General features: G+C 40.4%; 1 protein-coding gene across 7 annotated transcripts; it reads left to right on the top strand.

The window, feature by feature from the left end:
• The first annotated feature begins 72,824 nt into the window (after positions 1-72,824).
• On the top strand, positions 72,825-239,953 carry IQCM (IQ motif containing M). 7 transcript variants are annotated; one of them, XR_005598733.1, is made up of 15 exons: positions 72,825-72,899; positions 73,027-73,083; positions 76,429-76,539; positions 87,149-87,177; positions 90,106-90,385; positions 104,033-104,123; positions 107,878-107,951; positions 124,740-124,843; positions 134,787-134,863; positions 143,327-143,513; positions 145,470-145,614; positions 148,941-149,075; positions 203,157-203,315; positions 237,230-237,456; positions 239,464-239,597. XR_005598733.1 is itself a non-coding variant. In XM_039539279.1 (14 exons), the coding sequence occupies exons 3-14, from the start codon at positions 76,518-76,520 to the stop codon at positions 239,604-239,606; spliced, it is 1,446 nt and encodes a 481-aa protein (XP_039395213.1). In that variant the 5' UTR covers positions 72,825-72,899; positions 73,027-73,083; positions 76,429-76,517; the 3' UTR covers positions 239,607-239,941. The 7 variants fall into 7 exon arrangements, 6 of the variants coding, with proteins under 6 accessions (XP_039395213.1, XP_039395216.1, XP_039395218.1 ...); XM_039539279.1 differs by lacking the exon at positions 237,230-237,456 and having other exon boundaries at positions 239,464-239,941; XM_039539282.1 differs by lacking the exons at positions 237,230-237,456; positions 239,464-239,597 and adding an exon at positions 232,163-232,191.
• The last annotated feature ends 11,039 nt before the right edge of the window (positions 239,954-250,992 follow it).

Below are 250,992 nucleotides of genomic sequence, written 5' to 3'. Positions count from 1 at the left end.
TGACAGGAACTGTCTGTTTACATGGTTAACATCTAAAAGATATAAATAAACACATACAATTAGTATCCCCTCTAATTCTTTAACAATGCAGGTTTGCACTTCAAAGTTCTAGCCTATCTACCATGGAATGGCCTTAATTACCATTTACATACTGTTCTAACATCTCTCTAATGGTTGATTCTGGGTCAGTTATCCTGCAGGATGCTTAACCCTTTCTGGCCATACAATACACTTTGTATAAGATTTGTTGCAGTTGTATAACAGTGATAGCAACAATGAGCTGTGTGGTCATAGTTTAATCAGATAATGTCACAACAATGTAGAAGGAAGTATTTTTAAAATGAACAGATTCTGGATATTTACTATCCCCATTAACCTACACCAGAAAGAGTCCTGAGATAATGGAAAATTTTAAACCTTGTAGGTTAAATTAATTCCTGATGTGATCTTCTATAAAGATAACTTCATGCCTGTGTAACTCCATTATGTTGTGTGGTGCGCAAATTGCAGAGTTAGATGGCAGAGGTCTTCTCTCCCTCCCTCCGCCACACAACCTCTATTAAATATAATTTGTTGTTTTGACACAAAGCGACATTGCTATAGCTATGAGACATCCAAAGGAATATGGGGGATTCATTCTAGTGATGTGAAAACTCAACATTGAGTAATTTTTGAATCTGGATTATTACAACAGTTTTTTGGATGTGGACGGGCACCTTCTGAACAACTTCAATCTGCAAAACTGTGAAACTAGAACTTCTGATGAGACTTCTTGCTTCTAGTCCAGCTAAATCTATCATGAGGAGGAGTTCCTGTGGTAGCTTGCTAAAAGTAAAAGTTAAAAAACCAAAAGCAAACAAAACTTCCTCTTATATTAAGCCTCAAAATGAATTCTGTGTGAGCTTTAGTGAATTCTGAGGGAAGTGAAAGTTGTTTGATCTGATCCAACTGTCTCTACTAAAATATGTGTTGCCACACCTTGGATAATTTCTCACGTAACAATGTAAATTATACTTCCCTAAAATTGCTTGGCCAGGTGAACCACAAAGGAAGGCTGCTGGCAGTACTACCATCTGCTAGGGCGCAGCAGTTTTAACTATAGTTGGGGATCCAAAGGAGCCCTGCTGAGAGAAGTTGCTAAGGCGGGGTGGGTAAACTTTTTGGCCTGAGGCCTGCATCGGGTTTTGGAAATTGTATGGAGGGCCGGTTAGGGGAGGGGGTCGTGGCCTGGGTCCCTTCCCCATCTGCCCCCCTCTCCACTTCTTGCCCCCTGATGGCCTACCCCCAGGACTCCTGTCCCAACCAACCCCCCATATTCCCTGATGGTGCCCCGGGACCCCTGCCCCATCCACCTGCCCCACTCCCTGTCCCCTGACTGCCCCCTGGACCTCTGCCCCCATTCAACCCCCCTGTTTCCCACCCTCTGACAGCGTTATCCAGCCCCCCCACCCCCTGACCACGACCCCGAACTCCCCTTCCCTCTATCCAACCTCCCTGCTCCCTGCCCCCTTACCATGCTTCCTGGAGCACTGGTGACTGGTGGTGCTACAGCCACGCCACTGCACAGCACAGATCACTGGGTCAGGCCAGGGTCTGCAGCGCCGCTGCCCCAGGAGCTCGCAGCCCCGCCACCCAAGAGCATTGTTCCGGCGGCAGGGCGAGCTGAGGGTGAACAGCAGAGGAGGGGCCTGGGGCTAGCCTCCTGGGCCAGGAGCTCAGAGACCAGGCAGGAGGGTTCTGTGGGCCGGATATGGCCTGCAGGCCGTAGTTTGCCCACCTCTGTGCTAAGGTGATGTGATGAATCAGTGCACCTACCTGGTTGCCCTTGCTATGTTTCCTTGGCAACAAGGACTACCCACTTTGGGTAGCACTGGCTCCCTACAGAACATTCAATGTTGAGAGGCTGTGGCCAGTTTCTCACAATCCCCACATTGCACATTCTGCCATCGTGGTGTCCCCCAGGTTTGTGCCAGTAGCAAGCCTAATTATTCTGGAAGAGAGCACTGAAATATGTCAACACTTGCTCAGAAGTGAGGAAAGTGAGAGTAAAAATACCATCTGAAGCAAGTTTACAGTATGGGCTATAAAAGCATAACTTTAAACATGCTAACAAAAGAAAGATAAACACAATAAATGAATTGGAATATTCTAGGGGCCCCACTTTTTTTTTTTAACAGTGTGATCATAGAACACAGAATTCCAGTCAGGGTACAGTTTCTATCTTTAATCCAAGTGACCTAGAGTTGTGGGGAAATAAGTAGACCAGACAGGCTAGTGGATTACCCAAGGAAAACTGGTATTTTTAGTCAAGCAAATAGGTAGTCATCTGTTGTGAAATAAAGAGGATTACTTTTGCCTGAAAGCTCTGTGTTGTGTTTTTCACTGTGGCCGGAATCTGAACCCTGCACACTCCAATTTAAGAAAAAAAAATTCCCTTAGTTTGTGCCAGAGCTTTAGCTACAGCAAGAAGGGTTATCTTTGGCTATAATGTTTAATTGAGTTTCTGTCTATCTGGTGTACGCTAAATCACTGACATTTTATATATACAACAAAAAGTGCAATACTGACATCTACATTTTTCTGGTAAGAGTTCTTTCTCTTCAGTAGGTAATCCCCAGCACACACCTGCTAAAGATGCTTTATTTAAAAATAACTAAGTAAAAGAGCCAACTGGGTGTCTGCCCCTCAGATGGGGTTCATACCCCAAAAGCTGGCAAGGATATGTATCCAGGGGGAAGGTGAGCTTAGCAGTGAATGGTTTAGTTTTTCTTGACTAGCTATGAAATTACCTCACTTTAGCCCTTCTAGCAAGAGGATTTTAACTGGATTCCCCTTAAAATTCTAATTTAGGGGACTTGGTGGTTTGGGGGACTGATCATCCTGCCAGTTACATAGAGGAAGGGGGGCAAATTCTACCCCATGGAACAATTTGAAGGAATTGCAGTGTCCTTCCTTCCCCCAGTATGTGGTGGATGGACAGGTAGGGACAGAATATGACGGGGCAAACATGGCGTTGCTTTTGGCCAGTATTTGTAGATAGGCGGCCAGCATCACTTTTACCTTGTAGCTGGCCCTCCTTCCATATCTGCACAAGACTTGATGTCAAGGGACAGATTGCAGCCAAGCTTTCAATGTCCTTTTATGAGGCGATAATGTGTATAGTGTATCTAACAAGAGTTCAAGGTTACATGTACTTTAGACCAAGGGAAAACAAAATTCTGTGCTATTTCCACTAGGTAATTCCCAAAGTTCAAGAGGATCAGGATGAATCTACATTTCAAGATACGGTTTCATGTTTAAACCTGATATCAGTCATGCTCTAAGAGGACTCCTAGAACAACCTAAACATTATTGTTGCGGCAGAGCATGGGGCACTGGATTAGTCACAGCTATTTGTGATTTGAAGTAAGCAGGGTCTGAATGAATGCTTCCCTGACAGCTAGCTGGGAGGGGAAGAGACTATGGGTGTGTTTATGCTCCTGTTCTGTTTAAATATTCATCAATTACAGCTGTGTCAAAGGATCAACTTTGGCTGCTGTTGGGTACAAATGACCTTAGTACTGAATGCATGGGTAATGAAATATGGTTACCAATGTTGTAATTATTGTAGGAATACAGGAAAGCAGGACTGTACTTAACCTGTCCCAAATAAGGGGAGGACCAGCACCCTCAGTTGAAAGAATGTTGTTAAGCAGGGGCTCGAATGTCAGAGCCTTGTGAAAGTAAGAGAGATGGGGATAGGAGTCCTGGTCAGAAGGCTGTACAGCCTGCCCTCCCTCGCTCCCTGGGTCTTCTCTGGACTGGCTTAACCTATTCTTCCCCACTGTTAGAAGAATAAGCTAAATAGGCTTCATTAGGGGCCTCTTGTTACTTTAATTGCTCAATCAGAGTTGAAACCAGGTTGTTGTTGTTGTTGTTCTTCTTCTTCTTGGCACTGGTCCTGGAGGCACTGCAATATCAGGTCAATGTAGGTCTGTGTTTCTGCCCTGCCTGCTAAGAGTTGAAATCTCTTGAGATGGGGCAGTGTTTCTGCCCAGCCTGCAAAAGAGCTAAAAATCACTGAGACTGATGTGTAGAGGTTACTGCAGAGAGGCAGAAGGTGACTGACAGTATCAGGGCGGCCGGCAGAGGGGCACGGCATGGGTAAGATGCCTCTTTATCCCCCAACCCAGGGTGGTAGGTGAACTCTGCAGATGCACCTCTGAACTCTGGGTCTGCACTGACCAAGGACAGCAATTGTGAATAGGGTGCAGAGAAGGGTCGGGCACGTGAAAGGGACTTTTGAGTTGCTGAAGGGAAAAGGGCACTGCCCGATCTACTTGGGGGTGAGTCTTTTACTCATGGTTTATGTTTATGAACCCTGTTTGTGGTGTTTTCCCAAATTAACTCCGAGTTATTTCCTTCCTTTTAATAAAAGTTTATTTTCTACACTCGGACTCTGTGCTTGCGGGTGGGGAAGTATTGCCTCTCAGAGGTGCCCAGGGGTGGTGTGTAATTTTCCCAGGTTACTGGGTGGGGGCTCAAGCCGTTTCCATGTTATATCAATGGAAAGGAACCCCTAGATATCGAACCTGGTCCTGGTTGCTGCTGGCTCCACCTAGCAGAAGGGTTGCATAGCTATCTAGGTCCATTACAAGGGGAGTAGGTCAGCTGTACTGAATGTGAGTGAAACATTAATTCTTTATAAGAACATACACTGAAGTATCTGCCCTTAGTGAACTGATGTGCGCTATACACAATTTCTACCTCATCTGCCCATGGGATTTTTCATCCTCTTGTTGAATGTGCATGCATATATTGAAACCTGTGCATCTGTCTTTGGGGTTTCACTTACATACACTTGAAATACATACATTTTTAAAGAGAAGCATGTGAAAGGCATATTTTGAAAATGTTTCCGTTTGTTCTGTTAAGTTCACCTAACCTTTTTTTTAGCTTGCTCCAATTTTGTTTTTCCAAGTCACTTAGCACCTACTGTTTTTTTAAGCTTTCCTGAATGTTTTTTTTAAAAAACCCACAACTCTGTGAATTGCATACAGATTGGATTTGTTCACCTGAGGTGCTATCTCAAGCATCTGAGCACTTGCTGACTCTTATAAGGACCAGGTGATCTTCAAACCATCACCTAACCCCAACCTCTCAGCTGGAAAGCAGCTGACCAGCCACAGATGAAGCTGGGCCAAATGCCCCTAAAAGGCCAGCTACTTGGGGCATAGTTGCACCATGTTCACCCACATTTGAAATAATTCTGGTAAATATCTGATTTCCCCCTCCCCTTCCCTTCTCAATGTTGGTCATTAGGAGCAGTGTGAGATTCTCTGTTAATAGGCTTTAAACTATATCTTGTCCCATATTTTTCCCACCAAGCTGACAGCAAAGAGAGTCTTAAACATCTGTTTTTGCTGTTAGATCATTATGAAATTATTTCATGTATCTAAGTCAGGTGTCAATTTCAGAAGATGATACCGTGGTTCCAAAAAAAGTGTGCTAAAATATGTCTAGCACTGAGTTCCAGTCCAGCATGACTGCCTTGCTTGTGTGCAGGACTGTATTGCCAAAAAAGACACTTAAAAAAAAAAAAGCTTGCCTCCAAAAGCAGGGTGACCAGATTACATGAACCAAATATTGGGACACATGGGGGAAAGGTCCGGCGCGCCGCCGAAGCAAATATATAAGCCAGAATATCAGGACAAATGGCTTCCCGACCATACATCCATCGGGACGTGGGACAAACGACTGAATATTGGGACGGTCCTGATTTTATCAGGACATCTGGTCACCCTATCCAAAAGTAAATCACAAAATTGCAGCAACTAAAACCATATTACTTTTAAACTGATTTTATTCCTCTTTTAAGTCTTAGGACCTCTTTCTCCCTTTTGGCTGGCCAGCTTCTACTCTGCATGTTCCATGTTCATCTACTGTGGTGCCGATACTAATCATCATGAAATCTCACTAGAGCTTGGATGTGGAAAGTGCCATTTGATTTTTTTTTAAATGCATACTTATTCAAAGTTATTGCATGAGAAACCTTAAGTTCCAATCTTGCAAACCTGTATCCACATGTAGGCTTACTCAGGGTAGTAAAGTTAAGCATGTGCATAGGTGTTTGAAAGGACTGGGGACTTGATGAGTATAAAACAGTAAAAATACTCTCCAAAACCATGCCATATATTTAAGAAATTACATTTAGTAGGCCCCTGTAGACCTGTTCCATTGGTATGATATAGTAGCTGTGATATCACTGCCATGGTGAAATCACTGATATTTCAAATTAGTGCTATAGATAAAACCATGTTGTAACAGGGTAAAGTCGTGGATGCTTTTGGGACCACTCAGTGCATGTTGTATGGTGAAACTGTCTGGAATTTGTAATTTATCTTTTCAGGTTATCTTAAATGAAGTGCTGGGATTTTAGGACTACATTTTGTCTCAGTTGCAAAAACTAAAATTCTCTCTGGGTTTGTTACTTTAAATAGAGCTCATGTCTGCCATCTGGTGTAACAATGCTAAAACACAGCACTGTGTACTAAGTCAAAAAAATAAACAAGATTTTTCTGAAATTAAATTGCTCTCACTACAAAATGTAGGGATACAATAACATCAGTGTCCTCCTGCTGCAAACAAATTCTTGTTCATGAGGTGATGTTTATAAAGTTGCAGTCTAGTTTAAATAATAAAGAAAACCCGGACAGTGGGAGGTTTCCCACCCTCCACTCAAAAAAAACAAAAACAAACCAAAGTCTGTAGGAGGTCAATGTTTTGGGGCCTTTCTTGCACCTAATGCAGCATTCCACCTGTGTGAAAGTGGGTGTAAAACAAAAGTCTGGAGAATGTTGGCTAGAATGTCTAAATGCCTCAGTCCTGCCTAAAGTTTGTTTTAATATAAGGTTTAATTTTTATGGAGAGGTAATTTTTTTTAATTCATAATTTGATTTTAAGATGTATGTTAAACATATTGCTCACAGAGCACAAGCCTGCTCCCAGCTGAAGTAAATGAGAATCTCATCACTGACTTTAATAGGAACAGGAAAAGGCCTGAAATGAGCTGGCATGTGTTTAATCCCATATACAGTGTTAATAGTTTTTCTTTACTTCTAAAGTAAGTGTGCTGCTCTGTGTGCATCACAAGTATTGGGAAAATGAGTTTGTTTTTACTTGAGATGCTCCCTACTCTGCCTTACAGTGTATGTTTTACCTTCTAATTTAAATGTATGCTAATATCACCAAAAAAACACCACCTGCTCATCTTGACTGTACCTCTGCTTCTATGCTTCCACTATTCTAAAATGAGCTCTATTTATCCTGCCTTTGCATACATTTCCTGACTCTGTTTTTAGAACCCAACGCTTAACTTAGGTAGTTTGCAAACCACTAGTACTAAACTCCTGTCTCTCCCCTCCTTCCCCCCGCAGCCAATATTCAGCTGAGCTCATCTTTACAGTTGGAGCTGGGAGGTGCTGAACACCGTTGGCTCCCACAGAAGTAAATGAGAGGGTGGTGCCCAGGACCAGGCAAGATCCATGTGCTTGCTCTCCTTGAGCTAGCATGCTAAAAGTAGCAGTGTGGCTGCTGAAGCACAAGTGGTGGTTCAGGTGGTTTGAGTAGGATCCTAGGGGGTTAGGCTGGATTGGGCTCGGGTGGCCACTTGGTGTGGCTACACCACTGTTTTTAGCCCATTAGCTCAAGATGAGCTAGTATATGTATGTCTACCTGAGCTGGGAATCACATCTCCTAGCTGCTGTGTAGATGTACCCTTAGATGGATTCTTCATTCAATAGAGGCACAGCCAAATCCTGCTTATTTACTTCCAGTCAAAGCAGTGGGATTACTTGCGTGAATAAGTTTAGCAGGATTTGGCTAGACTGATAATGCACAATTAAACAATGCCCCCCAGTTTTTGTACAAGATTTAGAATCTTCACCAAATTCTAAGCAAAACTTATACATGATTAAATGTAAAATCAGTCTATGCAAAATCTAAAAGTAATAAATTCATTGGTGGTACATTCCATGCTTCCTGCTTTTCTTGTTGGGGCGGAGAGGGAGGAGAGGAAATTCACCACTAAATCATGAATATTTTCTCTTCTCACTTAACTAATAAATCATTCAAAGAGAACTTTGAACATACTGTGCACTTATTTCTTCATTTTTTGAAGATTTTATGCTTTATAATGGCAATACTAACTTACATTTGACTGATTGAGGCATTGACTTGTCTTTCTTACTAGACAAATAATTCATATTACTGCGTGAAAACCAATAAATAATACAAAATTCTGGCAAAGGAAAAACAAATCACAAGACTTTGGAGCAAGTTGTGTGTGTGGTGGGGGGAGTGTTTTTTCTTTTTTTTTTTTTAACTGAAAATGATTCCTACCCTGGAGATGTCTTTCCAGAAAATGGACTTAGGAAGGTGCCTATCATATCGGACCTGATTCTGAGAGATCCCTTGAGGACCCGCATCTGGTCAACCAAGTCAATGGGATTTGACAGTCTTCAGTACCTTGCAGAAGCAGTCTCCACATAACATCATATCTTTTCAGATTTATCCCAGTTCTTCTTTATTGCATTTATCTTGATTGAAATCTTGTACTGGTTGTACTGCTGCCAGACATTCTGCTCCCCGACATTCTGCTCCACCAGAGTCACCCTATGCCATCATCTTACACAGAGAGTTTACACTGCTTCAGTCTGCTCTAGTTTATATCAGATGGAGATATTAAGTTATATGCAGGAAAACAGGTGGGTAGAGCAGCTGGTATGAGAAGTGAGCAGCTGACAACAGGAAAAAAATCAGCGGAGATTGCAATACAAAAATTTGCCTAGGAAATTGCAGATCTCACAATCTGTTTATGAGCGCTGACTGTACAATAATTCTTCTAGGTAACAAGTCAGGGAGACTCCTGACTTCCCTGAAAATGGACTATTTAAGACATGCAAAGATCTTGTTAGTTTTGGCTTCGACCTATTACAATATATAATGCACTCTCATTTATTCTCAGAAGTGATTCTTGGTGAATTTCAAAGCTAAATTTAAAAAAGTCACTGTAGTTTTTCAGTTGTACTTAATTAAGTGACTGACTTGATGTGTTCTGAAGTACAGATGGTAGTTACATAAAGTCCTATGGTAGTTACATAAAGTTTAGAAGGTGCTGCAGTCACTGTTTATAGTTACACGAAAGTTTGGGGGTTTGTCTCTAGTTTCATTTATCGACATGAAGTATGCATCAGTTTGACATACAAATGCCTTTTTATAGAAGGATAATTGATTAACTCTGAGCTCTCCTTAATTTGAGGCAGTGGGGGAGCTTGGAGTGGAATCAATGATCTGGAGCAGGTGTAGGAAGACGCAAGAGAGTAATATAAGCAGGGATATCCAGGATAAATATTTGCAACAATCAAGACAAGGGATTGTGAAAGCACGAACTAATGTCTTGGTAGACAGAGGTGCATTTTGGATATATCATGAAAGTCACTGTAGCATTTGGACCTGGATGTCAGGGGAGGAAACAGAGGTCTCAGAGATGGGAAGGTTGCAATCTAGTGTAGTTGGGAAACATGTTGATGATAATGGAGAAAGAAGATACATTGATTAAGAGGAAACATTAGGTTCCTATGTCATGTCCTATGGCATTTTATTCTGGGAGCCCCTGCCTCCCAAAATACACCTTACAGACCTGGCCCCTCAATATCTCCATTACATAGAAGGAAGAGCCACTATGGTGGCTTTTGCACCATCTCCAGTCCTGACTGCTGGCATAGGTGCTGGAACAAAAGGGCATTACTCAGCTATTCTTGCACCCCTAAAATTCTGGCTGTTGTACTAGCCCAGGACATGTTGGCAACCAGTGTAAAGGGCAACAGTGTTTAACTATAAAGAGATGGGAGGAATAAGAAGAGGTAGAAGGTTCAGGAGAGAAGTCACCAGCAGCAAAGAAAAAATAGAGTGAGTGGTGAACATTAGAGAATAACTGTAGGCTGAAGCTGGAGCAATGATGGAGGGCATCACAGACTGGTAAAATTTGTTGGAGTAGAGATGGGACAGTGGGATACTAGTAGGGAAGGGTAGAAGAGGGAATGTGGGAGGAAAGAGAAAATGGAAGCAGCAGGACGGATGACAACGTGTAAGAAGATCATGATGAAACTGTAGTACTGAGTGGGAGGGAAGGTAATGAGGATACACTGAGGAATACGAGTAAGGAAATTAGTAAGAGATAGCAACCTGAAGACAGGGACAGATCAACCAGTACACATACTGTTTAGGTGAGGGACAACTAAACAGTTGGTGTGGAAGTGATCAACACAGGATTCAGAACTGGAACTACTAACTATTACATTCCCCAGGCATATCTGTACAATGTGTTTGGAAGGGTGAAGCAAGTCTGGCATGTTGCCTGGTGTCTGGCAAAGAGTGACAGCTGGTGGTGCTCCTAATATCAAAACTTAATCCAAAGGAATGGCTGAGGCAATTCATCATTCATAATAAGAAGTCAAAGGATGTATGAGGAGAACTGGAAAGAAAATTTTATTTGCAAACTCTCAGATCTTTAAATGATTTTATGAGTTTTGCAGAGTTGCATGAGCATGCACAGTCAGAATATTTAAAGCTAAAACAATCTTTAGACAAGAATGATGAGCTCCAAAGTTAAATATGTGGAATCTGTATTTAAAAGAATTAGACAAAGCAAAACAAAATCTATAGGTATATGAATTTTTTCCTATCATTCTGTTTATTGTATTGCAAGGGATGTTCAGAAAGTGAATGCTGAGGAAAAGCTAATGAAAGATGCTGATTTGAATCTTATGTGGTTTAAACACTTTCATAATCTTTACTGGACAGTTGTCAGTATAAGTACCTCTGGCATTATTCAACCAAAACACATGCCAGAGACATTGATAAATGTAGGCACATATTTTGGGACCATCAGAAAAGTGTTTCACAAATTGTTGAAGATACAACTGAATAAAAACTCATTTGGATTCAGAGATGCGTATTTTAGCAGATGTCTAACATAAATGGAATTGCACAGAAACAGCTGAACTGAATCTCTTTGAGAGCTGAGAGATTTATTTTTAGATATTGAAAGGGCTGGGCAGGTTCATCTCTGAGAAATTTCTTGTAGACACAGTAAATACAAGTTAGCCTTTAAGGACCCAATTCAGGAACTCACTTATTCATATATGTGATTAGTCTGTTTCTCTGCTAAGTTAGACATAAGCATATACTCAGTCCTTTCCTGAATTATGGCTTATAGTACCTATGGAATGGCGGACAGTGATTATTTGTGCCTGCGTTTTCAGTTCCTAATACTCATATAATGCTGCCACTTTCTTTGTACTTCTATGGCACCTTCCATATGACGATCCCAACATGTGGCTAGTCAATTTTGTCTCTCTGCATGCAGTAACATTTCCATTTTACACATGCAGAAACGAACACTGAAAGGTTAAGTGACCAAGGTCACAAAACAAGGCTGTGGCAGAGCAAGAATAGAGCCCAGGTTGCCCGACTCCCTGTTTTGCATCTCTTATTTGTACTAAAATTAAATGACAGCAAGTTTGTGCTGTAAACCAACAGCTGATACAGTAGCCTTCTTGCTAGAAAGTATAATGTGCAATAAGAATTCAGCTCTTGGCCTTTAATCCCCAGCAACACCTCTATTTTTGGTCCCATTATTGAGACTCAGTATACAATCATGTACCTCTGCTAAACTTATCACTTTTTGTAGGTTTCTGATGTTTGAAACAGACATAATATGGATGAAAATTGGCAAAAGCATGTGAGAAGCTTCAGGAATTTAGGTGAGGTGGCAGAACATTCTGGAAGCTTCTCCCATACCACAGATGGTCTGTGTTAATTGTTCTGGCAGAAAATCTCTGACAAGAATCCTGTTTAGTTTATTTGTAAAATAAACGTAAAGAATATACAGTATATTAAATAATTCACATAAATTCTTTACATTTTTCACATGCCTCATGTCTGATTCCTACCTTCTTGATTATGGCTATTTAAAGTTAATATTCTTGTTGTGGTATAGTCATCCTCTCTGGGTTTAATATTGTTCTGACTAGAGATTTTTATAATTGGGCTGAGGAACCAAGAGCTACAACTGAGCCAACACTGAACTCAACACTTATTTGTAAAAAGAGCCATGATTAGCAAGCTAGTTAATAGTCTGACATTTTCATTATAGTTCTGAGTACTAAAGTCAGTGCATCTTATAAGAAAAAAGTGTGACGGTTATTGAATACTTAAAATACTGGTGCATCTAGAGATCCCAAACAGGTTATATTATACTGCAAGACAGTGGCTGAAAATTAGCTAAAACAGACTTGCTAGGAGTGGTTGGTAGGAGGACCACAGAAGATGCATGCTATAGGGTGCAGAACTACAGGGACGAGAGTGGACATGAGGGCCCATACACCTGATCCCAACCCTTGAATTTAATCATTTTTGTTTCTCTAGTTGAAGAATAAAAGTGAAGAAATACTTTAAAGAGAGAAGTGGTCTTCAGTTGAAAAATTCTCAGACACACCAGCTACTGAGAAACCTCTTTGCCCTCAGGAGCCCCAAAAGGGCAGATTTTTTTTTGTACTATGTGCTTACACTTTGCATATAAGGAATTGGGCTCAAATAAAATGTGACTCCCTGCTTCTAGATATTGACAAATCTGATTATACTTTTCAGGAATATCACCTGCAGTACTAGGTTTTATTTTGCATTGGAACTCATGGTACCTCAGGAATGCAAGCTACTGACTGGTGTTTCAAGAGGAAAACCTTCCAATAAAATTTCCATTTGGTCCTGTTTAATTTTTTCTACTTCCAACTCCATTTCTATATGGAGAAATCCTGTAGTTAGGAAATGGTATATAAGTTAAAATTTAGGTTATTAAAATAAGGGGACTCTAGGATGGCATTAATCTTTCCATATGATTCCTTGCATTTTATTGCAAAAACTTAAACCCCACTTTAGGCAATTTAGATGTTACCTCAAGCTTGATATTTGTCCTGTTTGGAAATAGCTATTTCCAAATAATCTGGTTGCCAGAATGAGAACCTTTTCAGGGCCCTTGATCCAGAAAGATCTTGCTACTATAGAAGATAAGACTGTATAGAAAAACTCTAGTGTATCCACAGCATTTTGGCTTAATGTCTTATTGACGATTTCATTAATATAGGCCTATAGTAGGGCAATTTGAGGTTAGCTAATATGACCTCTCTAAAAGTAATGAATCTCTCAATTTTTCAATTACCTTTCCCCTTTGTCTTTATTCCCCTCAATCAGATAATCCTAACAGTATTTAAAATAACTATTATTAAACTCCCCCAGTGGGACACTATTTGTTAAATAAGCATGTATGGAGCTGCATTCTGTTAAATTATAAACTGATTGGAGAGACAAGGTGAGTGATGTAATGTTGTTTATTGGACAGACTTCTGTTGGTGAAAGAGAGAAGCTTTCGAGCTCCTCAGGAAGAGCTCTATGTAGCTCAAAAGCATCTCTTGCTGACCAACAGAAGTTGGTCCAATAGATGACATTACATCACTCACCTTGGCTCTCTAATATCCTGGGGCCAACAACACGGCATCCAAACTGATTGGAGTGATTTGTGATATCTAACTAGGTGCTGCACGTGGAATTAATTGTCAAAGAAAGGCCCAGTACAGATACAGTTTCACTTTTTAATCAAGTAGAACAATTGATGTGCCAAAAGCAAGAAGCACAGTTTATAATTGTCTGTGACTGGATAGTGGAAAACTGATTTAAAAAGCAGGGAAGGACTTGAATGTTTTACAGATATGTAGCTGAAAGGAAGGATTTGCGGAGTTGAAAAGATGGTGAAACAACTTGACTGGTAATGAATAAAACACTTAACAGAAGCTGCCTCTGTTTTAAACCAGGTCAGAGTGATATGTCATGCAAAGCTATACCCGTGTTATGTTGCACAATGGAATAGCAAAAGACCACAAATTTAATTTTAGGGCTAGGCTAGCCTAAGCCCATAATGTAGCTCGTTGGAATTATCCTGTGATTTACTGTAAGGTGCTATTTGTGGTGAGCCTGTATATGAAGCCATATTTCTACAATTCAGCAATGAGACTGTTTGTTAGTTTTATGCATTTTGTTGTACCTTTCCACTTCCATAGCAACAATTTAGTTATTCTGAGCTCTCTCAAATTGTGAGAAAAATCAAATTTCCATCTGTTTCTGCCAAAGAAAGAAAACAGACTGAGGCTCTCAATAATATACTTCACTTGCAGCCATCTTTAGTTTTTTCTAAGCAAACTGGGGCCTGGGAAAGTTGTGTAAAGTAAACAAACTTCCCTTCCATTGAGCAGTATGTAGGACCATCATCAAGTTACTCTGTTGACTGATTTTGGCAAAATGAGGGCCACTTTAAACATCTATTGATCATGGCCTTTTGATGGGTTTGTCACCTTTAGGTTGGTTCAATTGGAAAAATGTGTTGATGGAGAATCAGATTAATAAGAATTTTGTTTTCAGGCTGTAAACCTTAGTGTGTACGCACTAAGCATCCAATAAATTCAGAGTGTGTGTCATCCACTTTCACAGGAAAAGGCAGTTGTGCTGTCTCATCCTGCAATAGTAAACCTAGGAATGTGTCTTCAGGAAAGCCTCAAATAAAGCACATTACAGAAAATTAGCCTAGAAATCACAAAGGCATGAGTCACCATAGTGAGGTCACTCCAGACAAATAGACAGCAACTGCCAAATGCTTCAGAGGTGAAGTATTTAATCATTGTGGGATTTCTTCCTTTAGTGTAAATAACACTCTGTGCCTTCAGCTTCACAATTCTTTATTTCTGATGTAAATAATTTTCAACAATAGAATGAGGACTAAAATGAGTAACATCCCATGAAATGTGGAATAGTCAGTGTGAGGTCAAAAATGCTTCTCAGGCTGTGAACTCTAGCAAACTGTTTGTCACATCTCATTAACAGAGAAAGCAAAAAGCAGGTAAAATCCACTAGCTTTCCCCTATTCTTCTGTAATATTTTCAATTTTGTATGGTATAAACAAAATGGCTTATAGGAGATCAACTTTTCACTTTTGGAAACAACTCTTTGTTTTCACATAACCCAGAAAAACATTATAGGAAAAGATATAATTCCAGCATCTGATAACTTTTTTTTATTGGTTCTTGTATGGGATGATGTTTTGCTGATAGCTCCCAGGGCTAAAAATTCAGAGAAATCCCAACCCTTTCCATTGTGCAACATATTATTCACCTGAGGTGCTGGCTTCTAAAACTTCTTGGTCTGGGAGTAATGACTCAGCTTACTTTGTGAAGTGACTGTCTCCCTATGAACCTTTCAGGACAGCTGATTTTTGGTATCGTTGTAACCAGAGAGGCAGCCCCAGGATGTTTGCAGGTATCTTTTCCATAGACTCCTCAGAATCTTAATGGTCCTTGAGACTATATAGAGTCTGTATTCAGTGTAATGTGTTAGGGGCCCTTCTTTTCAAGCAGTATGGTAATGGACATTTCTTGCAATTTTGAATGGTAACTTGAGTGTTGTGGGATTACAGAAAACAGTTGCTAAATGATGTCTTTGCTGTCATCAGGTGACCCATTGGGATTGAATGCATATTTAAGCATGCAAAAACATTGCTATATTTTTAGAACTGTTCTTGAAGCACCTAGCGACAATGAAAACAATTGTGTGTGTACGTGTATACACTTCCATATAACATACATTCCTTGATAATTTATCCAATAATTCCTTAAACATGGAAGTTTTGAAGTGCATTTTGCACCTAAACTATGGAGATAATGTATTTGCATTGCTTAAGCAGTCAGGAAAAAATACATGGGCAAACCTGGGGACATAGATATCTTCTTTTGGGTCCGAAGTGCCACCTTTAGAAAACGCAATCAAATTGGTTTTGTAATCACCTTTCATATCTCTTGAGCAAGACAGATTGGGGAGAATCCAGTGCACTGTTTTCTAAATGTATCTGTCTGTGTTTTTGCCTGGTTGGCCATTTTTGGGGTAGATTTCTTAGTGAAAGGTTCAGTACTTTGTCAAGTATATGGAGTTGTATTGCTTTACATAGGGACTACAGACTTCTCAGGAACATAAGCACAGTTTCCATATTGGACATGGACAATTTTTTTTTCTTTATAGTTTATATCTACATTGAAATGTATTATACACAGAAGGAAAACTCAGAGGCCCAGTTCAGGATTGGGTGTCCCATTCTGCTAGGTGCTGCTCATACACATAGTAAGAGAGTCCTTGCCAAAAGAGCCTACAATACAAAGACAACACAGATGACCTACAAGTAGTAATAAGGTTGATGATAGTTCTCGAGCGGATTGAAGGAGAGGGAGGCAGGCTTACAGGTCAGACTGGTGTTGGTCAGGTTCTGTGCATAAGTGGCAGCATGGAAGAAAGCACAGACATGTTTGTGGGACAAGTGGACATTTTAAAGCTGGCAGTGCTGGCTGAGCAGAGGGCAGGGGCGGCTGATGTGATAAGATACTAGATCAGTTGAGTAGCCAGGAAGGAGCAGAGATGTCAAGGATCTTGGACATGACAACAAGAAGCTTGAACTTGATGTGTTGGAAAAGTAGGAGAGACAGAGTCTGTGTGTGGAGGGGATATTAAGAGTAATGTGTTCAGAAGAGCAGGCAAAGATTTTAGCAGCTGCATTTTGAATGCAGTGGGTGATGTAAATGGCAGGGAAGCCACAGAGAAGGTTATTTTAAAGGTGTTTTATAAATTGCAGAGCATAGTGGTTTAGTATTCTGCACAAAAACTCAAGTCTCATCCCTTACACCAGTGGTCTCCAAACTGTGGGTTTCCCTCTTCCACTCCTCCTTTCCCGCTGCTGCTGTGTGTGTTGTTTGAGGTCAGCAAAGTCCCAGAGTCCAGGGGCACATTCAGGTAAGTTCACTTGGATGGGGTGAGTGGTTCCTCTGCTGTCTCTACTGTTACCCTGTCCTTGGTTTAACGTCCTACAGCACCATGACTACTTAGCCCAGCTATTAGTAATCACAGCTACAGGACTTGATAGGGCGAGGGTGCCTTTGAAGTTGCTGTCTCTCTCACCATGCAACCTTTTAGGCACAATGCTGTGTTCAGAGGTTCTACCACTTAGCTCAGTTCTCTGTGATTTCAGCTTTAGTGATTTACCTGGGTAACAGGGAACCTCACTGCTACCACCACTGCCTGTGTCTTGTCTTTCACCACAAACACTGTCCCCAAACAAGGTCTAAGGCTGTCCCCATCAACCAGCTTATCAGTGATTTCAGCTTTATCGATTAGCAAGAAGGATAACATTTCATTACCCCTGCAGCCAAGACATAAGTGAATTTTAACCCAAAATTAATCACCTTGGCAAAAGTGTGTTTATGCAAATAAGGTCTTTTCCTCCAGTTCATCAATAGATGGCAGCAGAGAGCTCAGGCTGTCCATTGGTTTACTTATATAAGAATTTCTGATTTGCAATAGCAGATTAGATTGTTAATTGCTTCAGTCTGATATAAAATAGCCAACAGCTAAAGCTTCAGAGGAAGGTAATAAACTTCTATGATTTGACTTATAAGAGCCTCCTGGGTTTGGATGTTATTAAAATATACTCACCAAAATTTTGCAGAGGGTTAAATGAGTGAAACAGGGCTGAATTATATGGTTTCTAGTGCAAAGCATCAGAAACTCCAGTGGGTTTCACTGAGGTTTTGTCTTAGCCTGTACACTAAAAGAGGATGAAAACCCACATGAAGTGAAATGAGGTCTACACAACCATACCCATCTCCACCCTCATGAATTGGAAGTGTGGAATTTTGCACAGTACAAGTGATCATGTGCATGGTCAATTGAACAATACTGTATTGGAGCTAAGGGGGGAATTATTCTTCCATGACCCCTGTGGTGATCAGCTTCTATGGCACAGCATGGGATTTGCTTTTACCCTATTTCAGATACACTTGTTCATTACACACAACCATATAGTTATTCCAATAACCATTTAAAAACATTTCTTCATTCACTTTAATTCTTTGACCATCCTATTTTTGTCTCCTGCTGTAAACTTTGCTCAGAAATCAGGAGGTTAGAGATCGATTTGAATACTGATTTATAAAGCACCTACCACAGTAATAGTCGTTGTATTGCTGCCCATGGTAGCTGCAACTGCTGTTCAGTGAACTCCTCCATAGAACAAGAGTAGAAGCAGCAGCAAAGCTGCACCTTGTCAGAACCCAGTATAACAAAGGCTGGCTGTTGCCTTGGTAACTGGGAGTGCTGCTTTTCCTCCTCCCAGAGATTTTGCTGGCAGTTGCCACAGCAATGCTGGGGGCAGTGCAAGGTTTGGGAGATACAAGTAGCAGTGTCTGAGGAACCAGCTCAGGGAGGTGAGAGGAAGAGTGTACTTAAATACAGCAAGTGTCAACAAAGTGAGAGGGAGAGGTTGGGAAAAGAAAGAGAGGCAGAGATCTCTGCAACCCTAATATTCCGTGATTCTATGAAAAGGGGAACAAGTGAACTAAAATCAAAGTCAGTCCCTTCAGGGGCACAGAGAACGTGGTTTGTGAAAATTCAGTCCAGAAAATAAATCTTTTATTCCATCTCCTTACTCCCTTTCCTAGCCAGGCATATTGTCTTGCTTTGGTCTCCACCTTTGCTTGCATTGTGTTTTGTATTAGGGGGTAGCTGTACAAGTCTGTATCCACAAAAACAACAAGGAGTCTGGTGGCACCTTAAAGACTAACAGATTTATTTGGGCATCAGCTTTCGTGGGTAAAAAACCCACTTCTTCAGATGCATGGAGTGAAAATTACAGATGCAGGCATTATATACTGACACATGAAGAGAAGGGAGTTACCTCACAAGTGGAGAACCAGTACTGACAGGGCCAATTCGATCAGGGTGGATGTAGTCCACTCCCAATTGTGTTTTGTGTTCTCGATTAACTCTGTAAGCTCCTTGGGGCAGAGAGCAAGTTTCTTCTGTGCTTTGCGCCAAGCTAGTGCACTACTGCTACTTAATAAAGGACAACACAACACTCCATTGAAATGAATGAGGCTATAGTTTGCTGAGCCTGTCTGGAGAATCAGGCAGACTGCACTGCATCAGTTCTATATTGGAAAGATTTTCTTAACAATCATAAGGGCTACAAGCATAGGGACAAATGTTCCCCTATTTACATGAGCAGAGGGGAGCCTGAAGTGGTACATCCTTGTCCAGGGAGCACAGAAGAGGGAGTGATATCTCTGTGTCATACTTCTTGTAGAAGCTGCTCTGTGAGGTTTGTGTTTTATAGGTGCAGTTGGGGAGCTCAGCTACGTTCTTCCATTACCCCCTTCAGTCCATATGGCAAATCAACACAAGTTCATGCTTATCAAGTCAACATTAACTAGTGCTGTTCCCCTTACATGCTGTGGAATCTTTCTGATGGAGATTCAGGATGCAGCAGTGGAAGGAGATCCCAAAAATGTTCTTCTAAGGGGGCTCTGGGGGACAGTGTAGAGGGATAGGGCATCTGTGCATGAGGCTCTGGCCGTTTGCAGATCCAAATTCGGTGGGCCTTTTGGTGAAAGAATTAGAAGGAAACAGAGTACAAACTCTTAGATTTTTCCCCGCTTCTTTGATTATGTCTGTACTGGCAAGTATGGGACAACCAGAGGAGTGCTAGAATCTCATCCGATCCCGTTCTGGCTCCTTTCTCTCACTGAATCGTGCCATGTATGGAACAGATTGTTCACTCCAACTTCTCACAAGTTGAAGTGGTCGTGATTGCCCTCTGAGTATATTATTAAAAGACACTAGTAACTTCTTTGGTAACAGGTGCAACTTACTGACAATATTTTGATCCCGTGATTGTGTATTTCATGTTCTATGGGCTCACCTGTTTAGAAAGCCAGATTATGAAAATCTTAGTTTATTTACACTAGCACTCTCATAGACTCTGATGGGTTTACTTATGGAAGTAACTGATCACCAAAGTAAGTAAGGGGTTCAGTAATCTAGCCCTGAGATTTTACTTGATTCGGGTGTAGTGTGAAACTTGTATCTTTATTTTAATCACTAGCCCCTCCATTTTCTAGTTCATTCTGTCTCCTTTCCATCTCTGCTAAGGTCATTTTCCCATTCTTCATTTTTTCCCCAATCTCCCTTTACCATGTGTGTTTTTTCACATTTAATCCTGCTTCTGCAGATTCTTCCTCTTTCCACATGTGATTAGTAGCGAAAAGATAAATTGTATGAGTAAGGCTCACAGGCTCAGACCTGAGCCTCTTTTCCTCCAGTAGCAGAATTTACCTTCCTTGCTAGCTGTCAATTTTTGTTCATCTTTCTCAAAGCTATTTGTCTGGTATAATTTTTTGTGTTTCTCAGAGGGATCTTTTGAAAAAAAAAGTTCCTTGAAGGAAAGAAAATGCAGTGTGCTCCCAAAATGTTGTTTTAAAGGACAAAACAAATTAATGTACATTTAAACAAAATACTTTAAAAAGCAAATAAAAGTTATTTTACAGTTGGTTTCACCCATTGTATTATCAAGGCTATTTCCTTTTACTACTAAAAATTTAAATATCCCTCAAACAAATAAACTTTAAATAGTTTAGAGGACACCATCAGTTTAAATTTTGTCCCTGTCACCTATCCTAAAATTACATATATTTAAAACAATCCTTTGAGGATGAGAATTGGCTCTCCAAATTGAGGGCTGCCACACTTTGTTTGCCTACCAGCATTATACATTTTAATATATTTCGGGCATGATCTGGTACTGATGGACATTGATGGATCTGGCTCTTTTTGATATATAGTGATGTACATAGTAACGCACATGCTTCCTGTGTTTCTTTTCGACTATCTGTGGTAGTGTTGGGCCAGTAAAATAATACATTTGCTTTTGTACTGCCTTTGGTCAGATTCTGTAACCGTTATTCATGTGGAACAGTACCTTATTCTTGTGAATATTTCATTTATTTTATTGGGACTATTTGATGAGACAGTCTCTTCCCAATATCAGAATCTGGTCCTTTGTAAATAAATTTAAAATACGGGTGGTAAAGGAATTTGGGGAGAGCTTAAAAACCCAGAAGCTATATTATGCCATTGGATTTTAAACAAATTTGCCAATAATTTCAGTGGGAAGTTCTGATTAAAAATCTGTGGCACAATTCTTAAAAGTAATGTTACTAATACTATTTGAAAGTACCATAGGCCCTGATCCTGCAACCCCAGTTATCAATGGTAGTTTGTAGAAACTCTGGGTCTCTAAGTTTTCAGTGTAATGAGGCAGCTGGCACAAGTGACATGCCCTACCTGTTACATCATGGCCCTTGGTTAAAGTTTCCTATAAGAACTGATCAGTCAAGTATTCAGCTGTAATCAACTATGATGATTTGTTGTGTCATAAACCAGTTGGAATATCTGTAGCAAAGACTTATCAGTGAGATTTTTGGCTTGCTAAATGCTTTATGAATTTCTGTATGACAGATGTCCTAGTGTACTCAGCATGTTTGACCTTGATGAGCAAATAACCATAATATTGCACCTTATTGCTAAACAACTGTGATTTTGCAAGGTGCTCTGAAGCTAATACAATGCACTACCCTAATGGATCATTAAAAAAATTAATCACAGTAGCAGTGCTCAACAGGTTATGATCCTATCACATAGTCGTGTGTTATAACACAAGTAATTGAAAATGTGGTTCCTAATATACTGGTGAGCCTTTTGGGAACACAGCCTTTCAATTTTGTTCCATTTTTATGGCCCAACTCTTGGATGGGCACATCTTGCCAGATCTATAGAATATATTGCGTGTTAGTAAGATACCATGCAATTGATAGGTGCACCAGAGCACCTTTCTTCCATTGCATAGAATTGTCTATGTTACAGTATTTTAATAGCCATAAAAATATCCTAAATTCTCCTAGGCCACATAACTCACACTGGCTGGGCATTACCTGCACAATTTTACAGTGGTCAATGGCCAGAGCCAGCATAATTGATGATGAATGTAAATACCTATGTAAATAGTCTGGGTAAAATCAAGAGTTGCTGTGATTTCCTCCAGTGTTCCAAAACCCTTGGTCTGCTCTGTGCTCCTGCTCTGTGGTACATAGTGCTACACCTGAACTCTGTGCCTGCTCCACATGTAGGAATGTATTATTTCCATAAAAGATGGGGGGCTGCTGTACAGATGTCTCTGTGGTGGATCACTTGTTCCATCAGAACTTATTTGTTAACTTTATGTGCTGGTAAAACCACCTCTTTTCATTCTGTTGAAAAGGTCCGTTGATGTGCAGAATAGGAGGAATCTGACTACTTGAAGTTACTACTATTATGGTTATCTGTTGGGCTCTTGCTAATGACGGTCTATAGGCAGTGTGATCAATTTCTTAATTTTTGAACTTCATATTATTTTAATTGCCCCCAAATGGGACTACACTGCACACACTAGTTTATAAAGTTCAGATCAAACCATCATGCATCCGACGAAGTGGGCATTCACCCACGAAAGCTCATGCTCCAATACGTCTGTTAGTCTATAAGGTGCCACAGGACCCTGCTGCTTTTACAGATCAAACCATGTTACTGGAACTACATTAAATTGTCAGTGTTGCTTGTTTTGTGCTGAGGACTGTGCCAGTGAATATGCAGAATTAAGCCTTTTTTGTTGACTAGCATGGGAGCAACTGAAACTGGTAGGCTCCCATTAAAGAGAGTCTAGTTCAAGGTCCCTGTCCTGATATTCTAAGCTCTTCAAGGGATTGGCTCTAACCACCTGAGAGAATTTCTCCCTCTACAACCTTGATCTCACAGGATAGATGGAACAATTAAAGAGCTGGCCAAACCAGGAAGGCTCATGCAACAGAACTTTCACAGGAGCTGTATCTAGACTAGGTAACTAACTCTCACAATAGAGAATGACCACAGGTTAAAACACTTTTCTTCAGTTTAGCCTTGCCTCAGTAAATCCTTCACACATGTATGGACACACAATATAGCCACTCTCTCACACACAGTTAGCTAGGCCATTTCCCCTATAGCAAGGAAGGAAGAAAGAGCGTTGAAAGGTTCTGTTGATGATGCGGGCCCATTTAAGAACCAAGAGAGGGAAACAGATGGCCGTCACTAGATCTAGTTGCTTTGGTCTCCTATAGATATTAACTATTTTCAATGTTAGGAGCTGATCCTGCATGTGAGCAGTCCCACTGAAGTCGATGGGCCTATAGAAGTGAGCAATGGTTTGTAGGACTGAGCCCTAAGACAGTAATAATAGTACAATTTTGAGACCATCCAGAGTGATGTAATCCTACTTGTATTAGATTGAGAAAGCTGAATTGAATCTTGTGTGGCTGCCAGAAGGTGGCAGCATTGATGAAGAAAACAAGTAGAAAATTAGAATGATAGTAAATATTGATATGAATGCTGTTTTGCTTGGATAAAGTAGTGCTGTAGCAAGTTAATGACAAACCATTAATTAAATATAAAAGAAAACCTTATTCCTACTAAATTTTTTTTCTTAGGCTGAACAAATCAGTTTGTATGACATTGCTTCATTGTGAAGTCAGGCAGACTCTAAAGTAATCATCTAAATCCCACATAAATGTAGCAGTTATGCCAAACTCAGAGCTTATTTTGAATTAAGAATGATTATTAAAGCTACTTGCCCGTGGTGAATAGGAATCCTTTCCTGGGTGAGTATCAACTTCTGTAAAACTCTAAGCTATTACTTAAGGGCTGAAATATTAATTATGTTTTTGTGGTTCTGAGGAAAACCTAAATGGGACCTACGTGTAAGAAGATGCAATACTATCTTCCACAGTCTGCAAAGACACATCTCCTGTCCATTTGCTGTTGTACCATAAAAGGAGTATCTATGAAGAGTGGATGGATGGATGGACGTGAGAAGGTGTGAATGTATGCATGTGTCTGAATAGGGGAGAGACTGATTATTAATTCTTTTATGGCACCCACAAGTGTACAAAGCACTTTTCAGAAAATGGGACAAGCAGCTTGTTTCCTGGAGCTCTCCAATATGCAGAGGTGTGCACAAGCTGCTGTGCTTCAAGGGTACAGCATATTTCACACAGATGTAGCTGGCAGGTGTGTGTGGGGGAGGGACTCCATAGCTCTGCCTATTCTATATTCCTCCCTACCTCCTTTGGGGTGCCATGAGCCCAGGGAGAGAGCAGTTTGGGGAATGGTCTGTGTGCTTGCCAGAGAGCACTGACTGCGATTGTTCTCTACTCTTACATGGGCTACATAAGATAGGAGACTCCTTACTCCATCACCATCATGATAAACCTTCTCTTCTGTTCAGGGTGATATACTCAGTCAGACACTCTGGGCTGAGACATTTTGCAAAGATTCATTAGGCAGGTGATTTTTTTTTCCCCAAAAAAAGTTTGGCAATTCACCATTTTGTGGTCTACCAACATTTGTCATTTTGATGGGAGAAATTGCTGAGATGTTTAGCCTCAAAAAGTGACTGAGAAAGTGCATACTTTTTTTCCCCAAAGTGTTTTTCTGATTTTATTTGCTATGGAATAGAAGCGTATATCACCATCTTCTAATCATAGTTTACTCCAGACACCATGTCATGTATTTCTTGTATATAGCTACTAGCAGGTCAGGCTTCTCTATCAAATATGGACTAATTACAGAAGTTCCTTCCCAAAGACGAACACCAGATGTCTTTCATAAAATCCTTTAATACTTTCCCAGGTCTGGTTTAGGTTAGCTTAAATAAGATACAGTATGTGTCACACAGTGCCACCTAGTGGCTGAATGGTATAATACAGTCCTCTCCTTCTGGATTTGGACCTCTCTTTGGAAAGTAAAAAGCGACAAATTGTCCTGTGGCACCTTATAGACTAACAGACGTATTGGAGCATAAGCTTTCATGGGTGGATGCACGTCAGATGCACGTATTCACCCACGGAAGTTTATGCTCCAATACGTCTGTTAGTCTATAAGGTGCCACAGGACTCTTTGTCGCTTTTTACAGATCCAGACTAACACGGCTACCCCTCTGATCTTTGGAAAGTGTCAGCTTCAGTCTCAAAGGTTACAGACCATATTCTTCTGCTGCTGCATTTCATTGACTTGAAGAGGGGAATGACCTATTAATACGAGGAGAATTAGATTTCATCTCTATTGTGACACCCAGTTGTACTGCCCCTTAACCAAATTACCTGATATGTCTCTTGGTGACAAGTTTCAGAATGGTAGCTGTGTTAGTCTGTATCAGCAAAAAGAACAAGGAGTACTTGTGGCAACTTAGAGACTAAAAAATTTATTTGGACATAATCTTTCGTGGGCTAAAACCTACTTCATTGGATGCAGGCAGTGGAATGCATACGATGAAGTGGGTTTTAGCCCATGAAAGCTTATGCCCAAATAATTTTGTTAGTCTGTAAGGTGCCAAAAGTACTCCTTGTTCTTTTTGCTGATATCTCTCTAATATCTTGTCTCTTCTCATTGCCAGAACACACCCAAACTTCCTATTAAATTCATATTTAAATATTTTTAAATTTATTTAATTATAAGGTCAGAGTTCAGAAGAGTGATAGCAGGATAATTGGCAAGGAGCAGAGAGGACTTTTTACTTAGAAGGACCTCAAACTTTTCAGCAAGGCCAGAAATCATGGTATCACACTTGACCTCAAACATTTTTTCCTCTCACCTCTCTTTCTTCAGCTCTTCCTATTACTACCAATGGTTGTGGAATCTGGTTAGAACCTGGCCTTACTGTTAGTCTAATTATGCTAAAATTCTTTTTCATGCTTTAATTAGTTCCATCTTAACAACTCACATTCTCTCAATAGTCTTCCTTTAAACCAGCTCTCTAAATTTAGAAATATTATGCCCAGATTTAGTTTACATCGTCAACTTTATTGGCTCTCTTTCAATCTCTGAATCCAATTCAACATGACAATTCTTGTTATCAAAATTCTCCATGGACATGCTCCACCTTTTCTCTACCCTCATCTCCTTTGCTTGCTTTTTCCATCCAGTTTTCGGATCTTGGCCTCCTCTCTTGAGATTTCCATGTCACTCTTTCATTTCTTATGGTCAGTGACTGTATAGCCTCAAGGTCTTAAAGTACGTTTCTGTATCTCCCATAGAGAATGAAGAGGGAATTGGATTTCTTCCAACCTTGTGTCCTGTTTAAATGGAATTGTAGGACTCAATCTTTTCAATGAGAATTTTATCACCAACTCTTCAGGAGGATTGACACCTTAGCATCTGAGGTTAACAAACAAATCTTTCCTGTTAATTGCAGTACTTCTTGGAGAGAAGGGATATTTTTTTCTCTTCCCCTGCCATCCTACGCTATCCTATCCTTGCTGCTGCTGGGAGTGAGAGAGGATCCCAGTGGCTGGGTTCATAATCATGACCTAGAGGTAAAAGGCCTGCCCCCATCCCCAATCTCCCTGAGCCATCTAGCTCTCATTTTTAATGTTGTATTTTGGTTCCTTCATGTAAAATGAGCATCAGTTGGTGATCACAGTAATCTGGCTAGATCTCACTGATGTAGTGAGCTTTGATTCTGTCAGCATGATGTGAGGGATTGTGGGCCTAAAACCAGGCTATAGAGCCTCACATAGTGCTCTGGCCATTGCTGCCACCCAGACACTCACCTGAACTAGTGGAGAAGGGAGCCGATGGAGCTCTAGCTCACAAAGGATCCTGCCCACAAAACTATTGCTTGGAGGAAGTGTCTAGCCCCACTGGTTAACTGATAAGATCTACTTAAACCAGAAAGAGGCACAGGAAACTGTGTCTGAGCAACTAGGTGAATTGTTAGCTGGCTGCTACTATGAACGCTGCCTATTTGCCTGTCTCCTACTCTCCTTACTTCAGACCCCCTCTGTTCCCGGTTCCTGCCTTGTTCTGCGACCCTGATCCTATGCCATACCCCTGGTGCTGACTCTGGCTTTGACCCTTGGCTTTACTTCTGGCTCTGGCTCTGACCTTGGTTCCAGGTTCCGCACTCTAACCATTAGGATTGACCTCCCATGCCCTGGTCCTTCCATGAGTGACAAATCCATTCTATTATCATGTCTTCTGCTGTAAACAATTCAGTTCTGATTGTGAGCTATATTCTTTGCTTCAACTGTTATGTACTTTTCAGGGGTAGTATCTGTAAGGCTTTTTGCAGACTCAACTCCATATAGTAGTTCATTTATGTAGCTTTCAATAAGCTCTTAAACATTCTATTTCTGCTAACTTGAGCTAGGCTTCCACTAGACATCTGTATTAAATTCAAGGCAATACTAAAAGCCTCTTGGCCTTGAAGCTCTATTACAATCAGAATGTAGTAGTAAAGTTTTAAAATTAAATTCCTGCAGGAATTAGGTCCACCACTAGTGTTATAAGTTTAAAATTAATTATGATTTTAAACCTTCAGTCTAAATACTTTAGCTTTTTATTTTGTAACCCTGTTGTGTGTTCTTGATTAGATTTGTATGGATTTCCTTCTGATATTGCGTTTATAATCTTATCAGAGCAATATATTGTGTCATTGTAAGTACTTATTATGTACTATAAGTCATGAACAAGGCTTCTTTTGTAATAGACTACTTGCCTGGAGAGTATGTGTAGAAATTGATGCACACTGTACGTAGCTCAAGGCTGCAGTTTTTTGCTTATTAAATTAGCTTTTTAAAATACCGATTGCAGAATAGTAATATCCGAGGAATAATTTTTTTTTACATGAAAAAGCCCATTTTTTTAAATTGCCCATTTCATAGTAAAACTATTCACAATCTGTGGTGCTTTGGAAACTATTATGGAAGAAGCAGGAATATGTACCCCACAATGTTACACTAAAGCATTGTTTACACTAAGTATCAAAAGGGCAGCCGTGTTAGTCTGTATCCACAAAAACAACGAGGTGTCCGGTGGCACCTAATTGATGCCTGTATCTGTAATTTTCACTCCATGCATCTGAAGAAGTGGGGTTACTACCCACAAAAACTTATGCCCAAATAAATCTGTTAGTCTTTAAGGTGCCAGTGGACTCCTCGTTGTTTTTGTTTACACTAACATGATGCTATACTGAGAAAAATGCATCTCCACTGGGGAAGCACTAGTAGTTTTAGATGAGTATGGGTGGATTTTTACCACTGTGGGCAGGACTACCTGATATAGTCTTAAAAATGCCTCTGCCCAGACTACACTAACACTGGCACCAAAGCTACTACCAGTGTTCCTGTGGTAGGTGAAAGAACCCAGCTATTAGGTAGCTCTCAAGTAGACAGCATGGGGAATAAGAAATGCAGGGAAAAGGTGGACTCCTGCAGGAGTCCCTGGGTCAAGGCAAGGAACCAGAAGGGCTAAGAGAGGGAAAGAGAAGTCTCTGGGAACTGTAGTCCATGTTGTTTTATTTTGATGATACGCTTACTTTTTCGATTTACTCAAAAAATTGTGCCTGGAGGCAATGGCCTGAAACAGACCCTGCCATGGTATTGATCCTTCCTGGGCTGGTCAGACAGACCACCAGCTTATAGACACTTAGGTCAATAAGAAATGAAACAATCAAGGAATTGCTCTGTCTCACATACAACTGTAAAATCCATGATAAGGAAGTATATTTATAAGTAGAAGTTTGCATGCTTTGTTGCTTCTGTAGGCTGAGCTCATTGCTGATAGCAGGGTCTCTTTACATTGCTCCATTTTTCCCACCTACAGCTCCCTGTGTGCCATATTGCCATCCCTCTCTATTTCAGGGACTCCCTGCAACCCCCATACTCGTCATCGTCCCCCCCATTCAAAGGGCTCTGTGTGTCCTCTCTTCCCTCCCCATTCCTTCTCCCCTTCCCCCATACCACTGTCCCCCAACTGCTGTGATTGCTCCAGAAACCCTACAACATGCCTTGAGCAGCCTCTTGGAGCTGTGCTGAGACCCTGCATCTCATCACCAGCTGGGGAGAAACATAAGTGCAGGAAACTCTTGTGACCAGCAACTGGAATAAAGACCTTTTTGTGGACGTTACTAAACAGTTGTCTGTGAGCAGCCATAAATGCTGAACAGTACCAGAGAAAGAGCAAACAGCTCAGGACCACTTACATTAAAATGAGGGACAACAGGAAAAACACCCAGCAGGGGACATGTAACCTGTCCATTGTTTGTTTATTTTTTTGGGGCACTGGACTTGATTGTAGATAATGACATGAAAACCCAACCCTTGTGGAGCCTGCTGGCTGCCTTCTCTCTCCCCCACCTCTGGCGAAGATGAGAAGCAAGAGTCTTTGGGGGATGAGAACAAGGAGGCCAGCAAAGAGATCTCCGCAGAAAGCCAGGAGCTCTTTTGGTCTTAGCACCCTGATGCCACCCAGGCAGGAGGTCAGCCTCATTGCTGCCAGGCAGCAACCTGGACTGGGAATGCGGCTGATCCTACAGAGGGAACCTTGGCATGTAAGGTGTTTTTTTGTTTTTGTTTGTTTAAATTACTGTAACTTCTTAATTTGTTATGCTATTCTGCCATACTAGCTTCTGTTCCAGCTGCAGCCATTGCAGGTGATTGTGAGCTAGAAGCCTTTCTGAGACCAAGGTCCTTGCCAGCCCCTCTCTCTCTCCCCTTTCCTCCCTCCACTGGCCTATGCTGCCCATTTGCTCCCCCGACCTGTACACCTTTCCAAAATGGTGGCTACTCTAGCTGACCTCTGTCTCATGCTAAAGTTCCAGCTGTTGACTGTTTACAAGCCCACACTGTGGAAGGCCCATGCACATGTACCTATTTTCCTTTTCCCTTCCCTCAGCTGTCCTGCCCGGCAAATGTCCCCTCCTCCCTATTCCACCTGCTGCCCCGAGCATGGTGTACACCTCAGCCTCTCTAAGGCCAGGTTCAAATGAGAACATAAGAATGGCCATACTGGGTCAGACTAAAGATCCATCTAGCCCAGTATCCTGTCTTCTGACAGTGGCCAATGCCAGGTGCTTCCGAGGGAATGAACAAAACAGGTAATCATCAAGTGATCCATTCCCTGTCATCCATTCCCAGAAGCTCAGGACATCATCCTGGCCCATCCTGGCTAATAGCCATTGATGGACCTAACCTCCATGAATTTATCTAGTTCTTTTTGAAACGCTATTAAAGTCTTGGCTTTCACAACATCCTCTGGAAAGGAGTTCCACAGGTTGACTGTGTGTTGTGTGAAGAAATACTTCCTTTTGTTTGTTTTAAACCTGCTGCCTATTAATTTTATTTGGTGACCTCTAGTTCTTTTGTTATGTGAAGGAGTAAATGATACTTCCTTATTTACTTTCTCCACACCAGTCATGCTTTTATATCATATCACCCCTTGTCATCTCTCTTTTTCCAAGCTGAAAAGTCCCCATCTTATTAATCTCTCCTCGCATGGAAGCCATTCCATACCCCTAATAATTTCTGTTGCCCTTTTCTGTACCTTTTCCAATTGCATGCAGTATTCAAGATGTGGGTGTAACATGGATTTATATAGCAGCACTATGATATTTTCTGTCTTATTATACATCCCTTTTTTAATGATTTCCAACATTGTTAGCTTTTTTGACTGAATAAGGAAAACATTCTTTCATGCAAAATGCAAAAGTCTGGGACGGTGGTTACAAGGAAAGAAGTTTCGTTTGTGCTTTCGCTACGTGAGATAGATATGGACACTGCCTGCCTGTGAAGCTACAAAGAGTACAGCCACCTGTAAATATCCTGTAACGTGCATGCTTATAGACTGGTAATTGTGAATTCTTCAGGCGATCACCCATGTTTAAAACGTGAAGGTAAATAAAAAGAACCCCCAAGTGATGTCGTGGCTTTAAAAAAAAAATCTTAAAAAATAAGTTTCATGGCTTTTGGGACCTGACTCTGGCAGCAAGTGAGAAGCATATCTGGCAACCATAGCAGGACACTGACTGGGACACCAGCTTTTGGATTGGAAGTTCAGAACCCAAGACTGTCTTTGCCAAACTGGACAGTTATCAGATGAACACATGATAAGCTGTGGAGTCTTGTGGTAAACTGCAGTTATTTGGCATCGCTGATTTCTCTCTCTTTCCCCCTTCCCGCCCTCCCGGCCCCCACCATTCTACCTTTAAATGCTGCTCAGCAAATGTGCTTCTTTTCAGGACAGTTTGTAGTAGTAAAGACAGAGCATCATAACTAATTCCCATTTAACTTCAATAAAACAGTTTTTATATTTGACATAAAAACAAAGTATTAGTGAAAATAAAACTATATTGTCAAGCTACATGAATCCAGCTGGAAATGCTTTTTGTGCATAACATTAAGAAAATCATATTCTGGTTTCAGCTACTTAATATGTGCAATTTTTGTGGGTTCAGATTGTGCCTGAAAAGAAGCTGACTGCATTTTGAAAATCTGGGCTTCCATTTCCAAAACAGAATAGCTGAGCAGTGAAATGAAAACCAAGGCCAAATGTTCAAATCTGCCTGACCATTAGGCTATTAAATCCACAGTTAGGCACCTAAATATGTGGTGTGATATTTATTATGCTTAGGTGCTTCTATGCATGATGTCCTCTAATTACTTAGGGTTTGTCTACACTGTGGGGACTATACTGACATAGCTATGTTTCAGTAGCTATGCCAGCATAACCCCATAGTGTAGGCATGGCTACACTGGCAGAAGGGGTTTTTCTGTCAGTGTAGGAATGCCACCTCCCCGAGTGATGATAGTTGCATTTACAGAAGCATTCTTCCACCGGCAAGCTGCTTCTACACTGGGGGTTAGATCAGCATAGCTACATCAGCCAGGGATGTGGATTTCTCAACCTCCTGACAGACACAGCTATTTTGACTTAAAGTTAAGTGTAAATCAGGCATTAGTGGTGTTTAAATACATACACTGAATGTATTAATCAGACATTTGTGTTCAAGAAACTACATCAGGCTTCGGCAGCAATTGACAAATTAACCCACAAAGAAAGAAATCCAGGTAGGCCATTGAGTATGTAGCTTTGTGTTATATTTCTAGAGTGGTAGAGAAGATAGTGCTTCAGATGCATGTGCTTAGGTTAACTTATGGAATGTTACTAACGATGGCTCCTAGAAGAGACTGCATATTTTGCCCTGTCAAGATGATGTAGACTCTCAATCTCCTAGTTTATTCATTTTAAAGGTGTTTCATGTTGTAATAATTGGGCCAGCAAATTTATCCTAATTGTGAACTCAATTGTGGGAAAGTGGATAGAAATTCATAAAATGTCACGATAACCTACGACTATACATGTTGATGGGAAAAGGTGCAAAAGGGAGTCAGGCTGCCTTAATCTAAACCAGGGCTATCAAGTGATTAATCAATCACGTTCTTAAACAATAATAGAATACTATTTAAATATTTTTGGATGTTTTCTACATTTTCAAATATATTGATTTCAGTTACAACACAGAATACCAAGTGTGCATTTCTTACTCTATATTTTATTACAAATATTTGCACTGTAAAATGATAAAAGAAATAGTATTTTTCCATTCACCTCACACAAGCACTGTAGTGCAATTACTTTATCATGAAAGTTAATCTTACAAATGTAGATTTAAAAAAAAAAATTATTACATAACTGCACTCTAAAACTGGTCTCACTTTCAGGTGACATTGTAAATAAGCGGGTAGCATCATCACCCGTAAATGTAAACAAACTTGTTTGTCTTTGCAATTGGCTGAACAAGAAGTAGGACTGAGTAGACTTGTAGGCTCTAAAGTTTTACATTGTTTTGTTTTTGAGTGCAGTTATGTAACAAAAATCTATGTTTGTAAGTGACACATTCATGATAAAGAGATTGCACTACAGTACTTGTACGAGGTGAAGTGAAAAATACTATTTCTTTTATCATTTTACAGTGCAAATATTTGCAGTCAAAAATAGTGAGCACTGTAAACTTGGTATTCTGTGTTGTAACTGAAATCGATATATTTGAAAATGTAGAAAAATATTCCAAAATATTTAATAAATTTCAATGTGTTCTATTTCAGTGTGATCAAAACTGCTTAATTTTTTTTAATAGCAATTAATTTTTTTGAAAAAAGAACAGGAATACTTGTGGCACCTTAGAGAGTAACAAATTTATTTGAGCATAAGCTTTCATGAGCTACAGCCCACTTCATCAGAGTTAATCACAGTTAACCCATGTGATTAATTGCCAGCCCTAATCTAAACAAAAAAGCCTACAGATATAACTCAAGGACTGTGGTACAGTCATGCCTGGTAAACAAGAGAAGTGTGGGACCAGAAATCAATGGATCAAGATTGGTATGTCAGAAATTAGGCCTAATTTGTGGACAAAATAAGTAGGGGATGGGCTATTCCACTCTCATTTCCACTTTTAGCAACAAAGAGTCCTGTGGCACCTCATAGACTAACATGTATTGGAGCATAAGCTTTCGTGGGTGAATACCCACTTCATCAGACGTATGCGTATTCACCCACAAAAGCTTATACTCCAATACATCTGTTAGTCTATAAGGTGCCACAGGACTCTTAGTCTGGATCTGTAAAAAGCAACAAAGAGTCCTGTGGCACCTTATAGACTAACAGATGTATTGGAGTATAAGCTTTTGTGGGTGAATACGCATACGTCTGATGAAGTGGGTATTCACCCACGAAAGCTTATGCTCCAATACATCTGTTAGTCTATAAGGTGCCACAGGACTCTTTGTTGCTTTTTACAGATTCAGACTAACACGGCTACCCCTCTGATACTATTTCCCCTTTTAGGCCCCTCAAAAAGAGGGGGGAAAATTGCCCAATGGAAAGATGGGAGAACAAGAAGAGTGAGCTGCTTTAGCATGGCTGCCACCCTCACCATCTCCTGGGGTCCATCCTAACATCATGATATCTTTGTTGTTGACCAGACTCGGACAAAGAGAGTGTCGGAGAAAAACACAGTTCTCACTCTCTGGTTGGGTGCAGCAAAGTCAGATACTTTATTCTCGCAAGCAATTGCATAGAGGGAGAGAGTGCACTAGGACACAGGGTTTCCCCACTCCTAGGCAGGTCTCTCTACAGGTAAACAATTACAGCCAGCAATTATATCTTTTGCTACATAGAATAATAAGCAACAGCTGCATTTTGTTTATACATAGGTCATCTTGATATCTTATTTTCCTCACTTATTTAGACTCTAGTCTAGATTCCATATTTATCTACACAAGGTCGCAACAACTTCTCACACAGTTCTTTCCCACTCGTCTCACACACTCCTCGCTTCTACAAATCTCGCGTTATTAGGGTTACAGTTAGCCTGACTCTTGCTCACAGAGGAGACTGTATTGAAATCCCTTTCAACTCCCTGTCAGTTCTTGCTCTACTTCCATAAGAGGGACCCAGAAAACATCACACATCCACCAATGAGGATGTGAGACTTTGTCACACATGTGCCCCCCTCCCCCAAGTTCCACTCCCCTTTGGTGTTTGCTTTCTTTTCCAACCCTCTTCTTTTGCATTGTGGCTTAGCTGGCTAAGACTACTGATATTGAGGGATTTCAGGTCTCAAACGCAGGTCCCTAGGCAGTCCTCAGACCACAGCCATCATCCAGCAGCTCACTGATACCTGCAGGGAGCATAGGCTGCTGGACCCCAGCTCATCATAGTCACCGCCCATGAAGCTCCCAATTGGAGGAGACGTCCAGCCTCTCTCTGTCTGACTCACTATTTAAGCCAGAAGGAGGCAAAAGAAATTGTCCAAGCAACTAAGTGAATCCCTGCCTTCTTGCTTGCCTCCAGAGCCCGATGTGCCTCCTGATTCCTGCCTTCCTGTCTTGTCCTGTACCTGGTTCCTTCCCTCCTGCCTTGTGCAGATCATAGCTTATATACCTCACCCCAGATACTGACTCCAGCTCTGACCCTGAGCTCGGTGCCTGACTCTGGCTCTGACCCTTAGGGTACGTCGGGTAGTGTTCGATTTATTGGGGATCGATTTATCGCGTCTTGTCTAGATGCAATAAATTGATCCCCGAATAGACGCCTGTACTCCACCTCGGCAGGAGAAGTAAGCAGAATCGATGGGAGAGCCGCGGCGGTCAACTCGCTGCTGTGAGGACAGCCAGGTAAGTCGAACTAAGATACTTGGACTTCAACTATGCGAATAGCATAGCTGAAGTTGCGTATCTTAATTCAGCACCCTTCCCTCCCCCCCTCAGTGTAACCCAGGCCTTAGCTTAATGCCTGATGCTGTGTCTGTTGCTGACCTCTGGTTCCTGGTGCCTGACTCCTGCTCTGACCCCTAGACATGACCACCACTGCTCTGACCACCTACATCCATGTCCATGGCACTGGTGTAAAAAGACAGCTAAAAGCAGTGCTCTAAACAGCCCAGTGCTGGTACAAATTCACTCAGTCTCCAAGTGTGCTGTGCCTGTGTTGCTCTTACAGTGAGGTTTCAAGTGAGAGTCAATGCAAGAGATGGAAGTTGCATTTTCTCTCTTTGCTGTTATTTTCCTTCCCCTTTTGTGGGTGTTTTTTTCATTTTGACTTTTAGGAAACAGGACTGGACTTTAAAAACAAAAGTTAAAACAACTCCAGCCCATCTCAGCTAACTTCTCTTTCCCTCTAAAATGACAGTTTTTACCATTTTTAGTACCATTTAAGAGACCAGCAAATAGGGAGTGGGGTTACTTTTAAAAAACTCTCTCCAGCTAAAAAGAAAGGAAATAAAGGATATTGTTAAAATTAAACCTTTATTTAATACCTTACATTTCAAATGCTTTAACTGGTTTCCCTCCTTTTCTATATCTTTAATAAAAGGGTAAAATGATGTTTAATTATGTTTGGGCCATGGTATTAAGCAGGCTGAGGTATTTGGAAAGCAAAACCTGAACCTTGCTTAAAAGTGTTTAATGATAATCAGTGACAGGGTCATGTTAACTCCTTTGACTCTTTGGTTCCATGTCTTCCATCAAAATTAAAACAACAAGCCTGTATATGCCTTTGGTAGCCATTTTAAATTAGAATAATTGTATTCTTTAGTAGTAACGTTAGTAATCAGCCTCTAAGAAGACTTCCTGTTTCAGGTGTTAAACACGCTCACTTGTGTCAAGTTAATATCAATGGGATAGAAAGATGTTAATCCTGCAGTACTGATCAGGCAAGCAGAGAACAAAAGACACAAAAATGTCCATATTGGGTCAGGCCAATGGTCCATCTAGCACAGTATCCTGTCTTCTGACTGTGGTAGGAGCCAGATGCTTTGGAGAGAGAGAACAGAATAGGGCAATTTATAGACAGATCCATCCCCTGTCATCCAGTCCTAATTTCTAGAAGTCAGAGGTTTAGGGACACCCAGAGCATGGGATTGCATCCCTGATCACCTTGGCTAATAGCCACTGATGGACCTATCCTCCATGAAGTTCTTATTCCTTTTTTAGCACAATTATTCTTTTGACCTTCATTACATCCCCTGGTAATGAGTTCCACAGGTTGACTGTGCATTGTGTGAAGACATACTTCCTTTTGTTTTAAACCTGCTGCCTATTAATTTAATAGGGTGACCTCTGGTTCTTGTGTTGTGTGAAGGGGTAAATAACACTTTCACTTTCTCCACACCAGTTATGATTTATAATTCTTTATCATATCCTCCCTTAGTCATCTTTTCCAAGCTCAAACAGTCCTAGTCTTATTAAACTCTCCTCATATGGAAGCTGTTCCATAAGAACATAAGAACATAAGAAAGGCCGTACCGGGTCAGACCAAAGGTCCATCTAGCCCAGTATCTGTCTACCGACAGTGGCCAATGCCAGGTGCCCCTGAGGGAGTGAACCTAACAGGCAATGATCAAGTGATCTCTCTCCTGCCATCCATCTCCATCCTCTGACGAACAGAGGCTAGGGACACCATTCTTACCCATCCTGGTTAATAGCCATTTATGGACTTAACCACCATGAATTTATCCAGTTCTCTTTTAAACATTGTTATAGTCCTAGCCTTCACAACCTCCTCAGGTAAGGAGTTCCACAAGTTGACTGTGCGCTGCGTGAAGAACTTCTTCCTTTTATTTGTTTTAAACCTGCTGCCTATTAATTTCATTTGGTGACCCCTAGTTCTTGTATTATGGGAATAAGTAAATAACTTTTCCTTATCCACTTTCTCAACATCACTCATGATTTTATATACCTCTATCATGTCCCCCCTTAGTCTCCTCTTTTCCAAACTGAAGAGTCCTAGCCTCTTTAATCTTTCCTCATATGGGACCCTCTCTAAACCCCTAATCATTTTAGTTGCTCTTTTCTGAACCTTTTCTAGTGCTAGAATATCTTACTCCTAATCATGTTTGTTTGCCCCTCTCTGTCCTTTCTTTCTCTAATTCTAATATCTTTTTTTGAGGTGGGGAAACCAGAACTGCATGCAGTATTCCAGGTGTGGGCATACCATAGATTTATATAGCAGCAGCATCATATTTTCTGTTTTATCATCTATCCCTTTTCTAATGGTTCCTAATATTCTGTTACCGTTTTTGACTGATGCTGTACATTTTCAGAGAACTATTCACGACTCCAACATCTTTCTTTGGTGGTAACAGCTAATTTAGACCCCATCATTCTGTATATATAATTGGGATTTTGTTTTCCAATGTGCATTACTTTGCATTTATCAACTCTGAATTTCATCTGCTATTTTGTTGCCCAGTCACCCAGTTTTCAGAGATCTCTTTGTAAATCTTCACATTCTGCTTTGGACTTAACAATTGATGGTTGTGGGTGGTTTTTTTTTTTTTTAAGAAGAGTGCTGTGGCTTATTTCTTGGAAGACAGGCTCTAAAGAGGCCATTTATCACCTATGGAGAATAAGAGCCATAAAAGCAAAAACATCAGAAATTCTATAATGTCTGCTTGCTATTCAGGTTTGGTCCTTGTGCTTTACCCGCTTTCAAGACTGGGAATAAGTTTATCAACACCCCCTGTCACACTCCCATTCTGTATGGAAATTACCAAGGGACACTAACTTACCTTCCTGTTCCCATCAGGCATTCACAGAGGACACTGCTAAGATTGGCTTTTGAGGAAAATATTTTCACTACAAAGCCTTCCCCCTTAACACTCATTGCCTCTGAGAGTTCCCCAAACATTCAGATCTCCTAGGTTTTCCATAATACTGTTGGTTGACATATGTATTGATGCCACCACCTCATGTAGTCCTCTGCTGCAGTAGGGACTGTTTACCTTTTCCACCCTCAGCCAGAGCTACAGAGTTCTCTGCAAGGCTGCCAGCTATACCCATGCTAACAACAGCTGCAGCAGGGAGAGCTCTATGCTGCACAGGTCCTGGCAGGGGGAAGAAAGGCCAGGTGGTAGCAGCAGCCACCCTGCAATAGGCAGTCTGAAGAAACAAGGTGGCACAGGAGTGAATATTTGGAATGAAAGAGGAGCCTAAATCTGAGCCTGAATGTAAAAGTAGGGGAAACTGGGGTCTGAACCTGAGGCTGGGAAAGAAGAAAGATGAGTGAAAGGAAAGATTGCAAGAATGGAGAAAAGACGGGATGACCAGAAGAATGTGAGAAAATGATTAGAGAACAACAGACATAAATAGGAACTTCTTAAAAATACTTAGAAGAAATATTGAACAAAAATGTATATAAGGAAAGAGAAAGGAGTAAAAGAGAACAAAACAGGAGAGATGGGAAGCTGGGTGGCCAAAATTATTATTGTTTTTTATCTAGTTATCTCAGTTTATAAAATATGAAATCATTACAGATTAGAAGTTGTATATGAGTGTCTGGATGGTTTTTAGGCATATAGTGTCATACATGTTGGCTAGTTAGGGAACTGAGAAGTATGTGACTAAAGTCTTAATTGCAGCTCAGAGAGAGAGAGAGAGGCTTGTGCTCTGACCTTCCAAGAGAACTTTTCATAAGACCAGCAAGTCAAGACGAGTCTCCTTTGGTTGCTCAGTAGTTTCTGCAAGGCATTTTATTGTATGCCATTCAAAGATCCTACTCATTTCTTCCCTGAGCTGATAAAATCCTGGTTTTCACTCTTGATTTCCCTAAAAATAGATCCTCCATTAGTTCTTTTCTGACAGGATCAGACTTGCTGAGTTGGAACCTAATATTTTACCCGCAGCCAAGAAACTCCATCTAGCAGTTTGGGAGTTGAGAGAGAAATATTAAACAAGAAGTGATACTCCAGTAAGTTATTGAAATATCTTCATATTTTTCATTTATGTCTCTGTCCCTGTCATGGAAGCTGCTGTTGAAATCTTTCGACATTAACACTCTGCCATTTAAAACTTACCCTGCCAGCATGCCATCTGTTATGATCAGGGAACCACTTTCTACGTGAGTTGACTCCTACGCACATTGCACAATCCATTTGCTGAACAGTTTATAAGTCACCTCTCAGATAAAAAGCACTACTTCTCAACTCAGACAAAACCAAGTCTAGGCTGCTGATCCTCAGTCCCTCCCTCTTCTCCCCAGACCCAGCCCATCCAATGCTTCTCAGATTCACAAGGACAATTACAGTACTTAAAGCTCAGTGGAACTGATCAATGCTGTGTTCTACGATCAGTGTTGGTCAACGGTTAGTTTTCCATCTTCACGTGTATTGCAGCAGCGGGGAGAGAATGTGGACCCAGGATTTCATGCTTGTGTCAGCTGGGAGGGAGGATTAGGTACAATTCAATTCATGTACCTAAACTGTTACCACTGAACTCTCTTACCATAGACAGTGTAATTCACATAAGTTGTACAAATAAAGACTCTAGCCTATGAAGATTTATGTATAAAATATTTTAAGATTTCTGGAGTTCAGTAATGTCCAGTCCTTCCACCTGCCACTGACTTCCCAGCACTTACTGCAAGTTCTGCACTTCATACCAGGGACTGGTGCTGATGACCTTCCATACTCCAACCTTGTGTAGCTGCCAAACCGCAGCTGGACTGGTACTTCTGAGAGGCACTGCAGAAAAGAGATCCATGATTTATTTTGTTGGGGGGTAGGAGTGGGAGCTTGGAGTGAGACATCTCAGTTTATAAAGTTTTATATGCTACACTCCAAAGTTTTCAGGAGTCCATTCAAACCTTGTAAGTTCTGAGGGAACCTAACATATGCTGTTAATGTATCTTATTTATACTTTTTTAAATTAAAATATTTCCCTAAACAAAATCCTTCATTAAAATTAAGGCTTGTACAGTAAATATCTTGCATTTGTGAGGAAATTTAGAATCACAGAGATGTAGGGCTGGAAGGGACCTCAAAGTTGTCAAGTCCAGACCACCGTTCTGTGGCAGGATCAAGTAAACCTACACCATTGCTGGCAGGTGTTTATCCAGTGATGTGGATTTCACAGCCTCCCTTGGAAACCTATTCCAGAATTTAACTACCCTGATCATTAGAATTTTTTCCTAATATCCTAAAATAAATCTCACTGCAGATTAACCCATTACTTCTTATCCTATCTTCAGTAGACATGGAGAACAATTGATCACAGTCCTCCTTATAATGGCCCTTAATGTATTTGAAGGCTGCTATCTGGTTCCCCCACCCTTCAGTCTTTTTTTCCCCCTGCAGATTAAACAAGCCCAGTTTTTTAAACCTTTTCTCATAGGTCAAATTTACTAAACCTTTTATCGTTGTGTGTTTCTTGTAGCTTTCCTCTGGACTCTCTCCAATTTGTCCATATCGTAACAAAAGTGTAGCATCCAGGCTGGACATGGTACTCCAGCTGAGACCTCACTAGTGCTGAGTAGAGTGGGACAGTTACTTCCCCAGCTTTAATATGGCATTCCTGTTGATGCACCCCAGATTATTAGCCTTTTTCACAGCTGCATCCCATTGATTCATTCAATTTTGGATCCACTATAAACCCACCAGATCCTTTTCTGTAGTACTACCACCTCCCCAGTTATTCCCCATTTGTAGTTGTGGGTTTGGTTTTTCCTTCCTAAGTGAAGTACTTTGCACTTATCTTTATTGAATTTCATCTTCTTGAATTCAGAGCAATTTTCCAATTGTCAAGGTTGTTTTGAATTCTAATCCATTCCTCCAAAGTGCTTGCAACCACACCCAGTTTGATGTCATCTTCAAATTTTGTAAGCATACTCACCAGTCCACAATCCAAGTCATTAATGAAAATGTGCAGTTTAATAAAACAAACATATGATCAAAATTTTAAACTGGAAATAAATTAAGGTAATGTAGATATGCAAGGATTCTTACAACCTTAATTGTGACCATTTTTCTCTTTCTGTGGGTAATACAGTTGTTAATTTTGATAATAGCTATGGTATGGCATAGAAAGTTGGTTGAAAAAGATAAATAATGCAAGTGCACTATGCTATTCTAAGCATTGCGTATGTATCAGGAAGCATACTGTAGGAAGATGTCTTAGTTACATATTAATATTACATAAAAAAATAGTAAATGCGTACATAATTCAATAAAGAAAATGTCAGTATTGAGCAGTTGTGTGAAATAGCCCTTGAAGGACATTGTCCATGTAGTTTGGTGCAAGAAAACTTGGAGCAATGTTTACTGTAGGTATTAAGTATCAGAGGGATAGCCATGTTAAGCTGTATCCACAAAAACAATGAGGAGTCTGGCGGCACCTTAAAGACTAACAGATTTATTTGAGCATAAGCTTTCATGGGAAAAAACCACTTCTTCAGATGCATGGAGTGAATGCATCTGAAATAAATCTGTTAGTCTTTAAGGTACCACCAGACTCGTTGTTGTTTTTACTGTAGGTATTTAACGCTTTGAATTGAAACAAGGGTTTTTAAATCTTTTTTTTCTGTAATTCAAAAACTCAAGTACTATGTTGTTCGAGGTTCAGTATGAAGGTCAGTGTTACATTATCTAACATGTACATTGTGGTAATGAGTGCTTGACCTATAAGGCTATTTGAATCTTTATCTATAGTACCTTACTTATAATACATATATATTTACAAAGATTTGTTTGTTTTTTAAAGTAATGTTCTTGTTTCTTTTAAAGATTTTCTTTCTTATTGTGGCTGCTCAACTTTAAGTTAAAAGTCCTAGCAATGTGAACATGACCACCCGGTAGGAAAACTCACCAACTGATCATAAACGAGCTTTAAGTTTTGATATAACAGTGACTGAAAGAAAAACATTAGCATCAAATCCTTCACCAGATTCCGGGAACCCTAATAACAGAGGATTGATGTTTGCTTTCAGATGTGGAACTTCTGATCTTTGCATGCTTTCCTTTCCCACCTCACCCCTGACCTTTGATTCTTAGGCAACATTAAATCAAAGTAAAGTGGGTCAAGCTTTCCTTTATAGCTCCATTTTAGTACCCACCCCCTCCTCCAAGTAAGTTCTGCAATTTCATTTACTTCCAGATATGTCAGAAAGAGCTGCCTTTTTGGAAAGATCATTCTCTCTATGAAGCCGGAGAAATGCTGTTTCTCTCAGCATGGCCGCTGAAGGGTGTGGGTTCACCTCTGTACAGATGCTCTAGTTTTGAAGAAGCAACTGTAACAGAAATAGCTCACTACTATATATAGTATCAGAGGGGTAGCCGTGTTAGTCTGGTTCTGTAAAAGCAGCAAAGAATCCTGTGGCACCTTATAGACTAACAGACGTTTTGCAGCATGAGCTTTCGTGGGTGAATACCCACTTCTTCGGATGCAAGTCCACTTCTTGCATCCGAAGAAGTGGGTATTCACCCACGAAAGCTCATGCTGCAAAACGTCTGTTAGTCTATAAGGTGCCACAGGATTCTTTGCTGCTTTTACTATATATAGGTTATTTTTGATGGTTAGTGCAGTACTCAACAGATTAAATTGGAAAAGGTATCAGTACCAAAAGTGCGTACTTAGTTTTATCCCACAAAGGGATTCTATGGGTACGTCTACACTACGGGACTATTCCGAATTTGCATAAACCGGTTTTGTAAAACAGATTTTATAAAATCACACTAAACACATTAAATCGGTGGTGTCGTCCACGGTCCGAGGCTAGCGTCGATTTCTGGAGCATTGCACTGTCCTTGGCATTTCCGGGTTGAGATCCCAGTGCCTGATGGGGCAAAAATCAGGTGGTTCTGGGTACAGCCTCACCCTCCTCCCTCCCTGACAGCGGCAGACAAAGCACAGCAAGCATGGACCCTGCTCAGCTCCATACCGCAATCGTGGATGTTTTAAACACCTCGCGCACTCGTGCAGTATATGCTGAACCAGGACCTTGAACCGAGGCAGTAAGAGGCGGATGCGATGACAGTGATGAGGACGTGGACACAGAATTATCTCAAACCGCGGGCCGCGCTTTGGAGATCCTGATGGTAATGGGGCAGATTCTATCCATTGAACGCCGATTTTGGGCCGGAAACAAGCACTGACTGGTGGGACCGCATTGTGTTGCAGGTGTGGGGCGATTCCCAGTGGCTGGCACTTTCATGGAACTTTGTGACTTGCTTGCCCCTGCCCTGAAACGCCATAATACCAAGATGAGAGCAGCCCTCACAGTAGAGAAGCGAGTGGCGATAGCCCTGTGGAAGCTTGCAACACCAGACAGCTACCGGTCAGTCGGGAATCAATTTGGAGTTGGAAAATCTACTGTGGGGGCTGCTGTGATGCAAGTAGCCAAAGCAATCACTAAGCTGCTGCTACGAAAGGTTGTGACTCTGGGAAACGTGCAGGCCATAGTGGATGGCTTTGCTGCAATGGGATTCCCTAACTGTGGGGGGGCGATAGATGGAACCCATATCCCTATCTTGGCACCGCAGCACCAGGGCATTTTCAATGGTGCTGCAAGCACTGGTGGATCACAAGGGACGTTTCACAAACATCCACGTGGGATGGCCAGGGAGGGTTCATGATGCTCGCGTATTCAGAAGCACTACTCTGTTTAAACGGCTGCAGCAAGGGACTTACTTCCCAGACCAGAAACTAACAGTTGGGGATGTTGAAATGCCTGTCGTTATCCTGGGGGACCCAGCCTACCCCTTGATGCCATGGCTCATGAAGCCATACACAGGCAGCCTGGACAGTGGTCAGGATCTGTTCAATTACAGGCTGAGCAAGTGCAGAATGGTGGTGGAATGTGCATTTGGCCGTTTAAAGGCTCGCTGGCGCACATTACTGACTCGCTCAGACCTCAGCCAAACCAATGTCCCCTATGTTATTGCTGCTTGCTGTATTCTCCACAATCTCTGTGAGAGTAAGGGGGAGACCTTTATGGCGGGGTGGGAGGCTGAGGCAAATCACCTGGCCGCTGATTACGCGCAGCCAGACACCAGGGAGATTAGAAGAGCACACCAGGAAGCTTTGAAAACGAGCTTCATCAATGGCCAGGGTACAGTGTGACTGCTGTGTTTGTTGATGAACACCCAACCCCCTTGATTGACTCAGTCCCTGTAAGCAACTCCCCCTCCCCCTTCGAGTACAGCTTACTTATGCAAATAAAGTCACTCTCATTTAAAAAGCATTAATTCTTTATTTTTTCATTATAAAAAGAGGGAGAGAAGTAAGGGTGTGCTTTGGGAGGAGGAAAGGAGGGATGGAGAAGGCCATTAAAAAAATTCACATCCTTCTGGTTGGGCTGTCCACGGGGTGGGTCTGGGTGAGGAGGCTAAGGAACATGGTGAGGGGAGGGTGGTTATACAGGGGCTGCAGCGGCACTCTGTGATCCTGCTGCCGTTCCTGAAGCTCCACAAGGCATGTCAGTTTGATCACGCAGCAGCCCCAGAGTTGCATCCCGCCACCGCTGATCTTCCTGCCGCCACCGCTGATTTTCCTGCCGGTCTTCCTGCCGCCACCTCTCATCTCGGTTGTCCCTCCTGTCCTCACGTTCATCCCTCCTGTCCTCACGTTCACTGGCCTCTTTCCTGTAATTTGAAACCACGTCCTTCCACTCATTCAGATGAGCTCTTTCATTGCGTGTAACTTCCATAATATCTGAGAACATCTCATCTCGCGTCTTCTTTTCCTCCGCCTTATCTGTGCTAGCCTTTGGGATGGAGGAGGGAAATTGCAGCTGCATGAGGGAGATAAATATTTAGAAAGATACATTTTACAGAACAATGGTTATACTCTTTCACAGTGAAAAGCACTATTCACCTTACATAGCACATGTGCGGTCCCTACCAGGTCGCATGTTTCATCTTAACCGGGACTGCTTGCATCGCTGGGGTTACAGATCTCACAGACACCGGTCCAGGCATCACGATTCAGCTTGCACGCCGCCAGGGTAAGCCACTGTCTCAGTGATTTACCCTCCCCCAACGCATGGCTAATACCACGCTAGCTCCTGCTAATCAACAACCTTCCCTCCCCACCCACTGCTTGTCCGGTAGCTTGTGACCAAACAGAAAAGATCATCGGCATTTCACCCCTCCTCCCCGCGTGCAGGAAAGTGTTTTTTTTAAGCTGCTGCATTCCACGAACCCAGTAGAAAAATGGCCACCCCCCTTACTTAAATTCCTGATTTTTAACCAGGTTATCCTGAACGATATCACTTTGCTGAGGATAACAGAACAAGATAAAGAGCGGATGCTTCTTGAATGCCAGCAGTCCCGGGACCATACGCTGCGATGCTTTGCCACGCAATGATACCTGATTACTTGCTACATGCATGGCATGGTAAAGTGTCCTACCACGGTGGGCAGAACAAGGATGCCTTGCCCAGAAACCTTCTGCAAAGGCTTCTGGAGTACCTACAGGAGCGCTTCATCGAGATGTCCCTGGAGGATTTCCTCTCAATCCCGGACATGTTAACAAACTTTTCTAAGTAACTATACTGTCTGCGAATGCATCCCAAGTCCTCAGGGCAAATCAATCATTAAAAAAGGCTTGCTTAAAAAACACTGTTTGCTATTTGCAAAGGTACACTCACCAGAGCTCCCTTCCAGGGCGTCATTCTCTGCAATAGTTGCTTGGCTGGGAGCAGGGTAATTCCGTCAGGGTGATAAAAAGCTCCTGGCTGCTGGGGGTCACGGAGTGCTGTGTGCTCTCTGCGAGTCTTCCTCTTCTTCTTCCTCTTCATCTTCCCCGTCTGCATAATCCTCAGACATGGCAGAGATTACAACCCCACCTCGGAATCCACAGTCAGGGTGGGGTACTTGTCCTAAAATTGCATGCAGCTCAGCATAGAAGCGGCATGTTTTTCGACCTGCCCGGACCTTCCGTTTGCTTCTTTGGTTTTCTGGTAGGCTTGTCTGAGCTCCTTAACTTTCACTCTGCACTGCACGGAGTCCCTGCTGTGGCCTTTAGCAGTCATAGCCTTAGAAATTCTTTCAAATACTTTTTCATTTCGTCTTTTGGAACGCAGTTCTGTTAGCACTGAATCATCTCCCCATATAGCGATCAGATCCATTACCTCCCGAGCGGTCCATGCTGGGGCTCTTTTTCGATTCTCAGGAGACTGCATTGTTAACTGTGCTGATGAGCTGTGCGTGGTCACCTGTGATGATGAGCTCTCCACGCTGTCGAAGCAGGAAATGAATTTCAAAAGTTCCCGGGGCTTTTCCTGTCTACCTGGCCAGTGCATCCGAGTTGAGAATGCTGTCCAGAGCGGTCAGTGGTGCACTGTGGGATAGCTCCCGGAGGCCAATACCGTCGATTGCGGCCACACTAACCCTATTCCGATATGTTAATACCGATATTAGCGCTACTCCTCTCGTCGGGCAGGAGTACAGAAACCGATTTAAAGAGCCATTAAAATCGATATAAGGTGCCTCCTAGTGTGGACGGTTGTGGCGTTAAATCGGTTTTACACTCGTAAAACCGATTTAAACGCCTAGTGTAGACCAGGCCTATGTTAGCCATATCTCTTAATTTTCCTCCATCTCCACCCCTCTGGCCAACCTCATCTTTCCCTGAGTTCCCTGGTCTTTAGCTCCTTCCATCTCTCTTCTGTTTTCCCACATTTGCATCTCTGCCCTGGCTCCCACTTTTCCATATTAGCCTCTAAGTCTTCACTGAGAAATTGTTTGGATTTTTTTTTTCACTGAGGTGGTTTAGAAAGTGGATTTGCTCCTAGGATTTTCTGACTTCAGGTCTTTGCCCTCTGTTTTTGGGGATTGCTACACATCTAATTTGTTCCCAACTAGTGCTGTGAGAGTACAGAAATAAAAATATTTTCTGTTTATATAAAATATAATATAAATAAAACATATCAACCTAAAACAGTAAATCAGTGATTGCTAAGAAATCAAAACCACAATCCCTACCCCATGCAGAGATTTTGTTCCCAAAAGGGAAAAGTGCCAGGATCTCCATGAAGTCCACTGGGGACTTTGCTATTGCTAGCATAATACAGTGATGGGCAAAAGTATAGAACCCCAAGACAGATAGATCTCTTTCTGCCTACCTGTATACCAATTTAGAACAAGTTATCCTGGAAATGGTTTGAAGGCACTTCTTAATGAGTAAATTTGGGAGTGGTATCTTGGGGACTCTGACTCAGAGCTAGGTTCCCTGCTATGATTTGGAGCAGTTTACAGACAGGAACTGAGGCAGAGAAAGTAAGTAAAAGGAAGGTACTACCTACCTCCTTGTGCCTAAAAGGTGTTCTGAAGATAGGATAAATTCTCTAATATTTGTAAGGTGCTGAGGTCTGACATTGAGGGGTGTTAATTAAAAAACCTTGTGAATAAGAAGATAGGTCTCTAATAGCCTCGCCCATGCATCTGAGTCTACTTTTCTGCCATCAAATAGTTAAACTTGTAATTGATGTTATTCAGGTTTGGAAAAATATTTGATTTGTGTGTAACAGATTTGCTAAATGATTATAAATATTTCTGGCCCAGGCACAAAGGATGATGATAAATATATCAATGATCTTACTCAGTTATTTAAAAAAAAAATTCACCCTAGGTGAGTGCAGTTTCACAAAGCTACTATATATGTGAGCATACGTTGTAGCAGTGTTTCTCAACTCATGGGGCATGCTCCTGAGGTGAGCTGGAAGGGGGGTTACCTACTAGGTTGCACTCCATGATTAGAGTGGGGAGCAAATCTGTAAATCTGTGTGGATGCGAGGATCCAGCAGGAGCTAGGGGAGTGCAGGGAAGGCACATCATCCTCCCTGCTTCTGCTGATGTTGCTTTTCCCCATCTCACATACCAAACTTAATCCCAATAGGGCTCTCCCACACAGTGCTCAGCTCTGGGGGAGAGGGAAGAGCAGCCAATTTCAGTCTTAGGGTATGTCCATACTACCCGCCCGGATCGGCGGGTAGCAATCGACTTCTCGGAGTTCGATATATCGCGTCTCATCTAGACGTGATATATCGAACTCCGAACGCGCTCCCGTCGACTCCGGAACTCCACCACTGCGAATGGCGGTGACGGAGTCGATGGGGGAGCCGCGGACGTCGATCCCGCGCCGTGAGGACGGGTAAGTAGTTCGAACTAAGGTAGTTCGATTTCAGCTACACTATTCGCGTAGCTGAAGTTGCGTACCTTAGTTCGACCCCCCCCACCAGTGTAGACCAGGCCTTAGGGACAGTGCTCTGGGGGGTGGGTGGGAGGCAAGTAGGAGACAAGGGAGTGAGAGGAGGAGTGAGTGCCCTAGCACAAGCATTCCAGCCAGAGCTAACATTCACATTAGTCTTACACCTAGCATCCAAATCCCCTTCCCATTGTTTCTGTCTCTGATGCTAATCCCTAAAGGATCATGGGATATATATGGTCAATGATTATTTGGTGGTTTGGTGTGGTGGGATTTTGTGTGTGTTGTTTACTGGTCGTGAATTCAGAAAGGTTGCAAACCACTGTGTCATAGGAGTCCACTCTAGAAGTATCAGTTATCAACAGGATGTCCCAAAAAGAGGGATGAATGGAGGGTGCCAGAGATTATTGGTGATGGTAATAGTTTCTGCCTGGTAGCTATGAAGAGTTGCTGCCTCCTTATCTGTTCTGTACTGATGCACCAACAAGAAAAGTAATTAAGGAAAAATGCCTTTTTTAGTGAACAAAAGAAATCTCTTTTCAACCCTGATAAACTCTGAAGAAGGCTGGAAATGCACTGCCTTACTCTTCCACCCTCCACCCCTGATGCGGAAGCTCATGTTGAGGCCACCATTCTTCCAAATGAATATAGCTCGGATTTAGTACAGAATAATACATTTGTAGGGCACTCCCCCTCTTCCAGGATCAGTGGGAATCATAACCATTGTCAGACTAGGGAGCAAGAAACCAGTACAATGCAGAACACTATCAAAAGACTATCAGATCAGTCGTCACCCTTCCTTCTCTCTCTCCTTTTTTTTTTTTAAACCACAAATCCTCTTAAGTAGCTTCACAGAATGGTACCCTGTAACTTTAGTGTCCTTGTGGCCAAGATGGAGTCTGCTCTGCAGGCAGCTAAGAGAAGGTGCATGCAGGAATGCAGCAGGAAAAATCCCTTCCACCCTAGAGGCACCTGTTCCAGTTCCACACTTCCCAGAGTGAACACACCCATGCACAGGAAAAGTACAATGGATATTAGAAAGGGAAATAATTATTTACAGAGGGATGAGAGGAGAAATACAACAAGGAGAAATATAGGGGGAGCAGTAAAACAGCATTGCATCCAAACCCAGGCCCCACAGGCCCAGTGGTTGCACAGTCTGGAAGGGCAGACACCAAGCAATGTGTCTGCACACACAGTTCAGAAGTCCTGAGCAAAGTTCCAGTCCAGTGGTGAGTCTTGGGTGCTCCTGGTCGTCTTCAGCGCCAGTGAACTTCCCCCAACAAACCCCTCCAGTGCCCTCTTCTGCCGCTCTCTGCAAAGCCACACAGAGCGACCACCTCCCCACTTAGCTAGCTAGCTGCCTCCCTCTTTGTTCCCAATGCAGAGTCACAAGCCCCAGTACTCACAGCCCCATGCAGCTCTGGGCAGCAGTGATACTGGGTCCAGCTCCGGCTTGTCCTCCCTGGCACAGTGCTCCTCCTGGCTCCTGTCCTGGGGTGTCCCCAATCGGCCACCCTGTCCTTCCCAGGCTCCAGGCATGTTCTCTGCTGCTTCCTTTGCGAGGGCCTGTGGGCTGCTGCCTCTCCCTCTCTCCGAGCTCCAGAGCCACCCCCTGGCATTTCCCTCCCTTTTTCTCCCCCTCCGTCTCCACCCAGGAAAAAGATTTAAAGGGGCCATGCTCTCTAAACTCCGAAGGGGTTATACTACCTTAATACTCACGCTGCAAAATCAAATAGAGTACTGATGACACCAATGAAAGTTCACACTACAGGAATATAAACTCTTTTTAGATCACATTTGAAGAGGGGCTCAATATTAGAAAAACAGTAAGGCAAGCTGCTAGTGAATTATAGTCAAGGTCAGAGATAGCACATTTATTTTTCTGGTGGTTATAGCATTATCAGCCCTTTGATAGATCCACTTGTACTGAAAATGCAGCTAACTTACCTTGGTGAATTTGATTTATTAACATTGCAACTGACAAGGTTGCCCACTTGTTGGTGCTTATTTTATATTTGAATAGCTTTCAGCACATATATTCGAGATATTGCTCAAAGTTACTTTAGCTCTTTCATATTTCATGAAGATAGCTGAACCAGAAGAGTGCTGCTGTTGATATTTCTATTTTGATATTGTCTATTTTTTATAAATGAATATGAAGCCATGAAGATGCCTCTATTTGTACTTCAGGCAGTACTTCATGCCCAGATCTTATACCAGGCAGTAGTATCCCAGTGTAAAAATTACTATCTTTATCTTGAATGACATGCTTTATAATACAACTTGTTACCCTCAGGGCACTGTGTACATGTATAATAACTCACTAAATTATGGATTAACAAAATAACGAATGAACTAAATTAACCAGATTAATTTGTCTGAAAGGGGAAAGGAAGCACATGATTAAGTACATGGAGCATGCTGAAAAACTTAAATGGGACAAGTGCCTACACTGGCCAAGAAGGGCTTAATGAGCTCCTCCCCAGCCCAATGCCCCTAGGAAGCCTGAAGTACTAGGGGAGGGCAGCTCCTAAAAGAGAGGAACAAAGCTCAGTTAGGGGTTGTACTCTGAGGGGAAAAAAGAGCCAGAGCTCCCTGAATCCACAGAAGGGGGAATGCTGACTATAAAGGCTGCTGAAGATGCTCTGCTGCCTTGACCCTTTGGATAAGTAGAGGAACCTCTATATAAATACATGGTATGCCACTGGGTGAAAAGCTGGTTGCCCCATCTCAAAAAAGATTCATGGTAATTGGAAAAGGTACAGAAAAGGGCAACAAAAATGATTAGGGATATGGAACAGCTTCCCTATGAAGACAGAAAAATAAAACTAGGACTTTTCAGCTTGGAAAAGAGACCACTAAGTGGGGGGATATAATAGAGGTCTATAAAATCATGACTGGTGTGGAGAAAGTAAATAAGGAAGTGTTATTTACTCCTCATAATACAAGAATTAGGGGTCACCTAATGAAATTAATAGGCAGCAGGTTTAAAACAAACAAAAGGAAGTAGTTCTTCACACAGTGCACTGTCAACCTGTGGATCTCGTTGCCAGAGGATGTTGTTAATGTCTTGGCCTTCACAGGGTTCAAAAAAGAACTAGATAAGTTCATGGAGGATAGGTCCATCAATGGCTATTAGCCAAGATGGCAGGGATGCAAAACCATGTTCTGAAGTATCCCTATATGCTGGGTGCCAGTAGCTGAAAATGGGTGACAGGGGATGGATCACTTGATGATTACTTGTTCTGTTCATTCCCTCTGAAACACTTGGCATTGGCCACTGTTGGAAGACAGGATGCTGGGCTAGATGGACCTTGGATCTGATCCAATATGGCCATTCTTATGCTCTTATGTCTTTATTAAATTCTTTTCCTGTGTTAGATCCCAGGATTGCTAGGCCCTTCAGACTGACCAGGGTTAGAGAAATCCAGCCCTAACCCAGAGACTACTGGCCTGTTTGTCTTGCAAGGCGAGCTGGGTGGGCCCAGAATGCTTTGGATTTGCAGGATTGGTCTACTTTGCTGTATTACGTGGACTACTGTTGGGGGAGGGCTAGACTATGCCCCTGATATTTGTAGCTGGAAAGACAGAGCACCTCTTCAGACCAACTCTAGAACAACCTCTGTAGCCAAAGGAAGATGTCAGGAAAAAAGTGTGCCCTACCCACTCCCCAAAGGGGGTCATCACACCAAGAATACCACTGCCATCAATTGATTTTGGATCAGGCATAACTTAACTATAGCAGGTGTTGGCTCAGCCCCTTCCCAGAGAGATCTACCTCAAAGTAAACATAGTTGTATAAAGAACGAAATAGAGGGGGATAAACCTCAAAAGTAATAACTTTTCCTGAACTTCTTGCAGATTCTCTGGCTCCCTCCAGGTCTCTTCTCTGGGAAAGAAACTCTTTATATAACCAAACCCATTTCCTGGCAGGCTATGTCTGAGCCCTGGATATATAGTCCTCGGTGCCTTGGATAGTACAACTCCCAGGCTGCCATGCTCTCCTGGTGCTGCAGAGGGAGGCTGGCCAAAACCACAATGAGCCAGCTTGGTCTCTCCACACTGCATAAAGAGGGCAGTTGCAGCTCACTGTGCTCATGGAACTCTGCGCTTGGCCCCTGAAAATGTTAGCATTATGAGTTTTCCCAAATGGTTTCCTCAAGACCACTACTTTTTCCACAGTCACTGCATCTCTAGGCTGACTGAAGATGGTTCCCCTCCTGAACCATAAAGAGCCAGTATACCTTGTTACAGGAGCTTTGGCGAAATCATAATATAAACAATTAATAATCTTCCAGCGATTCAAGAACTGATATCAGCCGCTGGATGAGGCACAACTGGCTGAAGCTAATCAGGAGCAAGACTGAGGTAATGCTGTCTTGATTCTTCAAAGGACTTGCTGGATCTATACTATCTATCTCCACTGAAGTCATTTGTCCTCAGATCACTAAGACCTAGCCTTAGTGTTCATCTAGACTCCTCGCTCCTTCTGGATAACCAGATATCCATGGCTGTTACAAATGCCACATTCTGGGATTGACAAAATGATCCCCTTTGTTGGATTTCCACCATGATCCATACAATTGAAATCTACAGGCTTGATAATGTTTGTCTATGTGTCTACTGTAGCAATCAAACTCAGACCTAAATAAATAAAAATACTACAATTCATAACACCGCAGCCCAGCTCATCTGCTTAACAGCAGAGTCCACTGAGAGCACATCATCTGAATGCTCTTGTCTCTTAACTCATGCCCTGTTGAATACTGAGTCAAATTCAAGGTTTTGGTCTTCATATTCAAAGTTCTCCATGGGATTGGCCCAAGCTGCCAGAGGAACTGCTTTATCCTTCATGATCATAATCTCCTATGATCACTATATTCCACTGGAACACATAGGCGCCGACTTATATGGGGCTCTGGGGCTTTAGCCCCATGAATAAATCCCAAGCAGGGCTCTGAATCCCAGGAATCAGAGGGCTCTGGGCTAGCCCAGACAGTTGCTGCCATGCTCCCCATGGAGCCCACAGCCCTCTCCACCCCAGCACCTGCCTTCCAGATTTGAACACCTCAAAATTCAGGAGTGCTCAAGCTCTGTTTGGGCAGCTTTTACTCATTTCTCCCAAATCAGTTTCTGCAAGGTGCCAACTGAAGGTGTTGGAGAACAGAGAGATCAGGTGGCCTCTAATGCCTGGAAAAGAGACAAAGGCCGGAGGAGGGAGTGTCAGTGCCTGTGCGACTTCTGGAAGTGCACGTGTGGAAGGGATGCTGTGATGCTTTGGAACATCTCCATACAAAGCCAGTCAGGACTCTACTGTCTCCAGGGCAAGAAGCTTACACCTTCCTGGGTCTGACCTCAGAGCATTCAGCATGCCCTTCCACGTCATGCACTTTCCAAAGTGAGTCTGCCCAGGCTGGTCCTGGGGCAACCAGAGGTCGCTGCACCCCAACTCTGCAGTCAGATGTGACTCTCAGCCAGACAGTAAAACAGAAGGTTTATTAGATGACGGAACACAGTTTAAACAGAGCTTGTTGGTACAGAAAACAGAACCCCTCTGTCAGGTCCATCTTGGGGGTGGGAGCCCAGAACCAAGTTCTGGGTCTCTCCCACCAGCCAGCTCCAAACTGACACTCCCTCCTCTGGCCTCTGTGTCTCTTCTGGACAAGGAGGCCACCTGATCTCTTTGTCCCCAACACCTTCAGTTGGCATCTTGCAGGGGAAACTGAGGCACCCACACAGTATTCAGAGAAAATATTAAGAACATTCCCACTTCATCACAACAGATGCAACAAAATATAATACTGTATATTGAAGTAGGCAAGTGCTGCTTCTGACTTTCCACTTTTAATTGACCCTTGTAATCTTGTGGCACTGGGGGCACCACCATTTTGGGCCCCACCAAAAATTATACAAACCTGCCGCCTATGCTGGAACAGTAGAATTGTCAACCTCAGAAGTGACGCTCAGATATGCAGGCAGGTTAGTATGAAAGTGATCAAAAAAGCTGAAATGAAACAGCTTATTAAAGCCCCTAGAGACAGCACCATTTCTAGTTTCATTTTAAGATTCCCCCCCCCCCACACACACACAATTTTTCTCTGTTATTTTGGACTTTGATAACCCTTCAGACCTACTAAATACTCCTGGGTTTCAGGAAAAAGGCAAATTAAGTTTTATTCTAATTATAGGCTTTCAGGTGAAGTATAAATTCAAGTTTTGACTGGGCAGCTATCAGTAAGGCATGAAGAGGTCAAAGGGGAAAGCAGAGATCCCTAAATGAAGAGTCAGACTTTTCACACAGTTGGCTGCCTGAAAGATTCTTTCTGGGAAAAGAACAACATTTAAGAAGAAAATGCTGTCCCTAAATCCAACAGTAGTGGGTAGATAATTTTTTGTTGTTGGTTTGGCCCATGTATGAAACTGTATGAAAATTACAGTGAAGCAATTTTAATTACAAAGCAGTCACTGTAATTAGCACTGCTTAATACAAAATATACCCAATACATTTTATATGTAGCTAAAATTCTGTAAAATTACACTGTAATATAAATAGACTTACAGAATAAAAGCAGGTTAAAATAAGCAAATTTCATGTTTTAAACATTAAGATAAATATTCTCTAGTGAATTAAAATATTGTATTTTAGACTGTTAGTCTTTTCATTGAATAACAAATATGAATTTCCATCTTATGTAATTAATGCAACCCATACTATTCAGTAGAGAACTGAAATGTTGAATCATACATAGAAAGTAGCTATGAGTATTTCATTACCAAACTAATTCAGTAATTTCCACAGGCTTATGGAAAATGTTATTCACCTCTTGGGGAAAACCTTTGGCAGTGAAACATAGTTTTGCTTGGCATCTCATTTGCATCACTTCAGTCTCTGGTTAGTCAGCCCCCTTTGGTGGCTATTGAACACACGTTGGTTCAGAAGACTACTTCAAAAGTACTTTTTTAACATTAGCTAACTCATCCTTGATCTCCTCCTAGGACAATATAATGGAAGTAAATAAGTTCTGAAGCATAATGTATCTGTTTCTTTTGTTCTGGTATTTTAGGTTTCATTGAATTGTAAACTTTGGAATCCAGTACGATAGTATAAAATCTTGTGTGCAACGACGACAGTTTCTAAACGATATCATGGGGATCTTGAGTTTTGCTTCTTATACTTTATAGTCTCTTCATCCAGCCATTCCTGTGGTGTAAAATAAGGACATCATCTGAAATATGACTATATGCTTCTGATGCCCAGTGAAGCTTTTAAAATTATACCTCACATCCAGTAGTACAGCTATAGATAGACATTGATTTTTGTTCTCTTTTCACAAAGAGAGTCTGTTAAAATCAGTGAGAGGGAAATGGAGAAAAACGTCTTACTAAAGATAATTATTTATTACACTTCCTTTTTAAACTAATGCCGCTTTGTTTTGGCTTGATTTGGTGTTTAAGTCTTAACAATACTTCAATACTTCAGATGAGTTAGACATGCTTCTTACCATTAAAATTACTGTTACTTTTTTAAATTAATGGGAACTGGGTGACCAATACCCTTTGGCAGGTTTGAAAATTATAGGCTTTGGGCTGAACCCTGTGTCACTTACTCAGAGGAATACGTGACTTTGATGGCAGTACTCACCAGAGTAAGGAGCACTCATGTAAATATGACAGGATCAGGCCATAACTATTTTTTAATTGGCCAGGACCCGCATTATAATACTTGAATGCCCAGTCTCAGGTAAAGTTGTTTAGTGAGACTGTCTTAACTGAACTGCTTCCTTTCCAAGTGGTCTTGGTACTCCCTGATTCTTGGCTTAGAGGGATCTCTTTGCAGAGGAACTGTCCAGGGGATTCTGTGCAGGTGAGCTAGCTTCCCTGGTTATCCATACCTCTGTGCTTGACTTGGGTGTTCTATAAAATTTTCAGGCTTCAAGGTCTGCATTAAGTTTTGCACTTCTCATCCTGAAAGATCCCAGAGTACTGTATAAACGATACATATAAACAGTAAAACTGAAATAGCCTTTACCACCACTGACAATCAGCTGGTGCTTTGTTGGGAGATTTAAAATTTGGCTAAGAACACCAGTACGGCAAAGCTTCATTCTTTCTGAGGACTGTATCCATGCCATGAAGAGAGAATACTTTTTTTAAGTGCTCTTCTGAAATGAAGGAACCTTCCAAGGTTCCGTTTTCTTAAACATTGCCTCTTTAAGGTTTAAGTACATGCAGAATGTAGTGGAGCTGAACTGAAAATAATACAAATTAAATGTCATAAATTACTGCAGTACATTCTCGGTGTGGGATGGGGAAGTTCTGTGCCGAGTTCTTGTAAATTCTTTGATTAGTTCTCACCCCTTTGACATTGAATTCCAGCCTAAAATTCAGAACAGTTGGAGAAATAACGGACTTGGAAAATCATGGTTCATTTGTGTAGGTCAGTAAAACCAAGTTGGTAGACGGAAAGGTGTACTAGTAGGCTGCTAGTGCTGTGATGCACCAATCCTCTTAAGATACTCAGCAGTGCCAGGTATACTATGACTTGAAGCCAAATGCTGAATGTGCTTCATCTGCTAGATCTTAGGTTCTAGCACTCAGACACAAGGCTGAAATATAATGACAGTAGGACATCTCCCAGCTTAAAACACCCCCGCAACCTCCCCACAAGACGAAAAAGGGAAAATACAACTACGGGGGTTTCACAAACTCTCATCTCTTGCAATCTTCTAGACTCTGGAGAAGGAGTCAGATGGTGATGTTCTGCTGGCAAAACACTTCTCGCTAGCAGATGTTCAGGTGCAGGAAGATTGGTCAAAGGCTGGTGTAGCCTGTTTGGAATATCAATCTTTCCTCAGGTGGCTTGAAAAATGAGGCTTAGTTTCACCCTTGGTTCTTATAGTTTGTGAATTTAGTTTATTTCACCTTGCAGCATCTCCCTCCAAGGTCTTTGGAGAAATCAGGTGTGAGACCTGCCTTGGATCCAGGCAACATGGTCCAGTCAGGTTTGAATCTGGTCCTCTTTTTACTTAGAATCAACTTTAAAAATAGTTGGTGTCTTGTATACCTATGAGAGTGACTGCAAGTCTGTGACGCACCTCACAGCCATGTTTTCCCTTCCTTCCTCCCCCCCACCCCAATAAAACAGAATACATGATATCACTTTTGAGGAAGCTGGCAGGGTCTTAGCTAGTGAAGGGTCTTAAGGTGACATTATTACACTAGTTTAGGGAAGGTTGAGTATGAAAATGGCTAATTGGAAAAACCCTAACAACAAAACCAGCAACTCAACATTGATTCATCAGAAAAATTAAAAATAAGTTCAAATTTATGTTCAATATCTTCATCTTCGTTTTCTAATTAGAAAGATTACTGCAAAATGTCTCATTTCTGTTTTGGAAGTGGACTATAGATCAAACCACTTATTTTCTGGAATCTTCATCTTGACAGAGAAAAGTTACTTTAACACTTAGCAAGGTGAAATCCACTTAAAACATAGAATGTTAATTCTATATAGGGTTTGTATTGCTGTATAAGTTGTTGCTATACAGCTGCACAGATCTGTATCCTGTTGCAAAGTTTGCCACTCACAGCCTACTCCTCAGGTTTTCCTTCCTTAGTTGGATTCCTGTTCTGTCTGTGATTCCTCACATGCCCTGCTTCCCTGCTCTGGTCCCAGCTTGCCACCTGGCCCACCCAGCAGCGTTCCAGCTCCTGCTTCTTCTCCTGGCCCTTTACTGTTTTTCCTTTTTCTTCTTCTTTTTTTTTTTACAGAGGTGTAATTCTAAATTTTCTTCCATGGGTGTGTGACTTTGTGTGTGACGGTGGAGAAGTCCCTTAATTGCTCTCTGCGTCAGTATCCCATCACTTCCTCGCCTATAATTTGCTGTCATATCTATTTAGAATATGAGCAATTTTGGGCAGGGACTCTCTCTTACTATGTGTATGTACAGCACCTAGTACAATGGCCACACAATAATGGGCGGGTATCTAGGCCTTACTATAAATAAATAAAAATAAGAAGGGGGAAAAAGGACTTGCCTTGTCTCCAGAGACCACTTACAGATATTTTCGCAGTCTGGATATTACACACCTAACACCCCATAAAACAACACCAAGCCAACCTCTGCACTCCTCTACTCATTTGACCCTAAAATCTATTGGTGGGTTTAATACAACTCCATATAACAGCATGTTCAAAAAGGGGAGGATATTTATTGTAAAATGTGTGAGCTGGTCTTCCTCACGAGCAACCTAACATTCTCAATGGCTTTTTGTAGGTGATAAAAACATTTCTGTATTTCAGAATGACGGTAAGTCAAAGACTGCCAGATTGATCCAAAGCAAGGCAGCAGCCTGACCCGTCACCAGGGATTACATTCAGGAGCTTTGCAAATAAGATAGATGTGATTCACTTAGTCTTCTATGACGGTGAAAATGTAAGTGACCTTTCTTGCGGAGCTTACCAGTTTGCTTAAATAGGTGTAGATTGCAGAATCAGCTTTTCATCTATGCTCCCAGAGAGAGGACTATTAGTGTGAAGAGATGATCTTTTTGTTTTGATAGAAAGACCGGAGGGAAAACGTTACTTTATAAGAACTTCCTCCTTATTTTGCTATCCTTTTCAATATAGTCCACTAGTTTTTTGACTTTGACTTTGTTCATATGCAGGTTATTTTGTGTGGTGTTAAAACACAATTAATGGCATAATTTATTTAAAATCTGAATTACCATGAGTTTCCCAGAGGAATGCATTTAAAGAAAGGTCACTAACGCCTAATCCTGAACTCCATGTGTACTTTGAGTAGCTGGGCATGGCATGAGACAATTGCATAATAGGAAGAGGAATCTCTTGGCCAGATCTCGGAATGGCTGTAGTTACTCTACAGAGGCTACTTCAGACCTTATTTGGTTCCTCGCATGGAGAGGAAAATAGGAGGATCTCTGCAGATTCTACTCTTCTGCCTTTCCTCTTGCCAAAAATGCCTTTTACTCTTCGTTTTACGCATTCCTCCATGCTGCAGTTCTGCTCCCATTCAGTGCTCTCTGGTTTGGAGGAAGGGCTTAGATTTGCAATTTTTATGTCTTCGTAGATTCAAAGGTCAGACAGGACCATTAGATCATCTGGTCTGACCTCCTGTATAACACAGGCCATCAAATTTCACCCAGTTCCCCTAGATTGAGCCCTATAACTTGTGTTTGGTGAAAGCACATTATTATCCCATTGTAGCCAAGCAGTTAGCCAATTTTCATAATCTTAGGGGCTTTTCCAGTAGGAGGAGAAATTGGTGATGGATTCAGGTATTTCTTTGATGCAAACCTTTTTATTTAGAGAAGAATGAACATATTGTTCTGTTTCCCTAAACACAGTAGGAATCCAACAGAAGGCAGTTCCTTTGCTTGCAGTTCTAAGCCTATTTCCAGCCAACATTCTGCCTCCCAAACCCCCTATCTTTGCTTTCTCTCAGGGTCACGCTAAGTGCTTCTTTTGTTGTCCCCCTAGTTTTCTGGATGCTTCTGCTCACAGACAGAGACACAGCAAAAGCCCTCAGCTCACATACCTTAGCTTCTTACTGGCCTTGCATGTGGCACATGTTTTGGGTGGTGGCTCTTATTGTATCACTATCTTATTCCAGAAAGGAGCTTAAATTTATCCTGAATGAAGAGGCATTATTACACCACCAGCTTCAGTAAGGTTTCATCTAACCACCATAATAACACTATCTTCCAAAACGGCATCCAGTCTTGTTTTGAGGAGATGGAGAATCCACCTCATCCCTTGGTAGTTTTTTCTTATGGCTAATCAACTTCCCAGTTTTTTTAAAAAACAAAACAAAAAAACAAACAAAAAACAACTCACCTCATTTCTAATGTTTGTGACTCGTGAAAGACTCAGCCCTCAAAACTATTTGATATAAAATCCGTGTTTCTGCCAACAGCAGTCTCTTCTCTGTAAACACATCTATTCAGAAAAGGGAATTAATTCTTCTCCATAGAATCAAAACAATACAACCCCCCCACCTCCGCAAAAAAAAAAAAAAGGCAAACTGGGTTTGTTAGAGACAAACAGTTTTTTTTTCCTGGAAGTTCAAAAATTGTGAGAGAGAGGAGGGAGAAGAGTGAAGTGAGGAGATTCCAGTTAGGAAATGCTCTCTCTTTCATAAACTTGTTTACTGTAGGAGAAGTAAGTTCAGTATTTGGTGATAGAATAAGATGAGGTGGTAATTGCAATTGAAATCCTTGTCTCTCCTAGCTTTCTGAACAAATTACTTGTGTGAGCGACAATTTCTCATGTTTGGTCTTATCTCCGAGGTGAATTTTTGTACAAGAATGAGTGTGTAATATTTGAAAAAATGATTGTGCATAAGTCCCATTGACTTCACTGGGACTTAAGCATGTGTTTGAAGTTAAGTGCTATCCTGAATAGGGATGCTTTCCTGAACTGGAACTTGAATGCTTGATATGTCTATTTACTTAGTGTGAACAGTGAACAATATATCTTGCACTCCCTACTGATTCCAGCATGCAACAAAGTGTGACACTCTCTTTATTAACTTATTTATCTTTCTTATAGGTGTAGGAAGAAGAGATGGGTCACATGGACTCGACTATATTTTTGAGCAGTGTTTTTTTTTTTTGGGTAGCATATAGCAGATTATATTACTGATGAGGAAAATCTCCAGTTTGGAGTTACAGTAATTTCAAAGGAATGGAGAAATAACTCTTTATTTTAAACAAACTAGTTTCTCGTCATTTGTTTATAAATTTATAAATGTAGATATTTTGTTCAGGGTAAACACTGCTCCCCTCCAGTTACTTCCAGGAAAAGCTTGACAGCCACTTATAATATGGTAAAGTTAATAAATAACAAACTCAAACAAATGGTGGCTTGTTTTTGATGTCTATTTTCAAAGCTAAATAGGATTGTGCCTGATTAGTATTTAGCTGAATGACCATTTGGGATTGAATTGATGGTTTAGGTTTGTTTGCGTGATAACAATGGCTGATGACTTTTTAAAAAGGGAAAATAAATAAATGAAACTTCATGAATAAACAGGTCTGTGCAAGACCAACAACACATTTTAAAAGGCTAATAATCTGGTAGTTTTAATCTAAAAAATTACCAGTATATTGGTTCCACATTATGGTGATACAGCTTGCCACAGTTTGAAAAAAGGTGACATCGGTTATGCATTCAAAAACATTTAAAATACACCTGGATTCTAACAATCTCCTAAAAACAGATTACTTTAAAAATATGCATGATATTTTGTATTATGAATATTTATTTTTCATAAAATGCATTTCCATTATAAATTAATGGAACCCAGTTTGCCTTTGTAATAGACAAGTGAATTAAATTCCCTCTTACTAAGAAGAAATTACAGACAATGGTCTGAGAACCATTATTTCTGACTGTCTTGTTTCTAGTAGGAATAATGAAGGCAAGCAACCTAACTAGTTTTAAAATAGATTTGATAAGTTTATGAATGGATTATGTAAGGTGGTTACCTGAAATAGTAGGGAATGGTACTTAGGGATCCCGGAGGTTCCTTCCAGTCTTATACCCTATGTTCCCAAGGTGAGAATCTGTGGGAACAGTTCCTTAAAAACTGTAATGCTCTCTGTAAGAATTGATTAGTTAGGATATCTTAAAACCAGCAAAGAAACTCTAGTGTGGTTGTCTTAATGATTACTAGAGAGTACACTAGCTATAGTACTACTCAGGAGAAGTAGTAGTGCAGTAGGCTCCAGTTTGTACTTATATGAGATATTTCCATTAGCTGAGGATTATTAATATTAATAATGTACATTCTCTACAGAAAGTGAAAAATAAAAACAAACTGTTGTCTTTTTATTTTCTCTGTTAACTTAAGGCTTGGGACCACAGATTGTGATGAACATATAACACAGGATATTATATCAGACTGTTCATACCAGAATTTGGATTTTCAGTTTTCAGAACAATTACTTACCTTAATCTGGTTTCTTTCTTCACAGCCATTTGCTGGAGTTATGATGGACTGTTTTATGATATATTTCAAGGCCAGCAGTCCATAAGAGACATTGGGACCTTAAAAAACCCAGGCCTATGTGGAGATGGTATGATGAGATTCTCTTCTGGAGGACACAACTCCTATTTCAGAAGGTTACTGAACAATTTTTTTCTCTTCATAAGCGGCTCCAATATTAATCTGTTGTCAAAAAAACTTATTACAAACGCTAGACACCTCTAGAACTGCAGCAAAAGTTCTCTCGTTTTTATTATTGTATCAACTATACAAGGTACAAAATTTCCCACATTGGTCTCATGGCTGGGCTGTTCCTGGCATTTTGACACACATGTATATTCAAATAGTTTCAAAGCTGCTTAATATGCAATACTGAATGGTGTTTGCATCAGCAATGGTGTGGTGCCGGTTGGTTGGGGCACTGTGTTAGTGGAGAAAAGGGAAGATGGTTCAGGGGAAATGTGTTTATACTGCACCTAGCACTATCGGGCCCCAATCATCACTGAGGCTTTTGGGGGCTAGTTCAAGAGAAATAATAATAACTAATAATAGATAATGTAGTAAAGAATATTTTGATTCTACTGATACATAGGAATTCTGTTTTTTAATTCTAATGCTCTTAATAATAGTGATGGCTGAAAATTTTCTGATAGAACAGTTTTGCATTGGAAAGTGCTGACTCCATGGAGTTGATGTTCCACAGGTAAGTCTTTTATGTCAGAAAGATCTGTGCCAGGCTCTTGGAATCCCTGGGCCACTCAGCTGGAGAATGGTCTGGTTGGCCAACTCCCTCAGCTATCTGCTGAGCAGGTAGGTGGGCTGGCTGGCTCCCAGGCTATCTGTCCAGCAAGCTGACTAGTCAGCTTGGGGGCCTACTTGGTACCCAGAAATTTTCCAAAAAATCCATTTCAGTCTTGAAACAGAAATTATGCCAGAAATGAAAAAAATCAGAAAAATTCTGTCTTTCTGTTGTGACTTGGAATAAATTCATTATTATTATTTTATTTTGGAATGCTAAATTTACTGAAGGATGGAAATTCCTGTTCCCACACAGCTCTACATAATAACCTATTATAATCCCACATAACTAACTATAAAGAGTGATATATGCAGACCACTTTGGTTAAGTGGACCACTGGCAAAACATCTGAGTAGGTGACCCAGTATCTTCCACAAAAGTTTTAAAGCTGTTCTTAAGTTTGAATCTAAACTATTGCAGCCTGATCAATTATAAAATTATTTATTGGGGTGCAAAATGCATACATTAGATTCCTTTTCAGGTGATTACTTAGAGTTAATTTAGAAGATGAAATTGGTGAAGCACACACAAACTTTAAGCTTTAGTTAATATAGACAAATATAATTGAAATCATAGGAAAAATCAATATACATAAGTATAAGAAAAAGACAAGTACAGTAAAGTGGTTTTCTGCATTATTCATACTTAGTCTTACATTGTGCATACTTACAATTTGAAAGAGACCATTAGAAAAAAATATGAAAGGAAAAGAAAGTGGAGGTCATCCCAAGAGGGCGGCATTGGGCCAGGCTGCCTACCCAGCTGTCCCATGTCATCTGCCAGTGTCCCAACAATAGGCTGGATAACCACATCTTTTATTCACCTTTTCCTATACCACTCACACATCTGGGGCCATATTTGATAAGGTTTGGGCCCTTGAATATGTGTGGTATTCTGGCTAACTGTAGTTAAGATTCTGATTACTGATGCAAACCATTTGTGTCAATTAATGTCCCAATAGTTTCAATGTGTCAACCTTCATGGTTACCTTATAGCAAATATACCCTAAGATGTCACGATATATTAGGATAAAGGCTAAATCAGTTGAGTGTTGACAATCCTCCAGTGCCCTTTTCACAATTTCCCTTGAAGCTGAGACAAGTTCTCCTGCAATTGACTATAAAAGAATCCTAGAGTGTCTCAGCACAAAGATCCATGGGATATGCTTCCCTTCCCTCCTCCCCGCCACCCCGGCCCACATTGGTGAGTACAAAAACAGTAATGTGGTTAGGGCTTTGCAGTGGGGACACTTGCACCTGGCTTAGGCTAATCTGAATGCTCAGCCCTGGGTGCTAATCACCCGGGTTAACTGTACAATGAAGACACAGTCTTAGAGCGACAAACACTGGTCTGTAAAGATTGCATTTCTAGCATGATGCTCAAGGCCATAGCTCCCACTAATTCTACTATCCCATTTGCTGATAGTTTTCCACTCAACTGCTTGTTGCTGTTGTCCATTAATATTTCATTCACTTCACTGGAGTGCAAGGTTACAGCCAGAACATTCAGCAATGCCACAAGTGTGTTCTCAGCGGATATACCTGGGACAATGAACAACAGTTAATGTTAATGAGAAATGTGCACATAAGGTCTGATTCAGAGTCTATTCAGACTCCAGTTGACTTCAGTACACTCAGATCAGGCCTATAATTCTGAAATTTCACCCTGAAAACTGCTTGTCATAGATTTTATTATCTATGACCATCAAATTTTAACTAGATTGAGGATTTTTAAATTTAGGTTATGGTGTTACACTATATAATGAAATGTTTAACTCTAATTTTTTATAGTTGTTTGCCATTATATGACAGCAATTTATTGTGCCTGCAGCAATCCGAGGACATGCTGGAAAATGAGATGATTCATTTCAAGTGTTTTATCCTAGTGAGCAAAATTTTAATCAGTTTTCTAATCCTAGCTCTGTTATTGGCACACTCTGTAAACTTGGCAAGGTCACTTCATCTGCTAGTACTGCAGTTATTCCAGTTAGAAAATTGTTAAGGACTCTGTTGTTGTGATATTTCATCTCAGCTAAATCATGATTGTTTATGTTTTAATCTATATGTAGTATAGAGTTATTTTAAAAAGCAAAATATAAATGAGAGGCAAATCTCCCTCATAGGACTACATTCTGCTGAACCACTTGTGGTAATTTAATCAAATGAATTATGGTGGGGACTTATTAAAAAAGAACACAAAAACCTGTAATTCACTGATCAGCTTCCTTTAGTCATCCTCAGCAGTTTGCATCTGTATTGTTTAGTAGTCCCTTTGAAGGGTAAGACCCAGTGGACAAGAACTTCATCTTCATCTGTATTCGGTGCACCTCTGAGTATGCTACTCTCTCTTAATATCCACATGGCAAAATGATTATTTGTTAATTTAAATAATTAAAACTACTTAAGCGCCAAGTGTACAATGCATTAATTAATAGTAATATGGAAAATATTCTCACTACCATAAATGTCAGACTGTAAATATACCAAGAATGATGTAGGAGCCTAAATCCCATTTTCAAAAATGATTTAGACCCCTATGTCTCTTTGAAAGTATGCTTCCTAAAGCACTTTTGAAAATGGAATTTAGGTGCCTCAGACACTTTTGTGAAGAAGACCTTGCAGTTACATTGTTAGAACAAAACTTATGCTAAAATCAACAGATTGCTGTGGTAATAGGTGATATTATAGCACATATGACTCACTACTCTTTTCCAACATTATACTGAAGAGGGGATCACCAATACCTTGTTACTTTCTTCTGATTTTTGCCTTTTCTGAAGCCAGAGTTCAGTTTCTTTACAAGGCATCCATTATCAGTTTTCATCCCAACCAATAGGATTCAGAAGGCATTTCAGGATGTTTTAAATTAAAGCAGATATTGGTGACAAATTATGGAAACACAAAGGTGAAATCATAAAACAAAAAGAGGGAGGAAATATCCTTGCCTAGGCTGTGATCCTGCAAAAACTTGTCCAAGTGCTTCACTTTATTTGCAATGCATAAAATTAAGCATGTAGGTAAATCTTTGCAGGATCTAGGTTCTACTCAACATATGGGGGGAGGGGAGATGGTCATCTCTAAACTTAAATCGTACAGTATTGTTTTAAGATACCAGAAATGTCTCTGGTCTGGCTTGACAGCAGCAAACTATATGTGTGTCTCAAATTGGGATATCATGTGTCTCAAGGAAATAACTCTCCCTATGCCACAGTGGGTCTTTGTTTTATAGCATTCCTCTTGGCTGTCATTTGTGGGAAAGATATTGACTAAAGTGAACATTACAGTATAACTGCCTTGTACACCAAGCCTATGCCTCTTAAACACTGTTACTGGGCTTTAAGAGTTGTCAAAAGAAAACATCCCTTCAGTCATCTCAGCATCTTAGTAGCTAAAAATACACTGTGATATGGAAGGCTAATGTGACTCCAACAGTATGAGAATGAATGTATTCTTTTCTAATAGAAGCTGCTTCATTCCAAGAAATAACGCAGACATTGTAAAATGAGAGAGAAATTCAGACGCATAGGGAGACATATTGGAGACATATTGGCAGTCAAGAATAGTGCTAGGGCCCTATCTTTCATCTTTCTGCTTCTTCTCACTGTATTCTTGGTCCTGTAGTTTTCAGAAAGTTAAATACCAGATTTGGGAGAGGTTGGAACCATTGAGATAACTATTGTTCTCCCTTATCACCTATTTATAATACTGTAAGATGTGGCAGAGTCTGCTTACCCAGTACAGCAAAAATCTCTACCCAGTCATGCGTGTTCACACAGAGAAAGATGAAAACATGGATTTTAAAGCAAACAAACCTATAAAAGCCTTGATGCTCTGCAGCAAGAACAATAAAATACTTTGCACTTTTAGAAATACTTTCTATCAGAGGCTATCAGAGCCCTTTGCAATATTTACTTACTTTCTACCCCTTTTTGGGGCAGCACAGTACCTTTTGCTCCCAATTCTCAAAGGGGGAAAAAGAGGAATGGTGATATTAAAGGGACATATCTTTTATTTACATATGTCTATTTTCTGCAAACAAACAAGATAATCATTTAAATATTTTTCTAGTGTATAGAAGTACAGTTCACTTAAAAACTTTTTGTGATGGGGTGTCTATTCCACACAGCTGGTGAAAAGGTTAATGTGAGTCTGAGATGCCAATTTACCCACTTGGTTGTACCTGACAGGTGGGCCAGAGTCAGACCTAATTAATGATGACACTCAGCAGGGGAGAAGTTAGGTGGTATAAACAGGGGAAGTCTGGAGCAGAAAGGGACTATAGGGTGAAACTCAGCAGTTACTCGTCTAATAGAGAACGAAGAGATCTGTAAGGAATCAGATGGCTGTTGTGGGTGAGGAGAAAACCCAGGGAAAGACTTGGTAGTAAGAAGTCCAGGGAGGTGATATCAAGAAATCTGATGGAGTGAACCTTGACTGCCTGTCTTAGGGTCTCTGGACTGGAGCCCAAGATAGGGGGTGGAACTGGGTTTCCCTACCAACCACTGGTAAAATGGTATGAAGCCCTTAAAAAGGGGTACAGATTACTGGAAGCCTGGAGAAAAGGGTATATGAACCTCTAATCCCAGTCACATCTATATGCTATGTGGATACAGGGCTTTTTATGGGTGATGGAGTGCACTTGTCAGACACTAGGGCTATAATTTGATATGAGACCTGGAGAGAATGGGTCAGGTTGGGAATAGCTATTAAGCACTAGTTGCTGGTGCCTCCAGTAGCCAGTGCAGATAAAGGCTAAAAGGTTTAACTCCCCGAAGTAAATAAGACCTGGGATTTTGCTGCTGGAACTTGTGGAGAAAGGGGAGACCTGAAGTTGTTGCATACTGAATTCCCCTTTTGCTACCCTCTATCTTCCTTGTGAGGGGAGGGTAAGAGGATTTGGGAGTGAGAAGGGAGCAAGCTGAAGAGGGTTCATCCTGAGTAATGGGTTATATATGGGTTATACAACCTCTGCACTGGACCCTGTTAAATGCCTGGTCTGTGTAAGGGGATGAGTATTTAGCACCCTTACCCAATGTTAGGTTGAGAAAAATTGCAGCCTGTCACTTAAATCCATCCCTGTGTCTGCCTACATATTTCTCTTTGAACTGCCAGTTTTAGTTCTTTCACTTTTTGAAACATTTGCTTTTAAAGATAAAATTTCCCAGGTGTGGTATCTGCCCAAAGGTGAAATCTCTCGTTAGTAAGTTGGAGCCAAAATGGTCAGGCCATTTTGAGTAGAAGAAGAGATTTGAGGACTTCAATGGCTCAGACAAAGGTTTGATACAGGAGTGGGTGGGTGAGATTCTGTGGCCTACGTTGTGTAGTAGGTCAAACTAGATGATCATAATGGTCCCTTAAAGTCTATGATTCTATGATTCTAAGAGGTTATTTTCCACTGTTTTTAAAAAAAATCTTATTCTAACAGATCAAAGATTCTATCTTGCAGGGTGCTGAGCCATTTTTCGCCAATCTAACAAAGCCCTTCAGCCCATGCTTAAATTCAGGCATGTGAACTGTCCCATTGACTTTTAATATAGTAGAGCTGAGATAATATGGGTTATGGTAAGAACGCCCAGCCATGTTTTTCAAACTAAATTTGAGCATCTAAAGCCATATTTAGGCACCTTAGTAAAATGGCCTGATTTTTTTATGGGTGCTGCTCTTCACACAAGGTCATATTGATTGCAGTCTGCATTGTGACTATCATGCTGAAATATATTCCTTGGCTACAATCACAAGGATTTTAAACATTAGGCTCCTTATGATTGGTTTTAAGCCTACATGCTTAGTGGATCTATATATGGAGGAAGAGCTATATGAACCACACCGTTGCTCTGGTATTTTGTTCATGATGATTTTCTTTTGCAGAAATTCTGCAAACAGTGTGTGATGCTACCATCCTTTAAATGCCTCTTTTATATTGGGTTGCAAAAAATTGTAAACAGTGTAAATTATTTGTATTATATAATGCTGCAGATGTTGGAGTAGGTTACAAAGTACAAGGAAAGAGACATTTCTTTCCCTAAAGAGCTCACACTTTTTTTTTTTAAGAGATTTGTTTTCCTATTGATTGTATAAAAACAGTGCAGAGAGATTAGTGGTAGAGATGAAAGGGAGAGGGGGGGAAGAGAGAGACTTCCTGGAAGAAATGGGTTTCAGGAAGGGATTTGAAGTTGGAGAGAAGAGAGTCCCTTAAATTTTGAATGACCATGCTACAGTAACTCAGTAGGACTACTCCGTTGTGTGAGTGCTCACTAGTGTGTGTAACGGGCATCACAATCTGATCCTCCGACATAAGTTTTTCTTTGCATGAAAAAATAATACTGAGCATAAAGGTTACCTCTGGCTAACTTCAGTATGTGGTCTCATTCCTAGGTTGTGCCTTTGTCTTACTCAGCCAAGCAAGGAAGTAAGGGGGAGTAAGCCCAGTCTCTTTGCTTTGTCTGCCAAGATCTTGGGTGTGGATCTGTTGTGAGCACAACTCCTGCTCTCAGGATACTTTTTTTTTCTCCTTCAAGTGTGTGGGGAACAGGCAGAGCCCCCTTCTCTCTGTTCCTCTCCACTTGCGGTCAGAGTGCCACATGTTAGGGAGGAAGTAAATTACATCCTTTTAAGGGCTTGCAGTAAAATACTTTCCCCTACCTACCATTAGTGCAAAAGGGGGAGAGTTAGCTCAGTGGTTTGAGCATTGGCCTGTTAAACCCAGGGTTATGAGTTCAATCCTTGAGGGGGCCACTTAGGGATCTGGGGTAAAAATCAGTACTTGGTCCTGCTAGTGAAGGCAGGGGGCTGGACTTGATAACCTTTCAGGGTCCCTTCCAGTTCTAGGAGATAGGTATATCTCCATATATTAGAGAGGAATTGTGGCTCAGAGGCATAGTGCCTCCTGGCCTGCTTTAAGAGTAGCATGGTACAGCTTATGCACCAGCAGTACCTCAGGGCTGTGCCTAAAGGCACAATTAGTCACAAAAATAAATAAATAAAGGATATCACTCCTCAGTGAGTGCTCTATCAATTCCTGCTCAATTATAGTCAAGCTAATCTGTAAGGAACATGGAACCAATAATACTTCAGTGAATTCCACCATGTTATTTCCTCTTCTGGAGATCCAGGGAAGCTAACATTCCACTCATCTTCCAAACATTCTTGAAAATTCTAGATCCCTTTATTTAATTTACTATTCTCAAATGCAGTTCTTTTATGCTATACTCACAGACACTAATGCATTTCATTATCTGCTATTTTCTTTCATTTTTAAAGTGTTTAGACTTTTCAGACACTCTTTCCCTCCTATTTCTCCTGTGTTGAGGAGTTCCAGTGCAATAGAGATTGAAACAGGTGGGTATTTAACCAGTTTTCTTCAGATGTCATGCATCTAAGGAGAGAATGGGGCAGCCAGTGCATTTAGAAGTTGGTGATAAGTAGATTTTGTGAAAGGTAATTTATTAATTTATTTTTTGTCCTTTTGTCATTTTTGGTAGCATAATCACTTGACTTTGTTTTTAGTGAAGATTTGAACTTTTCTAGGGAATTCATAGTTTACTTAAAGATAATGTTGAACCAGTCCTGATAACTTGTGTCTCAGCAACAGAACTTGGTCCAATAAAAGACATTACCTCGTCCACCTTGTCTAACTTGTTCCATTGTAGAGTTTTTTTAATATTTAACATGCATTTACCCTGCTACATCTCATACTCATGAATATTTGTTCCCTATCCTTCTGGACTAGTGAAAGTATTTGGTCCCTTTCCTATTTACAGCCTTGTTTTACCTTTAACTTCAAAGCTCATGAATCTGCTTTTCACCTCAGGTCTGAGAGAGCCTAGATTTATTTAGCCTCCATTATATATCTTCAAGCGCATCTGTCCTCAAGGCTTTCCTGAAGTGGGAGTTGGAGAGGCTGAATGGTGTAGTGGGAAAAGGGGTTTTGAGGTGAGAGTGTTTTATGTAGGAATTGGAGTTGAGAGAGATTTTGAGCCCACTGGTAACTTTTTTGGTATATTTTAATTTGTGCATATAACCTAGAGCTCTTGATGAACACTTACTCACTTTTTATTTCTTTAGATTATGTAGATAGTCACAATGCCTCACCTCAGTCCTACAGTCTTGTCTGAATATACTCAGTTCACCCTTTTCATCAGAGGTTTTATTTCTCCAAACTTTTAATTTTCTTGTCTTAATTTTCAGAAATTTGGCTGTCTATGTTGGAACTGAAGTACTCATTCAGTTAGGACTAACTCCAGCTACCAGAGGAGTAATTACTTCTCTTATTTTATACATCCCCTACTTCCTCCACCCCAAAAACACAATGCAATTTAAGATTTCTTTTTCTGGTGATAGTGTTATATTGTAGCTACATTCTGCTCTTTTCTAGTATATTTTACCTGACTCTTTCACCTTTGTCCGGCTATATTGAAAAGAGGGCAGGAGACACAATATGGATTTAACCAGGCCGCAACTTTATTATTAGATGTCTGGGACTATCCAGCAGATAAGAGTGTACAGTGCAGGTAACTCCATGTTCATTCAAATAACTACCCAGGGCTTCCACCCTCCCGCACTTCATTTTCCGTCCAGGTCCCCCAGCTAACCCCTGGCCTGGACCTTATCATGCCTCTTCCCCTCCTCATAGGAGGGTTAAGGTGGGCTATAAGAAAGGGGGATTGGCTCCCTGCCATACTAATCATAGGAGCCCTAAACCCCACCCTTCTCAATTTTTATTTTATTTTATTTTTTTTGCTTTGGCCCAGTCTGGCACCTTTCAAAACTTTCCACCCTTATGTTCCTGAGGATTTTTTGTAGCAGTTTCTGACCTCTTCCCCACCCCCTGTAAAGCACTGCTACCCTTCCTCTGGCAAGCCCGGACAGTGTTCCTTCCTCCCCACCCCAACTTCAGGTGCGTTGCAGTCATTCTCCTAAATCCTCTCTAGCTCCAAAGAATTCTTCAGAAGTTGATGTGTCAAGTTCTAGGAGCTGAGCTTAAATGACTCACTGATCTATTTTAATAAATGCTATATTATCATGCATTTGTTATCTAATTTATCTAGTGAGTCATCAACTTTGCATGCACTATACATAATACAGATGATTTACTAGATGATAAATCTGATTCAAAAGATGTATTAGATTTGGTAGGTGTTGACTTGAAGTCATCTTATGTTGAATTGATCTGGCTTACAATGATGTATGTCATTTTCCAAAAGCAATGTATCTGTTCTGATAAATCGCCTATTATTAAGTGGAAAAAAATAATTTATTGCAACAGGTGAAACATTCATTTAAATATTATGTGTATGAAAGATGCATAGTATATTTTAGGATTTGATAGCTAAGCAGTATACTGTGTTCATGCCTTAACTTTTCATATATTAAAAGTAATGTTGAACAATATATCTGCACTGTATGAGTTTTGAACTAAATGCCGCTTCACATTATATAATAGCAATTATACAATAAGCAATTTAGCATAAGGGGATCTTAAGCTTTATTTATACAACATTACAATTTAGAAGAAGACTGAACTTAATTGTTCTTTTATGAATGTATAGTTCATTATGAGAAATCAAACTATTGATTAAGCAGCTACAACCATGCCATCTTCCTCAGCTCAGAACTTCCAGCTTTACATAAGTGATGATTCACTGATTTCACTGAGTTCTGATGACATCATAAACCACAAGAGCAAAGCTTTGAATAGTTTACTGAAGTCATACCACCAACATGGACTAATAGATTATCATGTACAGTTAGTATGTTTCAATCTTCTTTTAGTGTAATGAATGTGAATTGGAAAGGAAACAGTGATTAAAGCTTAAGAAAATGAGTTCTAACAGTTGGGAAAGGAAGTATTTTAATCTGTTTCTCATTTCCAGAAAAGATGAAGGAATATGCTCTGCTGCATCATCTTCAGTATAATGCTCTCTGAAGAGGTAATATTTTCATTGTTGTGAAGAGGTTTGATTTTAAACCATTGGGCTGTATCCAGCTGTGGTGGGCAGCAAAATGGGGAGCTAAACATGCACACTGGGGAAAAGTATAGCACAGCATTCAGCCCCTACTTCCAGACTTTAGGGTAAACCCCTCTATGCAGTAAATGATCACTCACTTTGAGTGGTACAGGCCTGGAGGAGAAGCTGGGGAAGCAGCTGAAATCTGCTTAGGAGTTATTTGTAGTTGAAACATTAGTAATTGTCTCTGTGAGGGGAAATTTTGATTTCCATGGTGGTGTCCTGGAAGGGAGAAGTGGGGCTATGTCAGTGCAGCTCCAGAGGGAGTTTCGCTAACGTAGGAGTTAGGAGCTCAGGGACTGCCTTTGCAGGTGACCTTGATTCATGCAGATTTTGCAGCATCTGTGGGGCTCCAGATCTGCTGTAGCAGTTGTGGGTAGTGGACTCCCTCATCCCATTAACAGAATTATTTGGGGAAACTCATTTTGTTGCAGGTAGAGTTGCCTGTTGCCCAGTAATCGTAAAAATATGTTACTGCTGAGATCTCACTACAGAGAGAGCTGTACACATGTATTGCTTTTTGGAATTATCTCCATATCATTGTTCCACGGTTCTTAAATCATTTACTGAATTCATAGTTTGATGGTCAGTCAGGCTTGTCAGATAAACAGCTAATTTTAGAGGCTTAAAAGGAACTAGGCATAAAAAGGCCAGTCTTTTTCACAACTGGTGTGATGTGCCTTAGTTTTTGTATACCCAAATTGAGATCTCAGATCTCATTCTCAGGGGTGCTCAGCAGCCCAACTCCCATTCTCTTCAGATAGTCGTGGGTACTCAGCATTTTGGAAAATGGGAATAGGAAGTCTTATGTTGGGCACCTAAATATCAGTGGTAATTTTTGAAAATGTTCACCATAATATTTCTTTATTAAGGACCCATCTGCCTATCCTTGAATATACATGGATGTGCTCTCTACTTGTTGCAGAATGGAGGTAGTTGATCTGTATGTGAGAATTGTGCCATTTCAGGTTCACCATCTGGAAAGTCCCAGAAGTTCTCTCTCTGGCAGAATAGAGGTAGCGGCATAAAACTCCTGACAATGTGTTCAGTGGCTTTAATTTTTTGTTTGTATTTGTGGATGCTGGTAGCAGCTTATTGTTGCTTCATTGCTCTTTCTCATCTATCTTTATTATATTTGCTATAGTTTCCTCCCTGTTCTCTCACTTTTTGCCTTTTCTCAAATATTCAGTAATCTTTGGTTGCTGACACCTCTCTAGAAATGATGGATGTCCCAAAAAAGTCTATAGTATTGAACTCAGATTGTTGTAGATATCTGTGGCTTGGCACAGTTGAATGGGCATTTGAAAAAGCTTCTATCCACTTACAAATTAGCAAGTGGTGATTTTTGGTATACTCCTTGAAAAGGTGGTCATTCTATCAAACAACAAAGAAGTCCTTACCTCTCCAGAAACATCCAGAGAAAGCTAACATGGGATTATGACGGCATGGATCTTCCTTTGAAGCATATGGTCATCATCATCTAGTTTATCACTCCCAAACTGAAACCAACACCCGGTGTTTTCATTTACCTCAAATAGTTCCTCGGGGTTGACGGAGGGCATCAGGCAATGTTCAAGTGTTTGTGTAGTCTCTTCACATTTGGGGTCATTGCTCAATTGCCACTTGGTCATATTGTCACCAGTCTTTGCGACCCTAACTCTCACTGGAATTAAACTAAACCAGTATTTCCCATTTGAGGTCAGTGCTGGAGAGTGGAGCTCTGAAGGAGCCAGGTTCTCCAGGATCATTGGCATTTCTTTCTGTTTTGTTACTTTGTAGTCTTCTGGTCTTTTGGGGTAAGGGATTCTCAGAGGCAAAGATCTTTCTGGACTTCTGCTTCTTGTGTCTTGATCATGCATCAGTTTCTTCCCCTCCTTTCTAGGGAAGGCATCCCACCTCACTGGTGATGGTGTAATCCCCATGACACTGTAGGGGTTGGTTTCAAAGTCCATGTCATAATCCTACCGGATTGATTGAGTTCAGTATCAATTCTGTATGCCTGGCTCAAGTGTGTCCATACCGTGGCACTGCACTTAAGTAAAACAAGACAAGACTGATTGCTCAGAATGCTTTGGGAGTCAAATCCCCATTTTGTATTGGACAATTTCTGGAATACACAGTTCCTGGAGTTCACTCTTTCAACTTCTTATTTGCTCTTTGTATGTCAGTGTTAAGTTTAATGCGACCACCCCCATGGTATGCTGGATGCTCATAGTGCTAAGGACTTTACCATCCCACAGTATCTGGAGTTTTTGCTTGGCTCGACTGTGTTTCATATGGGAGGTGCACACTTGTGTCTCACTAGAATTAGCATTCAGGGACAATAGGTTTAGATAGTCCCTTGGGAAGAATTGGAACCAAGCAACTGGATTTTTTCACTTCAGTCCATTTCATGACTTCAGCTGCTACCTATGCTATTAAATGCAACTAGGCTACGGAGGAGGCGTTATTTGTTCCTGAAGAAGGGTACTTGCAGAAGGTATATCTGGGTGTGCCTTTTTGACACTCTCTCCAGCTAAAAATATATTTTTTCCTTTGCTTACTGCTAGCTATAATCAATAAATGAGGACCAGAGGATAATTTCTCTCTTTGCCAATGAACTATCTTACTTGTTAATTTATATTCTTGGAAAGGAACCATGGTCCAATCTGAGATGAACAATATTTAATATTCACTGGCAGTTTTTGGTCATGCAATATATTTCATGCTGCTTTTTCCCCTCCAGGAGACTAAATATTTGCTGTTGACCCTGTATTTTCCCGTATTATTTCTGAACCCTTAATTTTTGTGGTTATGAATTAATCTGATACCTTTAACTCTCAAGTGGCTGTTGGAGCTCATACAGGTTTGGAATTGATTGTTCTGGAGATTTCCAAGGGGTTGCCTTTCCAGATGTCATCTTCTCTCACAGCTCTGTACAGCTACTTCTTTTCTACAGCAGCCGGAGGGCATTCTCTTCTCTCATGTAAATAGCACTTGGAGAATGGATCTCTTCCAAGAACATGAATTAACAGTTAAGAAATTTGTCTTTCAAGTACAAAGCTTATATTTGTGAAGAAAATAACACATGTAAATGTAGCAGACTAACAGCACACTTCATGGAATATAGCAAACTGAAGTGTGTGTGTGCGCGCGCGTATGTTTTAGTGAAGTCGTGAGACAATGACACAGTCCAGAGAGTCATCAGACTGCTCACTTCACATTTATGGGTCAATTTTGTACATTCACTTACAAGACACAACATTCTCTTTAAATATTTTTATTTAGGGAAACAAATATTTGCCTTGGACTGGAACTGCACAGAAAAGAAAACAGAAATACATTAATAGTTATTGAGCTATCCACTACGGAATTTCATGGACACTACTGAAACAAAATGTAAGTGTGCACATACATAAACAATAGTCACACACCTGTATATTTAAATATAACAAGATAATAAAGGGGAAAATAGAGTTATAGTACTATTATCATTGTAGCATCTACAGAGTGCTTTATAGATACTAACTAATTTTGACAACAGTTCTGTATAGTGGATTATTATTCTTAACAACTTTACAGATGAGAAAACTGAGGCTGGGAGGTTTAGCAATTTGCCAAAGGCAAGGGGAAGCCATGTCAGAGCTGGAGTGAGAAATCTAGAAGTTAATGGTTCATAGTCCTGTGCTCAGACTACACCACTTAATATTATGCAACATAACTTTCACACCATTATTACATCTTATCAGCCAAAAGTGGCAGAGGAAAATACACCATTTACATCCTAGAAGTTTTTTATGTATTGTACTGTAACTACTGTATATTTTTATTAAATTTCAAAGTAAAATGAGACTTTTCCAAATGAAAGCTATCTTATGTGAACTGTTATTCAGAGGAAAGGACTCACTCCTCTGCTCAAAGATCTGCTTCTACTTCCATCATGGAATGTTGTTTATCCTCATAACAGCTGACTTCTGAACATACTCTATTAAGTAATATTCTTGATGTCAACACTGCAAGGTTATTTCTTGCTTTTTAGTAAAAGTTAATGGCACAATAGGAAGCAGTTACCCAGAGGTCATTCTTGGTAGAAACAACAGTTCAGAGAAAGTCTGTTGGATTTTTAAAGAATTACAGAAATACTTTTCATACACTGTCTCTGAAAAATGACTCTATTTTGTGTAGTATGAAAACAAAATGCTCCCCTGACTGACTGTAGCTACTTGAACATAGTCATTTTCAAGAATTGGATTAGGAGCTCCAGTGTCATTTTGATGAGGAAGAAATATTTTCAATGATTAGAATTAAGAGGCTTCTTGCTGAGTATCCTGCTGCTCAACTAGTCATTGTTTCAATCACAAGAAACAGCCCTGCAGTGATGTATCAAACTTTTCTACTTCCTATGGTGCATTCAGAGGTCAGCTGCAGTGAGAATACAGAAGCCTCTGATAGAATAAAAGGAAACCTGCAACCTTATAAATCATCATGAAAGAGGTGAAAAATTGATGTCTTAAGGAAACAGGATTACTTTTTTGTTCGGATAAAGGGATAAAGGAATAAATTATATTTCTGGACATCTTTGAAAAAGGAGAAATAAAGGCTCTGCAGAATTTACATTGAGATAATGCAGTATTGGTTTTGGCTAGCCTTACATGGTGTGGTGAGTTGAAAGTGAACTCTCTAACCCATTATAATACTCCACATTCCTTTCATGTTTTCATTTGGGCTATAATTCTGAGATGACTTTTTAAGGAAAAAAACATTTGTGCTTGAGAAGCTTAAGTTTCAGGAAAAAAAACTGATCAAATCTTGTATTTGAAAAAACAAATAGCAGTTCATACCCATAAGGAAGTGCTTGCACAGTTCATTTAAGTGTCCTGACAGTTTCTCCTCCAACTTCTTCTTCGACTCCCTGCAGTCTGGCTACCATTGAAACCATACATCACTGTACCCACTCTGATGAAAACATGAAAGACATCTCCTTTTACAAGGCTGAGGGTTTCTTCTCCATACACATTATTCTGTGCAAAAATTATTGAGAATCCGCTACTGAATTCAGCGGAGCAAGTGTCCTAAAACTTATACAAAGTAATTTCCACTAATGCACTGTTACACTATTGACAAAAAATTGCTTAGGCCTGGTGTACACTAGGGTGGGGGGTCGAACTAAGGTACGTGACTTCAGTTACGCGAATAGCATAGCTGAAGTCGAACTTCCTTAGTTCAAAGTACTCACCCGTCCAGACGCCGCGGGATCGAAGTCCGCGGCTCCCCCGTCGACTCCGCCACCGCCGTTTAAAACACATCAGTTCTACTGAATTATAATGGCCTCTATAGAGCTCCTGTTTTAAAAAAATAATTCCAATTGTTTAGTCAAAGGGAGAAAAGAGAAATGAATGGCTCTTTCATTACAATATGTTCATTCTTACCATGTAGTACCTGATTAGGTGGTGATTCCTCTTTTTATATATAATTACAAAACTATGTTACATGAATAAAGATATAAAATAAACATGCAGAGAAGTGTAATATATCATTCAGGTATTTATGGAGCATAGAGACAGGTATTTAGAGAGAATTCTTCATCAAGATAAATGACTGAAACTTAGTTAAGAGCCAGTTTCCCCATGAATAGACGGTGAAAAGGATACTCAGACCAGATCAAACGACTGTGATGATGTGGCCCCTGTAATTATCTTTACGTTACTTTATCCTCTAGCACGTTCAGATGGTTGGTTGTGGGTTATGTAGACATACTGGGGAAGTGAGCCTCCCAGCCTGGATCAACAGACTTGGTGGAGTAAAGTTTGCATGCTAGCTCTGAAGCCAAGGCTTCAGAGCCTGAGCTGCAGCCTGAGCCGCAATTTCAAAGTGCTGTCTATGCAGCTGTTTTTTAGAGCACTAGTGTGAGCCCTGCTGGTTTGGAATGTGAGCTTGCTTCTGTGAGCTGTGTAGACGTACCCACAGAGGATACGTCTACACTACAGGATTATTCCGACTTTACAGAAACCGGTTTTGTAAAACAGATTGTATAAAGTCGAGTGCACGCAGCCACACAACGCACAGTAATTCGGCGGTGTGCGTCCATGGTCCGAGGCTAGTGGCGATTTCCGGAGCGTTGCACTGTGGGTAGCTATCCTGTAGCTATCCCATAGTTCCTGCAGTCTCCCACACCCCTTGGAATTCCGGGTTGAGATCCCAGTGCCTGATGGGGCAAAAATCATTGACGCGGGTGGTTCTGGGTACAGCCTCACCCCTCCCTCCGTGAAAGCAGCAGACAACCATTTCACGCCTTTTTTCCTGGGTGAACTGTGCAGATGCCATAGCACAGCAAGCATGGACCCTGCTCAGCTCAATACCGCAATCGTGGATGTTTTAAACACCTCGCGCATTCTCGTGCAGTCTATGCTGAACCAGGACCTGCAAAGCCAGGCGAGGAGGAGGCGGCTACGGCAGCGCGGCGATGAGAGTGATGAGGACATAGACACAGAATTCTCTCAAACTGCGGGGCCCTGCGCTTTGGAGATCCTGATAGTAATGGGGCAGGTTCTAGCCATTGAACGCCGATTTTGGGCCCATGAAACAAGCACAGACTGGTGGGACCACATAGTTTTGCAGGTGTGGGACGATTCGCAGTGGCTGCGAAACTTTCGCATGCGGAAGGGCACTTTCATGGAACTTCGTGACTTACTTTCACCTGCCCTGAAACGCCATAATACCAAGATGAGAGCAGCCCTCACAGTGGAGAAGCGAGTGGCAATAGCCCTCCGGAAGCTTGCAACGCCAGACAGCTACCGGTCAGTTGGGAATCAATTTGGAGTTGGAAAATCTACTGTGGAGGCTGCTGTGATGCAAGTAGCCAAAGCAATCATTAAGCTGCTGCTACGAAAGGTTGTGACTCTGGGAAACGTGCAGGCCATAGTGGATGGCTTTGCTGCAATGGGATTCCTTAACTGTGGTGGGGCGATAGATGGAACCCATATCCCTATCTCGGCACCAGGGCACCCAGTACGTAAACCGCAAGGGTACTTTTCGATGGTGCTGCAAGCACTGGTGGATCACAAGGGACGTTTCACCAACATCCACGTGGGATGGCCAGGTAGGGTTCATGACGCTCGCGTCTTCAAAAGCACTACTCTATTGAAACGGCTGCAGCAAGGGAATTACTTCCCAGACCAGAAAATAACAGTTGGGGATGTTGAAATGCCTGTCGTTATCCTGGGGGACCCAGCCTACCCCTTGATGCCATGGCTCATGAAGCCATACACAGGCAGCCTGGACAGTGGTCAGGAGCTGTAAAACTACAGGCTGAGCAAGTGCAGAATGGTGGTAGAATGTGCATTTGGCCGTTTAAAGGCGCGCTGGCGCACATTACTGACTCGCTCAGACTTCAGCCAAACCAATGTCCCCTTTGTTATTGCTGCTTGCTGTGTTCTCCACAATCTCTGTGAGAGTAAGGGGGAGACCTTTATGGCAGGGTGGGAGGCTGAGGCAAATCACCTGGCCGCTGATTACGCGCAGCCAGACACCAGGGAGATTAGAAGAGCACACCAGGAAGCGGTGCGCATCAGAGAAGCTTTGAAAACGAGCTTCATCACTGGCCAGGGTAGGGTGTGACTGCTGTGTTTGTTTCCCCTTGATGAACCCCCACCTCCCTTGATTGACTCATTCCCTGTAAGCAACCCACCCTCCCCCTTCGATTACAGCTTGCTTAAGGAAATAAAGTCAGTATCATTTAAAAATCATGTATTCTTTATTAATTCATTATAAAAAGAGGGAGAGAACTGAGAAGGTAGCCCGGGTGTGGTTTGGGAGGAGGATAGGAGGGAAGGCCACTAAAAAAATTTCACAGTAATGACAGCCTTTTGGTTGGGCTGTCCACAGGGGTGGAGTGGGTGGGTGCACAGAGCCTCCCCCCACACGTTCTTACACGTCTGGGTGAGGAGGATGTGGAACATGGTGAGGGGTGAGGGTGGTTATACAGCGGCTGCAGCGGCACTCTGTGATCCTGCTGCCGTTCCTGAAGCTCCACCAGACGCCGGAGCATGTCAGTTTGATCACGCAGCAGCCCCAGAGTTGCATCCCGTCACCGCTGATCTTCTTGCCGCCACCTCTGATCTTCCTGCCGATCTTCCTGCCGCCACCTCTCATCTCGGGCGTCCCTCCTGTCCTCACATTCACGGCATCTTTCCTGTAATTTGATACCACGTCCTTCCACTCATTCAGATGAGCTCTTTCCTTGCGGGTTACTTCCATTATATCCGAGAACATTTCATTTTGCGTCTTCTTTTTCCTCCACCTTATCTGAGCTAGCCTTTGGGATGGAGTAGGGAGGCTTGAAAAATTTGCAGCTGCATGAGGGAGGGAAAAAAGGGAGAGAAGTATTTAAAAAAGATACATTTTACAGAACAATGGTTATACTCTTTCACAGTGAACAGTACTATTCACCTTACATAGCACATGTGATTTCACTACAAGGTCGCATTTTGCATCTTAATATTGAGTGCCTGCGGCTCTGGTGTTACAGATCACAGACACAGGTCTGGGCATCAGAATTCAGCTTGCATGCGGCCATGGTAAGCCACTGTCTTTCGGCTTCTGCGGTGCTTTACCCCTCCCCCCACCGCATGGCTGGTACCATGAAAGCTCACTGCTAATCACCCCCCTTCCCCCCCCACCGCGTGGCTGTTAGCTGGGAAGATCCCTGCTAACCAAACGTGAAAAAGCTCATCGGTATTTCACTCCTCCCCTCCCCCCGCTTGGCTACGTGCAAGAAAGGATTTTTTTTTAAGCTGCAGTCCACGAACCCAGTAGGAAAATGGCCATCTCTGTCCCCTTAATTAAATTCCTGATTTTCAACCAGGTTACCCTGAACGATATCACTCTGCTGAGGATAATACAGTGAGATAAAGAACGGATGTTTCTTGAATGCCAGCAATCACCGGGACCATACACAGCTATGTTTTGCCATGCAATGATACCTGATTACTTGCTACATGCATGGCGTGGTAAAGTGTCCTACCATGGTGGACGGAACAAGGCTGCCTTGCCCAGAAACCTTCTGCAAAGGCTTTTGGAGTACCTCCAGGAGCGCTTCATGGAGCTGTCCCTGGAGGATTTCCGCTCAATCCCCAGACATGTTAACAAACTTCTTTACTGGCTGCGAATGCATCCCAAGTCCTCAGGGCAAATCAATCATTAAAAAACGCTTGCTTAAAAAACAATGTTTGATATTTACAAAGGTACACTCACCAGAGGTCCCTTCCATGGCTTCATTGTCTGGGATAGTGGCTTGGGAGGGCTGGGAGGGTAATTCCGTCTGGGTCAGAAAAAGCTCCTGGCTGTTGGGGCTAACGGAGTGCTGTGTGCTCTCTGCAAGGTCGTCCTCCTCTTCCTCCTCCTCATCTTCCCCGTCTGCATAATCCTCAGCCATGGCAGAGATTACAACCCCCACCTCGGAATCCACGGACAGGGGTGGGGTAGTTGTGGCGCAGCCCCCTAAAATTGCATGCAGCTCAGTGTAGAAGCGGCATGTTTTTGGCCCTGCTTCCGTTTGCTTCTTTGGTTTTCTGGTAGGCTTATCTGAGCTCCTTAACTTTCACTCTGCATTGCACTGAGTCCCTGCTATGGCCTTTTTCCATCATAGCCTTGGAAATTCTTTCAAATACTTTTTCATTTCGTCTTTTGGAACGCAGTTCTGTTAGCACTGAATCCTCTCCCCATATAGTGATCAGATCCAGTACCTCCCGTGTAGTCCATGCTGGAGCTTTTTTTCAATTCTCAGGAGACTGCATTGTTACCTGTGCAGATGAGCTGTGCGTGGTCACCTGTGCTGATGAGCTCGCCACGCTGGGCAAGCAGGAAATGAATTTCAAAAGTTTGCGGGGCTTTTCCTGTGTACCTGGCCAGTGCATCCGAGTTCAGATTGCTGTCCAGAGCGGTCACAGTGGTGCGCTGTGGGATACCGCCCGGAGGCCAATACCGTCGATTTGCGGCCACACTAACTCTAATCCGATATGGTAATACCGATATTAGCGCTACTCCTCTCGTTGGGGAGGAGTATAGAAACCGGTTTAAAGAGCCCTTTATATCGATATAAAGGGCCTCGTAGTGTGGACGGGTGCGGCGATAAATCGGTTTAACGCTGCTAAAATCGGTTTAAAAGCCTAGTGTAGATCAGGCCTAAGTCCCCCTCTACTTTCTTTCAGAGTAGCAGCCGTGTTAGTCTGTATCTGCAAAAAGAACAGGAGTAGTTGTGGCACCTTAGAGACTAACAAATTTATTTCAACCTAAGCTTTCGTGGGCTACATCCAGCTGCATCCGATGAAGTGGGCTGTAGCCCACGAAAGCTCATGCTGAAATAAATTTGTTAGTCTCTAAGGTGCCACAAGTACTCCTCTACTTTCTGCTGCTCCATCTCTTTTTACCTCTAAACTCATGGAATGCAAGATTTGTAAATGTTGCCTTCAGTTCTTCTCCTACAACTCCATCCTGTATAATCTCTGGTGGGCTTCCATCCTCTGCAATCCACAGAAACTGCTCTTACCTGGCCAAATCTTAGGGCCTCTGTTTCTTAATCCCTGTCCTTCTTGATGCTATGGACATCTACAATCAGACCTCCTTTCTGACACTTTCCTGATTCTCTACCTATTTTTCTGATTATGCCTTCAGCACCTCTTTCAGTGGGCTCTCTTCCACTCCTTTTGGTTTCCCCGAACACATTGGGCCCCCTTCTTTCCCCGCCCTTCCCACTTTAAACCCTCTCCCTGAGTGATCTCATCCATTCATATTATTTCAACTATTTACTTTTTAGTGAGATCTGGTAGTGACAGAGGAGTTTACCGAGATATCTGTTGGAAAAGTAGTATGGCAAAATATGCAGTAAGTTCTTAAAATGTGTTGGGGATAAGGTCTTGTTTCAGAAGATAAGGAAGTAACCCGGGGGCAGCCAGTTTGGTCTTGATTCTGACTAACGGAGGACTTGGTTGTGACTGTGAAGGTGGAAGACAACTTGGAAGAAAGTGATGATGAAATGATAGATTTCATGATTCTAAGGGAAAAAAAGGAGTGACAGCAAGAGAAGAAGGAAAATGGACTTTAAAAAGCAAACTTTAACAAACTCAGAGAACTGTTCGGAAGAGACTCATGGGAAGAAAATCAAAGGAGAAATTTGTTTAGGAGAGCTGGCAGTTTCTCAAGAGAGAATATTAAAGGCACAAAGCAAACTATCCCAATGCAAAGGAAAGATAGAAAGAATAGTAAAAGGCCATTATGGCTGCAGCAGACACTCTTTAATGACCTGAATATTAAAAAGGAATCTTACAAAAAGTGGAAACATGGACAAATTGCTAAAGACAAATACAAAAGAATAGCATGAGCATGTAGAGACAAAATCAGAATAGCTAAAGCACAAAATTAGTTACAATTAGCAAAGGACATAAAAAGACAGTAAAAAGAAGTTATTTAAATATGTTAGGAACAAGAGAAGGATAAAGGAAAGTGACTACTTATCAAGGTAGGAGAGCTAATAACAGATGACACCCAGAACTATTTTGCTTCAATCTTCAAGGGTTTTTTTTTTTTAAAGGTCAATTCTGACCAATTAAATTAACAAGGGGAAAGGAATACAAGCCAGAATAGGGAAAAAACAGGTTAAGAATATTTGCATAAATTGGATGTGCTCAAGTTGGCAGGACCTGATGAAATTCATCTTAAGGTACAAAAGGGAACTAGTTAAAGTAATCTCAGAAGCATTAGCGATTATCTATGAGAACTCATGGAGGAAGGATGAGATCCCAGAGGATTGGAGAAGGGCAAACACAGTACCTATCTTTTTTAAAAAGGGGAACAATGAGTACCCGGAAATTATAGGCTAGTATAACTTTGATACCTGAAAAGATACTGGAACAAGTTATTAAATAATCAGTTTGTAAACATCTAGAGGATTATAGGGTTTTAAGGAATATCCAGCATGGGTTTGTCAAGAAACAATCATGCCAAACCAACCTATTTTCCTTCTTTTACAGAGTTACTAGCCTTAAGAGATGGGTGCGAAACCGTAGATGTGATCTTGATTTTAGTAAAGCTTTTGACACAGTCCCATATGAAATATGGTCTAGATGAAATTACTATAAAGTGGCTGCACAGCTGGTTGAAAAACCACATTCAAAGCATAGTTATCCATGGTTCATTGTCAAAGTGGGAGGGTGTATCTAGAAGGGTCCTGCAGGATTATAGGCACTTTGGAGGACAGGATTAGAATTCCAAAGGATCTTGACAAATTGGAAAATTGGTATGAATTCAACAAGATGAAATTCAGTAAAGAGAAGTGTGAAGTGTTCTATTTAGGAAGGAAAAATCAGCTACATAACTTCAAAATAGGGAAAAATTGGCTGGGCGATAATACTAGGGGGGTTATACTGGATCACACTTTGAATGATTCAACCATGTAAAGCAGTGGCAAAAAAGGCTAATATTCTGCAGTGTGTTAACAGGAGTGTCGTATGTAAAACATGGGAGGTAAGTGTTCTGTTCCACTCAGCACTGGTGAGGCCAGAGCTAGAGTATTGTCTAGTTCTGGGTGCCACACACCAAGAAATGTGGACAAATTCGAGAGAGTCCAGAGGAGAGGAACAAAAATGATAAAAGGTTTAGAAAATCTGACATCTGAGGAAAGGCTAAAACAACTGGGTATGTTTAATCTTGAGAAAAGAAGACTGAGGAGGGACCTGGTAAGTATTGAAATATGTTAAGGGCTTTTATAAAAAAGATGGTGATCAATTGTTCTCCATGTCCATTGATGGTAGGACAAGAAGTAATGGGCTTAATCTGCAGCAAGGGAGATATGGGTTAGATATTAGGAAAAAAAATTCTAACTATAAGGATAGTTAAATACTGGAATGGGCTTCCAAGGAAGATTATGGAATCCCTGTCATTGGAGGTTTCTCAGAACAGGTTGGACAAAGACCTGTCAGGGATTGTCTAGGTATACTTGATCCTGCCTCAATGCTGGAGGATGGACTAGAAGACCTCTCAAGGTCCCTTCCAGCCCTACATTTCTGTGATTTTATGATGACTCAGATATCTATTTCTATAGTTGTGCCCTGTCTCCCTTGGCCATGACTTGTTTGCTATCTAGGTTCTTATCTCTCATCTTCATTACTCTAACCACCTCCTCTCTATCTTCCCTGACATCCACATTGTGTCCCTCCAGTCCGTATAAAATGCAGCTGATAAGATCACCTTTGTTGTTTTTCTCGTTGATTTCTTTTACTATCTTTCACTCTTCTACATAATTAAGCTGCTTCATGTCAATGCCTTCAAGACCTTTCACAGCCCTACCTTTGCCTTATCTATTTTTGTCCTCTATTGGATCATCCTCACACCCTTTGCTCCACCAGTGACACAAGATTTGATCCAGAATATTTTTTTTGCTTTCCCACAGCTGGCTTAACCATTTCTCCATGCCATCCCCTTGTGTATCAAGTTGTATGACATACCCTCCCAGAACTAATCTGTATAGAACAACTAGGCCCTCTTTCAGATCCCTCCTGAAGATCTTTTACCGTGATGCTTACAATAAATTAATCAATTAATAAGATCTAGAAAGAAGGCAGTTGGGGATGGTTGATATTTATTACTGGGGGAAAATGTATATATTTTCATCACATATTTTTATCCCTCCCTCTGCCCGTATGCTGCTTTTCTTAGACTGCAAGCTCTTTGAGGTGGAGACTGTGTCTGTATATATGTTTGGATAGTGCCTAGCACATTGTGGGTATTACAGGATACAAATAATACACTGTAAATTTTTCTTAGTTTCTAATGAACAAAAATTCCTGCCACTGTCATGTGTATTTAAAATTTTACTTTTTCACTGTGAGATCCTAGAAACTGCATAACAACTACCATATCAAACCTTTTTTAGCTAATTGCACTGAACAATGGTTTATTGTTGTATCTAAATTACAATTTTAAAACTAATTTCCCCAATTTTTATTCCAAATAGGTAGCGACAGGCCAATAAGCTCTTGTGGGGTAAGTATTATCAGTTGTCTGTAATATAAAAATTTGGGGATAGTGTTTTCATTTGGGAATTAGTAGAGGGGATAAAGGACGGGATGTGTCACTGAAAGATCCCATAAGGATGAGCCGGCAGGAGCCCCAGGCCCAACCCCTGCTTTGCCCCACACCCTGCCCCCAGTCCATCCCTTCCCCGAAGCCCCCACCCCTGTCCAGCCTCTTCCTGCCTCTGTCCCACCTCTTCCCACTCTGTTCTGCCCCCCCTGCCTCTTACTGCCCCCCCTGCTCCTTCCCATACCCCCAGTGCCTCCTGCACACCACTCAACAGCTGATCACGGCAGGTGGGAGGCACTGGGAGGGAAGGGAAGGAGTTGATTGGTGGGGCTCACTGGGTGAGAGGTACTAGAAGGGAGGGGAAGGAACTGATCCACAGGGCTGCCGATGGGCGCTGAGCATCTACTATTTTTTTTTCCGTGGGTGCTCCAGCCCCAGAGCACCCACCATAAATACAGAGAGCTTGGATAAGCATTTTGAGAGAGACCCTCAGTTGGTGTCAGTTGTTGTAGCTCCATTGACTTTCATGCAGTTTTGTTAGTTTATACCAGATTATGATCTGTCCCCTAACTTTTGATAAATATTAATATTTATCTACCTTTCCAGGCTGGAGAATGGAGGTGGAGGGGAATCCTGTGTATATTAATCCAGAGTTTTTGTACAGTTATTTGAAGAGCTACAGCTCATCATCTGCTTCTTGCAGCTTGGAGGAGCATAAAGCACTGTGGGAGCATTACAAACACTCCTGTACATAGGTCTACTGGCCTATACAAAACCCACAGGGGGATTCACAGGACAGAGTGTAGAGAGGGCATTGGAGTCCGGCATTGTTTGGTATGAGTGTTTTTGCAGAGAGAATTTGATTTTAAAGAAAATGAGGTAGTAACACTGGAGTTAGAGAGCTTTGCGAACAGGGATGGATTATTGTCTAAAGATGAGTTTAATGTTATTAGCCATGGGTTCAACTCTAGTCAGGCTTGGCTCAAGTTTTCTTCCTCAAGATAGATATGGTGAGTACCATAATGTTTGCTGTGTAGATTATTTTCAGAACAGAATCAAACTCAGGCGCTCTGGTAGTTGTGTGAACACTAAAGAGAACATGATAGACATGTCCTAGTGTCATTTTACAAAATGTTTCTTCCCACTATTGTTGTGCACTTTCATCTGTGCTGGTTGGCTGCTGCCTTCCTCCTTAAAGGCTGCTGCAGTTCCATGATGCTGTATTTATTCCATGGGTTATATTCTGGTTACCTCGCAATCCCTTTACACTGCTCTTCTCTTGCAGGGCTAAAGGTCTGTAACAGACTCTTGGGGAATGCCCTCAGTGCTGGAGTAGTTTAGAGCTGGTGTAGCCCTACACTGTTGTTGAGGTAGTGGTGTGCCAGGATAGGAGTGCAGGAATGGGTGAGTTGTGGAAGTGGTTGGAGTGCTTTGTTCTCCAGCTGTTCTGAGTTGTAGAGCAGCCAATAGACCAGTGTTTCTCAAACTGGGGTCGCCGCTTGCGTAGGGAAAGCCCCTGGCAGGCCTGGCTGGTTTGTTTACCTGCCCCGTCTGCAGGTCCGGCCTATCGCGGCTCCCACTGGCTACGGTTCACTGCTCCAGGCCAATGGGAGCTGCGGGAAGCGGCGCGGGCTGAGGGACGTACTGGTCGCCGCTTCCAGCAGCCCCCATTGGCCTGCAGGGGTGAACTGCAGCCAGTGGGAGCTGCAATCGGCCGGACCTGCAGACGGGGCAGGTAAACAAACTGGCCCGGCCCGCCAGGGGCTTTCCCTGCATAAGCGGTGACCCCAGTTTGAGAAACAGTGCAATAGACAGCTGTGCAAAGCTGATATTGAGTAGAGCAACCTAGGAGATAAACTTGGCCCAATGTGTAAAGGTGTTTTAAGGATACAGCCAAATGATGGATGCTTAGCATAGGGTCAAGGTTCAATAAAATGTGAATTAAATATGGGGTCAAATCAATTTTTTTTAAAATATTTTATTATTTTATTACTTAGTGAGGAGTTTGTCTGTAACTTTTCTTAATTTATGGCCCCTGTACGGATCTGCATGGGCATCACAAGCTATACTAATACAGATCCAATTGCAAGAATCAGTTCTTACAGTTCTTTGGGTAATGGACCTGTCTCTCCTAGGCTAGATGTGAGCCACCTAACAGACTCATGGATGCTATAAAATAGTACATAGTAATAACATATACGTTTAAAATATTTTTATAAAATAATTTGCTAGACTGGTTCACAGCATGTTGAGAAAGCTATATTATTAGGATGTCCTGAGGGAACTGAATGAGTCTAATGATGGTAAATGGAAATGACTTTGCTTAACTGGGAAAGTATTAGCATAAAATAGGTAAGTGTAGAATAGTTTACTAGTAGTAAGTGTCTGGCTATTAAATATGAAATTCTAAGCTCTGACTGAGACCTTGGTCAAGACTGGCAAGGATCTGGTGATATCTGGCCAAATAGTTTAATTTTATGGGATTTGCACAACCTATTTGCAAGTTTTTGTAAGCCAGCAGAGTTTTGAAGCCATGAAGACCTTGCTCATCTATGGTTCTCCCACCTCTTATTTTTTAAAAACAAACAGTTTATTGCATGGAATTTGCTTATCTTAAATGGGCATTAACATTGTGTAGTCAGGTACTCAAAAGTTGGGAGATTCCAGAAGTTTCATCTTATAAAAAGAATAACATCCTCGAGAGTTTCTGGAACTTCTGAAATAACTGTGTTACATTCATAGCCATGCAATTATCTCTCAGTAACCCCAGATTCTTATTTTTTAAAATATAGTAGAAGCGTGGTCTGCAGTTAGGTTCAGCTCAGCAGAAACAACAGTTGACAGATTTTAGTTGTGGACAGTTTAATAATGTATTTATTTTGTCAACAGGAATATGATAGACCTGTACCGTCTTCCTCATGGGAACCAACAAGGACTTCTGCTAGTGCCCTTCCTATTTTAGAAGAAAACGCCACTACTTATAACTCTATTCATACAACAAATCTTAAAAAGAATTTTCTCAGAATCCCTTTTTTAGAAGAAGGATTAAAACAGCCACCTGAAAGACTAAGCTCTGTAAACAGTTTCACATCCAAGTGCTTCAAAACATATCCTGAGAAATCTAAGATATTAGTCCAACCATCTCCACAATGTATTCTGAAAGAAGAAGGTGAGAAAGATGTTTTTAATTTATTGTTATTTGTATGACCATAGTGTGTAGGGCCCCAGTCACAGACCAGGACCTAATTGTGTTAGGCACTGTAGAAACAGAAGACAAAGACAGTCCCTTCCCCCAATGAGTTTATTATTGCCACAGAGAAGTACTAGGAAACGAGAAAAATTGTCTAAATTGACAGACCAGACAGGGTGGGAGAAGAGGCATAACGCACAAGCAGATTGAACAATGTGATGTCAGCAAACATGTATGTTCCACAATATTTTTAATGTGTGTGTAATGGGGGGGGTTGGTTTAGAATGGGATCAGTTGGAAAGAAAAGGGAAGTGACAGGACAGGTGAGGGTTAGGTGTTCAGTATAACTGAAGTAAAGAGACTGCGAGGGAAGGTATGGGGAAGGGATGGAGAAAACAGCCAGTCAACACAGGGCAGAGAAAATCAGAACTTTCTATAGTTTTGACTGGATTGTTTGACAGTAAAGAGGTCCTTGCTTTGGCTGCTTCTGTTCCTTCTGCCTGGCATCTCTGGCTATCTCTAATTTTCCACCAAGTCCATGTGGTGAGGGATCCCTCCTGGATCATTGTGCCCCCAGAGTGTGTATGTGTGGTGTCTACCTTGCACAATTCTGGGTCCAGAGGGTGCTGGGAGTAGAAGGGAGTTGTATGGGCCCCATTTTACCCCCTCACTTTCTGTTCCTGCTGGCTGGAGTCTTTGGCAGGCTCCTCTGTCCAATTTTCCCTCAGAGTCACATTCATTTATATATAATTTTTTAAAAGGTGGAAAAAGTAACTCCTTACTTTGGGCTCAATTCTGCCTTCCTCTCTCATAGTGGCCTGATTCTCAGCGGGCATAAATGGGCATAACTCTATGGAGGTCTCATGGCAGATCTGGCTTATTAATTGCAAGGGGAATGCTCATGGAGTCAGTGTACGACTCAGTGTGAGCAAGGGTTTCACAACTGGGTTTATGAATAGCACGTGCAGCTCCAGGCACCAGTGCAGCAAGCGCATGCCTGGGGCGGCAAGCCGCACGGGGCAGCCTGCCATGCCTGCAGGAGGTCCGCTGGTCCCGCGGTTTTGGCAGCAATTTGATGGCGGGTACGCTGAAGGCGCGGGACTGGTGAATCTCCCACAGGCATGCCACCGAATCCGCGTTACCAGCGGATCTCCCGCAGGCATGCTGCCGAAAGCCACCTGACTGCTGTGCTTGGGGCAGCAAAATACATGGAGCCTCCCCTGACAAATAGTAAGGGTTACCAAATAGTGAGAAATATTGTTTGTTTCAAATGTGTCTTCAGTTTTAGATGACAAACTCTTTTGGTTTTCGGGTTTGTTTTTTTGATGAAAAGTTGAGATTTTCCACAGAAAGGAGACACCTTCAGGAACTTTGTCTTGTCAAAAACCCAATTTTCCATCAAAAAAAAATTTCTGTGGAATTTTTTTGACCAGCCCTAAACAGAACCTCATGTGTGCCTTCATGCTGACTTCTCTGCTCCCTCATGTAATCAAGAAGTAGAAGCTAGATGGAACTGATGTTGCCTGCATAGCCTTGGCCTGAGCTCATCATATTTCATCCCCTGATGTTCTCACTGTAATCTCAGAAACCACATTTCTTCCTTCCAAAGACCTCCGACCTTGCATCTCAGAAGAGAAATCATATCCTCTGCCTATCACTTTATCATCTAGCCTGGAGCTTGGCAGATTCTTAGATGGGGTATTTGAATGTTATAGTGTTGTGTGTGAAGTTCTGTTGCAGTCCAAAAAGCCACTACTTCAAAAAGATACATACACTATAATGATGAGCATCCACAGAAATAGTGCCAAACCTAACCACTGTGCACATCCTTGCCTGGTAAATTACAACTGCTACTAGTGCCACTTGAGGTATAACAAACCCCATTATGGGGAGGACTTTTTACCTCTCAGAGAAGGAATCTGGAAGCTTAATTTTTTTCCTTTACTGGGGAAGTGAAGTCAGTGCTATTTCGTGTTGATAGAATTTTGTTGTTTGTATATCTGGGAAAATGCCATGAGGCTTTGCTCTTGTGGTTTGGGTCAAGCATTTGTTCAGACATAAAAGGAACAAAACCACCACAGGTTATATGCTATAAACCAAATCCAACTTCCTATAATTTTTTACCCTATTGAACTTTTATTTTTTTCTCTGAACAGGTGGCCCAAGTCCCATAATGCCAGAGAAAGATCTAAGAGAGATGCAATGATGATCTCCTATGAATTTTGATAGTGTACTCTGTAGAAAAGGTCTAACTGGAAATTCTGAGGCTACAAAGGCCCATTTTTACACACACAATTATTTACTGAGAGGAAATTTACTTGTTTCTCAGCCATGAAAGAATTCACCTAGATTTGCCAGATGGAACCTTATTTCAAATACTCTGAATCAGACGGCTCCTGCATAAATATCTATATAAGCATCCAAAAACTCAAACCACAATTAATATGAATAGGTTCAGTACACTGAAACAAATATATTCACTCACTCACTACATATTACTCTTTGTAACAGGGGAGCAGAATTCTTACATTGACTCATTGCATTAGCACAAGTTGGAATCCTGAAAAGAGAAGCTGACTGATTCCTGCTGGCTTATTCGGGCATGTCTGCCTCATTAACTCCATCCTGGATATAAGGAAAATGGGACTGTCTCACTGGACAAATGGAACTAGGGTCTAGGACAGAAAGGTCTCTGCAGGGAAACTCTAGGAACAACCAAAATTAAGAAAAAAGCTTAGGCTGAAGTTTACATTTTTGCTGTTGTTCCTTATGTTACCAGTACACTCATAACCTAGGAAGGGATGGATAAAGTTTGGTCTAACTACAGTGTGCATATCAGTGGTTCCCAAGTGGTGGGCTGTGCCCCCTAAGGGGGTCATGGAGAACATTTGGGGGAGCATGCGGTGGAGCTCGGACCAGCCCCTATGGGGGGCAGGGATTGAGCACCACACTTCGAGCCCCACTCCATCCCCGTCCCTGCTCTGCCACCAGCCAAGCTCTGCCCCCATCCCCAGTTCTGCCCCCTGATCCACCTTCAGCCTAAGCTCCACTGCTGAGGAAGGCTTGGCTGTGCATTAATGGGGAGGGGATGCAGACAGATTCTGTTAATGGTCAGAGTGGGGTGCAACTGGAAAAGTTTGGGTACCACTGATGTAGATTGAGTTCAGAGGGTGGGTGAGGACCCAGAGGACTGGAGAAGAGCAAACATAATACCTATCTTTAAAAAGGGGAACAAAGAGGATGTGGGCAATTATAGACCAGTCAGACTAACTTTGATTACTGGAAAGATACTGGAACAAATTATTAATCAATCAACTTGTAAGAATCTAGAGAATAATAGGGTTATAAGGAATAGCTAACTTGGATTTGTCAAAGCAGCAAAGAATCCTGTGGCACCTTATAGACTAACTGACATTTTGCAGCATGAGCTTTCGTGGGTGAATACCCACTTCTTCGGATGCAAGTAATGGAAATTTCCAGGGGCAGGTTTATATATGCAAGCAAGAAGCAAGCTAGAGATAACGAGGTTAGTTCAATCAGGGAGGATGAGGCCCTGTTCTAGCAGTTGAGTGAAAACCAAGGGAGGAGAAACTGGTTCTGTAGTTGGCAAGCCATTCACAGTCTTTGTTTAATCCTGAGCTGATGATGTCAAATTTGCAGATGAACTGGAGCTCAGCAGTTTCTCTTTGAAGTCTGGTCCTGAAGTTTTTTTGCTGCAGGATGGCCACCTTAAGATCTGCTATTGTGTGGCCAGGGAGGTTGAAGTGTTCTCCTACAGGTTTTTGTATATTGCCATTCCTAATATCTGATTTGTGTCCATTTATCCTTTTCCTTAGAGACTGTCCAGTTTGGCCGATGTACATAGCAGAGGGGCATTGCTGGCATATGATGGCGTATATTACATTGGTGGACGTGCAGGTGAATGAACCGGTGATGGTGTGGCTGGACCTGGACCTAACCAGATCAGCCACACCATCACCGGTTAAGCAAATGAGGGAAATGTGGTCAAGATGAAATTACTGTAAGGTGAGGACACAACTGGTTGTAAGACCATACGCAGAGAATAGTTACCAATGGTTTGCTTTCAAACTTGGAGGCGTATCTAGTGGGGTGCTATAAGAGTCAGTCCTGGGTCCAGTAAAATTCAATACTTTCATTAATGACTTGGATAATGGGGTGGAGAGTACGCTTATAAAATTTGTGGATGACACCAATCTGGGAGGAGTCGCAAGCACTTTGGAGGATAGGATTAGAAATTAGACAAATTAGAGAACTGAAATGAAATGCAGTACTACAAAATGCAGAATAACTGGCTAGGCAGTAGTACTGCAGAAAAGGATTGGGGGGTGAGGAGGGTATAGTGGATCACAAATTGAATGAGTCAATGTGATGCAGTTGTGAAAAAGGCTAAAATTCTGGGATGCACAAACAGAAGTGTTGTATGTAAAACACAGGAGACAATTGTCCCATCTACTGTTGAGGTCTCAGCTGGAGTGCTGTGCCCAATTCTGGGCATCACACTTAAGGAAATATCTGCTCTCTCTCCAATTTATTCACAGCAACAAAAATGATAAAAGATTGCAGACTGGTGGGGCAGGGGAGAAAAATAAAAACGGGCAGGCTGGCTGGGGCCAGGAATACAAGGAAAGGAAGAGACTACATCCACCACCAGCAGCTGAGGGTGGGTGGGTGGGAAACCCCTAAAGAACTTCCCATTTGTGGAAATGTAAAAAGACTGGGAAAGGAAAGCTGGAACATAACCCCTAGCCAAGAGGCAACAGCCAGAAGGGGAAAGAAAGCTCAGAAGAAGGTCCCAATGGGGTCAGAGAGAATCAACCTGGATGGAGGAGCCTGAGAGAGCCTGCTGTTGGTGCAGCAGCAACAACACAACCTTCTGGTCTACAATTTTAGCAATTTTAAGGTGGCATTGGGCTATCATGCTTGCTTGATTGAAAGGGAAAAACAAATGTAGACCAGTAGAAATTTTTATGGATTGGTGTAGTCTTTTATGCAGGAACTTCAGAATAGCTGACATCTGAATCAACAATCTGGTGTGCAGGTTGTCAGTGCCTTTCCAAACTATTGCTATCAGGCAGGACTCCTGGTTTTGGTAGTCTAATCAAAGGACAATTATGTTCAATCAGTCCCAGAATGTTAGCAGGATAATCAGCTATGCCTGAATCTACTCAATCAGTGTCACTGAACATCTTTATATAGTGTGTTCAAAATTTGGTGGATGTGAACATAGTAAATAACTGTGCTATCTTTCAAAGCTCAATGTGCCAATAAAATGGTGAAGTATGAATGAAAGTGTCAGAATGAGAGAGAGACACTGCAAAGTATTTCAGGCAAAGAGGAATGGCATTACTAATAAAACATCTTCTTTGAAGAATATGCCTAACTAGGATCTGGAACAGTAGTGCCTCTCCCTGTGTAAGGTTAAAGGTAACCTGTAAAGCCTTTTTTGGTTCTTTACTATATACAAAAAAGACTTGAAAAGTTTAAGCCAAAGAGGCTTTTGCTGCTTGTTTTTTACATTAGAAATTCAAATCTTCCTACTCTGGAAAACTCTATAGTGACTGGGGAAGTGGTGAAATGATAACATAAGAACTGAGAGACTGAAAATTGAACAACTGGGAGGGGAAAGGATTTGTGGTCAGACTGTTTAAGATAGTTTGCAAAATACTTGAACCTATTGAATGCAAAATTGAAGAAACCAAAATGCACAGCTGTTCACTCCAAAGCCCTTTGCTGTCTTCCTGCCCTATGTACTGAGTGTACAGATTTTTGGAGAAGAGAAGGCTAAAGATCTTTAAGATATCAATGCAGTGAGCATAAGGTTCTCCCTGTGGAGTGTGGAAACTTGCTGATCACAGCAAAATTGAAAATACAGTTGTATCTTGTTAAATCGATTATATACCTTTTTTAAACCCGGTAAAGGTGTGGTCTCTGAAATGCCTGATACTCTTTAATTTATAAAAATGTAAAGTGAAACATGGATTAAAAATTCATGAGGCATATTAAACCTATAAAAAGGGATGGATTAAGGCATAGGCATGATGGTCCCATGCCTAGGCCCCACTTCCAGGAGTCATGATGTGATGATAATTTTAGCTTCATTTAAAAATAAATGTTTCTAGCTCTCACAGATGTAAAGAAAAGCTTGAAAATGTCACTTGAGTATAGCTGATTCCTGTCTTAGTCTGCAAACAACAAACAATAGCTCCAAGAAGTATGAACTACCTTATTCATCTTAACAGAAACATACTGTCACCCCCATGGAAGGGCAAGGATCATGGCATGGGGGCTGTGCCTGAGAGCACCATGGGGGTGGTGCCTATAGCCAGGGATTGCCTTAATTTGTCCTGGCCTATAAATTAGGTAAAGAAACAGAAATCGGAATTACATAGCCACAAAGATACCTTATAGTAAAATAGATTAAATGCAAAAGTCTGGCTTAGGCCTCCTTTATGGTACAAATAAGGACGAATCTGATCTAGCCACACTCCACAGTGTGGAGGGGAGATCTAATATTGGGAGAAAATAACACTCAGTAGTTGCTCTGAATCTCAGCAGCCAGTTCCTCAAGATCTGCTAAACCAGTGTTTCTCAAACTGTAGGAAAAGCCCCTGACGGGCCGGGCCAGTTTGTTTACCTGCCCCGTCCGGAGGTCCGGACGATTGCGGCTCCCACTGGCCACGGTTCGCCGCTGCAGGCCAATGGGGGCTGCTGGAGGCGGTGGCCAGGAAGGCCCTTGGCCCACGCCGCTTCCAGCAGCTCCCATTGGCCTGGAGCAGCGAACCGCAGCCAGTCGGAGTCGCAATTGGCCAGACCTGCGGACGGGGCAGGTAAACAAACCAGCCAGGCCTGCCAGGGGCTTTCCCTACACAAGCAGTGACACCAGTTTGAGAAACACTGCTCTAAACCACCTGAGCGACAATTTTCTTCCATAATTAATGGTCTCTCCTCTGCCCCCTACAACTATTCTCAGGGAGTTACTGCAGCTCTAGTGCTGGATATGCAGAAAGCAAGTCAGAGGAGAGGGAGCTCACGTATGAGACTCCTGACTCTTGAAGCAGTTCTAGGGATCCAGACCACAGATCTGCTGATGTGTAACCACTCTACACCTCATCCTCCACTGGCCTGACTATCCTCAGAACGAATCAGGCCAGACTAGGTTGTTATAAAGAGGCATAAGGAGCTAATATAACCCATACTTCCACAGAAGGGAAGATCAGTAGTTGGCCATCCTCTCTGAGGTGCCAGGGTCCCTCTTGTAGGGGTTCTGCTGGGCATGTGAAGGCAAGATAAACTGTACAAGGGATCTCTACAAGTTAGTTCAGAGAAGGCATTCATAGGCAGCGACAGCCCAGGATATCTGTAGCTACACGCATCCCATTGCTTTTCTTTGCCTTTGTGCTCATGTGGGTGAGGGGGAGTAGAAGGCTGGCTGTGAGCAGATACTATGGAGGCTACTCCATAGCTTGGTACAAACTATGTATTGGGCAAAAGATTTCCCCCTTATTGCACAACTATCACGAGTCTTGCTTATATTCCCAGGATTACGTTTTTCTTCTAATTTTTGTTGTTGTTGTTGCCATATTTGGATTTGGGGACTGATTTTCCCTGGGGCGAACTGCCGGAATGTTTTGGGCCTTCATCTGAAATGCTGATCAGGTTGCATCCACTGAGATCAGAAAAGCATAGCTCATAAGATTAATATGAGTTTGCTAAATCTTCCTGTATTTTTCTACTAGTGGGTTAGAACTCTTGCACTTTTAAGATTCCATTTTATATATATGGAATTATATATAATATTTAATTATAGAACCTATTTTGAACTTTGTTTCTGTTTTATTTATTTTTCAAAACGTGTGTATGTCTGTCTGTCTGTCTGTCTGTCTGTCTCTCTCTCTCTCTCTCTCTCTCTGTAGGCACTCAAATCAGGTGATTTCCAGAGGTGCTGAATTAGCATCAATGAGAGCAGAAAAGATGAAAACCAGGCTACCAAGTCTTAACAGTTTTGCCTTGGTCCATAATGTTTACATGGTGTGACAGACCCAGGCCAGTAGGGTACAGGAGTCTGGTAGAGGGCAAATATACTGGTCACTGAATGAGTAGTTTTCTGTTCCCTGAGTGACCAGAGCAGGGGCTGCACTAGAGTAATCAGGAACCTGCTAGAACCAATTAAGGCAGACAGGCTGATTAGAACACCTGCAGCCAATCAAGGCAGGCTAATCAGGGCACCTGGGTTTAAAAAGGAGCTCACTCCAGTCAGGGAGGGGGGAGCCAGAGGAGAGGAAGTGTGTGTGAGGCGCTGGGAGCAAAAGGTGCAAGGAGCTGAGAGTGAGAGGGTGTGCTGCTGGAGGACTAAGGAGTATAAGCATTATCAGACACCAGGAGGAAGGTCCTGTGGTGAAGATAAAGAAGGTGTTTGGAGGAGGCCATGGGGAAGTAGCCCAGGGAGTTGTAGCTGTCCTGCAGCTGTTCCAGGAGGCACTATAGACAGCTGCAATCCACAGGGCCCTGGGCTGGAACCCAGAGTAGAGGGCGGGCCCGGGTTCCCCCGAAACCTCCACACTCCTGATCAGACACAAGAGAAGTTGACCGAGACTGTGAGGAAGATCACTGAGGTGAGCAAATCTGCCAATAAGTGCAGGACCCACCAAGGTAGAGGAGGAACTTTGTCACAACTGGTGTCAGGAGTGGGATTTGGTGTGCACAGCGTGGCAGAAGAAGGAGGGTGATTTAAAAAAAAATAGAGGGTTTTTTTTTTCACCACGATGGATGACTTAGTGTGGGTATTGATACAAGCTACAGCGGCCCAACAGGAGGCTACCCGTGTCCAGGCAGCTGCCCAACAGGAGGCAGTGCGGCTGCAGCAAGAGACTAATCACCTGCTGATGGACCAGGCTTCTCAAGACCGAGCTATGTTGCGGGAACTGGTAAACCAGGTAAAGACCCTTACAGAGCTGAACCGTGGCCATGATGGGACGCAGGTCATACGGGCCAGCCATTGGCTGCAGAAAATGACACGGGAGGATGATGTAGAGGCATACCTTCTGGCCTTTGAGAGGACAGCCCTACGCGAGGCCTGGCCTCGAGTTCAGTGGTCTGGCATCCTTGCCCCATTCCTGTGTGGGGAGGCCCAGAAGGCCTACTATGATCTGCCTGAAGAGGCTGCAGCAGACTACCCCCAGCTGAAAGCAGAGATCCTGGCCAGATCTGGGGTAACGACCACAGTGCGGGCCCAGCGGTATCACGAGTGGAGGTACCAGGAATACAAAACCCCGCGGTCCCAATTGTATGACCTCATCCATCTTGCACAAAAGTGGTTGCGAACGGAGTCCCGGAGTCCGGAAGAGATACTAGAGGTTCTGGTCATCGACCGATACATGAGGGGACTTCCACCAGACCTTCGTGCCTGGGTAAGCCAGAATGAACCCTCCACCTATGAGGAGGTTGTTGCACTGGTTGAGAGGCAAGGACAGCGAGGGAGCTGACCCGACCAGTTAAGGAAGAGGCACCCCGGGTTAAACTAGCAGCACCAAGCCCTAGAGCTCAGGTGACTGGGCAACCAGGAGATCACAGGTGGAAAAAGAGAGGGGCTGAAGGCCCACCAGAAGCCACAAAGAGTCGGAGCACTGAGGGAGAAGAGGATCGTGATGTTAGACTGCCCAAACCAAGAGCCTGGGGAATGCCTAGGGCCCCATTTAGATGTTATGCCTGCGGGGAGTGGGGACATATAGCTGCACAGTGTCCCAATGCGGAGGAGCCTATGCAGTGTAACCTGGGGAACTGGGCAGACCCATGCTCCCTAATCCACCTTGTGGGGGTCTCACTAACCCCACATATGTACACCAGACCAGTAAAGCTAAATAGGTTAGAGACCACGGCACTGGTTGATTCGGGGAGTGCTATCACGCTGGTCTCGGGGAAGCTCGTGAAGTGTAGTCAGCTGCTACGGGCTAAGCATATGGGGATAACGTGTCCATGGGACAGTTGGTTATTACCCCACCATCCCAGTAAAAATTGAGATTCAGGGGAACACTACTGAGGTAGCAGCAGGTGTAGTCCCTAAACTCCCATACCCGGTGCTCATAGGGAGGGACTTCCCAGGGTTTGGAGACTTACTCCCAGTAGGAGGATTGGAGAAAGAGGGGAACCCTGAAGTTAGTGAGGCATCCACAGTAGACTGTCAACCCCCAGTCTTCTCTGAAATATCCCCAGATTTATTTTCCATTCCCAGACTGGGTAGAAAGTCAAAAAGGGAAAGGAGGGCAGCTAAGGCCTTGGGAACCCGAATAGTGACCCAAAGCCAGAGAGTCACTCTCGTAGGTAGGCGGACCCGAGCAGCTGAAAAGGAGGCCACCCAGGAGGGAGAAGCACCCGAGTCTGACCCCCACCCTAAAGCTTCTGAACCAGTAGAGGCAACAGAGACTGGGCCCCTAGATGTTGGGCAGATTAGCCCCAGGAGAGGAAATTTTGGACCGGACCAGGCTAAAGACCCAAGGTACGACAACGTTAGAAAGGAGGTGACTGAAATAGATGGGGTCCCTGTGGAAGGGAAAACCCAGGGACCAGGACCCTATTTCATAATGAAAAAGAATCTCTTTTACCGGGTTGCACCAGTACAGGGGCAGAAGGTACAGCAGATCCTAGTACCTCAAAAACACCAGAACACCGTATTAAGTCTTGCTCATAGTCATCTTTTTGGGGGGCACTTGGGGGTAGAGAAGACCCTGGCACGAGTCCTACGATGGTTCTCCTGACACCAGTTGTGACAAAGTTCCTCCTCTACCTTGGTGGGTCCTGCGTTTATTGGCAGATTTGCTCACCTCAGTGATCTTCCTCACAGTCTCGGTCAACTTCTCTTGTGTCTGATCAGGAGTGTGGAGGTTTCGGGGGAACCCGGGCCTGCCCTCTACTCCGGGTTCCAGCCCAGGGCCCTGTGGATTGCAGCTGTCTATAGTGCCTCCTGGAACAGCTGCAGGACAGCTACAACTCCCTGGGCTACTTCCCCATGGCCTCCTCCAAACACCTTCTTTATCTTCACCACAGGACCTTCCTTCTGGTGTCTGATAATGCTTGTACTCCTTAGTCCTCCAGCAGCACACCCTCTCACTCTCAGCTCCTTGCACCTTTTGCTCCCAGTGCCTCACACGCACTTCCTCTCCTCTGGCTCCCCCTCGCCTGACTGGAGTGAGCTCCTTTTTAAACCCAGGTGCCCTGATTAGCCTGCCTTGATTGGCTGCAGGTGTTCTAATCAGCCTGTCTGCCTTAATTGGTTCTAGCAGGTTCCTGATTACTCTAGTGCAGCCCCTGCTCTGGTCACTCAGGGAACAGAAAACTACTCATCCAGTGACCAGTATATTTGCCCTCTACCAGACTCCTGTAAGCCCCTGCTACACAACCCCCAGCTTCGTGTACAGGTGGCGGAGTCCCCCGCGGTGCGCCAGAGGCTGGTCTTGGCGGGAGTCACCAGGGTCGGGGACCTCCTGGACTACGACCGGGGAGACTGGCTGGATCCCCTGACGCTCGCTCAGCGCTTGGGGCTCTCCAGACCTCGTACTCCCCGGCGCGTACTTCAGGAGGTGAAGGCTGCTTTACTGCCCGCTGCTCGGGCCTACCTCGACCGGGTCCTGCGAGAGGGCACACCCCGCCCACCTTCCGCCCCAGGCCCCGTGGACCTTTTTATCGGGCCCGTGCCCCGTGGACCCAATCGGCCCCCTCGCTCTTTCGCTGCGAGCCGGCTGCCCGATCTGCAGCTGGTTCTGTTCCAGACCACGCCAAGAAAACATCTGTACACGCTCGTGCTCCACACTCTTCACCACCTCACCCTCACGTCCTGCCCCGATACAAAATGGCGGGACCTCGTGCCGCCTCTTGAGGGTGAGGAGCCCCGGTGGGCCAACTTGTATTCTGCCCTGGTCCCGAGGCCCGCCGGGGATGTCAGTTGGCGGCTCCTTCATGGGGCCATGAGCACGGGCGTGTACTTGGCGCGGTTTACCCGTCCCCAACACCTGCCCCTTTTGCGGCATGAAGGAGACCCTGGCGCACGTTTATTTAGAGTGCGCCAGGTTGCAGCCCCTGTTCCGGCTCCTCTTGGATCTCCTCTTGTGTTTTTGGTTGCACTTTTCCCCTCACCTGTTTATCTATGCACTCCCCATCCATGGCCCCACAAAGTCACGGGATCTCCTTATCAACCTCCTCTTGGCCCTGGCCAAACTAGCCATCTATAAAACCAGGGAGAGGAGGTTGGCCGACGGGATTTCCTGCGACTGTGGGGCCTATTTCCGCTCCTCCGTCCGTTCACGCAACCGGGCAGAGTTCCTCTGGGCGGTGTCCACTGGCTCCCTTGACGCCTTCGAGGAGCAGTGGGCGTTGTCCGGGGTTCTCTGCTCGGTGTCCCCATCAGGTTCCCTTCATTTAGCCCTATGACCTCACTCCTGATCCTGTTTTTTTCATTGGTTGTCCCACGTAATTTGTTAGTGTCCCAGACCTGTGGATCCTCCCCTTAGGCTGGGGGGAGGTCCACTTCCTGGATACTAATAGGACCAGACTCCTGTACCCTACTGGCCTGGGTCTGTCACAATGGGTATTCAAATAAATAAAAATCATGTGTTTCCAAAAGAATGTAGTGTATAACTAAAAGCATAAAGTTTATGGTGAGGATGGTATGATGAGATAGGTCACATGCCATTGTAAGCAATCTGAGACTGTTAGTAGCAACTATCCTCAATGGCTAGAGAAATGACATTAGATATGGAAGATTCTCAGTTACTACAGAGAATTCTTTCCCAGGTGTCCGGGTGGTGGGTCTTACCAACATGCTCAGGATCTAACTGATCACCATATCTGGGGTTGGGAAGGAGTTTTTCCCCAGGTCAGATTGACAGAGACTATGAGGGCTTCTTGCCTTCCTCTGCAGCATATGGGGCATGTATCACTTGCTGGCCAACACTAGAGTTAATGGTGGATTCTCTGTAACTTGAATCTTTAAATCATGATTTGAGGACTTCAGTAATTCAGCCAGAGGTTATGGGTCTATTACAGGACTGGGTGGGTGAGGTTCTGTGGCCTGCGATGTGCAGGAGGTCAGACTAGATGATCCCTTCTGGCCTTAAAGCCTGTGAGTCTATGTTAATTTTGGGGAATAGACACAAAGATAGATATTTCTCTTCCATAATTCTTTATTTTTGGGTGGGTGAGGTAAAGAAGCGGAGAGAATAGTAGTCTTTGCCATTTACCCACCTTGTTGAAATCTGCCAAATATTTTTGCTACCTGTTGTACCTTTGAAATATTGCACTGCATACCTACATTACTAGCAAGAGCCTTTTCTGAAGCAGATTTTACAGTTAAAAGTGGTCTGGTTTTCGTTGTGCTCACAAATATAAAACAGAGCTATGCATTGTGTGTGGTCCACTTGCTTAGTGTTTGAGTGAAAATTAATTGTAGAGCAACAGATGAGAAAATGTCTGTGTTGGCACTGTGTGCAAGTATTAATAGTTTCACAAACCCTTTGTTGTAGGAAAGCATCAGGTGTCCCATTTAGTTTGTTAAATGTGTATATACAGATATACAGCTGCTTACTTTTAAGTGTTTTTCTTTTTTGTTTTTAATAGAAACAATTAGCCTAAGTGATCTATTGGCCAGGATTGAATCAGTGAATAGCACTATGAAGCGTAAGAAAAGTGAAAACTGTGCATCTGTCAGGTAAAACTTCACTATAAGTGGCTGAAAGACAATGAATATCTACTACTCCATTTTGCCATTTATTCCCCATCCCCTCTCAATGTTATATATGAAAGTGACCTTGTCTTCTGATAGGGCATAACTTTTTTAAAACGTATGTTCACTGTAAATTACTTAAATTTTAGAAACTAATGGGTCTATCAGTGCTTTTGAATTAATTAAATTGTAACAAATCTAGAGGGGAAAAAAGGCTTTGTTTGCCTATAAACAGTGTTACATTTATGGAGTCATCAATACTTCACAAGGACATACCGTTAGTTTATATCTAAGACTAAGATCTCACTGCACATGTAGGATAAACTCTCTTTTCAATGTTATATTCTACAGACTTCTTTTAAGAGGGGATTGAGTTTGACTGTTTGTTTAGGCACTTTAAGGTCCTGATTCATCTCCCATTGAAATCAATGGCAAAACTTCTCCAATTCACTTCAGTGGTGCAGGATCAGAACCTATACAGCAAAATGTTATATTGACACCCAGAAACAAGAACTATAAGGAAACATTTTTATTGAGTTCACAGCATATAGCTCAGTCTCCTCTTTAAAATGTCAAAGATAGGTTTTAATGACTATGTAGGCTTTCCACAGCTTCATTTTTTCAGTCCCATTGATTGAATGCTAGGATCCTAGAGCTGACCCAGCATTCTGGTCACTAAAATACTAGCTATTCCCCACTAGTGGGGACTTAACTGGGAGATGAGTACTGAATGGTTTAATGAGCTAGTGAGAGCAATCAGTCCAACCCATCAGCTGGGAACAGTTAAAAGACATAATGAAGTGCGAGGATGTGGATGGCAGGGGCCAGGGGATACAAGATCTCAGAATGAGGAGAACTTTATCTCTCCCACCTCAGAGAGTAGGCTAAGGGAGCCTCCTCAAGGCTGTACTGATGAACTGGTGAAGGGGACCCAGTATATAACATAATGAAGCTCTGGAAAGCCTGTACAGTCATTAAATCTGCTATCAAACCTGGAAACATCTAGCTTGTTTGTGGTGGTCTAGAGGATGGAGAAGGTAGTCTTGTCACAGTCTCGCTTAAATTTAGATAGAAGAGAGGTTCAGAATAATAATTTTGAGGCAGCATGACAAACAAAAAGAGAACACCAAAATGAAGTTAAATATAAAAGATAAAATGGTTGTTACCAAGTGGGTTATTTCACTTAAAGCTTTATAGGCCCAAATTTTCAGACTTCTAGCTTCTCTTGAGGTCACACTCATTCTTGTGCCAGCATTTTGCAGATGAAAATGCATGAATACCTTCTAACTATGTGTGCCATTTATATACTACACCTGCAAGTGCTTGCATTTGACCCCTTCAATGCTTTTTATTAATAAAAATATGTGCAAATGCTAACACTTGCACATGTGCAATTATTTGGTTATTCAAAGGACATGCGTAAGAGCTTGTGAAGTAGGTGTATCCACATAGCTGTATGTGCACAAATAGAGGACATATAGAGGCCTGGCTGAAAAAGAATCCTATTAGATACACAAAGATTTTGGGATTGATTATGGTATTTATGCTCTGCAGCACACCATGGATCAGTATCCTAAATTGGAAGATCCTGCAGAAAACTTTGCCATAATTTCTCTTGCTTCCTAAATATGAATACTCTATGATTTTCAGATACTTCTGGCATTCCTTGGCAGCCCATCAACATACCCAAAATACTGGTGAATTTGTTTAAGTTCTAGTGGGGACGCTTTTGGTCAAAACTTGATCATCAAGTTTGACCTCATTTTGTGTTGCTTTCAGTAATCTCTTCACACAATGTGTCTGAACATCAGAATGATCTTGTATAACTTTTACCCACAAGATTTATTTCAAAATTCATAAACACTGTTTAATGCTGAAGATCATGCTCCCATTGAAGTCCAGTAACTTTAGGGATGTAAAAAGAATTGGGTCTTGTTCACAAACATTTTGGGTGAGCTGTAAGGAAATGAAAGCATGTACAGAATTATAATTTTACTTTTGAAAACTGTATCTTAAATCTAGGCAATAAGACATGCACAGCAATGTATTTTGGGTGATAATAGTTTTCTTAGATGGTGTTACAAGGCACGTGGCTGAACGCTGAGTACCTTTAACACCAGTGAAATGTATCAAACCTATAGAAGTGCACTTACTGGAGCATCTTGATACTAATATGAAACCAAATAGAACTATTAATGCTCTCAATATTACTGATATGGGTGTAACAGCAATAACAAAGAGCCAGGTAGAAGGCTCCATTTCTGTCCAGAGTCCTAAAGCTGTATCTAAATTTTGGTATAAGTTAGGATACTAACAAATCTAAAATGCCTAAGGCAAAAATATACACGTACTATAGTACTGGTACCTTCCCTCTGAATTTTCTATTGACTTGTTGCTAAGATTTGGATGCTCATATCCCTGTTCATGTCCCACATTAGGCATGAAAATGCTGCTCTGGGTTTAAAAGTCCCTTGTGTTATTTATTACTGGCTTTGGGAATTCCTGATGTGTGCATTTGCATCCCAACATCCATGATTGAATCAGAGCTGCTCTTGTGCTGATGCTCTTGCAGCACACAGTCATTTTATAGTAATGCTGGGAACTGAACTCTGGGACAAACATACACTGTCTCACTGTCTGGCATGTAACTTTTCCATAGTCGTCAATATGTAAAACTAAATGGTAGTGCAACAACATTGATTAAAATGGGACAAATCAAATGGGTGTGATGTTTGCTTACTGGACTGAGACTGAAACCATACATTACTGTAACCAAGCTCACACTTTAACCGATTCAGAGAACATGTGAATAGCTGAGCAGTGAATATTTCCCCAACTTTCATATTCAGACTAGAACGTGCATTTTTTTTATTCTGAAAAACATCCCACATGACCCCTCAAAAAGGCTTATTAGTAAACTACTTTGAATGCAACATTTAAAATGAATGGGATTCTTCTGAAAAACAACCCTGGAAGAGACAAGAAGGCATTTGTTTGGGAGGGGGATGTTGTAGGAGGTTGCTCTCCTCACGCTGCTACCTGAGGCCTGGGTAGCCAGCATGGCTATCCTCTCTTATAGCCTTGGACAGTCTCAAAAGCCAGGCCATAGTTTGACTCATAACGAGGAGAATGACTACAAAAATCAGTGTTGAACGATGTAGGGCGTTTTCTGTTTAAATGATTTTTCTTTTAGTGCCTATGGGGTAGTCTTGCATTAAAGCCCATCTTACAGGATAGCATGCACATAGACACCACAAGAGCCTCTTCTCTGCCAATATGCATAAACTCTGTAATCCCCAGGATTGACATGGTAATTGTGTCTCCATGCTCATTCACTCCTTGGCTTCTCTATTGACACTACCGAAAAGGATGGCAGTTGTGTTGATTTTTGTGATGTGGGAAGCCTGTCCACTAGGAGCTGGAGAGCTTGGACTGAGTCCATCTACTTATTTCACATTGACGCCAAACAGCTGTTGGATGGTAATAACTTTTCGGCATAACAGATTGGGAGCGGAACATTTAATCTAGAAATTAAAGACTCCATCCCATTAGCAAGTCCCAAAGCCATCCAGTTCCCTTGATAGTGGATTTTTTTAAAATGTGATTCCTCCTTAAATAATATTTTAAACATTGAGAAAATGAACATTTATACTGTATAGTAGTAGATCTCGTCATTTAAGTATGTAATATAGGGAATATATAAAAGCTAAATTATGTGAATTTATCTTGCATTTTCAAGGGGGGCCTTCAATTTACCTAGTGTTTCCACATGCGTGGATGATGAAATTCCTTGGCTTCAGATGAAACACAAAGGTAAATGTTGTTCTTGTTAATGGCATTAGATTTTATTTGCATTATGTTGCATTCATCATAAAAAAAGTTATTTCTTTTGTTTATATTTTTAAATGTTATGATAAAAATATTTTGAAGCAATATCTCACTTTGAGTTTAGAAATTCCAGGAAAAAGTAGAAGGAAATAAAGAAATTAATCTTGGCTAGTTAATAATTCACTGTAAAGCTAAGAGTTCATGTATTCCAAGGATACCATTGAGTAGATATCCTTTGAAATCCCAGTGGTCAGGCTTTGTGAGTTGCATTGAATCCTGTATGTCTCATTGGAACCGAAAGAAAGAAGTTACAAGATGGTTTACCTGCACCAATGCTTTGATTCCTATCATTCTGCTGCAATATACTACATATATGCTGAACACACACAAAAAATTCTGTCAACCCTTTGACAAGAAAGCTTTGGTGTCTGCACATGGGTAAGAACTCTTCTTGGCTGATTGACAATACCATTGCAGTTAACAATCCTGTGTAGTCAGTGACTATAACAGAGTAATGGGGGGCGGGGGAGCCAGGATGAATTGCATTCTTGTACCATTTTAGACTCCTGGTTCTGCATCAGAATCTGGTAGCAGGCACCCCTACACTTTTGAGGATACCCAGTGACATCAATGTGACTCTGCATGGCTATAAGGGTCTACACTAATGGATCCTGATGTGGGAGTGGAGCTTTAATCACTGACTCTTTGAATTTTTTTGTCAGTCAGTGTGCACTGAAAGCTGGGTAAAATGTCTGGACCTTTCTGCAAATGAGATGTTTGTCTGAATTGAGTTTGTTACTGTTTCTGCTAATCAAGGAAAAATATGTTTGCTATAATTGCCTCATTGGGTATATCTACACTGAAATTAGAAACCTGTGGCTGGCTTGTGCCAGCTGACTCGGGCCCACGGAGCTTGGGCTAAGGGGCTGTTTAATTGTGGGATAGACATTCTGGATGAGGGTGAATCCCAGGCTCTAGAACCCTGAGGGATGGGAAAGTCCCAGAGCTTGGACTGCAGCCCAAGCCTGAATGTTTACACTGCAATTAAGCAGCCCCGCAAGCCCATGTGAGCTTGCATGTCCTAGCCATGGGTGTCTAATTGCAGTGTAGACATACACTGAGAGCTCTAACACAGATTACCAGAGTCTGAATCATGATAGTCACAAAACATTTTGTTACTCTACTGTACTTAGCAACAGTCAGCCCATGTATATTTAACAGCAAAATGATCTGTCTGTTTTGATCTTATCTTTTTTTTCTGTGCACCAGACAGTCTTAGCATGAGAAAAGGTAAGGCTATTTAAAAAAGAAAAAAGGCAACACTGAGCTCTGAAAGCATCAGACATTCAGAATGAGTAGAAATCCATTCTTTCTGTTAATTGTAGTCAAGATAGCTACACATGCACAATCTTAATTTTTTCATACTGTAGAAAAAATAACAGGCTAAAAACGGTATTTGCACTGTAAATAAACATCAGGTATATTTTGAACATATCTCTAATGTGCTGATAGTGAAACACTGACAGCTTTATTTTATTGTTCTTTGGGACTAGATTGCAACATCACAATCTGCTCTAGATTGTGTATAATCCCTGAAGGTCAGGGAGGGAATTGTGACTCTTGATTCCAAGTCTCTCTCTGGTCCACCCCTTGTTCCAGTGAGAAAACAATTTGCTGCTGTCTGTACCAGTTTTGGACTACTTTCCTCTCCAATCTGGCTGAGCTCTGCTGGCCAGCATACTGGAGGGGAAGGCGGGAGGTCATAGTCAATGCTCTCCCTGTTCTCTGCTTCTACCAACCACCCACTTTGTCTGCACCTGTGCAGGAGGGGAATAGCAGGCCTTTGGTGCCTTCCCTCCCCCACTTAGTGTGACCTGGGATGTCTGTAGCCCATACAATAGTCGGGGGCACAGGACATGAACTAATCTTGCTCTTTATTAGTAGCATAGAAGAATTTATTAAAAATTGTCATGTGTTTGTAATACATATAGTATATTGCAGAGGTTAAAGAAAAATATCCAATCCTGTTGTGAAGAAACCTGCAATGCAGTAGTTCTTACTCTGTGGAGACTGTCTTTGTTGGGGACTATTGCTCTGAAATGTAGTGTGATCTGTATGGCGAGAGCTTATGTGGTGCTCCAGTGATATCATTGCTGAGATTCCATGTGGACTTAAGTATGGATCTGTGCTGATTGGATTGTAGGACTGGGGGCATGGAAAACAGGAAAGAAAGGGAGAGAGTAAAGTAAATAAAGGATTGTTTAAAACTAACTTATTGATCATTTTGTTAGCACTAGCTTTTCTGTACTCATAATTTTATAGAATTGACAGAAAGCTGATGTTAAGCACCTACATGTTATACATAACAAAAACTCTACCTGTCATTTCTTCTCTGCTAATGGATAGACATAAATATATGGTTATCAGTATAAACATTCTTTCAAGAGAAAATGTTTAACAATTCCTGTAAATTTTTACATTTTCATATTTCATTATTTTTTGTACAATACCGTTTTTGTTCCATTAGTAAAAAAAACAAGTTGTACAGACAGTTTTGAGCTCAAAGGGATTCCATCTTAGATTATGATAGCTTTTATCGTTGGTAAATAGGAACTGATAAGAGGTGGTGATGGAAATGGTCAGGAACATATGAGAGAAATATTTTATTTGATTTAGTCAATTAATTTTGCCACTATTAATCAAAGAGCGTTCGAGTCCCTGTTGAACTATCTGACTACATCAGACATTCATTAAATAAATTTATTTGATGAAAAACAGCTATATTCACCATCTGGCAGGTATCATTTGACTGGCTCTGTTGTAAAGTAAGGGGGGAAAAGATTTTCTAATATCCGCTGGGAGTGGAAATTGCCAAATGTTTGAAGTGTTTTTTCAGATTTCAGATATTTTTCCCTAGTCTAAGCTTTATTTTAAACAATAAATAGTAGTTCCTGTGAAGGTAATTTACTCATTGTTAATTAGAAGAGGCTAATGCATTGTTGTGAAGGACGAATAATTTATATAACTAAGAAAATTGCTTGATATGGAGCAGGAATTCCAAAACAGTATATACAAACAGCAGTGCTTGTGCACAGGGCCGGCTCTACAGTTTTTTGATGCCCCAAGCAGTGCGCCGTATTGCCGCCGTGGGCGTGTGGGGGGGGAGTCCATGTGCCCTTAGGGCGGCAGACGCATTTCCACGGCGGCAGCAATTCGGCGGCAGCTTCTATGTTTAGCTGAAGCCGCCCCGGACAGCTAAACATAGAAGCTGCCGCCGAATTGCCCTCACCGCGGAAACGCGCCTGCCGCCTTAAGGGCACACGGACTGCCCCCGCCCTCTCCGGCGGCAATTCGGCGCGCTGCTTGGGGGCAAAACAACAGGGACTGCCGCCCCTTGCAGAATGCCGCCCCAAGCACCAGCTTGGAATGCTGGTGCCTGGAGCCGGCCCTGCTTGTGCATGTGCCAAGCTGAGCATGCACAAAAAGCGTTGTCCCATTTTGCATATGGACATAACTTAAGTTGACAGTAAAGACTGGGCATGGTCCATTTTATAATTTATGGCAGAAATATCAACCTATCTTTTGCCAAAATGAATAAAAGGGTATTTGTGTCACACACACACACATACACCCCAACACTAGCTTGGTAATACAGATACTGAAAAGATTCTCAAAAAGAACTAGATAAATTCATGGAGGATAGGTCCATCGATGGCTATGGGCAGGGATGGTGTCCCTAGTCTCTGTTTGCCAGAAGCTGGGAATTGGCGACGGGATGAATCACTTGATGATTGTCTGTTCTGTTCATTTCCTCTGGGGCACCTGGCATTGGCCACTGTCGGAAGACAAGATACTGGGCTAGATGGACCTTTAGTCTGACCCAGTATGGCTGTTCTTATGAATGTGATCCTATGACCAATACATGGATTACCACCATCCTGCTTGAATAGAGCACCCATTCTTGTCAGCATTTCCACTCTAGCCTCAGAATCCAAAAGGAGTGTTCTTCAGGTGAAGGGATCTGCAAGTAGGCATAGGGGATGGAGTAGGCTGGTGGAAGGAGCCTGGGTGATATATATCCTTAATCTCTCCTTGTGAAGTAAAGATATTACAGATTTAGGTACTTCCTTCCTAGTGAGAATCCCTCTTCAAGGTGGTGGGGAGATCTGGGAGCAGATGCTGGCTAGGGAGGATCTGGTGTCAGAACTCCAATGGAGAACTGCTATCAGAGACCAGGGGTTGGGATGTGGTTGGGGGAGGGCATGGCTTTGGAGCGGAGCCTGGAGCTGGAGCGTGGAGCAGCTCCGGAGCAGTAGAGTTGCAGGTTTTTGCCTGGAGCTGGAGTGGAGCTGGAGCACAGCCCCAAAGCCCTGGGGGAGGGACTCTTTGGGACACAACTAGTGGGAGCCACAGAGCATCCCCGAAGATGGTCTTGGCCTCTTGGATGTCCCCTGGGGTCTGCAAGGATCTGTGGGATTTGTGGGCTGGTCTTTTGGCATGTTTTGCAGGAGTTCAAGCCTGTTTTCTCCATTCTTCCTATTCCAATGGCGAACTCTTGTGAGGAGAACCTTGAAAAATTCCTGACCCTTAAATCCTGCTCCAGGATATTCCGAACAGAAGGATGGTTGAACCCAAAATGTTTTACTTAGACAAACTGGAGAATTAAAGCCCTGTATCAGCCAAAAACAATCCAAACCAAAGGAAATAATGACAAATGTATGAAAAGTCAAACACATTTGATTGATCAGGAAGTAATGTCAGAAACCTCCCATTGACTTGGTTCATCCTTATTCATGAACAGTGATGAGTCACAGCTAAGCATTGACTTGAACTTGGTTCAGCTTTCCACTCTAACTGACCTCCACATAGACTTTCCACAGCTAGAGTCCCTCCGCTAGCACAGAACTTACAGTGAGTCAAGTCCAATGTGCATATGTTTGCAAAAGATTTTCTGTCCCTTTTCCATTTTTCCTCCTGCTCCTTCCATACCTAGGTGGGGTTGCTAACTTTCTAATTGCTGAAAACAGAACACCCTGGCCCCTTCCCCTACACTGCCCCTTCCTCCGAGGCCCCATGACTGCCCCGCCTCTTCCCCCGAGGCTCAGCTTAGGAACATCCAGAGCATGGGCTTGCAACCCTGACCATCTAAGCTAATAGCCATTGACGGACCTATCTTTCATGAACATATCTCTTTCTTTTTTGAACCCAGTTCTACCTTTGGCCTTCACAACATCCCATGACAAAGAGTTGGGCATTGTCTAAAGAAGTATTTCCTTTTGTTTGTTTTAATCTTTAGCTATTAATTTCATTGGGTGACCCCTGGTTCTTGGGTTATGTGAAGGGGTGAATAACACTTTTTTTCTCCACACCATTCATGATTTTATAGGCCTCTATCATATCCCCCCCTTAGTCATCTCTTTTTTAAGATGAACAGTCCCAGTCTCTTCAGACTCTCCTCGTATGGAAGCTGTTCCATAGCCTTAATAGATTTTTGTTGCCCTTCTCTGTACATTTTCCATTTCTAATATATCATTTTTGAGATGGGTGACCAGAACTGCATGAGGGATTCAAGGTGTCAGTGTACCATGGATTTCTATAGTGGCATTGTGATATTTTCTGTCTTATCATCTATCCTTTTCCTAATGATTGCTAATGTTCTTTTAGCTTTTTTTGACTGATGCTGCACATTTGAGCTGATGTTTTTCAGAGAACTATCCACGATGACTCTGAGATCTCTTTATGTAACAGCTAATTTAGAACCTATCATTTTTATGTATTATTTTTATGCATTCTGATCTGCATAGGGAGATAAATTTTAACTACTAATCACAGTAATATTTGTACTTCTCTAGTACCTAACCTCTGAAGGTCTCAAATCCTTTGATATAGAATAATGAGGTAGGTATGTATCATCAGTCCCTTTTATAGATATGAAGACTGAGGCATAGGGAGAATAAGTGACTTGCTTTTTGGAGTTGTGGCAGGTCTAGCAATAGACTTCAGACCTCTGGACTCCTGATTTTGTGTATTAAGTATATGACCACTTTTTCAAAGGGAAGGGAATAGTATTAGATGAAGATATGCTGTCATCTTTAGTTTCCTATGCAGTTTCCTTTTCAGTCACTTTGTTGTTTTATAAAATGGTGGAGTTATGGAAATTAGCACTAGTTCCACTACATTTTCCAGATATCTTATGCAATTTGTGGGTGTTATGCTTTGTGCTGCTGGTTCCTTTCCACTTTATAACAGGAAGCAGATAGAAAAGATTATTTTTCTTGCTGGATTCCCCACAGTTCATGAAAATAGATCTATCATACAAACACACTTGTTTGATAATATGAAAATACTCATCTAATGGAGTTGGTTCATGGGGAAAGGATGCAAAGTGTCACTTCATTTTGTAAAGGAGGGTACTGATTGAAATTGTGTCATGCAGCGGGAAAAAGAGAAAAAGCATAGTGGTGCAAATAAGCAGAGCGCTTACAAGAACTATTTGTAGTATAAAAAGGAAAGAGGTGGAGCAATTTCATCTCATCAGACAGGAAAAGAATCTGACCTTTAATAAAAACATTCACACTACATTGCTCATGGCATTTAAATATTCTGTTGACAATGAAATCAAGGGTAGTTTAGAGCCCTTACAGCTGGCTTAGTTTCTGAAGTACTTGAGTAAATGAGCTCATCCTGCATATATGCTGAAATAGACTTTTGCTGCCGTAGCAAAGGCAGAGACATTCTGAACCCCAGGTTTCATTCCTTCCCCTGTTCTTTCTGTCCTGTTTTTTTTCTTCTCATTTGCAACAGCCCTTACCAAAAAAAAAAGAACAACAAACCACCACTGAAGTGAACAGAGCTTGTTTTCGGGTGGCATCTTCAGATGTATTTCTACAAGGATCTAGTAGACAATCTTTATGAGCACTGTTATATTTTTAGTAGTACTCTCACTTGACTATTAAATACAGAACTGAACAATAGTAATTACTGCACAAGTACCAAGGTCCCAAAGTAGCACTGCTCACTTCAGTGAAGAGCTGCTGTGAAAACACATTTAAAAAATAACCCATGGTGACAAGAATAGGGGAAAGGAAGAGTCTGCAGTTCAAAGTGCTTTTTCTAAGGGAGCATAATGCATTTATATGTATACAGGATTCTTTCCCCACCTTTTCTTTGCATTTTCATTATTATGGAACTTGCCCATGTGAGTCTAGGGGTCAGACTGAGTACTTTAAATCATAGGCGTGTATGGTTAAGGCAAAGGACATCCATGAAGTAGGGCCTGATTGGGGAATAATGGAATGGGTTCCCTTTTGTCTGAGTTTACTTGAGGATGAAGGTTGAGATCACAGTGAGCTAGACATACCAGTGCAAGAAAGATCCATCCTGAGGATGGATGGGAAGTGAGACTTGGGGTAAGCAGGGAAAGGTTGGGAGAGGGAAAAGAAGAGAGTGCTTTGTGGGAAGAAAAACCTTGGGTTGAGATCCTAAGAGAAAAGGGAAAGAAAAGAGGGAGAGATGGAGAAAGTCCTTTGGAGAGTGTGTGGAAAGCTAAGATTTTTGTGCTGAAGATTTTTAGGGAAATCTCCCATCATTGCTCCCACACTGGTCCAACTCCACTGGTGATAGCCATAGAAGGAGCCTGGTACATAAAAGCTGCTGGTATTTTTGCCACTGTCTCTGCCTATGAAGGATTTTGTAGTTCTAATATTACTTCAGTGAGGTTCAGTCCGAGTTACTGTCATAATCTTCATTTCCATACAGTAATTGTGCAGTGATGGGCAATGGAAGGCTCTGTGCACGCTCTACCAATCTTAGTGGATATTTCTAAATCTTCAAAAATGCAGCCCAAATAAGTGGTGCTGGAACATTTTTGATAGTGGTGGTCCTGAAAGCCAGCCTCCTTACCCTGTCTGTGTGCCCCCCAGCTGGGGCCAGGAGCACGGCAGTGTCTCCGGGAAGGGGGACCTGGACAGAGGTAAGGGGGCTGAGGCTGGGGCCACAGACGGGTGGGGGCGGGACCTGGAGCAGAATCTGGGCATGGGGCTGGCAGCCAGGAGCATGTATGTCGGGCCAGGAGCAGAGACCCGTGTAAAACCTGGAGGTGCTGCAGCGCCCCCACAATCCCTAGTTCCCACACCTATGCCAAAATAGTAAAGTTAGTCAAAATTTTAAAAAAAGTTGAAAAATCGCCTTTTTCAAGAAATGTAAATTTTAATGAGAAATTATTTTTTTCCAAAAATTTTCCATTTTATTTTTTATAAAATCTGACAACGAAACTTTATTTTTCATTTTCTGTTTCCTTTCCCTACCACCTCTTTTTTGGGGTGAGGAGGCGGGTTGCAAAATTAATAAAAGATGGGGGGGGGAGAGGAGGAAACTTCCCCTCATGAAATTTTTCTAAAATGAAATTTTTCAATAATTCTTTTCATGATAAATTTCAGATAAAATATCATTCCCTTTTTAAAACTTTATAATAAAAAATTAATGTTTAATGTAACAAAAGCTGTTGGTTTTTAACCAGCTTTACAAATAGCTTTAAATATCCTATTTTATTCCTGCCTCAAGGACACTCACTCTAATATTATTTACTATCTCTTACATCTATTATTGAGCTATCTCACAGTTTCTTTCCCTTAGCTCAGTGTTTCTCAAATTGGGGTTGCTGCTTGTTTATGGAAAGCCCCTGGCGGGCCGGGCCAGTTTGTTTACCTGCCCTGTCCGCAGGTTCGGCCGATCGCCACTTCCACTGGCTGCGATTCGCTGCTCCAGGGCAATGGGAGCTGCTGGAAGCGGCAGCCAGTAAGTCCCTCGGCCTGCGCCGCTTCCAGAAGCTCCCATTGGCCTGCAGCGCGAACTGCAGCCAGTGGGAGCGGTGATCAGCCGGACCCGTGGACGGGGCAGGTAAACAAACTGGCCCTGCCCGCCAGGGGCTTTCCCTTCAAATGCGGTGACCTCAGTCTGAGAAACACTGCCTTAGCTTCTATTACTTTGTGTACTGTACTGTAGGTGCAGCCATGCCGTTTAGCCACAATTCCATAGCAGAGCGTCTGAGTGAAATCCTGGCGGCATTGAAGTCAATTGGAGTTTTGTGATTGATTACAATGGGGCCAGCATTTCACCTTCTGTCTCCCAAATCATGCAATTCCTGCCAAAAAATGGTTTACAAGGCCATTTTGTGGGAGCTCAGGGAGCTGCAGTCCAGATTGATGACTCCGCCCTCTCTCCAGTGCTGTCCATTTTAATTGTGCTAGCTGAACAATAGAGTGAGGCAAGTGACAGTGAAGTTTGTTAGGCTGGTGAAGAGGCTTCAAGATTTCTTATTTACTAAAACAAAGTTGATGAATCCAAAGGCAACCAAATTTCTAATTAATATCCTGGAACACCTAATTTTTTTAATGCATTAAAATATACTTCATATAAACAAATGTATCTTCAGCATTGGGTAGCAGGGCTCACGGATAAATCCAGATTGTTCAAAGCAGCTACCATTATTTTTTACTATCCTAACTGGATATTGAGGATTAGAGAAAGTTGTACAAAATGTGATGGCACTATATCTCACTTCTTTATTCAGAGAAAAACTAAAGTGGAGACTGAATTGTTTACTGCTTGAATTGTGTTTAGAAAAACTGCATTACATTAAGCAGGGATTAATCTATTTTAACTATAGAATGAGTCCATTCAGTTACAGTATATACTGACTGAATTGGGATATGGAAATATAATTCCCTTTTAATCACAATTCATTTCATCGGGGTTTGTGCTAAGTTGAGAACACTGTAATAGTAAGCCGGATGTATACAAAGGATGTTTATTTCATGCATGTAAATGTTTTAAACATGAGTTGGCAAAAACACTGCATAAAATGTGCTACAATGCAAATGGCTTTTTAAAAACAAAACAAGGCTGTTTTATTTGCCTGTTAAGTTAGCTTTAGCAGTTCTTAGAAACGTCATTTATTAAATGTCATGCTAATTACTTGTAATATCAATCCTGAAAAGCAAACCTTTGTAAATGCACTTTCTGAGGCTTTGTTCTTCTCTGTTTGTAGTCTGTCTGGTACATTTCTATTAAGTAAACAAAATGAGGATTTCAAAAATTAGTAGCTAAATTAGTAGCTAAAAATTTAAGTCTGGTGGTTCTGTTTGAGGATATTTTATAAATTCTTTAATTAAAAGAAATGCAGAATCTATTCTAATTTTAAACGAAGGGGCAATATTTTAGAATAGCTGTAAAGTGGATACACTCATTCATCTCTCAGTATCGCTCAACCTTGCTCTGCAGGGACCATCTCTGGGTTGAGAGGATATAGTCTACATACCCATTGAGTACATGGGCTCTCTGCTGAGGCTGACAACAAAGGTACAATTAGTGCTGATTCAGTGGCTGTATCTGTAATATGAACCATTTCACATTATGTTGGCCATTAGGCACTGGAAGCATATCACTAACAATAGCGGCAATCTTAGAAACAGTACCTGAGCTGCTGTTCCTAAAAGGGGGAGGCTAAGTAAGGGGGTCAGTTTGTGCATTTATTTCTACCAGTGCTTTATGTATGTGGGCAGCTCAAACAGGCAGGGAAGATCGAGATAGAATTATGTGTCTTACTGAAAAATTAGGCACCTAAATCAGTTAGGCATTGTAATGAGGAATGCTGCAACACCTAAACATATCTTTAAAAATCTGGGCCTCACTGATTTGCTCAAGGTCACACAGGAGGTCTGTGTCAGAGCCAGCAATTTAACCCAAATCTCCTGAGCATGGGCCCAGTGCTTGAGACATAAGAGTCTTGTTCCGCCTTGAGATGAAACACATTTTTAAAAAAAGAAGAAAGCCATATCATATTAACATTGTGTGTTAAGATAGCTTTTAAAAGCAGTACATAATAGGATTTCTTATGACACCCTAAATGCTCTTGCACCTTATTTTAACAGAGAACTCTCAATGACATCATAGCCTTGTAAATTAGAGGAATTTATCATGTATTCCTCACTACACAGCAGCTGAGTTTGGCACTCAAACAATATAACAGCCCCCTGTCCCATGAAACGTGTTTGATTGTATTGAATCCCTTGGTCACCTGACAAATACAGGAATGTTGGTGTAAAATTTATTTAAATGTTGGTGTGTTTTTTATTTTTATTTTTTTAAATTATAAACATAAAAATATGGACAGTGAGTGAAATCACATAGGCAGGTTCCCTAATAAGCCTGATTCTTATTTACACTGGAGCCTATTTACATCACTCTGACAGTGTAAAAGGCCTTAAAGTGGGCATAATTACATTCATGCTCACGCTAAGGTCCCTTTACATGGCCAGAATGGTGCAAAGAGGATTCAGTGGCAATAACAATCTGGTCCAATGTTTTACCTGCTCAGTTATATTCTGCAATTTTAAACTGATATAACAGATGAAATCTAACAGTTCAAATCAATCCTCCGACTGTTAATTATTCAAACAATTAGGATTTAAATTGACAAATAGGATCCGCCTCCTTTTTTAATTATGCTGATAATCAAAGTATGAAGCGCTAATTCTATCTTTCAGCTATTAATTGTTTGTAAGTACCTGAAGATTAAAACTGAATGTCCAATTAAAAAAGGCATTAAACAGTTGAGAGTTTATAAAAAGATAACACAAGTTTTGAATTAAATGGTCATTAGGGACGAGAGTGCTGCTGAGAACCATGATTGTAAAAATTACTTTTCCCCATCTTTTTATAGCTTCCACAGGATTTCAACATCAACCTTGCTAGTTCTTAATTTCTTCTTCATTTGGTTTATAAGTAGAAATCAATGAAACAACTCCTGACTGGCCTCACTGAAAAGTTGTTTATGGTAAAGGGCAAGATAAAGATATCTTCCTACCAAGGTGGAGCACAGAACAATGGGAAATAAAAGGGCCAGATGTTTGTTTGTAAGAAGTGGCACAAAAGGTGGGAAGGCAGGGATAGGGAGGAATTCACAAGGGGGACCTAGGCATTGCTACATTAGTGTGGCAGTGCCTGACTTTTAAGTGTCCTGCTGCCAAGTGAAATTCACAGGTGGCCAGGCTCCCCATAAATGCATGGGGAGAGTTAGGCACAGAAGAATGGGATTCACAGAAGCCAGCATGCTGAGAGGTGTATCATGATCAGTGGCACTGGAGTCAGAGGGCCCATATTCCCTGGAGTGACCTGTTATTGATGGGACCCCAGGAAAACAACGAACACTGGAGAATTAGACTGGAAGCAACTCAGCTACATGGACAGAGCAGTCATAGAATCATAAAATATCAGGGTTGGAAGGGACCTCAGGAGGTCATCTATTCAACCCCCCCTGCTCAAAGTAGGACCAATATCCAACTATTTATTTTGCCCCAGTTCTCTAAATGGCTCCCTCAAGGATTGAACTCACAACCCTGGGTGTAGCAGGCCAATGCTCAAACCAGTCCAAAGGACATAAAGTTCCACATTTTCAACTTAACTTGCATTCAGCTTCACTCATTGTGAAAGAAACATGGTGGCAGGATCTGAGCTGTGAGTTCTCTGAAGTGCAGCAGCTGGCAGCATGAACCATGGAAATCAGTGTGAAGCCTCCTGACGCCCTGAATTTTGCAGACCTAAACTTAACCCAGTGATGAACCCAGTGGAAGGAGATGTTTGAGCTGTATGCAGACCTGGCCAGGCAGGAGGGCACAACATCAGGAAAGTAAAACTATTATTTTATCTTATTGGAGAACAAGGCAGAGAGGGCTGCAGCTCGCCACTGCCTCAATCCTCACAGTAGCCATTGGAGCCCCAGAGAGGTATTGCTCCCCAAAGGATAATGCAACTGTGGAGTGACAGGTTTTTCACAAGAGACCTATCCGAAAGGGAGGGGATAACCTTTATGTTACTGCCTTACACACACTGGCTGCTACATGCAATTTTGGGGACCTCGAAGAGTTCCTGATTCAGGACAGATTGTCTCCAGCACTTGGGATCACCATTTTGGGACCGGTTGCTCTAGGAAGCTGATCTTACATTATACAGATGCTTGGTATGCCCCAGAAGCCTCAAGAGAGAGGCTGAAAGCCCTAGGAGGAACACCACCCTGAGAAGACATGCAGTGAGAAGGAGAGCAGGTGGCCAGGGTTTCATACTGATAGTGAGATGCATTTTTTGTGGGAGGCAGCATGATCGGATAAAAGAGAAGAGGCCCAACTGTGACAGCATTGCAAGAATGTGGTGAGTTGAACCATTTAGCAGTGTGTGCAAGAGCAGAGAAAGGTCCCAGAAAGAGTTGGTCAGATTTGTACAAGCAAAGGATAGCACATCGAATAATGGCAATAACATTGTGGCTTTCTCTTAGAGTCTGAGAACATATCAAGTTCAGGCTATTGGGACAGGAAAGCAACAAGGGGTAATGCCAACCTCCAAGCATAGAACAATTTTAATAGGGAAATGCGCTGTGTGATTTCATCTGGATAGTGGGGCCTTCTGCAGTGTGATTCCTCAGGTTGAATTTGACGTGAACAGGTTGAGAAAACAGATTGAGCAGGCGCACTCTAATTATGTACAATGAGAGAATAATGCAGGTCATAAGAAACTGTAACTTCATAGCAAATTTCCAACAACATATGGTAGCAACTGATCCCAAGTGAAGTTTGTGCTGGTGGATGGTAAGTGCCACAGACCCTTCTTAGGGAATACAGCAATACAAGTCCTGGATCTGACCAGGATTCGGCATTAGAATTTTATAGCTACCATGCAAAAAGCAAAAGGGGAAGTCCCCTGGACAATGGAGACAATTTTAAAGCATGTGGGGATGTTTTCAAAGATGAGGGGTACGTCAAAGGAAAACAGAGACTGGAAGTAGGCCCCACAAAAGAACCTGTGTGCTTAGTATGACGGAAATTCCAGTGGCATTATGTAATCCAGTATACCAGGATCTTGAAAGCAGGGGTATCATAGCACCTGTAGAGGCCAGCACAGGCTGAGTAAGCAGCATGATGGTGGTAAAGAAGCCATCAGGCAAATTACACATCTGCATAGAACTAAAGCCATTGAACTGTTTCCAGTATCCACTGCCCAAAATTGATGACATCTTGCCAGAACTTTCCAAAGCCAAAATTGTAATGATCTATGATATGAGGAATGGGTTTTGGAACAGAAGCCCGGATCAAGAGTCCAGCATGCTGACAAACTTCCCTGCAGTGGGCTATGGGATATTCTGGGGCGGGTCCCTCTCAATATCTTCTATTGTAGTTGTTCCACTGTGTACTAATGATTATATATGCATTCGGCCAAAGAGAGTGAGTGAGTCAAAGGCATACCAAGATCCAATTACTGGAAGTTGAAGTTAAACAAATTTAACCTTGAAATAATATGCAATCTCCTAGCATAATTAAATATTGGAACAACAGAAGAGGTGATGGACTCGCCATCTCTTGGAGTATTTAAGAACAGATTAGATATCTTTCTATAAGATATTACTATTGGGATATCCAGGTGCAAAAGAATGGCCTGTGATATATAGGAGGTCAGATGATGATGTGATGGTTTCTTTTGGCCTTAATTTCTATGAAACTATGAAAAGTGAAGAATTTAAAAATTTCGCATACAACAAAATTTTCTAATTTATTTGGTTCAGTTCAGTCAAAGCATTTCATTTTGTTTTCCACTTTAAAATAAAGTTTTGTAACTGAAAAGGCATTTTGAAATGAAAAATTGAAAGTGTTGTTTTCCATTATTTTTATAAGTAAATGTATGTCAAAATCAACATATTTCTGTAAAATGTTTTGGTTTTGATTAATTGGTCTTTTTTAGTGTAAAAATATTCCATCAGAAAGTTTTCAACTAACTTTTTTTTTAAGGTAGTTACATGACTAATAAGCAAGGAAGTTTTCACTTAGCTTACAAAGTAGAGTTAACAGACAACAGTATAATTCACAAGAAGTAAGTTTGAGTTTAGCGTTAACAGAATATAGTCCCATATTAATCTCCTGATTATAGAGCTAAATAAAAACTACATCAAAATTAAAAGGGAACATACTGAAGTCACCTAGGTAGATTCATGAAGGACTTATGATATAGAGTAAATGCATAGTAGTTTTCACTGGAATTAAGCTTTAAGTAACAGGGGCATCATTCAGAAAAATTTTGTTGTGGGCAAAGTTGTACCAGCATCCCTTCCCACTAAGGCTGTGGCTGCTCATGGAGGTTTAGCAAGCTGGTCTAATCCCAGAGAGGGGCAGAAAGGTGGTGTCCCAGTCCTGTTCTGGGAGTAGGGATTGGCATTGGGCTGGGGCAGAAGGCTGTGTCTCACCAAAGGCCAGCCTCGAGCAGGGATTGGGGCCTACCTCGTTCCATGCTCAGCTCTGACCCAGGCTTCATCTGCTGCTTCCCATCCAGCAAACGGGGGAAGGGACGATGCAGAAATGTGGTGATTAGGAGCCCCAGCCTGGCTTGGCCTGCCCTAGAACTGTCCCCACAGGCCTGGAGGAGACACCGCAGTGACAGCTACTGGGGAGCTATGAAAATTCGGGAATACAAACCAAGGTTTGCGGGGACCCCTGCCACCCCTGCCCCATAGCAAATGATGCCCCTCTTATGTAATCAAAACTCTGCTACTTTCAAAACTGTGGAGGCTGATAACAGGCAGGTAAAACTGACAGGTAAAGGTTTGCTCAAAGCCAAAATAGAGTAGTGGGAAAAATCATATCTAACTCAAAACAAGGTGATGCATAGCCTTTCTTTTGTTTTTAAGACAGAAAACTATGTTTATAAAAATAATTGCAACTTTTTAGGACATTTTAAATATAGTATATGACTATACTAGATTATGAACTAAATAGAGATCTGGCACAAGGCTCTGGGGTATGTACACGAGCTGGCAGTGTGCCTCCCAGCCTGGGTAGACAGACACTGCTCAAGCTAGCATGCTAAAAATAGCCCTGTGGACATTTGGCATGGGCAAGCCCCAGAGGTAGTCAGACAGACTTGTACTTGTGTAGCTAGCCTATGCCACCGCCCATGCAGCAATGTCTGTGCTGCTATTTTTAGCATGCTGGCTTGAGCAGAGCTCTTGAGAGTCTGTCTACCCAGGCTGGGAGGCATACTTCCTGCTGCAAGATAGATATACCCCTTTGTTGATCTAGACAGACACATACCGGTAGATGTATCACAGAACAAGCTGACATTCTATAATGGATTCCAGGCCCACCTCAGCCCTATTTCTGGTTTTTGCCTGGTATAGAAGCATTCTGGCTGGTAATTTCAGGACACATGAGAACCATAAGTCTTGCAGTAATGCATGCTTGGAAAAGGAAGCAGGAATATATGGGAGTTTCCTTTCCTTGGTCTGGTAGGATATTTGGAGAGCTTCTTGTGGGTCTTTCCATGTAGAACACCTGGAGAGAAAGAGGCTATTGGGGGTCTGAGTTGGTAGTTTGTGACAGAATGTTGAGCTAAGCCCGAGGAGAAGGCTTGCAGAAATGGAGTTTCCTTTATAATTGTCTGAAAACTATTTGAGAGACTGGATTAAAACAGATCCCATCAGGAGCAATGGTTGAGATTTTACTAGTTTTGTTGTCATTGAACCAGATTCCAGGCAGGGTGAGAATTATCTGAAGTTTGCTGTGGAAGTAGTTTCCACTTACAAGACTGATCCTGTACTAAGTGGGTGCCATTCCCATTGATATCTCTGGGAGTTGCGCCTACTAATATGAAGGCTCATTTTGGCCCAGTAGGATTAGTGGACACTTAATCTGGGTAAATAATGTATTATTCTAAACTGTGTTGATCTTTCTATAGGCAAAGTATATCAGGACTGGAGAGGGGTGGTATCACAGAAACCTTTAAATGTGCAAAAACGAGTGAAGCAAAAGACGCCAATAATAAAAGATTCTGACAAGGAGGTATGTAAAACTGCTCTCAGCTGATAAATGAAGAATCATTTCTAATACAGTATTGCATGAGAAATATGTACATTTTAATACTGAAATTTATTTTTTTTAACTGGGAGTTCATGTAATCTATGCAACAGTATTATCAAACAGTGTTTTTCTTTTGGGGCTTTTCATTAGAAAGCTATACTAGTCATGTCTCTAATTTCACCAAAATCTTTCATATGCTTCCATGTATCCAGGGAGCCTAGGCTTAAACTTGACCAGTGTAGCATGTGTTAAAGGTCTTTCTACACTAGACATTTAAAGCATGTTCATTAGCATGTGGTAGCTAATACATGCTATCATCACATCTTTAAATCCCCTTTTCTAGAAAATCCAAACTTTCTTTGAGAAAAGGAATTAGACAGCTCTATTTGTAGTTTGTTATTCACATCATTCGTTACCACAATAATTTTGTTTTGCCAAATTTATCTTACTCTGTATTCTTCATCAATACGAGGTTTCCTCTACTGGGCTTAAAAAAAAACACATGGAAATTGATCCAGCCCTCTGAAATGCAGGGTTGCAACAGGACCGTAACAATTCAAGTCACAGTGATTTAAAAAAAAAATTAGACATTAAATACTGAAAAACATGCAGCACTCCAAAGGGTGATGTTTACTCCAGTCTGTACAGTTACAACTGATGAAAGTCTGAAATGAAATGAAATCATTTAACAAAAGTTAAATATATTTTATTTCTTAGCAAAAATCGTTAGGAGGTACAGTGTGTTACAGGTTATTTATGGTATTTACGGTAGCAAGTATCTTTAACTTTTAGATCTGAATATATTCTATTTTGTAAAATCGTTTTCTTATATATTTCAGCTTATCTGGGAATTCCTGTGAAGGTTGAAAGGCTTGCAGTAAGAAAAGTGGGAGGGTTATTTTCTTTGAATGTTCCTTTTGTTCTTAAAGGGGGCCAGGCGGCTTGATCTGTGAATAAAACATAGTATGAAAGAAGGGCAGAGGTTTGATAGCTTAAGTTGATTTGGACAGGATTCTGGATAGTCACAGCTGGAACCCTAGCAACTCTGCAATTGCATGATGTTATCGCTAAATGTCTCTTTTGATGATCATGACTCAAGTAAATGAAACTTTCAGGTAGATATAGTCAATGGTTTTGTGTACCGTTTGTAAAATGCTTTGAATTGAGTCTTTGTGCCATAAGCACTCTCCCTCTTGTCTTTTTTCAGTCAGAATTGTGAATTTCCCTGAGTCAGTTAATGCTCAAAGACAATAGAGAGAACCACAACTGAGGAGTGTATTTCACCTCGAGTTAGATAATATTGAATATAGGATTATTGCTAAATTAAATTGTCACAATATTTCAAATAAGACATGGAACATAAAACAAAAGATATAAGACAAAATATCCATGCAGATATGTGTCTTAGGCTATGTCTACACCACTAACCAGGGGTGTGATTCCCTTGCTCATGTACACACATTTGTGCAAGCTGTTATTGAGCTAGAGCAAATATAAATAGTGTAGCCATGGTAGTGTGGGTAGCAGCAGCAGAGGCAAGGCTTAACCATGCAGAGTACATACCCACTGGTTTCAGGCAGGTTTGTACACAGCATGGTTAAGCCACACTATCACTGCAGGTACCACTGCTACCACAGCTGCATTATTTATACTGTTGCTAGTTTGAACTAGCATGAGTATGTGTACATGAGCCAGGAAATCGCACCCCTAGCTTGTAATGTAGATGTAGGCATAAAGTATCAATCTATACATACACATATGAAGGTATTTTGGGATCTCTTGCTCATGCCACTAGTCTTCATTTTTGTATTTTATAAATGGCCTCTCATAGGGAATATAATTGCCAGTAAATCTCCAGTATTGTCCTTTATCACATCAGAAAGGGCGATTAAAAAAGCTGTTTTGGGAGACCCATAGAAGATGTCATTCACTCTAAACCAGGGATCTCAAACTCAAATGACCATGAGGGCCACATAAGGACTAGTACATTGGCCTGAGGGCTGCATCACTGAACCCCCCACTGCTGCCCCTGGGCCCGCACCTACTCCAACCCTTCCATGAGGCCCCACCCCTTCCTGCCCCCATTCCAACCCCTTCCCCAAATCCCCGCCCCTGCCCCGCCTCTTCTCCACCTCCTCCCCTGAGCATGTGGCTCCTCCCCCCCCACCCTGGAAAGCATTTGGCGGCGGGAAGCGCCTGAAGGTGGCAGAGGAGTGGGGACGTGGCATGCTGGCGGGGGGGGAGAGGGGACATAGGCGGGCCGCAGCTAATAACTCTGCGGGCCACATGCGGCCCGTGGGCCACGTGTTTGAGACCCCTGCTCTAAACCCTCCTCTACATTATAGAATTGAACCATTGTGGACAATGATTGTGAGCAACAGGTTCTCCTGAGCCTGTGGTGAAGACAGTTTATTGACTATCTTGGATGGGACAAAACCATTTTCTGTGTTATAGAACATGATTGAGATACTTTCTGTAATGGTTCTGAAAATTGTTCTGTCCTTTCTACAGTGCAGTTAAGCAGTTTTCACAATTGGGTTGGGGAACCCATTGCTAACAACTGTTGTGAACACTGGGTTAGTGTTCTATGTAGGACTTCAACAGGCAAATGTCAGGTGAGTAAGTTAGTGTTTAAGCAAGGTGTGTTTACTTTTTGGCATTTTCACTTGCATGGAATTTAGTTACAATAGGTAATCCAGTTAAAATGAAACAGTCCAAATTAACAGAGGAAAAAACGAAACAAACAAAACACAAACTAAACCTAAACCATAACCAAAAATAAAGCCATCTGAAAAGACAAGCTTTTGGTTGTGAACATGTTTCACATAGAAATAAAACCAGCTTGTAGAATATTTTTGCAGTTCTAATTGCTTTCATTTTATGACAGAAAATGCACCAGATATAGAATATGAATTTTGAGAAAACAATGAGCAGACCCAGAAAGTGCTTGTAGCCTCACTTACATGTGCACACAAGGGGTATTGTTGTTGTTGTTGTTTAGAATGGCTTTAATGTACTCTTTGGAAAATTAAGAAACAACAAAGTTAAATGGATTCATTAAACTTTAAAATGTATTTGACAACATTTTTCACTAAAAGGCATATGGGAAAGTGGATAATGGATAATAGATTGCATAGGCAAACTGTAGAATTACTAGAGTGCCATTATTTTGGATTATTGAGTTGTTTTCATTGAGAGAATATAGGATGTAGTTGTGGTTTGCTCACAATTCTTATTTCAGTAGAGTTATTTCCATGACCTTCAACAGGAGGAAGAGCGTTCTTCAAAATGAATACGCTTTTAGTATGAGCTAGCACTTTGACTCTTGCACTGTGGTTCAATGCTGGCAAACAATAGTACTATCTAAGGCCTGGTCTACACTAGGACTTTAATTCGAATTTATCAGCGTTAATTCGAACTAACCGCTCAACCGTCCACACCAGGAAGCCATTTAATTCGAACTAGAGGGCTCTTTAGTTCGAATTTGGTACTCCACCCCGGCAGGTGGAGTAACGCTAAATTCGCACTTGCTAGCTCGAATTAGGCTTGGTGTGGATGCTAATCGAACTTAGCAGCTCCGGGAGCTATCCCACAGTTCACCACTCTGTTGACGCTCTGGACAGCATTCCGAGCTTGGATTCTCTGGCCAGCCACACAGGAAATGACCCGCGAAAATTTGAATTCATTTTCCTGTCTGGGCGGTTTGAATCTGACGTTCTGGTTGCACATCGGGGCGAGCTCCGCAGCACCTGCAACGATGCAGAGCTCTCCAGCAGAGGAGTCCGGGCAATCCCAGAATAGAAAGAGGTCCCCAGCATGGAGTGACCGGGAAGTCCAGGATCTGATCGCTGTGTGGGGCGAGGAGTCTGTGCTCTCGGAGCTGCGCTCCAACAAGCGGAACGCGAAGACCTTCAAGAAGGTCTCTAAAGCCATGAAAGACAAAGGATACAGCCGGGATGCGATGCAGTGCCGCGTGAAAGTGAAGGACCTAAGACAAGGGTATCAAAAAGTCAGAGCGGCAAACGGACGCCCGAGCCCAGCCCCAGACATGCCGCTTCTACGAGGCACTGCATGCCATTCTAGGTGGGTCTGCCACCAGTGCCCCACCAGTGACGGTGGACTCCGAGGACGGAATAGTGTACGGGACAGTTCCCCCTCCCTGTTCGCCGATGGGGAAGATGAGGAAGGGTCTTTAGAGGACGGCGCAGGCGACATCGAACCCACTCCCGCTTTCCCTGACAGCCAGGATCTCTTCATCACCCTCACAGAGATCCCCTACCAACCGTCCCCGCCCGTTAACCAGGACTCGGAATCAGGGGAAGGATCAGGCGGTAAGTGCTACAAACAGGGAAACATTTATTTTTTTAAGAAACAGGGATTTATATAAAAAATAGAAATACTATATAAACATTTTTAAATATGAAACTAAACAAACAGCAGGTCTACACAAACAGCAATGGAGCAATAGTCCTCTGGGGATATTTCAAAAAAGCTCTCAGAGAGCAGCTGGAAAAGCCTCAGCAAGAGGTTTCTTGGGAGAGGTGCTTTATTGGGTGCTCCGTTGAAGCACACTCTTCCGCGCCATGCCATCCTCAGGTAGAGGGGGACCATCGCCTCTACGAGCATGGCAGCGTAGGGTCCTGGTCTGTGCAGGGCTTCTATTAACATCCGCTCTCTCTGTGTGCGCCTGACACGCCTCAGGGTGATGTCGTTGTGGAAGTGCTGCATCTAATTAGTGGAATTAGTGTACTGTTACTATTGTGCATGGTAGACTTTTACTTTGCATAAGAATGACCTCGCTTAACAGAGTTTTACTTTGCATAAGAATGACCTCGCTTAACAGAGTTTTACTTTGCATAAGAATGACCTCGCTTAACAGCCACGTGTTGCAGGCCTCAGAGGAAAAGCATACAGGGTCTTTCGCGGTCACTGGCGGGAGATGCCGCATAACGCTCATCTTTTCTGCTTTGCACATTGCCTCCAGCAGGAGAGCACAGCTAAGCACTATCTGATAAGCAGTCTGTACTGTAAGGCTTACCAGGACTTTGTGCAAGAGGGATGCAGCTGTCTCTCCTCGCTTGTGCGCTATCCAGTGCAATCGCGCCGCCAATGAGAGCGTATTCCGAAATCTCGGACTAGTTCCGAGATCTCCTGAGACTTGGTTCCCTGTTTGGTCTTCTTAACTGAAAATGACTAGACTGTGTTTACTGTTGGCAAACATGTATTTGTTCAAGGAAATCACCTACTTTTTCGCATCACACAGCTTGGCTCCTTCACGGACTGCCCGCCATCCCCTACGCAGAGGCTGGCTCAGATTAGACGCCGAAGAAAAAGACAAGGGACGACATGTTCCAGGAACTGATGGCCAGCTCCAGAGCGGAGGCGGCAGAGCAGAGACAGTCGAGGAGAGCCTGTGTCAGCAGCATCGCACACACCTGGAACGGGAGGATAGGTGGCGGCAGGAAGACCAGCAGGCGACTCAAACGCTGCTTGGTCTAATGAGGAGCAAACGGACACGCTCCGGCGCCTTGTAGATGTTCTGCAAGACCACAGGCAGGAGGAGAGAGCCCCTGCAGTGCATCTGCAACCGCCCTCCAACGCCAAGAAGTCCTGTCCCCTCACCCAAAGTGACAAGAAGGAGGCGGTAGGGGCCGTGAGAACTGTCACTGCACCGCAGCAGAGCGCTAATGTACAAGACACCTCTCGCTGTAAATTTGTAGAAGTTCTTCCCTTACAGGATCACCCAGTCCCAAATCCAAGTTTCAACCCCACTGTGTATAACATTATTAAAAGCGGTTTGCTGTTACTCTCTGTTTCCGCCACGCTTTCGTGTCAGAAGACTTTGTGGGGGGGGGGGATTTTTAATTACAGTGCATAGCCCACATTACCAGGGTACAGACTTGGGGGCAGGGTCAACTGCAGGGCACACACAGACTGCAGTCACTAGGCACCAGGGACAGTCTGTGTGGTGTATGCTGCCCCGGTCTTTCCTTGATGTGTAGGGTCCTGGTGCCTGACATCCCGAATGTAAAGGCAGGCTTCCCTTCACATGCATTTGGACCGTAGTCACGATCCTCCCGGTGCCCCGAGCCCCAAAAAGAGACCTCATCCAGAGGCAGATACTCACCCTTCCCCCACACCCCTCACCCCTTCCAACGCCCAAACCCACAGCCGTCATGGTAACCCCTATCCAAGGACGGCACCCCTCGCCCCTTCCTGCAAACCCACCCATCAGTGCACACCTTAACCAGCACAGAATGCTTCCATGTTTCAACGAAGAAACAGAAATGCAAAGTCAACGAAAGATTTATTATTAATTACTAAAACATGTCCTTAGTTTTAAAACGTCCTTGGGAAGTGGGGAAAACTTGGTTTATGATCAGGCTCTCTTAAAATCAAGTGGACAGTCACAGGTTACCCTGCTCTGCGAGGAAACTCGCTTTCAAAGCCTCCCTGATGCATATCGCTTCCCGCTGGGATATTCTCTCAGCACGGGTGTCTGGCTGATCATAAACAGCAGCCAGGCGATTTGCCTCAACCTCCCAAGCGCCAAAAGGTCTCGCCTTGCTCTCACAGAGATTGTGGAGCACACAGCAAGCAGCAATAACTACGGGATATTCTTTCGCTGATGTCCGAGCGAGTCAGTAAGGTCCGCCATCTCCCTTGAGACGTCCGGAAGCACACTCCACCACCATTCTGCACTTGCTCAGCCGGTAGTTGAAGAGTTCCTTTTCAGTGTCCAAGGCGCCTGTATAGGGCTTCATGAGCCAGGGCATTAGCGGGTAGGCCGGGTCCCGAGGATCACTGTAGGCATCTGCACATCCCCAACCGTTATTTTGTGGTCCGGGAAGAAAGTGCCTGCCTGGAGGCGTCTAAACAGACCAGAGTTCCTGTACACACGCGTCATGAACCTTGCCCGCCCACCCGACGTTGATGTTGGTAAAACGTCCCCTATGGTCCACCACAGCTTGCAGCACCATTGAAAAGTAGCCCTTTCGGTTAATGTACTCGCTGGCCTGGTGGGCTGGTGCCAGGATAGGGATGTGAGTCCCATCTATAGCCCCACCGCAGTTTGGGAATCCCATCGCGCGAAGCCATCTATGATGACCTGGACATTTCCGACAGTCACTACCTTTGAGAGCAGTTGCTCAACGATTGCGTGGGCTACTTGAATGACAGCAATCCCCACGGTAGATTTGCCCACGCCAAAGTGGTTCGCTACTGACCGGTAGCTGTCTGGCGTGGCAAGTTTCCAGAGGGCTATGGCCACTCGCTTCTGCACAGTCAGGGCTGCTCGCATCCTTGTGTCCTGGCGCTTCAGGGCAGGGGACAGCAAGTCACACAGTTCAAGGAAAGTGTCCTTACGCATCCTGAAGTTTCGCAGCCACTCTGTGTCATCCCAGACCTGCAGCACTATGCGGTCCCACCAGTCTGTGCTTGTTTCCCGGGCCCAGAATCGCCGGTCCACACCATGAACTTGACCCATTGCCACCATGATCTCCACTGCCCGGCGTACCCTGCTTTCTGAGAGGTCTGCGCCACTCTCCTCACCGTGCTGCCGGAGCCTCCTCGCCCGGTTTCTCAGCATCTGACTGTGGAAGAGGTGGACGATAACGTGCGAGGAGTTGACAACGGCCATAAGTGCAGCGATGATCGCAGCGGGCTCCATGCTCGCAGTGCTGTGGCGTCCGCGCTGTAACCGACCAGAGAAGGGCGCGAACAGATTTCCCGCCGGCGCTTTCAAGGAAGAGAGGGAGGGCGGGATTGACGGTTCAATGACGACACATTTTTTCCCCCAGCATGCATTGGGGGGAAATCCCACAATTCCAATGGGCAGCGGGGAGTGCGGGAACTGTGGGATAGCTTCCCACAGTGCACCGCTTCCAAAGTCGAAGCTGGCCCCGTGAATGTGGACTCAGAAGTTCGAATTTGTGTATTTAGTATGGATACACAAATTCGACTTATTAAGGTCGAATCCACAAATTCGACTTAAGTAGATTCGAAATAGTCCTGTAGTGTAGACAAGCCCTAAGCAAGGTGGCTCCATAGTTTTGAATTTCCCTATACAAACTGGCTTATGTGATATTCTGAACTGAACAAAGCATGAGACATCGCGCGTGAAAAAATATAGCGGGTGAGAGCAGTGTCAGCTATACAATCGTTAGTGTTGAATTTCAGCTTTTGTTCTAGTCCACTCACCTTTTTTCAGTCTCTCATGACTTTCTCAGTCAAATTCCTGAAATGTTGTTGGTCTTAAAAAAAAAAATCCCCCAAAATCGCTGTATGTCACACAATTTGGAGCTGTTGAAAGTGACATTTTGAAACCTTTTCAGATTAATTTAAAGCTAAAGCTGTTGGTTTTTATTGAGTTATAATAGAAGACTGAAATTTTTGCTCTGGATAAAGAACCTTAAACTCTTCCCAAATAACCCCTTATGCTTAGTCTACAAGGGAAAATTGACTGGCATACGTATAGCCCCTTGTGTGGACACTCTATTTTGGAATAAAAGTGACTTTATTCTGGAATAATTACTCTGCTCACAAAGCATCACTGCCTGTGAGACAAAGCTGAGACTTATAACACTTAGTAAGCTTTTCTCTGAATTCCTGCCGTGCAGATGGCACAGTGGGCTGGGGAGCAACAGGACTGGGAAGCAGCAGAGGAGTTGATTGTGCTGGTGAGGAAGATAACAGGTGGCTTATGAAGTGGAAGGAAGGTCTTTATTGCAGAGTGCTCCTGTTTCAGACAGAAGGCTCTGAATTTAGCAGGGGTCAAGCCCAGAAGAGAGCTTGCAAGACTTCCTGAACCTCATGATTGGATCTTTAAGATAAAATGAGAAGTGGAGGAAAGGAGCTGTGAATGTTGGATCATAAGGTTGAAGGACCTTTGGAAGTCTGTAGAGAGGAACTGGCCTTGAAGAGTGGTGGCAGATGGCAATGGGAGAACAATATTATTGGAGGGCTGTGGAAGGGAAACTCAGTATAAGATATCTAGGTGAGACAATTTCTTCTCTAAGCAGCACAGTGCATATTGCTGTAACAGCCAATTAAATTCCTCTTGTAAGTGAGAGGCAGAATGAACTGAATTGGCAAGTGGATCATCATAGTGCAAAGTGGGAACAGTTCATTCTGAGTCAAACACATGCTTTGCTGCACTGTGAAGGTATTGGGAAATAAAAACAATAAAATAAAAAACAAATCTATCTTCTGCAAATCTTCTACAAATGTGATAGCTCACCTTTGCTCCCTTGACACTGACTTGTGAACTGGTCTGGTCCTGACAAAGGAGAATCTCTCTCTCTCTCTCTCTCTCTCTCTCTCTCTCTCTCTCTAACATACCAATCTCCAATCCCAAAGATTCAGAGTGTGCTCACCCATATGTGGAGAGCCCAGAGTGACAGATATTGCAGCTGCATGCAGTATCTTTGGGGGACCATATTATATTAAAATCTTTCACAAGTAACTTATCCCATTAAAGAAGATGAAAATAACCACGGTGCAACATTATCAATGGATCATAAACAAAACCATAGAGCCTGATGTCATCCTTCTGTAATATATAACTAAATGGCTTAAAAATGTGGTGGTCAATCCCTATACTTTTTTTGTCTTGTCTTAATTTATTAAGTATTTGTAGAATTTTATTCAAATGAATTTTCCCTCTGTTCCACTGTTTTGTGGGGGCAAGAAGGAAAAGACTTTTCTGAATTTGCAATCTAGAAACAAGGAAGACTGTTGCTGGGCTCATTACTACCATTCACTGCTATGGTTAGACTAGGTTTATGTATTTTAGCAGTATAGATTCTTTCAACAAAGTGTTATGTAAATTTAAAACTTTTTAATATTTATATTTGAAATATTTGGCAGTATGAATTGTCATGGATTTCTCCTGTAGAATTCACTAGCTCTATCGCTGTCTTTCTAGATGACAACAGATTTACAAGATGACAAATTAAAGCAAGCTGTAACTACTGCTACTAAATCAAAAAGGAAGATTAGCAGGTACTTCTTTTGTACTAATCTTTCTGGAAAGTCATAGCTAATTGTTATTTTTGTATTGTTTTTCTGGTTATTTTTTAAAGGTGAGATGGAAGAGAGAGCTTTTATTTGCCTTAGTCAGAGGTTAAATGATTTCCAGAAAAGAAGCAAACACCTTAGATTTTTAATATTATTATGATGTAAAACTCCACTGTTGTGCTATAACAGCATAATCCTTTCACTTGCTCAGCACCTTCAACTCCCACTGGGCACTGAGAACGTGAAACTAATTGCAGGATTAAGCCTGGGGGCTCAATCCATTGAATTACTATTACCTTTGTCTTCTAGCTTGAAGTTGGACCTGCTCTTGAGCCAACTTTAACAGCTGGTCTTAATGGTAGCATTTTCTTTTGCTAGAGTAGGGCTGTACCAAATTCATGGCCATGAAAAACGTGTCCGGGATGGTGAAATCTGGTCTCCCCCTATGAAATCTGGTCTTTTGTGTGCTTTTATGCTATACTATACAGATTTCATAGGGGGAGACCAGAATTTCTCAAAGTGGGGGTCCTGACCCAAAAGAAAGTTGAAGGGGAGGTTGTAAGATTATTTTATGGGGGGGTCACGCTATTGCTACTGTTGCTTCTGCACTGCTGCCTTCAGAGCTCTGTAGGCAGCAGCACAGAAGTAAGGGTGGCAATACAATAACATGCCATCCTTACTTCTGCACTGCTGCTGACAGTGGCTCTGCCTTCAGAGCTGGGCTCCTGGCCAGCAGCCACTACTCTCCAGCTGCCAGGGGTGGCTCTATGTTTTTATCCGCCCCAAGCACGGCAGTCAGGCGGGCTTTGGCGGCATGCCTGCGAGTGGTCCTCTGGTCATGCTGATTAAGCGGCATTTCTGCGGGTGATCTGCCAGTCCCGCGCCTTCAGTGTACCCGCTGCCAAATTGGCACCGAAGCTGTGAGACCGGCAGACCTACCACAGGCATGCTGCGGAAGGCTGCCTGACTGCCGCCCTCACAGCAACTGGCAGGCTGCCCCCCCCATGACCTGCTGCCCCAGGCATGCTCTTGCTGCGCTGGTGCCTGGAGCCACCCCTGCCAGCACCATCACCAACAGCAATGCAGAAGTAAGGGTAGCAGTACCGCAACCCATCCTACAAGAACCTGGGTTTATTGTTGACTGCACCACAATTCCTTTTTTGGGTCAGGACCCCTACAATTACAACACTGTGAAATTTCAGATTTAAATAGCTGAAATCATGAAAATTAAATTTTTTTAAATTCTGTTACCATGAAATTGACCATAGTGAACCATGAATTTGGTATGGGCCTAATTATAAGTTACAATCAATGAACATTCAAACAGTGAACAATTTGAGCAGATTTTTGTGTTTCAATATTGTTTTTTCATATCCATATTTTGTGACAGTTTGAATTATAATAACCTGGTAATCAAAATTCCTCTCCTCCATACAGAGTGTGTGTGTGTGTGTGTGTGTGTGTGTGTATGCTTTTATTTATGCAATATCTTAAAAGTCCTCAAGGGGTCCTGATTCATTACTGCATCCATATTCAACAAAGCACTTAAGCACTTTTTTAAGCACTTGCTTAATTTTAACTTCAAAGCATTTAAGCATGTTCTTAAATCCCATTGAAGTTAAAGTCAAGCATGTTCTTACGTGATTAGATGAATAGGCATGGCTACTGAATCTAGAGCCCTGATGATTGTCTTGAACAGGTGAACTCAGCTTGTCATTAACTTGAAATGCCTGACCATAAATTCATTACTGCTGCTACAATCAGGGAAAATATACTGGGAAAATAATTTCCAGTTTTGTGTTGAAATTTTAAAAGCTAAGCTGCACATTGCCAAAGATTATGGGCTCTGTATGCAGCTGGGGTCTTTCATATTTGTTAGAGAACACCCAGTACCAGTAGGAAATCAGAGCTTCATTCTCAATTCCAATAGGTTCAGAATCTTCAATAAAATTCAATTCCTTTTCGTAACATGAGACCTTTCATATAATGTATCTAAAAATTTAAAATTCTAAATTAAAATGAGAACACAACTGGCAAGAACTCAGAGAGAAAATGAGTAAACAATATCTAGGGAGTAAGACTATACAGTATGATATATTGTACTCCATGGTTACTATATAACCATTCTATTCTCTACAGTGTGGAGTGTTTTCTTTATATAAACATTCTTTCATAGAGTCCATTTGAACTTATGCTGCTTCAGCTTCTATACTCTCCTTCAGCACAATATATATGAAAAGTTCATTGCATTTTTTAAATCTCAGATACTGTCCTATTGCAGTTCATGAATAAACCACTTATTCTCTATTGAAGTCTTTCAACAGTATGCTGTTAATCCTTTGTAGATTAATATGATTTCAGTGGTAATCCTTTCATTTGTTGTACTTCTAAGACGTATAATCATTAGAGAAAGTGCTTGACAGATTTTCCAGTAAAGTTCATGTTGGTAGTGCTCTATATTATTCATTTAAAAATTAAATTTGCAGATGAAGTAAATAGATCCAAGGTTAGTCACTCATCTTTCCCCCTTGGTGTCACAGTTTAAATGTAAATCCAACTAAGAAAAAGTATTTCATGAGCCAGAGATGCAACAAGTATGGAATATTTTTAGGGTTGTCAAATGATATAAAAAAATTAATCATGAGCTTAAAAAAAGTTGCAATTAATTGCAATTTTAATTGCATTGTTAAACAACAATAGAATGCCATTTATTTAAATATTTTGGATGTTACTTACTTCTGCACTGCTGCTACAGCTCATGGTACCTGGCACTCAGCTTGCAGCTCAAGGCAGGCTTTGTGCTGTCGCACGGGGGTTGCATCTTGCCGGAGCCCACTGCCATCTCGCAGACCTCTGGCCAACTCTGGCCCCCAAGGGGCACCATTTTAGATTTTGGTTTGGTGTGAGAGAGAGTGTGTGTGTGTCTGTGGGGCGGGGGGAGAGTGTTGTCCCTTTAAGCAGAGTACTTAGTAGCATGAATGCATTTTCAGCCAGCAGCAGTTGCAGGTGGCAGCACTCATTCCTGAGTGGGCATCAGCAACCAGGTACATGGGTGGAGGGAGGAGGACAACCCAACATCAGCCCCCCACCCCACCCCCTCTCTGCTCAGGAGGCAGGCTCCTAGTCCACCACAGCTTGGCTGGGGTGGCTTCTTGCGGGCAGTGGTGGAGGAGGCAGGAGCAGCAGTGGAGCAGGGTGGCAGGAGGAGGGGCACCCTTGCCCTGAGGCATGCAGCGACACTGCTCTGAGCACAGCACTCTGGCTGGTGGCCCCCCTCACACACCCCTGAGGCCAACCATTTCTCCCTTTCCGCCTGGCCACAGCCAAAGGTGTCCGATTAACACTCATTTTAAAAAAAAGTGTTAAATTGTTTTGATTAATTGCATCTATTAACTGTGATTAATTGACAGCCCTAAATATTTTATTGAATGCTTTTTACATATCTCCAAAGAACTCTTCATCTGTGACAACTGAAAGCTTGAGTCATATCTTTCAATCAGCTTTGGCTGCAATGTATGGAATTGTGTATATGAGAAAATGCAGGATATGATGTAATAGGTGAGGTTCACCAAACAAAGAGGTCCAACAAAGGGCCTATGCATCCCTTAAATCTCAGACATAATTGATATTTAAATGGGATATAGATGTTGTTCTGATCCTCTGCACAGGGATATACCGTCTAGTTTGTTTGAGAAAAGTTTAGGCTGAAATATTCCTCCTCCAGACAGAATTGAGGACTAAGATTATCTGGTAGTAGACACTGCATGGAAATTCCTTGTGACTAGAGATTTGGATTGATGGAGTTTTTTTTATTGATTCCCCCCCACACACACCATTCCCCCTTCTCCATACACCTCACTACATTCCCACATTCTTCCTCTGAGGTTTCTCATGGCTTAGTCTTTTTCATAATCTTTCCTCTGCTCCTCTTCCCATGACTTGAAGCTTTTACCTGCATTCTCCTCTCTTCGATGTTCTAGACAAATCACTTAAATTCTCTGTGCTTCAGTTTCCACACCTGTAAAATGGAGATCATAAAGATTTCCCAGATCAACAAGGACACTGCGAAGAGTGTCGGAAATAGTTGAGGATCATCCAGTGGACAATTCTATAGACTTGCAAAATGCAAACTCTTTAGGACATCTCTTGGCACTTACATCAGGGCTATATTTAAATCTTGCTGATTCTTTTTTCATAACATCTTTATTATATGGCCTTTCCTATGCAAACACACAGCTGAAATTTGCATCTAGCTCTAATCATCTTGCATCTTGATTTCTGCAATATTCTCTTCTCTGGGTTTGACAAATGCAATCTTGTCCCTCTCATATCCATTTACAATACTGCTGCAAAGTCCATTATCCTAGCCTGTTACTTTGTCACCCCTCTTTTGCATCCCTCCACTAGCTCCCCCTTCTTTATTTTATCAAACATAAACCACTTGTCTTCACTTCCAAGGACTTTCATAGCCTTTTCCCCTTTTATCTCTCATCTCTCATTCACTATTGAAATATCTAATCCCATTTGTTTGGCTCTTTATACCAGCCTCCATCATGCACTTATTACATTTTCAAACTTTGTACTTTCTGCTATGCTACCCCTTGCTCTTGGGTGGAGCTCCACATAAACATCTGCAAAGCCACCTCATCTGCTTCAAAACTCTATTTAAAATTCTCCTTTTCTGTGATGCCTATAATAAAATTTAACAGGTAACTACTGTATCAAGACCATTGCCTGTCATATTGACCAATATTGTCTCACTGTTTCCATGTACTTCCCTTTCTATCTGTTTGTATCCATCTGTCTCTTGTTTTATATTTAGACTGTAAGCAATTTGGGGAAGGGACCATCTTTTTGTTCTGTGTCTATACAGAACCCAGCACAGTGAGGTGCTGGTCCATGACTATGGCACATAGGGCTATGATAATACAAATAATAAATCATAATTTAGGACAGGAACTGTCATTTACCCTGGGCTACATTGTAAGTTTACAACTTTTCCTGAGAAGCTGTCTCATACCAAGAGAAAATCACAGAACAAGTTGTGACTCAGAACCACAATTCCTTCCTGAGTTCCTCCCTTGCTCTGTAGAAAGAATAGATTAAGCTTGATCCCCTGGCCAGAGGGAAGAAGAGCCAGTGTTCTCCCACTCTCCACCATTCTTCATGGTTGTCCACTTGCTCTCCTCATTATAGGTGGATTTGCAATTCAATCCAAGCAGGGATGTAAGAGGGAAAGGGGGTCTTAGTCCCTCTTTCTTCCCTGCATGGCCAAGTAAGGGATAGGACCATCTAATCCTAGATATTTCCATAGTGCCTATAACAGTGGGAATCTAGTGGAGGAATCTAGGTGCTATAACAATACCGATATTAAAGAATAATTAATGTTCACTTTTCTTCATCTGCACTGAGTCCTGGAATGATTCTTTTCAGATGTTACATGTAGATGTGGAACTATGCACACTGACAAGGCCAGAATGCTCTCCGCTCCAGTGGCAGCCACAATGCCTTGTTAAAACTCTATTGTAGTGGTGTTGATGCCGAATGCCAGTTCTTGAAATTACTTGGTGAATTTATACCATGAGTAAAACATCTCCTGGGGACTGAACTGAAACCACAAACTTATATATCACTAGCTACCCATATATGAGTATCAGGGAACCACAGGTCAATATATGTGAAACAGAAACCTCTTGACTTGGGTTGATAGCAGATCAACCAAATCAAAGTAAATTGCAACTTTGTTCAAATGTAATTTATAATAAAGTAAGTAGGCTGGTCCTGTCAAAGGAGGGTGGATATTTGCCTATACATACTGTAGGGTTGTAGATGATTTGATGGCCCAAAGCAGAAGCAGACATCAAAACCTTTCTGCAAAATCAGGTCCTGAACTTGGCAACCCTGTTAGTTTTTTCTCATGTATTTGCAGCTTGAAAACTATTTGGCCTTTACAACAGCCAAAATAAGTATCCCTTAATCATTTCCAACCTATTAACAGATGGACCAACAGCTTTTATACATGGGGCATGCAAAATACTTCAATATCGGCCAAAACTAATTAGTAGCAATATCTGAACCAAAATTTATAACTGGTGTAATATGTATTAATGCTGATAAGATTACAGTTTAATGTAAGTTTCCTTTCAAACATCATACCTACTTTTTTTGATCTGGTGCATTATAAACTTGAAATATTAAAAATCACTCTTGATTTATCCTCCTTCTCTATTAAGAACAGAGAACACATTTTCTCATAAAAAAAGAAAAGTATTAGAGGTAGTATAACTAATAGAAATCACATAATACAGGAATTAACAAAAATATCAAACTTTCATATTAAGCGATGACACATATAAGAAAGAACAGTGTAACATGAAAATAGCATTTTGTTATTTTATTGTCATTTAGGCCAATACAAAATACTGTTATAATCATAATAGGTTGCTTGTATTCCAGTGCCAATTCACAATATCGTACTTTCGTACAGCGCTATAAATAGGCACATGTAAATGGCATAATATTAAAATAAAAGATTTAAACCTTCCAATTCAATTTTCTAATCTCCATTACGAGCCCATATAAACATCAAAACACTTTAGATGGTGAAAGTTATACAATATACTGCCCTTGGATCTGCATTGCAGTCTACTCACATTTGGCTTTTCATAGATGTTTAAGGAGCTGACAACTGCCCCTGCACCTAACTGAGGATTTGCTTGTTTATTCCCATCTTTCAAATAAGGCTTATCTCCAGGTCCTCATACCTTCCATATTTGTGTTGTAATAGCCCCCAACAGGATATGAGTTGACGCAGAGTGAATGTTGACCAAATGTGAGTGGAATCAACACAATAAGTGATTTCTCCAGACAACAGTATTAAGCTGGAGTTCAGCTTATGAGGAAAAGAACCCTTAAAAATCTTACTTTAGGGGGAAGAAACCCAGAAAGTTAGAAAATCTAAAATGTAACCCTAATGTTTGTGAGTCTGAAAGTAGAGGTGAGATAACCCAAGCAACCTTAACTCCATCTCAAGTGACGCCACAGTATCAATCATCCTCATGATGTAGATAAGAGTCTATGATAAATGTTTCTGACATTTTTCAAAGTTTTGAATTGATTAACAAGAAAAAACCACTCCATTCTGTTTCTCAATTCCCTTTTGCCTGTAGCATAGGTGAGGCTGTTTCTGACTAGCCTGTTTGAGAGAATGATGCACTCTGATCCACTGGCCACAAAGCCCAAACATCTTACAGCTATTGCACCTGGTGGTGAAAAATATGACAAGAGGCCACCCTTAGCCTCTCCTCCATCTGATGTCCCAGAGTAGACCAGAACTGCCTGCACAATGGGCCCCACTGTCTAGGAAAGGGTTGGAGCCAGGATGTCATGGAAATTAACTGATTTGATATATTTCTTAAGAAGCCTTTTCTGTTACAATTGCTGTAGAACCCCAATGACAAATTAAAGTTGCCATCCCCTAGAAAAACCTGTGGGGAAGAGAGCAATGTAAACACTACTTGCCCTTTATTTGAGTAAGCTGCCAGTGCTGGTGCATGAGTGAATCAGGGCCAGTATTGATCAGTATCTACTTATGAAAAATGTTGTATAAGAACTAGGTATTATTATTATTATTATTATTTTATTTGTAGAATGGAAGCGGTCAGAATGCATATCTAATTGTATGTGAGTGGTGGAGTCACAGATCCACTTTGGAAAGGTGACTAAAATAATCAAAAGTGTTTCTAACCTAGAGAGAGAGAACGGCTGACTGGGTTTTGCGGTATATAGTGGAATGGTGGATAAGGGTGTTTGTGGATTATATGTAAAGGGTATAATGTGAAAATGCTGCAATGACTTGATTATAGGGAGGAGGCCCAATTTTATAGGGCCAAACCCCTCTCCAAAACAAACATACCCCAAAAGGGAGGCTGAGGGGCCAAAAACAAAGAAAACAAAACTGCACACACATATGGGAAACTTTCAAATGGGAGAAGTTCAGTTTTTCAAACTTTCATATCTTACTAGCACCTTGTTCAATTAATACCAAATTTTAAAAACCCAACCATTCTCCTGTGACAGAGATACTCAGTGGCATTTTCCATGGAGTAGGAAACAGAATCACAGTTGGCTTTATAATACAAAGCTAGTTATGACTTTAACTATGAAATGATTATTTCCACTCATGATTATACCTTTAATACTTGCAGCCTAGTAGGGAATGTGCTGATCTACATGTCTGTAAAACACAGCAAATTTTGGATGCTGATTTAGTAATAGGAGATGGTAAATGACTAAATGCTTCTTTTAAAACCTGGAATTCATTGTAAAATTATTTTAGATTCAAATTGTATCAATTCCTTTGCTAGAATTTTGATTTGATAGTTTGTGTTGAATGCTCTACACTTTCCAAAAATAAATTTAAAAAACCTTTTTTGTTTTAATGTCTAGTGGAAAACATATTGTATTTAAAACTCAGGAAAAGGTCAAAAGAATTGGACCACACTTAGAAATCTTTGAGGCTTTCCATGCCAAAAAGGACCCTAGCTCCAGAAAAGTAATTAGAGCATCCATATATATTCAGAAATATGTCAGAGGATGGCTTGAACGTACCAGATTCAACAGAGTAAAGGCCAAGGTAATGTGTCAGATGTTACTTTAACATACTGTAATTCATTCTGCCTGGGTAGTGTTAAAATTCTAGGAAAGTAGCCTAAGCACTACTGCTTTTTATGATTTTAATATGAAATATTTGTTTTATGTCCACGCACAGTTAGCTCTCTATTGTAACCGCTATGTTGAACACCGTGGGCTGTTTGGAAATTCAGTGACAATGAAGATAATATCTGAACCTTCCTGCTCTAAATGGACAGATCTTCATCACTTGCGCTTAATGAGAACCTCCATTAGCTTGTAGGAGTAAAGGGCCTGTGATTCACATTTGAACCCTTTTAATTCTGTCCTGAAGAGAACTATGGCACACATACATTCTAATCAGTTAATTCCAGGATTTCTTTTTCACATATAAAAACAGCATAGGTTTAACAACCTGTTCATTATCTCTCTTCTTTACTCGCCCCCATTTTAAATATCAAACACTTGAGCTAAGCATGCATAGAGTATGTCATAAAATTGTCCTTTTTGAAATTTACTTCTTTTTCAGCCCGTGAGTCAAATATGAGCTCCTGCACATAGGGTCAGAAAGCACTGGAATATTTGCTTTTGCCTTCCATTTCAATATGCACAGTAGTTAAAAGAGGTCTTGCTTACTGCTGGCTATAGAAATAACACAGCTCCACCTCAGCAGGATTTCAATCTCTAGGTAATATGCAGCCCTCTAATATAATAAGTATTCCATAGCCTAACCTGCACCTGACTCAAATAGATGGTCTATTGTAAACTGGGGTCTTCATTAACCTGTTTATTATATGAATTTATAAATCAAACTGAAAACCATATTTAAAGGATTTCCAAGAATCCTTAAATAGAGCTAATACAAACCAGATAAAAATATTCCATAATCGTCAAACTGTCCTAAAATTCCACTGCGAGTATGCTGCTTTATATACTACAAAAAGTGGCTGTATTGTTTATATGATTAAAGATGAACTGAACTTGCATAGTTTTGAAATCGGTTGTTGGACCAAAGAGAATGGGGCATATTTTCCCTTACATGGCTATACTTTGGACTGAACACTGATTGTTAGGTTCAGTGGTTGGCATTTAAAAGTCAGCTATTACTGTACCATGGAATCTGAGATACCACATTATTTTTCTATAATTGTATCTGATGATAACTATGGTATCTGATGCAATTCAGTGGCTGCTGTTACCCTGATCACCATTAATGAGTTCACAGGTAAGTTATGCTGATTCACTCAATGATTAAGGTTTTGTTTGCATTTATTAATCCTTCATGTTTCTGGAAATATATGTAATGATATAAATTATACCATCCATTTTAAATCTTTTTGCAGCACTGATATTTATTAACTCCTGCCCCAATCCAGTGCCCACTGAAGTCACTGGAAAGGCTTGTATTGATTTCAATGGGCTTTGGCTCATGCCCCATATCTATTGTTTCTTGAAATCTCAGCATTACTTCATTGGGCAGTTGTGATTATCACATTGCTGGTCTATTATGATGTCAGTCACATGATCCTGCCATACTGATGCGTCTGACAAGTTTCCCCTGTTCCTTGCTCCATCCCACTGTTCCTTTATCAGATCCCTAATTCTGACAAATAAAAATGTCTGCTTCTCTTCATTATTCCAGCTCTGTTCTTGTAGTCTTCATGTACCCCACACATCCCAAAATATTTCCACTTCAACATATTTTGAAAAGATCAGCCCTTATTAGCACTGCAGACTGAAATCAGTTCTTGTACACTCATCTTTTATATATTACATAATGCATAACAATTTTTCAGATCTACAGTTACTTATTTGTGGCAATAGAATTACCTCTCTTCACCCTCTTTTAAGATCTTATTTTACTCTGCATATCTATCAGTTTCACCTCCTCATCTGCTTTCTTTAGTCATCCTTCACTATTTCTAAAAGTAATGAAAATGAAATATATCTGTAATTGCAGGCTGCAAGTCATGGACCATCCCTTTTAGCAGTTGTAAAGGAGTACCGTAAAATGATGAATCGCATTCAACGTCGAGCTGGTGTTTTGAATCCATCCACACCACTAAAGTATTCAGAACTAGAAGAGTGGTTGGACAAGAAAAAATGTAAGTGCTGTTAACATTTTTGTACAGAGTAATCTTTTATTCTAATTTCAGTGGTTGAATCTGTTCTTAAGTAATACTGTTCATTTATCACTTCATTTTAAATTGCTCCTTTGTGCAAAGGACATTGCATGTTTCTGTATGCACAACTGCTTTTGTAAGACGTCATTCTGGCCTTCAGAACTGTGGGATTTATGTCAGCATGGGTACAACAATTTGTGACATAGTCATTGCACTATTGACATTTGATTTTTGTTTTGTAACTTTCAGATGATGGACAGTGTTATGCACTGTCAGGGAGAAGGAATTCTTAATGAACTGGCAGGTGGCAGAGGACAAATTTGCAAATCATCTTAGTACTTACTATATTCTCTTCACTAACAGTGATTGCATTTAAAAATTCCTACTGGTTTGAGAATTATTACCAGTATGCCCCATTTCAAGTATAGTGAATCTCTCTCAAACTAGGAGCATCTTCCAAAATAGAAGAAATTACTTGTGAATATAAACAGCTTTTTGTGGAAAGATATCTGCATTTTTTAATGTTTCATTTTTCAGACATTTTATTCACAGAACTATTTTTATACTGCATATTGCCTTTCCTACAAGCTCATTTTAGTTCCAGTCTGGTGGCTACTCCATAGAAGAGCATAGGTTGTGGAATGGCTGTATGTGTGTACTTAAGAGGCACTCCTATATAGCACAATGTGATGCCATCATAGACCCTATGCACGTACTGGGGTACGCATTGGAGAAACTGGGCATGATGATAATAGGTTGAGACTAAAGCCAAACAAGTGGTCTTTTTTTTAAGGGGTGGGAGGATTTTACTTCTCTTGATCCACGCCATCACTAAGTGCCGGGGAACACCAACAGGGTGGGATATATTTGATGGGTAGCAGCAGTGCATCCTTGCTGCTGTTCTGTTCACTCTCTTCTGCACTGTTTTGCATATCACTACTGGATCAATCTTTGGGACATAACAAAAGAGTAATAGGATGAGTTTAAGAAAAAGAAAATTTTAGACTGGAGAAAAAGTCAGCAAAACTTCCTCACAGTGAGATCTATTATACTGCAGAATATTCCCCAAAGGAAGTGATAACAGTCCTATCACAATGAGTATGTAAAATTAGACTGGCAAAAGCACTGAAGGGCTGACATACTGTAGCAACTGCTGCAGTGGGTGGGAGCAATACTGACCTAACAGAACTTTTCAGTATCTGTCCTGTGATATCCAGCCATGTTGGAGGAATATATTGACAGGATGTTTCTTCAAGATGGGTAGCATTGTTAATGTTGATAATTGAATTGCCCTCATCAGGTTTTAGAGTTAACTCACCATTGGGATGAATGGGTGCAGTTTGTGCCTCTGAGTTACTGGTTCATTCTGCCTTTCTGAAGTCTCAAGAAAGCAACAGTATACACTGATTCCATAGGACGAAAACTACCTTCACATCCTAGGGTTGGAAACATGTTCTCAAAGGAACATGTAAATTCTGAGGAAGATAATGGGTCACCAGATAAAGATAGGAACTAGATTCCAGCCTGCTTGGCTTCCTTTGAGCTTCATATGTATTAATCAGGTAGAGCTTAATTCTCATTTACGCTACGTCCCTTTTACTCTGCTTTGGAATGTATACCTATTTTAAGGCCCCTTTAGACTAAGATTTTTCTTTTCAGTATCACGTAACGTGTAGTATTGCATGGATTTTTGAGTCACTGAGGCATTAATATGAAGACATAAAAATGTACCCCTTCAAAGCTTCTTTGTAGACAAAAGATGTTACATCCTGACATTTTGTTTTTTGTCATCCTCTTATCTTCATAGTCCTTAAACGTTTAGAAGGAAAAGTCCAGTTTAGCAGCCAGATGTTGTTAGTTTTCTTATACGTTAAAGTGATAAGTGTATGCTGTGTTTGAAGCATATGCTGTGTCAATTTCTATTAACTTTATCTAAAAGTTCAAATTAATGATTACATTAATAACTAGTAAACCATTCATTCTGACAGCTAGACTGAAATTGCTTACTGAGGAGGAAGATTGTCTGGCACAGACACTGCAAAAGTATTTGAGCTATGGTAGATTACCTAAAATGATCTTTAGATTTGCAAATGTAGACGATTATGCAGACATTTTTATACTTTGCATAATGATTTGCCTTTTTAGCTTGTAGCCTGCTGTGGAGATTTGCAGCTCTAGGAATTTTGCCGCCCCAAGCACGGCAGGCAGGCTGCCTTCCGCGGTGTGCCTGCGGAGGGTCCGCTGATCCCGCGGCTTCGGGAGGTCCTCCGAAGCCGCGGGACCAGTGGACCCTCCGCAGGCAAGCCGCCGAAGGCAGCCTGCCTGCTGCCCTCGTGGCGCCGGCAGAGCGCCCCCCACGGCTTGCCACCCCAAGCACACGCTTGGCGTGCTGGGGCCTGGAGCCACCCCTGGAGATTTGACCAACACAATCTGGACATGTTAAAAACATGTGAAGCTGAACTCACTGGATGGGAATAAGGGTCTTTTAAAAAAGTGACAAATATCGAATTCAGCTGTCCTGTCTTCCGTAATTTTACTTCCACAAGTGTCCACCATTTTAGGCAATGAAATCTGACACCCACCCACCCAACCACACGAAAAAGAAAGAATTGAAGATTATGTTCCAGCAACCATGTTTCATCATTCTGGGTTCCGTCCATTACTTTTGTTTTAGGGATCATTTTTGACTAAGAAATGGAAAGGCTGAGAACAATCTACAAATTAAAAACTGGTCACATTTGTAGACAGCTCACAGACAGACGAAGAAATTAAATTTTCCAAACTACTCACTGCCAGATATTCTCCCTCTTCTACTAAAATCTAAATATTACATTTACCACTTTCCCTTTATACCCTAATTTTTGTAATTCTTTCAAAGTAATCCAGTTTGTCTAGAAATATTTGTTTGTTTTTTATAAATCCAACTTATTTACTGCTCTTAGTTCACTTATAATCTAGAGTGATTTTTTTCCTCATAACAATTGTTTCATTATTTTATGATATACTATAATTAAACTTTTCAGGATTACTGTTCTTTCCTGTTTGGAAAAAATGTTGTACCAATTTTCAAATCTTCTAGTTCCTTTTTTGGCAGTTATTTTGTTTTGCAAGTCCAAAGGCCTCATTAAGGCCTTTAATAATTTCACTGGTCGTTGTACTGTATGTGTGTATGGCATTTGTACTGTACATGAACCTGGTTCTAAATAAGACACTTCTTAGACAATACAGAACATTCCAACATATATAATAGATCTAGTAAGATTTTTTTTTTAATTTCTGTAAATGAAACTATGAAACTTTTCTTTTAGTTTATGAAACAATGTTTGCCAAGAGGGAGTTCTGGAAAGAGATGAATAAAAATGATCTGCAGGTATTTTTCAAAGACTGTGGACAATTACTACCCCCGCAGCAAATAGATAAGGTTTTGCATCTGGTCTGTCCAGGTAAGTGTCTTATTTATTTTTTTAAAATGTTTTCTGAATGGTCAGGAAATATCCATTGCAGTTTTGTAATGTCTTTGTGTAGAGGCAGCAGAGGAGCTGCTGTTGTTATTAAAAATAGATTAGACAAAGCCTGCTGAAATTTTTCCTCATGTAGTGTTTTACAATTTCAAATGAAAATACACTTTGTAGAATTTCTTTGTTTTAATAATGCAAGACACTGATCCTTCACAACCTTGAATGGCATTCACAAGAGTACAAAGAAGCTTAGTATGCCCTAGTTTGCTGCTCAACCATTTCAGATATCTGCATGCCAGGCACTTGCTTCCTTCCCTACTCTGCATCACAGGGGTGCCAGCCTTCCACCATCCCCTTTAAACATCCTTCTGCACACAACTCTTTACAGCTCAGTGCAACAATCTACTACACCAAACATCCACAACTACTAGTGCGTGCATGTGTGTGTGTGTCAATATAATCTGGCAAAGGGGTATAGAAGACAAAAGGGGGCAGAGTTAAGTTTGAAGTGCCTGATCTGTGGTGTATGGTAGTTGTGAAAATGGTAACGTGTGTGCTTGTGGATGGAGGATCAGAGCAGATGTATTGTTAAATGGTTTAACTTTTCATTGTCTTGCTTTTTGGGGTTTATGTCAAATGCTGTGTATATAGCAACCCTACTGCTTCACAATTAAGTTTTTTGTGCATGTATATTATTAAAGAGAGCAAGTCAATGGAATAAAATGTTATAAGAGGAGAATAATGTTATGCTGCAGTATAAATAGGTGATCAAAAATGAAGTAAAACAAACTCCCCTCTCTCTTTTATCAGAGGGGTAGCCATGTTAGTCTGTATCCACAAAAACCACGAAGAATCCGGTGTCACCTTAAAGATTAACAGATTTATTTGGGCATAAGCTTTCGTGGGTAAAAAACCCACTTCCTCGGATGCCTCTCTCTTTTGCATCTCCCTCTATTGGGGAAGAGAATGAAGCAGTCTTGGAACAGCTTAATCTCTTCCCTGATCTTCTGGGCAGTCGTAGAGAATTCTATGAATGGAACTCTGGACCCAGCCTCAGACACTGAGAGACAGGGAAAGGACAGGTGGCATTTCCAGATTCCATTGTGCAGCAATACACTTTTGTTTTAAATTCATGGTGTTTGTGGCCATCCTTACCCAGGTTTGCCAGTACATCCAGTAAGTGTGGGAAGGTGTGATACCTGGATATTTCTGATAAAATGGCAGTGAAAGAACTGTCGGTGTTTGCAATTAAATTGTTATTAGGCTACAGCAACACAGTATTGAGATGAATGAGATGTTGGCCACAAGTTTTGGGTGCAGCTAAACTGTACTCAGCATTGCACCCAAAAGGAGCCCCAAGGAGATTTTATATCACCTTTGTGGCTCCCTAATTTTGGGGTCAGCCAGGGTAGTCAAACATTTGGGAAAAGTGACCCTGTTTTGGAAAACGATAGATTTGAGGTCCATGAAATACAGGTGGAAACTTCTTTAAGTTTGCCATAGTGTGATAAACACATGTTCAGTTGTATCACCTTTGGTTTGTTAATGACTTACTATTATCAGTGTGATACTTCGTTGAGATTTTTAGCCTACTGAAGTTGAATCCCTGGGTAGTAGGTTTTCCTCTGAGTATCTGACCCCACATGTCACTTTACACAATAGTATATCTCAATAATGTTTACTTCTAGTAAATTTAATTAATTTCTCATGGAAAATCATGCATTATATGCCATTTAGGTCACATTCCTAAGACAGTCTGAATAAGACCAGGTATTTTTAATCATTTGCTCAGTCCTCGTCACTATGGTAACGAGATTTTATAACGGTGAGACATATTTTTAGTCTAATATCCTAGCTTTTTTAAAGTATTGCTACTATTCACTATGCTCACAGACAGGCCAGCAAAGGTTAATGTTCCCCCACTCGTTATTTCATTTATTTAGCAAGTCTCAGTCATAGCATAGTTTCAACCTTGGCTTCACCAGTTTGCTGCCAGGGAATGGATTGGTCAGAGAATGAACTTGTAATGGCAAAGAAGTCTAAAGTTTCACCAAAGCATAAAAATGTCGATCATGAAATATTTTCTGAGACATGGAGATGTATGTCTGACAACAGGACACCCACAAAATTATTTCCAACATGCATGTGTTTTAAACAAATGGCACTTATCTGTAAAGTACCCACTTGTGATGGGTTCGGTCACAGAGACCCACTTGGGACTATCACCTGATGTGCTGGAATTACCTCTGAGCCCATTTTCCCTGCCAGCTTGGGACTTCAGAACCCTGCCTTGTTGAGCCAGACACGCTAGCCTGCTGCAACACAGAGTTATACTTCATATTTCTAGCTTCAGATACAAGAATGATACATACATACAAATAGGATGTATACACTCAGTCAATTATAAGCTTTGTAATGATACCTTACAAGAGACCTTTTGCATAAAGCATATTCCAGTTACATTATATTCACACTTACAAGCATATTTCCATAAAACATATGGAGTGCAACGTCACACCGCTCTCTCTGATTTATAATACAAATAACATTTATTTCTAAAGATTAGTTATAAACAGAATATATCCTCACCAGATTGCCAGGGAGACACATTGTGAATGACTGAATGTTGTGAATTGCAAAGTAATCTGGCTATCCTCTATGTCAGTGGAAAGACAACCATCCCTCCTGATTGCATGTTCAAAGAGGAGAGATATGGCAGTGGTGGGATGGCATGATAGACTCTTGTCTTGTGTCATTCTGCTTTTAATATTGCTGTAAATCTATGGGATGGACATTGCATCCTGTATAACTGTGTGATCAAGTGGTCGAATGGTTGGATCATCAAGCCTGCCACCCTCAATGAATACAATAAAGAAGAAAGATCTCTCTTCTCTGCCTCCTTTTCTGCTGCTGACACCTGTCTTCTAGCTATTCCTGTTTGCTGGTGTTGCAACGGGTGTTGTTCTCCAGCTGCCTTCCCACCAATACACTGCTCAGGTGCCCATTTTGATTCCCATTTCCTGATATTGCAGGAGCTGTACAGTGCTGTCTCCCTGCCAGCCAATATGCTGCTATCCAGCCTCCCAGTCATTGCCATTTGCTGTTGCTGTGCCCACCAATTACTACTTGTCTCTGACTGCTGCCAGAAATGCATGGAATATATGGGGAAAAAACAATAACTTTTTTTAAAAATCTCACTCCTCTCTGCCTGGTCCTGTGACACTGCTTCTTTCACTTCCCTGCTCACACTTCATTTATTATTATTTCACTTTATTTATACAGCAGCCAAAAGTGGTGCCAGGTGCTTCTGAGAACAAATGTGAAGAAGACATAATGCCTGTCCTGAGCAGCTTGCCATCTAATTTTACCTCTAGTATCTAATTTTGTATTTGTTGTCTGAATCCAAATATCATCAAAGCAATGGGGCCTCTGAAAATAAGTGTCACCGGACTTCAATGGGCCTGGTTCACTAATCTCCAGTAGCAACTTTTTGTCAGTCCAATCTTTGGTGCCATTAAACTAATAATAACCTGGGAGTGAAAGCTTCCATGTCCCATTATTATCCCTGCAGCTGTCTGGTATTCTCATTTCATTACAGCCATTTTACGTAATTTCAAATCTCGCTTGTACTACTTGAAATGGATCTATTTCTTCTTTAAAATACCTTTATTACACAGAAATAACTTATGTAAGTGAAATACAAGCCTAGAAATGGGATATATGCAACAAAATGTTAACTAGCTAAAAGTATGCAGTAGTGAGCTTTCTAGCAAACTGGAAGGAAAATTGTCGATTGCAGGATATGAACAACATATGAATAGGAAATATAATATAGAACACTGCATAGCTAGCTCTGCTAATACAAGGATACAGGGCTACTAGAGATGCCACTTTAAAATCACTACTCCTTAAATGATAAATATATTACAGAGAGCAAGACTCCAGCCACTGAATGAGTGTTGGCATTGTCAAAAAACAGATACTGGCACATACAGCAGTACCTACCAAACCATTGGTTTGAACTCAGACACAAAATGAAATGTGTTAACGTGCGAAATTTTCTTCTGAAATCTGGTTTTTAGCTTCTGGGGGATCAAGTTTGCTTGGCCACTGAAGTCAAATGAGAGCTTGACCTTAAATGGTGCTCAGAAATACCTTGTTTCCTACATCCTAAAGAAAAATAGATGACAATGGTTTGATAGTAGCTAAATACATTATTCTAAGTTATTGAAAACTTAAGGGTTGGCTAAAACCCCCGAATGGCATATCTATGGCAAGGTTACCCTGGTGGTGTCAAGAAAAAAAGCAGATTAAATTTAAGGATCTCTGGGACCCATTTCTTGATTTTGTAAACCAATAAATACATTATATCATGACTTTATAGACCAGTACCAGCTGTCACTTCATTCTGCAATATACTGTAGAGTTCATTATGCAGTCAGAAAAAGAGTAAATGCAACAATGTCATATATTTTCTTTGCTAATCCAGTATATTTTTTATTTAAGTCAATTTATTTTTATTTATTGGCTGTACATTGGATGCAGCCGTAGGAATTATAGTTAGCAATTGGTAGCAAAATTACATCTTAAAAACTGTTCAAAGGAGGGGATACATATATATATAGAGAGAGAGAGAGAGCAGAAAATCTTCTTTTTCACTTTTGTTTTTTCTATAATATCATAGAATCATAGAATCATAGAATTCAAGATCAGAAGGGACCATTATGATCATCTAGTCTGACCTCCTGCAAGATGCAGGCCACATAAGCCGATCCACCCACTCCTTAGCAGCAAGAACCCTGCCCCATGCTGGAGAGGAAAAAAAAACAGGCCATAGCCAATCTTCCTGGGAAAAAAAAAATTCCCTTCCCCACCAACATGGCTGAACTCTGAACCCCGAGCATGCGGGCAAGACTCTCCAGCCAAACCCAAAAAAAAAGGTTACATACACAGGCACATAATTGATAATTGACCTATTGATCTATCCCCTCCATCCTCATCCACCATAAACTTATCTAGCTTAATCTTAAAGTTAAGGTCCTTGTTTCCCCCCTCCGTTCTCTCGGTAGACTGCTGTTCCAGTATTGCACTGATGGTTAGGAACCTCCGTCTCATTGCCTGAATTTCTGAATTGACAGTTGACATCCTATATCCACGTTCGTCATTTAGCACTGAGCTGATCTGATTGAAATCTTTCTAATTCTTCCCCCTCCCTTATAATATGATATATATCCTCTCATCCTCCATCTCATCTCTCTCATCCTTCTTTTCTAAAAAACAAACCTCTCCTCTCACTCTCTTCCCTTTCCTCCTTCCCTTCCATTCTTCATTCCTCTCTTCTTGGCCTTCTTTGTTTTCTTTCTCTCTTCTAACATGGGAACATGAACACAAAAAAACTCACAAAAACACTCCAAAGGTCTCTCTCATATATAATAGTAGGACCTCTCCCTCCTATCCCTACCTAATACTACCTCCTCCTCAAAAACCAAGACATTAACTATTTATTTTTTATCCACATCACATTCATCCACCATCATCGATCAACCTCACTCCTAGGTCCCTCTCCTCCCTCCCCCTCCCCCCCACTTCCAACTGGTTCCCCCTAAAGTCTAAAGTTCTTGTTAAACATCCCTAAATGCATAACCTTCACTTTCAATATTAACTTTCATCTTAATACTAATCCTACAAATCCCCTCCAACCTCCCCATCCAAATCTCCCTCCCTGGAGACCTTCCCTCCCCCCTTTGAACAACAAATCAACCTTTTTCCACTCTTCCCTACTCTTGGTCTCCAGGTCAGCAATAAATAGATTGAATAAAATAATACCCAAAATAAAAATCCCCAAAACCGAGCCTGAAAGAAACCTCCCCCAACACCCCCCCCCCTTCCGTACCCTCCCCTTCCTCCCTCTCCCTGCTCCCTCCTCCCTTTCCCTCTTCCCCTCCTTCTCCATTTTTTTTCACCTTAATTTCCAATTTCTTCAGTAATAATTCATGTTCTACTTCAACAAACTGATCTCAATCACAATCCAGATATATCCAGAAATTTCCCATCCTCAAATCTAAAAACTCTAAAAAATCTAAGATTTTGGTTCTAAGGTCTTTGGTTGCATTATCCCGTCTATCACAGACGATATGTACTCTATCCCTTCCATCTTTTTGCTTTTTTTTTTTCTTCTTTTTTTTTTCTTTTCTTTGTATTTTTTTTTTACTCTAAATTCACTACTAACATCTTTTTCCTTCTTTTTTTTTTTTCCCCTTTTTTTCCCCAGACATCATTAGCTAATCTCAGTCTAGTCGCTAATATCCTATTATTAGGATTTATTAAAGATTATCGCTATTATTATTAAAATATTCTCGCCATATCCCTAATATTCTAGGATCCCAAGATTATCCCCCCTTCCGTCTCCTTTCCTTATACTTTCATTTCTGGCTACTACCTCAGCTACCCCCATGTTCATTCCCCCATATCTTCATTCCCATATCCCTATCATCACTATTCCTTAGCCCTTCATTTCATTCATTGTCATTAGCATTGATATTTTTTCATTCAAGAATATTTTCTTCTTTCTATTTCTATTTTATTATTTTCCTAAACTTTTCTTTTTTTTTCTCTTTCTTTTTTATTTTTCTAAAAATTTTTATTTCTTTTTTTTTTCCTCTAATCCATATCCACTTCTGCCTTTCTCTCTCCACAGCACCTTCTCCACCTCTGACCTTTCTTCTCTAGGTTTCTTTTCTGCTTTCCCCATTTTTCCTCTCCACTTTTTCCTTCCTCTTACCACCCTTCTTTCTTGCTCATCCAGCTTACTCTTAAACAAAACCTCTACCTACCTCTTCCCTCTCTGCTACCTGCCATGCTCTACTACTTCTCTGCAAACTTTCTGCCTACCACACTTCATCCTGCCTAACTACCCCCTAACTATTGCCCTTACTCCCCCCCCTAGTCTACTTAGTCCCTAAAATTATGTTAGCTTATTTGTAACCTTTTAGCCTTTTTAGCAGAAAATATTGATTATCCTCCACACTATTGATTATCCTCCCAGCCTCATGAAACGAAGGAACTATTTTCATTTCATGAACAATGTCCTCAACAAGGCCCTACCCCTAAAAACAAAAATAAAAAAACCCTCAACAAAATCCAAAGCAAATTCAAAATGAAATCCCAGCGATTGTTCAGCAATCTATCAGAGTTCAGAATCCCATATATGCATTACTAGCCTTTTCTATATCCTATTATCTTTATCTATTTATCAAGCCAATCCCCCATCAGTTCCTAAGTTCCCATATTACTAAAACCCTCCTTAAATTAAAGAAGAGCTCCCTCCAATCTCTAAGCTCCTCCTATCCGGTATAAGACTCTGTATTGTCCATGTACAAAGTACATCATTGGGATCTGATTCTGCAAGCACATAGGCAGGTTGAGTGCATTAAGTTCAGTGGACCTATACATGTATCTAAGTTACTTTCATGTGTAAGTGTTTGGAGGGCTGGGGCCTCCAGTTATTTTGGTAATGGTGTAATTCCTGAAAGAGAGTTTTATCTTTTAAAATGCAAGACATATAAAGTTGCTTGTAGTGTTTTGTGTGTGTGTGTTCATCAAGAATTGCTCGCAAGAATGTGAAATGAGATTCTAAAGACTCAGTAGCAAAAGTAGCAGAAACTACATCACCACTGAAATATATGCTGATGAAGACACTATATCACACTAGTTTTTAAGTATTAGCTATCTGTAAATTAATTATGCACAGATACATATGACTTTGTCTCTAACACATTGAGTCCAAAACACAGACAAGGCTACATTTATACTCTGAGCTAGGGGTGTGATTGTTTAGCTTTGGAAGATTTTCAGCACATCAGAATGAACACAGCACTAGGATCATAAAAGAGAAGAAACTGTTTAATCAGACTGTCTTATTAGATTCTGATTTGTCCCATCCCCAGGGAGACTAAGTTCACCAAGTCACAGCCAGTTCCATCTGACCATCTGTGTTTTCAATACCAGCACTTCAGGGACTTCAGTTTTTAATTTGTTTTATTAGTGGATCAATTCAATAACATTTAATGTAATATTTAATTTAATAAAGTACAATTCATTAACTTTATAAAATTTAGTATGCAATACAAACTTGTTTAAGATTTATAATGACATTAGTGTGCATGCTGTATTGAATTAATTAAAAATATCTGCTATTCTGCTTGGTATATTTTGTATTTGCAGACTTTATCTAGGAGATTTTCCAAATCGCCAACTGGTACACGTAGGCTGTCCCCTTTTCATTGCTATGGACAAATATGAAAGTAGTTCAGCAATGCACACTTGCTGATTTGTCTCCAGCTTGTTATCATCTGTCTTTAGTCTCATTTTCTCTCTTTGCTATGGCTAGCACCTCTTCATCTGCTGAAATCTCTCGCATGTCAGTATCCAATTTAAGTCCTTTTTATTCATAAATGAAATTTGCAAACATCAAGATCACTTTTTTCTTGCAACAATATTTATTATGGGAGGCAGAATTATTTCTTAAACACTATTCATATAGAGTATAATAATCGTATGACAGCTACAAGGCACAAATATAATAATAAATCCCTCCTCAAGACTTGCTTCTCCAGTGGCACCTACAGAAAACTGGCCAAATAAGAATGGCTAAGCTAAGAGGTGGTTGGCTATAGCTGATGTGTACTTGTACACATTTTTAATTAAATACAAAATTATTTTGGAGCATGTCCCTACACATATTTATAAACATAACTTTATACACTTGTGTGAGTAGTTTCATAAGCTTCACTGGGACTACTCACATGTGTAAAGTTACTCACCCACATGCTTGTAAGGTTGGGGTGCATGACTGTACACTCTTTGGAGTAGGCACTGTGTCCTCCTGTATATGGTCCCAATACAGCAAAGCACTTAAGCAGTGAACCCAAATCTAACTTTTGGTTTTGTACTTAAATTACACTGACATCAATTGGGCATAAAAAGCAAGTGCAAAATTAAGCACATGATTAGGTGTTTTGCTTAGTTGAGGCTTGTGTGGACACTGCCACAGCATACTGTGGGTTGCTGCTGCTATTATTGACTTGCTTCTTCCTTGTCCCCACTTCTTCTAACCTCTCCCAACACTTCTGCTCTCTTCTATTCTTCCTTTCTCCTGTGTTTTTTCTCCCAATTTTCTACAGTGTCCAGTAGCAGAAAACACATACAAATATATAGATATATGCTTAAAAATAATAGAGGTTTAATAAGAACATCAGAACAGCCATACTGGGTCAGACCAAAGGTCATCTAGCCCAGTTTCCTGTCTTCTGACACTGGCCAATGCCAGGTGCCCCAGAGGGAATGAACAGAACAGGTAATCATCAAGTGATCCATCCCTGGTCACCCATTCCCAGCTTCTGGCAAACAGAGGCTAGGGACACAACCCCTGCCCATCTTGGCTAATAGAAAGGGGGGAAAAGGAATTAAATGTTTAAAAAAATGATATAGGACTAAAAATGGGAAATAAAGAAAAAGTGTTTTAATAAGCAGATGGGGCTCCTTATTCCTGATTGAGGCCTCTAGATGCTACAGTAATATACATAATAAACAATAGAATACTGTTAAAAAGAATAGAAACAGGTCAAGGTATAAAAAGGGGAAAAATAATTGAGCAGAAGTTTAGAACACCAAATTACTAAAGAATTATTATAACACAAACAGGAAGATATGACAAAAAGTAGCCACAAGTGCTGAATATATCTGTCTGTATAATATAAAAACATGGGACCCCATCCAGCAAACTTACACATGAGAAGCTTGATTGCAAGCTCTTCAAGGCAGGGGCTGTATCTTTTATGTACTTGCACAGAGCCTAGTACAATGGGGACTTAGAGGAGTGATTGCCATAAGAATAATAATTATAATAAATAAAAAGAATAAATTTAGCCATTGAAAATCCAAACTTGGAGATTATGGCGATATTAAAAGGTTTAAGAATTCTGGAGTCAAATATCAAGGAGATATAGGGGAGATATATTAAATGTTCACAATTTATTACAGCCACAAAGATGTCTTTTGCATGATTTATCTAAGCTTCCTCTGGAGAAGTACAAGAAAAGATTTATCTGTGCAGTACTCTCCATTGCAAGACTATGTATTATGCGTCACAGAAACAAAGAATCGTTGCCATCTCCGAAGGAATGGATCACATCAATTGATATATCTGTAATCTTAGAAAAAATAACAATAATTAGAGACTTCCTTGAGACAGCTGGAAAAAAATACAGAATCTGTACTTGGTCACTTGCTATGATTCAAATGCATTTGGTTTGGTATCTGTTTTGAAAGTCACTTTTTGTTCATTATTGCCAATGTCCCAGACCAGTCTGTTTGAGACACAACAGTAAACACAATTTCTGCATGAGAAACTTCTGTAACAATTATCGTTACTGGAGCTTTGTCCTCCAGCTGTATGTTCATGAATGTATTTTGTGGGTTTTTTTTTATTACTTTACTATTTGTGCAGAGAATGACATACCTGTGGTAAACTATTTCCTTTTATTGCATGTGTGACCCTGCACTCCTTGCGCTGGATGCCTTTGTATCATAAGAACATAAGAACATAAGAAAGGCCATACCGGCTCAGACCAAAGGTCCATCTAGCCCAGTATCTGTCTACCGACAGTGGTCAATGCCAGGTGCCCCTGAGGGAGTGAACCTAACAGGCAATGATCAAGTGATCTCTCTCCTGCCATCCATCTCCATCCTCTGAGGAACAGAGGCTAGGGACACCATTCTTACCCATCCTGGCTAATAGCCATTTATGGACTTAGCCACCATGAATTTATCCAGTCCCCTTTTAAACATTGTTATAGTCCTAGGCTTCACAACCTCCTCAGGTAAGGAGTTCCACAAGTTGACTGTGCGCTGCGTGAAGAAGAACTTCCTTTTATTTGTTTTAAACCTGCTGCCTATTAATTTCATTTGGTGACCCCTAGTTCTTGTATTATGGGAATAAGTAAATAACTTTTCCTTATCCACTTTCTCAACATCACTCATGATTTTATATACCTCTATCATGTCCCCCCTTAGTCTTCTCTTTTCCAAACTGAAGAGTCCTAGCCTCTTTAATCTTTCCTCATATGGGACCCTCTCTAAACCCCTAATCATTTTAGTTGCTCTTTTCTGAACCTTTTCTAGTGCTAGAATATCTTTTTTGAGGTGAGGAGACCACATCTGTACACAGTATTTGAGATGTGGGCGTACCATGGATTTATATAAGGGCAATAATATATTCTCAGTCTTATTCTCTATCCCCTTTTTAATGATTCCTAACATCCTGTTTGCTTTTTTGACCGCCTCTGCACACTGTGTGGACATCTTCAGAGAACTATCCACGATGACTCCAAGATCTTTTTCCTGACTCGTTGTATCTAAATTAGCCCCCATCATGTTGTATGTATAGTTGGGGTTATTTTTTCCAATGTGCATTACTTTACATTTATCCACATTAAATTTCATTTGCCATTTTGTTGCCCAATCACTTAGTTTTGTGAGATCTTTTTGAAGTTCTTCACAATCTGCTTTGGTCTTAACTATCTTGAGTAGTTTAGTATCATCTGCAAACTTTGCCACCTCACTGTTTACCCCTTTCTCCAGATCATTTATGAATAAATTGAATAGGATTGGTCCTAGGACTGACCCTTGGGGAACACCACTAGTTACCCCTCTCCATTCTGAGAATTTACCATTAATTCCTACCCTTTGTTCCCTGTCCTTTAACCAGTTCTCAATCCATGAAAGGACCTTTCCTTTTATCCCTTTGTTGTGTTGCATGCGGGCCGGATAAAGCACAACAACCAATATGATTGCAAGCTGAATTATTTATTATTTACAATGCATTATATTATATAGGCTTCTTTATATTAGCAAACGTCAGACACACCAACATTACATTGCTGCTGATTGGTTTTTTGTTTGATACACACATTTTTTACATGCATGGCCCTTTGCCTACTGGTTTCCCATTTCCCATGCAACTTATTTGATTCCAATTAGGCCACCTGGCATTTGCCTCGCTCTGGCAGTTCCCTACTTTCTCATAACAACTTTATCTCATTTCTTTGTTCTTGTTGTTCTGCTGCTGTAACTTTTTACCAAGGCAGCATAGAAATAATGTAACCCTACATCCCATGACAGCTTAATTTACGTAAGAGCCTTTGGTGAGCGACCTTGTCAAAGGCTTTCTGGAAATCTAAGTACACTATGTCCACTGGATCCCCCTTGTCCACATGTTTGTTGACCCCTTCAAAGAACTCTAATAGATTAGTAAGACACGATTTCCCTTTACAGAAACCATGTTGACTATTGCTCAAGAGTTTGTTTTTCTATGTGTCTGACAATTTTATTCTTTACTATTGTTTCAACTAATTTGCCCGGTACCAACGTTAGACTTACCGGTCTGTAATTGCCGGGATCACCCCTAGAGCCCTTTTTAAATATTGGCGTTACATTAGCTAACTTCCAGTCATTGGGTACCGAAGCCGATTTAAAGGACAGGTTACAAACCTTAGTTAATAGTTCCACAACTTCACATTTGAGTTCTGTTATGATTACCACCAAACTTCTTGCAAACAAATAGTCTTTGACCATAGGTGAAGGCTAAGGTTGAAGATGCTCAAAAGAATGTCTAGCAAATCCCTGGCCTGTGTGTGTTGGTGAAGAGGTAGCCATAAGTAAATAAATCCAGATATAAATAGAAATAATTGATTAAAATAAAAAAAGTTATATAAATACAAAATTGAATTTTATTATTATTTTTCTTAGATCATTGTTTGATCCTCCCTCTTTTGTATAGATGTTTTGAGACCTGGATGTCTTCCTGAATTTATAGAACGTATTGTATTAAGTAGATTGGGTTTTGAAAAATAGATCTAATATTCAATCTTACAGATGGTGGCAAAAAACGTTCCAATTTTTGGATCTGGAATCCAGTCAACTGGAGTTTTCTGAACATTTTCCTCACATAAGTGTGGAAATATAGAGAACAGAAAAAGGACATGTTTCATATAGTGCACCTCATTTTTCTCGGGAAATATATGACTGATGAGAGAGATTATGTATCAGAAAGATATTTGAACAAAAAAGGGATTCAATTTCTTGTTTTATTTAGTGAAGCTTCAAGCTTTGAGTGACCGTGGACACTTACATCATTCATATAGTGTACTGGAGCTGAAGAATTAGAAATATTTATTAAGAGAAAACTTCAAGAAGTGGAGTGAAAGAACATGGCAGTGATTGTAACATAGGGTCAGTCCTTCTCTTATTGACGTCAGTTGAATTTGCCATTGACATCGATGAAAGTGGGATCACGCTTCTGGTCCAGAGGCTTAGGTACTGGATTGCCTATTGCACTGTTTCCCCCTTTGACTTGACTAGAGTATATGTCTTGTATAATACTTATGTGGAAGCAAAGGAGACTATGTGAGGCAAACAGAGCAAACTACATGCACATAGCCTGTTACCATATATTTTGTCCTTGATATTCTGGTACTGTCCTATCACTGAAATGTACTTTCCAGAAATATACAGTTAGTGTAATTATACAGATAATAAAGGAAGAGGAGTGAACCAGAAAATGAAGATCAAATAATTAGAGAGAACCCAACCTGACCTAATCTAACCATAACCTGAACCTCCCCTCCAAACTTATTTGATTATAAATTCTGAGATCCAACCCCCGTCCCCACAAACACCCTTATGGTTCTAGTTCTCAGTCTAATTCAAAACAAGAAAAAGCTTTCCCGCCTCCCCCCCCCCCTGGTTCCAGCATGCCTGAAATTTCACAAGAAAAGTTATCTTCATGAAAATTCAGCCCCATGTGGTGGAAAACGCTCCATAATAGCTGATTTCATGAAATTTCCACTTTTCATGAAGGCAGAAATCTTGTGAGAGCTATTGGTCTTGCAGGTTTTTTCCATTTTGGGAAAAACCTTACAGGAACCACTTGCAAGATCTTAGTGCTGTCAAATCGAAACATAGTCCTGATTCAGCTTCAAGCCAAATTCCCAGGCTTAACATGTACTATCTCCAAACATTGTCTTCTCCAGGGCCGTAGCAACAAAGAACGTGGCCCCCTCCGAACATATGTCCGGGGCCCCTTACAATGCAGAAAATGGAATGCAGTATTTATTTTATACAATATACGGGGTTCATATTATGTATACATAGGCCTACAGTGTACATGTATTCCGTATTTACGCAAAGCACTTCTTTCGAGCCTTGTTCTCCGCAAATTGGTTAATCAATGCATCATAGTCCAGAGATCTGGCAATCTTGTTTTCGATTGAGATAACTGCAAGCGCAGAAAGCCTGTTATCTGTCATGGTTGAGCGCAGGATAGTCTTCATCAGTTTCATTCTGCTGACGCTCCTTTCAGCACCGGCGACAGTAACTGGTGTGGTCAGAAGAATTCTGATGCAAATGCAAAGATTCGGATATATCTCCTGAAGGCTGTTCTTGTATATGTACGTTAAAAAATTGTTTGCCGTGACAAGTCCTCTCTCTTTCTCGATGACATAAATAAAACGATTCAATTCCATTATGAGTTCGTTGGCATCAATGTCTCCCATTTTTCTTTCAAAATTTTTGCTGTGATTCTCCAGTTCATTTTCTCTGTGACACTGCTTCAGGCTGTTAGCGTTGTACAGAAATCCAAACAACTTATACCACTCCACGAGTTGGTCAAATTGTGACGAAACAGAAGATATGGCCTGATCAGTGAGAAAGTATATCGTACCATGTGTACACAGTCAGAACAAAAGGCCACGTAGTAACATGGTCTAAAAGCGCACCGGCTTCTGTGGCTGTATTGCCATCTTTTTTTTCGAGCGCATATTCTCGCAAAGATGACAAAGCATTGCACAATTCTTCAAGGTGATAACGCAATGGCTTCACAGCATCAATTCTCGACTCCCAACGAGTGTCCGATAACCCTTTAACAGATATTGGCATATGTTCTTGAAGTATATCCCAACGTGAAGGTGACGAAGAAAAGATAACGTATATTCTGTTAATCAGACCGAAAAAGTCAACGGCATATTTCAATGACTTTGCCGCATCTGAGATCACAAGATTCCAAGTGTGAGCTCCACATGGTACATACAAGGCACGGTCATTTATTTCTAGCATGCGGGCTTGAACTCCTTTATTCTTTCCTCTCATATTTGCGCCGTTATCATAAGCTTGGCCTCTCATGTCAGCAATGTCTATTCCTAAGTTGTTTGCCTTTTCAAGAAATGCTTCCAATAAGCCCTCGCCAGTTGTATCATGAACATTAAGAAAACCAACAAATGCTTCACGAATATTGACACCATCTTCACCGTTGCATTCAACAAAGCGTAACACCACAGACATCTGTTCTTCATGTGACACGTCAGGAGTACAGTCCAAAATAACTGAATAATATTTTGCTTTTTTAAGCTGCGCTATTTTGGCCTCTTGGATGTTACTGGCAACAAGTTGAATCAGCTTGTTTTGGATCTGTGGACTGAGGTACTGAACATGTGTCTCTGCCTTCTTAATCCTCTGTAAAAGTTCGCTGAGGACAGTATCATACTTTGCAAGCAATTCAAACAGTCCCAAAAAGTTGCCATTCGAAGGATCGCCGAGCTTTTCATTACTTCCTCGAAATGCCAAGTTTCTTTCGGACAAGAAAATAACGACATCAACCATGCGTTTGACAACATTTCTCCAGAAATCTTTCTTTCAGAAAAGCCTGCAATTTGAGTTGGTCAATAGATGTACGTTTACTATGCCTGACCGAAGGTCAAACCATTTCACCATAGAGTCTTGATGACCTTTGCCTGTTTCATGCTGCTGAAGTCTTTTTGACAGTGCTTTCCAAGCAGATGTTCCACAACGTAGCGGTATGTCGCCAGTGCCAAATTAACAACAAAAACAAAAAATGGCATCTTTCTGAACTGAGTACATTAACCATGAACGTCTTATTTTCTCGCCATTTGCCATGGTTCGATAGAAATGAGTACCTCCGTCTTTCCTCGTTAAATGGAAATTCGTAACTTTCATTCTGCTGCGGTGGGCCATGTGCAACAATGTCACACACTTGCCTGTCCGATATTATAGACGGCCAGTCTCCTGGATCATCAGTCAGTGGTTCAGATTCAGATACTTCTTTCCTGGAAGCAGCTGGAATATCTGTGTCAGTTTGTTTGGTAGAACAACTGGCTTCACCTTCGACCTCACTTGAAGCACTTCTGGATACTTCTGGATACGATTCGTCGCTGCTAGCGCTGTCTGTTTCATGTGCCTGTACCTGTACGTTGGATTGCAGCGCAAAATACGTTGACAACTTTGGAATTTTCTCAAGTTCCTTCTCAGCATCTTTTGCTGCCTTTCGTTTACTAGCTCCGCTCTTATACGTTCTCTTAGACATCACAAAGCACGCTTCTGCGTTGGAAACGATAAAAAATTAAACAACTAAATTAATAACATTTATCCGCCGACCGCCATTATGAACGCAAATACACATTCTTTGAATGGGTCCAACTAAAATTCGATACTGACCGACAGACAACTGATATAGCCAATAGCATTATGATGTATCATAATGACTTCACGGTTTTGTCAGTAAAACCGACATGGATTGTGCAATAGCGTCAATAAATGTCACTTACCTAGTTATACCTTACATTTTTTTGCCACTTTTAGGGGCCCCCTTCCTTGCGGGGCCCCCTCCAGTCGGAGGGTACGGAGGGCGCTCGCTACGCCTCTGGTCTTCTCACCCCAGCTCTACTTCTAATGACTACATATTAACCTTTTCTACAATATAATTTTAAATACATTGAATTTTTATAGTGCTTCTGGTTGGCTATAACTCTTGTGCACCATTAACTTAACCTAAAAATACTGTAGATGTTTACATAAGCCTCCGCTAGTGACAGTGTGCTGTAGTGAATTGAGCAAAAGAGTTGTGATGGGATTTGCTGAGTAATATCTTTTCTCTTTGTGGTCTTTGGAAATTCACCTAACTTCTGAGTTTTTCACTTTCCTTGCCTCTAAAACAAGGCATTTGCTAAAAAGAATTAGCTAATATTTGTGAAGCACTTACAAAACAAAGTGCTATATAAATACTAAGTTGTTGAGATGATCATATATAATACTTGAAAGCTATTTAGCCTTTTAGGCTAACAATATGAATTCTGCAGAATGCCGTGGATTTTGTTTATTTTTAAAAGGAAATTGAAAGTGTATATTTAAATAAACCTGTAGTATAAACCAGCATAAGGGCTTGATCTTCCTCTCAGTAATGTCAATGTCAAGGCTCCCATTGACTTTAATGGTGAAGGATCAAGTGCTAAAACAGGAGATTTACAGTTAATGTTCACATGCCATCCACACTTCTCTTGGGTGTGCTTAGGTTATTTTTATAGATATGAGAGCTGGGGTTGTATATCAGTTGTAACTTTTGAATTTCTGGTAGCTTTTGTTTTTTGTGTCACAACCTGAATGTTATTTAAACATCTTTTGTATTATTATTTAACACTGGATAATTCTCTAGAGGCCTCTTCAAAACAGCTAATGTTCCCTTTGGCACTGAAATCCACTTACCTTAACTGACTTCTGTTATACTTCAACCTGATTCTCAGAGTCACAATGGTAATATTCATTTTAGTGTCCCAATAGGTTCTTAGTATTCATCAAATATTTGATTTACATTTTCTAATAAGGCTTATGGAATGCAGGCACATGAAACCCATACCCTGCCATGATTCTTACTACTGTCTCTTTCATTAACACTGCAGATTATTTCTCTAAAATAATTAAAATCTGTAATTGAATACACTAGAATAATTTTGGAAAATTAGTTTAATTATTCCAATGCTTGTATTTGGAAAGATCACATCATTTATAATAACTGAATGAATAAATGTGACTTTCATCCCCCACCTCATTTGGTTGATATTTATCATTTGAGAAGAAATATGTATTGATGTTTTCAAATGTATGTCTTGGTTGAGCACCACAGACAAAGTTTAGGTGTTGCTTAATGCAAGTCTCGAATGGTAAGACTTTATGATTAACTTTTCTGTTCAAAATTAGTTTAATAACCAATCGCTGTATCCTTTACTTACAAGTACTTACTGATAAACTCTTCTCCCCCCCTTACATATCTAAAACACACAAATTAATCCTTAACTGATGTACTTGTCATATATTTTTAGCCACGGTAAAAGTATTTACCCCTTTGGGTAACAAATGAAGCATGTATTCAATATGCAGGATTATCTACAGTTCAGAAATTGCAACAATACCTGGGCAGAAATGAGAGAGTACAAGAAGTAACTGACAGATGGACTGAAAGGATCCTGGCATTTCTGGAGTTGTGGAAGTCCCAAAATACATCAGTTCTGCCACAGTGTTGCTGTTCAGGAGACTCCACAGCCCAGCAAAGGTTCATTAGTTGGTGCCTCTGCAAAAACACTAAGGAGGTTTATGATTCACTGACCATAAACCACTGCACAGCACTCTGCAGCTGATACTACAGTAGATTGAGTTGCAGAACTGAGTGACAGTTTGACATTAAAAATTTTTCAACCTATATTATAAACTGTGCAGTAAAAAAAGGGTAAGACACTAAATGAGTTCTACCTAGTAAAAGACCTAAAAGGCAATAAGAAGGTGGAGGTTTTTAATGCCTATTATGCTTCGGTCTTCACTACAAAGGTTAATTGGGACTAGGGCAATCAGACAGCAAGTGTGAAAAACTGGGATGGGGGGCGGTCTATAAGAAAAAGGAGCCTATATAAGAAAAAGACCCAAAAATCAGGACTGTCCCTATAAAATCGGGACATCTGGTCACCCTAATTGGGACTAAATACTCAACACAATATTAACAATAAAGGGGAAGGAACACAAGCCAGACTAGGGAAAGAACAAGTTAAAGAATATTTAGATAAATTACAAGTATTTCAAATTGGCAGGGCCTGCTAAAATTCACCCTAGAGTACTTAAGAAATTAGTTGAAGCAATATTGGAACCATTGGAGACGATCTTTGAGATATCTTGGAGAATAGAGGAGGTCCGGAAAAGAGCATACTTAGAACTCATCTTTAAACAGGGGAAGAAAGAGGACTGGGGAAACTGTAGAGTGTTCAGCCTCATTTTGATAACTGGAAATAATGATTAAACGATTCATTTATAAGTACCTACAGGATAATAGGGTTATATGTAATAGCTAAGGCTACAATTTTGTCATGGGTATTTTTAGTAAAAGTCATGGACAGGTCACAGGCAATAAACAAAAATTCCCGGCCCATGATCTGTCTGTGACTTATAGTATAAATACCCCTGACTAAATCTTTGGGGGAGAAGGGTGCCCCAGAGGGCTGGGACTAGCAGCACCAGCAGTAGGGTGCTGCCGGAGTAGTGACTGACAGCCCCAGGGACCACCGGTGGGGCCCGCCAAGCAGCAGCTGCTCCAGCCAACCCAGGACCAGCTGCCAGGGGCTGTCTGAGCAGCAGCCAGTACAACTGGCCCCATAGTCGCTCCAGTAGCTTCTGGCTGCAGGGCTGCCCAAGCAGCTGGTGTGGCTGTCCCCAGGGCCATCTGAGCAGCTGGCCTCGGCGCCAGCAACACTGGCTGCTGCAGAAGTCACGGAGGTCACAGAAGGTCACAGGATCCATTATTTCTGTGACCTCCATAACAGACCAGGAGCCCTAGTAAAAGCCAACAATGATTGATGAAGAACAAATCATACCAAACCAACCGAATTTCCTTTACTGACAGAGTATCTGATCTGATGGATTGGGGTGGGCCCGGGGGGGAGGGGGAATGACATGATAGAGTAGACATATTTCTTGATTTTTAGTAAGGATTTTGACAGTTCCACATGACATTCTCCTAAGTAAACTAGGGCAATACTGTTTAGTATACTATAATGTGGGTGCATAACTTGTTTGAAATATCATATTTAAAGAGTAGTTATCAATGGTTTCCTGTCAAGCTAGGAGGACATATATAGTGGAGTCTTGCAGGGGTCTGTAGTGAGTCCAGTGCTAGTCATTATTTTAATTAATGACTTTGATAATGGACTAGAGAATATGCTTTTAACATTTGCAGATGACACCAAACTAGGAGGAGTTGCTGGAACTTTGGAGGACAGGATTAGACCTTGACAAATTGGAGAACTGGTCTGAAATCAACAAGATGCAATTTGATAAAGACAAGTGCAAAGTACTACACTTAGGAAGAAAGAATTCAAATGCACAACTAAAACTGGAGAACAATTGGCTAGGAAGTAGTTCTGCTGAAAAGGATGTCAGATTATAGGGGATCGTAAATTGAATGAGTCAACAATATGATGCAGCTACAAAAAACCCTAATATTCTGGGGTGTATTCACAGGGGTGTCATATGCAAGATACAGGAGGTAATTGTCCTGCTACGCTCAGCACTTAGCTGGAGTACTGTGTCCAGTTCTGAGTGCCACATTTTAGAAAAGATGTAGATAAACTGGAGAGAGTTCAGAGGAGAGAAACAAAAATGATAAAAAGGTTTAGAAATCCTGACCTATGAAGAAAAGTTGAAAAAACTGGATATATTTAGTCTTGAGAAAAAACTAAAGAGAAACCTGATAATAGTCTTCAAATAAGTTGAGGATTGTTATAGAGAGGACAGTGATCCATTGTTCTCTGTGTCCAGTGAAGGTCACATGAGAAGTAATGGGCTTAATTTGCAGCAAGGGGAATTTAGGTTAGATATTAGGAAAAGCTTTCTAACTATTAGAATAGCATAGAATAAACAGTGTAATTGGTTACCAGGGAAGACTGTGGAGTCCTCATCTTTGGAGGTTTACAAGAACAGATTAGAAAACACCACTCAGTGATGGTCTAGGTATACTTGGTCCTGCCTCAGTATAGGAGGCTGGACTAGAATATTCTCACGGTCCCTGCCAGCCCTACATTTCTATGATTTGATATTCTATGATAATTAATCTAAGAGAAAAGAGAAATTGGAAAAGGTGGAGGAAAAGACTTCTGATATACTTTTTGGTAGTGGAGGACAGAAACAATGTGGTGAAGGAATGGGAGAGAAATCAGTACAAGAACAAAAGGGAAACAAAGTAGGTTACACCAATTTACACCAGCTGAGGAGCTGACCCATAAATCTAATATACCTAAATGTTACCACAGAATACCAAGAACTGCTGTGTTATACCCACACATATTATAATTTATACAAATATTTATATTTATATTTGCACATAAATAAAATAACTAATTATACCTGTGTACAGGATTCCAAATGACTGGATTCTCGGGGTGAGTGCAAAGCTATGGTGCTTAAAAATAGAAGTTCTTGTACCCAGGCTACCTGTGCCTGCCAGTCTGGATCTAATAAGGAGTGTTTCTCATAGGAGGCACATTGCACCTGTGATCCATGATCTGCACGATATCCAGTTTGTACTGGAGTGTAGTTAAAGGTGTCGGTTTTAACCTGTAGAGCTTTAAATGGCTTGACTGCCTATCTCCTAGTGTGATCCTGTGGCAGGGAATTCATCTGAAGTCCTTGAACTAACTGTCTCCAGATTTTAACTTAAGGGGACAGGCAGAGCATTTTGAAGAGGTCTTTTTTCATTGTTTTATTTTATTTCCATAATCAGTTTGCCGAAGTCTGGGGTTTTGGGCCTTCGGACATGTAGCAGCACCCATTTGTTCTGCCAGGATGAGCAACTTTTAATTTCCTTCCTCGCTTCTGGTGTACTCTGGGCAGAGCTGTCTGGAGGATGATAACACCGTTTTGTGGCAAATTTTGAGGTTTCAAAATTTGTTGCTATTCCACATAGGAACAAAACCAAAACCCTTTGAATATTTTCATAAAAATTGAATTTTGTCACAATATCTCTTTTTGGAACAAAATGCTGTGTGTGTGTGTGTGTGTAACATAATAGTCGGGACACTGGCCTGGGTCATGTGAGGCCCAGCTTCAAGTTTCTGTCCTGCCGGACTCAGAGCAGAGTTTTTCATGCCAGGTCACTCTGAATCAAGCAGAGATGGGACTTGAATTTGGGTCTTTGATATCCCGGGCCAATGCTGTAACCACCAGGCTATAGAGCATCAGAGAAAGGTGCTGTCTCTCAACTGAAAAGCTTTGGCTTTGATGAAATGAAGAAGAGGAAAAAAGTCTTTGCAGAAAGGGTGAGGTGGATATTAAGAGATAATCTCGGGCAACTTCACTCTACCCTCCAAATGAGGAAATTAAGCAGCCATATTAGCCAATTAAATATTACTGCTTTCACAAGGCCTGATTCTGCAATCTCTTATCAACATTGAATAGCATTCACATGAGGCCTTATTGAGTTTAATGAATAAATACTCATTATACTCATGTAAGTAAATACTACCCAATGTAAGGTTTGCAGAACTGGGCCCAAAGGCAGTTGAAATAGCCATGTATCACTCTGTTTTTCTCAGAGAACCACTGGAGTTCTGTCAGGTAGAGTTCTGTGTGTAGATTCAAATGAGAATATGGCTGTTATTAGGACATGACCTTTAACAGCATCTTTTCTGATTCTGTTCCTTCAAAAAGGAGAGTACTGAGTAGCCTCCTAAGCTGCTTAGTACTTTCCCTGTTCATGTCTGAGAGAATCATTTCAGTGCTAAAGAGCAGAATGCAGCCATAATAATTTTTCTGAATACTGCTTGCAGAGCCTAATTCTGTTCCGACTGAAATAATTGGGAGGGAAAAACCCTCATATTGGCTTTAATTAGGCAAGATTGGACCCTTAATGGTATCACAGTCACGTAAGCTTTGGGTTTGTTTTTTTAGCATTATGCTTTTTAAGTGTTTTTAGTTGCTGCCTGCAGTGTATACAGCTGTGAACTTGGATAATAAATAAGGATCATTTCTATGAAGAAACCTTTGACAGCATTTTTTGCTTTGCTGAGGTAAGCTGTTAGTCATCTGCCACCAAAGTATAATCAGCTAGATTTTAAATATTGCTGTCTTTCTGGTTTTACTGTATATTTGATTAGTCAATAAATATGTGTTCAGTATGTTTCCCAAGCCAAGCAATATTGGTATCGTTGCAAGCTGCATTATTAAGAGGAAACTAATGTAAACCAACTAGAGCTACTGTGAAGGGTATTTTTAATTAAAATGTTAAGAATGTTATAGAAAACTGACAAAAGACAAAGTTGCATTATCAAAAATATTATCAAAACATTATAGTGACATGTAGGTACACAGCATTTCCAAGTCTATTTATTCTTAGGGCCATATACACTGCTGGTGAAAGTGAAAGCAATGGAGCTGAACTCATGGATGCTAAGGATGGATTTGTGCCAAATTCTGGCTTCAGAATCATATAGGCAAACATGGACAAGATTCAGAGGCCAAAATTTAGACTCCTAACTTCATATTTAAGGACCTGCCTGATTTTCAAAAGTGCTCAGTGCCCCATCAAGGCATTTATTTAAATAATAAAATAAATAGAAATATAGATGTACAAGATTATTTTTAGGCTTCTATCCTTTGTTGTGAACTATTTCAGGGCAAAAAATACTCATGCCAAGTTTCCTCCCTCAGAAACATCCTAGAACAAAACAAAAAAGACCTAGAAGGAAGTCATAACTAAATGTGATGTGTGAATGAAAGCACTAAGCAGTATGAAATAGGAGTGGTTTGGATGGATACAATTTGGCCTGGTATGGCTAGAAAACTGTGAAGGTATGTCCTGGCTCACAAACAAGGCAGATAGTAAAGGGTTAAATTAGTTGGTTCTCTTTGACTCATTGATTCAGCCAGAAATATTAAGAGGCTTATGGTGTATCTTAAGTAGGACAGTCACTGGTAAAAGGGCAATGATGCAGCTGCATCTCAAGAAATACTTTCTGATTACAGGGGGGAACACAGCAACGGGTATCACCCAGGTAATTATCCTGTAAGTTTCCTACTTTTTTTCCTGTAATGCATATAAACAGGATGAGGGCATGTGCACTTGGCAATGAGTTTTCTGTTCAGTTCTGGTTTAAAAAAAAATTATTTTGATGTGTTCTCTGATATTTTAACTCTTGGATACTTCCATTTGGTAACTGGGAAATGTCAGGTCAAACTCTGCGGCATCACTAATTTAGGCCTAAACTTGGCTAGCCTCTAAATAGGCCCATGCAGTCAGACATTACTCCTTGATTGGGTAATTCTGATCATTTTACCATACTTTCTTTCTGCTATACAAGTTAAAAAACTTCCTTCCACCAACTCCAATATGAGGAACTAGCATTAAAAATATATTTAAACAAGATGTCTGAGCCTAAAATTGCTACTGTTCAAAATAATCCGATTCCATGGTGGGACGATAACAGATGCAACATGTCTCTGAGATCACTTGAAGTTCTGTGGATAGCTGTGTGCAGAGTACATGAATTAACTTATTACATCTCAGAAGTGAAATGTTATGTGCATAATATATGTTGATACGTTGTGTGTGACTGTTATCTAATTTTTAGAGCCATATCTTCATTGATGCATAGCCTTATATACTGCTAAAGGCTTCATATAGGACAATGGTTAGTTTATACCACTTTTTTGAGGATATACTAATTTTCAGTGGAAAACTAATATTGATGACAAAAATACCCTTTTAAATTAAGGTAGTGAATACATTAACCTAAATAACTCTTATGAAAGGCTATAGTCATGGAAAATTAAAGTACTCAGAAAGTAGCAAAAGTTGTTATAGATTCTCAGTGCTTAGCAGCCAGGGCTGCCTGAAAGACATGGGTTGGGATATATTCAGTTGAGTGACTGTGTGATATCCAGTGGATAGGGATACCTGAGTTTTATTTTCAGCTCTGCCCCATTGCCCTGCAGTATAGCCTTATGAAGTCACTTAATATCTCTGTTTCTCATCCAACCCTCTGTCTTCCTGCACCACTGAAGTCAATGGGAGACCAAGATATTATAGGTAGTGACTTCTTTAGCTGTGTGTTTTTACAGTGACCAACACAATGGGCTGCAATCTCAGCTGGGGACTGTAGTAACTACTGTAATATAAATAATAGTGTTTTAATTAACTGCTTTATTTCAGTTCTGTTATCTCACAATTTTTTTGAGTAATATGGACATTTTGTTTCCTTTACACACTTAAAATAGTGCCAGGAGACTCAGTTGGTTTGAGGGTCAGCAATTATGTGGTTATTCAAATTCCTTGCACCTGCAGGTCAGATTTTGTTTGTTTATGTTTTGTGTCTCAGACTGAGTGTTCACTAAATACTATGAATTTAAAATATTCAAAAAATGAATTAAATGAAAACATTAGCACTGTTAAGTTTATAGTCAGTGTGATGCGGGGGATGAAAAGTAATGTGGAATCCAGCTGTACAGTATGTTGGCATAAGAACTCTTGACTTACAGCTGTTTCTTTATTCTTTTTTTGTTAGTTGAACAGCATATTTTTTCCAGAAAACCTTGCTTTGCATGACTTACAAATTCAAAAGATTATTTAGTTCTGTGCATCATAATTTAAACTGAGTGAATTCAAATTCCATTAAAGTCACACAGCATTCGTATGCGGTGGACAGGCTAACTAATAAGTCTCTCCCTACTGTTCCCTCCCTTATTCACTACATACTTTGCATCTTCTGCAACAGATGAATCACAGGTCTTACAAAAGGGGGCAGGGCAAGGAAAAATGATAAACCGAAACAACGAAATCTGAAAAAATAACTGTGTTTACTTTCCATTTTTATTGCTAAAATGGAAATTTTTGAAAAAGTAAAAAATGTTCACATAAATTTCCAATTTTTAAAAAAAGCATTGTTACAATGAATTATTTTGTTTGGCTTGCTTTGCTGGTTGGTGGTTTGTGGTCCTCCTCCCAAGCTCACAGGGATACCACATGAACAATTTTTTTATACTATAAATAAAAGCAATTCCAGTTGTTTGGTTGTTGGCATACATGTTCTGTTGCATAGTTTTAACAATGTTGAGTTCATAAAAGTCTATTGTGCACTTTAATCCTAGGTTGTGGTAGCTTCAAACATTGCTTGATGCCATCAATTCAAGTACCTACTTTAGTTGTTTTAACTCATAGCCCTTTGTTTTATTCTCATCCAGTGTGTGGGAAGACTATCTGAAGGCAATTTTGGTATGTAGCTCTTGTAGAAAATTTCCAATTTACTCCATTTGCCTCTGCAATCCTGATATTAAGGTCACTACTTTGGCTACAGTGGAGTGCTCCTGCTTAGGGTGATATTGCACATCTTGCAAAAGACTAGTTTTTTATAGCTGTTTTAATTTTGGATAAAAATGATAAGTTGGTTTCATGGTTAAAGAGGTGACTGTAACTGTGGAGACCTGGATGCTATATAACCCTCTGCCACAGGAGGCTAGATTCCCAAGGGGAATTTAGGCTGAGTATTGGAGTGCTTAACTTTTAGGTGCCCTGCCATGAAGTGGAATCCCTAATCCCTTTTCAGGCACCCAGACTCCCTATACATTGTACAGGGAGAGTTAGTCACCTAAAAAAGTGTTTTGCAGAACCCTGCAAGCTGAGTGGGGAGTCACTTAAGCTAGCCAGTAGGAAGTGCCAAAACAAGGGGTAGGACCTAAGCCCCACCCCTCAAAGGGAGTTAGGCACCTAAATCCAAGCTGAAGGGAGGTATCTCCCTCTACTCAGGATTCACACTCATGAAACCTCTCCTGGAGTTATGTGCCTAAGCATGGTCAGTTCTTTCTCCAGAAAAGCAGAGGAGGAGCCACCCCTTCTGACTCAATTCAGAGCAGGGATTTGAACCCAGGTGTTCCTCCTCCTGCTTGAGTGCTCTAACCACTTGGGTTTGGGCAAAAGGGTGGTGGCAATACCACCACCTCCTGCTGTGTTTTGTGCTGGGCCCAATCTAGGATATGTGCTCCAAGGCAGCATCTGAACACATCTACTGGATCATCTACTGGATGAGATATGTGGGGGTGGGGGAAATCCTACTGTATGAATCCTGCCAGGTCTCAGGTGTGAGTTAGGTGCCGAGCTTCTTGACAGTGTCAAGACTGAGGCAGCTTTGCTCATGCCCATCAGCAGAAATTTAGGCACCATGGAGACTTTACCAGTGGAAACTTAGGCCACCTACAGGGTTAGGTGGCTGCTGAGCAGGGGTTTTGTTAATGTCAGTGATATATTGGACTGAGATGCCTTAAGGGGAAGCCCCCTTGTGAATCTGGCCCAGGGTTCCTAGGGGCAAGTCATTTAAACCAAAATGTAAACAGGTGGCCTGTAATTATGTGTTCCTCATTTTCTGGGTGTCCATTTGCAGACGTGCAGAGTCTCAACTGCAATTGAAGTAAATTGGTGCTGGTCTTTGAACATAAAAAATATGGTACTATTAAATATTAATTACTCTGAAAAATTAGGTGCTAGGTGTCTCAAGTTAGGCACTCAAAATTAGTGGACATTTAATTTTGGCTTTAATCTCTCCCTGCCTCAGTAATATCACCTCTTAGTGATATTACTGAGTGTTGAGTGTTGTGTTGTGAAGTATTACTGGGTGTTGTGAAGATAAATTCATTAATTTTTGTGAAGCACTCAGATACTGTGGTGGGATCACTGTAGAAATCCCATGTGGTAATTAATAATTTTGTATTCAGTGCAGGGTTTTGGTGTTGTGTGGTAAATAAGGCCTGAGATCACACAGTGAATGATGACAATAAAAAGAAATATTAAATAGCTAACCATTCAGTGAACATAGTTCATTTTGTAAACTGAATGAGTCCTGTGAAAAAATAGTACCTTAATTCTGGTATTTCACAACTTTTGAGTGCTTGAATTTGCAAACTTAATGTTCTTTTAACTCAGTTTTTTAAAAATATAATACAGAAATATAGTAAAAGACCATACTTGCATTAGAGATATCATGGTCTTTAAGACAAGACATCTGCATGCACCATTTTTTAGGTATAGAGGCTTTGCTGTTGTTAGTAGAGAAAATTGAGCACATCAGTAATATCAGATTACTGCCTGCCTAGCCAATTGCATGCCCATATTTGCATGCACAGTTACATACAATTGCATGTGTCAAATGGCATAGTATCAAACCTCTTTGTAAGTGGAAAAATTAGCTGGAAGATATTGAATGCTGCTTCTGCTTGGTCTGCCTACAAGTTGGGAAGTGATTACTCACTTTGAAGGGGAATTAAACTATGTAAGTCAGGTATTTGGGGGCTCATTTTGTAAGCTTTGTGATCAGATGTAATCTGTGATCTGTACTGCCCTCAACATACTCTGGCTATCGAAGTGCCCTACAGAGATCACAACATGCTCTGGGATGAAAATGTAAGGGAAGATATCTTCTGATTCTAACTTCTGCTTGCCAATCACCTGTGCAGAAGGAGGGCCCATTAGTATGGATTACTGGAGCTACACTCATAAAAACCCATTTTACAGGTAGGGGGAAAATTCCCTTTTCATTCAGTACCTTAGTGGATGTAATTAACATTTTTAGTTCTAATTATAGTTTTTGTATCTCAGCCATTATGCTAATGGCATTATTCAGTAGTACGTGAGATTGCATTCATTATCACTGGTGAATTAAACCTTTATTAAAGAAAAATTCCCCCAGGTCTCATTCTGGAGTTAAGTAATTATTCATTTGGTTTTATCCTGGCAATTAGCTTATATACTGTAGCTCTCATTACTGAGTTTCTATAGTTCCCTGAATGAGATTAACCCACCATGGTAAATAAATGCCTACCAGCTTCCAGTGGGTTGCTTTTTAAGCACATTATGTAATAAAATAAGGACTCGTGAAGCCATGAAAAGGCATTCTGGTTCCCAACAAACCATGCAGTAAAAGAGAGGAGATTATGATGGACATTTGGGACTCAAACAGCAACAACAAAAAAGGGATTATGAAGCCTTCCACACAGAGCAGTTAATTTTTATTATTATTTTATTTATTCAGCTGACCTCTTTGCTGTGTAGGTTGTGGCAGATATTGCAACTGTATATGGTATCTTCCGGGGAACAATATTGTATTAAGTTTATATATCGCTGTGGCCAGAGATTACATGTATCATTGTGTTCTAGTGCAGGGGGGAAGGTTATCACAGCTCCTCCAGGGACCAAAAGCCTTGTGTGTATTGGGTGTGGTGGTGATTCAGGTGAATCACTTAGGTTGCAAACACATCCAGAGAGAGGTGCCACCCCCGGGGAGTCTTGCATACACTGGTTCAAACTGGGTTTTCAGAGACAAACAAATAAAGAAAGGGCTTTTGTCATAAAAAGACTGTGTTTAAACTGACTCAGGGCCCTCTCTCTCTGATCCAGCAAACGGACAGGACCTTCTGTCCAAGGGGGGCCCTTAACTCTTGCAGAAGACTTGGAAGGACTTTGACCTACTAGGGCTCCATACACTGGTGGGTGACCTCTGGTAAGCGTTTAGCATGCATACAGGAATTTGTATTGTTTTAATATATTATTTCTATAATGCTTTTACCTTAAGAATAAATGTGCTTTCTCAGAAACTGCTACGTGATAACTTTTAACTGCTGGTAGTACTCTGTTCATAGCCTTTAGAGAGAGAAAGCAAAGCACGTGGGCTTTAGGCAGACTGGGTTGCTGGGGATATTGCACAGCAACCTGCCTTACACTGCAGCTTTAAAACCCCTGGTTGGAAGAGAGAGAGATGCCCATCTCCAACAAGAGAGGTGACAACTGGGGATGGAAACCTTAAGTAGGTACTGTCAAGGGACCACAGAGAGGGAACACAAGTGCAGTTTTCCCTGAAACTGTGACATAGGCCAGTATGCTTTATAACTGAGCTATACAGTGTGCTAGGCCACATTTGCCCAATGAGAGCTTCTGGGCTTACAGACATTTCTTGGATGATCAGTCATACCTCACATTCATTCCATTGAAAAACTGTCTATCTAGCTACTTATATACCCATCCTCCATCATTCTAGTTTCTGAACACCTCACAAACACTATTGCATTTATCCTCACAATGTCCCTCTGAGGTAGGGAAGTGTAATTATGCCTGTTTGACAAATGGGAAATTGAAGCACACCAAGACTAGCTTGCTTACCACAAGTCACACAAGAAAACTGCAATAGAGACTGGAACTGAACTCAGTTCTTCTGAATTCCAATCCATATCTTAAACACTGAGAGGAAGAATGTTCTTACATTTGCCATCATTCTTATTTAAAAAACAGTTATATGTTCCAAAATATGAGTCAAATTATTAAGTCCTTACTCAATTTAAACTTAGTTTTCACTCTTCTCCCCTTTCCTCCCTTTCCCTGAGATTGATTTCCACATGTAGGGACAATCATCAATTTTTTCTGTAATTGTAGCAAGAGGTTTTATAACATTTCCAGGCCAAAATATTTTAAAGATCTCTTAAATCAACCGAGCACCTTGTTACCCAACCTTCACTCATGGATAAGATATAATAATAGCACAAGATCAAAACCTGAAGTACTACCTCAGACAAAGCTGTAACTGACTCCATGGGAGTTTTGTCTCAAGAAAGACTTCAGATCTTGACCGTGAACAACTACCTGTATGCAAAATACAGACATAGCCTCCTTTATGCTATGAATACAGTCAATTTGCACAGATAGGCAAAGCTGAGTATAAATTTGTGTTTGATAAGCATCATTTAATATCTCTGTTCCCTATTCTGACAATATCTACAATATACCCACAGGCTCTAAGAACCATCTCAAACAGCAGCACTTTCTAGTCCAAATGCAAGTTACATTTTGTTGCCTTTACCTTCAATAGCAAACACACAGAGCACAGCCAACATAAAATAAACAAATGGAAAATAATTTTAAAAAATACCTCCTTCCCATTGGAGAGAAAAAGACCTAGGGGACAAATGCTAGCCACATCATTTAATGAACTCCTGGAAGGCACCTAGATAGTTTTTTGATAAAGGAGGTCTAAGAAGCTGAATATTAGTATAGAATTCAATGTCATTAATAAATCTTAGAATAAATTATATGCAGAGTTATAGGCCACTAAAATAAAATGGGAAGTACTGCAGGAAATAGGCTACCTTAAAGGGTTAAAAGGATTGCTTAGTCAATATTCATAAAGTGTTTTGAAACGTACTGTGCTACAGCTCATCATTATAATGGATTTGAATTGTGTACAGTAAGACTTGCATAGCATTCATTTCAATACAAATGTGTTTTATAAATTAATACATATATCCAGGTCTCTCTTAGGGTATAAAGTAGACACACAATAGAATCAGTATGGTAGCAGTGTTGAATACTTTGATCTGGAAGACTTGGGTTCAGTTCCAATCTCTCACTCCTTAGGTAGCAAACAGAGCACTATGGAAAGAATGTGCTCAGTCCTGGCAAGAGAGTAAGGTAGTGCTTTTGTGATGACCCCTTTTGACCACTGAAGAAGCAGAGTGTGTCTGGCATGAAGGATGATGATGGTAGTTTTAAAGTGGAATTCTTCTCTGAAATGTCATTCTATAAAAGTGTATTGAGGGGGCTTCTGTGTTTAAAGAGTATCAATTACTTCTTATCAAATATTCTCAGTTTACATGTAAAAAGAATTTTTTTCTACCAGCACAGCAAATTCTGCCTGGGCTCTTCAAAATCAAGCTGAGTGTTTTCCTTCTCATGCATTATCAGTAATAATAAAGATCCTCCAGGCCAAATTCTTCCCTCAGTAATACTTGTACAACTCAGCTACTCTCTGTGGCATGATCACATTGTGGTGCCAGGCTGCCATTGGATGGAGCTTAGTGGACTATTATTATTATTATGGCAAAAGTTTAATATCATTCTCACATTTTAAACAGCACACTGGTCTGGGAGCATAACAGCAACATGAAACCTACTAGACTAGTAGCTTGCTGGCAAAAATGTGACTCAAAGCCAGCTAGCTTCTTGATTTGAGATGTGCAAATATTTCACCTTTATGTCCAAGGAAAATGGTCATTGCATTAAAGCAAATGAAGCAAAATTCTACTGGAGTTGAGAGCAGCACAGTACTATGCCTTTAGTAGCTCTGCAACCCTACCTTCTACTGTAGATGCTTACAGTCTAATAATATCTATAGTGTCTCATTTGAACAAGCAGTTTTGTTCTCTTAAGGGACGAAATCGGAGGGCCCAGATAATCTTCATCCAAAAATATTAAAGGAACAGGCACATGAAATTGCAAGCCCATTAGCAAGAATTTTTAATGAATCAGCAAATTCAGGGGTTGTACCGTACGACTGGAGAATTGCTAACATAGTTCCTATTTTTAAGAAAGGGAAAAAAAGTGATCCAATTAACTGTAGGCTTGTTAGTTTAACATCTGTAGTATGCAAAGTTTTGGAAAAATTTTTGAAGGAGAAAGTAGTTAAGGACATTGAGGTCAATGGTAATTGGGACAAAATACAACATGGTTTTACAAAAGGTAGATCATGCCAAACCAACCTGATCTCCTTCTTTGAGAAGGTAACAGATTTTTTAGACAAATGAAACACAGTGGATCTAATTTACCTCGATTTCAGTAAGGCATTTGATATGATTCCACATGGGGAATTATTAGTTAAATTGAAAAAGATGGGGATCAATATGAAAACTGAAAGGTAGATAAGGAACTGGTTAAAGGAGAGACTACAATGGGTCATACTGAAAGGTGAACTGTCAGGCTGGAAGGAGGTTACTAGTGGAGTTCCTCAGGGATTAGTTTTGGGACCAATCTTATTTAATCTTTTTATTACTGACCTCGGCACAAAAAGTGGGAATCTGCTAATAAAGTTTGTGGATGACACAAAGCTGGGAGGTATTGCTAACACAGAGAAGGACTGGGATATCATACAAGAAGATCTGGATGACCTGGTAAACTGGAGTAATAGTAGTAATAGGATGAAATTTAATAGTGAAAAGTGCAAGGTCATGCATTTAGGGATTAAATAACAAGAATTTTGGTTATAAATTGGGGACACATCAGTTAGAAGTAACAGAGGAGGAGAAGGACCTTGGAGTATTGGTTGATCACAGGATGACTATGAGCCACCAATATGATGTGGCCGTTAAAAAAGCTAATGCGGTCTTGGGATGCATCAGGCGAGGTATTTCCAGTAAAGATAAGGTGTTAGTACCATTATACAAGGCACTGGTGAGACCTCATCTGGAACACTGTGTGCAGTTCTCGTCTCCCATGTTTAAGAAGGATGAATTCAAACTGGAACAGGTACAGAGAAGAGCTACTAGGATGATCCGAGGAATGGAAAACCTGTCTTATGAAAGGAGACTGAAAGAGCTTGGCTTGTTTAGCCTAACCAAAAGAAGGCTGAGGGGAGATATGATTGCTCTTTATAAATATATCAGAGGGATAAATATCAGGAAGGGAGAGGAATTATTTAAGCTTAGTACCAATGTGAACACAAGAACAAATGGATATAAACTGAACACTAGGAAGTTTAGACTTGAAATTAGACAAAGGTTTCTAACCATTAGAGGAGTGAAGTTCTGGAACAGCCTTCCAAGGGGAGTAGTGGGGGCAAAAGACATATCTGGCTTCAAGACTAAGCTTGATAAGTTTATGAAAGGGATGGTATGATGGGATAGCCTAATTTTGGCAATTAATTGATCTTTGATTATTAGCAGGTAAATAGGCCCAATGGTCTGTGATGGGATGTTAGATGGGGTGGGATCTGAGTTACTACAGAGAATTCTTTCCTGGGTGCTGGCTGGTGAGTCTTGCCAACATACTCAGTGTTTAACTGATTGCCATATTTGGGGTCGGGAAGGAATTTTCCTCCAGGGAAGATTGGCAGAGGCCCTGGATGTTTTTTGTCTTCCTCTGCAGCATGGGGCACGGGTCACTTGCTGGAGGATTTTCTGCACCTTGAGGTCTTTAAACCATGATTTGAGGACTTCAATAACTCAGACATAGGTTAGGGGTTTGTTACAGGAGGGGGTGGGTGAGATTCTGTGGCCTGCATTGTGCAGGAGGTCAGACTAGATGACCATAATGGTCCCTTCTGACCTTAAGTCTATGAGTAACACCGCAGTTCTGTTGAGCAGTAAAGGACATAAAATCTCTGAGGGCAATACACAACAGCAATGATAAATGTGATGACAAACTGGAACAACAGGACATATCTTTACCAGAGACATTGGGATCTCTGTTTGGAGGCTCTTCCATTGTAGTGTTGTCCTAGGAGGGTCTGTTTGCCTTGAGGAAAGTTTCCACTCTGTTTCTTCCTCAAAAATGAGTACAAGAATTTATCTATAGATGCCCTTTCCAAAAATTATTCATCTCATCTGCTGTATGCCATTGTCCCATTCCCATTACTCTTGTGCTACGTTCACAAAATAAAGGAAAACATGTTAGTCATTTTGATGCCTCCCTGCATTTACTAGTCCTGATGGTGATGTTCTAAGCTGTTGCAAATAGCAATAATTTCTCCAGACAGGTTTCTGCTTAGATATGGTTACTGAACCAGGGTACCTTCTTTCATCTAGATATTCCAGAATATGCCTACACGTCAAACACCACAAAGTCCTTATGATTCCTGTGATTCCAAAGGTTTTTTAGAAATAATCTAGGAAGTTGGTCCTCATCTTGAAGTTACTGGTGGTCACTTTGAATTAGGTTCTAGATTCTGCAGAGTACCAAACCTTTCTTGTTCTATTCACAGTTCAGACATTAAATAGTCAGTATTTGCCAACCTTTAACACTGAGATCCTAGATATAAATATAGGAGAAATTGTGGTAATTTCAGATACCAGTGTCATAATAATTGACAAATATTGACTTTTAATGGTGACCATTATTGTATATTTTCTAAAACTAGCAAATCTATTTAATGTCTTTCTTGAGTTTAGAGTTTACTATAGTGCCCATCCCTGTAATCTATGATTCACTATGTTTTAAAAAGTAATATCCTGAACTTCAATAACACCAGTCTGGAAAGTATCAGATCTTGGAGGGACTTTCAAAAAAATGGTTAGCATTGTACTTTTTATAAAGCTAAAGATATGCTTGGGATTTCAGCAGTCATTTGGGATATTAAGATAAAGCTAAGGATTCTTGGTGCAAGGAGTACTCAGTAGGGGGAGAGGATCAGGGAATAGGTGTTTTTGGATGCTATCTATTTTTTTTCCAGATTACTCTAAAAGGGATTGGGATTGGCAGGATACTATCCCATTCATGAATATCTTTGAATGATATTTGGATCCAGGACAATACCACTATGGGTAGGTCTACACTGCAGCTGGGAGCATGTTTCCCAGAGAGAATAGACCGACCTGATTGAGCCAGCAATGACAGTGCTAAAAATGACAGTGGAGCTGTGACAGCATGGGCAGCACCTTGGGCTGGACACCTGAGTACATACCTGCCCAGAACCCCCGTGTACATACTCGGGCAGCTAGCCTAAGCCACCACCCCTGCTACCCCATCTGCACTGCTATTTTTACTATGTTAGCTAGTATGTCTGCCTGCACTGGGAAGCACATTCCCAGCTGCACTGTAGACATACCCCAACAAATTCTGTTTGCCTTTATATAGAGTCTAGGGATGGATTTCCTGAAGAAGAAAAGAAAAAAAAATAGCAACCTCTAGGTAAGATTAGACATACATTTGGTTGATCTGCAGATTAAATGAAACTTTGGACCACACAGAACCAGAGATGGAAGAAAGGCTATTAAAATGACTTCCTACAAACAAATGGAAATTATTATGAAATGGTTTGTGTCAAGATGTCTACTTTCTGTAGCTTCTACAACTGACCATAAACATTTTGATTGAAAAAAAGTTTTGGGATTTGGTCAAAAATCAAATTGTCAACAAATTGTTTAATCAGAAACTCAAAATATAAACTTTTTTTACCTTACACAGTAAAATTACAATAATGTTGATTTGTCATTTTAATGGCTGCTTTTCCATCTTGTGAACGTCTCCTCCTGGACCTGATTACGAATGGTCCAAGGTCTCATATTACCTCGTTGTGGAGCCAAGATGTAAAGTCAAGAGCCACAGTTGACCAAGAAGCTTCCACTCTTTTTCTCCTTTTTTTTTTTCCTGCTGCAGGGATGAGAGTTCTCTTTTCTTCAGTGGTTAGAACTTTTTACTAAAGAAGTCAGATGCTGCAGTCAAGTCTGAAATTTTAACTATAGTAGAGGTGTCACACTCAACTTTTCTGTTGCTAATGATTTACTGTTTTGATGGACATAGACTCAATTACTATTCTTTTCTCTTTAGGGTTTCTTGTGTTGAATGACTAATATAACTAAAGAAGAAAGGGGGAAAGGTACAGCACACATATCAATGAGCTTCCCAGTTTTATTTTTTGGTAAAAATTCCTAATGCCAGATACTAAGCTACTGTAAACCAGCACAGCTCTATTGAAGTTAATGGAGTGCTCTAATTTTACACCAGCTGAGGATATGGACCCTGAGTTTCTAATATAGAATATTATTTTTACATATTTTAAAAATTATTACTTTATTCTTTTAACAGAAGAGCTTGGTTTCATGTGATATCTTCCATTCTCAAAGTATCCCAAATGCTTTATGAAGCAATGATTATATGTTAGTTACCAGCAGTGTAAACAAATAGGTGGCAATGAGCAGCCATTATATACTCAGAAATACCTTTAAACAGTAGGGGTGAAAGCCTGGCTCTATTGAGGCAAATGGCAAAATTCCCATTCCCTTCAATAAGGACATGCTTTCAAATCAGAAGAATCTTTTTCTGAGACAGTTATTTTGGACACTGAAGTTATCCCCTTTTCTCTTTGACTTGTGTGTGCGTGCCATAAAATGTGTAAATCCTACTAGTGCAATCACTATGGATGATGAGAAACTGAAACGATAACTCATCTGAAGGACTAAACCTTGAAAGGTCTATCCCAGGTTTTGGGATCCTTGAACTTAATTCAAATCCCAAAGACCTGAACCAATATATTTGTAGCCCACAGAAAATAGATCCATACCCTTTTGGCACCAAAACTCTGACAGGTAAAACTCCAGTATTCTTCCTTAAAGATGGACATGCACTAAGAAATGTAACTGTAGATCACTTTTATGATTTTTTTAACTACAATGAGGTTTATTCTGTATTTTTCAAATGCTATTTTTAAATATTTGGGTTTTTTATTCTATTCAATAGGGAGATTTCCCTTCTAGGACTGGGTTACACAGCTGGAACTACTACAGAAAAATATACTTAGGCTTGGAACTGAGACATTACTTACAATAATTTTATAACTACAGTCTTTATAGTACTCATGGCCTTGTTATTCAGCCATCACAATTGTATCACCAATTGTTCCCACAACCCTTGGGGATTAAGAGTAAGGTTTCCATGGTAATCTTAGATTTTGTAAATGTTACATTTCCCCCCTAAATGGATAGTAAATAGTTTAAATAAATAAATGACCAACTGGCTGCTAATCAAAAATATACTTGATTGGTAAAAGAAATAGAAATATACCTCTGGTATAAAAATAGATTAGTCTGTTGAGCCATAATAAATTCAAAATCTGAAGAATCATGACCCTACTGATCGTCAGTGTTAACAAAAGCTTGCTCCTTAATTATCTGATTGCATTCAGCTGCTGTTTCCCTCCTAAACTTAATTATAGACCTAATAGCAGCTGTGCTGCCATTGTTTGTTGTAATTCATTTTAAAGTAGTTTGATTGGGTGTCATTGGTCTTCTTGACTAAATATGCAAGGTTCAAAGTATCCACTGCCACTAATAGCCCTCATCTCATCCCAGGATTATACTAATTATTTATATAATTATATGTTATACATTACACATAATTATTATTTCTAAATGATAGTTCTACACCAAAAAAGATGTTAAATAAAAACTATATATAGTTTTTTTGTTTCTTTCTATATAAAACTTTTCTGATAAACTCCATTTCCATATTAGCCAACAACTACAATATCCTTCCATTACACTAAAAGATTTTTGTATTGTTCCCATTTCTATTGCCTTCCATTGGTATCCCTTTGTCTGTTGATCATTCTGCACATCTATGGTTGTAACAGGTGCCCTGTGCAAGTGCCTTTAGAGGAACAAGAATGACCTTTATGTCCTTCAGGTTTTGTTGTGCTACTAGTAAACCATGTGACAGGCCATACTTTGACGATTTAATGTGGCTGGGAGGGACCCCGACCATGGGGCTGGAGAGCTGTGAGGGATCCTCTGCCGCCTTGTAGGGCTGGGAGCTGGGGTGGGATCCTCCCACTGCTGGCAGGGGCTGGGCTACTGCGGGACCCCAATGTCATGGAGGTTGTAGAAAGTCATGGAATCCGTTACTTCCATGCCCGCTGTGACATACTCGTAGCCCTATATATGATCAGATATTTAAATACTGCACTATCATGCATATGAACAAGAGGGCCAAATTAAAGTTTCATAAGGAACCTTAATCCTGGACTTTTTTACCCTTTGGGTGTTTGAATTTGCAACTTTAGTAATGTTCGTTTAACCCAGCTTTTTTTGGGTGTGCAATATTTTATAAAGTTTGATGGTCACTAGTTTAGGAAGACAATCCAGGAAGTTTTTGGAAAGAGTAGGGGATAATTTCCTGGTGCAAGTGCTGGAGGAACCAACTAGGGGCAGAGCTTTTCTTGACCTGCTGCTCACAAACAGGAAGAATTAGTAGGGGAAGCAAAAGTGGATGGGAACCTGGGAGGCAGTGACCATGAGATGGTCGAGTTCAGGATCCTGACAAAAGGAAGGAGAGCAGCAGAATATGGACCCTGGACTTCAGAAAAGCAGACTTTGACTCCCTCAGTTAATTCTCCCTGGGAGAATAACATGAGGGGGAAAGGAGTCCAGGAAAGCTGGCTGTATTTTAAAGAATCCTTATTGAGGTTGCAGGAACAAACCATTCTGATGAGTAGGAAAAAATAATAAATATGGCAGGCGACCACCTTAGTTTAACAGTGAAATCATTGCTGATCTTAAACACAAAAGAGAAGCTTACAAGAAGTGGAAGCTTGGACAAATGACCAGGGAGAAGTATAAAAATATTGCTCAGGCATGCAGGAGTGAAATCAGGAAGTCCAAAATCACAATTGGAGTTGCATCTAGGTAGAGTAACAAGAAGGGTTTCTACAGGTATGTTAGCAACAAGAAGGAGGTCAGGAAAACTGTGGGCCCCTTACTGAATGGGGGAGGCAACCTAGTGACAGAAGATGTGGAAAAAGCTAATGTACTCAATGCTTTTTTTGCCTGTCTTCACAAACAAGGTCAGCACCCAGACTACTGCACTGGGCAGTACAGTATGGGGAGGAGGTGATCAGACCTCTGTGGAGAAAGAAGTAGTTCAGGATTATTTAGAAAAGCTGGACAAACACAAGTCTATGGGCCGGATGCACTGCATCCAAGGGTGCTAAAGGAGTTGGCTGATGTGATTGCAGAGCCATTGACCACTATCTTCAAAAACTCATGGCAATCGGGGGATGTCCCGGATGACTGGAAAAAGGCTAATGTAGTGCCTATCTTTAAAAAAGGGAAGGAGGAGGATCCAGGGAACTACAGGCCAGTCAGCCTCACTACAGTCCCTGGAAAAATCATGGAGCAGGTCCTCAAGGAATCAATTTTGAAACACTTCAAGGAGAGGAAGGTGATCAGGAACAGTCAGCATGGATTCACCAAGGGCAAGTCATGCCTGACTAACCTGATTGTTTTCTACGATGAGATAACTTGCTCTATGGATGAGGGGAAAACAGTGGATGTGTTATTCCTTGACTTTAGCAAAGCTTTTGATACGGTCTTCTACAGTATTCTTGCCAGCAAGTTAAAGAAATATGAGCTGGATGAATGGACTATAAGGTGGATAGAAAGCTGGCTAGATCATCGGGCTTAATGGGTATTGATCAATGGCTCCATCTCTAGTTGGCAGCCAGCATCAAGTGGAGTGCCCCAAGGTTCGGTCCTGGGGCCAGTTTTGTTCAATATCTTCATTAATGATCTGGAGGATGGCGTTGATTGCACCCTCAGCAAGTTTGCAGATGACACTAAACTGGGAGGAGTGGTAGATACTTTGGAAGGGTAGGGATAGGATACAGAAGGACCTAGACAAATTAGAGGATTGGACCAAAAGAAATCGGATTAGGTTCAACAAGGACAAGTGCAGAGTCCTGCACTTAGGAAGGAAGAATCCCATCACTGCTACAGACTAGGGACCGAGTGGCTAGGCAGCAGTTCTGCAGAAAAGGACCTAGAGATTACAGTGGACGAGGAGCTGGATATGAGTCGACAGTGTGCCCTTGTTGCCAAGAAGGCTAATGGCATTTTGGGCTGTATAAGTAGAAGCGTTGCCAGCAGATCGAGGGACATGATCATTCCCCTCTGGAGTACTGTGTCCACACTACAAGAAGGATGTGGAAAAATTGGAAAGAGTCCAGCGAAGGGCAACAAAAATGATTAGGGGGCTGGAGCACGTGATTTATAAGGAGAGACTGAGGGAACTGGGATTATTTAGTCTGCAGAAGAGAAGAATGAGGAGGAATTTGACAGCTGCTTCCAACTTCCTGAAAGGGGGTTCCAAAGAGGATGGATCTAGACTGTTCTCAGTGGTACCAGATGACAGAACAAGGAGTAATGGTCTCAAGTTGTAGTGGGGGAGGTTTAGGTTGGATATTAGGAAAAACATTTTCACTAGGAGAGTGGTGAAGCACTGGAATGGGTTACCTAGGGAGGTGGTGGAGTCTCCTTCCTTAGAGGTTTTTAAGGCCCAGCTTGACAAAGCCCTGGCTGGGATGATTTAGTTGGGGATTGGTCTGCTTTGAGCAGGGGGTTGGACTAGATGAATCCTGAAGTCCCTTCCAACCCAGATATTATATGATTCTAAGATACATATATCTTTTTTGTGGCTATGCTACTTGTTAATATAGTTATCCCAAACTTTAAAGCACTTCCAGCCACCATATATCTATATTAGGGGCATGATTAATTTTTCTTCTTCTCCTTCACACGTACTTTTTTAAATTACTGTATACCAAACACTCACTATTGAAATCCACTGGATTCCAAGTATTAATCTGGGTAATGAGACAAGTCATCTATTTTCATAAAGATAAATGTAAAATTGTTTGTAACAGAGCTTTAGTATCATAATCCATTTAAAAACATATTATATAGCATATCTTTGCCAACTATCTCAAAGTCTACAATGTGAAGGTATATTTTAGAGTTATGTACTACATTTAAAAAGTACATTAAGTACAATTTTTAACCATGCTAGGAGATCTGAAGTGAAAATTTCATAAAATAGTTGTGAAATGAAAGTATATTTTAAGTATATTCATAGATTCATTGATTATGAGGCCAGAAAGGACTATTATGATCATCTAGCCTGACCTCCTAAATAAATAAAATCCAATCTTGATTTAAAAATTGCCAGTGATGGAGAATCCACAAATACTCCTTGGTTCCAATGGTCAATTATCCTCAGTATGAAAAATGTGAACCTTATTTCCAGTCTGAATTTGTCAAGCTTCAACTTTCAGTCATTGGATTTTGTTATACTTTTCAGAGTAGCAGCCGTGTTAGTCTGTATCCGCAAAAAGAACAGGAGTACTTGTGGCACCTTAGAGACTAACAAATTTGTTTGAGCATAAGCTTTTGTGGGCTACAGCCCATTTCTTCGGATGCATAGAATGGAACACACAGAAAGAAGATATTTATACATACAGAAACCATGAAAAGGTGCAAGTAGCCATGCCAACTGTAAGAGGCCAATCTTCTTTCTATGTGTTCCATTCTATGCATCCGAAGAAGTGGGCTGTAGCCCATGAAAGCTTATGCTCAAATAAATTTGTTAGTCTCTAAGGTGCCACAAGTACTCCTGTTCTTTTTGTTATACTTTTATGTGCTAGATTAAGAGACCATTATTAGATTTTTGTTTCCATGTAGGTAGTTTACAGACTGTGGCCCCTTAACCTTCTCTTTGTTAAACTAAACAGATTGAATCTCTCACTATAAGGCATGTTTTCTAATCCTCTAATCATTCTTGTGGCTCTTCTCTAAACCCTCTCTATTTTTGTCAGTACCTTCTTGAATTGTGAACTGAACATAGTATTCCATAGCTGTTGCATCAGTTCCAAATAGATAATATAAACTCTTTACTCATACTCAAGATTCCTGTTTATACTTGCAAGGATTGCATTAGTCCTTTTGACCAGAGCCTTGCACTGGGAGCTGCTGTTCAGCTGATTATCCACCATGATCTCTATGTCCTTTATGGAGTCAGTGCTTTCCAGGGTAGAATCCCCTATCCTGGAAGTATGGCCTATGTTCTTTCTTCCTAGATGTATAACTTTACATTTGGCTGCATTAAAGCACATATTGTTTGCTTGAACACAGCTTACCAGGAGTTCCCGATCACTCTGTGTCCAGTTGTCTCCCTTTATCATATCTATGATTGTTATTATCTTGGCTTCCCCATGCTCCTGGTGTTTGCCCTTCTTTTGGAATCTAACTTTTAAGAGATGTACAGAGTACATGCCTCTTCCATTGACTAGTATCCTGTAAAACAGTCATTGTGGTGGTCTATGTTTAATGCATAAGAGCAGCCATAGTGGGCAGACCAATGGTACATGTATCCCAGTATCTGTCTCTGACAGTGACCAGTGCCAGATGCTTCAGAGGGAATGAACAGAACAGGACAATTATCAAGTGATCCATCCCCTGTCGTCCAGTCCCAGCTTCTGGCAGTTGGAGGCTTAGAAACACACAGAGCATGGGGTTAGATCCCTGACCATCTTGAATAAGAACTGTTGATAGATAAGTTCATGGAGGACAGGTTTAGTTCTTTTTTGAACCCAGTTATACTTTTGGTCTTCACAACATCCAATGGCAATGAGTTCAATGGATTGACTGTGCATTGTGTGAAGTGATTCCTTACATTTCTTTAAAACCTGCTGCCTCTTAACTGCATTGGGTGACTCCTAGTTCTTAAGTTATATGAAAGGGTAAATAACACTTCCCTATTCACTTTCTTCATGATTTGATAGATCTCTATCATATCCCCAATTACTCATCTCTTTTCTAAGATGAATGGTCCCAGTCTTTTTAATTTCTCTGCAGATAGAAGCTGTTCCATACCACTAATAATTTTTGTTGCCCTTTTCTGTATTTTTCCCCATTCTAATATCTCTTTCTTGAGATGGGGTGACCAGAGCTGAGTGCAGCATTCCAAGTGTGGATATACCATGGATTTATATAGCGGCATTATTATATTTTCTTTTTATTATCTATCCCTTTCTCAATGGCTCCTAACATTCTGTTAGATTTTTTGATTGCTGCTATGCATTGAAAAGAAGTTTTCTGGGAAGTATTTACGATGACTCCAAGATCTCTTTCTTGAGTGATAATAGCTAATTTAGATCTCATGATTTTGTTTGTGTAGTTGGGATTATGTTTTCCAAAGTGCATTACTTTGCACTCATCAAAATTGAATTTCATCTGTCATTTTGTTACCCAATCACCCACTTTAGTGAGATCCCTTTGTAACTCTTCACAATCAGCTTTGAACTTATATATCTTGAGTAATTTTGTATCATCTGCAAATTTTGCCACATCATTGTTCACCTCTTTTTCCAGATCATTTATGAATATGTTGAACAGCAAATGGTCCCAGTACAGATCGTTGGGGGACCCTGCTATTTACCTCACTCTATTGTGAAAACTGACCATTTATTCCTCCCTTTTGTTTCTTATCTTTTTAACCAGTTATTGATCCATGAGAGGACGTTTCTCTTATGCCAGAACTGCTTACTTTGCTTAAGAGCCCTTGGTGTAGGACCTTGTCAAAGCTTTCTGAAAGATGAAGCAGCTGTATCAATTGGATCACCCCTGTGCACATGGACCCTCAAAGAATTCTAATAGATTAGTGAGGCATGACTTCTCTTTACAAAAGTCTTGACTCCCAACATATTGTGTTTATCCATATGTCTGATAATTTTGTTCTTAATTCAACCAATTTCCTGGTACTGAAGTTAGTACTTCTGGCCTGTAATTGCCAGAATCATCTGTGGAGCCTTTTTTAAAAATGGACATTACTTTAGGTGCCCTCCAATAGTTTACATATCACAGTTAGTAGCTCTTCAGTTTTATATTTGAGTTCCTTCTGAACTCTTGAGTGAATACCATATGCTCCTAATGCTTGTTACGATTTAATTTATCAATTTGTTCCAAAACCTCCTCTATTGACTCATCAAACTGGAACAGTTCCTCTGATTTGTCACCTAAAAAGAATGACCCAGGTGTGGGGATATTCCCTATATCCTTTGCAATGACGACTGATGCCAATAATTTATTTAGCTTCTCTGTAAGAGCCTTGTCTTCCTTGTGTGCTCCTTTAGCACCTCAATCATCCAGAGGCCCCACTGATTGCTTGGCAGACTTCCTGCATCTGATGTACTTAAAATATTTTTTTGCTGTTAGTTTTTGTGTCCTTAGCTAATTGCTCTTCAACTTCTTCTTGGCCAGAAGAATTATTATACTTGCCAGAGTTTATGCTTCTTTCTATTTTCTTCACTAGGATTTGGCTTCCAGGTTTTACAGGATGCCTTTTGGCTCTCTCTCATTTACTCTGGTGTTTAGACATGGTGGAATTTTTTGGTCCTCTTACTGTTTTTTTTTAAATTTATTTGGGGTATTCATTTAGTTTGAGCCTCTATTATGCTGTTTTTAAATAGTTTCCATGCAGTTTACAGTACTGTCACTCTTGTCACTGTTCCTTTTAATTTCCGTTTAACTGGCTTCCTCATTTCTGTGTAGTTCCTCTTTTTGAAGTTAAATGCAACTGTGGTGAGTTATTTTGGCATTTCCCCCTTCAAATATGTTAAATTTAATTACATTGTGGTTGCTCTTACCAATGGTTCAGCTATATTTAGCTCTTGCATCAAATCCTGTGTGCCACTTAAGACTAAATCAAGAATTGCCTCTCCACTTGTAGGTTCCAGCACAAGTTACTCCAAGAAGCAGTCATTTAATGTGTCTAGAAATGTTATCTATGCATCCATTTCTGAGGCGACATACCCAGTCAATATGAGGATAGTTGAAATCCCGCAGTATTATTCCTTTTTTATGGCCTTTGTAGTTTCTCTACAAGTAGGTGGGTAGTATTTTCCTACTACTCTTGTCCTATTGATCAAGAATGGAATTTCTATCCAGAGATATTCTATGGTACAGTTTGATTCATTTAAGACTTTTATTTTATTTGATTCTATGCTTTCTTTCACATATAGTGCCACTCCCCCACCAGTGCGACCTACTCGGACATTCCTAGTACTTCTCTCTGATTCCATATAATGTTGGCTCTGTTTACAAATTATAAATATGTGAGTAAATGAGAGCAGAATTTGTCCCAGACTATGCAGTACAGTGGAGATGATTATTGTGAAACAAAAAAATACATTGAATAAACACAACTGACAGAAAATACACAATAATATACAATATATTGCTGAAGAAGTCCAAAACACACTAATACACATAGAAAAACAAGTTTCTAAGCAGTTCTACAAAGCAAAAACATGAAATTACATAATAGTAATTTAGCTATAGGAGGAGTATGAAAAACTTTATATTTTATTCAATAGTGAGAACAATTAACATTGTTTTGTCTCCTTTGAAAAAATTCGAAATTAACAATAATTACCTACATCTGATATTATCTTAATTGTATTATTAGTAATGATAAACATCTGGAACTAAGTTGGCTTGATTTTCCCTGTCCCAGTTTGTTTCCAGTAGAAGCTAACCATGAATGCTCTGTGAACAATTTTTAGATAATTTCATTGACTACAGAACAGCAGGGATAGGTAAACTCTTTAGACTAAATTACAGCAACTAGTTTAATTTCACAGTAGCATAAATTTGAGTCTTTACTAGAAAAAAATCTGAATCTTTGGTTTACAAAAAGGTATTGAACATGAACAAACATCTTTTGATTCCAATGCTGTTTTGAAAGATAATTTACAAAAATACAGATATTAATAAAAAGCAAACCAAATGATTACCTCTGTATTCTGATGAATCCTCTTCAGATGCCTATTATGTTCATATTAGGTCTTAACAGAAAAGGATAGGTCACAAATTAAATATGGTTTTTATTTGATCAGAAACCAACAGTATAAATTAAGGAAGAGATTTAAAAAAAAACACCTATCGGGTTTAGGAGCACATTTTCAATGAGGCTTGCACTTCTAAATCCTTAGGTGCTTTGAAAATCACCTCTTAGGGTTCTTTTGAGTGTGATCTGTTCTCCTTCTAGGCCCCAATCCTGCAAAGATTTACACTGGTGCCTCATGATATACATTGTAAGTAGTTTCATTGACTTTAATGGGCCTACTTGCAAGCCCCAATTCAACAATCCATTTTAGCACATGCTATTCAGCAAAACACCTAAGTATGTTCTTAAGTCCCACCAAGGTTAATGGCCTTCAGCATATAGTTAAAGTTAAGCATGTGCTTAAGTGTTGTGCTGAATAGGAATGGTTTTGTTTAACTAAAGCCACCACATATAAAACAAAGTACATGTGCAGATCGTTTGCAGGATCAATACTTGTGTGTTTGTAATTTCCACAAAAAAAGAGAATAGCCTTCTTATCCATAATTCAGTAATAATAAAAATAATACTTATTATGCATTTAGATGTTTGTACAAATGTCCTTCCAAATCTAAGACTGTAGCCGTCATTTTCGAGCTTCTTCTCTGTAACAAGAAGCGCAGATATTGACTTATGTTGAGACCATAAAGATTTATTGTTTTTAGAGGCAAATTGTGACCAAGGCAACGTAGAGATCAGTATTTACTTCAAGGGATAATAACTTTGGATGTTCACCACTACTTGATGTCACTCGGTATACTATTACATACCTTCTCAATCACCTCATAAACATCTGGAAATCTTTTTTATAGCTATTCCTTTATTAACTGTAACATTTTCATTGGACAGAGAGTGAAAGATAGAACTCCAATCCAGCTTTTATTTAAGTCAATGGAAAGAACCTGAGTTGTCATTTCTCTGAAGTGAACATATCCAGTTCTCTTTATCGTTTTCCCCATCGTTTTAATTTTTTAGATGTTTTATAATTTGTGTGGCTATCTGAATTCTGTCCAGTTTGTCTTTTGTAATCAAAATCGATTATAGTATTTAATTTGTGGCCAAACCAACTGGAGTGGCTAATATTCCTATAAAATGGGTAATTCTTATGTCTGATTATAGTATATTTGGCACTTCCTGCATTTCAGAAAAAGTAGCTCAAATTAAATTTTTCTTACCCATCCCAGCTATTAGCACACCATTAAATTGAATTAAATATAGGTAATTACTGTCAAAATATTTTTCCTTTGATTGTACAATTCCTGAATATAATGAAAGTGTTTTTAAAGCAATTATAACCCATTTTATGGTAATTTCGTCTCTTAATTTACATGTAATATTTTTATTATATTAACAGAACCTAACTCAACATTTTGGGGTTTGGTGATAGCTTTGCATTGTTGACTCACATTCAATTTGTCTTCCATTCTATACTTGTGAATTTGAGTATCCCTTCCCATGTGAACCACATTACATTTGTCTTTAATGAATCTTATTTTACTGATTTTTTTTGTCCATGATTCAAGATTGCTTATAATGCTGTTTGGCCTTATCCTGCAAGTCCAGTGAGTGCAAGGTTGCTACATTCCAGTGCAAGTGTGAGTTGAGCGTATGAATGGTCCTGCTCCCATTGCAGTGAAAAGCAAAACTCCCATTGACTTCACTCAGCAGAAGTTAATCTCCAGCTCCTTGTACCCATGATACCCTATTCTCAGGAATGTAGGGTATAAAAGGGGCAGAGGATGGGTGTCTGTAGAGACATTGACTTAAGTCTGATCTTACGTCACACAACTGAATTGTTTAGCTATTCACTCTTTTCTCACTGGCACTAGGCAGGAGTAATTTGATGGGTATACTCTAATGCCTTCATTAATATAGGATTGTGTTCTCCTGAACTCTTTGACCCAATCATCCCTTTTACCTAATGTTTGCAAATGCAGTTCCACATCTGTGCTGTGCATTATCAAGCCCTTTGTCATTCTTCATGGCTTCATGCAATACATAGATATGAACAACGTACTCCCCACTGGATCCTCCAAGCTATTAAGAAAAGATATTTATATTGAACTCCAAATGGTCCAACTGTCCTCTCCTCTCACCTTGACATGAGCCATTAATAAAATATGTTTTTTTTTAGCAAAATGATGATCTACGTTTTGAGATTGTTGTGTGGAACAGTATCTCTTGCCTTATTACAGTAAATAAAGGGGCCGCATTTTGTTCAGTTACCCTTGCAGGTCCCACTGAGTTCAAATGAGGTTTGCAGGGTTGAACTAGAGGCTGTAACTGAAGCAGAATTAAGCCCTGTAATAACAATACCTAGCTCTTAAATAGCACTTTTCATCAGTAGATCTCAAAGCACTTCACAAAGGACGCAAGTATCATTACCCTCATTTACAGATGGGGAATTAGGCACAGAGAGGGTAAGTGACCCTCCTGAAGTCACCCAGTGTGTGTGTGTGTATGTGTGTGTATATATATATATAAAAACAGCTGTCCCAATATAATCCAAGTGCCCCACCCCATCATCCGGTGTTCCATCCACTAAGCGACGCTGCCTCCACTGTACAAAATGTCATGTCCTCCCTTTCTCCACTAAACGTGTTTTCTTGTCAACAAATTAAGTAAAAGATTGTATTGTGGATTTTACAGTCAGGGCCAGAGTAATGGAGATACAGTGGTAGTAGCTGGAGGCACTCTATCTGCAGAGTGCTGGAGCAGGCAAAGTAGGAGAGAACTCAGAAGCTGGTCTTATCCCTTTTTAGAGGTGTAGCATTTCCCTCTAAACCACCAGCCTCCAACCACCAACTGGTGGGCACAGGCAATGATCACTAACCTCCCATCCTAGTCATGTTCCCTCTGGAATGTAGGGTGCTTGTGGCTGGACTAGCCTGTGTCCGCTGCACATAAGAAGCACAAGCACCAACATTCTGACTGTTTCCTCCATAAGTATGCAGGAGATCAGGAGGGGTTCCCTCTTTTCCCCACTTATGAATATCAGCAAAGAGGCAGGCAGATTCTCATCCAAAGTGTGCTGATATTGTAATTCACATACACATGTATTTGCCTATAGGTTTTGTTTGTTCTATACTGATATGCTACATACAGCTTTTCCTTATGCCATATACAATTATTTTCCTGCCATGACAGAAAACAAAACATGGGCGACTAACAAGAAGAGTAATTTAGTTTGCTTGGCCTTTTCAAAGAAAGAAATGGAAGACTGGTACTACCTATCTGGGTTCAAATTAAAAAATGGCTTTCAAAACAAAAGACAATTTATCTGTTGGGCTTCCTGAAAGTGCATTCTTTATTTATAAAGACCTAGAAAGTGTGTTGTTTAATTGAACATCAAAATAATGGAAATTTATGACCAGTATTGTGAGATTAATTTAATTTAATTAACCCATTCTTTATCAAAGAGTTTTAGGAACAGAATGGTCAGGGAATCCAGTTATAAATTTCCTAATGAACCCATTTGTGCCAAGCATTCAGCTGTTTGATTAGAGAAAAATATGGTTTCCTGGTCTCCACATCCTGGAGAGAACAAAGGGAATGCTATTTTATATCTGCTGAGCCTGAGCACATCAGCAGTTACCAGTGTTGCTTTCAACATGGAGAACTTCCTGACAGGGGAAGGATCTTTCTAGCTGCCTGAACCAATAGAAATCAGAATGTTTGGTGTAATAAACTGGCAATTGGTGCTTAAATTATTTGTATATCTTCTACAATTATAAGCAAGAAATATTCTCATACACACACATAAATCTATTTTTGTCTTCTGCTGTATGTTGTAAACTTTCTTAGTGTGCCATGCCTTCAATTTTAAAGTCTAATATTTAACAGATGCAGAGAGATGGATCTAATGTTGTTTACTGTATGAATTGGTGTGAAGGGGCATTACAAAAATTAAGTTTGCCACCCCAAGAGCTGGGAGGCAATGAGGGAATGGAAGAGTGGATCATTCGTCTTGAAGTCTGATAACCGGTGGGTATTGTATTTTCCAATACAAATTGAGAGTGCCTGTGGGGAAGTTGCATTGTGTTAAGGTGCCTAATGGTAGTGATGGCACTGAGCAGGAGGCTCATGCAAGTTAATATATGTAATAGATATGTTTGTCTCTGCCAATCCAAATTTTTACTATTTATCACCTTTGCCAAAGGTTTGGGAGCTGCTTACAAATTGACTGTTTTGCTAGCTAGCAATTTGAATTTGAATTTTCTGTTCTGCAGTTCCCCTGGTATTAGTTTTTCTTCTCCTTTTAAAATAGGTAATATGTTTTGTCATTTTTCCAGTTCTAACTTTGTTAGTTTTCAGTAATAATGCACAGTCACTTTCATGCTACTGCTGCTAGTTTCATTAGCTCTCTGAGATGAATTTTATCTGATTTTAGTGAACTTTCTTCTGTTACAATAAATCTGGCGTATATTACAAGATCAGGTATTGTACTCCTTATTCCGTTTAGCCTGGATAATTCTGTTCTCCCATACTTTTTAGAAAGGTGTGTATGAGTTTGGGTGAAGTAGGTATTGTTAGTCTGGATAGGAACTGGATCACTTTATATACTGCAATATTTTTAAATGTTTATATCGGAACGTGATGAGGACTACCAAAATGGTCTGAAATTTTAACATTTTGTTGTCTCTATATTAAAAATGAGTAAACATCCCAGAACTCAAGTTATCTATATTTTTAATATGTTGCCATTCACTGGAGTGAAAAAAATAAGACCTGGAAGTGCTATTAATAATGACTCCTATGGGAAGATCCTCAGCTGGTATAAATTGTGGTAGCTCTATTTAAGTCACTGGGGTTGTGACAGTTTACACCAGCTGATGATCTGATGCTGGGTTTAAAATTTTGGATTGTTATGTACAAAGGAATTTGTAAATAGTAACCAGGAAGCTTTATTAAATGTTGTTTCTTAAGTTATAAAAATCATTTTAAAATACAGGGTTATTGTCTGTAACCCTTTGCATGGCCTCTCAGTATATCTACTTCATTAGTCCTGCAGGTCATGTTCTTAGTCCAGTTTTAATAAACGTTTTTGTCCTTTTTCCTTGTCATGTACTATAGGCATTTAATTATGATATCAATGATCAATGAGCCTTACATTTATTTTCCTAGATCGTATCACTCAGTGACATCCCTCTGAAATGCTTTCTTAGCAGTTTTGCCCTTCAGTTGTAACTCCTGTTCTTCTACTTCTTCATTAATGATCGTGGAGTGCTTACATTAATGCTTAAAAGAAAATATTACATGTAAGATAGTTCCATTAATTTAGGAACAGGGACAGTCTATTTAGAATCCCCTTTCCTTGTTCAAGGAGTAGAACATTTTTCATTTTGATAAATGAGCTGCCTTGTTTATAATTTTTTTTACTAATGAATAGAAAATAATTTGTTAAATAAAAATGGTATGACAAAAAAGTGTGACATTCACTTATTTCATACTGAAGAAAATGAATGCAACATAAAGTGATTTTACTGAACTGTGACAACAAATTTCAGAAGTTCAGATTTGAGAGCTTGTGATGCTGTGGAATTTAATTGTTAACCGGATACAGATCCTTTTGCCTCTGATCTTGGTTTCAATATAGCTCAGATGGCTAACAATCAAAAGTTATCAATGATGGATGGCTTTGCAGTGGAATGAGATGCTTTCTAGTGGATGCCAAAGTTGTTCACACCTAGAAGCCCGGTATTACCACAATTGATAGTACTGAAGGTGGGTTGTGTCTGGAGACTAATTGGTATGGAGAGTGAAATATCCCTTGCAGTACTTAGATGTGTTTCCTCCTGGCCAATACTGCCAATATAGTATGGAGAAACGTACACCACTTGCCTGTACTGTATGCAAAAATAGGATTTTAGTTTCCTGAACTGTCAGTCTAATGCTTTCAACAAGCATCAAGTGCACTTAAAAAAAAAAAGCTGGTAGGAAATAGTTCCCAATGTATTTTAATATTGTATAATTCTGTGAATTATTGTGTCTTAAACCATTGAGTTCTCATTTTAGGATTTATTAATTTCCTTTTTCTAGAATTTATACAATACACTTAATATTATAAAAACAAAGTGCATTCACAGTATCCGAAACATCTTCCCCATTGTTTCTCTAACTTTAAACACAAATACAGAAGAAATCTTTCTCCTCAAACTGAATACCAACCCAATGTTGCCAACTCCAGTGATTTTTATCGTGAGTGGCATGATGTTCTGTGTGTTTCATAAAGGTGGCATTAAGCGATTGCATGAGAATCTCAGCTTTTATTGAAAAAGAAAGTAAGCATCTGGCCCTCATGGTTGAAGAAAAAAGCTGGAAAACAAGAAGCAAGTGCACTCTAAAGAGTTAAAAACAACAATAACAAAAAACGAAGTCAAATAAGAAGAAACCAATATTAATAAATCCCACGGTATTTAAGCCAATATTGTGATGGGGGGGCGTTACTCATGGTGTTTGAATGTTCAGAGGCTGGCATTCCACAATGAGGATAGAAGAGAGCCCTTGCACCCTGCTCTAATGATCAGTGAACTGAAGCACTGTCAATTCAGCTATATGAGTTGTGATGCCCTCAGCCCTCTTTTGGAGATGTTTTGTCTACTGTATGGTTAGCATTTTTTGACAACATTCATTAAACACCATGGACTTGATTCTGCCAAGGTTTGGGTGCAGCGTGGGGTAGGGTATGTCAGAGAGCTGGTCACAGCTCCTTCATTCTCAGCTGCCACGCCCCAGTATAAGTTAAAGCTACAAGGTACAAATCAACGTATGCCATTGATGTAAGGTACTTGAGGAACCTTAAATCAGTGGAGAATTGGGTGTATTGGAGTTCCATTTTGTCACACCTACTCCCCTTATGACATCCCTTCTGAACCCCCAGAACACCCCTGACCTCCCTTACCCCAAAGTCAATGGGCCCAGTTGGACTGTTAAAGGATTGAGCCTAGGGAGGGCTGCAGGACATTCTGGACTTATACACCAGAATGGGTTTGTTTGTTTGCACATGGACTGAGAGTGACTCGGCCAGAGGGCTGAGTCACCAAAGACCTGCCTGACAAGCGCAGTGGCTGATGGGGCACCAGGAGCCTAGAAATTGAAGAAAAACTGCAGGCACACACACACTCAACCGGGGGCACTTGAAAGAGGTGGGTGCCACCCTATTAAAAGTGCCTATTCCTATTGACTTCAACAGAAGTAATTGCATCAGACAGTTACAGGACCAAACACTGTTGGTCTTTTTCATGTCCGTGTTATTTCATTTTGTTCTTACCATATCTTGTCAGCAACTGCTGATTTTAAATAATTACTGAAGAGACTGACTGCTTGCTTGAAGTTGTAGCTCATCTTTCATTTTCTCAAATAATTTACAGGCTGAAGCTTGAGGTTGTGCTGTTCATGACCAATTCACAGAAAGCATCTAGTCTGGGATTTTCAAAGGGGCCAAAGGGAGTTATGCACCTAACCCTCAGAGATTTTCAACCCCTTTGAAAATCTCAGTCCTGAAAATTAGTGTTGTGTGAGGAAACATATTAAATCATACTATCTGCTAGTGAGCATCATTATTGAATAAGCTTCTGTACATAATACCAGTTTAATTATTAGAATACTACTAATAAAATATCCCTATGAAGAATCCTAATATTGTGCTATATAATGCTTAATGACCGAAATCATCATAAGGTGAATCTATCCAAATTATACACCTTTACCATGATTGTGAAATGACATGCATTAAGCCCATAGCCTATGGTGCTTCAGTGGTTCAGCCTGCACAAGCTCAGGAGTCCAATTTAGGGTATGAAACAATCTCGAAGTATGTGCTGAAGCCTAATATCCATGTGCAACTACCATTAATGTTAATGTGAATTGTATGCATGTATCAAAAGAAAAGATATGCCTCAGTATTTGAAGTATAGTTGTAGGGCACTATATAAATGCTGTTTATTTGTTCCCAGGTCACACTTCTGGAGTAACAACCATCAATCAGCAGCAAGTGCTCGAAATGGCTTTCACACTACATCCTCCTGCTGGTGCAAAGCAGAATACTGTTGTTCAACTAAAGTCAACCTGGGTGCAACCTATAGTGGATGGAAAAGATGGATACATATATTTAGGTAAAATTTTAAAAGCCGTATTAGCCTATGAATATAGTCAGGTGGCTGAAGGTATTTTGCTTTAGCAATGAGTAGTATAAGTTGTGTGTAGACTATATCTCTATAGAAATGCTGAATAATAGATATAAACTTTCTAAATAAACCAAATATTTGATAGAAGTGATGTCAACATCTTGAGTTAAAAGCACTGGCTTATAGGAGATATAGTATCTCCACAGGGAATGAGTAAAGGAAGACGACTCCTTCCCAGACTGCAGATCACCAGCAAAAATTCTCTGAAACTGCTACTACACTCCATAGTCAGTAAAAAGGGTTGCTCTTTTTGCCTTTGCACTTCCTTTTCCCCTGCTAGGGGTTTCAGCCAATGCATTCACATACCTACAAATCCACCAGTTGCAGTCACATCCCCCTCAGGCTCTTCTGCTATATTTACCAAATATATTTACTCAGCATTTTGGCAAAGATTTTAATAGGTCTAACATTACAAAGGGCCAATCTATAGTGTGCCTGTGCATCTATGTGAAGCCCGTATCAGTAAAAATGCCACATTTCTACCTCTGTGTGGGCCAGACAGTAGAGAACCCATATAGAGGATCTCTGCACACCATGGAGTACAGCTGTGTAGCATCTCTCCACAATGGAATGCTGGGAAGGGAGAAGTAGTAAAATGGGCGTCTTTGGGGTCAGTGATGCAGACATAATCCTCTTATTTTCATGCTTTATATGCTTCATGTCTCAGCCATTCCTTAAGTTACAAGGTCTTTATTCAAACTGAATTCCATTTATATGACTGTTTTCATAGGAGGATATCACGACAGTAAACAGTTACAAACTTGTTGCTGAAAACAAATTGTGAGAGGATTCTTTTTAATCTGTAGGTGCATAGCTGTTTCTGCACCAAACACATAAACTAGCACTGTTTTTTAAATATGCTTGAATTATTGCTATAAAGTGGTGCATGATCTTTTGGTTCGGCCAGATTTTTAGCTGATGTAAATTGTCACAGCTCCATTGACTTTAATAGAGCTGGGTCAACTTACGGCAACTGAGGATTGGGGCCTTTTTTGTTAGGGTAATTAAACCCTAACAATACACCTGCCAGCATCTGTAGTATTTAAGTGCTTGTCCATGAGTTGATTGATTTTTTTCTAGGCAATAAACTTCACTTCTAAAATGCTTATTTAGATCTTTGATAGAACATTAGTGTATGGCATTTGGATTATTATTCTTATCTATATTATATAGAAGACAAAAGTGGATCTTCAAATGAGATTATGTTATATATGGTAAGGACTACTTCTGAAAGCCTTTATAGTTTTTTTTCTAAGTGACCAGCATATTGTATCTTTTTGAGTTACCGTGGTTATTAAACCAGTTGACAAGCAAGAGGCAGCAGTTGCCTTGAAAAGAGATTAGTCTATTAAAGGAGGACTTTCTGTAGCTCAGTGACTCCTCTTCCTATAAACATTTTAGGAAAAATAGCCCTGGAAATTTATTGTGTGTATACTCATAAAAACTGGTACAGAATCCAGACATAACTCTTTTTACTATTGATTCCACTTCTGTGGCTTCTGAGATGTGTTGAAAATTTCATCAGATAATTGAGTAGCAACGAATACACAGTTATCTGCTGGTTTGCAGGAAGTAAAGATTCATGTGATTTAAATAAACAGAAATGGACCTTTTAAAGCAGGGGTTCTCAAACTGGGGGCCATGATCCCTCAGGGGGTCGCAAGGTTATTACATGGGAGGTCGCGAACTATCAGCCTCCACCCCAAATCCTGCTTTGCCTCCAGCATTTATAATGGTGTTAAATATATTAAAAACATGTTTTTAATTTATAAGCGGGGTCGCACTCAGAGGCTTTCTGTGTGAAAGGGGTCACCAGTACAAAAGTTTGAGAACCCCTGTTTTAAAGTATTTTCAGAGTACAGTAGCTTTATTCATCTCATCTATATGGCATGTTTTTGGGAGACCATTCTATAATGCTTCTTCATTTATATTAACTTTGATGTTTCTCCCCTATTTCCTATTGGTAATGTGTAAACATCTCTTTTGTTAAGGATGTGACCTTCATTGAATTATTGAATTGGAAAATGGCAGAAAATATGCAATTCTATTTAGAATGTGCTATTTTTGTATAGTGACTTTTCAAACTCAATGTATTTGCTACCTTGCATATTCAGAGTTATATCTGATCACTTTTCTGATTAAAGAGTCTGATAAATCCCCTGTACTCTCCCCTAGTGAGTGGTAGCTATGTTTTGATTTTAGAATTTTTATCACTGGTAATGTGTGAGCCAGAAAATGAAGTGTAATGCTTATCTTCCACATTGTTTGCAGTACCGACAATCATTTATATTAATTTTAATTACTTTACTTTTTAATTGTGAACTGAGCAGATTTGATAAAGAAATCAATTGGACACCATAAACATGGAACTAAGCAATGCCATTTTTAGAATCAGTTTTCAGGGTAGAGATGCACTTAAGGTTAGAATTCTTTGAAGTCCTGGTTTTCTCTCTAGGATCTGAGGAAGGCCACTTTGGTGGGGGTGAATTATCGATTATCTTGTAGGGACAAAGCAATAGAACAGGGGTGGCCAACCTATGGCTCCGAAGCTACATGTGGCTCCTCAGAAGTTAATATGTGGCTCCTTGTATAGGCACTGACTCCGGGGCTGGATCTACAGGCGCCAACTTTCCAATGTGCCAGGGGGTCCTCACTGTTCAACCTCTGGCTCTGCCACAGGCCCTGCCCCCACTCTACCCCTGCCCTCTCCTGAGCCTGCCATGGCCTCGCTCCTCTCCCCTTCCACCCAGAGCCTCCTGCATGCCACAAAACAGCTGATTGGGAGGTGCAAGGAGGGAGAGGGAGGCACTGATCAGTGGGGCTCCAGTGGGCAGGAGGCACTGGGAGCGGGGGCGGAGCTGATGTAGGGCTGCTGACATATTACTGTGGCTCTTTGGCAATGTACATTGGTAAATTCTGGCTCCTTCTCAGGCTCAGGTTGGCCATCCCTGCAATAGAATAACTTAACTAAGAACACTATTAAACATTAGCAAAACTAATTATATTGTTTTCTCAAAAGTAATTACATTTCTCTCAAGATGAATAAACATTGCAGAAATAATTTCATATACAATCAAGATTTAAAAGTGATCTTTTCTAAGGAAATTGAGTTCACTTTTCACAGAGCCAAAATGATTCTTTTATGTAAATAAAGGCAACTTGAAAGTGAGAGAGTGGCTAACTAAATACGCAATATTACTCATATTCATTTTCTTTTCTTTTTTCTTGGTCTTGGATGAGGGGGGTAGGGGATAGTTGGTGTTCCCATTTAGGTCTGTATATTTCTGGAAATGGTGTTTCTGGGCTGATTTGGTTCCCATATTCCATAAGGTGCCTTCCTCTTATCTCCATGGAAGCTGGTAGGGTTTGTAAGGACTACCATGCTACAAAAGGAGTCCTGTAAGAGAATGAAAATTTGCTATCACTACCAACTCCTGTAGTATTAAGCATGTGCACTTGGGTCATTCTGCCCTAAACTACTCCCTACATAGGGCAAGGGGGAGCAGTGTGTGTCAATGGAGCTGGGACAGGAGATCTAGGTTTTCTTCACAGTGACTTGCTGTGTCACCTTGGCCAAAACACTTCAACTCTCTGGCCTGTTTTCTCATTTGTAAAATAAGGATAATGTTACATATCCACTTTTGTAAAGCACTTTGAGATGGGCAGATGAAGAGCTATCCATGTAAATACTAAGTAGTAGTAGTAGTAGTAGTAGTAAACTTGTTTTTGCTGTGTCAGCAATTGGCCTCGGTTTGTATTTAGATGGGATGTAATAATAAGTAATAATTATATTTATTAAGCATCCTTTTCTCCAAAAAGCCCTATGGAACAATGATATTCTGCCAATCACTTAATAAGGGGTTCCCATTAAATTTTTTCTTTCCTTGTGACAAAATCCTTGTACCAGTGGTGTATATGCTTGCAGATAAATGTGGTCTTTGACTGGGAAACCTATGTAATTATTTTTTCCATTGGAACAAAGCCATTTTCTCAATATAATAACCGAGCAAGCAGGCAACACCTCATAGCAAACAATCTTAGAGTCATTGTACTTGCTGGAAATACATTTTTTCTCTTGAAAAATATAAAATGCATTGATAGCATAGCACAGTGTTTAGCATATTTAACTTGAATGTGGAGGGAAGAGCTGAGGAAGATCTTGTGGGAGTAAAGCCTTTCCTGGAAAATTAATTTACAAAACAAACATTTGTGTTCTGATCCAAAGTCTTTCCATTGACTTCAATGAGAATTTGGATCAGGCCCTTGGTACATTCCAAAGATGAACACTTTGCACATTAGTAATTATTTCATAGGGGATGATTTAAGGATTTCAAGGATTTAGTATCCAGAATTCAGTGAAGTAGGGAGTGGGATGACTCCATCAGAAGGTGGGAAATCACCTTAATCTTCCCTTTAATATTGTAATGGTATTCTAACAATGGTTCTATGCATACCTCTGTCACTGACTTGGGGAAGTGTACTATTGTGCAGTAGTGTACTACAAACATAATGGAACTCATTAAAAACATATTCATGAAATTCCAAAGGAAAAGAATAAATGGAGGGGGTTCAGCAACACAGGGGACAAAATGGGAGGGTTAAAACACTTATAAAATAAGGGAACAGCTCTGACCATTCTGAATAAGAACTAGAGAAGAGGGGGATATTTCAGATGTTGTTTGAATGTATGTATGTAGTATAGATTACCTCTTTATTTTAGCGTTGATATTACTATCTTGATTACTGAGCTGTTTAACAGCATGATTTAATTTACATGGTGGAGCCTCAAAAATAAAAGCAGCAGATATTATACAGCTAACAAGGAAAACTCTTTACATGGTGTCAGTTTGGAATAAAAGCTTCTAATGATGTCTTTCAAGCAGCCCCCTAATCTCTGCAAAATGTGAAAAGCAGAATTAGAGCAGTATGTGGTCTCTACCATTATTGACTGTTGTGACTCAAAGACACTTTTGATCACTTAAAAGATACTTCAAGATTCAAATAAAACAAAACACATGAACTAGTAGAATTTCCACAACATTCCATTTTTTTATTTATATCACACCAGGATCAATTTTTAATGCAGTTCATATGAGAATAAATGTACTGCTCTCTTGATTTTAAGGTCTATCCAGTGTCAGATCCCAGCTGTGATTAATAATATGTGCTTTGTTGGCCAAACCAGCAATATCTACTGTATCTTTTTTCTTGTGTCAACTGATATGTAAGTAGGTCAGCAGCACTGCTAGCCATTGCCTTGTGGATTTAAGGTTTTCCCTATAAAACATATCAAAATCTAAAGATCAGAATCAGATGAAAGTTCCAAATCTATACTATCCCTTGATCCTGTAAGTTCTTGAATGGTATGCAGCAAGGTGGATGTCCTTCAGTGCAAGCGTGGAGAGAGGCTATACATGGACACTAGGACTGGCTAGAAAACAAGAATTCTATGTTGCAAAAATATCCAGGTTTCAAAATTTGTTTCCATTCTGGAAGTCCTTCTGAAATTTTTCACAAAAATACCCAAGACCCTTGTCAGGATAGATACAGGCCTAGGGCACTCACTTGGGTTGTAGGAGATCCAAGTTCAAGTGTCTGCTCTGACTGACTCAGAGCAGGGACTTGAACCTCTCTCTCTCTCTCTCTCTCTCTATCACATTCCAGGTGAGTATTTTAACCAGCAGGCTGGCTATAGAGTCAATCTGTCTCTAGCCTAAAAGGTATTTAATTATTTATATGAAATAGAACAAGTCCAACAGAAAAGGTTGAGAAACGTGGGTTCCCAACCGGGGTCTCCCAAATGCCTAATGAGTGTCCTAACAAGCAGGCTGTTCCAGGGTAGGTCTTGCATGTTCTAATTTTCATCACAGGTTCCATCCTGGACCTCAGAAACCTTCTCAGTGAAATTTTCATGGAACCGGATATGTTTCTGAGAAAAGTTTAGATCCACTAATTGGAATTTTCTAATCAATAAACATTTTGTTGAAAAATTCCCAGCCAGCTGTAATGGACATAAATTGGTGTAGAAACAGGAAGGAAGTCTCTTACATTCAAGAACACAAGGTAAAAAGCAGGCAAATGTAGGCAGATGACTGGCAAATCTGAGAAAACATTGATTTAAATTCAATCTGCAGCATGGAAAAGAGGCACTTAGTGAGAAGATATCTTCTTTGCCCTTACACTTAGTATTAGATGGAAGTCATTTGCTGGCTATATTGCAGTGCTTTCGTTAATGTTGCAGATCATAGTTCATTTATGAAGTGGTGTTTCATGCAGAAAGCACTTCATACCTTTGCTCTGTGACCTGAACTGGCTACCAACAGAGTTCTAGGCAAAGTTTGAGGTTTTGGTTTTAATCTAAAAAGTCCTAAATATTTCAGTTCCTGGCTGGTTGAGACACCACCTCTCTCCCATTGTGATTCCATGATAGTTGTGATTTTCTGGGGTGGTTGAATTAACTGTTTCTTTTACCTCCGTCCAGAAAAAAATATGAAATTGTGATCACTAAGCTGTATTATGAATACATAGAATTTAAGGAATAATTTTTTGATAGATTTCACCTCTATTTCTGTTTGCAGGATATTATTGAGAAGTTTATAATTTTCTTGAATTTTGACACACAGATTTTAAGGCCAGAAGGGACAATCTTGATCTTCTAGTCTGACCTTCACATTGCAGGCCTCAGAACCTCACCCTCCCACTCCTGTAATAGACCCACAGCCACTAGCTGAAATACTGAGTTGACAATGATTTTTGAATGCCTTAGTATCTGAAATTCAAAATTTGACATCTGAGTTGTGTTGATAGTTCTGACTAGTTGGATTAGACTTCTGTTCCCTGATTTGATTAACAGAATTCCAATGAACCATAAGTACTAGATCATGAAAGCTTTCTACTAGTTTTTCCATTAGTAAATTCTAATTATGCAAAAGACCACATAAAGAACAAAATTATCAGACACAGATTAAACACAATATGTTGGGGAAGAGTCAACACAACTTGTGCAAAGGATAATCATGCCTCACTTAAGTATTATAATTCTTTGCAGGAATCAACAAGCATGTGGACAGGGGTGATCCAGTCAACATAGCATACTTTGACTTTCAGAAAGCCTTTGATAAGTTCCCACACCAAAGGCTCTTAAGCTAATTAAGCAGTCATGGGATAAGAGGAAGGTCCTTTCATGGATCAGTAACTGGTTAAAAGATAAGAAACAAAGGGTAGGAATAAATTATCAGTTTTCGCTGTGGAGAGAGGTAAATAGAGAGTCCTCCAATGATCTGTCCAAGGACCAGGGTTTTTCAACATATTCCTAAATGATCTAAAAAAGGGAGTAAACAGTGAGGTGGCAAAGTTTGCAGATGATACTTAATTATGAAAGATAGTCTATCCAAAGCTGACTGTGAAGAGTTACAAAGGGATCTCACTAAACTGGGTGATAGAGCAACAAAATGGCAAAGGAAATTCAGTGTTAAGTGCAAAGTAATGCACATTGAAAAAAATAATCCCAATTATACATACAAAATGTTAGGTTCTAAATTAGCTGTTACCACTCAAGAAAGAGATCTTTGCAGATAGTTCTCTGAAAATGTCCACTCAATGTGCAGCCGCAGTCCAAAAAAAAGCCAAGAGCATATTAGGAAAGAGAGAGAGCGATCATAAAACAGAAAATATGAAAATGACACTCTGTAAATCCAAAGAACACTATACAAAGTTTTAGTTACTCCATGTCAAAAAAGATATATTAGACATGGAAAAGGTACAAAATGATCAGTGGTATGGAACAGCTTCCGTATGAGGAGAGTTTAAAAAGATGGGGACTGTTCATCTTAGAAAAGAGATGACTAAGGAGGGGTATAAGTCTACAAAATCATGAATGGTGTGGAGGAAAGTGAATAAGGAAGTGTTTGAAAAAACATAAACTACCTTTTCCCCCTCCCTACTTCCCAATATCATGGATTGAGAACTTGAATGCCAAATTTCAGCCCTGACGAATGTGTAAACTTGAGTTATTTAAAGTGTTTATAATGAAGCCCCCAAGAGATCTTAAAACAATGCAACTGGTGCTACTATAATGAATCTGCTTGGAATTCAGCCCTTGTTTTTAGGAATTTAGTGTTTTGTTTTAAATGTTTGATAACTTTATAGGAGAAGAAAAAAATATTTTGCCAGCTCTTTAAATGCTCTGGACATAATTTGTATTCCTGCTGTTACATGTAGAGACTTGTGCCTAAAAAAGAAAAATTGTTTGGAAAGCATCGAGAAGTCTGGAAAGGTAGTTTTTAATCTAAAAATATCTGTCTTCAATAAATTGTCTATAGAGTGAAATTCATCTGCTGAACAATCTAATACATAAAAATTAATCAAAATGTCCCATTAATTAAATATATTTACTGTGTCCCATTCATTCAAAATGACATGTTTTTGTCACAGATCTTGAACAATACATGCCATTTGAGAATTATGCTGAATAAGTAATTCATAAAAAATGTTAAAATGAATGCAGCAGAAAATATAGAATACGCACAGGATTTACATGAAAAGTCTCAGAACAATGGGCAGGTTAGCATTGTACTATATTTCCTGTGCGCAGAGGAGTAGGTTAAGGTCTGCAGGTACATTTTTCAAAAGTGCCTAAGTCCCATTTTCAAAAATTTGTCAGCCTGTAGTAGCCTAAATCTCACTGAAAATTAATGGGACATTGACTCCTAAGGGTCATCCTAGGATGTGGGAGACCTGGGTAGAGCTGAGCAAATAATTGATTTTTGATTAGCCAAAATGAAAAACCGAAAAAAAAAACAACCCATGTTTTTCTGGGTTGAACAAAAGGTTTTGATTCCCATACTAAATTTACATTTCTGATTTTTTTTTTCATTTTTTTTGGCCATAACTATTAGTCAATTTGATTGGAATTCACAAACGATTTCAGTGACCCCCAAAATGCATTACTGTAACTGGTGAAATTGCTATTCACTGAAAAATTTCACTCAGTTCTAAACCGGGTTCAAATGACACATTTATGCAGATCTAGTCCTAGGTGCCTAAGTCACATTGAACTCAATGTGCATTAAGTGAGTAGGCACTTTTGAAAATCTCATTAGGTGCCCATCTGAATCTTTAAGCACAGGGACACATTTTAAAGGTATTTATAAGTGCCTAAGTCCCTTTTGTAAATGGGACTTTATCTCCCAAGTCACTTAAACACTTTGAAAATCTTATTCTGGATCAGTTTGTCAGCCTTCTAATGTTCTCAGTATATTTTTATGTTCATGTATTGCCTTTTTTCCTGTATTAAAAACTGTAAATGTAAAAGAAAAACATAGTCTTTGGTGTTAATCAAGCTAGATTGTTTTATTTAAATATGTATTAAGTCATTTTACAAATATTATTTACTCAATCTAATTAAAGAAATCTGTAAAAAAAAATGTGCAAATTAAAAAATATATTCAGGCCTGACTGTAGTGGGTGCAATTAAAATTTTGAGTTCAGCATGCACAGCAGACCATAATTGTCTCAAAGGAATCATTACACTCTATTATGTGTATGGTCCCTATACTATACATACAATATTGAATACTTCAACTATGAGATTCCCACAACAGAGATGTATAGTTTGCGGATTCTGTTGGGAATAGAGCTGCCTCAAATTGGGAATTTCCTGTGCATAGGAAATTTAGACATTTCAAAATATGGTTTTAATGATTCAGACTGAGTCTAAATTTTGTAGACATTTCTTGTGAACTGGAGATTCTGACAAATTTAATTTAGTTTTAGAACACCAAAACGGCAGAGCCGAGAGCCTCAACTTTGAGAATCAGAGGTTGCCTGGGTCTCCCAGAGTTTCCAAGGCTGCCAGACTTCTGGCTCCTCAGCAGGGATCCTGGAAGCCCTGAAAAGATCCTGGAAGCCCCGGTGGAGCCATGAGTGGAGCCCAGGGTGTGTTTACACAGCATTTTAGAGCAAGCCTCCCAGTTTAGGCTCACAGACTTGGGTTAGGAGGCAAGGCCGGCTCCAGCATTTTGCTACCCCAAGTGGCGGGGGGTGGAGGAAAGCTGCGATTGGCGGCACCTCTACCACATCTGCTTCATTATTCTTCGGTGGAAATTTGGCAGCAGGTCCTTCCCTTAGAGAGGGACTGAGGGACCCGCCGCCGAAGAGCCGGACATGCTGCCCCTCTCCATTGGCTGCCTCAAGCACCTGCTTGCTGCGCTGGTGCCTGAAGCCGGCCTGTTAGTAGGGCTTGTACTAGTGCTCTAAAAATAGCTGTATAGATAGGACTTTGAAATTGAGGCTCAGGCTGGAGTTTGGACACTGAAGCCTAGGGATGGGGCTGGGCAGCTCACTCCAAAATACTATGTAGATACTACCTTGTGCTTCCTGTTCCCCTACAAGTAATTTAATGCTTGACAAACCAACGTTTTCTGATGAAACTCTGTTGGGAATTACATAAATCTGATCCAAGTAAGCACAAAGGTCCATCCACCCAGATGAGATTGTAGTATTGGGGCCATAGAGAAAAATATTAAAAAAGGCAGATCCAAGCAAGACAGCTAATGGTTTAAAATGAAAATATGTGTTTTTTTAATACATTACTTGGACACACTGTCTTGGTGCCCTTGTGATAATACTTATTTATAATTTTAACAGATGCAAGACTAGGATTTTTTTTTTCTGGGACAATTCTTTTTTGACTAATGAACCAGAAGAACAGCTTCATGCTTGCAGTCAAGAAACTCAATAATGTCAAATCTGTGATTCATACTTGCAGTCCTTTGAATATGAAAACAACTGATAAAATAAATTTCTGAAAACATTTTAGGAAACTGTAAATTCCTTAAGCTTTATTTTCTTGTTCTTTGAAACACACTTTCTATTTATTATTATATTACTATATAATGCTTACATTCAGCATGTCTAATTTAACTAGCTAGCATGGTAGTTTTTCCAAGTATGTTTATACTGGTATTTCTGTAACATTTGAGGAAAAACAATAACAAAAACATGAAAAATATACAAAGGTGATTACATAACTGTCACACTGGCTGGCATGGCTCGTGACTGTGTGTGCCTACCTCAGGGCAGACTGCCAAAAACAGGGCAGAGACCCCAAATTGGTATGTTCTATAATTAGATTTCACCAAGCCAGTAACAAATGGGAATGGCTGGGAGGAGAGGGAGATTTCCATGCCCGTTTTCACAAGTTCAATGCAAACATTTTCAAAGTAATAAAGCATAATGTATATACATATTTCCTAATAGCATAGCATATAGACATTACAAGTGAGATTAATGCATGCAGCAACTTACAAGCATTTCATAGAGTCTAAACAGTAAATACATTCTTATAAGACTAATACCTATTTTGAACAAAACTAACAAACAGGTGAATTGGTTTGGGTTCCAGCTGTGAGTTTGTCAGTTCTTAGCTTATGCCAACTGCCTGGCCAGAGTTGGCACTTGGTTTACCAGCATCACAATAACAATTTGTCTTTCCTTTAAAATCAATAGGAGTTAAGTATCTAAGCACTTCTGAAAATCCTGCTCCTAGGCACTTTTGAAAATTTTACCCTACGTCTCTAATTTCACTATGCTGGGACTTTGATTCTATTCCAAGACTACTACTTCCTGCATGATTTTTATTTTTATTGGAGGTCTTCTAGCCTATGTACCAACTATATCCTACCTGACTTAAATCGTGAAATCTGAAGATGAGAGGCATGAAGTGGCATTGGTGTTGGTTTTGAACTCTCTATGCTATTCCAGGGCTTCTTCAGGGGCTTTTGCCTCTTGAACTGACCTAGCCAGTCTAGGCCCTATTCCTTCTCTATGGTATCTGAATGCCTCAAAGTGTTTTAATAGCAAGGAGAGGGAAGCAGTGCAGATTTGGGATGGGATGAATCTGAAGGATTCCAGCTTGCTCCAGGTCAGTAAAGCCTGAGTCCCATATAGGGGTTTCCTTGGGGGGACCGAGTAGAAGGGTGTATCATTCTGCTTTAGTGAACACACTCTTTATGGATGAATACTCCTCTCCATACACGGATGTGACAGGGAGGATTGAGCCATTAGTATTTATACTCACGTTCATATTTACTATTCAGTCACTGAGATCTGGCACTGTGAGTATACAGCTTATGAAATGAGAAGACTTCCCTTCTACAGTAGGGTGCATATCAATCACAGCAATGAAAATTAAAAATCCAACCATGCTCTAAACTTCTGCCATAACATTAAAAGTATACTGGATCAGAACATTTCAAACGGTCTGTTTCTGGTATTTCCAATACACCCACTACTGTATTATATAGGTGATGTGAGTTCTACTTGAAGGACTGCAGGATTTTCCCTAATGATGTTCTGGGACCTTCTTCAAATAGCTGTTTGCCTTAACCAAAAATACTGCTGTAGCCTTTTACTGCTGCTACCCAACAAGGGGACATAACTTCATGCTCTAGATACATCTGTACACTCTGTATATGCCTCCCTGTAATTTTCCTATTAGATATTTCTTCTGTTGAGGTTTTTTAATAATATCTAAACGAGAGATGAAAAGCATTGAGTTTAATTTGTACATTTCACATATAGCAGGATCTGGCAATTATTATTTAACATGATTTGCTTAAATGTGTAATATTGTCACGGATGTGTCTGAACCTTTGAATCATGCTACTTTTGAAATCCATTGAAGGTTATTATGAACAGCATTTCTGAACATGATGATATAATAGGGCTCAAGTTGTCAAATGATGCTTTTCAGGAGATGATTCCACATTACAGAAAAGTTTTTCTATTTAACTATTACTAGCTGCCATTCTGTTTGAATCAAAGAAGATTGGTACAGTTATAAAGCAGTTAGATTCCAAATGCAACATATCCCTTATATATACGACACTTGACATCAGTGGGAGTTTTGAATGTAAGTGGAGTTGGATTGTTTCCTTAGGAACCATCATATCCTATCAAGTATCCATACTGAACATAGAACTACAAGTTACACTTCATGTATCCTGTAAACACAGAAGTTGGCTAGGAACCCAGGTAATCATGGGCAGATGATTCCTTCTTGCAGAAACTACTCATGTATTTTACCAATATAACTAGGAAAGAAAAATATTTAATTGATTGTGTAATACAGCATCTTGAAATAACCTGACCAGAGCTAGGGGAACTTTTATGACAGTATAGTATAATCACCAAAAAATGGAGTTTCATTCAAACCAAACCCATAGATGCTGGAACTGAAGGTGCTGGGGGTGCTACTGCACTCCTGGCTTGAAGTGGTTTCCATTAAATGCAGTGTTTACAGTTTGGTTTGATGACTCTCAGCACCCCTACTATCCAAATTGTTCCTGCACTCGGCCCTCTGGCCATGTCACCAGTTGAGTCTGCCACCCCCTTCTGAAGGATTAACAGAATCCATCAAAATATAAAAGTCCAATGTCCTGCACAAAAGAGTCTTCAGCCCACATCCAGGCCTCTGTGGGTTGCGTGCTCTTGCCTTGGGGTTTACAATGTCACTATCCCCCTTACCTCTTGGGAAGAAGGGGTATGTGCCCCATTGTGGAAGGTGGGGCTAGTAGGGGAACCCGGGCCCTCCCTCACAACCAGGCTCCAGCCCAGGACCCTATGAAAGACAGCAATGTCAAACATCTAGGAGTGCTTCAGGGCTGCACTTCCTACTACTGACCTTCCCAATCCACGGTGTGGTCAAAAGCGTTGCAGATGATCCACAAGAAAATGGTGCAAAAGGTTCCCTAGTGCTAGGTAAAGGCTAGTCCGTCCTCTAAGCCTGTGGTAGATCCCACTTTCATCCCGGACTCCAGCTGTACCCTTACTCAGGAGTTCCCAAGTTAAGTTGCGCCTCCTATCCTGCCTGACCCCTTTCTTTCTTTTTCTTTTCCTGTCATTTTATGGCACTGCAGCCATAAGCTCAGCATTTGACCACCACCTACCACAGTTTTTGCATAATCAAAATCTGTATCCTCTCACTCTGTCCTTTATCTTTAAAAAAAAGTACAATAATGTTTTGTTTTTTAATGCTACCCCACTTTCCTGGCATTTTCACCAATCCTTTCAGACTATAGTCTTTCTTTTTGAGACATCTCAATTCTACATAAATAATCTTTCTTTCTGTATAATTCTCCCTGCATTGCCATAGCAGATTCTCACCTGTTTCTTTAATTTTGCATTTCGCATAACTCATCTTTGTATGTTTGATAGATACAAATTATCATTCAAGCCATGGTGACCTCTTAATACTCTAAATACAGCTATTTAACTTCTTCTGTCTTAGCTGTGTAGTATAATGTTATCTTCAAATTTAGGACATATTTCATAGAGCCTTCATCCTTTTTACTCTTTTTGGTCCATGTTTCTTCTTAAATTCTCTCTTAACCAAACTTTTAAAGTTATGGGTATTCAGAGGAATCTTGATATCAAGTTCCTCATTTTAAGGCATTTTTTTGCTGCTTTATGTGCCATTTCATAGCCAGGTCTCCTGATGTGCCAGAAATCCACACTATTAGTATATGTATACTTAATGATACTATCTTCATATTTAATTAATTTATTCCTGCTTTCTGATGTTCCCTTTCTGAGCTTCATTACACCAGATAAAAAGTCAGATAGGATAGGAGCTGTAGCTGGGCAGACATCCCTTACCCAGGTCAGTGCCAACAGTATACCCACCAATTCAGCCATAATAATAGTCACAACATTGGATAGTTTTACTTATCTCTTAATTCCAAATTCAGGGATACCAGAAGACTGTTCCCACTCTACCCACGTTGTCCTCTTTAGATCTGTCTGTATAGATATGGTAAATGGGATCAGCATTGCCATATATAAACTCATAAATTTTATTCAACATATTTGATGACCCTGCTGTTCCCTTTGTTTTATTGTATAATTCCACAATCCACAACTGGTGTGACAACCGCCCAGCTATACTTTGATTTCCCATTACTAAAGATTTTAATATCTTCATTTTCATTCAAGTAATATACCCCCCTTTAACCTTGTTAGCATGTGGGAGTTTGTGGCATTCAGTTACATCTTGTCTACTTAATTCTCAACAATACTCGTATATTTGTGTAGTACTCTTATCTTTACTATTAACCTTACCCATTAGCCTTAGCCAAAAAGGTTAAATCTAACAATTTCATCCTTAAATTGTATAGGCTTGTCTCTGGTAGCTACCTGCATCATACATAATGGTGTTGTTATGCTTCTGCCACATGTGATTTGCAGCAGCTGGGTTTCATTTGTCTCTCTTTTTTTAAATGATGATTTAGAAGCCAAATTGAAGGCGTGATATCCATAATCTATAACTGGTCATCTTATTAAGTGTCCTATACAGCGTCATCAGTGTGTTCTTATTTGTACCTGAATTGTTCCCAGCAATACTTTTCAGCAGATTTGTCATATCTGGAGAATGGATTAGATGACCTCTCGAGGTCCCTTCCAGTCCTATGATTCTATGATCTTTACATTTAGTCTTGGTATTTTCTATATGACTCTTCCGAGTTAGGTTGTTGTTTAACATAACTCCTAAAAATATAAAATTTTGAACAACCTGAATTTTCTGTGCATAGAGACATGTTCCATTCTTCCCCAATCTTCCATTTTGTGAAGATTACTCTGTTTTGTTTTACAAAGTGAGAACTTAAATCCCCAAGCATCTTCCCATTTTCAACTCCCCCCAAGTACCTCATTGGTTCTTTCCATGGGCTATCTTAAGTCTTCGATGTTTGACCCATATAACACAGTCATCCGCAAATAGGGCAATACCTATTCCTGCCCATACACACTCCAGGAGATCATTAATCATGCTGTTAAGTAATGTAGTACCAATAATAGTCTCCTGCTGAGTGTCATTAGTAATTTTATAAATATTCAACAAAGTAGCAGTTTGTATCACTACTAACTTTTTGGAATGCTTTTGCTATAATTTCCACTTTATCCTAAGTTAGAACTTTCAACTTTATCATTTACTATAAGTCTGGGTATACATTTGTTTTTACGCTATATCCCATTCAGTCTTTTAACTTAGGATTTCTGAGTCCCTGGAATCTTTGTTCATTTTCAAAAAATCATAGAACAGGAAGGGACCATGAGAGGTCATCTAGGCCAGCCCCTGCACTCGTGGTAGGACTAAGTATTATCTAGACCATCCCTGACAGGTGTTTGTCTAACCAGCTCTTAAAAATCTCCAGATGGAGATTCCACAACCTCCCTGGGCAATTTATTCCAGTGCTTAACCACCCTGACAGTTAGGAAGTTTTTCTTAATGTCCAACCTAAACCACCTACAATCTAAGCCCATTCCTTCTTGTCCTGTCCTCAGAGGTTAAGGAGAACAATTTTTCTCCCTCCTCCTTGTGCCAATCTTATGTGCTTGAAAACTTATGTCCCCTCTCAGTCTTCTCTTTTCCCAACTAAACAAACCTAATCTTCCCTCATAGATCATGTTTTCTAGACCTTTAATACTTTTTGTTGCTCTTCTTGGACTTTCTCCAATTTGTCCACATCTTTCCTGAAATGTGGCACCCAGAACTGGACATAATACTCCAGTTGAGGCCTAATCAGTGTGGAGTAGAGCAGAAGAATTACATCTCATATCTTGCTTACAAGACTCCTGCTAATATAGCCCAGAATTATGTTTGCCTTTTTTGTATTTAGTTTGTGATCCACTATGACCCCCAGATCCCTTTCTGCAGTACTCCTTCCTAGGCAGTCATTTCCCATTTTGTATGTGTGCAACTGATATTTCCTTGCCAAGTTTCTAAGTTCTGCATTTGTCCATATTGAATTTCATTCTGTTTACTGCAGACCATTTCTCCAGTTTGTCCAGATCATTTTGAATTTTAATCCTATTATCCAAAGCACTTGCATCCTCTTCCAGCTTGGTATCACCCACAAACGTTATAAGTGTACTCTCTATGCCATTATCTAAATCATTGATGAAGATACTGAACAGAACTGGACCCAGAACTGATCTCTGTAGGATCCCACTCATTATGCCCTTCCAATTTGACTGTGAATTATTGATAACTCTCTGGGAACAGTTTTCCAATCAGTTACGCTCCCACTTTATAGTAGCTCCATGTATTTCCCTAGTTTGTTTGAGAAGGTCATGTGAGACAGTATCAAAAGCCTTACTAAGCTATACCACATCTACCATTTCCCTTCGCCCCATCCACAAGGCATATTACCCTGTCAAAGAAAGCTATTAGGTTTGTTTGACATGATTTGTTCTTGACAAATCCTTGTTGACTGTTACTTATCAATTTATTATCATCTAGGTGTTTGCAAATTGATTGCTTAATTATATGCTCCATTGTCTTTCTGAGTACTGAAGTTAAGCTGACTAGTCAATAAATTCTCTTGTCCTTATTTTCCTTTTTTTAGATGGGCACTATACTTGCTCTTTCCCAGTCCTCTAGAAACTCTCCTGTCTTCCATGATTTTTGGAAGATAGTCACTAATGGCTTGGATACCGCCTCAGTCAGCTCCTTGAGCAGTCTAGGATGTATTTCATCAGGCTCTGGTGACTTAAAGACATCTAACTTGTCAAGTAATTTTTCCACAATACTTTCTCCAAATATTTTTTGCTTTATTAATAAGCCTTGTGCCATCGCTTTACATCTTTTATAGTTCATTAAGTCCTTGCTGTTCAATTATTTTTTGCTTGTTTGTCTGCTGTATTTCTTTCTTTAATTGCTGCTTTGCATCCTTCATTTCACCAGGGAACTAGATTTCTGAGTTTGTGGAATTCAATATTCTATAGCTAGGTTGGCTGCTGCTACAGCTCCCTTTATTATATTACCATGAAATTCCTCTAAATTCTCACTTATGAAATTTGTACTTAGATACTTATCACACTTACTCTTAAAGAGACCCCAAATTGCTTTTCTGTGGTTTCAGGTAGGGATTCTTTCAGTTTTTTCAACATTACTTTGGTCTTGATATATAATTAGTAGGACTGTCAAGTGATTAAAAAAATTAATTGCAGTTAGTCACGCTGTTAAACAATAATAGAATACCATTTATATAAATATCTTTGGATGTTTTACACATTTTCAAATATATTGATTTCAATTACAACACAGAATACAAAGTGTACAGTGTTCACTTTATTTTTTTATTACAAATATTTGCATTGTAAAAAAGAAACAGTATTTCAACTCACTTAATACAAGTACTGTAGTGCAATCCCTTAATCATGAAATTTAATTAATGCATTTTTTTTTAATGAGCGTCATCAGCATGGAAGCATGTCCTCTGGAATGGTGGCTGAAGAATGTTTAGCATATCTGGCGCATAAACGGCAGCATTATCGCCTGTAAATGTAAACAAACTTGTTTGTCTTAGCGATTGGCTGCACAGAAAGTTGAACTGAGTGGACCTGTAGGCTCTAAAGTTTTACATTGTTTTATTTTTGAATGCAGTTATTTGTTGTACATAAGTCTACATTTGTAAGTTCAACTTTCATGACAAAGAGGTTGCACTACAGTACTTGTATGAGGTGAATTGAAAAATACTATTTCTTTTATCATTTTACAGTGCATATATTTGTAATATAAAGTGAGCACTGTATACTTTGTATTCTATATTGTAATTGAAATCAATATATTTTGAAAATGTAGAAAAACATCCAAGATATTTAATAAATGTTAATTGATATTCTATTGTTTAACAGTGCAATTAAAACTGTGATTAATCGTGATTAATTTTTTAAATCTCGATTAATTTTTTTGAGTTAATCATGTGAGTTTACTGCAATTAATCAACAGCCCTAATAATTAATATAGGAAAATGATCACGTCTCATTCCATCTTTTTATAGATTTCCCATCTGCATTTCCTTGCTATATTGCTTGTTGCAATTCCAGATCTAAACATGAAAAGATTCCATCCGCCAAATTAAACCAGTGTGGGCTCTTCCCCCTACGGGGTGGCGGGGAACCACACCGCCTCACTACAGATCCATTATTAGTAGAAATTTAAAAATCTGTTCATTAGCAGTTATTTTTATTGCTACACGCAGGCTCTGGGTTAATCAGAATCATAGACCAATAAAGTACTGACTACATTATGAAAAAACTACTAGACTTCTGAGAAGACAGTTTTTGATCATGGACTAATTAAATGGAGATTCACTTCTCTCAGGAAATGAAGTAAGGAAGAACCATTGTTGCCCCATCTTATTACTGTGTCTAATTTGTTTCCTTGAATCATCTCAGGCAGTTTCCATATTTGCACAAACACTTCCAGTCTTGAATAACATGCTGCAGTTACTCATAGAGTGGTAAAATTTCAGCACTTGCCAATCTTCACTAGTAATTCTCTTTGCATAAAAAAACATCATTTTCCATTGGTTACCCAATAATGTCTGATGTCCTACTGGCAGCTCCAAAACAGTGCAATTAACAGGTGGTTTTTTTCCTTCCAGAAAATTTAAGTATGATGTCTGGAAGTAGATGTGATTCTACAGCTCAATGAGGGTTTGTCTTCTAAGTTAACGGGAGCCCTAAATCGCTGTCACGAGACAATCCAACCAGTCAGCTCAAAAAAATGTTCTGACCTCACTGTCAGCTAGTAAGTGGTCAGTGGGAAAATTCATTTCTATAATGGTGGCCCAAAGTAATTTCACCAACTCATGTTAGAGCAAATCAATGGCATTTAAAGTTTCCCTTTCCCTTTCGGAAGTCATACCTATGTATAACATGTTGTGAATCCATCTGATGTATTGATTATTAACTGTTAAGAAGAAATTATTTGTCACTTCTCCATCTTCCAGATACCTCTTAAATGCATGAGAATATGTACAGAAATCTTTATAACTAGTCTGACTCTAATGCTGTCTCTATACTTGGGAACTAGCCTAAATCAATAGGTAATTCTCTTCTTCCAGAAACCCATTTGCACTTACTGGAATCTTGGGTTGATCCAGTCTGGCTCCAGGGTGCAGTTTCTCAAGGACTGAATGCTTTATATCCAGGCTCCTGTGGTCCATCTGTGACTCTTACAGCCAGGTCACTTTCCCCCCTACTCTTATTACTGGCTTTCTCTGTAGATGTTTTGCAGATCTCACTTCTTTTGCCTGCCCTTTGACCCACTATCATCCTTCAATTTCCTGTTACTGCTGCTGGCTGAGCAGTACCCCTTTGTTCCTCTTCTTGTTTTTTTACCCCCTATAGGAGAACCAGGATTTAGAAAACAGTAATTTTCATTTAAAATGTAATAATCTCAGGATCCAATTGTGTTCTTGCTTCAGCCAACTCTCCATGCTCACCATCACTGTTGGTTACCTCATCCTCCATACCCTAACCGTGGGTATTTTATAGCAGGGTAGCATGGGAAAGAGGAGAAGGAAAAGTCTATTTTAAATGCAGTTCCATTTAATGATCAATTTTGGATCAGAGTACAAAAAAGCCCATTTATTCATGGCCACTTATGCTGCACTTGTCAACAAAAGAGACGTACTACTGAAGTTAGATATTCGAGCAGCAACTCTAGCCACATTTACGTGTATGAGTGAGAGTAGGGTGATCATATTTGTGAAACAGAAAATCAGGAAACATTCTTAATATTCTCATCACAGGCAAGGTGCGTGGGGAAGATGGACAATTTGGGCAGATGAGGAGAATTTTGTTCAGGGCGTTTAACAAATTTGATGCAGAAGGTGTTTTGTAGGGGGACTGGGCTGTACTGCACATGTGCTTAAATACTGCACTGATCTTGTGTGATAAAAAGCCAGACTCTGCTGCGGCTCCCTGGATGACTGTACACAAGGGGCATTTGAGTGATGGCTAGAGGAACTGGCAAAGGCTATGAGATGCATGGCTAAGCAGATGCTTTGGTCATTCACTTTATATAAAGGATGCAGATTAGATGGAGTAGCTCTGCATCCCTCTGAGGCATTGGGGAAGGATTGCTCTCCCCTCTTACCTGTTGACATGTGTCCAGTACCTATCAACTCCTTGGACTGGGAGCACACCTGAGGATTTTGGCTTTGATGTGCAAAGTGTACCTGTGCGAAAGGTATTCTATCTTTTTTGTTAATTTGTTGTAATTTTCTATTATCCATGAACATGTTAAAAGGGCTCAATATACCATGGGGCCTACATTTTCTAAGGTGGCTAACAACTTGGGTGCCCAACTTGAGATACCCCTACAGCGTGTGCTAAAAATCTTGTAGACCAATTACATACAAAGCAACTATGCATATACGAAGCAAATATTTGAAGCTCAGTCTTGCAAACATTTTTAATTTTGTTTCTTACAGTCAGGAACTCAAAGCAATTTGATTGTATTGTGGAGTATTGTATTGCCAAATTTCAGTTTTTAGATCGATGCTGGTTTTGAGTGATATGAGCTGTGATTTTGAAGTTGGTTTGAGGGAGTAGATTATATGCTTTGTGTGCCATGTTTCAGACCTGAGAAAGGAAATATACTGCCAAGTTAAAAACTCCTGATAAACAGGATTTAAAATAGAAATGATGAGACAACCCTAACAATAGCATTCTGAATGGCGACATTGTCATTCTGAATGGATATCAGCTTGAATCAAATTGAATAACAATGCTTTTTTTCTTCATTAAGGCCATTAAAATCTGTAAGGCTATGAGACCTGGGTAGACATAAAGGTTTTAAAAAGCAATGAGGAGAGACTAATGTTCATTGCTGTGTACTTACTCTGAGAGCCCAATTAACTAAAAGTTTGTGCTAATGTATTCTCACTGAAAATCAAGCAGAATAGCATACATTTTTGTTATTGCACTAGTACAAAAAGGAAATATGAAATTCTTCTCAATCTTTTCATATAAATATTAATCTAGATTCACTTTAGAGTTACAGAATTATTTTAATAATTAAGGGGTAGATTAGTGCTATTTGTGCATAACATCAAAATTTAAGGACTGATCAGGATTCTGTCTCTGCATTGCTACACTACCTCAGCTGAGCATCTTTGGTAATATTGCAGTTTGCTATTGTTTTTTGAAAGTGCTAATTTTAGTATGAAATGTGATAAGAATTCTTTAAAAACTTAATTGCATGCTCTTTTTTGGCAATAGCATTTTGTGTCTCTGAAATTTGTCTTTTCAGAGTGCTTTATGTAGTTTCTCTTAATACCCTGTAATTTAATAATTGGGGTGGGAGGCTGAGCAGAATATGGAATTGTAAAGAATTTGCATACTCTTTTGATATGTAGGCTATGATATGCACAGACCTTTTTCTTTATATTTATCTTGAAAAACCATTTTGGTGGGGATAGTCTGGGCCCAACCAGAGCACAGAATGACCACAGGACAAGGGACCAGAAAGGGGCTGCTGTTAGCTGTCTGGCCCCAAATGGTGCTTTGTGAACTCACAACAGAGTCCTATAGCAGAGGAGAAGATTAATATATTATGGTTGAGATGTGACCCCGCTTCTGCACAGGTTTTAAGGTGCACATACATTTTAGATTTGCTCTTCCTTTGTCTTTTTCCTGGCTTCTCTCTCCTTACCTTGACCACTTTCCCCTCTTGCAACTGGCCCAACAGCAATGTGGATATTTTGCAGAAAGAATAAAAGCAGATGGTGGTAGTGAGGGAGCACTTAGCAGAACTACCTTTCTCTTTCATGAGATCCCTGTGTTTTTTCCACAGATCTTCTTCCCCTCTGCACTGTTCAGTGGAGTGGAGGGAACACAGGGGTGATACAACATTAACTGGAAGTTCTAGGTTGCAATTCCATATTAGAACACTCGTGCATTCGTTTTAGTATGTAAGGATTGCATTTTCAGTTGATGGCAAAGGTGCCTAGCCCATGGACATTCTTTTGTGATTATTTTAACTACTAGTGAATAAAAGAAGTGTAAGATAGCAAGTGTCTCACTTGCATCATTTTCAGAACAGAATTTCTTGCTTCGTACAATGTGTGTTATTTTAGTTTTAGAAAATATGGCTTAGGTGAAGAAATGCTGGATATTTACATCCTGTCTATTACAGGCATGACACCAAAATTAAAGACAGCCATGTATTTATTATCTCAGTCTTTCATGCTCTGTTGCATGTATATTTTCGTACCAATCCCAGATTGCATATCATTACTGAAAGATCCAAGTCAACGTATAGTATGGTTTCTGTAGGAAGTACAAGCACACTTAGGCTACAGTACAATTCCAATAGTTTTTGTTTAGCTTGTTATTTTTATATTGGTGTGCAAACAAGGGGGGCATCACACAGCCTGCCATGTTGTTTCTTGTAGTCTTTACAAATATATATTTTTTAATTGAAGTTTGAATTCATGATGGATAAGAGAAATGTAGAAAGTAGTAGAGAAGTCGATGATACAGTCTGTAATGGTCAATTTTTGTTGGCTGTGCCACCTTGTAAAGAGGGAACCTTCTCCTTGGAAGTATTTTCTCCATTTTCAGGAACAGAACAAAAGACAAAACTGTAATTTTTTGGACTGATTTTCAAAGATGCTGAACATCGAACTGCAGTTGAAATAAATGGGAATAAATAAAGAAAATAAATGGGAGCTATAGGTGTTCATTACTTCTGAAAATCAGACCCTAACCTTTTGACGTAAAGTCTATTTTAATAGCTTTCAAACTTGCTTTGTGCTGTAGGCTGTTCACAATGGTGGTGGATATTGTTCATTCTCAAATAGATGAAGCTAAAGTCTGTTGCTGAGATACACTTAGTTTAAAATGTTAACCATAGGAATGTTAACCATGGGAATGTGGGAAAGAATAGAACTAATTTCCACAAAAAATATTTTCATTGTGGCCTACATGAGGCATTCTGCTAAAATAGAGCCTGATCCTCCACAACCCTTATGAGTAATTTCATTCACTTAGGGTGAAATTCACCCCTATGCAAAGAACCAGCATAAAATCTATGAATCATTCAAGTCCCGTGTACCATTTAAACCCCACCTATTTTGATGTCTCCAAAAAGACTTCACTGGTTCATAGGTCTCATTCTGGTTCTCTGCATCAGGTGAAATTCACCTGTGAGCAGTGCCACTGAATTCAACTTTACACACTTGAATATTCAGCAGGACTACTCCAGTAAAATAAGTTATTCAAATACATCAGTAAATGTTGGCAGGATCAAGCTCACTTGCCATAGATGGCAAAAGAAAAAGGTGTTTTTGTTTGTTTGTGTTTTCACTTCTTTCAGTTGTAGGGAGTGTGGGAGTACAAAGAGTCTGAATTTTTGTTAATGATAGTACATTAAGGAGCAGTTTAGCAGCAGTAGCAATTTATGACATAAATATGGGCAATAGCAACTTCAGGACCTCAGATGACAAAGATTGCTCTTGTGCCAAACATGGTGTGTTCCTATCCATAGTCCAGTTAGAATTGGATGAATGTTGGGTTTTTTTTGCTGAAAAATGCAGATTTGAATAGATTGAAACATTTCACAGTCATATCAAATTTGCTGAATTGTTTCTTTGGAAAAAACCCCACAAAAATAATTCAAAAAGTTGAAATGTTTCATTTTGATATTGGCGTTCTGTTTTGAATTTTTACCTTGTTTTTATTTTTAAAAAAATTAAAAGGTAAAAATATAGAAGAAAAAGTCCCCCAAAAACAAAGCAAATCATGTTTCAAATAGAACAAAATGTTTTAATGAATTTTTCTTTACTTTTTTTGGTTCACCAATTTTTTTTTTAAATTTAATTTTGGGTCTACTCAAAATAACACTTTTTTCTGGTTCAGCCACTGAACTGAAAAACTGGTTATTTACACAGCTCTAATTCCAGTGGTGATTTGTTATTCTCTCACAGGCAAGATCATCCTTCATTGGCAAGTGCAGTTATCTTATCTTACATCTGAGAAGCTTAAAGACTAACCAGTCTCTGGCTTTTTCCTCTCTCCCTAATACACAGAGGATTACCCTTGTGAAGGACTACATAAATAGAAAATGTGATGGCTGTGCTTTAACTACAGTAAGCCTGCTTTTTTCTCCTGTCAACAATTTTAAGCAGCAGTGCTACATCCATATTAAGTGTGAATTCTCTTGTGTAAATCCCATTAGGGTTAATAGAATTTTAGTTTTACTGCTTAATACATTTTCAAGTGGATTAACTTTTGAGAAATATATAACCACTATGATGCACAGAACATGATCATATACAAGTATCAATATATTATAGCTACAATATGAGGAAATCTAATTAAACACATTCATGTAGTTTATTTAAAGAAATACTTGTACTTTGGAGAAACTTTAAAACCCTTTTGTACCTTTCTTTTTCATTATTAGTTGCCCTTGCCACCTTTACTGATTATAAAAGTGCATTCTTTGTTTAAATTTGTATTGTTTTAAACTTAGTCTTAATGCTGAATATGTGACATCAGACTTTACAATCTAATGCCATTGAAATGTGATAAATATAAAATTATGACAGATGCAGGACCAATCTGAAGGAACGGGCCTGTGAAGGAGAGAGCTGATATTCAAATGCAAATATTTCAGATAATATTTTTTAAAAACTACATTACATTGCAAATATTACACTGCATTATAAACTGGAGTTTTTTCAATTTTGTCCTGTTTTCATATTAAAAGCACATTTTTGAACATAAAATAAGCTTATGACATTAAGTAAGCACTGCATCTAAAATCATCATTTTTATCAGCAGAAAACTTAACTGAGAATTTTCTTTATGTCACTGCTACTATTTTAGATTTGCCAACCTAAAACCAAGCTGTTTTGTAACTCTGTAATGTTAAATTTATAACAGAGAAGTAAATCCATTTTATTGAGGCAGATTAGCTCCTAAACTTTCAGTTAGTGGTATCATTCTACATTTAATGCAGGAGCTGGGTAACTATAGGCCAGTTAGCTTGACATTAATCCTGAGCAAAATCATGGAAAAGCTTACAATGGATGCACTCAGTAAAGAAAGAAAGAGGTTCTGTAATGTATGCCTGTCCACATGATTAATGAAAAATATGTTTTTTCAAACAAACGATGTTATTTTTAATGAGATTACAAATTGGGTTGACAAAAGTTAACATAATATATTTAGTATTCTGTAAGACATTTGACTTAGTACTGCATAATATTCTACTTAAGCAGTATACAAGTCAATGTAACACATGTACAATGGATTAAAAACTGACAGATTTCAAAAGTAATTGTAAATGGAGAATCATCATCCAATCAGAAAATTTCTAGTGAAGTCCAACAGGGATCTGTTCTTAGCTGAGTGCTATTCTATATCTTTTTCTGGGGGAAAATATAAATTATTGCTGGTAAAGTTTTCAGATGACACAAAAATTGGTAGAATTGTAAATAATTATAAGGACAGGGCAGTTCAATAGAGCAATCTGTATCACTTGGTAAGCTGGGGGTCACTTAAACAATGTGTTTTAATAAAGTTTAAATGCAAGATCACATATCTAGGAACCAAGAAACTAAGTCACATTTATAGGATGAGGCGATATGTATTTTGGAAACTAGTGATACATGGATCATAGTGGATTACCAAATAAACATGAGCTCCCAATGCAATGAAATGGCTAAGAGAGAATCTGGATGCATAAGCAGGATCCTCTCATGGAGTTCCTCCAATATCATTCTGCTGGGGCAGGCTTTGTTCCCCCCACTCAAATAGGCTGCAGGCTCACTCTAAAAACCAGCGAGTCCTAGGAGTGGGGGATCTCTGAGAGACCAGGCCATTTATACAGAAGCTCAATGCCTCCACACTAGCTGTATTCCCTGGGGAGCCCCTGGGTACCCATTGGATTCCTCACTGCTCTTGGCCACCTTAAGGAACACTGTATGGGTAGGATCTGGAGAAAAGATAATATAGTTCAAGCCGTATTATCTTTTCTGGAGATTTTCCACACAGATGGAGGAGTGGTGGAGGACACCAACAGATGTGTCTTTCCCAGTCTTACTCCCCTTTCCTACCCACTCTTCTCCTAGTCTGCTCAGTCTCTGCCCCCTCCCCAACAACAAAAACTCCAGATGTACTAAGCACCCTTGACAGGGCTTTAAGGAAGTGAGGATGGTTCGACATAGGCAATTGACTTTCCTTTCCATGTTTGGATCTTCCATCCATACCTGGCTTGGGGAGACAGTCTGGGTATATTGTAGGTCTGTAGGGGTTATCCTCCTGAGATGGGCAAATTTGTTTGTTAAATAAGAACATCTGTCTGCTCCTCCAGATATTTGTCTGTCTCTTGAATGGAACTAAACTCAAAAATCTTTTAGGTTTGAGTATGTCCTTTGATTCCTTTCCCTTCTTTTCTCCTCATTCTCTCCCCAGTCCCAAAACTTTTGCTGGCATCCCACTCAAGGGGTTCTCTGGTGGCAACATCCCAGAGAGCAGACAAGTATTTGAACTCTCACTGCTTAATCTAGTCGAATTTCCAAACCTTTTAATGTTCACCCATCATTATGGATCGTGCCCACTATCTAGTAAGGTTCTTCTGTTTCTTCTTTTCTTCCAGATCCCTCTGCTCACCTTCTTTTTATTTGTGTTGCATGTTTATAGACCACCTAAGACTTGTTAAATTAATAGGATGTATAAACTGACACAATATAATAACACCCCTGAAAAGAGGTGCAGACTTATGCAGTGAGAAGAAGATACTGTAGTCTGGAATAGTGATCTCTTCTGAAAAGATATGTAACCTTCTTCGGAGAACTGGCTTCATGATTATTTCATTTTCCTTGTGGTTACAGTCTGAAGACTGATTCTAAAAATGGCATTGTAGCTCCAGCTGGGAGGTGTGATTCCCAGCATGGGTAGACAGACACCCACTAGATCTGCTCAACCTAGCACACTAAAAATAGCTGTGTGAATGTTGAGGCACCGATGGCAGCTTGGGCTAGCTACCTGAGTCCAAGCCTGCCCAGCCTTTGGGTCCAAACTTGGATGGCGAGCCCAATCTGCTATTTGTGCTGCAATATCCACGCTGCTATTTTTGGTGTGCTAGGCTGAGCAGAGCTACCACAAGTCTGTCTACCTATGCTGGTACCAACAACTACAAGCTGCAGTATAGACAGAGACTCCTAGAGAAAATGTAAAAAGCTGCTGTTTTTTCTAAATGCCAGCCCTGCAAACTGTCTGTGACCTTAAAGTCGAGTTGCCACATTGCAATAATGAATTGCCTGGAACTGGAACTTAAGAGTACTGCTGATGGCACATGAGTCAGAATAGGCTCCAGTCTGCTCTTCCACAGTGTATTGCCTCTATGGGACTAACTGAAAGTGGTAAAAACTTCTATTTTTGTCAGAAAATATCTCACTGCAGATATGATCCTTAGCACATTCGGGGAAATAATTAGTTGAAAAACAAGGTGAGACATTTACATAATCATTTTTCTGATTGTAACCACAGTTGGAAACTCTGAAGTACATTACAATACACATCCCCAATGCCATCTCTCGGAGAAGCCAAGATGGCTTGTTTTTATGTTCTGCCATTTTTGACTTGCCCAAATTGTTTTCCAGTGGAAAGAACCATAAATCCCTCCCTTTCCGTTACCCTTTCTTATTGAAATCTCTGTGTTCCATCCAGTTCATGCATGAGTTCGTCATCTTCAGAGGTGCACAGCCAGTGTTTCATAGTTGTTTGTTATGCCTACATCTGAACATGTTTTGTGATTTTATAAAACCTGTATGTGTGGGCGATGTAAGCCTTTCTTTCAGATCCACTAGCAGCATTTTCTCTTTTAAATGGGAGTTTACTGTCTTTCCAGTGATTTGTTGCCTACAGTTATATTGTAAAGGACAACTGCCTCATATTTATCCATTTCACAGCTGCTTGACATGTACAAGATGTCTGGAGCAAAACACCTCTGATGCTGACTGATGTATCAAGTATGTGTTCTCCTGTGACACTAATATTAAATAACAATAATAATAATTAATACCAGGCTCTTATATAGCAATTTTCATCAGTAGATTTCAAAGCACTTTACAAAGGAAGAAAATAGCATTATCCCTATTTTACAAGTGGGGAAACGGAGGCACAGAACAAGGTAGTGATTTGCTGCAGTATGTTGCTACATTTACAAGGCATTCTTCACAATCATTTCTCAGGACACTGAACTGTTCTGAGTCTCCACTCCTATAGGTATTTCTGTTTTTAATTGTCCATTCAGGCTTTCCTCTCATTATTTTGTACTGAGGAAAGTCCTAAGCCAATGTCTCATCATAATTTGACAAACATTTTGCAAAAAAAAAGACTGTCCCTGCTGCATAACATGCATGTACAGCTTCATGTATGGTTAACACACATCTGGCTCAAGAAGGGGAATATCTATCTTTGAGAGCTGGCTTAACGTAGCTTTCTAATGCTCATGCTTGATGGATAATTGATCAGTGCCTTGCAAAGTGATTGTTAGGGATGCCTTGTAAATGCAGATTGGGGGTCGTGGTAGGTTTGACCCTCTGGTTCTTCCCCCTCTCCCCACCTCCCATTGTGTGAAAAACATCTTCCAGCTTTATTTTTTTATGTTTAGAAGCTTTGGCAGAATGAGAGGGGTTAAATAAATAAATAAATATTAACCTCAGGACTAAAATTAAGGAGTCACAAGCACTTGGTCAAAACAAGAGACACTTTTGGAGGGACAACTCTCTTAAATAATCAAATTCTCAAAAGCAAATCATCAGAAAGAACCCCGGCCCACCAAATGACTAGCAAGTAAGAATTTAAAATCAGTTCCTTTCAGAAGTGCTGATTATTGTTATTGGAACTGATCTGAAAAACTCTCAAGAGCCTCATTTTGTATGTAACAAATTACATACCGTTTCAACCCTTAATTGGTAATAGACTGTTTTATGCAGTTCAGTCCTCGGGATGTATGCCTATTTTCCACAGATCCTGCCAAAGAGAGTTTCCATTTTGGGGCTTCCTGCTTATTTCTTCCAGCTGCTTCTCTTTCCTATCCCTTCTGCTGTTCTCCTCCTCCTGTGTTCTTGTTTTACTACTGACAGTTGTATCTCTTCTTTTTTATATACATAGAATTTGTAATGTAAATGGTCTTGACAATTGTTTGTTTTTATTTTTTATCTTTATCCTCTTTTTAATGTATTTTAAGTTTACTTTTCAGTTTGAGGCAATCATTAAGCTGGGGAGTGTGTTGCTCATTCAAATTTGTTAAATGTGAAAATAAGAGTTTTGAAAGATTTACAAGGAGCATGTTCAGTTCTCAAATGTAGCACGACTCTGCTTGTGTCAATAAAATCATAAGCCATATGATGGAACTACTTCTCATGGGGTATTGTTAGTATATACTTAGACTTAGAAGGAAAAGTTAGACTTAGAAGGAAAAGAAGCAGAGGCAGTTTTTTGACCTTTTGGAGACTTTTGGTTACCTTTTACTGGAATAACTTTAGCTGAATCAGCAGTGATATAGGGATCACTGCTGCAAATGCTTTACCTTGTAACTTTACTCATATGAGTGGTCCAATTGGCTTCAAGTCAGTGACATGTCATTTGCTCAGATATGTGTAGGTGTTAGCAGGATAGGGGCCTTTGTTTGCTTGTTTTTCCCTATTTTGGAAAAAATTAAAAACTTCCTGGTGTTAATTTTTTGATCTGTTGAAAATTATGGCCACTTAGAAAAGTTGCATTCAAATAAGTGTTACAGAGTGTTTATTTTAAAGTAAACATACCAGCAACATAGCTGTATATTGTGGCTGTCATGTTTTAAAATAAATATTCTGTCTGTGAGGCATTGCTAAGTGACACTACAGGATGCTAAGTGCCGTGTTATAAATGTACTAAAGTTAGCAGAGCTTCTCCCAACTAAGCATGGTCGCTCCCATGTTTACCTGATCTAGATCAAGAGCCAGGTGGCTCCCTATGCACCTGCTTTGAGCTCTTCCATAGAGGTGCCACTGCTGGGGGTGTGGAGAACATCAGGAAGTATTTTGTCTTTGGAAGGCAAAGTGGCTTCTGGGCATACAGAGGCCACATGCCCACTTCTGCACCCCTCTCTGCAGTGAAACTTACTGAGCACCTGAGCTGCTGGTGTAGAAGAGTGGATCTATGATCACCCCTCTTTCCTGCATCCTTTGTTGTACTATGTAGTCTTTTTCACTGTCCACAATGCAGGGGCTGTAATTCTGCCTGGCCCGTACATCTTTTTAATTTCATCTTTTGTTTTATAAGCATGTTAAAGTTGCTTTTCCTGTTCTCGTAAGGATTGTATTAATAGATTTGTTTTAATTTTTCATTTTTTTAATCTAAAAATATTTACCGAATACTTGTACAAGTAATTATTGCAAACTGTTTTAAAAACTACACCTCTTGACAAAGTTCAGGAAGCATAATGGTGTTTGTTGTTTTTCTGATTTTGTCTTTCTAAAGAACTAAAAATAAGCAAAAGCAGCAATCATTCTCTTGTATCACATGGGGCCTGATTCTGCATTGCTTGCACTCCCAAACTCCTTTATGGACTAGAGTTTTGGGAATTCAATGGCTGCAAGATCAAACTTGTGAGGATAAAGTCCCTCAACAATTTGGACACATTCAACGAGCTTTGTTTGTGAGGAGGGTATAATTCTGTAAGCATCTCTGAGAAAAAATATGTGTTGTTATAACTCCATGTTGCTGATATTTTTTTTGGTAATCTAGCATCATCCTTTTATTATAGGGGAGCACCAGATCTACTACAGTTAAGGTTGGGAAACCCTTTCAGTTTAAAGGATGACTATTCACAGTGCCCTAAAACCTGCATGTTTACTAAGATTGCTTTGAAATTGGGTGTCTCTCATGAGGGCATGATGTAGGGCTAATGATCCAAAATTGGTGTCATTTGACCACACAGCTTCCAAGATTCAGCCCTCCCACAAGAAAAAAAAAACTTATGAAGTTTGACACATTCAACCAACTGGTTTTTTTTGCACAGGCATAGGGATCAAACCATAGCTCTGGTCGGGCCCCAAAGAGTCTCAGTCACTCAACATTTACCCCAGCTAGTGCAAGGCAAACATCCCATTTTAGGGCACAGTATTGGAAACATTAATGGACAAAACGTTTTTACACACACACACGCTATAGCCAGCCAGTATTCATTGGAGCTGGGCGGCTCAAGGGGATGTGATGTGATGTGGCCATTGAATCTGAACTGCACATGGGCACTTTGTTTGAAGCCAACCCTTGGCAGAAATAGGAAAATGAAATATAGCCATGTTGATACAATCTGCCTTTGTCAAAGGGTTGGGTTGTGTTATTTTTGTTTTGTTGGGAAATGTGATTTGAGTGCAGCAAAAAATTCAAGTGATCAAACTTCACTCAAAAACAAAATAAATTACACACAAATTCTTGCTGGGAAGGGTTGAGGGATTAGGGACTGGAGGAGTTGGGGGGAATAGGGGAGGGAGTTACGGACTGCCACAGGGAGAGGGGGATAAATGGGGATGGGTCGTAGAGGAGGGGAGAAGGATTGGGGGTTTAGGTCAGGGAGTGGGATTGGGGATTAGGGACAGTGAGAGTGGAAGTGTGGGACCTTGGGAGGGGTAACATTGAGGAGGATGGCAGGTGGTATGGGGGATTAGATACAAGGGGGCTATCAGCCCCCCATTCTCCTTTCTTGTGTGTGCTGGGATTTGGGAGAGGGCCTTGTCCCTCTGGGGATGTCTAAACCCTTCTCCCTACACCCCCCCCCCCCACCCCACCCTCATGTGGGAGCTAGGAAATGGTCCTTTCCCTCTCAAGACCTCCTGTACTTTCAGGATTATACTGTGCTAGAGATCTGGATATAGCAAAGCAGTTGCTGATTATTAATGTTGTACAAAATTATAGCAGAGCATCAGCTTTCCTATAGACAAGGTTGAGAAAACTTTTCTGTTTAAAGGTCGATTCTTCTAAGTGCTCTACAATTCTCATGCTTAGTCAGATTGTCTGGCCTCTTTGAGTGATGCCCCAGCACACACATACCAATACCAATACTCTGCCTTTGTTGAACAGGAGCTTCCTACACTTGCCCTACACTGAAACATTTAGTCTACTTCACAGAAACAATACCACAATTGCTAAATTTTGCAGCCCCTATGACCGTTTTACAATCTTATGCACACAATGCCATCTAACACTATATTTTCACTTACCCCTCATTAATCCCACAGACCACTCTTATCTCTGACCTATCTGCTGACAATTCCCCTGGAAAGAAGACCCCTGTGTCCTGCTACTGATGTAACCTACAGAACTCATTGCTGAAATTAGACATACTAGATTTCTCAAGATATACATGAACCTCTTTCATTGATTGCATACATGGAGGTCAGGGAGAGAGGCTCACATGAATACCTCACATCACTATCAGCGCTCTGCCAAACTGCTTCATATAATCCTTTCACCATTCAATACAGTTACATTTACTACAGTGAATGCAACTGGAGTACATGCAGATAATTCTATGCTATTGCCAGCTCCAGTGGCGGGAAGAGTTATAGTTGCATGAGCACGTGTCTTATCTCTGTATTTCCTGGTTTTCAGACATTTGAATTTTGCAGAACTCAACAATTTGGAAGAGCAGAGATACCACAACAACAACTATATACTTAGCAAAAGTCTGCAGCACTGAATAGACATGGCCACTTTCTATGGCTTTATTCCAGGCTTCTAGAAGCTCCTGACTGCATCTGGTGCAGTCAGGTTAATCATGGATGAGTGCATGGCTGCTGCCAGTAGGATGGCTGAGCAATGTCCTCTCCTGACCTCAAGTCCCATCTTCAGAGCTCAATGTGCAGGGACTTTATATCTGATGCGGGCTGTAAGAAATACTATCAAGCAACCTTAACTCTGCATTAATAAAGTTTTCTGTCAGTGAATTATAGATAGAAGTCTTTACTGGGGTGCACATTCACTTTCAGATATCGATCTTGCAGTCAGAGTTTAAGGCAAGAAGTACCTCCAGATCATCTAGCCTGACCTCCTGTATATCGGAGGCCAACAATACCACCCAGCACCTGCACACTAAACCCAACAACTGAATTAGACTAAGATATTACTGCCCACAGGAGATCAGACTATTATGTGCTATAGGGAGAAAATAGGAGTGATGGAGGTGCTCCAATGTCTGAGGCCTCTGTAATGGCAGGTAAGTGACTATGTGAGATATACCCAGATCCTAGCAAGTGACCCACACCCACATGCTGCAGAGGAAGGTGACACCCCCACCCTCACCCTCACCCTCAGTCACTACAATCTGATCTGGGGCAAAATTCTTTTCTGACCCTACATTTGGCCATTAGTTAGTGTGGCAAGGCATCTTCTCGGTCTCACCAGCCTCAGCTGTTTTGAGCCTTGGTGAGACAGGCTTGGGTAAATAGTCCCTCTTGGTTGCAAGTCTGTACCTTCTCTCCACCAGTCTTTTGTGCTTGCTTTTCTCCCTTATGGAAGGGAATACAGCCACCCCTCCTGATGAGTCTTGCTGTTCCTCACCTACTGGCAGTTTGACTTCCCCCTCTCTTTCCCCACAAGGGGAGGGTTTAAAAAGGTTTCAGGCATCCTTAGTTGGAATCAGCTGATCCTAATTGACCTCAGGTAACTTTCTCTCAGCTGATCCTAATTGATCTCTGGTAACCCCTTCTCAGCTGAACCTGATTGACCTGTAGTCACCCCTCCTCGGTTGATAGGCAGGAGGGCCTTTTACCCTCCTTTTTTCTACCCTGCCCTTGCAGCTGTCTGTCCTGAGTTTATCACATTAGGCACTGACCATATGAGCAAGAACCAGCCAGCCAAGCACCTGAAAGGGAGAGAATGGTCAGAGCCACATCAGAGTTCTGGCCCATCCTGCTCCAGTGTCCCATCTCCAGTCATGGCCATCTCTGATGCCTCACTGGAAGGAGACCAAAAATCCACTCACAAAAATCAGAGTACATTACGGGTGTTGGAGGTGGGAGAATCCCTTTCTAACCTCTGAGGGTGGCTGGCTGAAGCTTTTAGGAACATGAGCTTTTAGGAACAGAAGGCATAAACTGATAACGATCCCCAGGCTGCTGAGCCCTGCCCCCTACCAGCGCAAGCAACCCCTTCTACAATCAGTCAAATTTGTCAAGCTCTGTCTTTAAACTAATTAAGTTGTTTGCCCCCACAACTCCCATTGGGAGGCTGTTCCAGAACCTCATTCCTCTGATGGTTAGGCACCTTTATCCAGCCAGAATTTGCTCAGGACCAGTTTATACCTGTTTGTTCTTGTGTCAACATTGTCCTTTAGCTTAAATAGCTCATCATTCTCCTTGTTGTTTCCCTCTCCACCTTGGATGTACTTATAAAAAAAATTATATCCCCTCTCAGCCTTTTTTTTGCTTGGCTAAACAAGCTAAATTCTTCAGCGCCTCTCATAAGATAGGCCCTCCATTCCATCTTTCTTGAACATGGGTGACCAGTACTTTATACAATATTTCAAACAAACTCTTACCAGTGCCTTGTACAATGGTATTAATACTCCTCTACTGGAAATACCTTGCCTGATACATCCTAGGATTGCATTTGCCTTTTTCACAGCTGCATCACAATGGTGTCTCAAAATCATCCTGTGATCAACCCACACCCCAAAGTCTCTCTCCTCCTCTGTTTTTTCCAACTCATGAGCTCCTAGCTGGAAGCAGAAATTCTTATTATTAGAACCTAAGTGCATGACCTTGCACTTCATACCATTGGATTTCATCCCATTTCTGTCAGTCCAGTCTTCAAAGTCATCCAGATTTTCCTCAATAATGTTCTGATATCCCCTGTATTGACGATGACATCCAACTTTGTGTCACTGGCAAATTTCATTAGCACTTTTGTACTTTTTGTTGCAAGGTCATTAAGTAACTTATTGAATAACACTGGTCCCAAGACAGATCCTTGAGCAACTCCACTGGTCACCTTCCAATTTGATCATTCACCTTTTACCATAGCCTGTTGTTGTCTTCCCTTTAGCCAGTTCCAATTCTTGTACTAATCTCCATCTTCTCTGATTTAACTAATAGTTTACCATGTGGTAACATGTCAAATCATGTCTCATAAGGGCTGATTTTGGTCATGCTGTTTGCAGTTTGAGTAATCTTTATTTGTAGACTTCCAATTTACAAACAAATCTGTTCATTTTGTATTATAGTGAGTGGACATCCAGCATTAAAGGCAGCTGACATTCGAGTGGTCGGAGAGTTAGTAGCCTCATCAATGAGAGAGTGGAAATTGAAAAACCTTTCTGCTCAGGATTCTAGCGATGATGGATGGAAAGTAGCCAACAGTCTTTAAATGTCAAATTCTTCTGCAAGTGTCCAAAAGCAAGGAGTTTGATTGTAAGGATTCTGTTATAGGCAGAAGAGAAACAAAAGTACTACAGCTGTGTATACACAATACATAGAAATTCCACATGCAGACAAACATAATCAGTTAGGCTCTTAAAGCTATTTTTTGAAAATCCAGTAAGCTATGTTACTCAAGCTCTATTTCTGAAGTATATATGTTGGTGTGCATATCACAGGATATACGGTAACAGTATAGGAAGCATGTACAAATGCTTTAAAGGAACAAATCAGTACAATAAAATCTTCTCAACTGAGAAAGAAAAGTTATTTTAATTTGTGGGGAAAATGTAGACACATCAGCCAGTGATTTTTTTAAAGAGTACTACAACGTTTTCTTAAAACTGGGGCCAGATCCTCATGTCCTTAGTCTTTACTCTGGCAAAACTCCTATTGATTTCAATGAGAGTTTGTATATAGTAATTGAGTAAGCATTTCAGAATTTGGCCCTAAAAGGGAAATCTTGCTTCCCCATCCTCCCTGTGAGTGCAGATGGGCCTCTGTCCATGGATCCAGTGTGATTCCACTGTGAACTATAGGATTTAGGTATGTTGTGAGCTGCACACCCATGGCATGATGTGAAACCTCCATATGAACCCCTTGAGCAGCAGTGCCCCTGGGAGTCTGGCTGCAGAGTCATCCTTAGAAAGGGGAAGCTACGTTGATCCCCCTGGCCTTGCTCCCACACAGTAGAGCCATAAAAATGATTCCACCTGTTAGGCTTAAGTGTCGTCCCTGGTGAAGCATGGCTGCTGCTCCATGGTCTGGAAGGAGAACTATTTCTCTCTCCTTGTCCTAGCTTTTCACAGAGTCAGTTAAAATGATTATGCCAATAGATGTGTCTGCAGGTCATATAATCCAGCAGCCACCAGCATCTGGAAGGAATGAACAGGACTGGGCATTCCCCTATGGTTGTTTCTGAACGCTGAGAGGCTTTTAAAGTTTGTTTGTTTGTGTTCAATATGCGTTCTTGTATTGCCTTTATCACCATTTTATCTAAACTCCTCCCAGTACCGCATTAAGTGAGGGGACTAACATCTGTCATGCATGGTTCCGTCATTTTCCTCTCTGCAGGGGGACAATTGTGTGTGCAATTACCACAGCCAAGTTTCTACCTACATCAGCCCCATCACACTCCTAGCTACTAGAGGGATTTAAGACAAACATATGTTATTAATGAATTATAAGAGCATCTTGTTTACACTCTCCAGGCAGTTACTCTTCTAGGATTATGTGTCCCATAAATGGCAAAAATGGGACACATAATTTGCCACCAGTAGGAGCAACAGCATATCTACCACTGAGTTGTCTAACCCTGTTCAGAATGGGGTTTGATGGCATGATGATAAAAACATACCACATCTTTACCAGTAAGACTGTACCAGTGGGCACTGGTGATGAATTAAAGCTCACATTTTTGCCAGGTTTAGATACTGCCCTGGTGTGCCTAGCTTATGGTTGGGCAACTCATGTTACCAATGAATCTGGCTGGGTTTGTCATCTATGAAACTTATAGCTGTATTGATGCTTCTTGATCTCAACTTGTTCTACATGCCTCTTCAGAGAAATGAACTTGCTTTTTAGTTCAGTGACAATATGTCAGTTCAGATCTGTAGAAGGCAGTGTAAGGTTAGTGAAGAGAAGCTTTCACTTTCCAATAGTCAGTTTCTATATATAAATTGGCACTAGATGCTCATCAAAGAACAAGAAATATTGAATATGCTCTAAATGTCCATTGTACTTTTGAGCCAACTCCTTGATGGAAGTCATCACTTATATGTAAATGAACTGTCAATGGCTTGCCATCGTTGGCAATCACTGGACTGTGAAGGGTATGTCTTAATAAGAACCAAAGCTCTTCACAGACTTTGATTTACTGGAAATAAAACAGAAAAGTCCTCTGAGACTATAAAGGACACTTGTTTCAGATAAAACGTCTAGACAGTAGCAATATATTTGGGGCTTTTATTAAAGCAAAACTGCAAATTACAATAGAGTGCTGAGAAAATTCCTATGACCCATCTGAGTTCAAAAAAACACTGCTTCAAACTGATCCTTGCAACACCTAAATTCAGAATAAGTTCATAAGCATTCAGAAAAAAAAGGAAGGAAAGGACAGATGTACAAGGTCAAGATTAGATCTTTTAGAGTTTCCAAAATGTTACATTATTTCTGACAATATTCTGTCACCTTTTGCAATTCAGCATTAAATGTGATTGGTTTAAAAAACAACATATTAAGATATATAATATTAGGTGACAGACTGCTTTACCGAACTTTCCAATATATAGGCTTTTCACTTCAAATTACTGAAAATAAAGAAATGGGTTGTATGAATTGTTACATCTTGGGAAAGAAATTATCAAAAAATGAAACTGACAATCTGCTTTGGCTGAGATATATATCTCATTTTAAGGAAGGTAAATCATTCAGCATTTCTGGTAGAGATGGGCAAATTTCAGAGGTTTGATTCAGATAAACGTTAAAAAGTTAATGGGACAAATTCTGCTCTCAATCCAGATTTACACCAGATTATCTCGATCAAATTCAATGAAGTAAGTGGATTTATACCTATGTACATGAGATCAGAATCTGGCCCTTCTACATATCCATATTTAAATGATTTTATTATTATTTTATTTATATATTATCATTTGCAATTTTCATAGTGCCCCAAAGATTGCCAGATATGTTACAGGAGAAAGAGAAAGACAAGGGGTGCAATCCTGGTTCCATCAAAATCAATGGCAAAGCTGTCATCGACTTATATGGGGTCAGGATTTCTGTCCCAAGATTTTGAAATCTAATTTTAGACATGATGTGAATTATCGAAGCCTTTGAGGCACTGCACCGCACCCTCTCCCCCAATCAAGCCCCTGGTCTCCCTCCCTTCCCTATACACAGAGCTCAAATTGAGATACATGGCAGTAGCACGTCTCTCGAGCTGCCTAGCATCAGAATCTTGGATTTCATTAAAAAACAAATAAGTCACTGGCTCTTATGTGAATACATTTTTGAAAGTGTGAACCAAGTGTAACTAATGCAATGATATCTATATGAGTTTACAGTAGCCTTAGACAATCGTTCTGAGGGGTGTGAACTGTCCCATTAATCTAAATGAGATGTTACCTTAGATGATCAATGATGCTTTTCATATCAATACTGTTAATTATCACTGATATCTCATTTTAGCAGCTCGAGTTGGTGGTGCTTGGGAGACTACTGATACTGTGACAGCCTGGCTGCTCCCTCAGGAATCATATTTTGTAACTTAAGTTTTAGAGTGGCAGGTCAGTGGGATCCAAGTAGAGGGCTAAATGAGTTCTGCTCCCCAGAGTGAGGGAATCTGTCTGCCAGTACCATTGGAATACATTTCTGGATTAATTGAATGGGAGAGAGGGGCTACTTGGCTCTGCAGGCAACTGCAAAGTATATATTTCAGAGGTGTGAGTTTCCCCCTTCATCTCAGTAGGCTGTTAGCTCTGAAACCTAACAATGGCAATTTGATAATCAATTATTATTATTTTACTGCTGAATGGTGTAGTGGAAACATCCAGTTAATGTGTTTATCCATTAGAGCAAGTAAAAAATATTCACATGGAACAGTATCCTGCCAAAAAAGAGGTTTAACTGTAACTTATTTTTTTGATGGGAAAATGTTGAAGTCAATGAAAAATTTTGGTTCTCCTATGGAAAAGTTGTAAATGAAAAAAATTGGTTTTGAAACAAAACACTGAATTTTGAATATATTTTTAAATAAAAGTGTTTTTTGGAAATGAAAAAATTGTGCATTTTCTATTTTTGGATTTTTTGGATTTTCTCTCCCTTTTTAATTTTCTCAGTGGAAAAAAAAACAGGTACAAAGGAGAAGAAATTGCCCCCCCTCTCCCCGATTCCAAGTATGGAAAATCCAAATAAAATGACAATTTAGATAAAAAAAGAAAACCAAAAATTGAAAGGTTAACTCAAAACAAATGTGTCGGTCCAGATAATTTCAAAATTTACCACAGAAAATAAAATTTTGAATGATTATTTTGTTCAAAATTTCTCACAGGAAAATTTTGATTGTCCAGACAGCTCCATTATTCATTGTTGTAGGGGATGCACTAGTGATAGATATTAGGGCAGTTGTGGCTATCAATTCAAACCCCTCAAAATGTCATGTGAGTTCCATTCATAAAAGGTGAGGGAAAGGGGAGAAGCCTCCTCTGTACCAAAAAACCTCAACTATCCCCTAACTTCCAAAACTCAAACCACCTCCCATGATTTCATAGTTGCCATAGGCTTAAAGTGCCCCACCCAGCTGCCAAAACCTCTAGATTGCTCCTGCCACATTCTAGAGTGAATTTCTGCATTTTCAATATACATTCACATGTTGGCCTATTGTGAACTAGATGAGAAATATGACAAGCATCTCTGCAGCACCTTGTTGTCAGGTCCTTTGATGGGCTTGGTGCGTTTGGAGACTACACTAAAAATAACAACAAAAATTAATAAAGACCAATACAAAACCTCTCTGCCTCATGGATTAATGTAGTCATGGTCCTGATGAAAGCTCCTCTTGAACTGCAATGAATTCAGATTTCCTACCTGTTTGTAATTTTTCTGATAGCAATGAATTCAACTCTCAGAGTGGCTGATCCACCTTATAACAGATTTTTAAGAAGGATCAGGTGGTGATGCTTTGGACTCATCCCAGAGCCCTTTGAAAGGTGGTGAAGGTATTCCATCCTAATGAATTTATCATACTGCCAAAGGAATTCCCAGCCCTTCATATCTATTCTGGTGAGGGCCTTCACCCCAAAATGAGTGTGAAAAGATCTTTGGGTTTTTGTTTGAAGTGGGCTAAAGATCTCTGCAAGTCCACCCAGCTTTTTGTTTCTTTTGATGCCAATTCAACAGGAACTGCTGTCATGAAAAGGGTTATTCCTCTATGGTTATCTGATTAATTTCTCACTACGTGGACCTGGTAAGCCTGCAACTAAAGATCATGTTACTGCTCATACCGTTCAGGGTATAGCAGCTTCCTTTGTGAATGCTGAGGATGTTTCAGTTCATAACATGCACAATGCTGAAAGAAGGTCCTCCCTACATATATCCACTGCACAGTTACTTAATTTTAGCCTCTAGGGAAGAATTGCAGTTTGGTCTTTCAGTGCTTCAGAACCTGTTCCCAAAGTGGGATTGCTCAAATTATCTTGCTCCATAGATTTGTTTTTACTTTGGGGAGGCTGAATTTAAAGAGGCCAGTGTTTGAAAGTGTTTTGCTTTATGAGAACATATCTATGAAGTTAGGTCTGCTTTTTTAACTCCTCTCTGTCAGTAGAGATATTTTATCATTTTTCTATTTTTAAAAATTTTTAAATGGGATTTCCGTGTTGGTCATTGGCCTTTTTCTTTCAAACTCCCTCTTGCAGAATTTTATCCTAGTTATTTTAAGATATCCCTTGAGCTATTTATACTCTTCTATGCAGATGGTATCTTTATTTTGAGATATCCCTTGAGCAATTTATTCTCCTGTGCAGATATAATTCTGCTTCTTTGAAGATATCATCTCAGAAGATGTTCCCTCACCCACTCATTGTTTGGGTTCTCAGCACAGTTGTTATGTTTCAGATGCTGAGGACCAAAGCAATCATTTAAAACTATAACTATTAAACTCTTTCTTTTTGTTTGAGACTGCATGAGAATTATAATTCAGCACCTAAACATGTTGACAGCCTTTCTTTAATAAAACCTTTCAACATATACTTCTGTGGCCATTAGGAAAATGCTCATATAGTTGCCAGTACTGCACAAATCTACAGATCCAGACTGCACAGAAGTGTGGATTCAATTTAATGCTTGTGCACTCAAGTAGTCTACTAGCTGCTCGTGGAGTGTGTTTTTAGTTCCCCTGTAATATAAATATATGGCCTAAGGTCAAATGGCCTATATTGTTAGCACTAATGCAACATTTGCTGTGGCTTCACAAAAAATAAGTTTTATTGCATAGAAATCTGATTCCAGTTTCGTGCTATAGATGACAGTCATTAATGTAAATATGAGATCCACTTACTATATACTTTTCAGAAGATTAATATATATTATTGTTAGGTTCTAAAGATATGCTTAATAACAAAGTATGTTAAACCTGATGAAATGTGAAGGGGGTAATCATAATTTTTATGTGCATTTCCATCCAGTCAGCTTTATAATATATGGTGGTCATAGCCACAATACGTTTTTTCATGTTATCTTTTATAATGCCATATAATCAATACGAGTACAAAATAAACATATGTAATCCAAGTGAAAGTACTTTCTTGGGCAAATAATTGTAGATTATTTACAGTGTCTTCAGGAGGTTCCCATCTTCCATCTATGTATACAAATCTATTGAATATTTAACATGACCAACAAAGTTACTATTACCAGAGATAGAGCACAAAGCATGAGAAACACATTCAGTATTAGAAAATTGATTTTAAGAAGGTTGGAGAAAACAGACAGAAAATTTCAGTATAATGAGACAAAGATTGTATTAATATCTATGCACTTCTTGGTTTGGAAAACATAACTCAAACATCTGTTGTGAGAGAAATTACATAAAAAGATTCACCATTGATTTCTTGGCATTGTATCTACTAGCACTACATTGTTGTTATATTATAGTGGCTGAAGTATTATCTGGAAAATCTACCCTGTGTTCAAGTAGGTGCTATGTTTACAACCTATTTTTATTCTGCCTAAAGAGTACAGTACACGAGACCTTAACAAACTCTTTATATAGAGACAACAGAAACAAAAAATGTGAGATAAATATGGCTTAGATCCCAGATATATACTAAATCATTTTTAAAAAATATTCCCTGAATTCCAAAGCCACAGTGTGTAGTTTAAGCAGCTCGGCTTCTCTATAGGGATAAAGTTAGCTCAGCAGATACTCTGCTTCAATGAGGAAATTCCATATCTTTAAAAATGAAAATATTTGAAAATTTTTAACATGCAGTTAACGCCTTCAGGGCGGGGATGGGGGTCGGGGTGAGGGGAAAAGCCGATTGTCAAATTCTTTTAAGCAAAAATTTAGTCAAATCACTGTTTTTTCCTTGGGAAAAACTTAATTATAGTGAAGTAGAATTTTTTATTATTATTATTGAACTAATCAATCCTCCTAGATGAAGACAAAAATTGTTTTTTGCTTGTCTGAGTTTGATTTTAGTCAGTCTGGTTGTGTTTTTTATTTAGCAGAGAACTTCAGTGAGGAGCATGTTATTTTATGACTGAGGCCAATAGGAAGTCATTGGCATAATAAAACTGCAGATTTTACAATTTCAGCGCATCTGCTCCATGACTTTTAAGCAACTGTGAAAGCACATTGTTTAAAGTGTTTTTATAAGGGTTGATGCTTGGATCCATCTCCTTGCCTCCTCTTTTCCACTCAGGCCTCCAGAAATCCCTCAAATCAATAATAAATATTACAATCTAACCGTTTTAGTGACTGTTCACAAACACCTCATTTTGAATAACCAACTTGTTATCTGTTGTTATGCTAGTGTCCGAAGGTTCAAATTCTATTAGCAACACTATCAGTGAACTAGTTGATATTGCTCCACTTACAGATAATCCATTCATTTTAGGGATAAATACAGGTACATGGTATATTTTAGAGATTAATAGCAATGTCATGACATAATTAATGTTAGAATATTTTATGACTCCTCTGTGATTTATCAAATTCCTTGGTAATAGGTGAACTACTGAGAATATATATCATGTTTGACTAACCATACGGAGAACTGTTTGCTTTTTCTGGACTAGATTATCTGCTGGTGTAAATTGGTGCACCTCTATTGAAGTCTGAATCTGCACCAATTTATACCAAAGAATTTGGCTCTATATGTTAAAGTCCCATATCTTAGCTGAACTGCTTTATTTGAACAAAATTTCTGTTGGTCAGTGATTGTCTGCTCCTTTCACTAGGAAGTGTTTGTGATCCTGCACGTGCTTAACTCTTATCAGCTGCGCAGTTTCATTGAAATTCATGCAATTAAGCATGTGGGTAAATGTTTGCATGATCAGGGCTAATGCTGGATTACAGATTTTAAAAAATATTGCATACCTGAATCTCCTTCACTCACTTATTTCCTTCTTGTCTGACAGCATCTTAAATGATCATTAGTTCTGTGCATCAGATAATACAATAAACATAACATGATGTTTGGAATTCTGAAAGGTTGCAATTTATATTTTTTATGTTCCTATCACACTTTTCATTGTGCATGTTATCAAAATGTCTTAAAAATCAAATAAAAAAACCTAAGCCCTGCTAAACAAAATTCTCCTTTCAAGTGCACCAGGTGAACTCCATTTACAACAGTTGATTCCAAGATCAGTTTTTCCTCTCATTCATATTGGTGTTAATCAAGAGTGATGTATGGGACACAATGAGCTCCTCTAGGTATACATAGATATAGAGGAGAACAGAATCTTATCCCAACTATTTCTTTAGGTGACAGATATTTTGCATGTTACAGACCATGAGATCCAAGCACAGCCAAATAGAACAAGGAACAGATGTTGCAGTCCTTACTCACATGAATAGTCTCACTGAAATCATTGGCTTCAATGGGACTAATACCATGCATATGCCTACCCTGATCCTACAGTTATCTGTATATTCCTGCATGAGAATCAATCTTGCGCAAATTCAGGGCTCAGTTGTGGCTCTTATGAGCCTGAGCCACAAGGAGGAGCGGGAGGTGGTGCACTGCATAAGCAGAGGTGGCTGGGGATACTGTTCCTTTAACATACATCATGCCTACCCAAAGGTGGGGGAAATATAGATAGGGACGCTTCTTTCTATGTTTGTCCGTATTCCATCAGCACAGCCATCCTAGGGCAAAGGGAGAAGTTGGAGGAGTGCAGCCATTAGTACATCAGGCAGCACTAGCTGGTCTTCCCCTATGATCCCCAGACTAGGAGTCAGATTACGGCTGCCCTACACTGGCACACTGGGGAAAAGGAACTTGAACACAGTCTCCCCTTTGAAGTGCATCTACATGAGGGAAGGCATAATTTAGCCTACAGTGCATAAAGGGAGTGGGTAAATAAAGGGAGTTAGGTAAAACTTCCAGTGGAGTCTGATATTTTATAATGTGCATTCAAAACAAACACAATGCAGAGATTCAACATTTAATTTCATTTATTTTTGCACAGAGCATAAAAAAAGGATTGTTAATAACAACAGATGTAGATCTCATCTCTGCGCCATTGGAAATAAAGGTAACTCATGTCTGCTTGTCTCAGTAACACTGGCAATCTATGTCTAAATGTATAATCAATTTCTAGGGGGGGCTAATCCTGCAAATTTTAATCATGGGCTTAGTCCCACTAACAGGAAAGTTCACATGAGCAAGGATTCTAGTGTCTCTATGTGCTCAAATTTAAGAAGAAAGCGTTAAAAGGTACCCAGCCTTCTGGTTGATACATAATAAAAGTATACTGTTTTCACAGGGGTAGAAATTTCTGTTTAGCATATCCATTCAAAACAATAAATATTTGTATAGTATGCTTTTCATAGGCATTCTATTATAGTCTTCAGTAACAGGATTTATCTTTCCTAGGCACCAGAAAACAATCCATGAATCTAGTGGGGGAAAAGTCAACGTACCTCATATATAGTCACATATTAGAAACAGCAGAGGGCCCCTACTCTTTATAAAGAGACCAGCTCTATAGAAGGAGTGTGTTTACAAGATACCTTAGTAGAATTAAGAGCCAAAATAAATAAAAGTAGTAGTTATAAGGTGAGCAAGACTGAAGCTAATATTTAAGCCATTTGTCCTGGTCACAGAGTTCTTTTAAAAGGAGTGTTATAGCTGGTTAAATAGCTTTTTGAAATTTATTTATGCAGTTAAAATATATCTTAAATCCTAAGGGCAAAGTTCTACCTTGCATGTTTATATATAGGGTGCAAGGATCTGAGTGCAGGATGGCTCAACGGAGTCCTGCATCCCTCCCCATGGTTTTAGATTTCAGAGGGGTAGCCGTGTTAGTCTGTATCAGCAATAACAATGAGGAAACCTTGTGACACCTTAGAAACTAACAAGTTTATTTGCGAATAAGCTTCTGTGGGCTATAACCCACTTCATCAGATGCACGGAGTGAAAAATCAGAAGGCAGGTAGAAATATACAGCACATGAAAAGATGGGAGTTACTTTACCAAGTAGGGGGTCGGTGCTAACAAGGCCAATTCAGTCAGGGTTGACAAGAAGGTGTGAGTATCAACAGAGGGAAAAGAACTAGGAGTACTTTTGGCACCTTAGAGACTAACAAATTTATTTGGGAATAAGCTTCCATGGACTATAACCCCCTTCATCAGATGCATGGAGTGAAAAATACAGTAGGCAGGTAGAAATACACAGACTAACATGACTACCACTCTGAAACAGGGAAAATTACCACTCCCAGTCTTTATTCAGGCCTAATTTGATGGTGTCAAGTTTGCAAATTAATTTCAGTTCTGCAGTTTCTCAGTGAAGTCTGTTTTTGATGTTTTTTTGTTGAAGAATGGCCACTTTTAAGTCTGTTATTGAGTGACGAGGGAAGTTGAAGTGTTCTCCTATTGGTTTTTGAATGTTACAATTCCTGATGTCTGATTTGTGTCCATTTATTCTTTTGCATAGAGACTGTCCGGTTTGGCCAGTGTACATGGCAGAGGGACATTGCTGGCACATAATGGCATATATCACATTGGTAGATGTGCAGGTGAACGAGCCCCTGTGGCTGATGTGGTTAGGTCCTATGATGGTGTCCCTTGAATAGATATGCGGACAGAGTTGGCAATGGGGTTTGTTGCAGGGACTGGTTCCTGGGTTAGTGTTTCTGTTGTGTGGAGTGTAGTTGCTGGTGAGTATTTGCTTCAGGTTGTGGGGCTGTCTGGTCACCCTGTTCCAACACAGCCATCAATCAGCTGTTATGTCAACTGCTTTAGTGAAAAAGGAAGCCCCAGAGACAGAGCACACAGACACAGACCTTGGGACAATCAGTAGACACAGAAAGGGAGCAATATTACATCCATCTGTACTGAGGCAAATCGGAGACTAGAGTGACCCAAGAAGGAGGGTACATAAGAAGCACAACAGCTTCCTAGGCCTGACTGAGGAGCATGTGTCCCTGTGAACATGCTTGGGGCTTGAAGGTCTCACATACTCAGTGTACTGGTAGTATGGGAGTGACTATCCTGTTTATTTGTAAGCCTCTGAACATGCCCAGTATCCATTAGATGCTTCCCAAAGCCCTAGCAGATTCAGAGTAAGCTGAGCGCTTGCAAAGTTAGTAAAAGACGCATTAG

The sequence above is a fragment of the Mauremys reevesii genome, linkage group 5 (assembly GCF_016161935.1).
Source record: "Mauremys reevesii isolate NIE-2019 linkage group 5, ASM1616193v1, whole genome shotgun sequence".
Taxonomy (NCBI): Eukaryota; Metazoa; Chordata; order Testudines; family Geoemydidae; genus Mauremys; species Mauremys reevesii.
This window is presented reverse-complemented; position numbering and strand designations above follow the sequence as displayed.

Excerpts from the sequence above, each read along its gene's own strand:
- IQCM (XM_039539279.1), top strand. The coding sequence starts at position 76,518 with ATGGACACTACTGAAACAAAAT. Across the intron at positions 76,540-87,148 it reads GGACACTACTGAAACAAAAT|GTAGCGACAGGCCAATAAGC; the intron begins GTAAGTGTGCAC and ends TATTCCAAATAG. Across the intron at positions 145,615-148,940 it reads GTGGTTGGACAAGAAAAAAT|TTTATGAAACAATGTTTGCC; the intron begins GTAAGTGCTGTT and ends CTTTTCTTTTAG.